Source organism: Maylandia zebra, linkage group LG19, assembly GCF_041146795.1.
Source record: "Maylandia zebra isolate NMK-2024a linkage group LG19, Mzebra_GT3a, whole genome shotgun sequence".
NCBI classification, from domain to species: Eukaryota; Metazoa; Chordata; class Actinopteri; order Cichliformes; family Cichlidae; genus Maylandia; species Maylandia zebra.
Genome location: NC_135185.1, coordinates 29,662,105 through 29,947,942, shown reverse-complemented (window position 1 = coordinate 29,947,942; position 285,838 = coordinate 29,662,105). Strand labels below are relative to the sequence as shown.

General features: G+C 41.9%; 13 protein-coding genes, 1 long non-coding RNA gene and 1 other non-coding gene across 39 annotated transcripts; 4 read left to right on the top strand and 11 right to left on the bottom strand.

The window, feature by feature from the left end:
• Nucleotides 1-3,874: 3,874 nt before the first annotated feature.
• esrrb (estrogen-related receptor beta) lies at nt 3,875-48,978 on the bottom strand. Of its 8 annotated transcripts, none has more exons than XM_004540710.5 (8): nt 48,822-48,978; nt 41,764-41,832; nt 32,263-32,672; nt 26,552-26,677; nt 19,660-19,770; nt 19,013-19,174; nt 10,114-10,383; nt 3,875-7,224 (listed from the first exon to the last, which is right to left on the bottom strand). In XM_004540710.5, the coding sequence occupies exons 3-8, from the start codon at nt 32,657-32,659 to the stop codon at nt 6,980-6,982; spliced, it is 1,311 nt and encodes a 436-aa protein (XP_004540767.1). In that variant the 5' UTR covers nt 32,660-32,672; nt 41,764-41,832; nt 48,822-48,978; the 3' UTR covers nt 3,875-6,979. The 8 variants fall into 8 exon arrangements, with proteins under 8 accessions (XP_004540767.1, XP_004540768.1, XP_004540764.1 ...); XM_004540711.5 differs by having other exon boundaries at nt 48,827-48,978; XM_004540707.3 differs by lacking the exon at nt 48,822-48,978 and adding an exon at nt 45,355-45,840.
• A 31,090-nt stretch (nt 48,979-80,068) lies between these two features.
• On the bottom strand, nt 80,069-105,756 carry LOC101472867 (G patch domain-containing protein 2-like). The gene is made up of 10 exons (XM_004540705.5): nt 105,621-105,756; nt 102,998-103,645; nt 97,683-97,744; nt 96,949-97,107; nt 96,553-96,632; nt 96,393-96,457; nt 96,262-96,301; nt 96,072-96,163; nt 90,853-90,938; nt 80,069-83,507 (listed from the first exon to the last, which is right to left on the bottom strand). The coding sequence occupies exons 2-10, from the start codon at nt 103,639-103,641 to the stop codon at nt 83,362-83,364; spliced, it is 1,374 nt and encodes a 457-aa protein (XP_004540762.1). The 5' UTR covers nt 103,642-103,645; nt 105,621-105,756; the 3' UTR covers nt 80,069-83,361.
• A 2,323-nt stretch (nt 105,757-108,079) lies between these two features.
• On the bottom strand, nt 108,080-121,981 carry LOC143414125 (uncharacterized). Its single transcript, XR_013094674.1, has 3 exons — nt 121,869-121,981; nt 118,821-119,033; nt 108,080-108,289 (listed from the first exon to the last, which is right to left on the bottom strand). It is a non-coding gene; the product is annotated as an uncharacterized LOC143414125 (long non-coding RNA).
• A 6,404-nt stretch (nt 121,982-128,385) lies between these two features.
• Nucleotides 128,386-143,640, bottom strand: ift43 (intraflagellar transport 43 homolog (Chlamydomonas)). 5 transcript variants are annotated; one of them, XM_076877693.1, is made up of 11 exons: nt 143,548-143,640; nt 142,845-142,986; nt 139,513-139,614; nt 136,806-136,876; nt 135,690-135,737; nt 134,483-134,518; nt 133,640-133,686; nt 129,960-130,032; nt 129,106-129,181; nt 128,817-128,977; nt 128,386-128,678 (listed from the first exon to the last, which is right to left on the bottom strand). In XM_076877693.1, exons 2-11 carry the CDS (start codon nt 142,887-142,889, stop codon nt 128,669-128,671), a joined length of 669 nt encoding a protein of 222 aa, XP_076733808.1. In that variant the 5' UTR covers nt 142,890-142,986; nt 143,548-143,640; the 3' UTR covers nt 128,386-128,668. The 5 variants fall into 5 exon arrangements, with proteins under 5 accessions (XP_076733808.1, XP_012777744.1, XP_076733809.1 ...); XM_012922290.4 differs by lacking the exon at nt 143,548-143,640 and having other exon boundaries at nt 128,915-128,977; XM_076877694.1 differs by lacking the exons at nt 142,845-142,986; nt 143,548-143,640 and adding an exon at nt 140,056-140,118.
• A 409-nt stretch (nt 143,641-144,049) lies between these two features.
• tgfb3 (transforming growth factor, beta 3) lies at nt 144,050-156,114 on the top strand. The gene is made up of 7 exons (XM_004540696.5): nt 144,050-144,835; nt 149,160-149,323; nt 150,544-150,673; nt 150,828-150,935; nt 154,109-154,265; nt 154,838-154,991; nt 155,081-156,114. Exons 1-7 carry the CDS (start codon nt 144,490-144,492, stop codon nt 155,237-155,239), a joined length of 1,218 nt encoding a protein of 405 aa, XP_004540753.1. The 5' UTR covers nt 144,050-144,489; the 3' UTR covers nt 155,240-156,114.
• On the bottom strand, nt 149,309-215,442 carry ttll5 (tubulin tyrosine ligase-like family, member 5). Of its 7 annotated transcripts, none has more exons than XM_076877686.1 (32): nt 214,230-214,356; nt 213,497-213,636; nt 208,956-209,062; nt 208,767-208,849; nt 207,878-207,984; nt 207,534-207,664; nt 207,318-207,400; nt 204,782-204,851; nt 204,607-204,691; nt 202,616-202,717; nt 202,411-202,502; nt 202,181-202,288; nt 195,563-195,644; nt 195,160-195,221; nt 190,933-190,988; nt 190,339-190,380; nt 189,380-189,487; nt 189,163-189,254; nt 188,561-188,623; nt 187,872-188,020; nt 187,334-187,580; nt 186,296-186,413; nt 185,732-185,878; nt 185,505-185,596; nt 185,268-185,416; nt 184,427-184,990; nt 184,153-184,340; nt 182,141-182,268; nt 172,768-172,957; nt 169,079-169,281; nt 164,168-164,250; nt 149,309-149,414 (listed from the first exon to the last, which is right to left on the bottom strand). In XM_076877686.1, the coding sequence occupies exons 2-32, from the start codon at nt 213,553-213,555 to the stop codon at nt 149,353-149,355; spliced, it is 3,852 nt and encodes a 1,283-aa protein (XP_076733801.1). In that variant the 5' UTR covers nt 213,556-213,636; nt 214,230-214,356; the 3' UTR covers nt 149,309-149,352. The 7 variants fall into 7 exon arrangements, with proteins under 7 accessions (XP_076733801.1, XP_076733803.1, XP_076733802.1 ...); XM_076877688.1 differs by lacking the exon at nt 149,309-149,414 and adding an exon at nt 156,236-158,158; XM_076877687.1 differs by lacking the exon at nt 149,309-149,414 and adding an exon at nt 161,926-162,594 and having other exon boundaries at nt 172,768-172,951.
• Nucleotides 215,060-218,454, top strand: erg28 (ergosterol biosynthesis 28 homolog). 2 transcript variants are annotated; one of them, XM_004540703.3, is made up of 5 exons: nt 215,060-215,163; nt 215,419-215,573; nt 217,041-217,131; nt 217,214-217,332; nt 217,449-218,454. In XM_004540703.3, exons 2-5 carry the CDS (start codon nt 215,441-215,443, stop codon nt 217,535-217,537), a joined length of 432 nt encoding a protein of 143 aa, XP_004540760.1. In that variant the 5' UTR covers nt 215,060-215,163; nt 215,419-215,440; the 3' UTR covers nt 217,538-218,454. The 2 variants fall into 2 exon arrangements, with proteins under 2 accessions (XP_004540760.1, XP_004540761.1); XM_004540704.3 differs by having other exon boundaries at nt 215,077-215,163; nt 215,436-215,573.
• A 387-nt stretch (nt 218,455-218,841) lies between these two features.
• Nucleotides 218,842-245,587, bottom strand: flvcr2a (FLVCR choline and putative heme transporter 2a). 4 transcript variants are annotated; one of them, XM_076877690.1, is made up of 11 exons: nt 232,882-233,655; nt 229,304-229,445; nt 227,359-227,499; nt 226,524-226,591; nt 226,149-226,252; nt 224,783-224,893; nt 223,627-223,732; nt 223,412-223,523; nt 221,605-221,669; nt 220,666-220,785; nt 218,842-220,356 (listed from the first exon to the last, which is right to left on the bottom strand). In XM_076877690.1, exons 1-10 carry the CDS (start codon nt 233,509-233,511, stop codon nt 220,711-220,713), a joined length of 1,554 nt encoding a protein of 517 aa, XP_076733805.1. In that variant the 5' UTR covers nt 233,512-233,655; the 3' UTR covers nt 218,842-220,356; nt 220,666-220,710. The 4 variants fall into 4 exon arrangements, with proteins under 4 accessions (XP_076733805.1, XP_024654841.1, XP_024654842.2 ...); XM_024799073.2 differs by lacking the exon at nt 232,882-233,655 and adding an exon at nt 244,461-245,587 and having other exon boundaries at nt 218,842-220,785; XM_024799074.2 differs by having other exon boundaries at nt 218,842-220,785.
• Nucleotides 245,588-246,087: 500 nt separating this feature from the next.
• jdp2a (Jun dimerization protein 2a) lies at nt 246,088-250,719 on the bottom strand. The gene is made up of 4 exons (XM_004540688.4): nt 250,425-250,719; nt 248,356-248,573; nt 247,403-247,507; nt 246,088-247,290 (listed from the first exon to the last, which is right to left on the bottom strand). Exons 1-4 carry the CDS (start codon nt 250,510-250,512, stop codon nt 247,105-247,107), a joined length of 597 nt encoding a protein of 198 aa, XP_004540745.1. The 5' UTR covers nt 250,513-250,719; the 3' UTR covers nt 246,088-247,104.
• Nucleotides 250,720-250,927: 208 nt separating this feature from the next.
• Nucleotides 250,928-254,213, bottom strand: fosaa (v-fos FBJ murine osteosarcoma viral oncogene homolog Aa). Its single transcript, XM_004540680.5, has 4 exons — nt 253,736-254,213; nt 252,806-253,033; nt 252,370-252,477; nt 250,928-252,249 (listed from the first exon to the last, which is right to left on the bottom strand). The coding sequence occupies exons 1-4, from the start codon at nt 253,871-253,873 to the stop codon at nt 251,581-251,583; spliced, it is 1,143 nt and encodes a 380-aa protein (XP_004540737.1). The 5' UTR covers nt 253,874-254,213; the 3' UTR covers nt 250,928-251,580.
• A 1,206-nt stretch (nt 254,214-255,419) lies between these two features.
• On the bottom strand, nt 255,420-261,550 carry mlh3 (mutL homolog 3 (E. coli)). 2 transcript variants are annotated; one of them, XM_004540682.5, is made up of 12 exons: nt 258,718-261,550; nt 258,530-258,631; nt 258,346-258,425; nt 258,109-258,213; nt 257,929-258,013; nt 257,771-257,839; nt 257,547-257,655; nt 256,728-256,887; nt 256,615-256,638; nt 256,419-256,497; nt 256,164-256,315; nt 255,420-256,060 (listed from the first exon to the last, which is right to left on the bottom strand). In XM_004540682.5, exons 1-12 carry the CDS (start codon nt 261,209-261,211, stop codon nt 255,989-255,991), a joined length of 3,531 nt encoding a protein of 1,176 aa, XP_004540739.2. In that variant the 5' UTR covers nt 261,212-261,550; the 3' UTR covers nt 255,420-255,988. The 2 variants fall into 2 exon arrangements, with proteins under 2 accessions (XP_004540739.2, XP_004540741.2); XM_004540684.5 differs by lacking the exon at nt 258,530-258,631 and having other exon boundaries at nt 255,421-256,060.
• Nucleotides 261,551-262,534: 984 nt separating this feature from the next.
• acyp1 (acylphosphatase 1, erythrocyte (common) type) lies at nt 262,535-263,436 on the bottom strand. The gene is made up of 3 exons (XM_004540685.5): nt 263,296-263,436; nt 263,052-263,139; nt 262,535-262,923 (listed from the first exon to the last, which is right to left on the bottom strand). Exons 2-3 carry the CDS (start codon nt 263,130-263,132, stop codon nt 262,708-262,710), a joined length of 297 nt encoding a protein of 98 aa, XP_004540742.1. The 5' UTR covers nt 263,133-263,139; nt 263,296-263,436; the 3' UTR covers nt 262,535-262,707.
• A 5-nt stretch (nt 263,437-263,441) lies between these two features.
• On the top strand, nt 263,442-267,686 carry LOC101468526 (uncharacterized). The gene is made up of 3 exons (XR_013094618.1): nt 263,442-263,561; nt 264,889-266,139; nt 267,353-267,686. It is a non-coding gene; the product is annotated as an uncharacterized LOC101468526 (transcript).
• Nucleotides 267,687-267,691: 5 nt separating this feature from the next.
• nek9 (NIMA related kinase 9) lies at nt 267,692-276,138 on the bottom strand. Its single transcript, XM_004540679.5, has 23 exons — nt 275,331-276,138; nt 274,813-274,990; nt 274,661-274,716; nt 274,500-274,570; nt 274,304-274,409; nt 273,725-273,856; nt 273,525-273,635; nt 273,340-273,404; nt 273,211-273,261; nt 272,920-273,112; nt 272,694-272,838; nt 271,703-271,903; nt 271,487-271,533; nt 271,227-271,388; nt 271,002-271,110; nt 270,753-270,914; nt 270,463-270,630; nt 270,318-270,377; nt 270,035-270,225; nt 269,783-269,941; nt 269,583-269,687; nt 269,437-269,490; nt 267,692-269,337 (listed from the first exon to the last, which is right to left on the bottom strand). The coding sequence occupies exons 1-23, from the start codon at nt 275,514-275,516 to the stop codon at nt 269,158-269,160; spliced, it is 2,892 nt and encodes a 963-aa protein (XP_004540736.1). The 5' UTR covers nt 275,517-276,138; the 3' UTR covers nt 267,692-269,157.
• Nucleotides 276,139-281,545: 5,407 nt separating this feature from the next.
• On the top strand, nt 281,546-285,633 carry LOC101466483 (uncharacterized). Of its 3 annotated transcripts, none has more exons than XM_076877424.1 (8): nt 281,546-281,784; nt 281,881-281,995; nt 282,797-282,919; nt 283,380-283,469; nt 283,667-283,933; nt 284,014-284,180; nt 285,146-285,282; nt 285,359-285,633. In XM_076877424.1, exons 1-8 carry the CDS (start codon nt 281,719-281,721, stop codon nt 285,501-285,503), a joined length of 1,110 nt encoding a protein of 369 aa, XP_076733539.1. In that variant the 5' UTR covers nt 281,546-281,718; the 3' UTR covers nt 285,504-285,633. The 3 variants fall into 3 exon arrangements, with proteins under 3 accessions (XP_076733539.1, XP_076733540.1, XP_076733541.1); XM_076877425.1 differs by having other exon boundaries at nt 281,552-281,784; nt 281,881-282,006; nt 285,359-285,632; XM_076877426.1 differs by lacking the exon at nt 281,881-281,995 and having other exon boundaries at nt 281,552-281,784; nt 285,359-285,632.
• Nucleotides 285,634-285,838: the final 205 nt, after the last annotated feature.

Here is a 285,838-nt window from a genome sequence, read left to right as displayed (position 1 = left end):
GGTGGTGGGGGGGGGGGGGGGGGGGGGGGACAGCTGACCTCCCCACTGTCCTAAAATGAAACGGGTCGAGTCTTATTTATTTACAGCATGTTTTGCACTCGTCCCATAACACTGTAAATTACCTGCATGGTCAAGGCTTCTTTCTCAGGCAAGGAGAGACAGGGGAGAGGAAAGGACATAAAACGTGCGATCTGGATGATATTTAATTCAGGAATCACATATGATCTGTCAATTTCCATAAATCACACTTTATGAGTCATATTTTAAATACAAAATCACATTTATGAATACAAATGTGTGAATTACAAGCGGTCATATGTGTTTGTATGATTTACAATACGTCTATAGGCCCCAGACAGAGTGCCTTACCAATATTTATGAGATTTCTATAGAACATCTCATCAGAGGATAAGGGATGGGCGATTTCCTTGCTGGGGGTCTTACGTGGCTGATCACGTATCTATTTCAGACTTCGCATGCGTGCTTATCGTGATGTTGACTGTTTGACTCCCTGTTCATCTCCTCCTGAGATGACACGAAAAGGATGGCCATAATGTGAAATATGATGTGGCACATTTATCCTTTGGAAAGCATGTTGAGTTTTGTTTGCTTGATACAGAAGAGCGTGACACTTACTTGAACGTGATTATATGGCAAAGCAGGCGGCCGGAGACAGCAGACTCAGTGTATGTGTGCAAAGATTTCCATCAGAGGGAAGTCTCTAAGGACCAGACCTGGTCCTTGGCTCAAAAAAGGTAAGGGGCCTCCTCCATTATGGCAAACAAGTGCATTTGTTTTAAGGCCAATGGAGACTTCTAACCTTTGCTTGACACACCGAAAAGGTCAGGCCTATCCGTGGTTTCCTTCCTTCTGGAGTGAAGACGGACCATTTTCTCCCTGCTCTTAGGACCGCTGGAAACCTTTGGTACAATCCCAGGACCCACACTACTAACAAGCATAGTGCAGATAAGCAATCTGCACACAGTTTTAGCCTAAAACATGTAAATAAATAAAATAAAACAATTAATGAACAATCCCAGCTCTGAAACTGTAGAACAATCCCACCTGCACACTCGGATGAAACAAATGTCTTAATATAATTCAGAACACAGGCTGGAAACGCTCTAAAAACACTGTAATTGTTTTAAACGCCTGTGAAGTGAGCACACACAGCACCCAGTGTGAGTTTTTCTCCATTTGATGGACGTATCCATGCTTATCAATGTTCCTTATCTCCCTTCATTACTTCCTAACCAGTGGTTAAATTGGAAAAGCCCATAAGAACGTGTGAATACATGGCAGAGGCAATAAAACAGTAGGAAGAAGAGCCCCCGCCTCCAACACACACGCACACATACACACACAGACTGTACATCCCACAACAGTGTTTTTCTTGGGTGGAGGCAGATACATTGAGCAGATAGTTGGAAATATTTCTACTCCCTCCACAGCTTCATATCAGTGAGCAGCACAGATAAAGATATAGGTGGGTAAATAAATCTCAAAATGAAGGAACAAAACCCTTCACAAGCAGTTATCAGTGTGTGTGTGTGTGTGTGTGTGTGTGTGTGTGTGTGTGTGTGTGTGTGTGTGCAGTTTATTACCTGTTCTCTCATAGCACTTGTGTTCCTGCAATGTTTAAGTGCTGGGAGAACACAAGTGCACTGATTTCCGCTAAACGTGGCATTTTCTCTGCAATACTAGCAGGTCAGTGTGGTCTCATCCTCACTCTTCTTGTGTGGTGTCGCGTCTCCGCAGGGACTTGTTCTCAGTGGATTTTTGTGGGTTTGCTTAATTTCTACAGTGCTTATCAGCTAAAACGGTGAAAGACCCGAACCGCAGTTTGGCCCAGAAACAGGCCGCCGTCGTTTAAGAGACACAAAGCTCGATATAATATTTCCCGTTTTCTTTTTGTTCCAGATTTTTTCGCTCTGACACTTAAGAGTCTGCTATCGGATTAAAAACGGGGATTTTAAACGTTCACCTTTCACTACATCGTTGCGTAATGGCTCTGATGAAAAAAAATGTAACCAGAGTCATTTGACAAACTGGGACAAAGGTCTGCTGATGGCCATTGGGTTTTTAGGACAGCAGCTCAGCCATGCATTAAGTGGCGAGGAGCTCAGGAGTGTAACCTGATAAATGCACTTAAAACAGTGAAGATGGACAATGAGAGGGCGAAATCTCAGATGGTCGGGCCTGTGTGCCTGCTAGGCACTTTGACAGCCTATTGATCAGCCAAAGAGAGTATTGTGTGGGGTCAGAGGTGTGGGGATGCATGGCTCAGATACTGTTAGTGGGACACATACAGCACAGCGTTAGGATCTATTAGGAAACAGATCCACTGTCGAGCAAATCACATTGTTCTTTTCGTTGAAGATCAAACCTGTTGTTGACTTTCACAGTCCTCCCTGCAGAGATGGCTGAAATTTCTCCTCCGATATAATACACAACAACAATATAGCAAACTGTCTGCCTTCTCAAAGTGATGTGACGTAACGTTTTCTGTCTGGCACCATTGATAGCCCAACGCTAGTGAAAATGCCCAGCTCCTGTTATTGAATAGTAATAGGCTTGTCGGCCGGTGCCTCCAATTTCACAAATGGAGCAATAAATACACATAACAGAATCAGTGGAACAATAAGAACGGCCATAAAGAATTGTTGGGCAAAAACAAGGAGCACGGGTGGGGAGGAGAAGGAAGGAGTGGAGGGGGGGTCAAAAAGAAAATTTGACAAAAGAAAGAGATGAAAAGTGTGAGCGTGCGAGAGTGAAACGGAGAGGGGGGCCAGGAAGATGGTGGCCCACTCTTCATTTCTGTGCCACCAGCTCTCCTGGGCATTTACGTGCTCCGTTTTCAACCTAAGTGTAATTTGAGCCCTGGGTTGATACAAAGTGTATGCAGCAGCTCTGTTCAAACCCAATCACTCACCCTGACGTGTAATCCTTTCCCTCACCATCATCAACGTTGCTTTGGGAATAATGAAACACACTTAAGCAATACGCAGCAGTCGTACAGCTGCGAGCGGGGCCGCATCTTGATGAGATGCCTCGTAACTCTAATGAAAGGTGTTTTGACCTGTCAGTGGAGGTAAATGATTGCCTCGCTACTGTATCTGTGCGAAACGTATCGATGGCAATAGCCGGTCCCACTGGATGATTTGCATGAGAAATGAGGAGCGCATTACTTTAAAAAATAAATAAATAAAAAATAAAAATGACAGCAGCTGGCAGCAGCGCTCTACATTGTGTTTGGCCTCCAGATCTCCTTTTTTCTTTCCCTTTCATCCTCAATTCATCTTGTTTCTTGTCTTGTGATGCCATTGTTTCCACATAGAGGATTATCACGATTAATTGGCTAGCAAGACGTTATTTCAAAAAGGGAAATTGGCTCTTATAATTATATAGTGAAGGGAATACTTTAACTCCCTGTAATATCAGCTTCCTGAAATAATGGCGCTCCAGCCCCTCACTCCCCCCCTCCCCTCCTACTCTCCACCGCCGCCTCCATCAGCGTTAACATGTCTGTCTGCCTGTTTCCTGTGACGGATCCATTTTCAACAGTTCCTGGCCCTGCAGAGGCTGCGGTTGATTACTGGATGGTTGGGTGGCCTGCGTGAATCTCTCACTGGCTTGCCTCACTTACTGCCACCAATCTCTGGTCTTCTGGGAGCTCCTGTGTGCTCTTTGTTTTGTCCCATCGCCGAACTCGCTCTCAATGTGTGTGTGTGTGGAAAGGGGGTATTTACACCAAGCAGAGGACAAGGTTAGGTGAAGTTGCTACACTGAATTAAGTAGATACACAACAGCGTCAGTGCTGCGAACACACACACGAAAAACCCCTGTAAAAAACTGTCACCCTTAAACATTACCATCCATGTGAAATTTCCTTCAAAGTTTTACTCGACAGACTTTTTAAGCCAGAACACAAAATAATCACAGAGGTCGGTGAGTATTTAATTCATTGATCCTTTACCTTTTTGAAAATCAAAACATAAAAGTTACACAGATATTGGTGATTTCAACGATCAGAGATATCAATGTACACCATCACCAAATGATATATTTCACATCATAAATACTCACAGCGCAGAAGCAGCAAATCAGTCACCTGCTCCTGTCTGCAGTTTCATCATCGAGGGACCAATTCTGACAAACTGATGTTCATATAAACACACACTTGCTTAGTAACCAAAGCGTGGGGGTCATGCCCACTGACGGCCAAGTCGTATGGTCGATGTGAACGCATGCTTTACCTTTACAAAGAGATCTATGAAGAATGACGGGGAGGAGGAGATGTACAACTACAAATGTTTTGGCAGGAGCACTGCGGGAGAGAAGAAGTCTTTGATAAAAACATGGATGGCTCAGGTGTGTCACAGACGTGAGGATGATAAAGACCAGAAAGTGCTGAATCAGAGAAATATTGACAAAATGATAATGAGGTAGTAGTCAGCAGGGCGCTGCATACTTCTTTTTTTTTAAGTGGTATTTCGGCAACCTACTGTATTGACGCTGATATATTTACACACTTAGACACAGCTTCTAATGTAAGACATGTTGTCTTTTCCTTAACATAGTGTCATATTGCAAGGTGAAGAAAAAAAATCTAATCGAGTTTCTTATGGCTGATCATCTTAGGCCACTACAAATTTCTATTTGTCGAGATTTTCTGCAGATGCTTTCATTAATGCCGCGCTTTCACTGAAACAAGCACAAAAGTCATCAGTGGAGCAAATCAAATACAGTTCTGATATACAGGATACATGTTACTGATTAGACGGATTTAGAATATGTCACTTGATCGCTTACAAATTCTCCAAAACCTAAGTAAAAGCATGCTTTTAGCATGGTTTCAGTCAGAATTGGTCCCTGTTGTATTGCACAACAGTTAAAACAAGTCAAGTTGGTAATGTCACCCTTTACAGCGGAGCTCGTTTACTCGATGGCGGCTAACTCAGGTTTTGGAATTGGGCGGGAAAATTTGGAGAGGGAGTGGGCGGTCAACCTTGGATGCACGGCCAATCAGACTGCTACTTAAAAAAAACCGTCATGGCGGCGGCTGGATCAGTGTTAAACACTGATATCACAAGCGTGGCGGCAACTCTACCCTCCTGCGATGTCAGGGATTCCTTTGATCGCGGTATCATATTGTTGTGACAGCGCCACAATTTATCACATCACATAAAATCCTTCAGCAGTCTAAGCATTCCCCCTTCAACACGTTCCCTCTCACACGAAGACCAGTGGCATGACTCCAGTGGACTGGACTACAGTGTTACTCACACCCAGCACAATGGACCTACAGCTAAACACAGTGGGGGTGGGGGATCTCTCTCCCACCAGAGTCCACACCTTGCACTGACACAATGATGGGCTGCTGCTACCCGTTGTAGCATACTGACCCTCTATTTCTTGCATAGCTATTCACAGGTACATACTTGAGCACCCCGAGCTCTTTCTCACTGACGTCTACCTGCCTCTCGTCCGGCGGGAGGGGTGCTGCTGGCCGTGGTGTCAACGCGAGGTCAAGAAGAAGTGCTCCACGTGTCTATCGTGGTGCGACACTGCGCACACAACAACCTCCTGCTGGCTTAAAAATAAACCCAGTGTGAAACGCCACAACCGCATCTCTGCACCTGCCATTTACCTCTGTTTCGTCGAAGTCCTATAAATGCAGGCGCAGCTATTAAAAGACAGGAGGCGTCTAAAATGGTGAGAGCAGATGCTGGGCACCTTGCTCCCAGTGTGTGGGATGACTCTGCCACAGGCTTAAAGGAGACCAAAATAGAGTGGTTGACATATGGGCCTCTGATTGTTTGAACACGGAATCTCCTGGACCTCTGCCACTCGGCATAAATCCTTTGATACTGCCACACCAAAACCCGCTGATTAACTTTCGCCTAGCCTGAATCAGGTCATCCATTTGCATGTAAAGAGGCAATTTTCAAAGGCTCAAACAATGACCAAATCTGAGGTTCAGTCTGGGGTTCATTGGCTTGCACGAGCAGCAGCAACACAAACCGCTTTGGAGAAGGAGAAACGGTGGTTAACCGAGGTACAGCGGCGTGTTCCACCGCTGAGACGGGGCTACGCAAATATGGTCTTTTAGTAACAGCAGCACTGAAAAGCGCACAAAAGATAGGATCTGAAGCTTGGCTCCCCAATGGCTCGCTTTATTGCTGAGTTACTACAGAATAGGAACAACTGACTATTGTACCTGCCTACGCTAGTTTGGTTAAACATGGGACCAGCGAGTCTTCCAGTCTGAGCATAGATCCACGACGATCACACGGCATAATGCTCTGGAGAGGTATATCCAAGGACATTTAAACTGATAAGAGTTCACATATAAGTAACCACTTTCATTCTTTTTCCCCCCATTAGAAGAAGAACAAGAGAAAATGGCCACCAAGTTCACCAGACTTTGAACTGTACACTCAGTCTTTCAAATAATAAATATTTACAAATATTATATTCCAGACCACAAAAAAGAAAATCAGCTGTTAGACAAGTAGGTGTGTTTATGATGGTTGACACCTCTTCAGAACATTTTTTTTTTAATTTTTTTGGAACTTTAAATTTTCTGAAAAAAAAAAAGTCTTGTTATCAAGATCTGGCAACTACTTGCTGAAGTAGTTGCCAGATGCTGAGCGGCAGAAGGGTCCTTCTTCATATACAGCATGACAACTGACAGTTAATTAACAAAAAAAATTATTACTGTACATAGTATTTCTTATATATTTTAAATTAATCTGCATCATTTTATATTTATACTAATAACCAAGTTTTGCATTTGCTCTTTTTTTCCCTTTTTTTTTTCTTTTTGTGTCCCGGGGTTCCAGGAAGAGGAGGAGTGAGAGAGGTCAGTCTCCATCCTGCCTAGCAGATTCAGCAGGGGTGTCTCCCTCTCTCCTGAGAACCCTCAGCCTTGGTTCAAGTCACTTTCTGTTGCCGCAGCCAATCAGCCACCCTCCGATCAGACCTTGGCTTCCAGCATCTCCAGGAAGAGTTTGTGCATGGGCACCTTGCCCTGCACTTTGATGCTGTAAAAGTGCTGCACAGCCTTTGTGGCTGTCTGCCTCAGCAGGGGCAGGGTCATGAGCAGTTTGCCAGCCCGTCGTGGATCCTCCTGATGCTGGCTGCTCTCATAGTCCTGCAGGGCCTCGTGGAGCGCGTCCTGAAGCTTCTGGACTGCCTCCATGTCCTCTATGTGCATGGAGTCTGACAAAAAAAAGGAGAGAAAGAAAAAAAAAGAGCATGAATATGATGGATTTTTTACATTTGAGACGAAGAGGGAAAAGGGAAATTGTAAGAAATACAGTTTGCTCTTCTAGACGGTGGTAATGTAACAGCAGTCATGGGAAATAGAGTCTTCTAAAACAAAATAAAATCTCATGAGTGATCTTAACTGCTCGGTCAGTTGCAGCAAGGTTAGGAACACATTATCAGTATAACTCACACCCTGACAAGATAAAGAATAGATCATAAAAAAAGAAAACACACACACACAACAACAACATCTGCTTTGTTTTATTTATATATTTATTCTTTGGTGGATTGGGTAGGGTATTGATATGGCCCTTGACCAGTGGGACTGAAAATCAATGTTATCCTCCAGTAACAATAGCATGAATAGCATCCAATCTTTGCTGAGTGAGTACACATTAAACACCTGACTGTTCCAAAGGACAGAGTGTTTTCCAAAAAAAACAAAGGAAAAAAAGGGAGCTCCATTAGAGAATTGGACACCATAAACAAACGTGAGATGAATGCAACACTTCCTTTTGATACTGTCTCCTGCAAAACGGATGCGAAAGCGATGAATGTGGACATTTCTCCACGAGTTTGCGCTGTATTATCGAAAAGTGTCCACTTCACTACATTCTCCTGCAAACAGCTAAAATATGACTCTCTCACTTTCTCTCTCAGCTTCAGATAGTCCAAATCTCTCCCACCTCACCTCCTGGCATTTCTTTTTAGAGCTGTCTGCAGTTTCAGTCTGGCTTCCCTCCGGTGTTCTTCGCTCCTATAACGTTTCGCTACAGTGCCACTGTTTTTCAAGCGATCCTCTTGTACATGGTGTTACCGTACTCCCCTCTCACTTTCGCCTTTTTCTGCTCCCACCTCTCTCAGGGACAGTCTAGGGGTCGCCCTTTCTTTCACTGGTTAACTGGCATCTGGCACTCAGGAGGCAGCATGTCATTGGCTGCCTGACTCGACTCACCTTGGCGGCGCATATTTTACCACACGGGACAATAAAAGGCAAAACAGATTTCAGGCTTCGCCCCAAATTCATTGACTGGAACAACTGTATTCCCAAGACCTTGAGACATTTCTCACCCTGACGGTTTTCAAATCCACAGTGGTAAAATGAAGTAGGTCGTTTTGTAAAGTGAATGTGGGAAAAGGAGGGGGGGTGAAGGAGGGAGGGGATGGAAGAACAAAAGACTCCGATGAGGATGTGGTGTGACATAATTATCTCTTGTTCTTTTCACACAGGCTGCATTTTTACAAATCAAACCAATTTTTTTTTCTTTTCTTTTTCCTTTCTAGTTTCTCAGCAGCAAAGGCATGCGCACACTCTAACAACCGACCTGACTGGCGCTGCGCTTTAAAGGAAGGTTTTGTCGAAAGAGGGAGAAGAAGAGAAAATAAAAACAGGGATGGAGACATCTCGACAAATGGGAAAGAAAATGGGGCACGAGAGAAAGCGAGCAGCTTACAAACACTGGAGGAGGGGGCTGACTAAAATGTAAAAAAGAAAACAACAACTTTGAAGAAACAATTTCCTCGCAATCCATCAGTGAGCCCACGTCGATCCGATTGATAAACTGCTAATTACAAAATCAATTGCTATGAATTTTCACAGCTGTCAGACAGAGGGGCTCCCGGGAGAGTGATCTCCCAGAGACCTTGTTCTAACGTTCTGGACACCCTCCGCCTCCCCCTCCTCCCATCTCTCCTTCCTCCTCTCACCTCACCTCCCTACCAACGCTCTGTTATCTGAAAGCAAAGTCCAAGCATCAGCATTTTCGTTTTTCAGTCCCGGACAAAACAAGGGAAAAACTGGCCCGGTGACCCAGGCGTGGATTGATCAGAGGAGGACTCCTCAAAAAGGCGCCTGTCAATAGCGGCGTGCCGTCTTCGCACTGGAACAAACGAGCCCCATCACGCCCTGATACTCATTCCATTTGACTTAACACATTTTATTGACAGCCCCCTGCGCTCCTAATGAAATGCTAAATTTATCTCCCGTGGCTGCCGTGCCCTGCAGCTACTGTTATGGAGATGGAGAAAGAGGAGGGAGAGGGAGCGCTGGAGAAATACCACAACATTGAAGGTGTTCAATTAAAAAAAAAAAAAAAACTCCCTCCGTCCCTCTTTCTCGTACACTGGCCTTATCTTCTCTCCATCTCTCCATCTCACGCTCCAAACTAAAGGTTACACTGAAAAACTCATGAAAAACTAAGAAATGTCATTTCTGAAACTGTGTTAGACAAAACCCATATTACACTGACTAGTGTGCATTCCTCAGAGGTCCAGTCGGGAAAAAGTAAAATGTCCTGAGTGAGTAATGCCCATGAGGATTTTTTTCAAGAATATTTTTAAACCTTCACTTTTGTTTAAGCCCAGAGATTGTGTCCTTTTTAGGATAGTGTGCGTGTATTCATTTGTTTTAATTCAGGTGAATTAAAAGCTTAAAATTTCATTGCTTCTTATTACTGTATGGTTCATTAGTTGTTGTATGTCAAATTTGCATACTTACACTTTTTAAACAAAATGCAACAAAATATTTTAATTACAGACATGGCTTTTATTTTACAATCGTTTTTAAATAAGTGATTAAACTAAAGAAAGGTGATTTTTTTTAAACAAAAATAGAGGAAATGTTGGATAAAAAAAAAAATTAGTTTTAAAAAATTATATATTTGGTTTCCCCAAAATTTTTAAATCAAATTATTAAAAACTCCAATTTTATTTATATTGTAATTTAACTCTTTTGAGGATTCTCTTTTAGTCTACATTAGTATAAAATAAAATGTATTTCAATAAAAACTCAAGCGCACTCCGTGTCATATATGATGCGTCACTGTGCTGAAGATAACCCACCTGAGTTGGCAAGAGCAATGGCTTTGAGGGTTACAAACTCCTCCTTCTCCACTTTGAGCTTCTTGTATTTGCGGACCAGCTGCAGGATGGACACGTAGAGGTCGAGCAGGCCCGTCAGCCGCGAGTGCTCCTCATCCATGATGTAGTCCTCGGCGTACACCAGCTCGTCTTCGTACGGCAACGAGCGGAACACGATGCTGAGGATGAGGATCTCCATCCAGGCGCTCTGCAGCAGACTCATCTGGTCTCCCAGAGAGAGAGTAGAAAAGCCTGGGCAGGAAGAGAAGGGGAAGTTGAGCGAGAGAACCTGAGCACAATCTGCAAGCTTATATTTCTAGTCAAATGTTAAAGAAAAGGACAAAAAAAGAGCAATTATGTGATGTACGTAATTTTATCTCTTCCACGATTTAGAAAAAATCTTCTTTATTAGAGGGAAAGAAAGCTAAAACCGTAGGATGTCGGAGATGCGATCAGTAAAACAAATACACATGTACATGCACATGTTAGCGAGTGGTCTTTAATTTCAAATGCACAGTGCAAGGTCCTCTTTGAAGCTGGTGACAGAGCACTTGAGTGGGCTTTAGTGTAAGTGAGGACAGTAAATCGGTGCAAAGGTCCGGGATACACAAAGCCATGTGGTTACCCCTTGTATCCTGTCACTCTTGTATTGGTGTGAGGGGGGATTAGCACCAAGACACATCCTCATTGGAGGGGTTGAGGACATGACACGCACTGTGTAACAAGAGGAGGTGATGAGGGAATGCACACACACACACATCCACGGAAGTGCAAGAAAACAGACATGCATGCATATTCAGATAAAGGCATCTACATGTATGCACATGAATGCATAAACGTAAAACGACGCACATCAAGAGACACAAACGAAGCCGGGGTCACATGGTGCAAGTCATGCCCAAAGGCCTGCTTAAACCCAGGGCCAAACTCTTCGACAGCAGTAGAATAAAGCTGAAATCGGCACGAGGACAATACACCTCCGTCTCTTTCTACCCCAACGCCACGACATATGCTCAGAATAGAACATTAAATCAAACAAAGTGTGAGATCCCTGAAAGATGAGCTGTGAGAAATTCAAACAAATTAATAAGAGCAAAAAAAAAGAGAGCCAGAGAGGAATCGTCTCGTCCCTTTTTCCCTTCGTAGCTCCCTTTAGCTGTCAATAAACCGCATGACATCCCCCAACACTCCCCATATTCATTCCCCCCAATCTCCCACCTCCCCTCCTCCTGCACAGCGTTCCTGCAGGCGCCTCATTCTGACAGCATATTAGGCTCTTCGGCTCCACCCCCGATTAATAAGATTGCTTTTACAAGTTTGCTGTTGCCACACTTGCGTAGCCGTTGTGTGATTTAAGGGCGATAGATTACAGTATTGACCAGAGCGCTCACTGCACCCGCATTCCACATTTTCTCTTAAATATAAATGATCTTACTAGGGTGCAGCCACCAACCTGATGTTTATCTCTTTCTGCCAGGACAACATAAACGCATAGACACGCACGCACACACGCACGCATGCAGCTTAAGAAGAATAAGAGACATAATGAGGAAGCGTCAGAGAATGCGAAAAAGAAACGGGACGATGAGAGCGAGCGAGGGAGACGGGCGGAAAAGAAGAGCTGGGGAGAGAAGTACCCGAGTGTTCAATTTCCCTTATCGTGGTGATGACCACTGCAGGGGAAGAGCTGGAGGATACATTAATTAACAGATTGTGATCAGAATGTGAGGGCCTTCACATTTTGAAGGGGAATCAATAGTCAGTAAAATAGAGTGCTAACTGAAAGGTACCAGTGCCCTGCTGGACTGGTCAGAGGTTGTCTCTGAAGAGTCCAAATTAGACCCAACAATTCAAACTGCCAGAAGCACTCACAACACTTTACTATTATCAGTGAAGGCAATAAGCCATATTTTAAAAAGGCCTGTGCCATTACACACATATCCAGACAGCATCTTAAAACTCTTTGTTGTGTTATTTCCTTGTCTGCATACGTGGCCATTATGTCGGACAGAATGTGGACTGGCCGGAGCAAAATTGTCATGCAAGCGTGGACGTGGTCTTGATTGCCGCATCAGGTTGGCATCACAATCACAGGAAAAGGCTTTGTGTAGCCTTTTAATGCCAAGGAGGAGTGAAGCGGAACTAAAGCGCTGTTCCCAATATGACAGCTCGTGTGAAGGCCTTGTTCAGGGCTCGCTGAAGTGGCTTTGGAGTTGTTCTGATACAACAGACACCTCTCAGCCATATGCACACATGCGGCTCCAGCAGCCTACAATTACCTTTGACGCTAAAAGTCCTTGAATTTAATCCAGTGTTGTGAGATGGAGAGGTAGTGTTTTTCCCTTGCTCCATTTTCTCTCTTCAAGGCCTAAATTATCGCTCCAAATGGGATCTCATGTCGTTGCCTCGCCTTTTTCCACTCAATTTAATCGAGTAATGAAGTGACTTCCCGACTCCGCAGGTCACACGCCGCTCCGGCCGCCGCACTCTGAAGGTGGCCCGGTTAAGTGCCGTCGGAGTGGGTGATTTCCTCTAATGAAATATCAATATTTACATCTTCATTTCCAGCCCACTGCCTTGGCGGGGTTTGACCAAACATGACACAATATTGACCAAATCACAGAGGCCTGTCGGTGCGCTTGAAGGGCCTTTTCCACTCCACTGCTGAGTGCACCGGCAGCTTTCTGTCTGAAAGTCTTTGCGGCCGAGGAGATAATAACAATGCAGCTCTTGAGTTTCTCTTTGTTCACTTTGACTTAAGCACCCCGCTCAAATAGGGAGCATTTATATCTCAAAGAAAATGTTCACTTTCAAAATTCTCTGCTGCGACTTTTTTTTTTTTACACTGCTTGTGAATGAAAAACTCAATCGAGACAAAGGAGCACAAATAAATACGAGTGATAAAGAAACAGCACCGCATAATGGCCCACCTAATCGTCAACTGCATCATCATTAATAGCTCAAAGGGCAAAAATCAGACCACTAAAGTCCAACAACAGAAGCCAAAACCATCATCTCCTCCTTTATCTCCCCAAAAGCCCTCGGCTGTGAGCAGGAGGGGGCAGCCCAAACCTACAGACGGCTGCTTTAAACCCTTTGCAGAGATTAATCAGAGCACTGTTTCATCTGCCAGAGCACAGGACTGTCCAAAATGAAATGCTGGAGATTTCTGTTGAGCTGGAGTTCATATTCTATTAATTTATTATTGTTTCCCTCTCCCCGAGGGCCATTAGCGTGGGTAATAAAAAGAGATGTAATTACGAGGCACGGTGGCCCCCTCCAGCTGCAGCCCCCTCGTAACTCAACCTCAATCAGACAACAGAGCAGACAGAGCGAGGGAGAGAAAAAGAAAAAAGATGGCAGGCGGGAGAGAGGGCGGGAGAGAGCTAGAGAAATGGGGGATAAAAGAGAGGAGAAGATATGGGCCAGGGAGGAGGGAGATAAGGAAGAGAGAGAGCAAAGGGGGACCAGAGCATAAGGGAAAGGCAAAAAAGGAGATAGAAAGAGGAAAGAGAGTAATTCTGGCTGGACAGGGGCTGATCTATCATGGCCAGATATCAGAAGGACAAGCAGGCCCTGAAGACTTCTGCCCAGCGGCAATCTCACCTCAGCCAAGTCAAGTGCTCTCCGGGCTCCAGTTAGAGTAAAACTGCCCCTAACAGGACCCCAGAGGTTGAGCACATCTTTCTTTTTTCTAACCTCAAACTGGGCTGAATGATCACACTGCCATAAGCTTATTCTATATCAAAGCTTTTTGTTGTTGTTTTGTTTTATTTCAGATAACAGTTTAAAAGGGGGAAAGGACTGGGGAAAATGTGCGTGCACCTCTGTTTTGCATGGATTCTTGTCACTTCCAAGTGTGACACACAAGACATACAAGCAATATAGGAAGAAATGTCCATTTTGAGCAATTTTACAGATGGCGCAAACTCGTCTTCATGGACCTTTGTGCATATAACTCGCATGCCGACTATGACCCTTTTTTGCATTTATATGACGGCGTCAGGAGGATCCAATCAATAGCAGCTTGGTAATAAATTGCTGTGCTTGACGTAAATAATTTGACCTGAAATCCAGCCACATGTACAACACAGACAGCTCAGTTTGCTGCGAGCTTTCTCTGGACATTGATTTGATGACACAAAATGCTGCTTTTTTTAAAAAAAATTATTGAGTAAAGTCTAGTCAATACAAGCTGACTAGGTGAAAAAGAGGTTGATGACTGAAAATTAATTGCGTTTTCAGGAAGCGCCTATCAGCCTTCTTTTGACGTGATAACCAGCCCATTATCCCATTGTAAGTAGCTGGAGAATGGGGTGATTTGACCAGCAGCCTGTGAATGTTATGAGGTTGAAAAACGTTAAATACAGTAATCCCCTTGTTTTAATCTGCACCCTATAACCTCCTGACCCGGGCAGCAAAGTCTTTAGCTCTCCCCAGGGTCCCACTGGCCACTACTGACTTTACATATCTCTTAGCCCCAAAGACCAGGACGAATCAGGCTTTAATCATTGCTATAATTACACATAATTTATCTCCACTGCCATCAAGTAACACTGCTTAATGAGGTATGTCTCTCTGCTGATCATCACTTAAAGGCACATCGGCAAAAAAGATTTCACACAAAAAGATTATGCACACATGTTAAAGTTTAAGAAAGTATTTAAATTTGATCTATTTTTGTCATTAAAAATATGTATATAACAGCGCCGGATGTACCTAGCTATACATCTGTCACAATAACTAAACAAGCTTGGCTTCCTGGTCCTGCACACTGTTGGCTTCCTGTCCCCCATCTCAATCTCCCTGCATGAGATTGGGGGGTTCTGCCTTCCTTCCACTCTCTGACTGGGTTCAGGCCTCAGCATCCACCTGATTGCTCAATCTGTCTTTATCTCCTGTGTTGAAGCCTACGTCAGAGGGTAAATTGAATATACTAAGAGCTGTCTGTTGGTGTCTATATTTAATAAAGTGCACTGATGAGGTGCTGATTTATTGCCAGGCAGTATTCACACTCTATTACAAGGAGATTACGCAGCTCGAGTGGGATCAGGCTGGCAACACAGTAAGTAGATTTTACAATTTAATGGCAAAGAGAAAACAGGAGCCCGGGAGGAGGGGGGGGGGGGGGGGGGGGGGTGAAGGAGGCCAGGCGACTATAGTGGAGGGTTGAGCTGACAAAAACAAGACAACGTACAAGAGGCACAATCTTTTTTCGACATCGGTGCCTCGGTGCTAACAAATAACGCGCCAGGCAGTTGTGTGTCAGACGCAGAAGCTGATGAACTGAAATCCAATAAAGCACAGACGATGAATATTCCCAAAACACCAGCGATGAAAAGAACAATGCAAACTAGTCTGATTCATTAGGTTCCTCTGGCCTGAATCTAATACGAGAAAATCCTTTGCGTGTATATTTTATAATAATTCATTATAATTAAAGCTGTGTGACAAATGAACTTCTTAACGTTACAAATGTAAACAGACCTGAGAAATAAACAATCCTCACTCAGTGTCAGCCAACATCACTTTATTGTTCAGATGATACCCATTTATGCATCCAATTGGCACCGTCACACTGCGCACACTATTTAAGTTCCTTTAGTCTACCTATACAATTGTCATGCATCTGCAATCCGCTTTGCAACCCACATCCACCTTAAATCCTTTGACTATATTGGTCCTGACTGAAACGTGTTTTCTTTGTATGGTGCAAAGTAGGACAGTGTCAGTGTTTGCTTGGCCCTTTAGCCCTGAGAGAACTCCCAGCTGAAAACACTCGGAGCTGGGAAGCTGGGAGGTGAGCTGGCAAGCACCAACCAACGAGCACCTTTTGTATAAACAACAGGCACGGCACTCTTTACATATGAACACATGACATTCCCACTGCGGGTGTGAAGGCATGTGGGGAAAGCACAGGGTTATGGGGGGTTACACTTGAAACTCACTGCTGCTGAGGAAGGCAGCAGTGTCAAGTTGGTAAGCAGGTTCTAGTGTACTGAAGTGGTCAGGGCACTTAGTTGCTCACTAAACGTCTTGGACAGAGGAAAATGCAGCTCTAAATTGATGGAAGGGACCAGAAGGGGTGGCCAGAGGATTGCTATGTGTGTCGAAGGTTGTTAGCACCTTAGGAGCAACAAACCATCTGTCAGCGTTGCCCTAACACTATTCCTAATGACCCCGTGCCCCTAAGGCAACAGCCGTGTTACTTTGTGCTGCCATTTGGAGCAGTGACACAAGTGTCTAAAAGCTCAGCGGTGATTATCAGTTAATTAAAGATGCTCTTCAGATGAGGGCAAGGCTGCAGTTTTGCAATGGCAAACCTGTTAAAAAGGACTGATATGTGACACCACGCTGATCTGAACAACTGAACGTGTTCTTATTTCGCCTAAAATTGCAGAATTCTGTAACACCTGAAAAGAACTTCACGTATGTAAGCCGACCTTTCACGGCCAAAATAACAAAGTCGACATCGGAGCCTGTAAGGCAGATATCGGCTCCACTAATGACACAGCTTTGTTATCCTCCAATTGTCCTCCCATTAAAACCCAATAGGGCTACTCTTCTCAACATTACGCCACTTTTGAAACTCGTTCCAAATGTTAGCTGAAAATAGGAGAAATTAAAAATCAATCGGGAGAAGGTAACTGCTAATTTTCATGACATTTAAATTGTTACACTCAGACTTCAGTTGCTGGCCCATCTGTCAGTGGCCTAATCAATGTGGTCTACTTCATAATGAACAGTTAATCTCTTTAATTCCATTGCCCAAGGCCACAAAAATCTATCAGGATACAATCAGCAGGTTTTTTCCCCTCCTTCTCTTCCCTGTCGTAGCTGGAGAAGAGAAATATAGTAGGAGTGGAGCGTGGTAGGCTGCCCTGAGGTACCGCTGGTGCATGCAGTGTTAGCGCATGGAGTCTCGCTCAACCAGTGAACCGTCTCTGATCAGGTTCAGCCATGTACAACTCAATTATGCAGCCATTTCATGGCCAGAGGACACCCACTGCCCTAATGCAGACACGGACCGAGCACTTAGTTGAAGTGGAACTCCTTTTTTGCCCTCTTAAATTGTTATTTAACAAGAATGAGTGTGGTTTTACGAACAAAAGCATTAAAACGTGGCCACAAACGAAACCAGTGTCGAGTCTTCTTCAGAAGCAGATGAGAAAAATCTGCTTCCGTCTTGTCAACGTGCAGCCAGTGCAGATTATTTAGGGCAGATCAGTTAGTGCAGCTATAGTTCCACGCGCCGGCTCACAGTGGAGCACACAGTCGGGCTTAGTGCTTCAGGTTTTGGGTTAAATGATCATTATCGCCACATTTGGAATGACGAGTCGTCAGCTGCAATCTATGGGGCAAATCCCATTAACGTTATGAATCTATCCACTGTACAATACGTGTTAGTATAATCTGATTAGCAACGTTTCAACACCACGACACACAAAACCCGAGTAAGCATGTACACATATTAAAATGATGAAGCATTTCAGGGATGCGAGATAAAACCTTTAATACTTGTATATTAGTGTTTTTTAAATAATTGGCTAAAAGGACCATCTATGAAGAAGAAACATTTCTGACTCTGAACAATACAAACTAATGCTCTCTTTATTCTCTCTAAATGCAATTTTTGCACTAGTGACGATTCTTCCTGTCTGTACTCTACAGTCAGCCTGGGAATGCTGTCAATTTTGTGCATGTCTGCGCCACTGGTGTAATTTTTGGGTCACAATGATGAGAGTGTGTTATCGGGTCAGCTGTGATCCAGTCCTGAGTAAGCTCCTTGGTTAAACTCTCAGTCTGCTGACCATGCATGGCCTGTGGGGAGTGATCCAAATGGTTTAGTCGCGTAAGGGACTGGGGCTGAGGCCAGGGGCTGGGACCGTATCCATCTCTAATCTCCTTACTATCAGATCTGTACCTGATTAATACCCCTTCTTCTGAGAAGTACTCTAATACCTATCGGTACACAATGCACCACCCCGAGGTCACTAAGAGTCCACTTTGTATCAGTGAAAATAAATAAACTTTTCATGTGTGTGCCATGCTTAGAGTGTGCATATGTGTCAGTGTTGTAATGATGTCGTGCATTTCCTGCATGCTGACAGATGCATGCCTGTCCAAGTTATGCTGATGAGAAGAAGAGGTTATGGCGTTGGCACCGAGGGACACATTGATTTAGTTTGTTACCGCTTTGTCTCTACAGCACTGCAGTGCTACAGAGTTATGGGGGTCGAGCGAAAGATCAAGCGGGAATCTGCTTTAGTTGCCAAAAAAGAACAGCTAAACAACATGTACTCTGTCAAAATCAGAGGAAAAACTCTCGAAGGAAGCAAAATCTCTGCTGATGTGAGGTGGCCTATCCTCAATTCAACAGCCTCTTATAACCTAACACCTCCTCTATCAGAATGTCTATGGGGCAAGGAAGAAACATGATTATGCCCATCAATAATTCAATATGTGTGTGTGCTTGCACTTGTGTGCATTCATGTGTGCATATGTGTGCCTGTGTGTGATATGATGTCTTGTTTGACTGGGCAGGTCCCCAACTTTGCTCTTAATCTCCCCGGTGATTACAACATACAATGGCACCGGGTCTGTGTCCCCCCTTCTCCATTGAATGGAGGGATTTAAAATGCACTCTATTGATTTGTTTCTCGCACAGCGATGTCCATTTTGCACACCCCTCAATCCTCCACGCACCCGGAGGCTGTATGAGCTGCTGTCATTAATTATCTACGTGTGAGTGCATGTTTATTTTCACAGAGCAAGTTTAAAACTGGGGGCAAAGAGAGATGAAAGAGGAAAAATAAAACAGTATTGAAAAGGAGCATGCCTTGAAATAAGACAATAAGAGAATATTTTATATGTATTGTACCTGGGATGTGTTTAGCCCAGCCGATTATGACCACCAGCTCGCGGTCAGCCAGGTCACAGAGCGTGGTCAGAGCCTTGATGTCACTCTCCGGCATGGTGGGGTCAGGCATGGCATAGATCTTCTCTGGCTCTGCCACCAACAGGTGAGACACTATCTTTGTGACTGGATTGAAGAGGAAGGAGGGTGGGGGTGTCAAAAAAAAGGAGAGGTCAAAGGTTATTTCACCGTAATGCTTAGAGAGGCACACAGATGTGCAACACTGATATGCATGACAACATGACGAAACAGTAGCATGGTGGTCCCACCTTCCCTTTTTTTTGCCTGTGTGTGTGAAGGAAACGCCACATTGTGCAAAGGAAATTTACAGTGTGCAAAAAACATGTGAGACAGGAGTGTCCTCGAGATCTCTCACTCTTTAATATCAGTCATCTGTTCAGAGACTTATCGTAACTCGGCTCCGAGCAGAACAATACGTGGCCTATATTTACGACAAACGAACTCTCAACTGTCCAAACATGCAACATGATGGAGGAACGCGAGTCTGTCCTAGAATTTTATCTCAGTTTTACTTGCTCGCTCGCCTGGTAGAGGAGAGGCAGCGGAAGAAAGAGACAATGGGCTATTGACGGGGGGTGGGGGGTACTCACGAGGCTTTTTGGTGGGAGGAGGGAGCGTCAGGCCCAGGTACGGATTGTTTTCTGTGTCCAACCTCCTCTTGTACTTCTGTCTGCCCCCTCGCACACGGTCCAGACGAACCCCTAAGAAAGAAAAGATAAGACCGCCGTGTAAATTGTGATGAAGTTGTAAAGACAAAAATATAGGATTATGGTTCAAAATTACACCCTCACATATTCTATATTATAATATATTAAAGTAAATGTGAGCTACAGTGCTGGCCTTTAGCTTGTATGTAAGGAATATAAAAGGACTACGTAGAGGTATAAAAATGTGTCCGTGTGTATGAGCATACTTTCAGTGTGTGTGTGTGTGTGTGTGTCTGTGTGTGTGTGTGGGGATGTGTCAGAGTCGCGGCAGGCTTCCCATATGTGGTCCATGCCTGGCTGGTCTACTGTGACACAGCTGAGCCCAGAGCAGGTCTAAACATATGAATATTTAACGCAGGGTCAATGATCTCACAGACTGGCCCTCTAATTATTTAGCTTTTGGGGTGAGGCAGACTGAATACTAATTAGCTGCCAGCCACTTGCCTCTTTGCTTGTGTGTGTGTGTGTGTGTGTGTGTGTGTGCTCAGGTGTGTCCTTTTTCAATATCCACAAACAGAAACTTAACCAGCCAACAAGCAAAGACATAGTCACACATACAGTGTACAAAGCATCCACTGTCATACTGCAGATAGATAACTAGGTATTGCTTTCCAATAAAAGACCCTTATTTCACCCCTCTTTCACAGGAGTAGCACCGAGGCCTTATCATCCGCAGCCACACCTAGGGGGCCAGGTTCCACACTGATACTGTAAATGTCAAGCTGGCCTCATCATAACATAAGTTATTTATTATCTAATTATTTGATAAGAATGTTTCTATTAAGATGTCTTTTCTATTCTATTAATTTTCAACATTGTAAACATATTTCATCTGCGCCGTTCTATTCATTTGATGCCACTCGGCAGGTATTTGGCCATTTAATGAAATTGTATGCAAACATTTATATCCTGCATGCCCTTATTTGGAATTGTGTCACTGCCACCGGACAGTCTAAACATACCGGCTATCTTAATCCAGCTGAGAAGGAGAATCTGTTCAATTTACCTTGTATGCATAATGTAACACCACCACCCCCTTACACAGACGTGCAAACAAATTTAATACTAAAGGTTGGATGAGGAAAAAGGCTCAATGAAATTCTTGCGGTGGAGGAGGAGTTAATTTGTCAGCCTCCCGTGTCCTTTGAGTGAACAACACCCGCAGCTGGAGCACTTCCTTGATGATTTCATCACTTTATAACAGGGAGGACGGTGTCAAACCTGGGCATTGTGTGGCCACTGCAAATGAGCCTAATACAATTTGCCCATCAGCAAGTGCTCTTGGAGAGGATGAGTTTGGATGTGTCCCATGCGTGGCGATTGGAGGTCGCCCGGTGAACGGATGGGGAAAGGGAAAATCAGATGATGTAAGATAGAAGTGGTGGCCTTCATTTAACAAAGAGGAATTCAGCAGCAGATTTATGCAAAATAGCTGATTTTTATATACAACAGACACAAAGCCCTACTCGCTCTCTGTGTGAATGGGGAGTCCAGTAAGTTGTATTAACATGTAACTATGAAACAAAGATTTTTTTCTACTTATATAAATTATTTGATTCCCTAGAAACACAAATCTGATTAGGACTGTCTTTCAATTTCCTGACACTGACAACCTACTAACCTAATTACCCCCAACTCCCAGCAGAGCCTATCCTTCCCAGTGAGTACCAGGGAATCATCTGACATCAACTACCTGTATTTCATGCACAAGCGTGGATACTTGGTGACAATTTATTTTTTATGTGCATTGTCTCAAGCAATCAATTCTGGCAGTGTTGTGGGCTACTGCTTAAAAACTTTCTGCATTAGCTAAAATACCGTTATTCTTGGATGCATGTCCTGTCAAATGTGCTATCACCACTTTCTACAGTTTCTTCCGGCTCTCCAGATGAGCTTGGCTGCTGCCAGGTGGCAACGCTTCTGCTCTCCGTGTTCCTCTCTGCCGGTTGAGTCGTGTGGCTGTGTCAGCCAGCATAAAGCCAACTACGGAGGTAGATGGGTGCCTCTTTTAATTAGAACAGTCCTGGCCATAATTAACAGATGCTGACTGGAATTAAAGCTCCGCACTAACCTGTCTCATTTTACTGTCCAACAGGGCCAGACACAGGCAGAGAGGAAGAGAGAGTGATTAAGAGCAGCCAGACAGATTCATTCACTCATGCTGTCAGGTACTATAGCCAGGACTTTTATAGGGGCCTTTGTGAGGTTCATATGCCCCTTTGGTGACGCTTTAAGCGCTCCGACTCTGGCCAGTCTGTTGTGCTCCCTCCAGAGTAAACAGTAGGTGCGTTATAAATGTGCAAAGCGAGTTGAGTGCCACCTCATCCACAGTCATCTTGCTGTTTTATGGCCCACTACACAGTGCAGCAAGGGTAGCAGCGGGTGAGCTCGGGTATCATCTCTTCAAAGGAGGGTGCTCAGGGAGGGGGCTTTTGGCCAAGGCGGCTGGCATTTGTGCACGGATTAGCACAGGCCTCGAGGTGGGGGCTGGGGCCAGCTGACCTACAGCTCTTCTTTCTCTCCAAAAACAATAATAATCCCCTTCCGAGCACACTCCTACAAAAGGGCCTGTCTTCACTCACTTTATGCGGTAGGGGTCCTTATTTTGAGTCCCTCACCTGTTCTGGGTGTCTCTCCCTGGGGAAAGTGTCAGGATGTCTGGGATGGTTGGCAATGCCAAGGGGGGCTTAGGCGGTCCCTATTTTAGCTGGGAAAATCAGAAGGCCACATGGCAAGGCATGGTGAACCTTGCCTTTCAAGGAAGCCGCCCGCTAAACTGCCGTCAGCACTATTTCAAAGGGCCCTCGTTGCCAGCTTTGCATGCTTCTAAGTGCAGCATTTTTAATCACGAGTGATGATGAGCAGGGGTAGCGGAAAAATTGTCACGCATTGCCCCCCGTCCTCATCTGCTGACCCCAGAGGCTGCCATAGTGACACCCTTGTCACATACTCCATTTACAGGTTAGCTACAGTATCCCTCGTGAGCTGACATCCTTGCTCGTACTGCTAATTGAAAAGACTAAACGGCACTTAAACCTCACTTCAGAGTCTAAATTAAACTGTTGAAAAAACATTTCAAGTGATGTTTGCCACAGTGGAGGCCTCCTGTTACTTACTTATTTCAATTATAGATCTTAGAAGCAGACTGGATTCATCTTACTGGTGCACACAACTTTGAAGAAATGATGTTTAGTACTTTACTTCACTAAACATTTTTTTTTCCATTTGTATGTTGTGCGTTTTACTATAACTGACTGTTAGAGCTTGTTCTCTGCATGAAAATGTATTGCATATCAGTACTAGGGCTGCCACGATTTGTCGACTAGTCACGATTACGTCGACTATCAAAATCGTCGACGACTGATTTAATAGTCGACGTGTCGTTTGAAGCTTTGTACGATCACAAAAGACGCAGGAATAAGTAGCAGGATTTAAGAGTGTAATAACGGACTGAAACAGAAGATGGCAGCACAGCATGTACAAGGATGTCAGCTACCGTTAAACCCCGAAGAAGAAGAAGCAGCTGTGTCCCAGAATTCATAGCGCGGCCCAGCTTAGTTTCCAACAATGGCGGCAGCTAGTTAGTTTTAATGTTACTCTTATTATTCTTTCTGGGTCACAAAATAAACGTTTAACATATTTTCAGGCGAGAATGTAGCTGTGTAAACCTCAAATATCTGCTCAGTTTATCAGGACACCACATATTTTCAAAAGCGCTCCGACGTTTTCGGAGACGTCTGTTACCCACTAGCTCGATAGCGAGCCGGGGGCTAGGTCACTAGCGCCGTGAGAGCACCGGACTCCCGGCAAATTGTTTTCAAACCCACCGCCATCTTTCGCGACTCAGGTTAAATATATATGAGTCACTTAGATAAATTAAAAATGTTGTTGTTTGGCTTTTTTTTTTTTTTTTTTGTATTTTATTTGTTCCTGAGTAAATCGGTTTGGCTGAGATTAAAGTTATAGTTTTTACACAGCTGAATAAACGTCAAGCAGACAGCTGATTATCATAAGTGTGAGATGCTCCAGAATATACTCCGGTGTCCTGTTATATTTTAGATAGCAAGGAGTTTATTAAACTTTACCGAAACAATCTGCAAATTTCATTAAAATTGAATAAACTATCATCTTGTCTTTATTTTTAGTTAGCACCTTAAAAGCTTAAAGCTGTAAGCTAATGATAGTTATATAAGAGCAGATGCTGCTGGTGCAATAAGCTGTAGTTTTACGTCCAATGGATGATGATCTGATTAGTCGACTAATCGCATAAATAATCGGTGACTAGTCGACTATCAAAATAATCGTTTGTGGCAGCCCTAATCAGTACAGACACACTCCTTTGTTCAGCAAATCTTCACAGCTGTCGCACTGCTTCCTTGCAAAACCAGACGATTCCTTTAACACACAGTATTCCAAAATTAGGACAATGGAACAAAAAGCTATTGTCTTTGGTCAATGCTGTGGATGTGCAGATAAAAATATATATTAACTTTACAGAAATGGTCGATTTTCTTGAGCTCTGAGCAGCCAGTAAGACTAGAAAAAGCACTATGTAAAATATACCTGCCCATTCTTGCATGTGGAGGCATGTACAGTAGTGTGAGTGTGCGAGAGAAAGGAAGTCGTGGTGGACAGCAACTGCCACTGAATGATGTCAGTCTAATCTCTCAATACTATCTTGTCTTCTCTCTTGCTCTAAGCTCTGATCTGTTTCCATTGATCAGAGGAAAAACCTGTTGCATCTGACATTTGATTAGTCTATTGATCACTTCCTCCTTTACACAGTCAAGGGAAAGTACAGCTACTCAACACAAGGTTCAGGCAGGCCTCCTGTAATCGGACTGCTGATCTTCCAAGACCATTTTCCTTATGCCTCCTATCCGGTTTCCAATATTGAAGTGCCAAATGTGGCTTTAGTGGCTTTGCTTTCACAGGTGTACCCACACAGAACAGAGACGTGAAATCTTAAGTTGTTTTATTTTTTTGTTTAAATCTAGTGAAGGATTTAAACTTATGTTTCTTTGGGGGGTCAGCAATGCACTTTGTTGGGGCTATAAAGTTATAATTAGGCAATTTTCCATTGAGACACAATGTGACCTTTCTGCAGTAATGAAAGTAAGTTGCAACCAGAGCCACATGAGCGGTTGCCACCATTTCCTGAGCCGACGGCTTCATTGAGCTTACAGTCGGCACAGACCACGTGTCTCTCTTTCCATTTAGTCTTGGTGACACAGCCCCAAGACAAGAGCTCAAGCAAACGCTCGTTTTCTTGATCACAGCCAGCATGTTTCATAATTTCGACTGTGACAAAAATCAGTTATATGAGAGGGATCTGTGAACACCAGCACATGACTTTAATCACGCACAGTGACAATAGCTGCCGTGCGGTGATGACAGCCACTATGTAAAGGAGAAGAATTATTCTTATTCTGATAATGTGCTGAGTACACAGAGGAGTGCATTAGAACCTCAGGCTTAGCCGTACTCTGCATATTCGGGTTTTACGCTCATTTTTAGCCTGACCTGACACCAGTCATTCATTTATAGCAACGGCTACATATTTTTGTAGTCTCTTATTCTCCAAGGTGATATATTGGCATAAATTTTTCATCAGATAGTAATGCGATTACTCTGTCATTCTGGCATTGAGGCTTTATCTGGCTGTGCACAGTCCAGCAGATTCTGTTACTGGGTTGGGATCCATACGGGCTACGACTCCGGCTTCAGGTCGCGACTGGGTATGTATGCATCTATAAATCCCCCACTCTCCAATAGAAGAGAATAATGGGATGAATAAAAGCAGAGTATATAAATTTCACGGAGTTTGGCAGAGAATTTAAAAGTGGACGTTTTAACTGGATTTAATTTATCTTCGATTTCGGAGCTCTTATCTGGCAAAGCATTTATACCACCGCCCAACCGTGAGGGATGAAAAAACCTACCCTTCCTGCTTTTATCTGCACTTAAGAGAGAAGCAAAATAAAAATGAGTGAAAACAAAAACAACACTGCTTCCCTCCAGATATTGTCATTTCTATGTTATTTGTCTATCTTTTATTTTATTTTATATTTCAAGCAAACAGCAAATGATAAACTGACAGAAACAGAAAGAGTAAGGGAGGTGAAAACTCACCCACTAGTGCAGTGGGATGAGGGAGAGTGGACAGGTGCCTCCGCTAGAAGAGCAGCCAAGGTTTGTGTCTCGGGGGAGTCAGTCAGTGGGGAAAGGGAGGGGGAGAGAAAACCAGCCAGACAAATCCATCGGAAGCATGTTTAATTGTCACTGAATTCCCTGTTGGCGTGACTTTAAAAAACCATCCGCAGGAAGAGAGCTGAGATGTTCGGAAAACATTTAGTGGATCAATATGTCAGGGAGAGCTGAGACTGTTGCGGGTGTGTGCTCAGGGACCTGGCCTGAGCCTTTCCAAGTGGAATACTGTTACATTTCTATTACTCAAAGGCAGGGATCAAGCTATTCAGCATATTTCTGTCCCCAACTCAACTGCACATTATTTACTGCTGTGTGGATAGGAGGGGGAGGACAAGGGGCTGGGAACTGTTGTGCCGGCCAGCTCGTTTTATGCATTTCTCACTGTGGAAATGCATAAAACGAGCTGCTGCAGGAAAAAATAACATGGGCCTTCTTGGTGGGTCATAAGACATCAGGCACGCGATGATGATGTATTAGACTATTGTTGATCTGATCAATTGTTTTTGTATAAAGTGTGTGCTTCTATGCTACATGAGTGTGTAAGAATAATAAAAAATGTTCTTACTCTTCTTACCTTCTTTGAGCATCCCCACTTTGAGGCATTTCATGAAGCGACAAGCCTGACATGATTTGCGTCTCCGTTTTGTGATCTCACATTCATTTGTGGCAGGACAGCTGTATTCTATGTTACCTGTGAAGAAGAAGAAGAAGAAGGAGAAGCACAGCTTAGCACCAATGCCATATTCAAATAACGAGTAGAGTATAAAGTACAAGCATTTTGGACCTGATGCTTAGCTGGGTGCTCCCAGTAAATGCAGAAAACACCATCATTGTGTTTAGATGGTCTATTATATAATAACCACTCTGGTATGGGCACCTGTTAATCATATAGATTCTTACAGAACCAATTTCTATGTGCCCTCCAGTGTGTGGAGTACCTTCTAGTACTGAGGTCCAGAGTCTGAGGAGAGGTGGTGGGGGCAAGGAGTAAAGGGCAAGAGGTTAGGGGTGGAGTGAAATCTAAAACAGTCCTTTAGGACCGTTCAGCAGATGCCACTCTACTGCAACACTAAATTGGTCTCATTAATTCTGTGCATGTCCCCTCCAGGCCCCGGGCGCAGGCCATGTCCCTCTGCGCTCAGAGGGGCCTGCCACTGCTTCAATAGCAGGCTAGAGAGCCAGACACACTGCCCCTGACCACTTTACATAATACTCCTGCAGACCCAAACCTGTTGTTACCACTGTTGCCATTGTTGACTATTTACATAGTGTACAGGCAAGAGGCCTTATGCATTATTCAGCTGCAGCGTCTGATTCCAGGACGGAGCAATGAAAAAGAGTTTCATTGCTACACAATAAAAGCGCCGGTTCCGCACTACTCTAGCATTAGCAATAGGAAGGGCAGGGTATGTGAGGCAGTTCCTCCGCTGCTGCCTGATTCCCTACATTTTACTGCATTCAGGGGTTTTCAATAAAGGGTTTCAGTGTAATGGTTGCTTCGGCCTAGGAATTTGAATTATCCTCATCTTGAGTGGGCTTTTAGCTTGAAGGATTTTGACATTGATATTTTCTAAACTTTTCTTTTAACCTATTGTTTGTCTTTTCCAGTGTAGTGCTGAAATAGATTGACATCTAATGTCAGAATCGAACCTAATCGTTATAATTCCCACAACATAAACATCCTTATCCATTAAAGTGCATCTAAGCAAACAGGACGTAGCAAACGTGCTCTCCACCCACCAACCTCTTCCAAAGGGGGAAGCATTTCCTTGTGTGTGCGCACACCGTCCAGACACATTCACACACACATTAGGATTGCACCCCGACGTCCTGAAGCTGCACCCCAGCTCTGACCCTGAGTTCACATTTCTGTACAGAAAGCTGTGTAATATTCCACTGGCATTCCTATGCTAGCCCTCTAACATCCTTTGACAGCTTATGCAATTATGTTAACATTATTGGACAGATCAAGTAGAGGGTCCCAAGATGTTATAAATAATTAGAAATTCCTCTTTATATCTGGGTTAGAAATCATTATGCTAATTCTCCTCTTCTCTTTGGGGTTGGGGTAAATAAATGTGTGAGGCAAGTGGCTGATGAGCTCTGATTGTCTTTCCTCTGTCTGTTTTCTCTGTTGTCATAGCAGAACCAGACCATAATAATCCTATCCCTTTCTCATAATCTGGCAGGAGGCAATCAGTGCCGCCCTGCACAGAAGTTAATCTTCTGAGGCTTTTTTCTGTTTGTGTTTCCATTACACACTAACTAATCTTTAATTTTGATGTAAAGCACTAAATCTAAAAAAAAATATATCTTTCATTTGCATTTCACTAAATTATACAATTAGGAACTTGTGGACCGCACACCACGATATGTTGCAGGGCTTATACAGCACAGCTGACCCTGTGTGGTGATGCTTATGGGTTGTTGTTTTTTTCTTCCTCCTCTCCGTTTCGTTTCTCAGGGGATCCCAAGGACACGTGCACAAACCGCACAAACCACACCTGGCACTAACTAAGTTAGCCCTTTGATATCGCACACTCCAGAAACAAAAGCAAACATGCGAGCCCACACTTCTGCGCTACCGTATTCACCCCCCCAGCCGACTCCCCCCCACCCCCACGTTCGTCTGATGTTCTGTCAGAGGGGGCTTCTCATAGCTCAAGGCAGAGTGAGAGGTGGATTAACTCATTTTTCATCCCTACATTTGATTTATATTTAGAACAGGGATTGTTTCAGTGTCAGCACACACGCAACCTTACCAAAGTATCACTTTCTAGCATGACTGCTGCTTCTGACCTGTTATTTTAAGTCAATATAAGTGCAGAAGAAAATGCTAACGGACATAATAAATGAACGTGAATGTAGACAAAAATGTAGCTTTGCAATCATGTTTAAAGCACAAGACTACAGCACGTTACGAGTCCCAAATCTATGGCAGATCTTTTTTATTACACGTAACTCATTATATTAACTGATTGCGTTAAAAGGTTTGCTCCCATCAGCAGTTTTGTAAACACAGACGTGAAAAGCATAAAGCTTCAGTTTCACTTGTATGTGGTCATACTCTTAACCTACATTATATCCAAAATAATGGCTAATTAGGTACTGACCCTTAAATAGTCAAAGTGAAATGAAGTCAACTAAAGTTAAAAGATTTAAATATTTAATTTACTTGCATAGACGCCATAACTGAATTATTATCGTCTTTGCTTGAGTTGTCTTCTTAAAAAAATTAATAAAGTATTTTACTGGACTGTAATTCAGCGGACTTAACTGTATTGAGTTATACTGAAATTAACTAAACTGAACTAATATCAGGGCTCAGAGGGTATAAAAGAGAACAGATGGCTGAACGGCTCTAACAGTCTCTTTCGTCTTTTATCTAATAACAAATTGCACTATACTGAACAGGAGTTAAACACAGACGGTGACAACAGATTTAATGGTGTGCTTGTAATAAATGTCATACAACAGATCTGCCGTTCAGAAACGCTGCACAGATACACTGGCTGCTAGAGCGACTGTATGGCAACTTTCATTTTCTAAAACGAAGCGCACTGGCGGGAACCCCTTTAACCCGAGGGCCATGCTCGGGGGTTTATCTGTCTTTAGAGAGGTTATGGTATGGTTACCAATAACATTACAGAGTGAAGGGAGAAGAAAAAGATTTGCCTCCTTCTTCTCTTGATAAGTATCTGTCTCAATCTATTTTATGGCTTTTCAGGACCCATGCCAGGGCACAGAGGGGGAAAGTCAGGTCTTGTAAGTAAATTACAGTAAAATGGCAGGTATTTCTCATCAAAATCTAAACTGACTTTTACAGGCTTACTGTCAAGGTCTGTTACTTCATATAAAAGAGGGCCACTGAGTTCAGTCGGTTTTCAAGCAATTTTGCACTTGGGTTCAAAATGGGAAGAAAACACGGTTCAATAAGACATTTATGCTTTTGATTGGTGGGGCGCGCGAGGTGCAGGGCTGGAGGTATGATTAGGGCGCATTGAGAACAGGGGTATTTCTGGGATGGATGGAGATCTAGGTTGACTTTAATTTGGGTCTGGCCTTGACTAAAGCAACTATCTCCACATATGAGTTCAAGGGGCTTTTAAACTGGATGAATAGGTGGCAGAAGATGGATGTGCCATCCGTGTTTGTTGAAAACGGTAGGGACGTGGCCTTAAAAAAGCACAGGCCATAAGAGAACTGAAGCAGTCTGAAAGGACAGGCGCACACATTTGTGCACACACTCACTGAAAATAATATTTTATTTATATAATAATAATTTAAGCCTGCGTTTTAATAGCATTGTCAAGAATAAGTTGCTAAATCACAGTTACACAAGGTGAGCACAAGGTGATAAAGAAATTGTCGTGTACACGGTTAACATTAACTTCACATGTTTGCCCTAAGTGTTATAGAACAATGTGAGAAAGGGCTGGGAAAGACAGCTCCTTTGTTTTCTTCTCATTAGAGAGGGCCGTCTCACACTCCACCCTTGACTGCCTCGTTATTCCTTTAATTAATCAGTTCTCATCAACGGCACCCTCTCATTCTTTTCAAGGGCTCTACATCCTGCTCTTTACCGCTTCCATTTTCCTCTAGCAATCCTGCATGTGTTTCTTTCATCATTTCGGAAGGATTTTACCGCCCCCCCCCTCCCAAAAAAAAAAGAGCCCTGCATCCTCTGCCTGGGTCCCCTGTCTGATTATTATGCCATTAAGCCTCTCCTCCGCTCCTCTGAAAGAGCAGCAGGCTCCCTCTCCAATCTAAAGAAGTCCTGGGTTTTTTTCCCCTCCTTTCCCTGAAATTACCCGGTGACGCGTGCCTGAGTTTCTAATTGGCATGCCCGTCCCTGGAGACGGCCCCCTCCCTTCTTCCTAATGAAAAGCCTCGGCCTTAATTACACTTTCCAAACGCTGATTGTTATTGACAAAACTCCTGTGGCTCGGACAAACGACGGCAGATTAGCTCCATTACAGGCAGCCCTCCAAGAAGAGAAAGAGAGGGATTTCAAATTGACAATGCAAAGCGAGGGGGGAAAAAAGAGGAGCATTCAATTTTTTCTTTCCATGTACCTTGCTCTTAATTGTTTGGGCCGTTGCTCCACTTAAGACGTCTCATTCTTTCCCGATGCCTCTTTTCTGTCCCATTGTGTCGCCGTCAGTGTACTTTTAGTGAAGGGACAAAAGCCCAGTTATGTTACTTGAGAGAAAATGTTCATCTTTTGTCAATAGACAGGATTGCTGATGGCAGCATGGGTAAACAGGAGGATTTGGCCTAATGCTTTTGTTTGCCTGCAAAAGGTACATAGACTGTCTAAAGCTGATAGGGCAGTAAGGTCCAAAATCAACACCTAGCATCAAGACAGGCAGCCTGCTCTCCATTTAATGCCCGCAATTATTTGCTGATGAAAAAATTCCCTGAAAGCAGCGGACAAAATGATTGTTTTGTTTCACCTTAACCAAACCCTTAGGTTCATTTGATCTGTTTTATCTAGTTTGTTTTTCACTGAATTTATTCCACGACTAAGCCAGCACAGCTTAGTTCTGGGCAGCTGTGCCTGTTGTGCAAATTTTTTTTTTCTGCTCAACAATATCTTCGTCGCCCTGATTAATCTGGAGCGGAGCGCACAGTTTCACAGTGGGGGGCCTTTCATTGCCTCTCCAATGAGAAGCTGTGATACATCATGCCTTGCAGATAGAACAGTCTCACACTAGTCCCGTCCCCCCCACACACACAAGTCAGAACAAGAATAATAAAGCATGCACTCTGCACCCCCCCAAGGCATCTGGACAAACAGCCCCCACCCTCCACCAAATCTGCCCTCTGAGTGATGATATTGCCTCCATCAAACTCCACCCACCATGACAGATGATGTCATAATCTCAACAGTTGCCTCCTCTGTGTTCAAGTCTCCCTCTTTTTCTTTTATTTCAGTTTTATTGTAAAGATTCTTTTCAAAACGCATAATTATTTGTTAATCATTAAAGAGAATTTTATTTTTCTGTTTTGTTTTGTTGAGTTGTGAATAAATTAAAAACAGAGCCTGATATGTTTCTGGAGGCTACTGGTCCCCTGTGGTATGAGGCATCTTCCACACTCCAGTGATTTTTTTTTTTTTACATAGGAAAGTGTTTGGACTGAGTATGTTTCAGTGCTGTTGTGAGGCCAAAGGTGTCTTGTATGGAGGGTGTTTTGGTGTTCTGTGATGCAGCGACATGGGATGAAATATCTTGTATTGAGTGTTTGTCGGGCGGGGTGAAAGAAGAAAAATACCTTGTATTGTCCTTTTAAAAAAGGCTTTGCAGGCCTCACAAGAGGCTACCCCATAGTGATACCCCGAGGCTATATCTCCACAGACCAGGCACAGCCTCTTGGGGAGGGAGTTCAACATGTATTCGCACTTTATGGACGAGTCCTCCATGATGGTGCTGGAGCAGTCGTCATAGCGCTTGCGGCAGGTGCCAGCCCCAAGCCCGCTGGGGGTGAACATAGGAGGAGAGTCCAGGCCGTTCGAGTGGCTGTTCATGGTGCTGACATAGCCGCCGCTGGCGTCCGAGTTGCCGCTGGGGCTGTGGTGGCTGACCGTGTCGATGACCGAGGAAGGACTGGATGGCTCCGTCTTGATGTAGGACCCACAGCTGGAGGGTAGATGCCGGTCATCAGCGGCCATTCTATTCAGCAGCCTGGAAGGGGGTGGGGGGTAGGGTTGATAGGAAAGAGGGTGTGGAGGGTGGAGAAGATGAAGATGATTAGCAGAGGTCTTCGGAGAGCAGTAATGAATCTCATCAACCAGCCAAGTGACAGAAGTGCAGGAGACAGCAAATTATTAGATTATATGGCAATTCAGAACAACTGTAACAGAAATGCTTCTTTCCTTTAACGAGAAATTTGGAGTGAATGGAGTGTGAAAAGATGAGCGCTAACATACTGCTTATTTACAACTACAGAGCAGAACAACTCACTTTCACAGCTTTTACAGTGGAAAAACATGTGTTTGATTTTCTTTTCACAAAGGAGAGGAAACTGAAAAGAGGACAGATGATAAGTTTCGTGTGGTTGCAGCCTTACGTTTAAAATTGAAATTTAAATATGTAGTCATCTCTGTTTTTTTTAATCTTTCCAACTTGTCTGTCTACACCACTGTGCCCTAACAATCCCTTTACACCAGTCAACCAGGGGGAAGGGAAGTGCTTCATTAGCCACACATTACAGCAGCTGCGAAAGCGCTTCAGAGCAAAAATACACACCAAACACGGCGGCACAAGTCCGTACGCCACACAAACCCAGTGAAAAAAAGGTAGTTGAAAGAGAATAAGAGGAGGAGAGAAAGGGCACTCTGAAGACTTAACACACCCACACACACAGAGCGTGCACACACATCAAAGATGGGGGCATCTCCGTAGTCTAGAGAGCACAGTGGACCTTGGCTTGTCTCCTTGAGTCAGCAGTCAACCAAAAGGAAACATGATGGGAAGATATTGACTTTTTCACTGTCTGCCTAATAACTGTATTTTGGAGTACATGCAATCTGATGCTGTAACGTGTGCAGACTAAAGTGCAGTCTTTTGACTGCGGCCACAAAATCCTCTCTGAAGCCTCTCCTGCCCATATAAATCTACTTCAGTTCAGCTCTATAACCTTTAACTTGAAATTGCACTAAGAGAACAACGAAGAGGGGAAAAAAACTTATCCTGGACACACTCAACTCGTTTTTCCATCTGCAAATAGAGTGTATTGAAGAGGTGAAGTGGTGGAGGAGATGAATAACTCAATCTGCTGGGGATGCCGTGTAGACACAGTAACCTCTTAGGGTCAAGGCGAGGTCACACACTAACATACGCACACACCCCTATGCATGAGGGTACCACTGAAGGGGTGAAAGGTTACCTGCACTTGCCTACATTAACAAAATTGAGCCTTGCGTGGCTTATGCAAATTCAGTTTCAAGGGTTTCTCATGAGTGGCAGCTAGAAAGCCCAAGTTGTGCTTTAGCACATTAGTTTCATTAGCATATTGCCAACTAACGGTAATGTTTACATATTTGACATGTCAGGTTTACCATCAACACGGGGAGAAGATGCTGTTTCCCACTTGGGCTCCTATCTTTTGGACTGGACTGCTCTCAGAGCACTTCAGAGGAAACAGGAAGCGAGAAGCGTATGCTGTGGTGTCCGCCGTTGGTTGGCCACACTGCTTCTCGCTCTCTGAGGCTGATTTAATTGTGAAGATGGGTGACGGAGGGGTTCAAGCCCAGGGGTCAGTGGGTCAACCTTATTTTCTCACCCTGGATTCCAGGGCCCGTGGAGATGGGGGTCAGCGTGTCAAATTAAATCTCATTCCCGGGTTTCCCCTCCCTGCTGTCATGTATATTCATTGGAGCTCCAGGTGCCTAGCACTTCTGGAAATTCACAAAAAGGTTAACTGCTAAAATAAATAATAAAAATAAAAAAAACGTCCCCTGTTAAAACCGTTGACCTTGTGGAATAAGCTCTTTGCCCGAGCTCTCCTGGAATCCTTCTTGTGATATAAAACCTCTCAAAATATAAAACTGACACACAGCCGCCATCCTGTTTCGCAAAAAGCAATCCAATACATGCTTCATTTCCTCTTTCTTTCACTTACTCTCAATTTAACCAATTCATGCAATAACTGTATAACGGGTGGTTGTTAAGAATTACCGTTTTTTTTTTTTAATTACCTACCTCTACTCTTAAATGGTTTGCAGAAAAAAAAGTGAATCATGTTCATGCCTTTCTAAAATAGATCTCGCCGCTCTTAATAACGAATGCAGATTACATACCCATAAATTAATGCACGCTCTGTGTTCATCTGCTTTATGTTCTCCGTTTCAGGATGGATATGTGCACCTGCGCGACAGGGCACCTGCACTTGGCTTATTAAAGGCTATATATTAAAACATAGGAGCACAAGATGGCTCCATTTAGCTTTTATTTCAGAAATTCAGAGTAAGCTTAACCCAAGTTCAAAGGCCACCTCGAGGGTGACACTTAGCATAATTGCATAAGTGTCTTAACTGTTTCCCCTCCAGCTCAATGTGGTCATTTATAATGAATGTGCTGGCTAGAATCCCCTTAACTCACACCGCTATGACACATTATATCACTGCTATGCTTATGTTTTTAACAAGCCTGCATATATTGATTAATGATACTGAGGGAATACTAACCATGAGAACCTGGCGTATTAATCAAACAGTCGAAAATATTTCTATAAATATTGGTAATCTCTAGTGGGACAGGGCCAATTTAAATCTATAAATACAACTGTACGGGAAAATGAATTATGAACATTAAATTGTTTGACAGCAGCAATAGTCCCGATAAATAATTCAATATGTGGGGCAGGTGCTAATTAGCTTGTGTGCCACAGACAGAGCAGACAGGAAAGGGTGTGTTGAACTGAGACTTGATGCTGTAAAATCTATAGTTCTTTCTTCCTTCCTCAAGGTAAGAGCTTTTTTCTCTCTCTCTTTTTTTTTCAAAATCTGCTGCCTGGCTGCCTAAAGGAGCAGCACTCATCTAAGACACAGTATCTCCCCCTCTCCCATTTTCTCCCTCTGTTCCTCCTCCTTTTGTTCCCTTTGTACCGATCAAAATTCATGCTGAGTAGTAGGTTATGGGCCCGCAAACGCACACTGCGCAGTTTGGTTTTAATCTGATTCCACCTGGCCCTCCTAACGGCATTTCAGATCCCTAATATCATTCCACCAGTGCTGCTGTGACTGGGATTAGCCGGCCTAATGATGTGGCAGCTCGTATCACACTCACCGTTCCGCGATTTCCGAGAGGAGAGCCACGGAGCGCTCTTTCCTAACATCTCCACTCTTTCCCTTTGCCTGCGAGCGAAATTCTGAACATTGGATGACACTGTTATGAGAACGGAGAACATTCAGGATCTAATTGAGCCAATTTGTAAGTATGCCTGCTGAGAGCTAGCAGCTCTCTTCAGGAGGATAGTGACATCTTCCATTTTTCTCTGTGTGACTGCCACACTCTCCCTGTTTCATGTATAAATCCCAAGCACAGAGTACAACCCTGCGCTAGAGACTCAACTCAAGCAGCGAGTACATTCCTCATGTCCTTTTCACTCTCAAGGCCGCCAGATGCCAAAAAACACAATTTTTATAACATTTGCTCACCTCATCTTAGAGTGTCACACTCCTGCTACCTGATCAGACTGCACAAGCGAAGGGGAAGAACGGGTAGGCGGTGGGGGTTGACATCTCAAGGCAGGGCGATGGTGATATCAGATGCCCCAGTAGGGGCAGATCTGTCTCGTGGGCCTCAGGCGATGTGGCCTGATAAGCCACTGGCCCCAGAGTCAGCGGTGGTAGGACGAACTCAATTAGCTCCTGACAGACCCCCTTGCAGCCCAGCGCAGCCTCCTCAGCACAGCCAAGAACCCGCTGGCAGCTGCCACGCTGACCTCTTCTCCAGGGGCCACTGCCACCTTTTACCGCTCCAACACACACACAGAGCCAGGGACTCATTTTTTTGTAAAAGCGAAAATCATGGTCAAAATCTACACGGCCCCACAAAAGTCACAGAAATACGCACAGAGGCTTGAAAGCCACCAAGGGTGCTCGCCGCACATTCACACGGGGGAAAATGTAAATGAAAAAGGACCGAGGCTCAAGGAGGGGTTGGTTTGGCCCCTGGGAGAAAGGAAGGGAATGGAGATTCCAAAACACACTTAGCTGAAATATGGAGTGTGCCTCTCTCTGTCTAACTGGCTCCAGGTTAATGACCACCAGGGGAATAAGGGCCAAAAGACTCTTGGGGCAATGAGCATAAGTGTGTGTGTCTGTTAGATTGGTTTATGCGCTCATATGCGAGTGTGTATTTGCACTGCAGACAGAATATGAAAGATGGAAATTTGGGGGTTGGCGGTGTGTCGTGTGGCTGACGGCGGTGGTTTGGTTGGAGGCAAGACCGGCACTCCACAGGGACCCATTCTAATCTATGAGGAAGAGGCCCCTGATTTTGGAGTTTCTCATTCATTAGTCCTGCTCTAGCAGGGAGACAGGGAGAGGACTGAGAGGAGGGGGTGGACCTGAGGAGAGGGGAGGGGCATCTTTATTAACGGATGTGCCAGACACTCAGAAGACGCTGACAGAGATTTATGATTTGCAGATCTATGGAGGCAAACAAAAGGAAAGCGGAGGGAAAAAAAAACAGGAAAAGAGAGAGTGAGTGAGGGGCTACATTAGAAGAAACAGAGAAGAGAGTGTTTACTGTTGTGATGGGGAGTGAGGGTCCCAGATCGATAGTCAGGAGGCTACAGGGGCCAGGGCAGGGTTACCACTTCTCAGGGACTGCGCTGCTGCTGCTCCGTGGTGCTCTAGCAAAGGATTATATTTAGCTGCTTCACAGCGATGTTACTGTAGTCTTTATAAAGCCATGAGCTCACTCCACTACGACAACATGAGCCCCACGCTCCAGCAGCACCACAAGATAGAGTCGACCAAGAAGCAGATCACATCTATCGATCGCCCCTCCCGCTCCTTCCTGTTCTAGAGACGCTGCTGGCAGAAGAGAGAGGGCCTCTCGTGACACAGGCGCTGCTGTTTGTCTGACGTAAACTGTCTGGGCCGCTCTGGGCAGATCTTGTTCTTATAAGGGGCTGAGTTCAGGATGTTGAGGGAAGCAACCGGCTAATGACAGAGCTTCTGTCAGTGGAAGTGTGGGTGGGGGGGTCGGGGGGGAAGTAACCGCCGTCTAAACTTCTTACGACAGAAAGCAAGGAGTTAACAATCTTCTATGCAGAACCAGTGGGAACGGCTCTCTGCAGAGTTGGACAGCTCATCACGCTGTATGTAAAAAAGGAAGTTCAGGGATAATTCCGGCCTGCCGTGCCGTTACCAAAGATTGCTTTTCATTACATCCATTATGTGGCACAGTCATGGTATAATTTAGCAACATGAATTTACAATGGCTCTTGATAACTACAAAAAGTAATTATGGTGCATGGCAAAAAAAAAAAAATAAAAATTAGCCTTGGGGCCTAGAAAACTTGGGGTTAGGTGATGACATCGGACACAACCCTGTGTTGTGTGATATGTTACCGATACACAGGCAACAATATCACAGTACGTTCTCCTGCGATACTGTGACATGGAGGTTTCTCCCCTTTACTACAGACGGTTTAACTAAACCGTTTCTTTGTCATGTGATGGTTTTAAAAATGTGAACATTTATTAAAACTGCTTAATTAAATTTGGCTGTAAAACTCAAATAAGAGCACGGTGCAAATAAATGCACTAACAACGAGTCGTTTTTTCTAAAATTGTAAAGATAATGTATTATTCTCAGGAATGCATTATAGTGATATATCATGCAAATCCTCATGAACAGTGTGATTCAATACAATCTGAACTTTAACACTTTTTCTTAAAAAAACTGCACGTTCAGCCGACTGCTAAAGTTTTGCTTAACTGCAACAAATCCAGTAAAAAGCCAACAGATATCAACCACAGCACGCTCCATGAGGAGGGAGGTGGGATTATAAAATTTGAATAATGAAGAAAAGAAAAAAGTTTGCGCATAACTAAAAGTCATGCATTGCAGTTCAGAGAGCATTCAGAGATATTTGTGGAGCAAACCAAGAGAGAAAACAGGGCTAATTTTCACAGAAAGTTGCAAGCTGTGCTGGATGATTTTTTTTATTGTTTGTGTGTCTAAGTGTGTGTGTGCCTGTGTGTGTCACAAACAGAAAGAAATATTTTTATAAAGGGTTAAGGCTATTTAACACAGTGCAATGTAAATCACAGGTTTAGACACAGTCACTGTGCGTAGAGGGGGACGGAGGCATAGAGCCATGCATGAAATTACTTCATTAATCTTCTTCTGATAGGCCGTCCTTGTTTAGGAGGAAACTCTACCTGCCTAAAACAAAGAGCCAATCCTGCCTCCACCACAAATTATCCCCTTTATCAGAAGAGGACACAAATATAAACAGACACACACACACACGCGCGTACATACACAAATGCTAGAGCAAAATTAACAGGTCAAAAATCGGAGGTTTATCAGGTGTTTCAGACGTGACGGCGTTTGCAGAGGCTCACGGTCAGTGAGCAATCACAGCGCGGCGCGCGATACGACATCTGTGAGTTAAAGATGTAACTTGATTCCTCGCGTTTAAAGCGTTGTTCGAGGCACACAATTCAGACGACTCCAAAACGAATTGCTGTTACTCAGAAACACCATTGTTATGACTGTCACACGCCACAGCAGTCGACACAGTCACAGCAATAGCCTCTAGCTTTTTACAGGCTCATCTCTACCAGCTGCCACACATTCTCCATAAATAGTGCTGGTAATAAAAAGGCGGGTGGGCCTAACTGATTTATATGGTTGTGTCCACCACCACACCATTCAGGAATAATTAAACTTTGGGGATATTTCCTGAATTAATGCATCTCCTTCAGGGGTGGGGAGGTGGGGGGGTTGACATCTAAACGTGCGACGCGGTTTTTACCAACGTCTCGCGTCACAGGATGTAGTGGGAGAGGGGGCCTCTCAACATTTCGACAAGCAGCCACTCAGTGTGTGAACGTTTGATTGTACTTAAGGATGCAAGGGCGGTCTCTTAAGGTGACGTTTTAATGTGCACATGTTTTGTGACCAACAGGCAAATACTCATATAAGCACACGGTCGTATAAACTGAAGGCAGATGCAGAGGAATACACACACACACTTTTACACTAACAAATCTGTCAGTTATCAGATTTAATTATTATATGACAAGAAAAGTTGTAAAAAAATGTTAACCTCTAATAAAAACTGCCCTTGATGACAGTAAGGGTGAACAGCCTGATTTTCAGATTGAGTTATAATTTAATTTTCCCTTTGCTTCCATATTTGTGTCACTGAAAAGTTTGGAGAGCAGACAAGAATTTGGTTATTTGGAAACCGAGCACAAAAATTAGAAGCTTGTTCTGATTTATACAGTATACTGTATTTATCATTTATAATGACTCCACATTTAAAAAACTGAAGTCTAAACAACACCAAAGACTAAATGTGTAAAATGTTCTTACATTTAAGACTTTCACTAACTCTTATTTGACAAAGACATTCAAATATTTTTGCGCTGCTTTTTAATTTATTTATTTTTTACATGAATTAAAATCTCAAACAAAAGTTGCTTTTATTTTTCTAATAGCAGGGTCCAAATATGTAAGCACAGAGACACTGACCGGCGTTTTGCACACTGTTCTGTTACTGGGTGATTATTGGTTACATCTAATTGCCCAGGGCAAATCTGGGATAAGCAATAGTAGTGCTCTCTCTCTCTCTCTCTCTTGTAGACACACCCGTAAGACAGCCTCTGTACACGCAGCATGTTTTCAGTTTAACAATTTCAGCAGTTCATGAAGCTGAGCCCTACAGCTTTCTTTAAGGCTGTGCTCTGCGTGTTTCAGCACATGAACCTGAAACATTCGAACAGCTCTCCAAAAAGCGATGACAAAAAAAACGTTATTCCTCTAAAAGCTGTAATGGGTGGAAGGCTCACGCAGACCATGCATAGAAGACCTGGTGAAGCTGTCAGTAGGAATCAGAGCTGCTTCAGTGATGGACGCTTCCAATATTGATTTCATAAATAAACAAAGCTAAGCATCGATCTTAATGTTATTTTGCATTTCAATTACTGCTCCGAAACATAACCTTCAAACAACTGACCGCTCAATACTAATAGCCTTCAATGATAAACACCCATATCGTTACCCACCTTACGTCATGTCATTTTTTAACTAAGTGTGAATTACTGAACCTGGAGTCGCACAATGTGACTGCAATCAAATAGAAAGCAAAATGTTTGCACAAAAAATGTTAAACTTTGTAATCACGGCTGATTTTGCTTTTAATCTTCACCGTGTGGTGTTTTCTTGTAATGCAACACTCAACAGCTCATGCTAACGGCTCTTTTCTTGACCGTGGTGTATTTCCCAATTTCCGCTTTCTATTGTAGGTGTGTGTATGTGACTGTATGTATGTGTGTGTGTGAGGATGCATGCATGCATGGATGTGTGTAAATGAAGAGGAGCCCTTCAGTGTTGGAGCAACAGGAAGAAGTGCTGACGCACTGTGTCAGTGATAGCACTCTGCTGCCACAAGGGCATGAGAGCCCACATAGGCTAGCATTATCCTTCTAGACTAATGGGCCTGGTTATTTTTAAACAGATTCTCACACTGCGGTGGAGGTGTCCAAGGTTACCATGGATGAGAAATCAGGAGGGACGCATGCAGTGACATTTGGTGATATCTGTGCAGGTGGATGTTATAAAATAGCCAAAGAGGTATTATAAGTAATCATGAAGAGATCTAAAGGCCAAACATCAAATAGGCTCTCAAGAGAGAGCATGTTATTATGAAAGCATGATCTTCCAAAACTGACCAATACTAAAAAGAAACATTCAGAATCTGGTCTTTAGTAAGTTTTAGAGTAAAGAAATACAGAAAAAAGAACCAGCCTGGATCCTGAAACCTTCTCTTGTCCTTTTATTTTATCAGTTAATGACCTGGGAAATAAAGCAACACAAGAAGGTGCTTGATTTGGCAGCTCCTTAAAAGCCAGCCTCAGCACTAACAACTATGAACCCAAATACCTCTGAAGCTAGAGAATTGAGACTATCTAGACATTGCCAACACACTCTGCATCACCATTTGGCCTGGAGAGAGACAACATGCTCCCCCCGCTCAGCTTGAGCTGAGTGACATATTTACAGTGAAAGTAATGATACTAGATACCAGAAATGAGAGGGCTCCAGCGTGGCCAGTGGACTCAGGAATCTCTCTAATGAATTGGACAACAAAGCCCTGTTGGTACAAGGAAGAAGTATTTAGAATTTGGCAAAAATCTGAGCTTAAGCACATTAGGTTTCTCTTTAAAAGGCACACATCCCAAAAAACCTCCTAACATTTGCTCTGGGAGAAGAGGAAAGTAAGAGCAGGACAGGTGGGTTGCCTGGGCTCCATGCTGCAGCTACAGAGGCCACCGGCTCCTGGCTCATAGCGGGGTGGCAATTCTCGGCCAGGAGCTTCTTCTGGTAATGTATTCTGAAACCAAATTACCGTAAGCTGATCCCATCTGGATAGCGTCTGTGCACGGCTGCTTTGGTTACCCACCACTGCCTCTAGCCTGTGATAGCATCTCCATGAAGACAGCAAAAATCTGATTAACCCTATAACAATGAAACACTTGGTCAAAGAGCAAGGAGCTTTTAACTTAAGATACACTAATGCAATTCCCTCGCCTTGTTTTCTGAAACCTAATAAGAATCAAGTGGACGGACTGCTAGAGATGGGTGTTTGCAGGCTTTAATGCAGCAAGCTGGGAATGAAGTCAAATAAATTGAAATCTAATTCATCACTGTGTGTTAACTTCTTTCTGCTTCTCTGAAAATACATTAAAAAGCTCTTATTTCATGAAGGGAAATTGGATAGCCTAGTTAGTTTATTGCAGTGCCTCTGCCAGGGCTTAAGGGAAGCCTGGGTGTTGATGGAACATTTAGAAGCAGAGAGAAGTCACATCTCAATTCGCTGCCACTCAAATGTTGTGTTTTCTAACAAGCACTGAAAAACTTACACTTGCAATCCTCAACCAGAGCTGGTTTCTAAAGAGAGTGCAACAGCCAGTGCAACACAAGTGAGTGCAGAGAATCTAATTCCACTACACGATAAAAAACACTTGGATTTAAACAACTGAAGCAAAACTGTAAAACGGGGCGAATGTAATGGGAACATAAAACATTATTAGAACAAGTTGCAATAACGTCGACGTTTCTTTTCAATTGATTTCCAACATTAAAGAAACAAGAGAAGCATCTCTCTGTTTAAAAGATAAAAACTCTCCTTCCAGCTAATTCCCAGGCAGTATTGATGCCTTCGGTTCAGTATAGGTACTACAGTGATACGGCACTACACTGTTGTGCTAATAACATAGAGCACATACGTTCTACTAATCCTCTCACTTAAGCATCGCGGCCGCATCCAGCGCTCAGTAAGAGGCTGCAAATACCAGTGCATAATTAGCAGAGAGCTACTGCTGAGCCAAAATTACCAGCAGCACACAAGCATGTGCTGAAAAGAGCCCACAAATTAACTGTTTTGGGGGATTGATATACGTTCACATTACTGCTGAGCATTCCTTCATTAAGATATTTTAGGTTTACTGATTGCCATTTCAAAAGAAATGTAAACAGTTACTAATATGTTAAACACCTGTTCACAACTGAGCTTTGAAAGAGTAGATTTTCTGCTCACCGTCAAGTACAAATATAATTATTTATATTCAGCATAATCACTAAATTATATTTAATGTTTCCTATTATTTTAGACAGATTTTAAATCAGCACAACATAACTACATCTCTGATAATAAACAAACATAAATATACTTCACTCTTTAAGTATTACTAAAAAATATCCCAGCACAGCTACATAAACTTCGTCTTTCACACCTGAAAAATGGAAAAACAAATACTAGATTATGTGTAATTTCTTTAAGAAATACAATGAAAAAAATCTGAATTCTGACACCTGAAAGATCAAACTGATTTAAACTAAAAGACTTACTAAGCAATTACTTTTCGACATAATTGAAACTGTCCTAAAATTTAAATGTTTAATGTTTCAACTTGTGCAATTCATATAGTTCAATTTCTGCTGAAAACTGGATTTTACAGGAAACCATTAATGAGTCCATTAAAAAATGAAAACTTAAATATGTGATTACATACTGGTGTAAATATGTAAAGCTCTTCTAAAAGAAATAAAAATTGCAGTGGTTTTCTTTTCCTAATTAGGAAATACAGACAAAAGAATACAAAAAAGACATTATGACCATCGTACCTGACATGCAATAGAAATGTTCACTTTTTTAGGGTTTGTTTAATTTAATTTTAAGATGTATCAAAGAATGAAACTACACAAAATACATCTTAAGGGAAAAAAACAGAGATGATTCCATTTATTCCTTATTATTCATAAGTATCCTAGAAGAACTTTGAATTTGCAGTGATTAAAGCTCAAACTAAAAAAGTCAAAAAAGTAAGAAACACTAAGAGAATTGAGCTCTAACTGTTTTCTGTTAATGATTTTCACATTTTTTAAAATCTAATTAATTAAAAAAAAACTAAATATCTTATTTATGGTAAAACTGAATAATATGAGAACAACACTAACAAGAAAAAATTATTTACCAAAAATATTAAATTATTATAAAACACTGTCTAATTTGGGAAAAGCTCCTGAAATTTCTTTAAACTTCTACATAATAACCCTTATAATTATTATCATTTACAAAATATATGATTTATAACCTGCTTAAATTCATAACAAAAAACTTTAGAACAGCCAAATGTCTTAGAGGCTGGTTTTCATACTATATCTGTTATTGGTTGTTGTTAGATATATTTGTACCATAATGATAAAACTGCTTCTAAAAAAGAATAATAATAATTACAAAGAAAACTGGTGATACAAAAAATACCTTAACTAAAGGTAATTTGTTTTGTTTTAAATGTAAGATACTGGTTGATTTAAAAAGTTTGGTGAAGGCACTGTAAGCCCAGACTGTCCCAGCAGCCAGGAGCTGTCGAGACAGCAGCTTGCCCGGCACGCCGCTGACTGGGACAGACCTGCCGCCTGACTGAGGTTACAGGGTCCTTTCATTCGTCTTGCCTGGCTACAAATATATATTACAGCGTGTAATTTATCCTCTCCAGTTCTACGGATTCACGTTAATCTCTCCTCTTTATAATATCATTCTCAGTCTGCCTGGGTGGCCGGATCTAGGGACAAAGCCATCAGCAAACAAGCTCCTAACCAAACTGGACAGGCACCCCCCAAATTCTATAGAGTAAAAAAAAAGGAAAGAAAAAAGGAAAACACACACACGCACACACACACACACACACACACTGCTTCAAAGGGCCAAGTTAAATCAATCAGCCATGCTCTGAAAGATATTTATAAAACATACATCATGATGTGCCACACACCCATACACGCATTTACACAGTTGCACCTGCTCTGCTGCTCAATCCTGTCAAGTCCAACGATATTTAAAATCCCTCAAAACAACGAACGGGAAAAAAAGTGCAGGTAAGGAGTTTGAGTTGGCGTTAAGAGGCTATACAAAAAGAACAGCCAGGAATTAGAAAGTTAAAAGTTCAGCGCCTCGACTAGTAGAAAAGTAAAAGAAGAGTAGGTAAAGAGCAGATTATATTTTTTTAAATAGAAGAAAAATGAAAGGAAAATACAGGAAAAAGCAAAGGGATCAACGGCAGAGGTTAAAAAAGAAATAAAAGGGGGAAAACAGAGAAACAAGTGCACCTACTGGTTATGATAGCTGAGAGGGTCTGGAAGACAAAGTTCTGAAATGTCCATCAGTCCAGTTTTAGCATTCCAGGAATGAGAGGAAGAGGAAAGAGAAAACAATTGAGACCCGCTTCTTTCCCAAATGATAGCAAAGCACCCTCAGAGACAACGCTGCCGAAAACCCCCTCCAGCACCGCTTCCCCCCAGCCTGCACAGGTATGCTGGACTCTGATGGATTGAGTGGGCGTGTGTGTGCCTGAGCATGTGTGTTGTGTATGCGCGTGTGTTTATGTATATATGAGTGGGAGAGAGAGAAAGAGTGTGTCTGAGTGTATGTGTGAGAGGCAGAGAGGGAAAGAGAGAGAGTGAAGGGGGGAGGGACAGATCGACAGGAGAGGTAAAAAGGGGGTGGGGTGGGGGGGTGAGAGAAAGCTAGAGAGAGAGTGAGAGAGACAGAGAAGCGCAGGCAGCAGCGGGATGAGCGCTAAGATGGAGAGAGCATGAGAGTGCGAGCAAGAGGAATGACTCTTTCCATGGTCGGGATAGGGCTCTTTAAGACTCAAGGGCTTGATGAATATGGAACAGCTGCTGTTGGCTGGCTCTGAGGGGCAGGACTTAAAGCGACAGAGGGGGCCGGCGGTGCACTGGGGGAGGAGGGATCCAAACGCTCGCTCACACTCTCCGCTATGCACAACACGCATGGCTCACACGGACATAGACAAAACAAGCTATCGCATGAACAACAGCGACCTAGCGGTCAACACACAAAGTTTCCATCTCATGATATGACAGAGATGGGTGCTAGAAAGTTAAATAAATAAGATGATAAAGAGAAGTAAGGGGTTTTAAGTATCAGGGGAAGCTCCTAGTGTTCATAAAGCAAAAATAAATCAGAGTTTCAATACTTGCTGTTCTGAATTGAGTGGTTTTTTTAACAATATAAAGCAAGGTCTCTTTAAATGTGACATTTTACCTGCTGTATCTCTTTAGTTTTCTGTGTTATATCCAACCGTGCTGGGGTTAATTTGAAGTGGTGTCATAAAGCAACCACACATGAACACTGAACTTAACCAAGCAACACACACACCTCAGAGATATGACTGCACGGCAGTACTAAGCCTGCTGTCACACACTTCAAGTTTTTTTAAGATCAAAATGATACCTGCACTGTTACACAACACATGATAAAGTCAGATCTGACGCCAGCCGAGAGCAACACTATAGAAGTTCCAGCGGGCAGTCGAGTGCATCCGCAGCACTTCGCTTTCAAAAAGCAATAGCTTTCAAACCGCGCTGAGGACAGTAAATGTATTTATTGAGCGGTGTCATTAGCTCCATTCGCGGGTGTTACATGTGAGGGACCATTGTGAACCTTTCACCACCTGTGAGAGATGATCTCAAGCCATAACTCATATTCTCGAAGCCCATCATCTTCTAAAGCAGCAGAAAATCCAGCTCTGTCTCTTCTAACCCCAGCTTTATAAGCGCCTGTGCTTCGCTGTTGATCAAGCTCAGTAAGAATGCAGAGAATGCAGATAGCATTTCACAGTCAGTGAGGGTCTCCATGTTACTGTATCCCCACATTATAAGAACAGAGCTTACCATGGTATCTTGGCACTTGGTCGAATTGAACTGAGAAGAAACAGCAGCTTGCCCATTTCACAAAAAAAAAAAAACCTCACAAGGCGGCTGATAAGAGCCTTCAGACTCTTCAATAAAAAAGTAAAGTTTGAGTGAGTGAGGAAGCGAGGAGGAGTGATCTAGCGACAGATTCATGCAAAAAAGGGTGTGTTGTGTCGTTTTGCAGCTCTCCAGTTTCCTCTTCCGAACAGGAACAGCACAACACCCCCCCCCCCCCCCCTCCCCCCCGGAGAGGAATCCGGTTCCATTCATCGGCTCACGTTTCTATAATCAATGCAAAAACATCACGCAATCCCTATTGATCATCACAGGCCTATTGATGTGCAGCAATGGTGCCTCTAAGGTGGCATCACATCACACAGCATCTGCTCCCTTTTTTGTGACAAAACAAAATGACTAAATAAATGAAAATCCAATCAAGGTCGATGCCAAATCAAACACCTGTCAGTTTAATTTACTTAATTCAGGAATAAAATCAAAATTACAGTTCTTGGGCTTCAATACGAGCTGAATATTGAATAATAAGGAAGACAAGGCATGGGTATAGATTCAGCCAATTTCAGGTTGTTGGTTGTTGTTCAAGTTGTCTGGTAAATGATGTAAAATATTTTTAAATAGTGCAACAGCTACAAAAAAATTATTGTTTTGTGTTAAATGCGCTGAACAGGGCATACGTTACAGTAGCAGTGATGTTAGGAGATCATATTATTACCAAACAGTCTCATGACAGACTGGTTTCTAACTTTTTAACAGTGATAACTGCCGTCATTTGACGAATCACATTTCTGCATATTTCCTATAGGCCTCCCGGGACTTGACATCATACATACTTTTGTCATGCAGTGTGAGCCATGAAAGCCATGCTGCTGTTATCGCTGCTTCTTATCAGCTCTGTTATGAAAAAAAAAAAAATCACAGCTTGTGGCAGCTGTTTGACAGAAAGGGATCTGATTCAAATAAATAATAGACCTGTTGTAGGCAAACACTCAATCACACTTGAACGGGGCTGAAGTTGAGAGACTAAAATTTTTCTTTTCCCTTTTTCGGGTTCTTTTTTGTTTTTTAAATTGAGATTCCTGTTTGCATTCTTCAAGCCTGCTCACCTCACACCTGCCTGTTTGTTGGTTCACATGTACTACATGTATGCAAGTAAAACAGTAATTAAGGTGTGTTGAAAGTCACTTCAGGTGAGAAAGGCAAAGAACCTCTACACAACCATTAAAGACTTGGTACTATTTGCATTGAAAGTCTCGACACTGACAAAATTACACCTGTTTGTGTCATAAAACGCCACACACAAACACACATACACTAATAGCACTGAAAGCAAATTACAAAGTTCTGACAACACTGAGGCAACCTGAAGAATCAGTGTGCTTCAACAAGTATGGCATTAACTCTCTAAATGTCAAGTTAATTTTATTATTAAAAAATAAATGATATTAAAGTCTGTTTATGTAAACAAGTGTGGGATAATGAGCAGAAAAGCTTTAGAACAACTTAATGTCCTTAAAAAGACTGCTGTAAAGTCGTATTTTTTCCTTCCTCGGAAACTAAACCTGATAATAGGCCTCACTAGTTTTTACCCTATGGCAGGCATACAGAATTAATCACATAAATATCGTAATTGATATGATTTATATGACCAGTGAAAAAGGTGGTGTTGCACGTGCACTGCGCATGCTTTAATAGTAAGAGCTAAACTGCCCGCACGCTGACGTTATTCAAGCTAAAAGATAAGTAAACTAGTATAAAAATTTTAAACCTATTAAATCAAACTGTTAAAATCACGTGTGTTGGATGTGTAATTGGAAGATAAATACGGTTGATGAACGTGCCGTGTACCTTACTCGGACAAGTCATGTCACATCCCCGGGCTGAGCACCGCGCACTGTAGAGGTGGTGTCTCCAGGTTGTAGTGGTGTTGGTGGTGGTAGTGTGGCTCTGTGTGTCTGAGCGCCGCGTTTAACTGTCACACAACGGCAGCCGCACTATCCACTCCTCCTCCGGCGCGCGCCCTGTGGCTAAACCAAACACCTCCACCGGCAGGCAGCAGGACCCGGCGAGCGGGGTCAAATGTGAATCAAACGCGGGGGGGAGGGAGTAGAGAGGGGGGGGCTCTGCTGTGCTACGAAGAAAAACAAAACTTACAGCTGATTCACCCACTTTTTCTTTTAGGTCTTGTATAAAAAAAATAACACATTTTATTCATACTGTTTTTTTTATATATTTTTTATTTTAAGACTGTGAATTCCTATACCCCCCCCCCCCCCCCCAAAAAAAAAGGTAAGACACCTCAGTGCTCAGTTTCGGAAACAGATGCTTCCTATGTACCTCTGTATGCTTGTACAGCTGTTTCGAGCTAACTAGGTTTTTAGAGGCTCTAATTTAAGTTAATTTTGCCTATCTGGTCAACCTTAGCCCTCCTTCGGAATTCGGTGGGTAGCCTAGCAGAAAAAACTCCAGGTGAAAAGGCTGCACGCCGTGGCAGTCGGTTGGTTTCCACTGGTAATGAATAAATAACGGGACAAAAGCAGCGTCGCGTCTGTCGCACATATCACAGCTGCTGTATCAGGTAACCCAGGCGTCCACAAATTACACAAACTTGATTTGGCTTTTCAGCAGAATTACACACTTATTAGTGTGAACGCACTTATTGTAATTTGTTATGGAGCTTTGTGCAGGTGAATCAGCTGCACACCACAGCACTGAATGAACCCACGTGGACATATTTGGCCTTATTTTGACATTCACTGTAAGCCTTCTTCAAAAATTCGTTTTCCCTGGCGTTACACCTGACTTTTCACCCCTTCTATCCTGACACGTGTGCTGCATGTAATACAGAGATTTCCATTTCCCTTCTATATTTTCTGTCAATTGTTTTCCTCCTCTCATTTTGCATTCTCCATCGCTGACTGACTGCCTCAGCAGCAGACGAGAGGAGAAAGCTATCTGACAGCAGCAACCAACTCTATCATCTCCACTAGAGGGAGGGCTATCTCACAACAAGGCCACCAAGGAGCTGCATCTGAGGTACCCTTATTTATTTATTTATTTCTCCCAGGTTGATAGTGTAATTCATAAACTGAATGAATGACAGTCAGGACAGTGCCAGCAACTGGGAGCACAATGGAGACTCGAGTGCATTTGCCTCTGAGTACAAAAACCTATCCATTACAAACGTGTAATTATTGTCCCTAATAGATTAATTCATGCTGAAAGATAGAAATGGGTTCCAGGCTATTGATGTAATCATTTCACTGAGGAAATTAAGTGACATTAAAAGAATGATATTGTCACCGTGAAAGTATCATTGATTCTTTTCGAATGCAATTAACTGTATTTGAAAATGAGACCTGCACATTGAGCTGTGCAAGGAGCACTGAGGATCACTTCATTTGTGAGAGATATAAAGACCAAATTATCCCATCAAAGAGAAAATCTATAAATGTAATGGCACTGCGCTTCAGCACTAAGGAATGACAACAGCGGTCCTGTTCAGTTCCCAGTGTGTTAACTAGCGGTGAACGGCTCACAGATAGATTATCCACACTGTGCAGTAAAGGGAAATATCAGGCAACGGGTCACATGCAACTTAATATTATTATTTTTGTCCGACTAACATAAACAGTCGCTGGCTAACAGTTGGAGCTTCATCTTGTATCACAGGACGGTGGTTTTGTTAGATGAAACAACCATGAAAAATATAGTGAAAATTGCTATTTTAAATATCATGCGGGGAAAATAATTGGAGGATTAATCAGGAATGAAAAGCTGCAGCCAGAGTTCAAATGGACCCTGAAACCAGCGCTGGTGGTCTGTGCAGTGCTTTCTCTTGTATCCTCGCTCGCCTGTTTCTTTGATGGCTAAATGACCAGAGCACTGGAGTTGATCCACGGCACGGCTCGAGCTCAAACACTTTTTATATTTGAAAGAATGAAAGCTCACACGCATCTTTCCTCATTCCCGTTTTTGATGCCACAGGTTTGGAGTCAATGTCACCACTTATGACCTCATTCCCAGAAAAGTTTGAACTGTGAATAAAATGCAGAACAGAATAATATACAGACCTTACAGTTGATTGTAAGGTCTGTATACTACACTTGTAGTTTTTTAAAATAAAATATGGTTTTTTTTATCAGCAATCCATTTTAAAATAAATAAAAAATTGAGAGAGGGGCACGTCTGGCCCTGTGTTCCCCTGTTGTAACACCTATTTTGAATGTACACTGTAAGCACTGACATGTACCAAATGCTTTCAATGGCTGACACGTCTCCACTGAATGCCACTGAATGCAGAAGAGAACCGTGCTGCTGTAATACATAACATGGAGATTATGGTTAGACATTATTTTGCTGAAATCAGCAAGAAAAAGATGCCGTCGGGATGGCAGCTGATAGCTCAGATTTAATGGTGCCCTCTCATATGTGCAACTTAGTCATGCAGTGTACACTTTGTTTGTTTTTTTTGGCTTTCATCAGACCACAAAGCTCTCCGCTACACCTCAGGCCCATCTGAAATGAGCCTGGTAGCATTTTAACTTGCATTTGTGTATGCAGTGATGGATTGGTTTTTGGAAGTGTTCCATTCAGTGATTTCCACTAAAGAGAGCACAGCCGCTGTGTATTCGTTTTGATTTCTTCTTCGGATTTCTTTAGATTCTGCGAATCTTTTATGATATTATGTGCAGAAGATAATGTAATCCTCAGAAATGTTAATCTTAAATTGTTGAACTATTTGACCACACAGTATTTCACAGTATTGTCCTATCTTTACTTCTGAAAGACTCAGAATTGCAAATCCGGGGGTTTTGTTTTTATTTATGTTTTACACAGTTGATCAGCTTTTCTTTTTCTTTTTTCCTTTTTTTTGAGGGGGGGGGGGGGGGGGCAGTTATGCATACAGTTGGCTTTCAGTGTATGATTTTTGTGACACCAGTTTTGCGTGTGTTGTTTTCGTTGTGGAGGGAGTTTTGATGAATTCCAACAAAAACCTTGTTTGTGCAGCGGTTGCTGGTCCACACAGCTCGCTAACTCAATTACACTGTTGGTAATCCAGTGAGAAGACAGAGAGGCAGACAGCAGAGAGAGAGAAAAACATGAACCGTATCAGACACAAGCACTGATATGATGTCCAAGCATCAGAGGAATCACGCATCAATCTCCAGTCCCGGTCAAAAATGCTGCATAATTCAAGTCCAAACATTTTTCTTTGCGAGATTCAAACCAAATCAGGGGGGTCCTGAGCCGCTCTCCCTCCACCTGCTGTCAGCCACCCTCCATCCTACCCTTCCCTAAATTTCATTTAGAAGACATCTTTCTCCCTTTCCCCCCTCGCTCTCATGCTCTACACATTGCTGCCTCTCCTCTCTCTTTGAATTCAGTGTGCTGTAGCCCTTAGACTTACTTGCTTAACAAATATGGACAGGGGACCTAAGTGGTTTTAGAAATCTTCGAATGGACTTTGGAGTGCCTGTGCTGTGTTGGGTGGCAACAGTTTCTCTCTCTCTCTGCCTCATCCATATGTGTGTGAGTGTGTGCAATTGTTTATCTGTCTGTGTGTTTATGTTTTTTCTGCGTGTGTGTGTGTGTGTGTGTGTGTATGCATGTATATAGCTTCCCCAAGCTCTCACTGACTCCCAGGCTGGGAGATGGTAGCGCTGGGTGGAGCGGCAGTCTGGAAATGAGATAAGGATGTCTGATTCATAGGATCTGACAGGAAATCTATATTCTGCAATGTTTATAATCCAGCCATTACTACACAGCCGAATGAAAGAACAATAATCCAATCATTTACTCCATATTTACCTGAGGCAGATTCTCGGCTTTAAAGGCAAAGTGCATCACGCGGTGGCGGAGGCTGTAAAACGACTGATATGGGTGATGTTGCGAGGAGAGCGTTTCTAGCTCGCAGAGAAGGACACCGAGGTAGGCGAGGATGGACCGTCCCCCGGGGAGATGTATGTCTACAGGAGACACGATGGCTCACCTGTGTGCACTCTGCAGGGTTAAAGGTCACCCATTACTCATCATTAAGACTCCATTGATTTATGAGTAAGTTACAGAAACGGGAGTAAGTACAGTTTATGAAACATGAGGTGAAGGGTTATAGAAATTTCCATAAATAAGACTGTGGAAAAACACAAGCGCTCGCTGGAAAACATCCTTCCACTATTCCAAAAGTTTGAAAGGGGAAGTATAATTTGGCTCCCTGACGGTGATCCTGTGGCAGGAAGGAGCCGGTATGGGTGAGAGAGGAATTTTCTGGTGGGGGTTTACTTATCATAGAGTCTTTCATGGACAGTATGAGCTGCTCTTCATTGTGTACGAGGGGGGAGGTTTATCTTATTTGGAAAAGTGAAGGGGGCCTGCCCTTATCTGTCAATAAACAGTAATTAGATTTTGTGGCCGATAGCGTCGATTGGTTTCTAATCTAGCTGTCGCCCTAGACGTGTGTAATTAAAATCCTGATTGATAAAGGGGCAGAAGCCCGCCCACGCCACCACTTTACCAGGCCCTACCCCCGACCCCTTCAAAACACAAACAAGAGAGATTTGAAAAAAAGGCCTGCGGAGAAAACTGCACTTCATATTGATCAGCTCTATCTGCCTTCCTATCAATGCCCTTTTCACACAATGGAGGAGCTAGTACAAAGGTTTCCCCCACGTAAAACTTAACAGCTAAGCTTCCTTCAGCAGATGTTATCGTCATACAATAATAAAAACAAAAACAACCGTCGAATTTGCTTAAAATTTGGCCACTTGTGATCATGCGTTTGTGCACAGATGCACACAAAAAAATGAGAAATTAATCAGGGAAATCAGGGAAAAGCTTCCTGTGACTGTAATGCAATCAAGGAAAAACACCCCTTAGGCAGTAGAGACATGAAAAGGGAGCAGTGCATTTTATCTATTTAGCAAATGGGACTGTGAACAGAATAAGAACCAGACAAACAGACAGGCGTGCACACAGGTGAATGTCAAATGTACGTCGTGCATTAGACAAATAAGGTAGTACCTTTAAGCCAGAGGACTCCCACAGAGCGGCTGGGGTAAAAGATGTTCAAAAACACTGCCTCCAGATTTCACTGTCATCGGGGTCCACGCAGACGAACGAGCTAGGAAGAAAGGCTACGTGCTGTTGAAATTCTAGAAAAAAGGGGGACAGCGAGGGAAGTGAAACAGTGAGAGAGAGACAGCAGGACAAGACAGAGAAAACGCATCAGCCAAAGAGGCATCCGGCCATAAAAGCTGGCATGTTTACCTGCACCAGCTAGTAAATATCTCATCCTGACCCAAACCTTAGAATGGTACCATGACAGCACGAGAGGAAGCTAATCTGTCTCACAGAGTCAGATTTTAACCTGCTTGTCTGCAGGATTTTTTTAAGCTCTATAAACTGCGAGAGACCGCACATTGCAGGCCTGTGACCTTCCCTGTCTTGACACTGGTCATCTGCTGATACGTGTGAGGGCTGACCCACAGCAGTGAATGATAGCTGCATACTCTGCTTCACCCCCCTCTGTGATTCAGGGACACACTGGCAAATCCACATGCATCCAAACATACATACTACAGTGGAAAGACTAAACCACTTCCTCTCACTCAACAACACACCAGTGCTTCTTCCATATTAAGTACACGTAAATTAGGAGTATGCGAGTCGGTGTGTTTTGAGGCGGTGGGCACTGGTCCGGTGCTTAATTTGATTCTTAATGGAAGGTAAAATTTCCAAAGGAAAACTTTCATTGGGCACAAAATGACCTTCCTCAGTTTTCACTTTCTTACGCTGGGAGAGAGATTGAGATTGATAAATGCTGGCAGTGCAGTGCTAGCCCATGCATGGTGTAGCTCATTTAACTGATTTGTGCAATTTCCTCACTAAACAGTGATTAATAATTGGCTACCTTAACAAAAGAAAAATAGACCACAGAATAAATATTGCTGAGCACGTTTTGATGAAATTCTTAACAGCATTTCAGAAAAATCGCTCGTCTTATAAACACGCCCTTGAAATCGGCACTGAATAGACTCATACTCTAACAGTGAGTGCATCAGACAAGAAAAAAAAAACTTTGGCCATGACTCGTTAGACATTTGTAAGATGCAGTATAATTATCTCATATACATTTCTGCAGTTTAACATGTGACATCATCATCTGCAGAGGCTGATCTGATTTGTGTGTTATTCACTCCATCACATTACAACCTAATAAGGGGTATGGTTCAGTTTAAAGGCATTCGTTTGCCCTGGTCCAGGTGTCCCCTGAACGGTGAGATATAGGCTATGCACCTACCAAGCAAATGTTTTGTTGCTTGGTATCAGTCAGAGGTGTCACGTGTATAAATCACGCCACAATAGAAAAGCATTACAAAGTTAGCATAATGTAACAGGGTCCTTAGCCCACCACAGTTTCTATATCAAGGGCACATTTGTTACATTTATTTGGGGCTTAAAATAAACATATTTTTTTATGAATGAGTTTTTATTTAAACTGAACGTAAGCCTAAAGTGAGGCTGCTTTAATGGATTATGAGCTGTTATTTTCCTGCTATTGAATTCAAGCATAAACATAGGTATAGATTTATAAAACGCACATGGATCCGTGGTGATATCTTTATCACAGTGCCTTTAGTAATTTAACTAAACTCTTACCCTTGACAAAGTTAGAAGTAAAGCTCCTGGATATAGAAAACCTTGTGGTCTCATGTGGATAATATGTGATTGGAGATCAGATTCTCCTTTTGATTCTTCTTAAGATTGTCCTCTCTCCTGATAATAAGTCCAACTCTCCCTGTGGTGCCACAACAGTAGAGTGACCTTGTTACCAGGGTGCAGTGTGTCACAGTAGGGGAGCCCCAGAGGGAGAGGACGAGGTGAACAGATCATCTCCCTGCACGCTTGGTACCGGTGCCCTACCCTTAGTGCTCTCACCACAGGCCCAGCACCAGAGAGGCCAGTGTGGAGAAAGGAGCAGCTCCAAGCTCTAGAGAACATGACTCCAATTAAGCTGTAGAAGCCTCGCTCATGCTCCACTGCCTCTGCAGCCCAATTGTCCTAGGTGTGGAGACATAGTCAACCCAAGGAAATGAACTCTGTCAGCACAGTTGAGATAGGCACATTATGCTTTTCAAATAAATTTCATTGAATAAGCACTCGTGAGATTCATCTACTAAGTGTAGAATGAAACAGAGTATAAATGCATGATTGTTGCACAGCTCATAAATGCTCCGAGCATGTTTTCTTTTTCTGAGCAGCCCGGAGGAAAAAAAATGCTGCGAGTTAAGCACACAGTAATAGATGAGAGCGATTGAGAGGCCTCGTTTTCCCCTATGATTAAAAATGTATGTTGCCACATGCAGCCTTTGGTGTGGAACTCTCCTGGAAAAGGAGCTGGTTAATATTCAGGCCCATGTCTGGCTAATGTCTTAAAGTGATAAATAGGAGGGGGTTGCTGCCGTTTGATTGTTCTTCACAGGCAGTCTGGGAGCAGCAGCACAGGGGGATTTAAGGTGGAGGAATCCTCTCAAAGCTCCTCATTCATTCACTCTCAGACGCCCCATCATTAATTGGGCCTGTCGACATGACTCCTCTGTACCGAGGGCCACTGGCAGCTACTATGGTGGATGAGCTTTTTAAGACAGTTCAAAAGAGTCCTTGCCTCATGAAAGGCATTCAAATTACATGAAATTGCATTCATGTCAAGCCTTGCAGGCATATTCATACAGTACACTGGCATAATGTCTTGTTTCATGCACTTCATATCAGTGTGACTATATAATCGTTCTCTTGGGAAAAAATTGCAGAATGAAGACTGTGGTTTACTAACTATAATGTATACATTTTCAAATGACGACATGCATATGTATAGTAAAAGCAGCAATGTAGTATCAATGGAAGGACAAGTCACTTGCCTGTAATGTAAATATGGCAATTGTTTCAATTTATATTAGTTGCGTATTGAGCATAAAAGCAACTGATATTACTGAAGGAAAAAACATTTCCATTATAAATACGTTCAAAAATACAATGTCCTTCATTAAAACATAAACATGGACAGGGTGTGATTCGCATTATCAGTGCAAAGAAAGATTTCTGTTGTGTCTTGATCCATATATGTATTTATCCCAAGATAAGTAACTCTGTCACAATTTTGAGCTTAAATACATATTAGACGAAATAATAATGGGTAGCTGGACTGGTATGTAACAGCTATCCCTTTGGCACAGTTTCCACTTTCACTGCTATGTCCCTGCTCTGTGTAAGTATAGCTATGCAGGACAAGGTGAGTCCAGCCTTCAAAACTTTATGATTTCTACTGATATGGAGTTGGAAGGTGATAGCAGAAGGTGGCCAGATTTGGTTCACAATGTCAACCATGTGATACTTCAGTATTTATAACCATTAGAGGCGGTATATGTGTCATAAAGTAACCGTGGGTTCTTTTTCTGGGTGGCCATTGGCCTACTTCGCTTCCATCCTTGACATCCTTGATAAACCCTACTTCATGGGGACAGGTTAGATTGGCTGGCTTTAAGGAAAGCTGAGCTACTTCAAATTGGATTTGACATATATTTGGGGTTTAAAGGTAGTTTACGCGTGCACAATTAAGCCCTAGATGTAACACTTAAAGTGTGAAATGTAACTCAGTGGTTTGGTCACTGGTTTTGTGGCTCTCAAAGTAAACCTGTTAAAAGTTGAGCACATACTGGGCTAGGATTGAACGCCCCATACTGTATTTGCCTCCAAAGAGACCTCACACAGAGCTCTAAACTGAGGCCACTGGTGATTCCCGCTGCTTCTTTGTAGCCTACGTGCTAATGGTCCACGTCTTCCGTTGTCATTTTTAGGCGTTTCTTTACACTGGAGCTATTTGCAATCTCACTCTTTCTCACTCACTGGCTTTTTTTTTTTTTTTTTTTACATATTTCACTATCTTTTCCTGTTGTGCATATTTGGTATCTTCCCACTCCTTTCTCCCCTCCTCCTCTTCCCTGTCGTGGAAGTGGTTTCTGTTATGGCAGTGGGAAGGCTACCCGCAGCGGGAGAGATCCTAATTAACAGGCTATCCATTTGTGTGGAGCAGAGGGCTCCTGCTTTCTGAGCACTTGTTTTATGGTGGCGCTAGGGAGCCGTGTCCAGGGATTTGGAGGGGGATAATTGCCTTTGCCGCAGGCTGCAGTAATCTGGTCGGCTAATTCATTATTTTAATAAGTTAGCTTCTCCTCGGGGGTGTGCTAGCTGCGCTGCGCCTCAAACCTTGGTGGTGCACCTCGTTATTGTGGCGCTCTTTTACACCGCCGCCCGCACGGGGTTAATAACTGTTATTAGCCTCTCTCCTCAGCCTGCAATTTCTCGTTTAACTGGGGCGATTCAAACGAAACCTTTGCAAGCGTCTAATAATCAACCTCGCTGGAACCAGGGGTAATCCCTATGAAGGGGTCCATATAGTGGAGAGGGGTAATGGATGCAATCGCCTGAGTGCCTTTGCCTCCGCTCCTTTCATTATGGGTCCTGATGTTGTTTTTGTTGTTGATGCTGCTGTTGTTTTTACTCAGTTCCCCCAAAATCATTTGAGGGAAGAAATATTTGCCTTGAGCAAGGGAAATGGATCAGATTTATACATACAAATAAGATGATCATTAGGTTTGCGTAACTAATGGCTTCATTTAGCCCATAATCTTCCATCTCCCTAATAGGCTGTGCAGTCAGTAGGATGTATCTGCGTGGAGGCAGGCAGGTTTAATGGCTGCAGAGAATTCAGACATTTTGTGCATCGGCTGATTAAAAACCAGTCATTTCAACAGGAAGGAAATAAAGAGAGGGTTTCATAAAAGTATTTGAAAAATCCAATATTGTAGATGGTGACGGCTAGATTTTTGAAGGAGCCTGCTGTTAAAATCCCGTTATGAACGCAGAGCAAAGTGGTTAAGGGGTTTCGAATGTACCTATTATATACATTATTTCACTTTGTGATGAAAAGAGATATCCTAATTCACTTTTGAAAGAAAATACAATGTAGACAAGGCAATCCTATTATGTGTCCCTAGACATCCCTGCTTTGCATCTTCCAATGACAAATTCTATCACTGCAGCTGAAGAAGGCAAAACACAACCAGCAAACTGTCCTTATCAAAGGAGCGCGAAAGCTTTTGCTTGGATAAGGACACTTACACTTGAGACTTAAATGTCATTGCGATTAGCAGTCTTATGCGTATTTATTTTGACAGGCATACCAGAACACAACACAAACGCGTGCCTTCTCAGCTAATTGTATCTTTGTAACAATCCATCATGTAGTTGTTATCTTCTGTGCACTGCAGGACAGCGCAGGCCTCAGTCCGCATGCTCGGTGTGGCTTATCCTCTAGATTGGCTTGTTTAGCTGTCATCATGCTGTGACCTGCCAGCTACTGTGAAATGAGCTCCTGGATATTAAAGAGTCTATCTCTTCATCTATACTTAACCACAGGAGACTGACACATTCAATGACCCCGGGCCTTGTAAAGGAGAAGGACAATAACATCTTGGATGGAAAATGTTGAAATATTCCGCGGTCAGTCATATGACTGCAAGAAAAGCCTTTTCCACTAATATGCTTTCCCATCAAGCGAACAACAAGCTATTAAATCACCTGAAGAATTGCACAATGTTTATCCAAGAGTGTGACAGTCTCTAAATGGCTCATGTGATCATTTAGCACTTTTATCTCCATCTAAAAGTTAAACCTGTTCTTAGACCTGGCCCCTTCTGCACACGGGAGTGGCGGTTGTGGTCCATAAAGTATGCACATGATAGTAAATGGCCTGGTTCACTATTAACTATTATCCACTTAATGTCCTTCCTAGCTTGCCACGTGTGGAGCTTTGGCTGAGCACTGGCCTCTGGGGCTGCCTGCGGCTCGTTCAGGGCCATGGCTTTTCAAAGCCCGCACTACCATCTGCTAGTCCAGTGTCCCTGCTCTCCTTCTCGGGCTGACGTGGCTACAGCTGGGACAGCAAAGCCCTGTGACTGCCCCACACCCAGGTGTTACCACAGCTTCATGCATATGGATACAGAGTTTGTTGTAGATCTCTGTTAGCATATGTAGGGGGCTAACACACAAACAGTAAATCTATTTCTATATGGATACGGTTGCTACATGATTAGAGTTTGCTCTTAGGGGGGAGTTTGTGTATTGATGTTTTTTCCTCTCGTACATTTTTCTCATGTGACTCTGTACTGTGTGAGGCAGTATTGATCCATGATATTAGCTGATGTTTATTGAAGAACTGCTGGAGTGGCATAGCTCAGCCCAGCAGTGCTGCCCACCTTAAAGCCGCTCAGCTTAGCATGACTGGCTCCTAATGAGTGGTCCCTCCTCTCATCACCCAATCCCGAGTCCCTCCGTCCCGCATTCATCAATTCTCATTAGGGAAAATCATCATGTGGAATACCAACTTTTGGCCAATATTCATCACTGTCAGCCCTCATCCATAGCGGCGCAATGACAGAGGAGTGCCTAAGTAGCACTGACTTGGCTGTTTTATTCCCTAATCTCAGCCTCTGCGCTTGTGGAGCCCAAGTGACTCTGCAGTGCTCACTGCCTGACAGCAATTACTTTATGCAAAAAGAGTGGAGAAGTTCAGTGAATGGCGTGAGCAAGAATAAGCCTCTTCTGAACTCTGCTGGCCTGATGCAGCATTCCAATAGGATCCATCTCGCTTCCCTTGGACACTAGAGGATTGCGAGAAGGGACGGAGGACAGCATTACTGCACTCTGTGGCAGGGACCTTGTTGTAGTATTGCCATCTAGATGTTGCACATACAATTCTGCCATATTTGGTTCCATGATTACATTAATTCTTGTGCATTACCCTCATACTGAATTGTTAGCCCTTGAAAAGTAAGTAATAAGTAATAAGCATTGCTTGCAAATGGTTCCATGTAAAGGAAAGGCTGAATATTTTATCCTGTTTTGGTTCCCTGCCTAGGCTCAGATGAGATTTATACCACTCGGATAGGTGTGTGTAAGAAATGACACTATCGCCAGCAGCCAGATAGCTTAGCCTAACACAAAAACTGAGTACAGATAGCTAGCTTGGCTCTGTCCAAAAGTATTGAAGTTTATTTAACCACACCCCTCAAGCTCATTAATTAGAAACGATGTAAAAGGTTGCAACAAACTAATTCAATCTTTATTTCTAAAAAAAACCCACCCCTGCCTATTCCTTTAAATCGCACCTGAATTATTTCACCACCCACTGGGTCCATCTAGTCTTTAGGAGCTTATCTACGTCACAGACAGATTGCCTTCGCCAGCAGAGTGTTCTCCCTCCTGTAAAAATAGCTTGTGTATGTCATTCTCATAACAGCAGCAGGATCAATACATTCATTCCCATTTTAGCGGCTCTGCCCCTTTGCTCACCCATGCCTGCGAATAGGACAGCTTGCAAAAATCCAGCCGCCATGTCAGCTAATCACATCCCTATTGCTTCAGTCATTCGTGCCCCATCGTTGGCCAACCCCGACTGCCTGCCTGCCCAGCACAGCTAGAGACTCTACCCAGAGGTCAGTGGGCTGGCCAGCTTGTCTCAGTCCAAACTTCCCTCCTGCCAGGTGGATCAGAGGGAGGCTAGCAGTTTGCCTCTCTGCCGAGAAAATGAGATCACACCATCGCAACAGGGGAGCTGCCTTTGGAAGACCTTCATAGCAGGCTACAAGATTTGCATCAGCCAAGGGAATATTATAATAAATCAATCACTGTGATAAATTCTTTAAATGCCTGGCACTCAGGTATCAGCTGGCACACAATCATTGTCATTTAACAGTAGGCACAGAGATAAATAAGTCTTCTCTGTTTTATAAATGTAAGCTAGCTGTATTTGCAACTGAAAACTTATAACATACAATATAATGAAATGAAATTATATGAGCTTGGCAGATGTGTGGAATTATTAAAATCACCAAAATTAAAAATTACTGTGTTCAGGTTGCAGTCTCATCTGGAGGCGTGGGTTCGAATCCCACTTCTGACAGTGCTTATATATGTATAAACAGTGTTTGGGGTTCATTCTCAAACATTATTTCTTATGACCAATGCATCAATAGCTACAAGGGCACTCAGAGTCCATCCTGCCTGTCCAACACCCTTACATGGATTGTTAGGGGGGGAAAAGTGACACACAGATGCAGATTGTACTGAGGAACCTTGGAGGGTAGCATATGATGGCCAGAGGCAGTGTCTCTGTGGTTGAGACATCAGTCACTTCCCTCAGGGCTGCCGGTGAAAACATAAATAAACAGCGTTCCTACCGTGCAGGTGGACATTCAAGAATTTTTTTTTTTGTATAAAATGTTTGCAATAGTAATCAGCCTATACAGTGGGTGAGGAGAATTACCCTTACAACTGACAGGAAAGTTAAAATGATGCAAGTAATGAGAGAACAACAAACAAGAGTCCTCGTAGCATTGGTCTGATGCCATAGAAGCATTTAAACACAAGATTTAATATAATTTTAACAAAAAATGAACACATTTCATGTTCTTTGGTCATTTCTGCTTTTAATTTGTTTCCTCTTTACTTCCTGTTTGTCTCAGTCTTCCCATGATTGTCCTGATTGGCTTCACCTGTGTCTTGTTATCAGCCCTCTGTGTATAAATAGTCCTGTCGTCCCCTTTGTGTTTTTCACGTTGTGCTTCCTTTGTCTGTTATCTAGCTGCAGCCGGCTAATCTTTTGTTGTTTCAGTCTGCCTCCTACCTGCTGCATTGGGATCTTAGCCCCAAGACTCTGGATTTGTTGACAGTGACTAATGCAAAAGGACAGCAGTTTCATTAGAATATGTTACTTTGAAAAGCAAATGACGCTGGAAATTAAAGGAACAGTTCACCATACTAGGAAGTTCGTTGCCTTTGTTCCACAGTCATCACACAACTGATGATACTTATGCAGTGCATTTCTGCACGTACTAGTTCACTTTTTCTTTCCACACAGACTAAACAGAATTGATCCACAGAGTTTGGACTGCAAGCAGGCTAAATCAGATAGCTTTGGTAACAAAATTCTTGTCTCTTGCTCATAGATTAGACATGTTCATATACATATTGAGAAGCTGGCGTTTCCATCGGGAGATGCTCTGTTCAGTGAATCAGCCCACAAAGAAGACCTGGTTGGACCCCTTTTACCGCCAGAATTGCCTCATGTGTAGATATTTGTGTTAACAAGCAGTTGAACAGGGGTATCTAATGAAGTGCTCAGTGTGCACAGTATGTAGAATATATATGTAAAGATTATACATAGTTTTTTTATAATCTCATGCTATTCAGAGAAACTAGTGCACATGTGTAGGGGTACCTGCTGTATATACAGACACATATACACACCTGACTCAAGTCCTCCATCTGTCAGCGATATATAGAGCACCTGAACTTTTTCAGGGCGTGATAGATGGATGGCAGAGTATTCCTAAGGGACTGGTGATTAAACAGGAAGTATGGAGAGTCACTGAGCAGATCAGGAGCTGGCTGACCCTTCCTTCTCAGCCACTGACTGATCTGCTGCTACAGAGACAAGAAGAGAGGAGGGGAAAGCATGAAAGGGAGCCATAGATTATCAATAAAGTCAATACGGCATTGTGTTACATCTGCCCTCTGACCTAAGCAGGGTTCCTAGCTCTGATATCCTTATCGTGATATCGGCATTCAAGGATCTAACCGGAGCTTTTGTGCATTCGTCGTGGCATGCGTTTTGTGTTATAAATTGAAATATACACACAGATTAGTTTTTATAACGCATTTCGCGCCTCGTCTCATTTGGATGAAATTCTCGTATTAGCGTGCAGATTGTTCACAAAATGATCTTGCATTCACTTTATCAAAGCATTATCTCGTCATACCTAATTCAAATTCTAATCACAGTCACTGAAAGCCTTGTTTCAACATATACCATATCACCACTGCTTCTATACAGTAATGCTGCAGAGCTGAAATCTTTCTTCTTAGACCTGCTACTTTAATTCATTGGTAGCATTCCATGTTTAATTTTTAGTCTTGACTGCCCACAGGGACTTTAACCCTTTCTGCTATCTCATTTTAATCGGATGCTTTTTTGTTAAATGTTTAACTTAAATTGGGAGCCTCATAAATATTCCAAATCACTCGTCCTGTGTTTGATGAGGAAATGAGCCCCGTACCCGCCGTGATTCCCCAGGCAGGCAGGGAGGGAGGTGAAAACCACCCCCACCCTCCACCCTCCTACAACTTAACTCTCGGAACTAGACCTGTGCGGTGCTCTGACAGCCTACATTAGCAAGCAGCAAATTGTTTTAACAATGTGAGGGCCGCCTTTGTGTCGAGATAATGATGATATCTCTTTTCTGTGGCGCTACATGCTACTGAGGTAATCATAAAGGTCTCTACTGGCATCGCTGCCTGAGAGCACCTTTTATGGTCTAAAGGGACAACAGCTTGTGCTGCATACGAATCTCACCGCTTTATTACAGACTTCACATGGAGTGCGACGATCCCAGGTGTGGTTTTCATATCAGTTGAAGTGGATTACACAAAGAAATTACAATAATATTTATATTATTTTCAAAGACCAACGCTGGTGACAGAGCTCAGACAGTATAGTTAACATTGTAACTCCCCAGCAAAGGTCAAGTAGCTCTGACCTTTGAGTTAGTCAGATAGGCCAGCGTCTGTTTCAGAGTTACTCTTTTTCTGTCTGTCTTTCCTTCCCATGGCTCTGTGGTCATTAATCTTCCACACAGGTGCTAAGGACTCCTGACCCTCTGCTCCACTTCCTCTATTAGCACCATGACAGCTCCACTGTAAGGTTCATATACCCAACCATATTTCCATCCCTCTTCTCCCACACTGCTTCAACTGGTCTGGGAACTAAAACCCACTGTGTGCCCTTCCCTCCTCGAAAGTTCAATTACACTTGTTTAAGTGGAGCTTTATCATATTCAGAAGAGTGTTTTTAGACATCGCAGGCTCACACTGCAGTCTCAGGTTTTAGAATCTAGCAGTCGGATTGATACGAGGAACTGAACGTGGCACATGGAGAAAAAACAGAAAACAATGCAAACATACTGTGTCTGTCTAAATGTAAGTTATAAAGTTCTGTGTACTCAGACCTCACACAAAGTTTATTGATTCAACAACAGGCATTCAGAACTCATAGTAAGTGCCTACATCCTTACTAAAAACAACCTGTAAGTCTACAGGATCAAATAGTGGAGAAAATACTGGTGGAGGCCAAACATATGTAGGAGTTACCAGTGCAATAGTGTAAAACCTTGTTACACGTTTATGTGTTGACAGTACACATTTGTAAGAATCATAGTTTCCAAGTTATGAAGCCTTTTGTTCATTTTTACCTAATAAACCGTTAAGTTGACCTTGAAGACCTTGGTGGATGTCAAGCAAATTTTAATGGATTGTTGACATGACTCCATTCTACACTCCTACAAAGTTTTATCAGAATTCATTCAAAAAAATTTGAGCTATCATGTTTGCCAGTAGACACACTCACATGCACACAAACACTATTAGTATTTGAATTTGCTCTGCACTGGTGAGCACAGAGATTGACTGTTAATGTTTAAGCTCAGATCTTCAATGTAGCATTGTTGTGATTTTTCTTTCAGTTATATTTGAGGGTTTTCTGTAAGGTTTTAGCTAACAATAGGTCATCGAGACTGAGATATTTGAAACAATTCACCACTCCCAGCCACTGTTCATTGATTTAAACTGTGTTCCTGTTGCTGTCCAGTCTGTGAGGTGCAAGGATTGCAACTGTGACATGAGGCATGAGATGCGTCCCACCACATGTTTATATGTGTGACCGAGAGGTGAATGGGGTTACAAATCTTAACAAGCAGATCATTGCGAAACTCGAAAAGTTGATCAAGTACAATTTTGTTAAAGGTTTTCTCATTAATATTTAATTGTGCATCGGGTTGTATAAACGGCCAATTGCCAAATAAATCGACTAAATTGACACATCTACATTTGTATTCTTGACATTTTCTTTCCACTAGCCTTGAAAATGAGTCCTTGAAATAAAGTTTTTGCCTTCAGTGTCTTACCTTAAATTCCTAAAACATAAATTAAAAAACTAGGCGTTTGATGGTCACATTTACCTAGTGTCTGTAAATCCATCTTCTTAACAATTTATCCAGCTTGTGTCAATGAAGTGGGCGGAGCCTATCTCAGCTGAGTAGCAACAGGTGTGGTGCACTCTGGACATGTTGCAAGTCCATCGGGGAAATAACACAGAGAGATAAACACTCACATCAACACCTATGGCTAATTTAGAACCTCTAATTAACCTAACCTGTAAACGCCACACAGACAGGCCCCAGCCAACCAGGAGATTCAAACCCAGAACCTTCACCACCACTGATAACCATTTTGACGCCACCCTTCACTGATTCCCATTTTAAGCCAATTTTAAGTGGGTAACTTTTATTAAAACAAATAATTTTGGCATCATGGTTTTGACAATGTGTTTGCATACTTTTTGAAGTAAAGCAATAGTGTAAAATGCAACACTGTAAAATGCAGAGTAATTGCACTTTCCATCACTGAGTGCATCCCTCCCAATCAAACAGCTTTGTCAGCGTCAAGGGCAATCAAATACAAACCCAAGTAACATTTTACTTATAGCTCTGATGCACAGCATGCTGCACTACAGTGGTGCAATGAGAATGTAATAAGACAGTAACAATATTTGTTAATTTGAGAATAATAAGTTAACTTTTTTAAGTTCTTTTTTCCCCCAGAAGTGTTTAGATACCTCCTGCCCTGCACAGAGGCATCTACAGCATATACATATATATAAAACAGCTGGACTGGCACACATTCTCACATCACACGCAGACATCACCCTGCATCAACACATGCAGGAAGTCGTTTAACATATGCAGCATCTCTGTGCATCCTCTCTCAAGCTGCCATACGCCCAGGCCCAAGGCTAAGGAAAACACAAATGTCAGTCAGGATGGGGAAAGGTTACAAGAAAGGCAAGAGCTCAGTGCTGTTAATTTGCTCCCTGGGGTTCAAGGAGTGGGTCGGGTAACTCAGGAGATATATCCAAAATACCAACTCCTCCGGCAGTCTGCAGTCATCTATCATAAAGAACTTTGACCAAGAGCTTCATGACACAGTGAGGCAGCGGAGGAAAATCAAATTACTTAAAACTTTTTTTTGTGATTGAAAAAATGATATAGTTTTGATTTCAGTGGATTTATTTGATTGATTGATTGATTTTTCTTTTTGCAAGAGTCTCACACACACACAAACACACACTAATGCTTGAGACATTTTGGTGTAAATATATAAGAATCTTTTTTTAAAAATTGTATATCCTCAATGCTCCTCACTCCAGCCCATCCTCATGTTTACCATAGTTTACTATTCTTAACTTATTTCACTGCATCCTTTCATTATTCTTCAGTCTAATGCCATAAACTGCTTAAATATCCAGGCAACATGCCACAAAGTCATATGAATACTTCTCAAGCCAATGGCGAGTGCCCTTTTGGGGTTGGATATGGTACGAACATGGCGCGCAAGGTGTGTGGATATTCCTGGTGGTCCCATCCAGACGGTGTGTCTGACTTTCAACACGCCTCTCCTCCCCATCTCACCGAGGTCACCCCGGTGGTATCGCAAGCGCAGCAGTCACATTGTGCTTCGGTGCAGACAGATTGCTTATAATAACCATTAGAGACCTTTCATTTTTCCCTGTCAGCAATTTGCAGGATAATTTTGGCACCCTTTAAGGATTCAGCTCCCCTAATAAGAGGATAAAAATAAACAAGCTAGTTGTTGAAGTACTATATTGGGATGGCGTAATCCCATTTACAAGTCTGTACGCACTCTGGCCAATAAAATCAAACTCCAGCAACATGGTTATATGTGGCAATTTTCACCATTTCTAAAACAAGAAATGACTGAGAGCCAGGCTTTTAGACTGCCAGGATTTACTAAATGGATGAAACGTCACTTTTCAAATTTCATTACTAAAGACCTACAGCGAAAAAATGCCTAGTCAATTCATGTACCATAAGAAAAATTAGGTACGTTTATTTTTGGTGCGGTTATTGGCCACTTTTTGCAGCAGATTACATTATGAGTCTATTTTAATTTACTATATAGCTGTTTAAAAACAAGTTTCAAATTCTGCAGAAGTGCAGCATATTGATTCCTGCAGTGAGCTGGAGGAGGGCGGGAGCTTTACTGTCAGCTGTATCCATCCATTGCGCCTTAGCTGATTTTGACCCAGCCTGACAACCATATCATATTTCTGTAGTGTCTGCTGGTACAATTCATCTGTTCTGTTCTTCTGATATTCATTTAAAGGTTTTTGCTGCAAAAAAAAGTAGACACTCAAAGACATTACACAGAGCGGAGAGATTAGGTAAATTAATCAAGTCATGAAAGTTTGAGAAGAGAATGGTACAGAAGAGGTGATGTATGAAAACAGAATGCAGAGTATTGCGGGGTGAGATAGGAAAGAGTCGAGTGAATTAATCAACAGAGGCTGAAGGACAGAGGTTGAAGGAGTAAACTAATGTCAGTTCTGCCTTGAGTGAGATGGACATTTAAAAAACATAGCCAGAGATCAATACACGCAAGGCTATCTCTGCTGATAAGATCTATCCATTACAGTCTTCTAAGTTGAACACGTTTAATTCTGCTTGCTTTGTGATTAGAATAACTCATCGCACAGCCAAGCATATCCTTAAAAATGCTGCAGAAAGGGAAAAAGCTGCCTTCTTTACCAGTGTGAATTACACAGTGTTACCAACACAATGTATGACCCACTGTAAGTGTTAATATATGCGAAGAGAGTACGTACAACGGTGACTGAAAAGCGGGTTCATCCCGGGGCACGGAGACTGGCGAAAGCGTGGCATTAATTCCAGACCTCTTTTTATCCTGTTTTTCTATACTCACTTTATGTATCTAATATTTCTAATTTACCACCGTCCAGGAAAAGTGACACAAGAAGCCATAAATTCCCTTCTAATTCCAAATAATTCCGATTACATGGACGAGTAGTTTTCAATCAGAAAGATAATCTGGATGATAGATGGCGGGATAATTGGCTGTCTCTGCCACGTAAATATTGTGTCGTTCTATTAATCTTGCCGAATGAAGTGTCAAGCTGTCACTCATTCGTCAAACTGAATTAGGAAATATAACGAATAAATAAATGCACGCGGGTGGCAGTGGAAATGTGCGCTTCTGTGTGCGTGTGAATGAGGGAACGAGGGATGAGATGAGAGCAGGCAGCTGCAGAGGTCCCGAGTCACAGGAGGAGGTATGGATGGAAGAGCGTGGTGGGAGATGAGTGTGGTGATATTCATGTGCTTTTAGCGTGTGTACTTTTAAAAAGTCAGTGAAAGGCAGAGAGCGAGAGGAGGCGGTAAAACACAGAAATATTATATGTGTGCTGAGAGAGTCGAGGAAGGACAGTACTCTTCTAGTCCTGCCTCCCTTCAGCAAGTATAAAAATCATCTGGAGGATTACACATCTTAAAGCCTTGCTGTGTAACAATACTCTGTGCTTAATCTTGCCAAAGGCATTTTTATCAGGACGTATACCCTCAGAATTACATTGTCTTTTCCGTCCGAGAGTCTGTATCTGTCACTTGTCAAAAAACAGATCCAGTAGCTGAATGTTTTTGGTGAAAAGCTGTAGAGGATAGCTGCAAATAAACTGGTGAGGATACGACAGATATTTATTTGATATTTAAAAGCTAATGTATGAGAGAGCAAGTCAACTGGGAGTTTGGTGTACAGTGTATAATTAATGTGTAAAAGAGCATATTTTCCCCATCATCCGAGAGGTGATAAATATCTTATCTACTCTTTAACCTGTAGGACAGGAAGATAAAAAAAAATCAAGCAGTGACATCCTCTTAATTAAATTTATAAAGATCATAATTAATGACCTGCAGGCTGCAGGAGACCCCATTTCAGACTGGAGTCAGAAAGGACCTCAGCTGTAAGAATAAAAATGAAGTTTTCATTGAATTCGGAATTAAATCTCAAATATCAGTAATTTCACAGAAAAGGTCAGCTCTAATGGAGTTCCTCCCTGCTTTTTAATATCGCACATCTCTCGTCTACCTGGCGTGACGTGGGCCGGCTAATTGTGGCCAGTTAATTAATGAAACCATCAGGTGTTTGCAAAGGCAAACAAAGAGCCGAGCTCCCCTAAATCATCGGTGCCCTTCGACACGGTTATTATCTGGCGGCGGGTGAACCCCAGCCTTGACGCATGACAGATTAGATCTTCTCGGAGGATGGGCCGTCCATTTATCTGCCTGATAAACTCAGAGCCTCTCTCCATTTTCAATCATCAGAAAGGAAATGAGATTAACAATCTAATGATGCCGGCGCTCCACACACTCGCTCACACATGCACGCACACACAGGTAAAACAGCGCTCATAAGAGAATGTCCATTGATTGTAGTTTGATGACGAGTACTGGACGAGGCTTTTTCGTTAATTTGTGATCAAATTATTTAGGATAAATCACAAAGCAGAGAGGGTTTTTTTTTTTTAAATTATTATTAAATTAAATTATTAAATGATTTATTTTATTGGATGCAGGAATCCCATTCTGTCCGCTCTGCTGTGTCCCTGTTAAATCACACAGTGCGGCGTGGGTCTGTTTCACGGAGGTCCTGGCCAGTCATTTCACAGCTTCCATTCCTCAGACCTAAATTTACAGCGCAGGTCTTGTGTATCCCACTATACTCCCCCTTGTGGGTCAGCCCCTCCCCTGCCGTCCCTGACATGCATAGCAGGCAACCTGGCCCTCGTAAAGCTGACATCTTCACTAAACTATGCTAACAAGGCCGTGGTGATTTGTATATGCACAGCTTGGTGGTATGTGGAATTGGGGGCTGGGGTGGCTCGGAAGATCGTAGGGGAGGGAGAATCTACTCATGTGGCAGGGGCAGCGAACTGCAGGACCCTCGCAGTAAAGGTTCTAGCTTCCACAGCCGACATATATGCATAAACAAAAACACATATCTGAGGGTTCACGTGGTGTAAGGTGACAGAAAAGGCAACCCTGGAGTCCAGTGAGCATTTCAGCGCCCTCATTCCTCCCTGCACTGGGATTTATAGACTTCAGGCTGAATGGCTGGTGCAGGTGCAGAGCAGAGACAACTGCTCTGCTCTGCTGATGCAATATATTACTGAGCAACAAACATCAGCCGGGGTGTCAACACAAACAACTCGTATTATTTAGGGCTGTGTCTTTTAAAGGCGATGAGCTCGAATGGCTAGAGTGGTGCAGAGAGGTTGGGGGGATATGAATGTTGTTCACATTAATTTATGGGAACCGAGCAGTTGATGAACTGAATGGATTTGTTTCATCCTCCTCATATTGAGTAAGATTAACATTGTTACACTATATCCATAAACATACTGTAAAAAAGGGAAGTTTATAGCTCTGGAAAGTGAATTGCATACAGGTGCCTGCATTAGGTGTTTTTTCATGCTTTGTGTCTATTAATACCTGTAGTTGTGGGCTGGGGGACAGCGACCTGTCCACTGGTCGCCTGCTGGTGATTGAAGGCTCTCTGTGGTCTTTTACAGCCTGACAGGTGAGGCTTATTTGAGGGCAGCAGCAGTCCAGTCGTGACCCGTCCACTGCTAATTTGAGAGACCCACAGTTAAAATTCTATTACACTTCATTAAAGCACACTGCTTTTTTATCTGTGTAGGAATGACATTCAGGAAGTGCTTGGGTAATAAGATCACTCTGATCCTCATCTTTGAAGTGGATGCTTAATTTGTGGCAAATCTCTGTGGAGCAAAGAGTTTGAGGGAATTGATGAATACAACAAGAATTTTCCTGATATATTTGCATCAGAGTCAGTGAATTGCATTTTGGTTCATTTTCAAAATTTTAATTAATATTGAGAAAATCAAAAAACTGCTACTTCTCTGTACGCATCTCCATGATAGTTGTAGATTGGCCGATAAATGCTCTGTCAGACACTGGCCCTGAACACTGTCTTCTAAGACACTTTGTCACGAACCACATCACATCCAGACGGCCAAAACATGTGGCAGCAGCTCAATGCATTCAGGCGTGGAGACATGGTCAAGACGACCCGCTGAAGCTCAAACTGAGTATCAGAATGGGGAAAAGAGGTGGTTTGAGCAACGCTGCACATAGCGTGGCAGACTGGCTTGTCTGAATATTTAATCTACTAATATCGTCCCACCAGACCATCTCTACAAAGAATGGGTGAAAATGTTTTGTTGAACCCACAGACTACTTTAAGCTGATAGGAACGCAACAGCAGCTCAAACCACTGGTTATAACCGAGATAAGCAGAAGAGCATCTCTGAATACACAACAATGATAAAACATTGCAGAAATTGCTAATCTACTGGAACTATCCCACGTGACCATCTTTAGGGTTTACAGAGAATGACCTGAAAACAAGAAATTATCTAGTTCTTTGACTTAAAATGCTTTGTTGATAACAAATCGGAGGAGAATGGCCAGACTGCTTTAAGCTAATAGGAAGGCAACAGTAACTCAAATAACCACTTGTTAGGACCAAGGCATGCAGAAGAGCATCTCTGGATGACACTCCGCCTCAACTACTAGAAGAGCATAATGCTACTTACTACAGGGAGTGCAGAATTATTAGGCAAATGAGTATTTTGTCCACATCATCCTCTTCTTGCATGTTGTCTTACTCCAAGCTGTATAGGCTTGAAAGCCTACTACCAATTAAGCATATTAGGTGATGTGCATCTCTGTAATGAGAAGGGGTGTGGTCTAATGACAAAATAACTGCCCATGAACTGAGAAAAGTCAAGCGTGCAGCTTGTCTGCATCCTTCAAGAAAAACATGATTTCCATGCAGGACAATGCTCCATCACACGCGTCCAAGTACTCCACAGCGTGGCTGCAAGAAAGGGTCTAAAAGAAGGAAAACTAATGACATGGCCTCCTTGTTCACCTGATCTGAACCCCATTGAGAACCTGTGGTCCATCATCAAATGTGAGATTTACAAGGAGGGAAAACAGTACACCTCTCTGAACAGTGTCTGGGAGGCTGTGGTTGCTGCTGCACGCAATGTTGATGGTGAACAGATCAAAACACTGACAGAATCCATGGATGGCAGGCTTTTGAGTGTCCTTGCAAAGAAAGGTGGCTATATTGGTCGCTGATTTGTTTTTGTTTTGTTTTTGAATGTCAGAAATGTATATTTGTGAATGTGGAGATGTTATATTGGTTTCACTGGTAAAAATAAATCATTGAAATGGGTATATATTTGTTTTTTGTTAAGTTGCCTAATAATTATGCACAGTAATAGTCACCTGCACACACAGATATCCCCCTAAAATAGCTAAAACTACAAACAAACTAAAAACTACTTCCACAAACATTCAGCTTTGATATTAATGAGCTTTTTGGGTTCATTGAGAACATGGTTGTTGTTCAATAATAACATTATTCCTCAAAAACACAACTTGCCTAATAATTCTGCACTCCCTGTATTGTTGATGCTACTTATTATATTGTTAGTGCTATTGGTGGTTTTTAAACCATAAAAATAGTGACAATATTATTAAAAATCAACTGCAGATTTTGGTGAAGAAGCTACATTAAAATATAAGTGGAGTGCGCTTGACTGTCAGTTAAAAGGAAAACCATACATGACTTAAAATAATCTGTGTAACCGTGTTCTTCACAGCGCAGCCTCTCTCTCTCCCCAGGGTCAGCATGTGGTGAGTCAGTAGAAGAGAGCCAGCGAGCGCCTGATCTCCTCCGAGCGAGGCTTGTCAGCGTGGTCCTGAGTGGGCTGTGTGGAGCTTCTGTCAGAGAGTGTCACATTTCCACGGCCCACACTGTGGCTCCTCTGTCCTACTCATGGCTGCAGCTCAATGGGTCCTTTGATGGGCCAACCTGAGGCCTTTCATCGTGCATCTCGCACGGGGGGGGTTGTGCCTCACAACACCTGGCAGGTATGCAAAACCACGTGCCCGAGACAAAACAAAAGCCACTCTGTCAAACGTTTATTGGAAATTAATTTCCTCTCCCTGATTCTTTTTTTTGTGCCTGTAAATTGAAGAACGGAAAAGAACACGATGATGTGGGGCAGCGCTCAGACATGAGGCAGTCACAAGACTGTGTAAGTACTTCATCAAGTTGATTATAAGAAACTGTGAATGTTATATTAAAGTATGATGCAACCTTCAGATCCCAATCCTGAAAAAATATACTAGTTTTTTTTCTTGTTTGTTTGATAAATGTTTTAAAAGGTTGAGTAAATTGCATTGTGCACAGGAGAACATGCAAACTTGATCTCCTGACTGGGGTGGCTCAAAAACATTCCCATCTGAGCCAAATAATACTAAAAGTGCAGTGTAAATTGGGCTGTCGCATCTGTCTTGGGTCTTATCGTACTTGGCCCTCTCCAGTTCCCATACACCTGCCCCACGCTTCCCTTTGGCTGCACCCTTCTTCTCTTTTTGCCCCTGCCCCATATACAGCAGGTCTGTCCCTGGGATCATCCTCTTCCTCCCCTTATCTGCAGTTCAAAGTCTGTTGACTGAATTATCTCCGGACGGTAAGAGAGAAAGGAAACAACTGTCGTCAGCTCTCAGTCAGCCGGGGAGAAACTCGTCCCTGACAGCCGGTTGGTTAACCGGTCTTTACTGCCTAATCCTGTGGTGGAGGCATGGGAGCAGGGAGAGACAGCACAGCGTGAGGACACATCAGCGTCTGCGCACAGACAAATGGCCTCAGTGTTTGCTTTCAGGGAGAGCGGTGTCACGAGATAGTGGATCTTCGTAGCGAGAGCGGAAGCTGAAGTCTCAGGTTTGAGTGGCCGCAGAGAGCACGCGACTGAGGTGTTGAGAGGAAAGGTGTGGTGGCCGGGCCCTGCGGGAAGACAGAGGGGAAGAAAGAACAAGTGCTGCACAGCGGGATGAGTGGAGGCTATTGAACTCAGAACACCTGTGTTCACTGATCAAAGGGATTATTGGTGTCTTGGGGCTTTGTTGCACCAGCCATATTGTTTCCATAATCACAGTTGCGCTCAGAGTGTCGAAGTTGAGCAAAGCAAATCAGTTTTTAAATCGACATCACCGGTCAGCATGAACGTTTTTCTACCATGTGATCTGGGCCTAAATACGGTACGGCCTGATAGATAAAGGTGGTTTAAAGGCGCCCAAGTCCTCCACATTCACATAGATGTCCCCTCTGGCCTCGTCGTCTGTCTTGGCTCTCTGGCACACAAGGTCATCCCCTAGCCAGTCACGACACTCCAATTAAGGCAACTGATGGACGCAGCTAATTGCTAGGATTTATAACCTCCTTTTATTATGCTTTATGAGGAAGGCAAGTGGAGAGCATTACCATTTATTGGCCCCAGGCTCTGTGCTGGATCACTGTCATCCGCTAGTGTCCAGCCTGACAACAGAACATCGAACAAGCGTGGGAAGCTGGAGCTGAGATGTGTAGGTGTCTATTCAGCACTTTCAGTTTGGGCTTTTAATGTGATGTTTTGGTAGAAACAAAAAGTACGTGAAAAGGCAGAAAGATTAAAATGTAGTTTGAAAAGGGGAGTTAAAGACTGGGTGAAACAGAGAGAGGCTCCATGGAGCAGGCAGGAGGAGAAGGCAGGCAAGGCTCCCATAATGAGTGTGTGGTTATTGATTGTATTGTAAGGGTGGCTGACCAGGGTCCCGTGTGCTATGGGGCCCAGTCCATCTGTGGACAATGCAGTCAGTTACACCTCACTGCTTCGTCTAATAAAGAACAGGCAGATTGATGTCACCAGTATGGTTGAACTCTACCTAACACTCACCAGCACCACACACACACACATGCGAAGCAGTACTGCAGCATGGTCATGAAATAGGAAAATAATTTTTATTTAATTTTCTGGCACAGAAATTATATAAACTGTGATTTGAGTTGATACATATCCACATACATAACAGAGAGCTGCAACTAATGATTGTGGTCATTATGAGTTAATATGTCAGCTATCTGACAATTTCCTTATTCATTGTTTAGTCCAGGAGTGTCAAACATAAGGTCAGGGGCCAGAATTGGCCTGGCAAAGACTCCAGTCTGGTCCAGTGGACAGCTGATTGAGGTTATGAATGGATTTAGACTTGTAGCTGTAGCTTTGTAAGTTTTATAGATTTTTTTCTAATTGCAATTATTAATTTGCAGAAAGTTTATATTTCATAATTACAGGACATTTTGGGCAAGGGGGTGCTATAAGTTTAACACATTTATCCTGTAGTTTCACTGGCCTGGCACACTTAAGAACAAAGTGGGCTGTGTGGGGCCCATAATGTAAAATGAGTTTGACATCCCTGGCTTAGTCTTTAAAATCTCATAAAACATTGAAATGGTCTGACCGTGGTTGAAAATGACATCCAAAAATAATTTAAAGTTTTCAAACAGGTTACTTCACTTCCGCTTTTATGAAACAGGAGCTATGGAAAATCATACGATCAGTGTTTTTCATGTGAATTTCAACAAATATTCCCAGTAATTATTATACAGTATTTTTCTTAGTAAAAAGCAAAAAAAGAAGTATGCTCACCCAGTGTGGAAAAACTTAGCACACAGAATTCACTGCTTCCAGCATTTCCGTGCTGCTGGCATTCCCAGCTAATGGACTGGCAGCATATCAGGTCAGGACCCTTCTATAAATGCTAGAACAATTGCAGCCCTAATGAAGTCTGTGTTCTGCTGGTTAAAGTTGCCTCTTTTAGAGGAAGTCAGCGCTTCCACCTGAACATCTGGCTGCGCTCGAGCCCGCGTAGCCTCGGTGGCAGAAGCACGAGCGATTACCCCTGCGCAGCCAGCCAAAACACAAAAATCAATAAACAATCTCAACGTTTCTGAGGGCCTTTCGTCTGACTTAATAAATGTCTCAATCCACTCTTATGACTTCATTTTGCTTTAACGTCTTCTTCATGTGCATCTTTTGCTGATCAATTAGAGAATGGAGTGCCCCTTCTGTCTTGACACCTGCCACCTGCCCTCCATTCAATGCTCCACACACACACACACACACACACACACACACACACACACACACACACACACACACACACACGTGTCACATGGCCACAAGGCACAAGGTGAACTGCTATTTTAATCCTTGAAATAAGATACCTTTTGAAAGCACTCTGTTAAATGGCTCATTAGAGGATAGGTCACGCACTTCTTCCAGGTTTTTCTATATACAGTATCATGTGTTCAGTAATTTTATCTTAACCTAAGAGTTTTTTCATCTATACATGCAGACTTTAGAAGCTCCAGCACATTTACTTCCCTTAAAGCATTGTGTTGCTTGAATCCGGCCCTTAATGAGACATATATGTAGTCCTAAGCGTGCGGGAGAGGCACCATTTCCAGGCTGTCAGGGACGATGATGACCGCAGCATCTTTCTCTCAGGATGCCTGTGCTGTCACAGGCCCTAATCCCGGAGCTGCAGGGATGACAGATGACTGGTGCCAGAGCCCCCTGGTCTGTGACTAGAAACTCCTGGAGAATTTGACGCACACCCCCTTCTCTTGTCTCCCATTGATTCTGCCACTTCCCATTATTGTCAATCAGGGCAGCATCATCTCCATCGGGGGAGAGGTGCAAGTAGGCGATTGCCAGGGCAGTGGGGTGCGAAGAGGAGCGTGCAGCACGCCTGCAAGCTACTACGCCAGTGCAAGAGGGGTGGGGGATGCTTCTCAAGGGGCCGCCCGGGCAGTATGCCACGACTAAAACGGAGACCTTTTGCTCTACAGCACACAGTGCACACAATCGAGAAGCACAGAAGGGTGAAACCTCTGGAGCAGTTTAGCGTCGAGAAAAGGAGCAGCTGAGGCTCTGGCTGAAACGTTTCACAGGGCTGTCAGTGGGGAAAGCAATGCTTCTCTCTCAGATGTGACTGCCTTGTTAGAAAAATGACATAAAAACAATGACAGGAGTAATGGAAGAGAGGTGAAGCATTGTTTCCAGAGGGGTTCAAACGGGTTTTGGAAGGTAGCTGCTTTGTCAGTAAGCTTCCGGTGTGCCACCCCCACCCCCTCGTGGCTCCTGACCCTTAATAGGCCTCTATTGCCACGATGTGGAGGTGTTCTGGTCAGGTAAGGCAACCACGCCACCGCTATAACCCCTGAAGATTGATGGGAGTGGCGCCCTCCCTCCCTGCACTGTAAAAGATTATCCGCTCACCCGCTGGAAACAAAGCTGTGATGGAAATTCGTCTCGCATCATCAGCAACAAAATATCTACACGGCCAAGCGGGAGTCTCTCATTTTTCATGGGCTATATATTAAATAAAAAAGAGCATTAAAGAAAAAGGGAGGGAGGCGGTCTGAGTGATAGCACTAGTTAGTATTTTTTTTTTTCGGTGGGCCACTTGAATCAAGGAGATTATAAGGTTTTTATTGGCTGTCAGGAAACACAACTTTCTGCGTACTTCACCCGCTGAAGCTCATAACGCTCTGATTAGAATGCCAGCCGAAATGAAAAGGGATGGTGCCGGTGTAAAAAACGTCCGGGGAGCAGCAGGACAAGCGCAGATGCCTTGGAATCTGCTCTCCCTCAAATACACGAGGGAATACAAGAGGACCAACACATGCACCAATAAAGCAGCGAGCGAACAGGCAGCACACGAGCTTCAGACAGAATTTATACTCCCAGTCTCACGGTCAGATCTGGTGTCAGAGACTGAGCCGTGCCCATTCTGAAGCGGATACATGAGACACATCAGGCAGAGTGTTATCTCTCGCTAAGTGAATATTGCATTCAGCTGATATGTGATATTTGAATTTCCCATTAGAGGAAGGGGGATAAGTGTCGAAGTGAAAAAGCTCAGTGATGTTTGCTCATTTCACTGAATGCAGTGAATGAAACCTTGCTTCACAGTTGCAGTGTGTCACAGTGATAAGGATGAAGTGATGGAGGTGGTCGGCGGGGGGGACTAGCAGGAAAACTGACTGCTGTTACTCAAAGGGTCACCTACACAGAAGCCTTCGGTTGGAAGACTAACAATCATTTACTTAAAAACTCAACCAGCTCAACCTGATCACTGTAATCTTCTCTAGTGGTTCAGAAGTGTTTTTAAAAGGCGTAACCGATACTTCACGAGTAAGGCGGCAGATTGAAATCATTCATTATATCAACTTGAGAGACTCCAGGTGTGTCAGTTCGCTCAAACTGAGCTTTCAATTTCCTGTAGTCGGAAGAAAGTAAGAGAGGGTAACATCAAACTCCAAAACATGACAGAGCTGGCTCCTTCTGACGGGAGGGAAGCCATTGATTTTTCCTCCATTTCACCATCAATCTGCTGGAGAAGAGGTGGGTATGGGTGTTCAGACACTTGATGATGTGATTTGTAACTATGGACCACCAGTGAGCAGAGAGAGAATTGCTTCGACTCTCAACACGTGGCAAAGTGACTACCCCGGTCTTCAGCATTCAGCTGGAAGATTAACAGTGGGGGATCTACCGATAATCTCCAGCGGCTGAGGGAGTATTTTCTCTGTCAGCCACACTGAAGCTACACTAACATTTGTATTCAACAAAGCCATTGACAAATCTTGGAGGGACTGTCAATCTGCAATGACAAGTATTCCAGAGCAGCCATTGAATGTTACTTTCATAACCAACTAAGCAGTTCATTATTTGACTGTATCACTTTATAGTGTATAAACTGTGAGGTCCTAAATCTCACAGCAAAAATATGTCAAATTTTGAATCATACAGCAAAAGGAAAGGCTTCTTATCTCTTCAGAGGCTAGCGCTAGCCACGCTAGTCACATGATTCTGCACGCTGTTTATTTTAAAACCTCATATCAAACTATTTAGCTTCAATTCTATTTTACTTATACAGCACCAAATCACAACAACAACAGTCGCCTTATATTGTAAGGTGGACCCTACAATAATACACACAGAGGCCTTTTGCTGGTTGTTTCCATCTTGCAGATTTTCTACATCAGTCGGTAAATATTTGCATATCAAGCAACCTTCATCTCAAATCTCAGGCCACAATTTTCACAAAAAAATCCCACAAAAAATGTTGATCACCAAGACGTATTTATTGCACACAAATTCAGTATTCAAAATGGATTTGATACTGACATGGAAGAATAAATATATCACATATATCACTTATGGCATAAAGGCAAGATGTCCTTAAAAATCCCACTATCACTTGAAAAATACACAAATTACATTAGTGGAATTACACCTTCCTAAAACATCCATCATCCTGATTAGTCTATGATGTTGTTACGCAAAGTTTCCTCCATTGCAGAGTGTTCCCAGCTGTTCCCAGAATGTACTTTAACACAAACACAGAGCTGCACTTCAGATTTGATTGAACTTTACTATTGTAATGTCTCTCTAAGATCTAGCGACATGGTGCAGGCTTTCTAAGGGTGGAGTAATCCTCTTCAGATCATTTGCAAAGCAATTAGGCATGCCCCCACTGCTATTAAACATAAAGATAACAGCCTATGAGATAAGATGCTATTTTCACTACGTATCAAATGTGGATAGCTGCCTTGGGCCCCTGATATCAGCTAGATATATTTAAATCCCTGTAAATGAAATTAAAAATGTGATAGTAAAAAAAAATAAAAAAATTAGAGAGACATATCTAGTGTACTATCTATCGAGAAATTGCATTTATGAATTAAATGTTCTTGCACCTAAATCCTTAATTAATGGAGCTATAATTATCACATCATAAGTACTACACATTTTATGCAGAGCAAATTTAAACGCATGGCTTCATGGATAATATCAACTCTGACATTCTACTAAACAAGGTAAATATCTTAATACTTTTTAGCTGCCAAGGGAACATACTGTAATGGTCAAATACGTCGATCGTTGCCACTGTGATCATCGCAGGACCACGCAAGGCCAGATTACGTCGCTAAAAGGGCGACCGGATCCAAAAGGATCGCTTTTGAAATCCAGAGTGAGCTGAACTACGTTGATTCGCAACATGCATTTGTCAGCAGGAACCAGAGGGCCTCTTTTGCATGTCTTTCTATCATCGGTGCACACAGCAAGAAGTAATGCTACCGACAAGCAAGGTGCGGAGGGGGGGGGAGAGAAAAAAAAGCAAATTCCCTGTTGACCTGTGACCCTCGACTCAAAGGGGCTGCCATGCATGCATACAGAGGAGGTTCAAACAGAGTTTATGACTGCATTATCTCTCCTCTTCCTCATCACCTCTCCACCCATCAGTGGACACTAGAAGCCACCACGCCGAAGCAGACAGACCAGGCATCACTCATTCATTCGCCTCCTAGGTGCCTTTGTCAGGTGATTGCTGGCAGAAAAAGGAAAACAGATCAATACATCTCCCATGGGTCTGACAGGTAATCTTTACCTGGGATGAAATATGAGTGGTACTAGCCTGCTGGATTCCTTAACTGTAACAGGACAATTGACTGGCTGCACGGATGCCATTCCACCATTTCCTAGCCATTGGAAATTCATTTCGTGGCATAAGGTCTGGCTGAGATGTCATTATAGTGACTGTTAATTGCCGTGGTGGCATGTAAGGTGTTCCTCCCTCCTACTAATGGAACTGTATCGGACCTGATGCATCTTCCTCCCCTGTCAGAGCCCTGGCACCAAAACACATACTGTTGGATAAAACAACAGCGCAAAGCTCTCCTTAAAACACTGCACGGTCAATACCTGTCAACAAGCTGAGGGGAAGAACACATCACGTTATTGTTTTTTTGGTCTAATTATTCTTATTCCTATTAATCAGACGTATACCGTAAGCACTCCCACCTGGCCTGGTTACAACTGGCAGACTGAAGCTGCAGAAGGAAAAGCAGCAGCAGTAGACGAGGAAAGGGGTGGGCTGGTCTCTGCACTTTGACTGATTTCTGTGGCAGGATGTCTTGTGTGAGGCATCCATTTAGACTAGTGTGCACACACAGCATTTATAAATGTCATCCCCCTCCAACATGATCACATAAAGCCTTCTCAGATGGATTATTGCAGACATATAACTCATGTTAATTGGCAAATCTCATTCTATTAAATGCGATTCTTCCCTTAAATAAGGCTTTAAAGTGCCGGAAAAAGACGCGTTATGAAGCTGATGATTATGCACTTCACTTTACTAAGAAGATATCTTGTAATCAGTAGAGAAAGTGCATACCTGGTAACTTCTTTAGATTCATTAAACTTTCCTTTAAAAAAACATTCAAAATAATATTTCAATTCAGGTGAGAATTTCCGTGTAAAATGCATTTTTAACACTATTAAATGGAGTCAGGCTGTATCTTTATGGTTTGTCATGTATCTCACAACATGCACAGTATTTTCTTTTTCTGAAAAATAAACTGGTTGTTTACCATCTTGGCTAGTATGAATATTTTTGATCTCTCTGTATGCTGCGATTGATCTTTTAATGCATCTGATGCTGCGGGAGGTGGGGGAATCCATATCCTAAGGGGAGGTGAAAATACAGCGCGCACGGATGTCCACTCCCGTCTCCTAGAGCTTCTCCACTTCTCTCCGTTCGCCTCTGCGCTCCTTCTAAACAGCTCCAAAAGCAGCCCATCCAGCACAGCTGAAAAACAGGCTGTTCAAACAGATCTGCAGCTGGCCTTGAACTTTAAATACATTTGGGCAAAATTTGAATATAGAAGGTAACCTGGAGAGAACAGAGGCGGCCCTCCGAGGACCGCTACTACACTCCCTCTGTGTTGTGCTAATGAGCACCTTTGTACCAACTGTAGCTTTTCAAATCCATGCTAATAGGAGGCCTGTACTTTGTGCGGCTCGCTACCGGTGGTCGCCTCTGTGAACCCTGTAGCAGCATGTGGTAGCTAAACATTGTGATGCTCGTCTGTCTCGGACAGCCACACTAGAATAGAGCAGACTGCCCCCCTCCCTTAGCCCACCCATCCTCACCTGACCATCCTTCCCAGGGTTCCTGCTGACAAATGCCGTGCAACTAGAGTGGACATAATTGTTGGATTGTGCGGTAGCAGGTGGCCTGGAAACTCTGTTTGGAAACAGGAGGAGCTGCCGAGTCTAGAGTGAAACGAGGAGCCTCTTGAAGCTGCCTTCTTCCTTGAAGAGATGGCAGAGGGCTTAACAAGGCTTGATTGCATTAACATTTGTCATGCTTAATATACTACCTGGAAGGACTGGATCTAGCAGTAACATGCTGATTTGAAGACTAATGATTTGCTTTGTATTTTTTTACTTCTTTGTTATAAAGTTTGTGCAGCAATAGGAGTTCAAGCCTTTTTCATTCCTTGGCACAATAGCTTCTTTTTGTCACTTTCCTCCAGACTTCAGATGGTACTTCTCGAGTCCCATTCAGTCCTACTGGAGCAAAGATAAACTCTCAGGCTGAGCACAAGTGGAGGATTGTGAAGCAGGTACGCTTGGTCCCACAGCTTCGAGGGCTGAGGTGTTACCGGGCCCTTGTGCCTCTTCTCTCTGGTGATCCAGGTAAAAAGGGTTGTAAGCTGCAGAGGAGGAGAGAGAAAAAAAAAGAAAAGCACATATCATATTCTGGACATGTAACCAAACACTGAGAGCAAACAAAAAGATAAATAAATCACATTGCCCTTCACTGTTTCAAGCCTCTCAAAAATGATTAAATTTAGTACATGACTCACAGATCGCTCCCTGGTTTAGGTAGATGGAAATAAAACTTTGAAGCAATCCTCTTCTAATAGGTTAAATATTAATTTTGGGTCACGTGAGGCAAACCCGCTTCACCCCCATATGACTGTAGACGTTATTAAAAAACGAAACCTATCTGTGCTTCTCTTATGGTGGTTTGATTGTGTTTCTGAACTCTTAATTCATCACACTTCACATCTCGCTGATGACCTTCCTTTTTAAAGGATCCCATTTTCTCTTGATCTCGTGCACCTTAAAAGCTTTTTTCTCGCCGCGAGTGAAGAGAAATATCAGAAAGAGAGCCGGGACCAATTTTCGTGGAAAACAGAGGAACTCTAAAACAATTGCACTCGCTAACATGCCTTCCTGCTTTTCCTACTTCACTTTGATAAATAAATCTCTCCTGATCTCCGCCCACCCTCCCCACCAAAAAAAAAAAAGTTAGCGGCGGTCACACAAGACATTTGCCAGGCAGTCCCATAACATAGGACAAGGGAACTAGAAGTGACATTGTGGCTCGGGGCTGTCTCAAAGGATTAGGCATTACAGCATTCACTGGTATGTGCTTTTGCTCGTTCTCCTTATATCTGCTTGTGGCTCTTTCCAGATGACTTCTTCTCCAAACTGATCCAGCAGCCAAGATAATTGATTAATATTTCTTGAGGGAATGATGACTAACTGTTGCTGAGGTTCAACACAAACATTCGGGTTAAACATAGTCAGAGGACTTGATCAAAATTCAGGGGATTTCTTACTGGACAATTAGGAAAAAACAGCAGGAAACACTTAAGTCTGACTATGTTAAAATGCATAAGACACACCAGATACTAACTCAAAGTCAAGGTCATGTTTAGGTTAAGGTAAATGATTAATATTTCCTGAGGGAATGATGACTGATTGCTGCTGAGGAGTATGCACATTTGTATTTCCAATCAAATCAGCAAACATTTAAATAAATAAATATTTTTAAAACTACCATTTCATACGTTAATACTACTATTTTAAAACGCTTTAAAGTTGGAACATTCCTGCTGGTGGAATAATCAGTCTTCATGTTTCTCATATTCAGCCAATTACATTGAATGCAGTGGTGGAGGAAGTGCTCCGATCTTTAATATATGTGTGTTTTTATGTGGAAATCCTGAAATGTAAGTCCTGAATTCAAAGTTTTACTTCAGATTAAATGAGCTAGTCCATTAGATGGCATAAAAACTACAATATTTTTCTTCATATCAACTGATAAATTATCTTGCTTCCTTTTATAAATCACTGCTTTGGTAGGTTATAGATATAGTTTTAGATATAGAACAAAAATAAATACTGGGTAAAATTTAAAAACAAAATAGAATAAAGTGTTTTGCCAATTATTTAGTCTTTAACTGAAAATGCTACAAAAACAACATAATAAATGCTTACGCTGAAAAACTTTAGGTTCGTCTTCAGTTCAAACTCACAGTATGATTGTGTATAAATATTGATATGACAGCGTCACACAGCTGCTGCAGATTTGTCGACTGCACATCCATGATGCAAATCTCCCACTCCATCACATCCCAGAGGTGCACTCGATTGAGATCTGGTGACTGTTGAGGCCATTTGAGGACATGTTCAAGAAACCAGTTTGAGTTGATTTGAGGTTTTGTGACATTGTGCGTTACCCTGCAGGAAGCAAACATCAGACAATGGGTACACTGGGGTCAAGAAGGGATAGGCATGGTGAGCAGCAATACTCAGGTGGCCTGTGGCATTTAAACAATGCTCAACTGTTAATACAGGGCAGGATTGCGCCATGCTTTCATGTTGTTGTTTACACTAAATTCTGACCCTATCAGCTGAATGCTGCAGCAGAAATGGAGACTCATCAGATCAGGAAATGTTTTTCCAATCTCCTATTGTCCACTTTTGGTGAGCCTGTGCAAACTATTGCCTCAGTTTCCTGTTTTTAGCTGACAGGAGTAGCGCCCAGTGTAGCTTCAAGGTCCAGCGTTGTGCATTCAGAGATGCTTTTCTGCTACCTTGGTTGAACCAAGTGATTATTTGAGTTACTGGCACCTTCCTATTAGCTCAAAACAGTCTGCCATCGAGGAGGCATTTTCCCCCACTGACCTGGATATTTTCTCGTTTTTAACAATTCTCTGTGAACCATAGAGATGGATATGTGGGAACAAATATTTCTGAAATAGTCAAACCAGCCTGACTCATGTCAAAAACCATACCACATTCAAAATCACTGAAATCACCTTTTTTCCCTATTCTGATGCTCGGTTTAAAGTTAACCAGGTCATCTCGATCACATTTTAATACCTAAACGCATTGAGTTGCAGCCATGTGATTGGCTGATTTGCATTTAAAATCATATTAACAACTATACCTATTAAAGTACTCAGTGAGAATACACAGGTTTAACACTATCTAAATCAACATGTTTACTAAGCCCTGCTTATTTCTACCAAAAAAATGCCAAATCCCATTTTGAATGTATTAACTCAACAGTAAAGAGCGCATGGTAAACTTTGCAACCCAGAGCTGTCACCACTGACAACATTTAGTGCATTTAGTGCACGATGGAGCTCCAAAACATGCTGACAACATGTCGTCTTTGTAGCAACTATACTTTTCATATAATAATATAAAAATAGCATCCAAAGTGTACCATGTGAAGAGATACAGGTTTAGCATCTTAGTGTATTAATGTGATTACAAGGTAATCTAAAAATGATGAATAAAAGATTACCACCTGCACTCAACTGGTTTTACATCAAGGTCAATAAAGACATTACAATGCAAAGGTTTTCAGTCAATGGGAGAATTACAGTACATACATTTATTGTGGACGATAATGGGAAGTTGAATGGAACCATCTTACCATCTTAATAAGCTCTCATGTGATGCTCTCTAAAAACAATCATTGCAGGCCTTCCTGGAGCACTCCCCTTCCCCCCTTTATTAATCAGCTAATTACACATTGACAGTAATGGGCCTGCTGATTCCCACACTTAAATGAACAGGGCTGAATAGCTCTTTAATGATTAGCCTTTGTGTTTCTCTCTCTCTTCCGTGTACTAACACACACACACACACACACACTCTGCTCTTTTTGCAAAAGAAAATAAAAAATAAAAGGGACGTTCAAATCAGACCTCCTGGTGAGAAGGGTTGCACACAAACAAGAAGCACCTGACAGTCTAGCCGGGTAAATCTACCTCCAGAAGAATGAAAGAATACAAAAAAAGAAAAACAATCAGAGAGGTTACAGCCGCAGCAGGTTTGTGGTTATAGCACATCAACTCATGTGGGTTTCAGTGTTAAGCTGGGCCTCCAGCAACAGTTGAAAAAAAGAAAAAAGCACGCCATGAAAGTTTGGTAGAGCCGTGCAGGCAGGTGCAGGTGGAGACGGAGGGGGGGTTGAAGGACAAGAGCAGGGTGTGGAGTGGAGCCGGAGAGGGCGAAATAGTGCGGTGGGCTGCATTTCTGTCAGCAGAAGTGATGGCTGAGTGGTAGCGTTATTTGTCTTGTGCTGCCATACGGCCCTCGCACCAGCCTGGGCATTAATGAGAGGGGGCCGGACCGGGCAGGAACACGGCGGGCCTCCAATGCAGGTGATCTGTCACGCAGCCGTCTCGCTCAGGCAAGGAGACACATGAAGACAGAGGGGGAGAGGAGAGGCAGCAAAGCTGACCGTGGGGCAGGCCTCCACATGGACACCCACATGTGGTACTTACCAACATATAAAGATAACAAGCGGTCTGACAAGGTTAAGCGCAAACTGACTTCAACCGCACTTATTTAGACAAAATCTTCCTGACGTCTAACACACTACAGAAATTAAGGCTTTTTTTTAAACTAGCATCGACTTTATAGAGATAAAGATGAAGGGCATTGTGCGAGACAGCAGGGGAGGAGTAAAATTGCAATAATTAATTAGTCTGTGTGTCAGGCCAGCCAAGGATATTAAATTCCATCAAGATCTTTACACTTCTTGATTCATCTCTTGACTCACAAATAATCCCCCAATTGTGTAGCGTGTACATGCTCTTCATACTAATTCACCATCAATGAGCGCCATGTGCTAAAATGCACAATTCGCTAATAAAAGCCAATGCAATTATTAATACATTTATAATTGCAAACTTTGATTTTGCATTTTTGTAATCACTTTTTTAAAAATACTTTTCAAATCCTATAGAGCAGAAAGAAGGTTTTCTTTATTCCAAATCTAGTAGGGGCTCGGTTGGATTTCTGGGTGGATGGAGGTGGTGAGAAAAGTAGAAAATGGTCAATTTAAGGCTGAGAAATCGAGTGGTCATCTAATCCAAACAGATACCTGGCTTGATAAGTTGTTGTCTTTTTTTTTTCCACAACAGGCTTCAAGCACTGCCGTGAAGGTGCTAAAAGGTTAAAGAAAGAAGACAAAGCAACAGCTGGGTACCACCTCAGTGATTCCCTATAGAGTCCTGGAGGATACCTTCAGTCGCAGACTATTTTCACTCCTGATTACAGAGTTTCAAATCAGCCACTAACACATACAGCAATCCACTTCCTCTGGCTAACTCGAAGACTCAGCTGTCGTGTTCACTAAACGCAACACGGCGAGCCGTGCTGCGCTTTTTACTGAATGCAGTAAACAATCTTTCCATGCAAACAAGATGTTTACCAGACAGCGCTTCTGCTCGATAAATCACCGAATCTATACGCGCTCGTGTCACAACGGCAGCAAACCAAAAATTTTTACACAGAGCGTGTGAAAGCTTGTCAGGGTGAATGTGCATCTCCTGGTGGGAGGTGAGATTACTGAGGAGAGACATGGTGCAGCAGGCTGCCAAAGTAAAGATTTATACAGAGCAGTTGCAGCTGCAGAAACTGACATTGGACGACATGGGATGCATGATAAATCATGGTGGACAGGGGGCACTAGACTCAAGAAGCAGGAAAACACTCTGAACAGGGCTGAGGGGGATGTGCATATCAGGGACTCTACTTCTGTCTTTTACATATAAGATGATAAATATATTTATTTAAGATGATAAATATATTTATTTTTTTTTAAAAAGCTTTATGATCATTTTTACACAAAGATTACATTACAATAACATATGAAGAATGACTACAGTAGACCGTGGGCCTGTTAACCTTTGACAAACAAGGTATGCCCCTCGTTCCGCATGCTGAGTATCAGAGGGCCTTAGGGGCCAGGGGTCCGTCCTTTTTTTTTTTACTTTTATGTGAAGCAGTTTAGCACTTGGGAGGTGAAGGACGGAGTCGCTGGCCCCTCCATCACTCGTTGCAATAAATGGATGCAATCTGTATCCATGTAAAGCAGTGGCTGTTTTTAAATTCCACCTCTTTTATCCAAATGAATGATGGACCCTGGTACAGTGCACTGTGGAGCAATATTAATATACATCAGAGGCCTGCACCCCTCACTAAATCAGAGAACCACCAGCATTTGTTATTTAAATGACAAACAGCAGCTGCAGGAGTGGAGCACACAGAGGGGACGCGAGAAGAAAAGGTGGACAAACCAATTCAGATTTCAATCCAGCAAAGACAAAAGGCCCCGAGCCATCAGTCTAATGAAAAAAGGCAGCTCCACTGGTCTAAGCACACACGCAACGCTGGCTGCTCGGAGCGTAAGGCAACTGTGACCATGGAAAACACAGCTCATGAGTACATAAGTAAATGCAGTCAAATATAAAAGGGGGTATAGATGTAGAGATGAGGAGAAAATTATTAGCCCCCCGCCACATTGAAATGAAAAGTTTGTCAAATGCTTTTCCTACAAGTGAGGGATTTTGGGGCAATTCTAAACATACTTTCCTTTAGAAACCATAAATAACACACAATAACAGAATTACTTCAGAAATAAAAGAACCAGGCTCAGTATTATTATCCCCCTGAAAATCTGACTCCTATGCAATGATGCACTTTTTAATGCTCTCACCTTGTAAAGTCACGTTAAAGCTGAAGCATTCAGAGGTTCTCTGCAAGCTCTACAAACTAACATGACTTTAAATTTTAAAGGACTGTTTTTAATGCATGGCTGAAAAGCTGCAGCAGACACTAACTGCCTGAAGTGTAGAAACCATAGACAGCACCAAATGCTGTTTCCTCCAATGAGATGTTCTGCTTTGCTTCTTGTTTGTGGGTCTCTCTGCATTCACGTCTGTTTTTAAATCTCTGAGTTCTCACCTCTTACATGGAATCTTGTCACCGCACTTTCCTTGTAGTACCAAAAGTAATTTTGGCTGGTGCAACATGTTAGTAAATCTGACCCTTGGAATAAACCTCAGATCTTTTATCTACTTAAGATGTCATAAAAAAACAGAAGGGAACATGCCTCGTTTGGCCATGAAACAACTTGGTAATTGTACAAATAGTCTGAAAGCCTCTGAAAATGAGGGACTATGCATGAAAATAGATACCCATGGCATCAATTTCAAAATCCAGCATCATCTTGTTCTCAAGTGATCATATTCAGAAGATTTTTAGAAAATGTTACTGTGACCTTGAAGATTCAAAATCATCCAGAGTATTTAGTAAATGCACTTGTGGTATCAACTTGAAAATTCCAGAAATCTTGACCTCCAACCTTAAACTTGAGGCCAAGGTCACTGAGATTCAAACTGAGGTCTGACATTTTTAGGAGCTACGTCTATTGTATTTGGAGCTCCTATGTCACCTCATTCTCGAGGTATCGCATTTACAAACTTAGGTGTCCACACCCCCGACTCGCCCGCCCAGCAGCATGATGGCTATACCCCATCAGCCTTTTACAGCTGAGGGGTAAAAATGGCTCTAATTCCTATTAAAACGGACTTCAACCATATATGTTACATACTGACTGTATAAAAGAAAATCTACCATGGTTTTATACAGAGGCAAAACTTACAAACTAAAGGTGTTATAGAAAGGAAAATAGTTAAAAAATCACCTATCACCATTTTGAATGCTACATTTAACTCCTGAATCATTCACTAAATTTAAACAAATCTTTTTGGAACTGGAGGAAAAGTGAGGGCATCAATTAAGTAATTAGAGTTCATTATTGAGGTGCAGTGACATCGAAGTAGCTTTACTCGCAGCATGGCTAAAAAACAAACAAAACGCAAAGGTATAAAGTTTTTGCAATTCAAACATGATACTTTTACCTCATGTCACGTGCTAAACTGGGGTGGCGAGTGTTACCTGATGAAGTGATGGACACAGCTTCGGTTTCCCTCCGCTTCCTCACGTCTCCTGTGAACAGCAGTCCTGGAGTGAAACTAGTCTGTCTGAGTGAGACACAGAGAGGGAAAAAAACAACACATTACTCACAATATTATGATGCAGCTCCGACCTAGAATAAACACATAAACATGAAGAAATTTAATAGTTTCGCAAAAGTCGATAAATGCAACCGCTGCACATTTGCAAACGCTGCAGCTTCGCGTTTCACCTCAATACAACTTTGCCGTGTGTTAATTTTTCTTCATTAATGTATATTTTCACAAGAATAATGTGAGATGCTGGGGTGCGAGCGCCCGAGTCATCGCAGAGTTCACATAAACAAATTACACCTGCTCTGTGCCTCCTGTGTGTCATATGTCAGGGGCCCTGAAATAGGAAAAGCTCCCCCATGAGCTTAATAGCCCTGACTTCTGAGATGTAAAGTTAAGGTCAAGGTCTGTTCCATCACAAGGGGGTTGGCAGCAGCTGATGTGATCAGGGCAGTGCGAGTGTTTGTGTAGAGCAGAGAGAGGATGAGTGAACCCTGATAAGAGACACTGACAGACTTAAATATTTGAGCTAATTTAGCACCATAAAGAATGATAAGCATCCTTTATGAAAATATGGATAAAAATGTAAAAATGAATTCATGGCAGCTCAACAACAAGGATGCATAAAAGATCTCTCTCTTTTTTTTAGCTGGTACAAACCAAGACTGTGGCTACCTAAAGCTCAACCCTAACAGGCACATGCTACAATGAGGCCCCGTCAGACCAGCCTTTTAACTGCGGCGTGTTCCATGACCTCAGCACCCATAAATCACATGACGGGTGTGCAGGCACTGGGCGTTGAGAGCTGTGCGGAGCATGCTTTGAGCGAAGTCTCTATGTTGTATAATCAATAGATATAAAAATAAATGGCCTGACCGTTATTCTCTCCCTGCTACCCCTCTCTAATAAAATCCCAGTAATGCATATTTCATTTACTTTTATACTTATTGATTACCTGTACTCCAGTTAGTAAATCACGCGCCTATCGATCCCTCAATCGTACCTCTGTCGGACAGCACATAACCAGCCATTTGCGCCCCTGATAAAGAGCTCAGGCATTGAACTCCTCACAGTAAATCTTTGCAAACTAACTTTTTAATTCTAAAATCGATCCACATTTAAACGTCGCATTATTTCACAAGGCACGCCCGCGGTATTAAAAGTAATACCCTGATGCATTTGGTCTTAATGTGTGGTGGTCCATCCCTCCATCTCTTTTCTCCTCGCGCTGAGGCCGAGACATGTTGGCCCCCTCCTCAAGCGCCCGCCCGCCCACCCCGGCGTTACAGAGAGCTAAGATGCAGAGTCACTTCTAGTCCGCCAGGGGCCCAGTGAGCCACTCAGCACAATGCTAATCAAACATGAGAATACCATCAGCTGCCTCATTAACCAAGGAAAAACACTACCATTCATCTCAGAGCAGAAACCAAAGGCTTTGTATAAGCCTTTTACATGGCTCACTGCAAAACTGAGAGAAATGCTTAAAAAAAGCACAACAGTGTTATTATTTAACATCTGTTTCTTCATCAGCTTTAACAGCTTGACAGATGACGGCCTACATTTACTGAAACTGTAATGAGAAAGCAAAGATTGACTCAGAGGTAATGAGCAAAGAGAAAACAAGTACAAAGTAACAGAGATGGTCGGCAACTACTAAATTCTACCACAAGGACACTGAGGGGGAAAAAGTGTCCAAAATAGATTTTTTTCAGGTCACATGAGACACTTTTAAATGCAGTGCAGTCTCTAAGAGAGCGGGGTAAAACAGCACTGACACAGGGTCAATTGTAATTTTGGCGCCCACATCCAAAAGCAAATATATCAATTAAAAATAATAAATCAAAAGAGGAGTGAAAGGCTGCTGTTACAAAATGGCCATCTATTTTCATTAGGTTACATGGCGCTTCAGGTGTGAGCAGGATCTCAAGATTAATAGAGGCATTCAAATGAATCAGAAAGGATTAGGGTCTCCAGGGAACATAATCAATAGCTCCAAATCAATAATCAATAGGCCACTCACACCAATATACTAACTGCTGACACTGTGATCTCACAATTAAAAAGAAAACTGGGATAGGGATGGCATAAGACTATGATTTATCTCACAGCACAAGTGTCATTTAGGAATAAATAAGTCAATAGATAAAAGCTGCTGCCGCCTGGCTCAGGTGGGAGATGGTTGTGCATTTTAACGCGGCTCAGAGCATTACAGCCAAAATCCCACAAAGCATTGCGCCCATTCACGCGCAGATGCGAGGATAAATGGCATGCAACCTTACGCAGCCTTTATCACTTAATATCAAATGTGTGATTGCTGCTGTCGGCTTGCGTACAACAAAAATCACAATATCATCCCAACAATACAGCACAAGATTAAATGCTCAAACTCTGGCCACGGAGAATTCACTTTCTCTCAAGGGTGTCTAAACAAAGAAAAGTCACGCGTGCGGTATGGGGGCTGAGCGCTGGAAACTTATAACACAGGTGAGAGTTACAAAACAAATTATGCGAATCACAAACTGACGGTTTGTCTAAAGTTTGTCGAGAACGGCCACGAGCAACGGCTCTCGTTGTCATGCCGAACAACATTTCTAACTGTTTGTATGCAAGAGCATTGTGGAGAAAGTCTAAAGTACCCAAATGGGTGCAATGTGTGCAAAGCTGGGTCATCGGGACAAAGCTGCCATCTCGCTGGAGAGCGGAATTGAGCAGCTTGGGGAGATGGATTCAGCTCGTGCCGTCCAATGGGACACATCAGAAGCCCCTCTCGTCAATCCCCCTCTCCCTCATTCATTTGGGAGTATGATTTATACTTTTTGAAGTGAAGGGTCTTGAATCCCACTATAAAGGAATTAAGAGGTCTCCCCTGAGTCTGTCATTCAAATGAGAGCATGGCAGGGATATGAGGGCTTTTTAATAGAGAGAAATTAGTATTCACAATGCCTTAAACTAGAATCTGAAGGAACCTTTCAGGTGGAGAAGAAAGGGCCAGTTTAGAAAGAAAGCCTTAAGAAGTCGGGGGCTTTTCATAGCAGCCGTGTTTCTGCCCCTCATCAAGGAGCCACGGAGCGCTCTGTGAAATAACCCAAGAGAGCGGGAGGAAAGGAGTGCGTGTGAAACAAAATTAAGAATGCGCCATAAATAGGCAGAGTGAAAACAATACAATGAGGAGTCCCACAGTCTCGAAGCCAAGAGGGCTGCTCGGCTTCTCAGTAGTCCCCCATGCAGATCCAACAGTTTCTGGGATGACTGGGAGCGATGTGATGCTTTGACAAACATCTCCTGGATAAACCTTTTTAAATGTTTCCGTGCAGTCCCAGAAATGCCAGCATATTAATCTGCATTACAACTATGTCAACACGTAGCATTTCTCCATTTGCAAACGCTGACCTTGAAAACGATTTAAAGTGACGCAGAGCACCACCTGCATGTTATTGTAAGTTTAGCTCAGACTTTAGGCCAAAACAGGCAATGTTTTGTTTGGGATTAAACTTTAACATTATTTTCTCACCTTAATAGTTCATTACTTTTCCCTAATTTTATGAAAATCTTTTTTTTTTTTTTGGGTTGGGGGGCAGATTCCACATTTCTGAAGTTTACTGCATAGAACTGCACACCCCATCTGTTTGGGGTTTACACAGTACAACTCCTCCAAATACATTTCTCATACTTACGTCGGGTTTTTTATTTATATAAATCATCATCATCAAAATAGTATTAGTTACCAGAATTTCATTTCATTTGCCAAAAAGTTATCTGTTGCAAAGCGTAAAAGGAAAAAAGGCCCAGCTATATAGTAAGCAGGATTTCTCCAGGATTTCTGCTTTTTCACTCATTTTCAGTCCAGTCCTTGTACCCAACCATTTCCAAAGGAATGTTTTTTGCTAGTTAGGCCAAATAATACTGTCCTATGAATCATTCAAGCATAAAAATGCACCTATTTGAAAAGATGAACCAGTTTTTTGTCTACGCATAACAGACAACTTAGCAAAGAAACCATTTTAAATTGCTTCTTTAGGCACTTTGTTACAAGCAGCCTGTTGTAAAAACACAATTTTTCCTATTTCTGTAGCCAATTCTATGGAAATTGCCAAAGATAACACGGTTTGAAAGATATAAATTGTATTTTTGCACAAGATTCTTTCAGCCAAAACAAAACAGCATGATGTGCAGTGGGTCCTCCTTTTTTTGAGCCACCACACAGTGCCATCTGGAAAAGCATTTGATTGGCAACAGCTTAATTTTTCAGCTTGACAATGATTCCAAACACACTTAAATCCAGTTAAAGAATACCTGGATAGAAAAACTATCAGTCATGGATTGGCCTCCCCAGAGCCCAGACCTCAACATTATTGAGGTAGTGTGAGAACAAAAGGCAGCCAACATCCAAAGAAGAGCTTTGAATTTCCTTCAGGAAGCCTGGAGAACTACTCCTGAAGACTACTTAAAGTAGTCTTCAGAAAGCTGCCTAATAGAGTTCAGGCTGTGTTGAACACACACACATCAAAAATTGACTTTGAAGCTTGTTCGAATTGTACAGACTGTTTTTACCTTATATACTGTATTTTCATAATGTTTCAATAAATCTCTACACGCATTTCCCATTTTCTAGAAAAATATAACAGAATGAGGAATGGCTCAAATGCATTACGTAGTAATATATTTGAAGAATATATGTAAACACAGTAGTTACAGTATGTGTACCTCTGAGTCCTACACGTCACTGCCAATAGTTTACATGAAGCATCGAATGACGATTAAATTTCCTTCTAGAGTAGTTACAATGTGAATATTGCAGCTTTGAAGCATGAAATGAATTCAGTGAATTGTCAGGCACAAGAGGGAAAACAGTTGTTTCCTGACACACACACACACACACACACGCACGCACGCACGCACACACACACACACACACACACACACACACACACACACACACACACACACACACACACACACACACGCACACGGTCATTTTAATAAGGAAGGAGAAGGTTAACACACAGAGTCTCATCTGAACAGAAATCACTCCAATTAACGCTCTGTAACTGATTCACTTAAGTGAGCTGGTCATTGACTCCCCCATCAATATATTGAGCTCTGATTAAAAGGACTGAATGGTGCAGGCGTGTGAACAGCATCAACTACCGGTTTCTGAAGACCGAGGAGGAACATCTGAGATGGGGGCTCTCTGGCACCATGTCAATAGGACACACTGGTAATGGGCACAAAGGGTTCATCTGTAAAAATGAAAGAATCAATAATATTTAGAATATGCATTTTATTTAAAAAAAAACAAACATAATAAAGCTAAAAAAAATGTGTTATTCTTGCACACCTGGCTTCGGTCTCGTTTTCCAACAGAAGGCAACCAAAAGCTAGAGGAGATAAAGAAAAAACGATCATGGAAACAAATACAGTTGATGTCTAAGAGTTATGTTTCTAAGATAGTTTTAAAAACTTTCGTACTCTCTTTGGTAAGGATCCTGGGAAAAGTGTCTCAGTCGCTCTACAAACACTGGCATGCTGCTGGCCTATGAAAAACGAATCAAAGATGTACAATAAGAAACAAAACACGAAAACTGTGCAACGGTAATTATTGAAGAGGGAAATTCAAGCTTTCTTTAACCTTGCTGGGAGGCCGCCTCCTATCCCTCCTGACGCAGCATGCAGCAGAGCCAGCCAGTCGTTTAAGACGTGAATGATACCCTGCAATGGCACAAAAAAAACAACACTTTATGGTTTAGCAAAAACATGAATAAAGGAAAAACTGAATTGGTTACACTAACAATATAATCAAAAATTCTGATTTTATAGCATTCTTCTTTTTTTAAACAAGCAAAAGAATTTATAGGACAACTCAAGTGTCTCCTGTAAGCCAAGGTAGTGATTTGCGGACCAACGCTACATACTGACGTGGTACCAGTCAAATATTCAACAGCGCTTTATTGCAGTGATAAAGATGCAGACTCGAGCGTTTCAAAATCTAATACTATATCTAGAAGACAGAATTGCTCTTTGCAACCTCGGTCAGAGAGTCGTGCAGGTTGCAGAAAGGCGGCTGAGGAATGGTTGTCCTCAAGGGGAAGCTGGCTGTCAGAGTCCCAGCTGGGCAGCAGGCCAGCCACACCCGTCCCAACTCCACAATCCCCCTCGAAGAACCAGTCACTCTGTTCGTCATCACCTGCACAGAGGGGAAGGGAAGATCTTCCATCAGTTAGCAAATCACTCTGACAATAATGAAGATTGTCAAGCAATTTGTTGAAAACATTAAGTAAATATTAGACATAAGCTACAATAACTCTCATTTAACGCTGTGTTGATGTCTGAGAGAAGCTAAGTCACTGCACATTTTTAGCATCCTACAAGCTGCGGGGTGAACTACTCCTTTAACTACGCATTACCAGACAGCACCGGGCTTTTCCCCAGACGGCGAGCTCTTCTCAGACCTGTCACTCAGCAAAGCGTACACAGGAACCATGCCTCTCACAGTCAAGGTGTAGTGACAACTGTTAAATCAGAGGCCGCCTGGCCCCACCACGGCTAATGAGATTAGCAAAGGCTTCGGCGCTCATTAACACGACATGACAACGTCTTATTAGAGTCGCCTGGGTGCCCAGCAACCGGCCCATTGTATCTAAACCGCCTTCTCTAGCCCCAGCATTCCCTCATAGCCGAGCAGGGTATTGTCCAAATATGACAGCTCGTCATCGTTCTAGTTTGAATCCATGTTAATAATACATATTTGTCTCTTAATACCTTGTCCTCCTTCATCATTGGTGAACAGACCAGGGTCGCTGCTGCATGTGCTGCTGGTTTCCCTGCAAAGAGAAAAAACATCACATGTGAATGATTCCCATTGAAACTCCTTCTTTAACGTCAATATCAATAAAAATCTGAGGATCGGGAACTGCACTTTGATTTGTCACCTCGTAGATTCTTTAGGTCAGGCAATGCTATAGCATCTGAAAAGTGAACAATGAAAATCCAAAAATGGAATATCTCCTGTAATGTCAGTATCTAACATGCAACATTCAATAATAGAAATAATGAAGAAGTCTGGATCTAGAGGTCGACATAAATGGAAATGACACAAAGAGACAGAGCGTGCTGTGATCTCCCTTGTTGTGATAGCAAACACAAAGGCATCAGGAGAGACTCTGATCGAAGCCACTGAGTGACATGAACAATCTAATTGAATATCCTCCGCTGTCAGCTCCAATCTAATCTGGCCTGCGTTGTGGAGGATGACAGGAGAGCGAAACGCATTCCCCTGTCCGCCCCTCCCTCTGGGTGTGCCCCACACGCGGATCGACCCACAGACGTGCCGCCTCGACAACTGGCCGACATCTGCTGCGTGGGCTGCCTCTGCACAGACCGCTCCGTTGCCGGTCCTCCCCACGTCCTCGGGGCAACCCCCGTTACGCTCCCTCCACACCCTCTGTGCCCCCTGCCCCTCACCCAAATAACTGTGGCTTTTCTTTCTTTTTCACATTTCATCCTCCTCAAACTGGGACCTCCAGACAGTTCAAGGTCAGAGGATAAGGAAGGAGCAGTAAGAGATGAAGAAAGAGGCCATTTTTTCTGCCGTTGTTTTTAAATACATGTAGCACATGGGTTTATTGATTAACTACACGCTGCATGTACTGTTCTGAATACCAGTAAGCCTGGGTGACTGGTTTCTAACACACACACACCAGTTTCCAACAGCCACAGTACTAATTGTTTTAATTAGCTTCTGTTTGACCACTTTTTTTAAAGGAAATATATATTTTGGCATATATTTGATATATCATCATCAGCTTGAGCGCCACACACTGGTTTATCCATTTAATTAGTCAAATTGGTATTCATGCAACTTTTTGAAAGAAAAGGCGCTTAATTCTCTTGACCAGCTTGCATTTTGCTTCCTGTTTATCAACGCTGACCTTGCTTGTAGGAGAGAGCTGGAGGGTCGGATATGCGCTGATATGGTGCTTTGCCATATTGCAGAAGCCTGTCAGTGATGACAGGATCAGGAAAATGCCCATCCAGCCTGCCTGCCTCCCTAGCCAGATGGTCCTGCAGCTTCTTCCCTAACATCCACAGGAAGCAGATGTGAGAGGGAACAGGCCTCTCCAGAGAATCTGGAAGATGTCTGCCCTAACCCAGCAGTCCTAAACCGTCCCTCCCCTTCAACCTTCTCTCCTCACCGATTCCCCCGGCCTCTCCTCAGCTGTACCCCACCTCTGGACATATCAGCTGGCATCTGGAGCACACAACATCAGAGGAGGACACTGCCTAAAGCTCTACAACAGCCAACACCTGCATTCCCCCCCACCCCCCTTTTATGCTCTGGTCTATTACCTTTCACAGGAATTTCTCAGGATGTTCTTTCCCATTTTCAAATAAGAAATCTGTTTTGCTTCATATTGTGGGATTTTGTGCAAAGTTTGAAAAAGAATCACAAGTATAAACAATTAATTAGAGACTCCCATTAAGTATTTATCCGTATTAAAGGTGTAATGTGATGTCGCTTGAAGCAGCATAGGGCCGATGTGAGACCGTTTCCATTAAGTACTCTAATTAATGTTATAAATAATTGAGGTCCCCATTTTTCTTGGGACCAAAAGAAACACCTCTTCTTTCTTCTTTGACCTTTGTTGAGAAAAGTTGACAAACGTTTTGAGCAAACTTGGTTTTGTCTCGCTGCATGCAGCAAGAAAATCCTTCCATGAAACTGCAGCTTATCTGATCAAATGTAACAATACTTTTCTGTAATAAATACCATAATTAGAATAAATATGCCCAGAAAAAACAAAGACAAGGGCAAAACGAAATTAAAAAACTGCATTCCAGCACTTAGAAATGGACTTAGCTTCCCTCACAGCTGTATTGTCTTATTACAATCCAAAGAGTTGAAGCAAAACACAGTATCCAGATGAGCACTAATCATTAGGCTATAATCCTCAGCTCCTGGGAGAGGCAGACCAGTTTGCACAGAGATTACAGGCAAGCCGCCATTTATTGAGCCTGGGCTCATTCTGCAGAGGAATAAAGAAGAGGCAGAGTCGGAGGGGGGCAAAGTGCTGATAACAATGGATCTGTGGGCTCTTCAAACAAGCCGCCCCAACCCAAATCCATGCCCTCTTCCATGGGTGTCTGATTATAAGGTTATCCCACCCTCCCTGAGCTGCAGTAATTGGATTAGTCTCAGAGATTTATGAAAATTAACTTCTGCAGATGCCGTGCTGCCCCCCCCCCCCAAAAAAAGCCCTCCTCACTGAGTTTTTAAAATGTAAATGATATCAGTAAGAGAGAAGTGCCCACAGTAGATTTTGTTTGCTTTTGATGCCAGGGATGAAATCAACAACACCAGAAGCAGCACACAGCTGGAGACCAAGGCCGAGCCCGGGACAGCAACTACCCACAGGTGAGGCCTGCTTGCTGGGACAGCCTGGGTGCCAGGTGGCCTCACTGCCAGCAGGCTGAGCCACGTCTAATCAAGGATGTGGAGCCCAACTGGAGCTACCAACATCTGCTCTCCTTGCACTTGGGTGGCTGAAGGCAAAGCCCTGCTCGGTGTGCACACAAGCCGAGTGACCTTGAGATGAGGGAGATCTTAGAAGACCAGAGGCTCCAAATGAAAAAGGTTAAAGGAATGAATCAAAACTGAAAGAAGAAAAAAGTCCAAGTGACTCAAAAGACATTACAAGAATGTCATGAGTGTCTGACATCAAATGGACCGTACACTCTCAGAGCATAAATATAGCCGCTGTACCACTGTCAACCCCTCATCACCGCTGCCATTTGTTCATATCCTTTTGCCTCTGCCAGGACTTAACCATTAGATTGTTCAGCCCTCAGTACAGTGTGGCAGTCTACTGAGCAGCAATCAACAGTGGTGGCGTTGTGCAAGTGAGAAATGATTGACAGCGTGCCATGGTGCTCCCATTTATTTCTTCTCCGGAGCTGTTTTCTGTCAGAACGGCTATTGATTTTTCCATAAAGTAAGAAAACAAGTACCGTTTAGGGGCTAGGGAGGTCAGCACAAATTAAACCTGAAGATGTAAAGCCTTCTCTCCGTCCCATTATGGGTTCCCTCAAATGTCTTCTTCACACATGTTTTATGTGATCAACAGACAATGAGATCAGCAAAGGAAATATGTTATGAAAGTCCACTGGATGGCATTAGAAATGGTAAACAGGATGTACGACGCTTCAAAAAACCGACTCTGTTCCTGTGTATCTGACCAGCACTGAGAAGCATTTGTGTATTATAACTGTAACTGTATTGTAGCATTATATCCCTGACAACCCAATGACTATAATGTACAGAAATGGGATAGGGTGTGTGTATATCAGCTACTGCCTCCTGAGTCAAGGTCCGTGTCTGAATCTGCTTCCTGAATACTCTCTACTCTCTGCTATTGTATTCAAATGTTAAAATTCAGAAGTCCGAGCACGACATGGTGTACTCAAAAAACACTTCTATTATGACAAATAAATGCCACCGACATGCACCACTGCCTAGATACTGAAGACGTGCATCTATTAGAGTAAAAATCAGTCATTAAACAAACTAGGCTTTCATAGCCTTGTACCATTTTGTTTAGGGGTACTAAGAGACTATCTCATTTTAGCTATAATCACAAGCAGTTTTTCAGGTGTCACCTTGTTTAGTTTGTGCAACTATGATCTTCAAAGTAAAAAAAAAAAGCAACCTTGGGGCCTGAAAAGTGAAGCCACTTTGTAAGGACCTAAAACTGCAGTCCCCCTAGTGGCCACTAGAGGCTCAGTCCAAAAGCAAATCAATCCTTGCAGACTCGCATGTTAAAACCCAGTAAAAACAAACATGTTACACACTGGGCTTTTATAGCAGGGCATCTGCATGGGGATGCTTTCAGTTCTTAATGACCTACTCAGTTACATCTTATAAAGGCTTAGAGTTTGGATCATAAGTGGCACGACCTCTCTGAAAACGAACATGTTATATATGATATATGGATGTATAGTACCTACTACTGCAAGATAAATAACCATAATGTAATATGGAATTAAGTTGAAGCATATATAAAAATCTAATGCAAAGAAATTTACAGATGCATAGGTGCATTTATAGATACAAAAACGACCTCTGTACATGTTAACGCCTCTTAAATGTACAAAACAAGGAGAAATAATCTAATTGTTTTATTTACTTCTCAACACACAGTACTATTAAATGTGTATATTTAACAGAGAGCGGTGAATGAAACTTAAATTGAGGTCATTGGTAGTTTTTGGGCTTAAGCTAAAGCAACATATGGTAATGTTTTCTTTACTGTAGTAATATAATGTCCCTCTCTGCTGCCAGTTACAGCCACATTTAGTTTTGCTAAATAAAATGCGCACAAGACGGTGCACTCTGGGACTGTGGGACAGGCACAGCTTTAATTACCCAGCCCAAGACAGGAATTCATTTCAAAACAAATCAATACCACGCCAAGTCACTCATTTATTTGTGACAATATTTCTTGAAAGAAAATAATGAGCTGGCAGATGCCCGGAGGCATAACTATCAAAGATCCCTCCCTGATGATCATTTCAGCTATACGAGATGAGGATGAAGAGACTCTATCATTCATTTTTAATGTCAACTCAATACTTTAAAGCGGAGTGGCATGATTGTGATACATTTTTTTCGGTTTAGTTGAGGACATGCTGAATATTGACAACTGGCTAGATGGAGACAGGCATTATAGATCATCCTAAATGTCGCCTTGTTTAATTGCTTCTGTCTGATAGTAGTTATGCCCATGACTTTTATGTTATGGGTTTAACTGCCTTGGTAACTTTCAGTTTAAAGGGTAAAAGGGGCTTTTAGAGTTTTGAGCTTCTTTTTCAGCATGATTTAAATTGAGACTCTTTAAACAAGGGCAGGGTTAACATTTTGCTCGCTGCACAACTGTAAATTAAATGTTGGGTTCGAAAAGCTGAAAATGTTATTTTTCACAATTAATGAGTCCAAAGTGCTTAATACGACTCTTAATGTTGGGTTGAGGAGGCCAAAAGTTGGGTTTACCTCAAAGAAAGAAGAAAATGTAAAAAATTACCCATCAGACATGTTCTCGTCTGCAGCATCTCTGTGCTCTTTCTTTCTCTCCCAGCACTCCTTTCCCATCAGTCTGGCTCTTTCAGTCTTTCTGTCTGCTCCCATCCAACCACCAGACCGCTTCTTTGATCCTGACAGATGCCGCACCTTAGAAGGCCTATTCCTCTGTTTCCTGTCCAAGCCAGAACCTTTTAAAGTGGACTGCAGTCTGACGGTTACATTTGAGGTCATGCGTTTAACTTTCCTCCGCCTCCTGAGTGGACGTCCGGGGTTATTCTCAGTGAAGGAGTCGGACTCTGGCCAGGAGGACTGCCTCGCCCTGACTGAGCCTCTCATGAGGGACGGCCATCGGGTGGATGCGGTCATATCGTCAGAGTCACTGCAATTGGCCACAGAAGTAGTGATGTTCTCCCTGTATTCTTTAGCCTCGTCCAAGCTGGACTCGGATGCCTCGATCCAGCATCGCCTGTGCTCTATCGGGTAGAGGGTGGACTCGCGAAAACGCTTACGGCCTCTGCGACGGCGGATCTGACGGCGTTGCTGCAGAGGACTCAGTACCATTTCCTCCCACAGCTCTCCTAGCTTATTCTGTTCTGAGGTCTGCTCCAGTGCAGATACCAGGTCCTGCACCAGCTCATCCATCATGGTGCTGGAAAAGAATGGAAATGTTAGTGACCAGTTAAACTCTTTGGATGACTTGTCATGTTAAATTGCAGGTTTAAAGCGCAGGCTAGAGGTTTATATGAAACAACAGAAACGTCCGATGTACTTTTCTAATTGATTATCAGCATCTTCACTCGCTGGCCAGCAGGCACACATGCCAAACCTCTTGTTAATGCAAATATCTAATCAGCCAATCACACAGTACATTTAGGCATGTAGATGTATTCCTGTTGAAGTTTTAACTGAGCATCAGAAAGGGTAAGAAATGTGACTTCAGTGACTTTAAATGCAGTCACATCGACTGGTCCCAGTATTTCAGAAAGTGCTGATCTACTGGGATTTTCTCACAACCATCTCTAAGGAATGGGTTATGATGCCAGAGGAGAATGGGTAGACTGACTTTGAGCTGATAAAAAAGCAACAGAAACTTTAAATAACTACTCATTACAACCAAGATGTGTAGAAGAGCATCTCTGAATGAATCTGCAGAAACCACACTGGATGACACTGCTGTTAGCTAAGAACAGGATACTAAGACTACAGTTCATACAAGGTCACCAAAACTGAAAAGTAGAAAACTGGAAAAATGTTGTCTGGTCTCATGATTGCCCATTTTTCCTGCAACATTTGAAATCAAATCAAACACTTAGACCACTGCTGGTGGTGTAAAGGTGTGGAGGATTTTCTTGGCACACTTTGGGCCCCTCAGTAGCTTTTATTGTTTAAACACCACAGCACACCTGGGTGAACCTGTGCCATGAAAAATGAAGGCAGTTTTGAAAACAAAAGGGTGTCCAATCCAGGACTACCAAGATGTTCCTAATAAAGTGCCCGTGAGTGTAAATATTCAAGGTGTAAAGAAAACAACAAGTCAAACCATTCATTGGGAAAGTCTAATGGAAATAGTGTATTTGCAGGTTGTTACTTTGCTGGACTTGCCACTAAACGACACGCCATTGTTCCCTTTTTATTTCATATATTTCTACTCTTATAATTATGTAATCATTAGTGCAGCAGTGGGCATTCTGCTAGGACAGCTGGGGTCCACCTGTCCCTGCAAATCAATACAAAATTGCTTTCTTTCTTTATGGGCGGGTTCTCTTATGGTTTGAGGAAGACATAAATGATGTGCCAAACCCTGCAGTCACGAGAGCACCATTAAATTGCCAAATATGGAAGTATCTATTGAAAGAATGGTTTGTGGCTTCATTTGGAGAATGAGTTGCAAAGTGAAACCGCTCCGGAGGGACTTAATAATGCAGTTATATGTGTTTCTAGTAATTTGTTACCTGTTTGTGTATCAGCAGCATTATGAACTATACCTCCCCAACCATCTCAGGCATGATGACTGAGGTCCATTTCAGTAGACCCAAGTAGCAGTCATAACCACATTTTTAAAGACATGGGACAAAAAACACAAACAAAGACAGAAACCCACCACCTCCTCGCAACAATCACAAAGTAAATCCACAATAGCTTTAGCGCTATAAAACATCACTAGGTTGATTTCCCCCCCTTTAAGTCTAGCAGCATAAATTCGTGGTGGGCTCATCATCACCGGAATTGCTCCGTGTTTGATTGCAGCGGTGTAGAAAGCGCTGCATTTACGAGCATTTGCAGGTCATCATCGGCTTAAAAGAAAAGAAAAACGATTGACATCACGTTTTATTAGCAGTAAAGAAAAGCGACTGTGTAGCTGTGCAACATCAGTGCAGCACAACAACAGCTCAGGCTGGCTGTAGTATCCGCACGCTCGGCTCAGCCTGTGTTACATAACAACAGCTCACACGTGAGCTCAGCGCAAGGACAGCCACACATCTCTGTGTCCACTGCTGACAACAAAACAAGCGGTTTACACGCGCTGAACACAACGGCCGCCTCACGGACACGGTGTGCGCGGATCTATTCGGATGCTATTTAACGCCAGGGAGAAGACACCCCTCTGCGTTTCGAGCACTCACCAGTCGCAGCTTGTCTTGTTTTGTTTTCAGCACAGCTGGGACACCAGACGCACTTCCGCCCTGCAGTCCAGCCAATCGGGTGGCTCCGCCTCGCTGTGACTCCGCCAAACAAAAAAACAACAAAAAAAAACAGTGCGCCACTGCACAGTGCTGCCGAAATACAGCCTGCAAGGCAGATAACACCAGCGTCTGGTCACTATGGCATCACTTCAGGAAACCGACGGAGTGCTGGTGTGGAAGATAATGTGCAATAATAAAATAATAATAAAATGTGCAAGTTTTCTTCCATCAGCGTTTACAAAAAGTTGTGGGGGTAGGAAAGGAGGTCTGTAGGGGAACTGCATGCTGACGGTCACAAGGGGCAATTAGAACGAGCTTATGCTTATTTAGTTAGTGAAGTACCTGAGAAAGTCCCATTCAGTTTAGATCATGTGTGTTTTTCAGAGACTAAATGTAAAACTGCATCTTGTATGTTTTGTATATCTTTAAAGAAATAGCTCCATGTTAACGTCAGACCACCTCTCAGTGTTAGTAGGTTGACTCTACTACCTTTGCTTCCACTGTGTAGAATTCAGAGGTTTTAGAAACTATGGATTGTTATCTTTGCTAAACACTGCTAATGCACTGTTTTTCTATGTTGGTCAAAAATGAAACTTAAAATTGTGCACCCGTGAGTTGGAGATATAGTGCGAATGTCTTAAGATACCCTTATTTCTTTGTAATTTTCCTTGCAAGTAGCCAGACTTTCTTGCCATTTTTGAAGTGGTCTTAAAGATTTGTTCTTCAAGCTTTCAGAAGTTCTGTCAAAGTTCTTCTTTGGACATTGGCTGATTTTTCACTCGTTTTCAATCCAGTCCTTGTACCTGATAGTCTGATAGTATTTAATATGCACGAAGAAACAGAAAAACCCCAGCAGAGACCTGAAACAGGACCTGAAAGATGCATCTGGCCCTCAGGATGAAAGTGTCTGATTGGCAACAGCTTCATTTTGCAGCATGACAGTGATCCCAAACACACTTCCAATGCAGTAAAACCATAAGTAGATAGAAAAACACACAATTACAACACCATCAGTCATGGATTGGCCTCCACAGAGACTGGACCTTAACATTATTGGAAGCAGTGTGGGGTCAAGAACAAAACAAAAGACAGTCAACATCCAAAGAAGAGCTTTGAATGTCTTCAAGAAGCCTGGAGAACTATTCCTGAAGACTACTTAAGCAATTACAGGAAGCTGCCTAAGAGAGTTCAGACTATACTGAATAATAAAGGTGGTCATACCACACAGTGACTTTCAAGCTTAATAGAATTGTTCAAACTGTGTTTTTGCCTTATATACTGTATTTCCATTTATGCTTACACATTTTTCAATTAATCTCTTCACCCATTTCCCCAAATAAAGACACAAGGGATGGCTCATGACTTTTGCACAGCACTGTGTAATATTAGCATTAACCAAAGTCAACTTCATAAGTGTGTTACCTAAATCTGAAGTCAGCAATGCAAATACTCCAACAGTGAGGGCTGACTTTGACTGAATGAGGAGAAATATTGGATGCTATAGTAAACCGGGGGAAAAACATTTTTCGTCCTATTTTTTCATCTCGAAAGGTAAAAAATCCTACTAAAAAATGCCTGAAGGAGACTTTTTAAAGCATCCATCCATTTTCTTAACTGCTTGCCCAGCTTAGGTTTGCACTGGTGAGTGGGTAAGTGGGGGTGCTCAAGGCAGAAAGGCCCCAGCTGACGAAGCGGTTCAAACCAGGAATCTCCTTGCTGTTAGGTGACACTGCACCACTGTTCTGCTCTTTTCTCAAGCATATCTAACACTATGTGAAGGCTTGAGGTATTATTAGCAACAGGTTTGCACTGTGTTGTGAGTATGCAATTTACTCACTCTCTTTTTAAGGCACCGTTGTGTTGGATTGCACTGTTAGACCTCACAGTGCATTGCAGAGCAGTGTGTCATATAGCTGTTCAGTGGGAAATTATCTGTCACACAGTTTGAGTAAAAGCAAAATCAAAGAGCTTTCTATTTGCTGCATGGCTGTTGTTGAATTGCACAAGCTTCTATAGCTGCTCCCAGCTGTGTTCATCCATAAAATGACTGCATACATAGAAACATGCACATGCTGTGTATGTATCAATGTTACATTTTGTCCAATTTCTTCAAACCAAAATCCCAAACCATGTTAAATTTGTAATTACTGTAGTTCCAGATGTCAGATTACAGTAATTCTGTTGCAGCCACACTTTTTAAAACAATAGTAGACTAATAAGTGTTTTATGATTGAAGCTCACTGTAATGATGTTTTCTCAATGCTAGTGTTGTTGCTGAATGAAACAAAAAAAAGTAATTTACCATTTCTTTCATCTATCAGATGAAGGCAGCCCAAATAATAAAAAAGAAAAGTCAGTGAAAATGAGTACAAAAGCCATTTAATCGCTCTCATCTTCCTCTTAATAACTGCAAATTTCCCCTTGGGCCCATGGGAGAGGGCCTCTCTGTGCCGCTGCCACCTTATCTGTCGCCTCCATATTTCAGCATGCTGAGCGGCTCCCTCAGTACCCAGCCCCCGGCCTCCTCTCATTGGGCCTGTGGGGAAGCTGGGCTCCTGGGCCCGCCATTGTTCTGGCCTGGGAGGAAAGTCCGGAGAGAGCCCTGAAAGCTGGAGTGTGGGAATATTAAAAAAGAAAGAAAGGGGGAAAAAAACTTTAGCCACTGCTTCATTAAGTGGCAGCCTTTCACAAGCAAACATATCAGAAACTGCCCCCTTTCAGAGGCAGTAATTAGCAATTTGGAAACCGTACCCCCTCAGGATATACTGTTTCAATTTAGTCAGCAGCTTTGGATTCTTAGGCACTTAATATTCATTGTTTCTGCCTTCTTCCCAATTTCTCAACGTACATTGTCTAGTCTTTCACTGGTGATAAAGTGTTTTATCTGTCGTGTAATTCTTCTTTTGAATGAGCTCTCTGCAAGAGAAGTTAATATTTAGAAATAATTTTCTAAGGGATTTGCAGAGAATGTGAGGGATGCGATAGCAAAGTGCTCTTCACAAAGTGCCAAAGTGAATATCATATGGAGTTTGGAAGCTTCATTCAGTAAGTGTTGCAATAAATAATTGGACGAGGAAAGTTCCTGCAATTTCCTCTGATGAAGTTACATCTTTATGCGTCAAGGTACGTGTTTGTGAAAACAAAAAAAATAAAGAAGCTCGCTACATCGGAAGCTCAACATGGACTCTGCGAGGAACAATGTGACACTAAAAGTACAGAATTATGAGCTGTTATTATTAATAAACTGCTCTGTGTTTGTATCAACCCTCTGCAAAGATTTAATAGCTAATGTTTTTGCAAACTGCTTATTAAGCCAAACCGCACATCACACCTCAGGGGTAGCAGACTGACACTTATCTTTGTCTCCGTGGAGCCTTTGTTTCAAAATGTTACCACTTCCATTCATTTTCAATCAGCATTGTCTAATAGAAATAATTGATTTTTTTTTTTTTGCTTCTTCTTGGCAAATGAAAAACGCTTGTGATTAAACACTTTGTCTCCAAATCTAAATTCCAAGATCGCCATCAACACTTGAGAAAAATAGGCAACTCATTAAAGCAAAAAAAAAAAAAGAAGAAGAAGAAGAAAGAAGTAGCTAAGATGTGAAAAGAGGAGACAGGGAATGAAATAATGAATGGAGTCCGAGCGAGCTATCTTTCCCAGGCAGAGCGTCACTAGGGATGCAAACTCTCAGCCACCAGAAATGAGCTACCTATCTGTGAAAAGAGTGACTGCTCCATCCTATTTGATTTGGCTCTCCTATCATCTCTTAAGAAGATGTCAGCCTTGCTTCTTCTATTGCTCTGAGCCTTTATCAACCCGGAGACGATTTCCCGGGGAGAAAAAAAAGAAAGAAAAAAAGAAAGAGGGGAAGAGTAAGTAGGGGGAGAGACACATTTCAGTGCCTTTCAGGGAGCAACACTAAAGAATAAGTGTTATGCGATAAAAAGGGGGTTGTTAAATAGATCTGTCTATTTGTATGGTAATAATGATCGCTTAAAGACTCGAGTCTGCGTGACTTGTAGAACAAGGAAACAAATCTGTATTCAGGTATTGTGTTAACATGACTCTCCCAACGACCTTGTGAAACTTTCATACAGTAAAAAATGAGTTGGATTTGAGTTTTTTCCCCTTCTGTTTGTATCATTCTTTTCTCTGTCCTTTTAGAGAAGGGGAAGGGTTACAGAGCTGAGCGCCAGCTCTTTACATTTTAAATCCTCTTTGTCAGAGCCGTTTTAGACCGATCTGGGAACGATTTGAAGAGTTCTCTGACAGATCTGTCTCTCTTTAAAAAACTAATCTTACGAGGGTGTCTGTTAATATGTTTCGATTATTGTTATGTGGCATCTTTTTCATCGCTCAAAAATATTTAACTGCAAGTAAAAGAAGACTTAAGTTACAGATGAGGACAGATGTATTGCTTCCACTATGATTTTTTTTTTTGTCAAAAGCAATGAAGCAAAGGATTTTCAACATTTCTATATATACTAATTTTTATTTTTTAAAAAGAATAAATTAATTTAATCTAAACAAAATAACAGAATTATTCCAGAAAAAAAAATACCATGGTCAAAATTATTAGCCCCCTGAAAAACTGATCTTTTAACTGCTTTAACTTTGTAATCCTCTAATCTTGGAAAATTAAGTTGAAACTCAGGTTCAGTGTTGGTCAAGTTACTTGAAAAAAGTAATCAGTAACTAATTACTGATTACTTCCCCCAAAAAGTAATCCCGTTACTTTACTGATTACTTATTTTCAAAAGTAATTAATTACTTAGTTACTTAGTTACTTTTTAAAAACACGATTTACAACCTGAAGAGGTGATAAAGCGATAGATCTTTCAGCCCAATTCTACTTTTTCTACATAATCCATCATACAAAATGTAATCAAATGGAAAAGTCTCTTTTTAAAACTTGTTTTATTAGTTTTAATCTTTTAACTTTATGCATGAAGCAAAAATTTAATTATATGCAACATTCTCTGAGTTGAATAAATGAGTTTAACATTTAAACCTATTTTCTGCACATTCCAGCACATAAAATAAAATAATTTTTTGTGTTTACACTCACTCTTTCAAATAGATGCAAATAAAACACAGCAGAACATAAATAAAGTCAAAGACTCAGCGGTCCTGTTGCTCTATTTTCACCTGTAAAGCAGGACTGCAGTAGGCGGAGGTTTACCCTGGTGCAGGTGTGCAGCGGTCAGTGGAAGGATACGGCAGTGTCTCTGTGAGTTTCCCATTACGTCGTAGCTACTCAGTGCTTGCTCGGAAGTTTAGGGGTTTTTTTCGCTGTAAAAAGAAGTTTTCTTCCCACGCACGATGGACGCTAATGTTTTTGTCACTTTTTATGGAATCAAACTCAAAGTAAGGTCAGTACTTCCACGCTTTAAACGCTGCACGCTCATACTCTCTCCCGCACTCGATATGTGATCCATTGTTGATCTGCACACAGCTGTTGTCACTAACGGCGCACTCGCTTACGTCACTGTCGTGAGACATTCTCGCAAAAAATCACGGTTTTAGTAACGCAGTAACGCAGCGTTCCTACGGGAAAGTAACGGTAATCTAATTACCGATTTTGCAATAGTAATCCCTTACTTTACTCGTTACTCGAAAAAAGTAATCAGATTACAGTAACTGCCCATCTCTGCTCAGGTTACATTCGAATTTACGCACATTATAAAGACTTCAGCAATGGTTTGAGCTATCACTCAAGAAAGCATAGTGCCAAAAACAAAAATGAGTTTAGACTTGAGAAAAAAAATTACTGACGTTCACAAAGCAGGAGATGTTTATACAAAGTTATGACAGCATTTTCAAGGGTCAAGAGCTGAAGCCAGAAGCATTACTAAGAAATTCAAAGAGAGCCACATAGTAAAGAAAAAACCTGGCAAAGGTAAGAAGTCTGGAAAAAATACTATGAGATGTGTCTACAGACCCCAGAAAAACTGTCAAGACACGAGTGAACGACTTTTGAAAGTCGGGAATTGCAGAATTCTTCTGCAGAAGCGACACTTTTAAGCCACACTAAAATATGCTGAGGACAACCTGCAGAAACATTATGGATACTGGAAGCTCGATTTGGAGAAATAAGGGAGAGGCCTACAGCACGAAGGTTAAGCATCCCCACTGTGAAACACAGGGGAGGGAGTATTATACTGTGGGGATGCTTCGGAGTGTTTCTGGAGGGGAATCTCATCAGGGTGGAAGGAATCATGAATAAATGTGAAGATTTAGTCTGATCTTCCAACATGATGACAACCTAAAAACATATGTCGCTCCAGCTGAAGAACTACTTCCAGAAGTCCTAAGTGAATGTGACTTACCAACCTGCTAACTCTTCATTCTGTCTTTAAGTGCTTTCTGTCATACACACCATAGTGGATGCACTGGGGGCAATTAGGTGTTCAGGCTCCATTTTCACTTTATAAAAGATTCTTGTGGGTGTGGCCACTTTAACTTTCAGGTGGAAGTTAAGGCAGGTGGCTGTAGCCAATAGCTGTCTCCTTGGCTTCACATCCATTAAGTGGAGTCACTGAACTGGACCCATCACCCATTTTTACGACACCGCTGCCTTTTGAGTATTTTTAATGCAATTATCAAGCCAATAATGTTGCAGTTAGATGCGCCAACAGTTTGTGGTACAGTTTTGGTAAGTGAACATCTAGTAACTTGTTTGTTTCACTGATTTATTTAGCACTAATTGGCAGGTATCCATGTCCATGTAATACACTCTAAATGCAGCTTGCTAACAACTCTTTCTAGCATTCGCTTGTAAATTAACAGCCACTCCAAATATGCTACATTCTGGCTCCATAAACAATAAATGGGTGACAGCACCGTTGTAGACCATCTGTAAGTGAATGTAATTTAATTATTAGAGCATAAACATTGTATACACTGTAAAACATTGCACATTTAAATTTTGCCTACCTTCTAGACTGGTTATAAACTCCCCAACATAAGCCTAGTTTAACCACATTGAAAGCACAGTGCAGAGGGCTGAATGTAAACGGTCTCTCATTAAGATTCAATGGCTCCAGTTTTCAATCCTCAAATGACATATGCCGTTAACAACACTATCTAAAAAGCTGGCCCACAAACCTCAGGAGCACAGTTTTGTTGACAAGCAAATCAAACACTCACAGTGTTTGTTGTGCTGCGTATCTGGAGACCCGTTTGTACATTGTCTGAACTGCATCAGTGCCACAGGTAGCCATGTCAGTCTGCTTTACATGTTTGACATTTCAATTTAGCAGGTGAAGCTGAGCCAATAAGTTGATCTTTTTTCACCTCCCGGGAAGGGATGAGGGAAATATTGAGCTCTTCTGATTTGTCTATTACAGACGCATTAGTAGAAATAATTAAAACTGGCAGTTCTGAAGATAAATCTAAACTTTCCTGAAGACTTTAACATTTCACTGATGCCATTTCTGTAAAAACAAAACAAAAAGACAATTCCGCTGATAGCCTTTTTACATGCTTAAGTATGCTTATATATATTATATAAGTGTGTCTGGTCAATTTCATATCAGTAAAACAAAAAAGCTAACACTACTATAAGCTAAATAAGGAGGTAACTGACTTATATTGTGAAAATAAAAAGTGCAATTTCTTTACTCATTTGCTTCTAATAAACCTCTTCATTTTTAATAAAAATTACAAACAAGACAATAAAATGTAACTGGGATGCACGTGCACTATTTAAGGGTTATAGAAAGAAGCCTTGAATTTCACACCAATTTACAAAATCACAACTGTGGGCCTTTTTGTGCTCATCCCTCACAAATGTATTGCTCTCCACGATGCCTGCCGCTGAACAGAGGAGTAAGAGAAGGAGGATTACTCAGATTACATGAAGCTCTCCAGGTCCAGTGCGGAAAGCACTAGCAGTCGATTGATTAGCCCATGCAGTTCGGCTGATTAATCAGGGCCTGTTAAGTGGAAACGAGCACCATTTATGGCTGATTATCTTCCCAGAAGGCAAAACCTTAAGGTGCAAACCACAGTGGAACTTTTTAACCTCCATTTAAGCCTTTAAGAATTTCTCTTTATTTCAGTAATCATAATCCTTGTTACATGCCTGGTTTCATTTAATTTCACATTTTTTGTGTGTGAATATAATACAGCTAGTCAAACTTTTTCCCCCCAGCTCCACAGGATACACAAGAGAAGCAACTTTTTTTCTTCCCTTCGTCACTTTAGTCCAAGAAAACTGAAGCTGTTCTGTATTTAATGTAATGTCACTGAGATGCAAAAGACTGAACAAGACTGCAGCTTAAAAACAACTAAAATGTTTACATATTTAAAGTCCAATTTATTTAGGTGAATGTAGCAAATAAGTAATATGTTTGCACAATATTTTTATTGTATTTCCTCTTTTCTGTTGCATTAAAAGGTAACTGTATTACTGATTTTGCAGCGGCCTTCTACATTGTGTGAAAACACCAAAGTTTCATCGTGTGCTCCAGCACAAACTGAAACACTTTAACTACTGCAGGCTGTGCTTCAGTAACAGTGAATGAACGACTTTATGTAAAGTGTCTATGACCTTTTACATTCAAGTGAGCTTGATATTATAGTAATGCTGACACTTCCAAATTGGAAAGTGAACACCTATCACCCAGAGGACAGTTGCAATCACCCTTTTCATCTTCTACAGTTCATTCTCAATGGAGCTAGACCACAGCATGTGACGCAGAACTTCCTACTCCCTCGCTATTGTAAGGTTTTCTAATGCAAACTGCATTAACGTGGGTGTTTCAGTCAAACATATCTGTGCTGCACCACAAGGAACATTTTCCCAGAGGTTTCTCTTCATAAACGCTGCAAAAGGACAAATGTGGCGGTGGCAGCATGCTCGTCTCAGAAGCCGAACCTTTAACGCTCGCGCCACACATCATGCTTCTGTCCAGGCTTGCAGCCCAGAGTGGCCTTCCCCAGCCTGGTCACCCGTTTCCATTTATCTGCTGGGATAACTATAAAAATCTGTCAGGAGGCAGGGTGGGTTTTTTCGCTCGGCTCAGCTCAGCCCGGCTGGCAGATTGAGAGCCCCCTGTAATGCACAAGTCTGTTTTTATTATTCTTGCTGAGGGAACACTATTTCATCAAGTGCATGATTCCACAGAAGAGAGGAGATAGCCCCGGCCCGGCTATATTTCTTCCAATCAAACATTCCAAGGGGAAAAATGAGTGGGTGCCATCAAATCCCAGAATAATGCTGCCAGATTTTATGTAAAAAGAAGGACTGATGGACAAATACAGGAAGGCAAGACAAGTTTAATGACGTGTGTTCAGGAGCTGAGATTGGAAAACTGACAGAGAAAAGCAGCCTCTTTGCTGGAATATAAATTGTTGTGTGCTGTAAAAAGGCTTTTATCTGGAGTGAATATGGGACGTAATACACAGGTCAGGGTTAAGTCATTTTCTCCGGCAAGTTAAGCGAATAATGAAGGCGAGCCCGCGCGGAGAGGAGCACTGCTACTGCCAGTTTGTCTTCATTTATTATGCCAAATCTCATGATTTTGGCGTTGGCGCGGTGAGTGCTCTGGCGCGCACCGGTGGACGACATATCGCTTAATTTACACAAGGTAATGAAAGCTGGGAATGGGAGGACAAAACAATTTACCTGCTGACACGGGAAGAAGTGATTTGCGAACATGGGGAGGGGGTGGGGGTGAGCGAAAGAGCAGGCAGAGGGCCAGGGCCAAGGGGTGGTAGGGGAGCGCAGATAGGGGACGATGGAAAAGCTGGAGGGGCGGGCGTGAAGAGTAAAAGGAGCGGAGTGTGTGGCGGGGGGGCAGGAAACCGTCAGGCAAGTCGGGCGTCGGCGCCTGCTCGTCAGCTGATGATGATGATGCTGGCTTCGACGGGCGACGGTAAACTCTCCCACTTGGTCTCTCCCTCCCCCAGCATAACCGCCACAAAAATAGACGCAATCAGGGAGCGAAATTGACCTCAAATCTGGAGGGTCTGTGCTGACAAGGCCCTTGTTTTACTCCTCCTTTCTCCCCAATTGTAATCACTTATCAGAGAGCCACTTGTGAGGCAGGGACAGGGGGCTTCAGCGTCACTCTGGAGCTGCAACAGGTATCGTCACTCAAAGACCAAATTTCTGATGTCTGTCACTGAATTTGCAGACTAGACTTTGGCTAATTTATGTTTTCTTTTTATAAAGCATGTAAACGCAAAGCTCCTTAATTTAAAAACAAGAAAATTAAGAGAGGCTTACCTGCTCTGTAAAAACATAACCAATCAGCAATATTTACTCTCTATATAAATACTGCATATTATCCTTGGTGAAGTTACCACGGTTACGGTTCCTACACAATTACAGCCAACAGCGGCCTTAAAAGCGGACAACTGGCCACACATCTGATGGCCTTTCACACAAACACAAGAGACTGGACTAGACTCCCTGACAATATGGCTGGAGCAGCACTGTAATTTTCCAATCACTAGCCCTTCAGGCCAGGCCACTCCTTAGGGCAGTAAGATCAGATGAGCTTGAGCATTTTCTTTTGTAAGAGGCCAAACTCTATTTGTCTGCTCACAGGAACAAAAACAATCAGGGGAGCAGAGAGAGAGAGAGACCGGCTTTTTAGTCTCTCTGGAGATGGGCCAAAGACAGAGCAAGAGGAGGAAGAGGAGGGGGGACAGAGGCACATAGGGGGGAGGGACAGTGGGGTGACAGAGATAACTGAGTCCCCCCCCCCCCAACCCTGCCCGCTGTGGGTGGTTGGCTCTGGTGATGATGAACAGGGACGCGGCTCAGCACCAGGTCCCTGCTGTCAAGGCTCTCCGCAGGACGAGACAGAGAGAGGAAGTGTCACTCTCGGCGGGCCTGCTGGGCCAACCTGGACTCTGCTGAGTCCTGCTGCTCGAGTCTTCACAACAAATCAAACACCATAACACCCACCCCCTCCCCACACACACACACACACACACACCCACACACAAATCAGCTTCCGCCTCTGTCTGTAAAAATGTGTTAGAAACCACAGTCAGACTGTTCAGCGTCTATCTGAACATCCTCCTCTTATCCCCAATATGCATGCTGATATTTAGCAATCTTGAGCTTGAAGGAGAAGCCAGTCTTTGGGGCTGTGGTTGTAAGGGGGCCCCACTCTGTCCTCCACCCTCCCCCCTGGTGGCAGGCTCTCTCTCCACAGGCTTATTTCCCCTCACAATGAGAGGTGACAGTGAACAGTGGAACTCGTCAGTGTGAATAACACACAGTCACGGTTGGTGACACCCTCTGGTGGAGCACAACACACACACACACAGCCGCACAGTGACGCACACACCGAGGCTCAAGGGCCCGGTGGCAGGCGCGCTGTCAACCTCAGTGCGCTGCCTTCCATTACAGCTTAACTGGGGACAAATTGAGCAATCTGATGGGTTAAATTTGACACATCTGACCTGTGTTTGTTGTACAGTACAGTCACTTTCAATAGTTTCCAGGGGTGAGAACAGCGAGTCACATGACTTATAGAAGATCCTAATGAACGTAATCAGCACATAGCATGCAACTGACGGCACAAATATGCCGTACCGTCGGGTCATTGTTGGTCGCGTGTCCGTCACTGATGCGCTGTACACTTAAGCCTTGCAGTGTCCTTCAGTGGCACCTTATAATAAGAGCAGCCCATAACACAACCAGTGGTCAGGCTTAATTTACCCACTTTCTCTGTCCACTGCCCCATCAGCATATAGTATCACATAACTGCTAATGGGCTAATGGGGGAAGAAGGGAGGGGGCGAGAATGAGGGGAAGACAGTGATAGGGAAATGGAGCTCAGGTTCATCCAAACATTTAATAACTTATCCAATCTGGAGTGTTCACCTCTTAGGTAGGCTAATTACATCATTTAACAAGCCCGGGCGAGTGGGCCAGCGTGGACGTTCCGTCTTACAATGTCATCACATAATTATGACTTATGCCGACGAGGCCTAGCAAGCTGGATGAAGTCAGCTTGCCATAAATTTTAATGATCACTTAGACAATACGAATGTTTGCAGGGCTTCCGCAGATTAGCAGGGAAATATGGACGCCATCAGAAGGTGCAAAAGTTGAAGTGTAGGAAATGTAGGAGGGGGAAAAAAAGAGGAGACGTACACAAAGTAAAAAGTAAAAAGTGTGTGTGTGAGAGAGAGAGAGAGAGAGACACCTTTGGGAACAGCGAGTTTAGACTGGGCTGACACAGTTGCTTGATTGTGTGAGATCAGGTTCTGTGGTCACTGGGGCTGCTAGGAGGCCGACGTCAGGCCTGTCAGAGGGCTAAACACCCGAGTATAGTCTGTTTCAATGGAAAAACAGCAGCTGACACTCAACGCTCGCGGGCCAACTGCTGACCTCATTCTAAGAATAAAACGTGGACGGAGAGGAAGAAAGCCTGACACATCTAATACGGAAAGTTGATGCTTTATTTCTCCATGCAGCAGAAGTTTCTAATAACTTCCAGAAGCTGAGGGGGGAAAAATAAAAAAGGCCATAATGTTGGAAAAATAGATGGCCCATAATGAAAAGGGCTGAGTTTCTTTTTTTTTTAAATAGCTGTAAAATGGCTAATTAGCCCTCTATGATTGATCTTTGTGGGCACACGCATTGGGAGGTTTGAGTCTCCTGGGCTTTAATAGCTTTCTGGTAAAATAATTTTACATTTCTGGTGTAATTAAGGAAAGTTCTGTGACCTCAGTGACCTCTGAGTTTGGTAAGCAGGAGTATTTTTAGAAGACAGCTTTGGTTCCATTAATATTATATCAATAAAAATGGTCTCTGTATTAAAAAAAAAAAAAAAGACAAAAAAGTAGCTTAGCATGAAAATTATGAGTGTAAACGTACACCGGTGAGTACGGAGTATTGATTTCAAGATGCATGTGACCTAACAATATTCTGCTCTTATGAAAAAAGGAGAAAGAAGAGCAGGTCAAAGAGAAGCTGATCTCCTTGGCACTTAATATTAATGTCTGTTTTGTGGCTATCCTGTTTCTGGAGGACCCAGCTTCTGCAGTGGAGCGATTGAATGACAGAGATTACCTATGTGGAAATCCCCATGAGACAGCTGATTCATAATGCAGGACACCACAAAAAACAAACAAAAAAAACAAACAAACATGTTTTTGTTTACCCACAGGTACAGGTTTGATCAAGGTTTCAGTTTCTTGTTTTTCCCTCCTTCAGAAACCTGGTTCACTAGACTGAAATGGATTGTGGAGAAAGTCATGGGTCAGGAGGTCTCAACCTAGAGTCGATTGTGGCGTCTGGCACCCATAAGGCACCTGTTCCTTCTCGACCGAGGCGGGGGGTCAGCCGCATCATATTCATCCCATTCAGTCTGCGTTGTCCTAGAGGGGATATAACATGAAGACATAATCTCACACCACCATTTCATTCCTTCAGCAGCATTATATTAGATTGAAACTTCCCTGCACACTTTCCTGGGGCTGTCAAATGAGCTGTCAGTCATGTGTCAGACCCAGCCCCTGCTCATCTGCTCTAATACATCACACAGCCTTTTATATGTATCAGTATGAGCGGGACTCTCTACACAAACGCCAGCAGCTCCTCTGAGACGTACAGTGATTGATAACATTTCCCCAGCTCTTCGCACTTCTGCCCATTTGTATAGTTGGTTGGAGTAGGGCCCTTGGTGTCCACTGACATGTACAGTGCCCATCATCGCCCCACGGAGAACATGACATCAGCCTTGGAAACACATCAGCTCGCTCTGATACATGCCAGGAATGAGCGGCTTTCCATTCATAAAGTGCAGCGTGACAGCCACTGACAAATGACCTGTAACAGATTCTGATATTTGTATTTTCAGGACAATAAAAGCAGGATTAAATCAACCATTTAACCCCCCCATTATCATAGCTGATAAATGTTTATCACTATATTAGCACGTAACTAAAGTTTATTGCCTCAGATACTGTCAGCTGCTGACTCTAGCTTGAGATTGCCGAGGGGAATCCTGAGCCTGTTTTTTGTATACACTCATATTGGCATCCTGGCCGAGCTAATGGCCACTTGGCACATAGACAGCTATCCATCCCAACCCCGGCTTCACTAATCCAATTGAGGCAACCTGCCTGGCATGAGCGAGACTCATCTGTCTTTACTGTTCATTAATGGGGGCTCCTCCTCGAGCTCAGAGCCCATTCACATTCCTTCGGATCTGCTCGAAACCAAACCCTCTCGCTAAAACAAAAGATATGTGCTGGAGATTCAGCAGGGAGGAGATGGGGGGACAGATCCATAATCACTTATGAGATCCATAATCGCTGCTGTGTGGGGTAAAGTAGCAGGAAACATTAAACCTCCCGAAGGGATGAGTGTCACTTTTTTTCCCCCAGGCATTATAAACCCCCCCCCCCCCCCCCCCCCCCCAAAAAAAACCCCACTTTTCTCTACAGGTGTGCAATCAGCTGAATGTTATGACAGCCATGCCACATTTCTATTGTTTTCTAAAGCCGGTCTCACTTAGTCCTGTCCCGAATAAAAAGCCTTCTTGAGACTTTTTTTTCCTGTGCTTGAGCTTCGTGTCTAGCGGTGGACTGATGATAATGTTTCTAATCTTGTTACATTGCACACAGAATTGTCTTCCATGTTAATGATAGGCCAGCGTCCCGTCTCCTGTTCCGCTGCGATGCTTACTTTCAATTTGTGTACTGTCATCTCCCTGCCACGCAGTTGAAATTGATGCACTCTCTTCCTTTTAATTAAATCAAAAACAGTTGGGGGGCCCATGCAGGTGGGAGGACCTGCTCCCATATGCAAGCCATCACAGCGACCGAACTCCAGGACAAATTAGGGTTGCTCCTCTTTACCTGTTTTCACGTGACCAGCAAAAGTATTTCTTACATTATAATCCAACTTAATGAGCTATAATTCTGCATTTTATCAGGAAAACAATTCCATTCTGGATTCCGCTGCAGTCTAACTTTCCTATACTGATTCCAGTGAAAATGGATGTGTTTCTTTTCTTAGAAAATAAATAAATAACAATCCCAGGAATCTTTCTCAGGTAGGTTTTGCCCTAAGGCACAACTCAAGCCAAAGCTTAAGAAATGAGAGCGTAAAATTCCCACACATTAGAAGACAGATAATTGGATTTCCTGTGTCCTGTACGGTGGGCGGTGTGGTTCCTGCAGCTGTGACATTATCAAGGTAACATAACCTGAAGGCTGTGGTGCAGCAGCACCAGGCCCCGCAAGGCCTGTCCTCCAGTTCCACATCACTGCCTGCTTGGCTATTCATCCTGTGGACCCTGCAAATGAAATTACGGGAGGAAGAGCAAAGGACATTCTTTGGGAATTAATCCCATTTATGCCTAAACCCACTTCAGATTTTTATAGTGAGGCCTTCTTTAGATGTAAGATGCATTTACAATTAGACAAGGCCTTAGGAGGATTGAAAAATACTGTGTGCGTTTGTTTGTTTAGGCAGGTAATTTGTAGATACAGACTGAATACAAGGTGGCTCAGAGAATCATAAATTACACATTAAAACTGGGTGTGTAAGAAAAAAAAGAGTTACACATTTTACATATTATAGACTCCGCATCAGGCATCTATGAGTCACTCAGTAAGTGTGTAAGTGCTGCATTAATATAATTATATTTTGGATCATAATAAACAGCAACCAGAGGTATAAATGGAAATTTAAAGATGAATTATAAATGTAAATACTTCTACACAGCAAACGAAGATTTGGCATGCATGTATATAACCTATTATAAAAAATGTAAGATTTCACAAAATAAAAACACACATTATAATCCCCATTTACCACCAACCCAAGTTGTTTTCTGTGTTTACAAAAAAGAAAACTTTGAGATATTTTATCATTTAATACTCTAACTGGATAAGTTTACTGGTAGCTAGTAGTCCGTTTAATAATATAAACGGGGAGGGGGAATAATTCAGAGAAACCTAAATCTGAACTTACAAACCCAATCCTCGTTAACATTAAACTAAAGGTGGGGAAGAAGAAGACACAGGCATAGTGAGGGGAATGTGTGGCGTGTTCTGGAGGTTTAATGACTTAAAAATAATAATAATGGCCTCGGTTTACGTTGAAGGTTTCTGCGCGCCAATCAAGAAAATGTTTCACTGTCAGCTGTGCGACAGGCCGCTTTTTAATTACTTACTTAAATAAAAGCTTGGTTTCCTTCTTACCTCACAGACACAAGCACAAACCGCATTCTTTTCTGGTATATTCTGCTTTCCATCTCTTTCTTAACAACACAACCAGAAGAAGCGCCTGACATCAATTAGTCCTGTCTGTGTGCTCTCGCGACGCACTGCAGATAAACACTGCCCCCTAGTGACAACATGTGAGCACAGCCGCTCAAAACTGAGATTAATGTCAGAGTTTTGGGGGTAGAAACAGGACAACGATCTGCTCGGCAAAGCCTTCCTTTCAATGAAATTATCGGCGAAAAACACTGTATGTAATTAATTCAATAAAATCAAATGACTGACCTACACACTTAAATACACTGGCCTTTTACATGCATTTAATATATCTAGAAATACAAAGCCGGACACACATGTGCACTCAGAGACACACAAACACTGTATGAGCATTAGTACAAGGGCTGGGCTGATTACATCTCCTTCACTGTCCTCATCAGGACCAGTGCAGATGACAGTCAGAGACGAGAGGCCTCAAACACACACAGCCACACACACATACTGTCAATACAATCTGCCTTATTCACGTCGCACACTCATATACTGTACTCCTAAAGACAAACACAAACAAACATGCAGAAACACACACACACACACAGTGACAGGCTCCTCAGGCTGCCTCAGAGCACCGGCAGGTCCCTGCCATTATCCCGTCCTCTACCCTAAACACGCAGTTTTAATTTCAAAGCTCTGATTAGCTGATGATTGCATGACAGCCGCCGACCAGGTTCCCTTTTCGCCCAGCTCCCAGACTGCAACTCAATCATGCCCAATTAGTGGGTCCCCAAACACTCTCTCTTATTAGAGGACTCATAATCGACTCATTGTGTCCTGATTTGGCAAATAAATCACTCTGGAGGCTGCTGACTACCCCACCACCACTCCTCCCCTTTTTCTCTCTCCCCCACTTCTCCCACTCTGTCTTTCACTGCCCACTCCCCTTCTTTTCCTTGTCCAAGGGTTCAGTGACAATGTTTTCAGGCACGCTTTTCATTGGAGCTAACAGTTTGAACAACGCCGGACTCCTTTTTTTTCCCTTTTTTTTTTTATTCCCCCGGAAGAATGAAGAATAATTTAGCAGCTAAGGCAAGGCAGGCAGCATGCGGGTGTCCTTGTCCTACAAGGTTAAGAATCCATTCCATCTGAGCAAGAAAGGAGTGAATTAAAATAAATGATGGCCAGATATTTACTGCGAGTTTGCAGATGAAGCCAAGATCCTCTGTTGGACCAGCAGGGCCTGGGTTGCCAGTGGCTCAGTGTAGCTCGTGCGACCTCTCTACACTCTCCCTGCTTAACTGGGGAATAACGCTCAATGTCACATTATTCCTAGCCTGCAACTGATATAATTATATATAGGAATATAAATAAATATGCCTATGAAAGTGTATGCTTGGGACATTGGGGCAATTTAGACAGAGGGGCATATATATGAAACTACTGGGTTGTGAAAAATAATTATAATCTAATTGAATGTGGGGAAAACGGAGCTTTGGAGACATGGACAAGGAGATTCTAGGGAGACCGGATAGGAAGTATAGAGATACTAATGTCCTTCAGCCTGGAGAACCAACCATCACAGGATTCCTTGGCTGAATTCTTTGCTCCATGCAGTTCCACGCAATAGAAATCCAACAGGGGAGCTTTACAGACTCAGCGGGTGGACCTGTTGGAGCCCAGAGGCTTGCAGAGCACTGGGAGGCCTGTGATGCTGCGTGTAAGCAGGAAACTGCATGACTGTGATGTAGTGGACTTATAGTCAGCATCTGAGAGAAGCTTTAGCAATGTCCCACTGTGACACGAACCCCCTTGTTCTGCTGCTCTCCTTTAACGAAATCAAACCAAGTCTTTTCACCTACATAGTCTCACCCGCCTCCATTCCACCAAGGGATATTTATTCTATGTGTGTGTGTGTGTTGAGTGGTCATTAGTCTCTGTTTACAGGAGAGAAATCCTGGCCAGCTGGCATGTGACGCGTGATGTGCCGCATTGTGGTCTACCACTGTGAGACCCCCGTGGCAGAGTCGTGGAGGCTCGGCAACCCCCTTCCCCAGGCGGGCCGCGGAGACCGCAGCGAGCCCTCGGCAGATGGAGCCTCCAGCGTTTCTCGTCTCTCATCCACAAGCAGCGAAGAGGTGGAGCAAACGCTGGAGGTGGGACTGGGCCTGGCCCCCATCCCAGATGCCAGGAGAAGGCCGAGACTCTGACGAAGCCCTGCTGGGAGGGTGCTGGGCTGGAACAGGTGCAGCCTCAGCCCCCTCTATCCCCCCTCTGTCAGCACCTCAGTGGTGGAGCCCACACTCGTTTCCTGTCCTCACTCCTTCTCATTCACACACTCGAAAGGTGTTGTAGGACTACATCCAGCCCCTCCCTCCACCCTGCAACAAATCCAGACACCGAAAAAAAAAAATCATAACCAGACAGTTCAGCAATAAGACGACTTAAAATCTTGTCACCTTCTGTCTTCTCTTTCAGAGGAACTAAATTACAAAGTACCAAGTTCACAGGATAGCTGACCCTCAGGGGGCAGACTGCAGAGTCGTGTTGACTCAGGAGTTTTTCCTCTCCTGGCTATGATCAACTCTTCAGCTGACCTCGCCGTTGCCAGGGGGCCAACGCAACCGCTTTCCCATCAGCCACTGCTTTATCCCCAGCAGCTACAAGACAAAGAGGTTCTGCTTTGTACCTTCTGTAGCCGGCATCCTGCATGATAGGAAGAGTTTATGACTGGGGAGGCTGGGAAAGGGAGGGCGGATGGGGAGGCCCAACAGCCCACCTTGACCTGTCCCTGCTCAAAGAACCTCGGTGAACTTACTCCCATCGCCCCTAGCCCCCCTTCCCCACATCCACAATGACCTGGCCACTCCAACCATCCCTGAGTTATTATCATAATTCCCCGGAAAGGCACTGTAAGGCATCTGTGTTTTACAGAATGTTTTGTGTTTTATTGCCTTTAAGTCACTCGTAGGCCAGCAGAGAGGGCCCACAATGATAAGAAAACCAGTCATGTGAAAAATGAAGGACCTTGCCTACAGGTCTGAGAGGTGAGGAAGGGAAATAATAAAATACATGACAAATGTGGAGCCTGACTGTATTTCATGTTCAAACCCTTGTCCTGTCCTGCCTTTTCCAACCCGCAGCGGTTCCAAAACATATGAGGGGTAATAAGAAGGAAATAATAATAATAATAATAATAATAATAATAAATGAATTCAGCCGATCTCTTTGTAACGAAGAGAACAGAAGCTCAGTTTCGTTGTTTTTTCTTGGTTTAAAAAAAAAAAGAAAAAGAAAAAAGAAAAGAGACCATCCTAGCCTTCTCACTCCCCCTCCCAGGTCTTTTGACAACACCATGGCAGCAAGATACCCAGGGGCATTCCAAGCTGCCACCATCCCAGCCATTTCATGTCCGAGCCCACCTGGGGTAAACAAAAGAAAAGAAAAGAAAAGAAATTGGTACTTCGAACGATAGAACATTAAGTAAAGAGTAAAAAAAAAAAAGTTCAGCCGTCAAACTTTAGGTCTTAAAAAATACCACTCTCATTGTCTCTTCTGTGAAGTAATTCCCCCTCCCCTCCTTTCCCCCCAAACACACACACACGACCCCCCCCCCCCCCCCCCCCCCCCCCCGCGGGCTTTTAAAGGTGCAGTATAACTAATGAAAAATAAAACATCTGTTTAATCTGGCCATTTCAAAGGCAAATCCCCCTTTTGATCAAAAAATGATATTGATCTGACTGCCTTAGTGGTGTGTTGAGGATCTCTCCTTTAAACTTGAAATATCATGGAGTCTTTGTTGCGAATCAATACCGAGGTTGCTTTTTGAGGTTTGATTCAAAGGGCACGAGCTCCATTTGAATATGCTTGCATTTGCATGTATTATTTCTGGCTTCAGAATTCAAATTGACCTTGCATATATTTTTTTTTCTTTGTTATAAATTAATGAGTAAAACATGGCTTAAAAGCGGGGCATATCTTTCTGTTCTTGCTTTTTTTCCCTTTTAAACTGATAATCGTCCTCTTGTGGCTGGTTCGCGGCACCTGACTGATGCAGAGCTGGGCAGGTCACTGATAGGGAACCTGTTACAGGCACGCGGCCCCTGGTGGAATGAACCGGACCTAATATTGCTCTGAGCTTTAGCGTGTCTGTCCTCACCCCTCACTCTGTGTCTGAGGGGCCCCGGCATCGGGCTGAAGCTATCTCTACATCTCCCCATTTTCTTTAATTACACCTCAGCATATTGGATTTGAACCATATGGAAGGGAGATATTGAGAACAGATAAGATGTATAAACTCCTGTCAGCACCTTAGCATATTAGGTAGAGCTGGAAGGATATTATCTCTAGTCTATCCTTCCAATTAGTGCCCAATATCAAAATACATCAAGACAAGCCAGTCAACAGGGGCGGAGGGAAAAAACATTACATAAACGGACCTTTCTACTTTTTCTTCTTCTTTTAAAATACTGTTAAGCTTTTATTACTTCCTCTCATGTGTTTTCTTTGCCACAAAATGAAAAGTCGGTTCCAATGAGGGACCCAATAAAGACAAAGATAAATAGCCTACTTAAACCCAAAATAATTCACTGTGCTCAGCTGGGCCATGCTTGCCTTAAGGTTTCACAAACATTGCTGCTTTATAAATAAAGTTTAAAGTGAGAAAACTTCTTTTTTTACCCCATAAATTCTGGAAACCCTTTCCTCCAAAGTGTTTCCCATCAAATCAAAAATCATTACTGAGGCATTTCCAGTGAAATATCGGATTACGGAAGCACACGTCGGAGCAGTGTGGATGTTTTTTTGCAGCGGTAATGGCTCCATTATTTTAATAGAAAAATGTCAAGGGAAAAATAAATTGCACCCTAAACCCATGTGAGGCCTGTATCATCTGATCTGATATACACATAATCAACATGGCCTCAGACTCGGCTCACCTCCCGGCGACACCGTTTTCATCCAAAAGCCACCACAAAGCTCTTAAAGAACACAATTGTCTTCCTCGCTGGAAATGATGCGTGCATTGCGCTTGTTTTGATGTGATTGAATCCACTGCACCCAGACAGTGAGAGGTCATCCTTAGCCTCGCTGCAGCATCAGGATATATACAGTATACACAGAGAGAGACATGGGGAGAATAAAGTAAGAGAGCAGCAGGATGAGGCAGTAGAGAGAGGTCACTTTGAGAAGCTGGATGCAAGCACATGCCAAACAGCAACTCTCTCTCTCCCTCTAATCCCCTCTCTGATCTACCGACGCCTGGGCCAATCATTTGAGGACGACCGCAACCCGTGATCACTGGGCCCTAATCTGAGTCCTCAGCCCGTCCGCGGTCCACCTCAGACAGCACCGGCTGGCTGCCAGCAGAGGAGTGGCAGGCTTAGCCTTCTCCAGAGAGACAGCTAGAGGTTGTCTCTACATGGATGGGCACTTCGCAGCTCGGCAGGGGCGGGAGGAAGGGGCAACGTAGCAGCTGCTCAGGGCATATGGGCAGAATTCATTAAGTCTGGCTAAATAAGCCAATTGTGGAGGCGGTAAAAAAGTGTGCATTTGTATATCTGATAGACAAAAAAGAGAGAGAGAGAAAGCACTCACAGAATTTGAGGGCCCCACTTAAAAATTCTGCCACACACAAATATTCTGAGCACAAATATCCCGCGTGATAGCCTCGTCCTGAGGTATTACTCCTGATGAAGTTGATTCAAGGCCCACCAAACGAAAAAGAATCTGGATCTATTTGTGATGGGCAGTGATTGAGCTGTTGGATGCGTAGATTGTGTGCCCTTGAGGACTTTTCTGTGCATCTCCAAATGTCACGAGACCGCTCTCTGCCTCAGAAATAAACCTAATCACAATCTGTAAATGTTACAGCCGTTTCCCTAATAGACCCGGCCTGACTTTGGAGGTCTGCATTTATATTCGCACACATGAACCAAAGGCAAAACTGAATGCTGATACACATGATCGCCACATGTTGAAGCCACACGTTACGCCAACTGTGATCCCATTAGAACACAATGCCATTTTAAATTCAGACATGGAGACATCTCCTTTCCATTGTCCTGGCCTTCTGGCTTTAAAGAAAACACACCTCACACTAGCAGCTGCCTTGTTCCTATCTCACATCTATTCCTCTTTATCCAGTAAAAAAGTATAATGTATGCTAATCCCCCAGGTGTCAATAGGAACTCTGTTCAATACATTTGAGATAATAGTGAAGAAGGGGTTGCTCCTATCGAAGAGCTGGAAGATAAAGTCAATGGCACAGTCAATAACAATAAGGTTGTAGGCTTTAATGAGGAATGTTAATTTGAACACAATCAAGTGGATTTCAGCTTAGCTGATTATCAACCTTGGACTTGTATGAAGGTGTTGATAATGCTGTTAGTAGAGTGGGGGAATTTTTATCTGTACCTGCTATTTTCACTTTGCCTTTTGGCTGTTTGAGTTAAAACTAACAAACTAAAAAAGTGAGCGAGTGAACTTAAAAAAGCAAAAGACAGGGTAAGGTAACACTGTACTGCTCCATGCACAGACAACTTTATTTATTTATAAAATTTACCAAATGCTGTACACACACTTTATACAAAATAACAGTAATTGAAGTTTGTAAGTTGATAGCCCTTCTCTGTAGTGGGATGTTCACTCCTACTAGAGCAACTTCATGTCTCAGTTCAAGCGTCCTCCTCGAGTTGCAGGCTACACAGCCAGCTCCTCACTCTCTCCTTGATCCCATTCCATCAGCAGCTCCGAGGACACCTCTGTAAACAGATGATCCCATTCCCAGCTCACATCATCCTGCAGAGCAAAAGAGAGACAGAAGAAAAGAAGAATTAGAGAGGCAGAGCGAGACATACCAAGAAAGTGAGTACGGGGAATAGAGAGTGGTGGGGGGGAGCAGAGGGTGTTAATGTACACATCATAAATCTTGATTACCTGAGAGACAGACAGCAACCTCCCCTGGTGCTCAAGAAACAGCTGGACAGGCCTTTCGTTGGGAGCTCGCAAGCTATATTTACTAAAAATTCACTCACCTCCCTCACCTCCTGCTCGGGTGCTAAAACCTTGGTGAGTAGCTTCAAGTCGATCTCTCCATCCTGAGGAAACAGTGCAGTAAAATTCACTTAGCTTGCACAAACAGAGGTGATGAGAGTTGCCACCTTGAAGAGAAGGCGCAGGAGAACATTGAAGGTATTTTTAAAAAAATAAGGTGTCTTTGACTCACTAAGGTTTGGAATGCAGAATAATTCTTCAGATCATTGTCCAGATCTCTGTAGGTCATTACTCGGTTCACCTGAACACTAACAGAGTGACAGGAAGTCAGGCTTCTGATGCACTTATACTGTAAACAAACTTGTATTTCGGTGAAAACAGCATGTCACAGAGAAAATCCTGCTTTCAGAATACATGCAAAGCAAGACTGCAAAGTGGCTTAGATGAGCTTGAAGTTTTCACACACTTAAGCTCTAAGATTTCAAGCAAAGGCCAGAGAGAGCAGGAGATGGTTGCCAAGTGTTAAACACTTTAAATTGAAACCCAGCTGCTTATCTGTGGGTTGGAATTAAGTGGGGGGGCTCTCAAAGTGGCCGGGGCCTAGCAGTGCATGCCAGTCCTACTTACTGCACATTACACGCTACATTGCCCTCGCAATGAGTTCAATGTGGATATTATCTCGCACAGAGAGCAAGCCCCAGCCTAATAACCTCCACCGCTGTCATAGCCTTGCAACATATTCGACACATGTCGACGTGTCTCTCACTGCCCTGTAAATCAAAGGGCCCGGTTAGTAAGGACCCTGGCAAGAGAGTTGCATAAATCACACCCAACTGTTATTTCTCCATTTCAGCCTGATATAGCAAAGGCACTCTGCAACAGCATCAATGGAGGACAGTTAACATGAAAGACACTAGAATAGTCTACTGAGCCACTGCTCTGTGCATGGACAGAGGTTTAAGACCATAGAGTTGGGGCTCTGTAAGTCACACTCTGTGTGTGTGTGTGTGTGTGTGTGTGTGTGTGTGTGTGTGTCCAAAGTGATTAAGTGGTTTGAAAGTGTTTACAGTTTAAGGAATTAACTACCATGGTGGAGCTGCAATTTGCATGGTGAGATCTTCTTCTTGCACTTCATCCAGATCAGGAATCGTTGGGATGTCTAAATACACACAATAAAAAAAGCAGAGTCCATCTGATACATTTGTAGAAGTGGCACATTTAAGAACATCAAATAATCATCAAACGACCATTTAGTATTCTTACCAATACAAACACATTGTTTAAATTACTGTAAATTCCCTGTGGACGGCTGCTAGAAGGTTACGTGCCTGTAAGCGGCACTTCCTCCCCTCCCTCTTGTGTGCTACATCCACATAAGAGCTGCCCTGTCACAATAGCCATGCGGCCATGAATATTCAGAAGGCAAGGCAGCAGCTCATCCTGCTGTGAGAGGGGTGCTGGTCAGGGGCTCCCCAGAAAGCACCCCCTGCTACCTTAGCATTTGGGCCCTGTCAGTGCCGCCCACCCCCAGGACCTGCGGTGGCCGGTAGGCCGACCTCCATGTCCACTCTGCCACTCCGACTGGAGCGGTATCCAGCCATGTGCACGAGTATTTGCTTGCGGGCCCATCTGTGTGGGGTCGGAAGTCACAGTGCGGCCTGGCAGGGGCTGCGGTGCCAGGAGCCGCCAGCCCGCTGCTCAAACAGTGGGAACCCGCTTTAATTGGCAAAACGCAACAGGACAGAGGATGGCTTCACTCCCAAGAAGGAGAGGGCAAACTTTCACAGCATTTTTCAGATGGACATATCAAGGCAGGGAAATAAGAGAGGGATGGAGAGTAGTCTGGATAGCTGGACATAAGCAGTAAAGAGACAGAAAAGTCTCTCCAACGATTTTATAGTGAGTAAGTTGCCGCTTGTTGACAGAAAAGGTGCCTGTACAGATAACAAACAATATATATTTCAAAAAAAATAAAAAGTACAGTAGAGGCTTTACAGGTGTCCCAGCTTTGGGTGTGATGTGTCTTTCCTGAAAAGTATTTTTCTGGTGTGGCAGCAAAGTGCACATCCTTATTAGCTCTAGAGCAGAGTGTGGACAGTGACAGAGAAAGAAAGTGGGGGAGTGGAAGCGAGGGAAAAGAGACCTGACAGATAGCGAGAGAAAAAGAGAGAGCTGGACTGCATGAAGAGGGTTGTCAGTAATCTCTAACCACAGTACTGCACCCTGAGGGGAAAGTCAATAGAGGAGCTAAATAGAGGTGAGGAGATGGAAGTCTGCATCTGATGTGAGGAAATATCTTGGCATCTATGTCACCATTCCTTCAAAATAGCCCCTAAAAAAAAAGAATTCAAGCAAACATAAATTTAGATGTAAGAAGGAGAAAAATATTTTGATTCTGAACATTCTGAGATGGATAAATCCTAAAAAAAAAAAAGAGTAGACCGGTCAAAACCTTACCCCCCAAGTTTTGCTGAAGCCCAAAAGCCTCACACTCTGCCGATAACTTATTTCTTTCTCTTTTTTTAATTAAACCAAATTAAAAATGCCATGCTCGTTTAGCCGCTGACAAGATTCATCTGTGTTTCTGATATCCAAATAAATGCGGGCGCAGGTATTTCATATTCATGAGGCCCCGGTGACACTTTGTCCTCTCATTTACAAAGCACAGCGTTCAGCAGAATCCGTCCCCCCTGGACCCCCAATCAAATTTAATGGTCTTAGTGCAATGACATCAAAAAGCTTTGCCATCCAGCTCTGCAAACAGCTTCCTGTGTTATCTATCTGTCCACACACACACTCTCTTTCTTTCCATTTCAGCGAGTAACGCACTAATAACACACTCCGTGAGAGTTCGACGTGAAGCACGGAAGCATATGCTGTCTATGTGCAAACTCTATTATTAAGAGAAAAAAAAGCAACAACATTTTTTAAAACGAGCTTCAAATCCAACCTATTACTAGAGGTCAAGTGGCCCATAAAAGCAGCTGCAAACAAGCCAATGTTTTCTTCCAACGCAAAGGGCAACTCCATCAGGACGAGCATATTTCCCTCAGCATGGCACGCATTATCCATGCTGGCTTCCTTCACTCAGCTGGACATGTATCAAGGTGGCTTTTGTCTGGCAGCGAGAGGCCACGCGTATTCTTATTACACGGCCGCGTCCGGCTTCCTCGCTGAAGCATGTAAATATCAAAAGGGGATAATTTGCTGTGAATGTAGACATACTCCCGGCAGCACATGCCAGTCAGCGACTCTGGCAAACGGGCCGTGTCCTCGCCTTACTTCGGACCCCTATAATCTACGCAGGGGTCCAGTCGAATGATTACCCAGCCAGAGAATCCATTTGAAAGGCTTACGGGACAGCAACAGTCAACACGTCACAGTTTAAGTGGGAGACGGTGAGACATGAAATAGATGAGTGTCTTTGCGACACTGGTGCTATTTTATGTGACCAGCAGGAGGCTGTGGGGGCAGCTGATAGGGAGAAGGGAGCAGGGGACTGGGGCTAGCCTGGCCTTCTCTCCCTCTGTCTCTCTCTGTGCTTGTAGCCAGTGGACATAAGGGATAAGGGTAGGGGACATAATCAAGATCGGAGGGGCTATCTCACTAACCCTCAGCACTGTAATTTCCAATACCCCTGCCTCCAGCTCTGTATTAAGAGGTCTCCCTTCACAGAGTAATAATCTTTCCAGCGGCATTAACTGCAAGAGAACCAAACCTCTGGACCCTTCAATCAACTGTCCATTTTAGCCAGTGTGCCGACAATATCGAGTACAATCGTGTGTGTACAAACAATATAGAAGTACATTAATTACATGTATATAAAAAACAGTTTCTGAAATTGAAATTCAATAGTTATTATTGCCCTGTAACATCATTTGTATTTTGGAATAGATTTCTACTTTTTAAATTAAGCAAATAAAACACATCAGAAAAATACAACTGAGTGGAATTACCAAGAGTTATTAATAAATAATACAGTTTAAAATCTCTGCATGTCATTGTGACAACATTGGTACTCTTTAAACTCAGCAGATTCATGAACAAAGAATTAAACATGAATTCTCGTCATCTTCTCAAAAGTCACTCTACAGCGTACTAGGTATTTTTTTCATCTTCTTCTTATTAATCATAGTAGTATTCTTATTTTATTTCCTAATAAAATGACAATATGGCTGTTTTAACAGAAAAGGTTTTCAATTTGTTCATGTGCACGTCTCTCAGCATGCATGCCAACTAATATTAACTTAGCCTATTTAACCCTGTTCCATTACTGCTTTGCACTGCAAAATGTTGCATTTATCTTCAGCAGCACCTTGCTGAAAATTCCTCCCTCAGTCCAAACATTGTTTGTGGTGCACACGAGCCCTCAGGTCACTTAGTCAATGCAGCAGTGTTACCACTGGATCTGTATTCAACAGCACCAGTCTGACACTTTGTGTCCATGTGTGTGCATTTTGTGATTAACTGTGTTGTTCTGGCTGATGGCTGGACAACCTCAACTCTCCATCAAATGAGCATATTCCCTCATCACGTTAATCAAAAGGACCGCGCTCATACTTTCAGTGGTCAAAGTCAGCGTTCTAACACACAAATCCATGCTATATTCAGGGAGAAATATGGTTTGAGCACCAGTGAAAAGCAATGATCTGACCGCCTGCTTATCTGCTCTACTTTCTGAGGATGAATGTGCCGGTGAGGCACTGGAGGGCTCCACTTTGCCCGTAAGGAGGCACAGAGAGTGAGGATTGCAAGGGTGCTCTTACCTCCTTCATCATCTGATCCCTGGGGAGTTTGTGGTCGCAGACGGCGGCTGTAGAAACAGGAAGTATGAGAGCATGAATTATTTAATGCTTTCAAACCCTATCTTAACAGTCATCATAGGGAGTGAGTGAGTGAGTTGGCTCCTAGACTTTTCTTTGATGATGGGCCTGTTTTTGTTCTTTCTTATGATAGGTAGGGTGCTTGTTCAGTTTCCTACAGTCTGAGTCAGACTTTAGAATAACAGCCTCTGACAAAGCTGCTATGAGACACACAGTTGTGCTGTCTGGGTTAACACAGCCTGACTGTCCTAGACAAGATCACCTCTAAGAATTAAAAAAAAAAAAACCCAGCTGGAGGCACAGTCTGAATAAGTATTGTTAAGACAAGACAATTGTGACAGAAGCAGAACCTAAGGGATTTTTCGGCAGAGTAACATCATCACTTTCACACAAAGCCTCTGTCTCACTATAGCCATCCAGGCACCAAGCTCCAGCTGCAATGATGAGTCAAACATACAGGACTATGTCCTCTACCTGCCTCTTCTCATGTGGATGCCTATTCTGGTCACACAATTGTGTGAGGGTGGGTGGAAGGGACTAGAATAACAGGGAAACAGCAGTAAAAGTGACGGCAACTCAGTCATGCTGGATTTTAATCATATTAAGTGATTGTTCTTGGAAAGGCGAGGATTAGTTACGACCAAGGACAACTGGGGAAGTAGAGTGCCATTTCCACTTTACTGCGAAAAGAACAAAAATTTAAACTGGCCTATTTTTATACAAAAAGTGCTGACAGTTATGAAAGTCATCTGACAGCTGAAAGAATAAAATATTGTTCCTACTTACTCTTCGAGGTCCTCAGCTGCAGGTCTTCTCGAAGATCTGTACGTCACCAGAGAAAAATAATTTTCACACAAATTTAATAACACACACATATTAAATTGTATTTCTTTCAAACTAACAGTAGGCATATCTTTTTCATCCGTGTTAGTGGAGTAGACAGTAGTTGTCTTCTGTTTTCTCAGCCTATAATACCAGTTTAACAGCCTCAGCAACTATTTACAGACTTCTCTCCATTTATTTTCCCTCAGTATGAAAAGATGCACGCTGGCATACCAAAAATGCAGCATTATTAATATGCAAAGCATATAATCACACAAATGCAGGAATAAAACAAAACATTGTAAGTTATGTGTATTTTTTAAAGCATACCCAAAATTTTTTTTCCAATATCATTTTTAATCTTCCTTCATAGAGCTAAATACATTTGTTGGTTCTCCTGGTTGAGTAGTGACCCCTAGTGGTTTTAAAGGTGATTCAATCAGCCTTTTACTTCTTTTTTCTTTTAATTCTTTAGCATGTCCAAAACTCAAGAGCACAAGCAGCTATTATGTGCAGATCGATACAAAGCTCATACTTAAATCCATAAATAAATCCTTTTGTATTTCTATCAAGAACAAGTATTAAGAGGTTCTTATAAAAATAAATCTGTCCCAACATTGGGACAATAACGACAATGGCAACAAATAAGAACATTTATTCATAGCTTGTTTTTCAAAGGTGATATCTTATCATCTTTTTTCACCATGAGGATTTCATTTCCTGTTGATCTGCCTGAGGTTAATTTATTTTTTTGGCAGGAGGGGGTGTTGGTATTAAAGGATGTTTTTCCTGGTTGAAGTTATGGGTCTAAGTTCATAGGATGATGTGGTATGATTTTTTTTAATCACAGATCACAAAACCTGCGAATCCAAAGTGAAGCTTTAACAACGTAATGAAATTGACTGGACTATAAGTTCAGGTAGTTCAGTCAAACTTTCAAGCACAAGAAAATAAATCCATATCAAGTCCTATATCTTATATTATATTGTTATGAGTAGCGTTAATAATATTTTTTTCCAGTAAGAAAAATTATCTTAAACACTTCATCTTGCCAGTTCTCTGCTCATTTACTGCTTTGTCCATCTTTTGCACGCTATCTGCGGCCAAACCAGCCGATCTGAAGCCAGCAGAGTCCAATCAGGAGAGCGAGAGAGGAGCTGAGGGAGCCTACCTGCCTGCCCTTGGATGGTGTCCTGTCTGCGGGGCGGGGGTGGCGACACTTAAGACACATTACAGGCCCCTTGATTAAGACTCATGTAAGGCAAAGCGATAGACATGGTAAAACTGTCTGGAAAAAGTTGTTAGGGATAAAATATATTGTGACAACCTGGTTTCAAAGGTTCATCAATAAACTGACAGATCATTTAGTGTCAATTAGAAGTGATAGATCGACAAATCCTGGGATTTCTGCGCTGGGATTAGTGGGAGGAGGGCGGTGGTGATTGAGCATGAGGGGTGACATTGAAGGGAAAAGTCCTTGCTGGTTCCAGGGGGGACCATTACTTACTTTGTTTCAGAGAGGATCAATGCACGTGCAAACCCCTTTTACACCTCCTGTATTTCAATCACTTTGAGACCGGGAATCAAGCGGGGGTTACGCAAAAGCGGAGAAGCGACACGCTGACCTTCTGCGAGAAAGGAAAGATCTATTGAGTTTGCCGTTCTCCCTGCTTGCACTAACGGTGCAGCAAACTACGCAAATAAATACAATTGACTCAGCCTGTTCACTTCAATGCATCTCCTGTGCTCCCACTTCCACTGACCGAGCAAAAGAAGCACAATGGCAGTTGGAAGAACAAACTGTTCTACAGTGTATTAAAACATCTCATATTGAGTCAGTGAAGGAGAATATTGCGATTTAGATGTGTTAGTCTGAGACGAAGCCTTTTGGCAAACACCTTCCATCTGTTCAACATATTTCATGAATTCTCCATGTTGTGATCCTTGTGTAAAGAGCAGACTGCAGTGGTAAGGGGTGATTAAGTGGCTTGAACCCCCATGATGAAGTGGCTAGCTGACTAACAGTGCCCTCCTGTGGCTGATGCATTAACCATGTCAATTACCGCCTTGCTCACAGATGAAGACGAATGGAGAGTTGCCTGCTCAGACAGGCTCCCTCTAACCTTGTTGATTCACAGCCCGAGTGCCAAATATGCACTGATAAATAAGCTCATTCAACAGCATGAGAGTTCATTAATAACACATAAAACAAGACCACGGCTTGGAGTCCCAGCTTAGTTTCATTATAGTCGCAAGAGATGGAGGGGGCGAACGTGAAAATACGTACTTGGCAGAACCAGATCCAGAGCTGTCCTCTGCCCAGCCGCCCTGTCGCCGGGCTGGTTTAGGAGGAGGGCCCTGGAAGGAGGAAGAACTTCAATAACAGCTTCACTGAATATCTACTCACCCACACTCACGATAAGTAAATACATATGAAAGCATTCAAACTCCTATGAGGCTTTAGTCTCGGAAAATATAGCACAGAAGCGGCATGTTTTCATTAGATGTTGGGGTAAACTTGATCAGAATCAGTGGCCTCATGTTAAACACACATTTCATAAATAGGTATTCCAAAATTGAAGCATTCATCCACAAATTGTTAAGAAAAAAAAAGAAAAAAGAAACTGTCTTGTTAAGGTATGCTGATCGAACCACCTGTGGAGTAAACAACATTCCTGATCTGCTGAGCAAAGGATCGTCTACTGCAGCGGTCCCCAACCTTTTTTGCGCCACGGACCGGTTTATGTCCAACAATATTTTCATGGACCGGCCATTAAGGTGTCGCGGATAAATACAACAAAATAAATCCAGAACCGGTACCAAAAAAGAAGATTTATACATAACACACGGAAAAAGACCCAGGGAAACTGAGTTAACAATAAAAACAATAAAAAAAAACAAACAAAAAACGCTAAAAGGCGAAACCATGAATTTCACACCCAAGGCCCGGTACCAAACGACTCACGGACCGATACCGGTTCATGGCCCAGGGTTGGGGACCGCTTGTCTACTGCATGTGCGCTAAATAGTTTAGTTTATTATAGTTTTCAGCAGTAACCATTTGAAGCATTAGAACGTATAGAGCAGAGTGTGGGAATTAAGTCTGACCCTAAAACTGAGCCAGAGGGGAAAAAAATGACCTCCCACTCTGTCTACTTCTTTGATTCTGAAAATAGTAAACGGAGTAAGAATCTTGATCCTGAGACCGGGACCCTGAGGCCAGCGTTTGAATGAATAAATTCCTCAGCACGCACAAGGGTGGGCACTAGACAAATGAATTAGGGAAAAAGAGGGACAACATTTCTCATTACTAAATTGGGTCTGCAGAGGACAAAGTGTTCGTGAAGAATTTCTTTCATTTATGATGAAAGAGGAAATAATCTTTCATGGCTGGTTCCTTTACTGAAGCCATTTATAAATCTGAATGTCACCATTAAGCAGGGCAGAGGGAGGGGGAGCCCACTCTGCTCCACTGTATATTACCATTAATCGAGAGAGCTGAGGCTGAACGAGCTCCCTCAACTTTGTGCAATTAGTAACTGTCTCTTTAATAGGAACAAAAAAGGGATTACAATTATGGAGGCTTTTTTAGAGCAGCATTTAAACATTTTTTTCACATGATGTGAAATCTCTTTGATGTTTCATATGTGGCATTTCAACAATGGAGAATTTTCATAAGGGATGAGATAATAAGGTCAAGTGCATCCTGTGTGCAATAAATGTATCCTGTGGCAGTTATTTCACTCAACAAAAATGGGGAGGACCAAAATAGTCCTGAGAAACAAAACAAAAACTGCGAGCATCCAATTCCTCATGACCAAATATGAAGCTCACAGCTGTAGTAAAATAGTTATGGCTATTACGCCAATTAGCTTAGGCCTTAAGGTTTCTAATTTGGGATTCTATGACGGTCTCTAGGGCGAGGAACTTGTAGTGACCGAACTCTATGAGCCCATAAAAGCAATGAGTCTTTGTTTAAAAGGATGTCGGGAATGCGACCAATCAGTTGGGTATTTCGGGCAGAAGAGAACGGGTTTGATAAACGAAGACTGCAAAAACGCCACCCAGTCGCACGACACTCTGGAAAAATGTACTGCATGTGCACAGCAGGTCAGAGAGGGCGCGAGAATACCGGTTCATACATTAGGAAAGTTGGCCTAATTTGGGAAGATTAGCCTAAAGCAAGGGCATTGCTGGAATATTTGCTCTGGGAATGCTGGCTGGTTTACAGTTTGCCAATCCAGGAGATGTGACTGATCCTATAAATGCCAACGACAGTGAAGTGATTTGTTGTATTTCAACTGTCACTTATGATCTGATTTCTTATGATTACATGCAACATGATTCAAGGGCAACAAGAAGCAAACTTTACAATGAAAACTGTGCCATGACTTGAAGTGATTTGTGTAAAAAAGGCACTTGTAGAAAGAGAGGATTTATCAGTTGCTGGTGATACTAAATAAGCCAACTGAAGACAACTACAATGTTTTGTGACTCACAAGGTTAAAAGGATTTAGAGTTTATATGAAGTAACACTTCAAACCCTTAATGCAACACATAAGAGCCAACATATACAGGCCAACAAATAAAGAGCAGCTATTCTGAGTGTTTCGGAGCACTTTAAAACCTGCTAAAGTAGAAAAACAGCAACTCAAACATCTCATCACCTGCATTATGCACTCCAATCAAACTTTATACCATGTGTGTCAAGCTGGCTCTTCGAGGTGAGCTGTAATTTGAGTCCTATCAAATCTAATCAGATGAACTGAAGTAAAACACTTCATGATAAAAGAAATGTAAGATAACCGGAAATGGTATAAAGTTGATAAGCTGAGCATTAGGACTAGAAGCCATGCAAAGTCATCGCTTAATTTATGCTACCTACCTCATCATCATCCTGTAATTCATGTATGAGACAAGACCAAAATGCATATTTATGACCTTGTAAATGAATGTTATAACACGCAGAGGTTTATTATCACATGATTGCATACCTCTCCTGCTGAAGCAGAGGTGGAGGACTTCCTTATGTGACGAGTCTCTTCAAACGATGACTGGTGTGCCGCAGGGCGAGCTCTTCGTCCAGACTTGGCAACCTGGGAAATGTGTGTAATTTCAACATGTAAAACCACTGTATGTGACAGACATTAGCACAGTTATTTGGGGTTTATAAAATAATTTGTGGTTTTAATTTGCTTTAACTGTCACATTAAATGTTTTCTGAAAATGGGATGGGAATCAAGAACGGGTTCCAGTTAAAAGGAGGTTCCAAACGGTCTAATTCTCTGGAAACTTCTGCATCCAACCTTATCAATTCCTGGCATGTTTTCTTTTTTCCAACAGCTGCACATTGCTAAACAATGACGTCAAATTCATGGAAGTGGAGCTTTTGCACACCTGAGTCATTTGTTTTCCACTCATGCACACATGTACAGATTTTAAAGATTTGAAATGATGTCAAAAATCTGAAATAGCTGTTTGCTTTTTTTTCTCCACAATAACTTCAGAATATTTTACGAAGCCATGAAAACTTTTACCTCCATACTATGAAAACGTCCGGTGGGTCAGTGGTGTAGTGTTTTCAACATTCCCCTAACATCCTGGGAAAACCCATATGGAAAAGAAATAGTAAAAACTTACATGATTTACTCATGAAAGTGGCCACTTTCTCATTACTTTCATATATTGTTTTAGTAAGTATCCAAAACATACAAGTTTCATTATATAATTCTTCAAGGGATCTTATATCTGTTTTCACTCTTGTATGCTTTTCATACAAGTTTCACACAAGACGGATACAAACTTTATAAGATCTATATATATCTTTTCCATATGGGAAAACACAACCCAGCCTCAGACAGTCATAAGATAAGGATAAATTGGAGGGTTGTGTCAGAAAGGACCGTTTTTGTAAACTCTGTGCCATATCCCATATGTGGATCCATTTGCTGTAGTACCTACTGGGAATAACCGAGCAGCTAGAAGTACTACACCACTGTGAACATTTTACAGGTCCTAGGAGCAAGAAAGCAGCAGAAGGTCAAAATTTGGTGCTTTTTGATTTGGTTTATTCAGCCCTCATCACTTCTTAAGTACAAGAGATGCACAAGAAATTGTCTGGAATAAAAGAAAATAAAGGTACAGTGAGTAATTTTTTGAGGTTACAGAAAAAAGACAATGTAGTACTATAAATATACACTGAATAGTGTTTATCTGTGTCTTCCAACAAATTGATGTGTTTTCATAAACTAAAATAATTAGGTTTTTGGAAGTTCCCACATTGCCCCGCCATCTTGAATAAAGTGGCCGAGATGGACATCGTACTTCTGCCTAATTGTTTTTTATGTATGTTGCAGAAGACTGGCCAAAATGAAAACACCATATAAGACACTTTTAATTTAAAGATCAAAAATAGATGTTTCAAATTATATGTGGCCATTTAACACTTTCACATGTAGATTTTTCATATCTTTCTCATTATGTCCTTCCCTGCCATCAGTGCAGTCTCTTCTCCCTTATTTCCCCTTCTTCCTCCTCACCTCAATCCTGATCCTCTAACACATGAAAACATGCTAATTTATTCCTAATATTGTCGCAATTACTTACTATCAGAAGATTAGACATGGGACCCTCCCATCTCCAGACAAGTGACAGTAGAAAACTGTTTTCTATTGTCATTGCTCCAGACAGCTGACAACAAGCCGGCTAAACAACAACAACAGCTGGATATAAGCTAACATTATGCCAGCTAATGTTAGGCTCAAGTGTCCTTAAACAAATCACACCTTCCTTCTTGACAGCAGATTATGTACCAATTTGCAATCTACTAATATCTCATGGTGAGATTTTAAAACACTGTACCTTTAAGCAGTTTTAAAAACAGCGCCCACTCCAAATATTACAATCTGAAACCAAAATGTTATTTTGGTTCAGCATGACATTTTCTACAACTTTGAGGATCAATATCTTTCCACAGATCATTGTTCAAATAGCAAAACTGTATCAAAGTAATGTCTATGATGTAAAGTAACAGAAACAAAGATATATTTTTACCTACATTCTGATACCAGGCTCATCTTCTAGCCATGATTCTTTCGGTTTCAACATAATCACTTCTTACCACTCCCATTTAATCTGTTCAAGGAATTAAAACCATGACAATACTGAGTGAAAGACAACTATGAATGGGTGTGGTTTGCATAGCCGCAAAACAAAAACAAGATTTTGGTTTTAGATTGTGAAACTTGGAGTGGGTACAAGTGATGTGGCTGCAGTTTTTAAAACTGTTTTTCAGCCATGAAAATCGTAAGTGCCTAGCTTCAGTATATGTAACAGAGTATGATGGCACAAACTGCCAGAAAAAAATTAGGAAATAAAAAAGCGTCAAATCTCAACCCACCCCTTTTTTACTTCAAGGACCTGTAACTTGGAAAACATTTATAGCATATAGGCAGAATTTTGTATGGCTTCAATATATAAGCTAAATATAATATAAACTAAAGTTATTAAAACAAAACATCTGATTCTGAGGGGTTCAGGTGGGAGGCACCCATTTTCCATGGAGTGACCCGTGAAGCTTACATGTTGGAGGAATAAAAAAAGTAGATTCACAAAGAATATCACCTATATGATTAATTAAAAAAAATTGGATTTACTATCAATAAAAACGTATCAATATTTACATTAGTCCAAAGACACATAGTATAATTCAAATGAAACATTGTCTTTTTGTCAACTAAAAGTGGTTGGTCTTATTTCAGATTTGAAGTCATGTTTTCTGTGTAGTTTATAGAAATGTGAACGTGTGTGAACCACAAGCACCAACAAAAAGAGATGAGTGTATCCCCGAAACATTATCAGGACAGCAGGCATTCTTGCCTTTTATGGAGAAAACCGGTAGCAGTGGGAACACAGTATGCATGCTCCCTGTACGTTTTCTGAGGGAGTAATGCCAGACACAGAACCAGGTCAGAGTTTACACGGAGCTACCAAAACACTGAGCTATGCTTGTGGGGGAAATTTCAGCTAGCATCATCTGTGGCTAACCCCGAAGTTAAAGTTAGCTGAATACGCAGACAAACCTTCCCGCTGCCAGTGCTCAAAAACAGTGAATGATGATGATTCTGAGCAGGTAACTGACAGGTTAAACTGGCATATCATTTACTGACTGGCTATTACTGATGCTCGCATTAGCGAAACAGAAAGCTAATTAGCTAACTAGCATCGCTGCACCGTCATACAGTGCCCACAACTCAGCTCAGAATGAATGCTACTTTCCTCCCATTACCTTGCTATGTGCATTTTAATGATATAAGACCCTACTTACATTTCTTGCCGTTCCACCATCTTCTTGTTGGAAATTATCGTCCATTTTTTTCCTCCTACCAGCTAGTTCACCTTCTTCCTGGATACCACCAGGCGTCACACAGCAACGCTCTCCATGGTAACGCAAATCAGGAGGAAAGTGCCTTTGGACCGCCCCAAATATCGTTAGTAAGTAAACAAACAAACAAATAGATGCGTGTATTGATATTGATAGGGAATCTGCTATAATGCCCCTACTGCTCGTTTGTATGTGAGAACGTATATAAAGTAATGATAACAATGTTTCCTTGTACTACTGGAGCTCCCCAGACATTACTGTTGAATAAATAAGACGCCTACTCCGAATATATGCCCCATTTTTCTCTCTGATTTAATGGTGAGTCAACAGATAATTATGGTGTGTCCAAAAAATAAAAAATAATTTAAAAAAAATCCTTGGATAATTACGTCCGGAAATACAAACAAACAAGCAAATATATATATATTTAAAACTCATAATATGAATTCATTTTTAAGAGTAAAAATTACATCACTAAAGAAAAACAGGAGGTATTGTTGTCGCTTTTTATTTTTATATTTATTTTGTTTGTTTCTTTGTTTTGTTGTTGTTTTTTTCTAAATGGATAAAGTGATACTCTTGTCCTCAGTGCAAAATATCTCATTTGAGGACGCAGGCAAAAAATAAAGATGAAATCAAATTGTACCTTCAATTCCCCGCGTGGTCCGCGAGATGTCGCTGTCTCCTTTCATTATGATACTGGGGAGGCGCTGAACGGTAGCAGCTTGCAGAGGACCGCAGCTCCCTTGCGCACCCTCAGAAGTTCTGCATGTTAACTCTGAACTTTACTTCATTGGCACTTTATTTTGCCCACGATTAAAAATATTAAGCACGTAAACCTCCTCAGGTTTAGATTTTTGAACTGCTGTGAGCGCGCGTGGGGCACACAACAGAACGTGACTTAATTTCAGCCACATCCATAAAATGCTGCTATTCACTTGACAAATGAATGCAACCCTTCTCTCTTGCGAAATCTCATTGCCCAATATTACGCTGCGTATGATTCAAACACTGTTTGGCAGCATGAAATTCAAAGTCTTATTTATCTTACTACGGAGTGGGACTGAGCACATTGTCCGCACTCGGTCTATAGCTCGCGGCCCCTCCCTCAGAAACGTCACCGATGGTGGGTATAAAGTATGAGTGAGCGTGGAAAGCGTCTTTAGTGTGTTTGAGGTTGGACTGCAAGAAGACAACAAAGACGCACTGACTCCATATATATATTTGCACAAGTGGATGGAAAGACCCCAAATGCAATGGAGCAACTAAACGGCGGTGGAGAGATCGGGTCCCTGTAAACTACAAAGAAAGGAGAGGGGAAGAGGTGCCTGAATGAGACAAGGGGGAATGAAGAGTGTAATTAAGAGTTTTGTTGAAGAGTCGAGACCTTTTTGCACAATTGCGCGGATTCGCTCCCATGGAAATGCGCATTTGGCAAAGATGACATAGCACTCGAGAAAATGGGATTCCTCCAGGAACAGTACTCACTCGCGACTTCAATGAAAAGATAAAAAGGGATATTTTTTTCTTCTCCTTCTTCTAATATTACTTGACAAGGCTTCGGCTGTGAGCGAACGCAGATTAAAATATGAATCTGGGCAAAGCACTTGTGTTTTTCCTCCTCTCAAACTGTGTGACAGTGACTTTCTTGCTATCCACTTGCACCACAGTGGACATCAAACACATAAAGAAAAAGAGAGTGGAGGCCGTCCGGGGACAGATTCTCAGTAAACTCCGAATGACCAGTCCGCCTCAAACAACAGGTCCAAGTCAAGTACCGTTTCAGGTTCTGGCACTTTATAACAGCACCAAGGAGCTCATTGAGGAGCTGGGGAGAGACCGGCAGCAGAGTTGCGGACAGGATAACACGGAGACAGAGTACTACGCCAAAGAGATTTACAAGTTCAACATGATCAATGGGCCACAAGAAAACAGTGAGTGTACTGTTTTGGGGTTATGAATGTTCCAATTTTTCCTTTATAAGCCAATAAAGTAGAAACTCCTCCTGTTCTAGGTGTAGATGCATAATTGTGGTTTATTTTGAACTTTAAAGAAGAGTTGATGACCACACGCAATCCCAAATCATTCCAGTTACTTGCGCAAACGCTTTTTATCTTTGTCACGATGTCCAACCTAATTATTACGCGAGGTTACAAGGGGGGGGGGGGGGGGGGGGGGGGGTGAAAGACAAATATTTTTTTCCGGTTGGTGTGAAAGTCCATTCTTCTCTGTGCGGCTTTTTACGCGCAGACGCTCCGTGGCGTCGCGCAGAGGAAAGGGCAAAGTAAACAGTCTAATTGGAATGAGCACAATTCTTCATGCATACCTCACACCAAATCCATGGGAACCCCAGCCTTAGTCTGACACATTCCTAAGCGAGGAAAATTCTCAGGCTGTTAAATCTGCTATTTATTGCCAACTCCAATACCTCATTTCCATTTTTCTGGCCGTGAGATCCCCAATATTTTTTCTTCCACTGTCACTCACTTCTATTTCCCCCCCACTATTTCCTTCAAGTAGCTCCGCGTTATGATCTAATTCCCTCGTTCATCCATATTGGTATTTCCTGTATAAACTATGGCCCATTGATTGTTCCAGAAATCAGAAGCAGAAGCCCGCTGAGCTGCAGATTCTCCAGAGAAAGCCTAAGTGGAGCAATTGGATTGGTGCCCACTCACGGTCAGAGGCCGGTTAGCGCACGGTGTAGTGATTCTGAAATCAACAGGTGTTTGTGCAATGCTGTGACGCTGAGCAGAACCTCTGCCGGTTCCAGCAGAAGCCCTGAATCAAATCCATTTCACAGGTCCCACAAAGTGCTTCTGACATTCAAAATACACAGCTCCGGGTTTATCCACTGGTCAGAGGTAGTCAGAGCTCCCAAAACAAACAGAGGTCTAAGGAGTGGGATCAGTGATGGCCAGGTGCCCAGGACACATCACTGGTCTCACACCGTGGGCCATAATGTAGGTGATAATACAAGACATGAACACACTGGCAGCACTTTCTTCCCAAACAGCTTACTAGAGTCACAGATTGTTTAAATTAACAGAAGGTGCCACATGCATTAATTAGCAGTCTTCTCTTCCTTTCCATTATGTAATTTTAAGGAGAGCTGGGCATGTTGCAGTATGCAGAAACATAATGTCTGTCACCTTGGTATTTCTGCTGTGTAGTTCATTTTCATTCCTGCTGAATCTAATGAGTTTTGCATTCGCTGCTTTTTGGAAGGTGGGAGTGCTTAGTTAGGAAGTTAAACAGAAACCTTTCACACACTCTTTAATGCGACGCTTGCACCCAGACTGCTTTGCTAGACACGACTGCGAATGCAATGCGATGCAATTCAAAGCTTTGGCCATTTATGAGCAGATGAAACAAAACTGAGTGAGAACAGGAATTTGGAGCTTCCTTTCCTTTTCTTTTTCCTGGTGCATCACAAAGCCGGTGGGGATAGTGCTGCTGAGGAAATTAGATAAAGACATATTTGAACTGAGGGGCGACCTGCAACACAATAACAGTTTAAGAGTCTGCTGACTGGCCTTGACTAGCTCATTGGAGCCTGCAGCCTCAGTGAAATTTCAAGCCAATCACTGCCTCAGTGTTGGGTCAGTAGAGAAAAAATGAGGACCAACTCTGAGGACAGCAGAGTGTCTGATATATGGGATAGTAGAAAGATGATGTCACCTGTACAAACAGAGACAGAGGTCTTTGGTCTGCTTCCAAAGAAACAGCATGGCTCCATCAAACTCCCACGCCTTTACCATTTTTGCTTCCTCATCTTCAATCCAGTAGGAGGAGAGTGGGGGGGGGGTGTCGTCACTCATTGCATTGTTTCCTCCACACTGCCATAGCTGATATCTGCAGTCCGATGTAGGAATGGACTTATTTCTGATGAAAAGCAACGTTTGAATTTGGTACATTAAACCCTCGGCTAACTGGGGAGGGGAAATCAAACTTTTCCATTAGAGCATGATGCAAATTCACATCCCAGATGCAGCAATTTCAGGAAAATAATAAGAGAACTCCAGCTAATGCAATTTCTGTTCTGCTTTATGAGATCTAGACACCACAGCAGCTGGCTAGCACCTGCTGACTTGTGCTTTCTGTTTCCTTTGTTTACATCCACAAAGCTGTGGAGAGACTGACATCACAAGTATCCTTTGGGCAAAAGAGCAAAGAGAGGTGATTCCTTTGAGCTTCGTTCCGGGAGATTCCGTGTCATGGACAGAATCCCAGACACCGGAGGCTGAACGCGTGTCAGGAGCTGAGGTGTGGTCGATAGCGTCTGGGCGAGGCAGCAGCAACTATTCAAATGTCTGTCTTCGGGCATTTTGGACAACTTTACTCCCTAATCCATCCTTTGAAACCCATATGTTCAAATTAATTGGGTGATAATGCGAGAATGGAGTCAGGCGGGCATCATTTTGTTATCCAGGTTTTTTTAAAAGTGTGACTATAAATATACTTTTGCAGATGTGTTAATGACAGCCTCTCCCAATAAAACTCAAAATAAGCATGCTCTGACCTTAGAGCAGTGTGCTATTTTACAGCGTTTTTAGAAATAACATGAGAAGTTGTTTTAATTACTTATACAGTGTTTAAAATATAGAGTGTTGCTTTGTTTGGCATGGAAAACTATACACCTTGATTTTTTTTACTAGTAGAAATTAAACTCTGGAGAAGCTTATTGACATAACCTGTGCCGTGTCAAACAGTTAATACATTAAGCTTGTGTCAGCATCCTGATACTCAGCCTTAAACTCTATCATCTAAAAATGGACGGGGGAGTCGGGAGTGGTGGTCAAATCAATTTGTGACTGTATCTCACTTTAATTATACAAGCAATCCCCTTCCACTCACCAACATGGAACAAATTACCTTTCAGACCCTTGGCAAAAATAAGCCATAATGTGAAATCCACCTAAAACCATTGCAATGGGAAAAATGAGGTCATCCAAAAAGGAAACCAAAGACTTGATTAGAATTTCAAATCTCCCCTCGAAGTGGGGCTTTCCACCTTCTGTGGGGGAGACGGAGCAGTGAGTGAGTGAGGGGAGGAAAAGGGCTACTGAGGTTTCCTCCTTATAGATTGTGTGGAAACGCTGGACAGATATCTGGCTGGGGACAAATGCTGAAAGGTCAAACTATAAATAGGGAAAGCTGAAATAAAATCAAAAAGAAAAAAAAACTTTGTGGAAATATCAGATAATGACTGGGAGGACACTGAAATAGGATTATGGGTCAAATGAAGTACAGATACTCGGAGATGTGCAAGTTCCTTTTGCATGACACAGAAAACGGCCTCACTTCTGAGTTTCCATTTGTCCCAAATCTGCTCGAGGTGCAAATCAGCTAAAGGTGCAGTGCCCCTTTCAACCATCAGCAAATCCGAGGCTTTGGTAATAAAGCTTAAGCTTGAAGTAATAAATTAGCCATGGCTTGGCTGTAAGTGACTGTTTCCACTTGGCTCATAAAAAGTTTGCTATGCGCTTGTTTTGCTCAACAGTGCATATGCTGGGCCTGTTAAAATAATAAACTGCTCTATGGTATTATGGTATAAAAAGGAGAAAGGCTTCAATGCAGCAGGAAGTTTTTTCAGATGGGATCGCGGTGTGGCCATTCATTGGGCCGATTGTGCTAAAGGTCAGTGTTCAGTCATAAACACACACATGCACCATGTTACAGTGTCCAGTGAGTTATTGCTTCTCCCTGGTGTGGTGGAGTCTCTCTCTCTCCTCGGTGCCTGCTCAGGTGCTGTTCTCCTCCAGCACGTGAGCCCGCATGTTCCCAGCTAAACCTCTGAGTTCCAGGGAATACTTGGCTTCTGGCTGAGCCCTCGGAGCACCTGTTGGGTTCAAGTGCTGGTGGGAGGAGGAGCACGCTGCTGTCCCACTGTAGCCTGCTCCACTAACACATGGGACATTTGGTTTTCATTTCATGACTTCAACTTGTTGCTAACTCGGACCGCACAAAGCATAAGCAGATGGTTTGCGGTAATGGCTCCCTTGATAGACTAGAAATTGTTTTTTTTTCTTTTAAAAAAATAGAACTTTTGCTTTTATCTTTAAACTATTCAAATTTGTAGAAAGGGAATCCTCGGCAAAAGGTTTATCAATTATCGGCTCAATAAACATGTCCACCCCTGTGAGGATGTCACTGGGAAAATATGCTTTTCACAGTGAAGTAGGAGCTTAAGGGAATACAGAAAAAAACCAAAAACAAATCAGATCTTTTATGTCATTCTTTCCATTTTACCTGCAGATGACCTCCCCAACTGCCCCAGGGGCATCACCCCCAAGATATTCCGCTTCAATGTGTCGATCATGGAGAAGAACGCCACCAACTTATTCCGGGCTGAGTTTCGAGCCCTGCGGATCCCCAACCCCAGCGCCAGGAGAAACGAGCAGAGGATTGAGCTCTACCAGGTGTGTGAACTGGCCGTTCATTTCCACTATTAGCAGAGTCCAGAGGTGGGGTGGGGTGAAGAGGGGGAGAGCTGAATTTCTCTCAGAAGGCCTGTGTGGGTCAGTGAGAAAGATGAAAACATTTATATTAGGGTGTCCGGCTCCCTCAACCTCTCTTTTCAAGTGCTGATCATTATTCCGTGTGGTTAAAATCAAATGGATTCTACATCAGGACAGATTTAAGAGCTTGTGCAGCCGTCTTTAAGAAACCCTAGATTACCATTCGGCAGTTTCTTCTTTCACAGCTGTCAATCAAAGCAGCTGTCCATCCATGTAGGATTAAGCACGGAGTATATATATATAAATCTCTGTGATCTTAAGCATTTTAGAAGCGTGTTAATGCATACATCTGGTATAGGCTCGTGTGGGGTGGCAGGAATAGATTTTTTTCTTTTTCTGTTTCCTCATTAATCTCCCATGAGAGACTAGAAGTAATGATCAGGTTCCAACATTTCCTGCCAGGGAGACAAGCGTCTCCGGACTGCATACCGCCTCTGAGGCAAGGCTCTGGCCAGTGCTGAACACAGACTGTCAGGGCTTCAGATTGTTTCCAGGAGCCTAGGAGGAGATAGAGGCAGGGTCGCCCACTGGGGGGAGTAAATGGAGCCACTCACTCGCCCCCACATTTTTTAGACTGGAACTGACTGGCAGAGGGCTGACGCTGGCAGCCCTGCCGCCCCTCGTTCCCACAGGAAGACAGATTAGATGCTGACATTGTTCAGAAACCTGGTTATCCATAGCACCGCTCATACCCACCACCCAAACACATTTCTCCCTACAGATAAACACCTTTGTTCAAATACATGCTGGTGCAGATACAAACTATATTTTCCGCTGTCAGTCTTTGCCCAGTGGGAGCGTCGACATTCTAACAGAGCGGCAGCTTTAAATGCCCTCAGAGATACTTTCTGACACTGTGTGTGAAGGATAAGTCAAAGTTTAAACGGCTGACTCGAAGGACGGCCAGGTTCCCACTGGCAAGAGGGTAAGACACAGGCATTAACTTGCAAAATGGGGATATCAACACACGGAGTCACTTTTTCCATGAAGAGTAGACATTTGGCCCAAAGGCATCCTGGAGAGTCTGGCTCAGACAGACAGTCTCGATTCTGTGCGCGCATGTGTGTGTAAAAATAAAAAGAGTTTATGCAGCTGGGTCACATTTTCATCTTTCCTCGCAGATCCTCCAGAAAGATGACCCCAAAGCCAAACAGCGCTACATTGGGGGCAAGAACGTCCTGACCAAGGGAACGCCTGAGTGGGTCTCCTTTGATGTTACGGAGACGGTGAGAGAGTGGCTGATGAATCGACGTGAGTGGGACACCACATTTTCCTCGCATCACACCTTATTACATGTCCTGCCAAATAATAACCGGCTCGTGTGAAACAAAGGAGAACGGCCTCAGGGCTGAAAATGTCTGCTCCTTACTTCTCTCTGCTCTTGTTCCTCTACCCCCACCCTCAGGGACCAATCTCGGCCTGGAGATCAGTGTGCATTGCCCCTGCCACACCTTCAGGCCTAATGGCGATATAATTGAGAATGCCCATGAGGTACTAGAGGTCAAGTTCAAAGGTGAGATTGCATTTGATACCCAACTTGTGATGGATTTCACAGAGTTATGAACGTTGTGCTTTTAACAAGGCTTTAAACTGTGATCAGGTAAATAAATCAAGAAGAGTGTTTTCAGGTAAAATTAGGAAAACAAGTGAAGAACTAAATGAGGAGAACGAGGCTTCTCTCTTCTCTCCACAATGAATATGAAGCAGTGTAACTTAACGTCGCAAGCACTATGACTGGAAGCAAGAAAAATACACAATCGTTCTCCTCGGCTGTCTAACTGAAAACCTTCCACTGCAACACTTTCACTGTTGTTGCTTTCATTCACTGTGAAATCAGAAATCTAACAAATAGCTCCAGGAATTCAGTCTCAGACTCGGCCTCTTTCTATAGGTTTCCGAGACTCGTGTGTTGTCCCAACTCCCTGGCCCAGACTGTGGTCTCTGAGTCTGTGTTTGGTCAGGATTTTTCTCTGCTTTTGATCTTTCAGTCTCTTGAGATGTTGTATTAATGATTACGAGCCAGATAGCGCTTCAGTTTGTTTGGCTTTTGTTTGATTTGTCAAGCGTTGAAGATAGGCATCTATTTTTCTGTTGAAAAATTCCATTTATTCTCATTAGTGCTGCAGAGGCACAGGTGGTTTTTCGGATGATTTACATTAGGGGGTCTCAGGACTAGCTGATTCAGTGGTGGTGCTCTTTTATGTCTTTTTGCTCATTAGTTATCAGCGGATCTTGACACACGCTTGTCTCTACAGGGAGTGCAGAATTATTAGGCAAGTAGTATTTTTGAGGAATAATGTTATTATTGAACAACAACCATGTTCTCAATGAACCCAAAAAACTCATTAATATCAAAGCTGAATGTTTTTGGAAGTAGTTTTTAGTTTGTTTTTAGTTTTAGCTATTTTAGGGGGATATCTGTGTGTGCAGGTGACTATTACTGTGCATAATTATTAGGCAACTTAACAAAAAACAAATATATACCCATTTCAATGATTTATTTTTACCAGTGAAACCAATATAACATCTCCACATTCACAAATATACATTTCTGACATTCAAAAACAAAACAAAAACAAATCAGCGACCAATATAGCCACCTTTCTTTGCAAGGACACTCAAAAGCCTGCCATCCATGGATTCTGTCAGTGTTTTGATCTGTTCACCATCAACATTGCGTGCAGCAGCAACCACAGCCTCCCAGACACTGTTCAGAGAGGTGTACTGTTTTCCCTCCTTGTAAATCTCACATTTGATGATGGACCACAGGTTCTCAATGGGGTTCAGATCAGGTGAACAAGGAGGCCATGTCATTAGTTTTTCTTCTTTTATACCCTTTCTTGCAGCCACGCTGTGGAGTACTTGGACGCGTGTGATGGAGCATTGTCCTGCATGAAAATCCTGTTTTTCTTGAAGGATGCAGACTTCTTCCTGTACCACTGCTTGAAGAAGGTGTCTTCCAGAAACTGGCAGTAGGACTGGGAGTTGAGCTTGACTCCATCCTCAACCCGAAAAGGCCCCACAAGCTCATCTTTGATGATACCAGCCCAAACCAGTACTCCACCTCCACCTTGCTGGCGTCTGAGTCGGACTGGAGCTCTCTGCCCTTTACCAATCCAGCCACGGGCCCATCCATCTGGCCCATCAAGACTCACTCTCATTTCATCAGTCCATAAAACCTTAGAAAAACCAGTCTTGAGATATTTCTTGGCCCAGTCTTGACGTTTCAGCTTGTGCGTCTTGTTCAGTGGTGGTCGTCTTTCAGCCTTTCTTACCTTGGCCATGTCTCTGAGTATTGCACACCTTGTGCTTTTGGGCACTCCAGTGATGTTGCAGCTCTGAAATATGGCCAAACTGGTGGCAAGTGGCATCTTGGCAGCTGCACGCTTGACTTTTCTCAGTTCATGGGCAGTTATTTTGCGTCTTGGTTTTTCCACACGCTTCTTGCGACCCTGTTGACTATTTTGAATGAAACGCTTGATTGTTCGATGATCACGCTTCAGAAGCTTTGCAATTTTGAGACTGCTGCATCCCTCTGCAAGATATCTCACTATTTTTGACTTTTCTGAGCCTGTCAAGTCCTTCTTTTGACCCATTTTGCCAAAGGAAAGGACGTTGCCTAATAATTATGCACACCTGATATAGGGTGTTGATGTCATTAGACCACACCCCTTCTCATTACAGAGATGCACATCACCTAATATGCTTAATTGGTAGTAGGCTTTCGAGCCTATACAGCTTGGAGTAAGACAACATGCATGAAGAGGATGATGTGGACAAAATACTCATTTGCCTGATAATTCTGCACTCCCTGTATTAATGTTGAATAACAGCTATAAATCTTTTGCTCTGTTTGCTGATGCTGTGTCGAGTTGGCAGAGAGATACTTGTACAAAAGGAGGTAGACTGGAAATTTCTGGATTTTTGGCCTACATTTCAAAAAGAAATCTTTTGTTTTAGTGCATTTACTGCCTCAATTAAAGTTGCCTGAAGCACTGATGAGGAGTCCTCGTGTGCTCTACAAAAATGTTTCTCATGGTGAATTAGGATGCATTTGTCATAAAATATCACTCACAATACTTTTATTATTATGCAACCGGTCTATAAAAGTACTTTCCAGTCCAGTCATCAACATGTTCCTCTAGCAGCAAAACTCACTGAGGTCTTTTTGTTAAGATAATGGGTTTCCTTTCTAAGAGGAAGAGAGAGAGGCACAGAGCATGGGAATACAATCGATCTGGTATCTCACTTAGCGCTGGGGCCCCCAGGCCCTCGGTCCTGGGAACGCTCTTGACTGGCTTGGCCACAAGGAATGTGCTGCCACGGCGCTCAGACGTTTGGCCCCAAATTAAAGAGGGCCGTACATATCCACCAGCAGCATCTCTCCTGAGATATCCACTGCTTTAGCTATCAGGGATAGAGTGGATGAGCAGACACTGGCCCAGGGGGAGAATGGAGGGGAAGAAAGGAAGTTAGAGGGACCAGTGTGAAATCCAGGAAGGGAAGAAAAGTGAGACAGAAGTGAATGAAGTTGGGCCTGGAGAGTATTCATATGTAAGAGTTACAACTGATTATGCTGACTGAAACTAAATCTTACTTTCACTAACATCAGCTGTTGAAGAGTCTTTAAAAAAATGTGTAGTTTTTTTCCCCTTGATATCTTTAAAAAAAACCCTCCTCCTGCAGGGATGGAAGCAGAGTATGACGAGCAGAGCCGTGTGAAAAGCCAAAAGGAGCAGCTGTACCCCCACCTCATCCTCATGATGCTCCCTCCCCACAGGCTGGATGCCCAGGCTTCCTCCCGAAGGCGCAAGCGGGCACTTGACACCAATTACTGCTTCAAGTAAGCCTCATTCGCTCCCCCTGGAAAATGTAATGCACTACTTAGACTATTGCTCATCATCTTAAAATAAATTCTCCCAAAACCGTTTCTCTCTGGCTGCACCTGCGCTGACAATTTAAGACATTTGCCTACTGGGCTAATATTCCAGGGACACTTGAATAAAGCACCCGCATCCAATTAAAATATCAGCTGTCACGTTTCAAAAAACATGACAGGGAAGACGTGTAAATAAGCGCAGAACACACAAAGAATACATGCAATAAACTTGTTAATCACCCAGATGAGCATGGCGGAGGTACTAGATTATACAAGTCAGGATCTGTCTCGGTACTAGCAAACACTACCGCCTCTTACACACCGTCTCCTCAACTCTGGATTTCCTATGACAGGCAGTACCAAAGACACCTGGGCTGACTCCAAGAGGGAAAAAAAAGGGCACACCTAAGACTGGAATTTCTGAACTTGAGTCTCATCTCTGACTGAGGCCACGGGGCGGAAAATGTATACTTAAATTTGCGTGTTATCCTCCAAATCAAGAGGGTAATCATTGTCTCCCCCTTTCATTTCTGCAGCAATTACGAGGAGAACTGCTGCGTGCGACAACTATATATTAATTTCCGTGAGGATCTGGGATGGAGGTGGATACACCAGCCCGAAGGGTACTATGCCAACTTCTGCTCTGGTCCCTGTCCTTACCTACGCAGTGCAGACACCACCCACAGCTCGGTGAGAAAAAGTGCCACTTCTCGAATCCGTTTTGGTGTTTGGAAATGTGCTTGCCAACCCTCATCTCTTTTGTCATCTTCCTTTCACAGCTGCTGAGCCTGTACAACACCTTGAACCCCGAAGCGTCCGCCTCTCCCTGCTGTGTTCCTCAGGACTTGGAGCCCCTAACCATCCTCTACTACGTGGGTCGCTCCCCGAAAGTCGAGCAGCTTTCAAACATGGTCGTCAAGTCCTGCAAGTGCAGCTAAACTTCAAGGTCTTCGAGGGAGGGAAGGGGGGGGGGGGGGGGGGGGGGGGTGCCCTGTGAGAAGCAAGGCATGGGACTTGATCACTCCCAGCACTGCCCGAAGCGGGTATGAGGAATTAAAGCGGGCAATGTACAGTTTGGCCTCCATGAGTACCTCTTTCCCATGCTTTAGCTTTGCCCAAGCTCTTAAAAAACAAACGAAAAAAGAGATGGAGTCCACTACAGCTATACTTAGAAGACCTGTCATACACCACTTCACCAACAGCGCTCTCAAACCCATCAGACCTCTTGGTAGTTAATTACTTTTTGACATCAGTGTTTCTCATATTTTTTTGTTTTTCCAGCATTTTGTACCTCATGTCCACGACTATTGGTAATCAAAGGCCATTTTCAGTGAAAGAGAAACAGAACAATAAATGACTGATCCATTCTCAAGGATGCATTAAAAAGAGAGAGAGGGAGAGACAGAGAAGGACTCAGAATGCAGACTAAACTCAGCATACGCCAAAAGAGAGCAAACACATCACACGGGACACATTCAAAAAGTCCGAGCTGGAAACTGACGCTGTGCGCGCCGCGGCTCCCTACACTGTTTGTTTAGGATTAAATGCTGTCGATTAAAAATGATCTAAATGAAAAGACAACATGCTGGAAACCGATCGTTATTTCAAAGTAGTATTTCCATGGTTATGTTTACCTCTATAATGCAACAGGACTGGTGATTCCAGGGATTGTTTTGTTTTTAAATGAAGCCTTTTCTGTTGTATGAGATGATGTAATGTCACTAAGTGAACTTTAATAGATCACAAACTGTAAATGTTTTTCTTATTACTCTTGGAAACACTTTTTTTTTTTAATTAAAAATGTTGGACAGTTCGTTTTTTTCTCCTTTACTGTTGTGGTATTTATGTTTTAGTTTACACATGTTTTAGGGTGTTTTTATTTCAAAAGGTCAGGGGCTGAATTTCAAGTGTTCGAACAAAATGAACAAAAGTGGTTAGAGTCACAGTCATCGTGTTTTTTAATGCTTTCCAAGTATTCATTTCAATTTTGTTTGCTACAAACAGCCTCACTGGTCCCAAAAATACTACATTTCCATGCATATTGTAAACAGTCAAAGAGATTATAACATGGTACAGCCCATATGGAAAATAAACAAAGAAAAAACACCTGTAGTAAATGTTTATGTTTTCTAAGCATGTCTCAAAAACTCACATCCCATACAGTGATTTACTCATCCTAGTGGCCTCTTTGTATTTTTCTTAATATGGGAATTGAATAGGAGAGACATTAGCTATAAAGGGAAAATCCAAGAGGGGACACCTGTATGAGCAAATTACTGTTAAATGTATTAATAAAACATAAATATTTACTATTAGAGGAAAGGAGTTGTTTTTCGTCTCAGTTTTCTTTTCTTTACATTGTAAACAACGCTGTCACCACATTACATTACACACACTGATTTGGATCTTGCTTTTGGGAGTTCTGGCTTTAATAGGTCGGACTTCACAACATGACGTCAAAGAGCACATGTTACAAAAACATTCACCGTCAAGTTACATGTTAAAACAGTTGACCTGTTGTACTGCATTGAAAACTACAATCTGTGCACACTCACCCAGGTGATAGTCATCAGCTGATGTGAGAAAATCATGCACAAAATTCAAGTATTTCAGCCAAAGTTATTATAAACACATGGTAAAACTGCTGACCACTACCTCACATCTTCTTTTTTTTAAATAAACACACCCCTGAGTGAACTCACTATATGGTCCCAAGCCACAGAATATCTGTGAGGATACTGGTCTCCTGGTGCAGCATCGACCTTCATTATAGATCTTTTCCTTTTTATTTTAGGCTTTGAGCTACAGAAATGGGCCAAAAAGGTTACGCTGGACAATGTACAGTAAATAAATACTGATGTAATGACAATAATTTATTTATTTTTTAATCAAAAATAATGAATTTGGTCCATCCAGAAAAACAATATCAGCATCTCAACAGTTTACAGGAATAATCACAAGCCGACTGCATTCTTTACATGAAACCTGAACATCCCTGTTGGGTCATCTTTGTAGATACAAACAAGGGAACAACATTAATACAATCACATTTTATTATCAGGCCCACAAGAAAAAGGGTGCTATGCTTAACATGTCCTCAGGGCGAAAAGGCAGAGGAGTCAGATTTGGCAACTGTGTGGCTTCCAGCGAGGAGTGGGAGTCAGGAGTGTCTAACGCTGGAAAGCCACACATGAAAAGAACTTCTCTGCACACTTATCATTCATGACTGTAAAATGAGAAGTTGCTCATGCGGGCTGAACAATGCTTGTCAAAAACTTAACAGAGGTCTCTCATTACCAAAACCCGCATATCACCTGTGTTTAAAAAAAGAAAAGAAAAAGAGAAAAGAAGAAAAATGTGCACGCATGGTTGTGGTGGACATGCTACTGCCTGAGCACAGAATAAAACAACGAATCCTGTAGTTAAAATACCAACAGGGCTTGAAGAACCATCTGCTGAAGGCTATCTGTCAGTGAAATCTTCCTGTGGCATCAACAGCATGGAGAGAATGAGGGCGGGCACTGTGGGATACGGACTGATTGTAGCCAAGGGCGATGAGGGGAGGGGGTGGAGCTGCGCAACAAAATCCCGACCTGCGTCAAAGCCGGGCATTTTTGGCCTGGCACACTATCCTCTTGCATGTCTGTGGCTGTATCATTGAGAAATTAATAGGACCCTGTTCGATGTGTGGCATACTTTTATCTGTTGTCCCGTCCCAGAATAAACCTCTGTGAGATGCAGTTACATGCAGAGACACCTGTCAGGCCTGCAGAGTGGCAGGACGTGCCTCTGGTCGCCTTCGTGTCATCTGTGAGTGGGCTCCTGATCCTGGAACAGCTTGCGGTATGCAGAAAGACCTTTATTTTTTTTTTTAAAAGAACAAAAAAAAGAAGAAGAAATAACAAGAGTGAGAAAGGCAGTCAAAGGTCTACCCCTCATGTGTACAGAAACAGAAGCCCAAAAGAGTTTTTCTTCAGAAGAGTTTGCTAAACCGTTGTGGAGTCCACCTCTTCAATTATTCATGGTCAAGGTGGATACCAGCTGATCTCGTCAGTCAGCTCAGTTGTTCGTGTTCAACCCCTTCACCCCCTGATCCTATCGGCTGGCGTGCAGCCAGGTATCCGGTAGAAAAAGACATTCCAAGTACAGTTGGAGCTGCTGTGTTTGTGCTCCCAAACAGTATTCCCTTTCATTCCCTCTCTGCACAGTTTGTTTTGGTGCTTTTTTACACTGCGAGGACTGACTGACTGAGCTGGAAAACGAAAAACATCTCCCTCGCTTCCAACCCGATGACAGGGCTGCTGGAAGTGGCTTCCTCTAGCTCAGCAAAAGAAAGATAAAGGGACAATATTCTCTGCTTTATAGCCCACTCTGAATGAAACTGAAACGAGAAGGAGAAATCAAGGGATCGTCAAGCAAGCTAAACTTAAAAGGTTGAAACGGTAACTAACAACAACTTCAGTCAAACGCTGCACAGTGGTGTGAAAAAGTGTTTTCCCCCTTCCTGATTTTCTAGTGTTTTGCATATTTGTCCCACTTGCATGTTTCAAATCATCAAACTAATTTAATATTAGACAAAGATAACCTGAGTAAATAGGAAATGCAGTTTTTAAATGATGATTGATTATGATCATTGATTATAGGAGAAAGGTTATACAAGCCTACTTTTTCACACAGGACCAGGTAATTGCCCCTCTTGTTAAATCATGAATTACCTGTGATTAATCACATTTTTTGGAAAGCCGTGCTCAGCTTCACTAAAAACAAAAACAATTACTGGAAGACCTGATGAATCAAGAAATCACTCAAATAGAAGCTGTCTGACAAAGTGAACCTGGCAGTACATCATGTCACAATCTGAAGAAAGACCTGAGAAACAAAGTCAGTCTGGAAAGGGTCTCAAAGAATGGCCTTGGGACCAGTGTTGGACAAGTTACTTGAAAATAGTTATTAATTACTAATTACTGATTACTTCTCCAAGAAGGCAATCCAGTTACTTTACATTAAAGTTACTGATTACTTATTTTCAAAAGTAATTCAAAAGCAATAGACCTTAAAGCCCAATTCTATTTTTCTGCATATTTCATGATATAAAATTGAATCAAATGAAAAAGTCTCCTTTAAATATTTTTTTTTAGTTTTAATCTGTTAACTTTATGCACATTGCAACCCCTAACCCCTTTCCCTGTGAATTTCACACTCTCGTGGCAGCGTGCTAGGTACTTGCTCAGATTTGAAGTTTAATTTTTCGCTGCGGAAAGAAGTTTTCTTCCCATGTAGATTGTACTGTGGACGCTAATGTTTTTATCACTTTTCACGCAATCAAACTTAAAGTAATGTCAGTACTTCCAAGCTTTAAACACTGCACGGTCGTGCTCTCTCCCGGACTCCATATTATCCATTGTTGATCTACACACATCTGTTGCTGCCATGGACGTCACACACTTGTACGTCATTGTCATGAGACACTCTCACAAACTAAATCACAGTTTAGTAACGCAGTACAGCAGCATGCTTACGGGAAAGTAACAGTAATCTAATTACATTACTTGAAAAAAGTAATCGGATTACAGTAACGCGTTACTGCCCAGCTCTGTTTGAGACTCAAGTGAACCACTGTGAGAGCCGTTGTAGAAGTAGGAGAAAACTTGGAACAATGGTGAAGCCAAAATTACTCCAAGAGCATTTCAACGACTCATCCAGGAGGTTACGGAAGAACCCAAAACAACATTAAAGAACCACAGGCTTCACATCTCTCAGTTAAGGTCAGAGTTCATGATTCAACAGTAAGAAAGATTGACAACACGAAAGCTTGTCTCACATTTGCCAAAAACATCCTGATGATCCCCAAGATTTGGGGAAGAATATTCTGCGGACTGATGAGACAAAAGGTGAACTTTTTTGAAGGTTTCAGTCAAGTTACATCTGGAACAAAACTAACAGAGCATTTCAGAAAAGGAACATCATACCAACAGTAAACTATGGCAGTGGTAGTGTAATATCCTGGGGCTTTTTTTGCTGCCTCAGGACCTGGAAGACTTACTCTGCTACATGGAACTGTGAATTCTGCAATCTACAAAAACATCCTGAAGGAGAATATCCGGCCATCTGTTCATGACCTCAAGTTGAAGTGCACTTGAGTTTTGCAGCAGGACAAAGACCCAAAACACACCAGCAAGTCCACTTCTGAATGCCTTAAGAAAAACACAAAAAAAGACTTTTCGAGTTGTCTAGTCAAAATCTTGACCTGAATCTGATTGAGATGCTGTGGCATGACCTTAAAAAGGTGGTTCATGCTTGAAAACCCTCCAGTGTGGCTGAATTACAACAATTCTGCAACGATGAGTGGGCCAAATTCCTCCACAGCGATGTAAAAGACTCAATGCCACTTATCCCAAATGCTTGAGTGCAGTTGTTGATACTAAGGGTGGCCCAACCACTTATTGGGTTTAGGGGGCAATCACTTTTTCACGCAGGCCCATGCAGGTTTGGATTTTTTCCCCACTTAATAATAAACACCTTCATCAAAAAACTGGATTTTGTGTTTATTTGTGTTATCTTTGTGTAATATTTAAATTTATTTGACAATCTGAACCATTTAAGTGTGACAAACATACAAAAAATAGGAAATCAGGACAGGGGCAAACATTTTTTTCACACCACTGTATTACATACCCTACACTAAATCTTAATCTACCAATAAAATGCCTACTCACATACATAGTTCAGTAGAGTGAGTCAATTACAAATCCATCTGGTAAATTAAATCCAGTAACTTACATAATATATCTGAAAACAGGGATGGCAGCCAAAAACTACCTTCCTATCCTAACAATACACCACACAGTCTTATTTTGATAGAGAGAGGCCTAAGCCATCTGTCCTGACATGATCAGACTTCCATTAAATTGACCCAAGTTCAGCATTCATTTCCTTCTCAAACTCAAGCAATAAATCTCCTCACAGTCACCGACTGTGGAGCACTGAGAGCTTCAAGGAAACTTCAAGGGAAGCACTCTGAAACACATGTGGCCGATACGATCTCGTCTTGTTAGCTCCGGTTGGTCTTCATCAAAATCCCGCCCTCGTGTCATGTCAAAAATCAACACAGAAGAAGTGGGGAAAAGGGCGAGGCGGGGGTTAGTGAGCAGAAAAGGTTTGCAGAGAATAAAGGGAGGGTTTCAGGAGCAAAGAGAGGAAGATATTATGAGAGAGCACAAGAGAGAGATAAAGGGAGAGTGTGATTAATGACGGCTGACAGCTGATCAGAGAGAATGCTCTCCATTTGGACTCGCTCTAACTGCCTGTCAGAGTCGATCAGGGGAGCTCAGTCATCTCATAACAGAGGTACCGGTGTACCTCTGTTATGAGATGACAGGCAGAAAGACCTGATGCACTCTGAAGCTCCACAAAGGCTGTGTCCCTTTCAATAACCCCTCCCTCTGCCAAAACACCACACAGAGTCTCCGTTTTACCCTCAGCCTCATTTAAAAACGCATGGTTAAACCTGCACCACTAAGTGGTTTAACTCTCCACACACACACACACACACACACGTATGTATGTATGTATGTATATATATATATATATTAGTGATATGTTTTAATTCATGAGTGAAGCACCCTTTGCACCCTGAACAGTGGAAAAAAATGCATTCATTAAATGCAGAAGTTGCTCCCAAAGGATCCAGTTACAGTAATTGATGAGTTTGTAAGATGTTTGTTAACCTTAGCCAGGTTTCATAGTTTGGGAAGAGGAGGAAAATGGAGAACTAAAAAAATATTTTGTGTGTGTGTGTGTGTTTTAGTGTGGATAGGAGTTGTAGGGATGACAGGTCGATGCACAGCTACTGCGTTTTTCCAACAAGCTGATCTCGCTTGACTGCGACACTGACATGATGTGAAGAATGGTGTGATTTTCTAATGCTAATGTATAGTAGTGCTGTGGAAAAAGCCCGTGATCAGGCAAACAGATGTGTGCATAAGCACAAACTGCTTAATATCACTGCAATAAGCTCAACACTTCTCTCAGGATGGAAAGAGCTGTGGAAATAAGGCAAGATGACAGAAGCACACACGTGAGTGCACGAACCCACAAAGTCTGAGTTGCATTTGTCATTCTCTTGAGAGGTGTTATTTATTCGGTACAGCATTTGGCAAATGGACAGTAATTACAACTGCATGGCAATGGCCAACAGATGGAAATGCCCCAAATGTTCCCATCCGTTGATCTCAAAAAAAGATGTCTTCACTGCTGTGCCTTTTAATCCCAGAGTGGTGTCGTTCCTCTGGATCTGAACACATGCAGAACACACAGTACTGTGTAAAAGCTTTGAGCCACCCCTCATTTTCAGACATAAAATAGTATTTTTTTTTGCTATTAACCAAAACGTGGCATATGTGAGCGCTGCATGTACAGCATCTTTAAAAAAGTTGAGGAGACTGAACAAGAGGAGGCCAAAAGAAGAAGTGGCAGGCTTAAAAAAACTATCCACAGTAGATGAACAGTTTGTGAAAGTCAAGTCCTTAAGAAATAAGAAAAAAGTCAGAGCAAAGACCTGACACAAGACCTGAGAGCTGCATCTGGCAACAAATCGGATGAAGTGACGAATCCAAATTTCAATTTCTTTTGTACAAAGGACAGAGGTACAACAGTGAGTATTCACAGCCATCTGTAAAACATGGCGGAGGCTCTGTCATGGTCATGGTGTCAGCACTAATACAAAAATGCAAACACATGAAAGTACCATGAGATTTTGATTCACTAGTAATACCACAGGGAAAATATCTGTTTGGCAACAGCTTCATTTTTCAGCATGGCAATGATCCTAAACACACTGCCAAAGCAGTAAAAGCATACCTGGATAGAAAAACACATAATGAAACACTATCATGGATTGACCTCCCCAAAGCCTGGACCTCGACATTATAAACACTGTGGGGTCATCTTAACAGAGAACAGAACCAGCCAACATACAAATAGAGTATGTATGTTTGCACAGGTTTCAAAAAACGACATTTTCCTGGAAAAATAGAAAGAAATGAAGGGTGATGCAAGACTTTTGCACAGGACTGTACAACTACAGAGGACCTTTTATGCTTTACCTTATCTTCTGTTATACACTGTCACACAGAAAAAGTTTCAAATAATGACATTATAGTATTTACTAAACACGTAAGAGAAAAGTATTCTGGTTATGTTTTATGTCTTGACTTGTCCTGTGAATAAATTTGATTTGATTTTGATTCAATTTAAAGGGACAGCGGCCTTTAAGGCGGAGGAGCTAAATCAGCTTGTTTCAGATGGAGCATGAACTCAGGGCCTGCACCAAGACCCAGTATAAGATAAATAAGAACTATTTTGAACAGTTACTGGTGCAAAACTTCTCTAGTAAAGCACAAGAAGCAAAAAACATGGAGCTGGCAAACGGCATGCTAGGTCTTCTTCAAACAGAAAATGACTGCAATGGAAATTTTGCTTTTGCTCTTCCAGCTCTGGCTGCTTTAACTCTTTTTGGCACAAACCCTTAATGGGGCACAAATCACTGTAAGATCTAATTAATAGAGCCTCACTCCTCTAACAGGGTTGTAATTAATTAATCACTTAACAATGCCTTTATGTATGTATGTATCTATTTATTTACTTTCTTACAGTGTGTCGAAAACATTTACGGATCCTGCACACGACTGAACGAGCAGGAGGTGGGTAAAAATATCATGTGGTGTTAGTCAGACCTCCATGGGGAATGTCCACTATGCCTAGCTGTAATCACTAACACTGGCATAGAGTGGGCATAACTTCACTCCTGCCTGAGGACTACAGCAGAGCACTAAGCATAATATGTGGAACTGCAACATTAAACCCACCTGTTTTACTGCAGATGGCCTCGTAGACCACCTGCTTGCTGCTGGCAACGGTTCCACTGGCTGAACTCTCTGAGGACATCTGCCTGTTAATCAGACACAGGACAAAAATCCGTGAAGACCAAAAATTATCATTCCCAGAGGAGTTATGCAAAGATGAACTGCACTGCAAAGGCCAAATTCGTCTCTGCAGCGCTCATCCAAGCTGTGGTACACATCACATGTCTCATGCCAATGTTCTGCTTTTAGCAAAATATCAAACTAAATATATAAAGAAAACTGGTTTTCAGCGTGTGTGATTGTTTCCAGCTGCAATACTGTAGCATGTTTGGTTTTCACCCTGTGTGTGTCCTGGAGACACCCTCTGTATCTACGACTATTACAGAGAAAGGTTTTTTATACATTTTGCCATTGCAAAAGAGTTTTCTTTCCCCCCCCCCCCCAACTTTTATTCAAAATATTATCATTTTGCAACTGTTCAAGACAGAGTCACAAAGCTATAAAGGTGTGTTAAGCCAGAGCTCAAAAATGTGTGCTGCAAAAGCTGTGAGTACTGAATGAAAGAGCGCTGGAAGCAGGAGTACCAAAGGATCGCTGACAATTCCTTCCCTAAAGCTAAAAGACCTTTTCCCATCGTAGTTCATCTAGAGTTCATCCAAATCAATCTACTTCATGGATCACGCACAGCCCAATCTCATTAACATAGCAGCGTTATTTATTATTTAAACAATTTTTAAAGATCTAGAAATGCCCTTAATGTTGCACAGATTTTCACTGCTGTGTAGTAAACCGTGGATTTCATTGATATTAAAGCCTTCCAGTGGGGCGAATGGGACCCTTTAATGGGCCGGTTATAGCCCACGGGCTGTATGTTTGCCACCACAAATCCAGGTATAATGTGGACTGCAGTGCTATCCACAGGGACAAAATCTGTCCTCTTAAAGAGACGCACATATACATGTACACACATGCCAAAGTACTCCAAACAGCCTTTGTGGTAATTCAAATTGTGCCAAGAAGATAAATGCCAACACTGAAATATTTCGGAGCAGAACCTGGTGGAGTGTGGTATTTTTCTATAGTAGTTTAATAACTGATACCGATATTTGGAGATTCGACATATGAGCTGATATTTTTCTTTCTTTTAAACACATGAAACAAAAAACAGATGCCCTTAAATGTTTTAAGTGTAATTATTTGTGTACTCATTTATGATCTGCCAGGCTCTGCTCAGATCAGCTGGTTGTGTTGTGGCATTCCAAGCAGTGCGTTTCCAACAAGGAAGCTGCAGATTGCAAGCTATGCAATGCCAACATTTATAATATAGTTGAAGGGTGTTTCTCCTGTCTCCTCTTTACTTTTTTAACCATCATTTATTGGTTATTAGAAAAGCAGATACCAATAGATTGCAAATCGTTAATATCGCTTGATACTATACTATAAATGAAATAAAATGTCATAATAACTACAGTATCACTTGGGTAATTAGTATCTATTGGTCAGAGAGGCTACATGTTCTGATCCTCGCAGCTCATGTCATCCTAACCAAGACACTTTTCTGCTTTTTAAGACTCATTTGTGTATAAAATGCCTGACAAGCCACCTTCTGTCATAAGAAAAGTGAAGTCAGCATCTAACAGTTGCTCTTTGTGTGCAGTCACTGGAGGTTGGTGAGGCTAAGTGTTTACTGAGTGCCTCACAGGAGCTATTGTGACACGAAGGGGAGAAATTCCTTCTCCTTGTCCTTGGTGATGTGATTGTCACACTGGCAAGAACACTGTAGTGATTAGGGACTATGTCGACTATGAGCAAAGATTACAGAGAGAAAAGGAACACGGAGGCAGAGCCCAGAATTCTTACAATGCGTCATACATACAGTCTGACGACCGTAAACAAGGAATTGCACTGCCCTTTTCACATAATCCGGCTGCAAACATAACATTTTCAAACAGAAAATCATTATAAGAGCTACTGAAGCATAAAGCAGGAGCAGACGTGTCTGCAACCTTATACATTAAATCTGCTAACCATTTTTTAGAGGGAACAATAAATAAAGCTTAGCTGGCATTAACCTCTCGCCCCAGGACAGCAGCTTGCCAAAAGAGCATTAATAAGGTAATGAGGGTACACACTGCCTCCTTGTAAGGGGCTGCACAGTTGTTCTTTCATACCATTACACAACCACAAATAGAACTGGCCCACTTTAAGCGAGGCATAACTCAACAGGAAGAAACCCCTTTCATATTCAGGGGGGCGAAAAAAAAAAAAACTTGACCTCTGGGTTCTTCACATCACTTTCTTTGTCAACAGTCTCACTCTGTCACTTCAAGAGTCAGACAGCAGCCAGAAACACTGCTGGTGAGAACCGACTCTGAACTTGCAGTGTGCGCACATGACACATGACCCAGTGCCGAAAATTTCGCGCTATTCTCACAGAGCTGAAGTTCTTATGTAAACACAGCAGATGTGCGGCTTTACTTTTCGGTGCGCTCAGGTAGTTAGCGTGACTTAATGTTACTCAAACTGACCAAAGGGGATAAAGTTTAACCATAAACACACGTTTGGCAGCTTCTGTGTGTATACAGTATCCCGTGAAAATAACTACTGTTGTGGCTGATTAATAGGGAGTGAAAGCAGCAGCTAGGCTGACATTAATGGTGCTGCTGTAATTGTCACCCTATTAGTAATGCCACACGACAGCCTGGGTTTCCGTAGTTACAGCTGCGACTAACCAAACCTTGCAAACAAAATACCAAACAGGCTCATTTATTTGTGTTACAAATTGCTCCTTTCAAAGCCTTCACTGAAGTCATACCACTTTGAGCTCTTGCAGCCCCTCGAGTTGGCAGCTGTGGTATGTTGATAGAGCAGACAGAGCCCTGCCCTGTTGAGTGTGATACCAACAAGCTGCACATTTGCTTCAAGTGTGTTAGCTGAGCTTAAAATCAAAGGCACTGTCATTCATGAGAGTGCACCAGTCTCCGTTCAGCTTTACTTAAAAGTGACTTTACACAGTCACCTTGCCCGCTCGGTGGATAACATTTCCAACTTTGGGACCAAAAAAACAACCCCAATAAACTTTTACTTGAAGGAAACTATTTGGTTGGATCAAATTGGATCACAAATGTTCAAAAATGCAAATCTCATTCTGATCAATAGATTTAACTAAAAGCTGTCGATGATCATCAGCGGTGGGGAAACCAGCCAAAGCCAGTGCTGGTGTATTTATATCGAACAACAGTTTTACAGTTGGCTGGAGGAAGGTGTTCAAGGTGGATAACCTTGAACTGCTTGAACACATCCAGCACAGTGATACTATTATAAGCTGGAGGGGCTTAAGCCTATACTGGGATGTGTTTCAGATGTGCCTCAATAACAGGGGTATTAAGTTGCCCCTAAAATGTGGGCTGGAAATAAAGGGAAGCAACTTATTATCCCACCGTTTTCTGCAAACAATCATCTCCGTTCTCCTGGACAGAGTTAACCTTTTTTTTTCTCTTCTGTCATTCTTTCTTTTCTCCTCTCTTTATTCTTTCTCTTCATTGTTTCCATCAGCGCATTTTTGGTCCTGAAGCTTCCGTTTTTCCCACACTCTCCACTGTCACACTAGTCGACCGCAAAAATGCAGGACAGAGAAGAGTGTGAGGGGGCTCAGGAATTCCACATGCAGAGGGTAAACACAACCACTGCCAGGAAGACACACATGCACACACACGAGCAAACACAGCACCTACATGGCCTCGCTAACCTATTCTATACAACCCCTACACCACGGCACTGCCCTCTTAACTATTTTCTTGCCAGGTACAGTTTGTCCAGTCCAGTCAGATGACTGGATGTAACACGTCAGCAGAGCCAGGGCTCTGCTCGGTTGCGGCATCAGCAGGCCTGCAAACTTGCAATGAATGAATTAAGTCAAACAGAGAAATGCACTGTTGGGACTCTGGGGTAATTCACACACTGTAAGGGCTTACCCGGAATACTACAAAAACAGCCCGTGTTCCAGTCCAGCGGTATCCTTTCCTCTTAAACATTAAATAAGTGTGAAGAGCAGTTCACCGCTGCAACAACCTACTTTAAACAAACAGTCAGCGCCGATCACAAAGGTTTGCTGTTGTTGGGTAATTTTGCCAGATGTTGCAGTAATAAAGTCATAAAATAAGTGAGGAAAATAGCTGGCAGTTCAGCCCGGCTTCACTGCTTTCCTTTTATTTTTCCTTATGCAGTCTTCAGCTTATCTCCAAACCAAACAGGATTTAAACGGCGCTCCGAGTCCAGGCCCTTTCACTGAACCACGTTTTGTTTACGGTTCAGGCAGAAATCAGGCCTGTGATGAGGTTGTTTACTGAACGGGTAGATACACCCTGCGGCCAAAAGACTGGGAGCACTCCACTACACGCATATTCGAACTCTCATTAGCATTAGCCATGTCCTGTTGAGCTCACCAATCCCATGAACTCTGTCTCATTCCACAAGCGGGGGGGTGGTGGAGGACCTGCCACCACACTGCACTATGTCTGCGATAAATTAAATGAGCAGTTTTCACATATGAACTATGGGAAGTGTAATAGGGTGAAGGAGGCTGGGACGTTGTCCGATCTTGCCCTTTTTCACGTGTAGCAAAAAAATGGAGATAGTCCGCTTCACTCTTCTTCATTGCTGTTAAATACTGCACTTAGTTTCTGTGAAGAAGCTTTCTGAGCAGAGCGGACAGTAGGCAGGACCACTGACACCCACTCGCTCGATCATTTAATGACCAGTCCAGCTGTGACGTACCTTCACATTCAGACATTTACCTCTGTCGGGTGATGTCAGTAGAGGTTCAGATGACCTTGGCTTCATTTAACTTAACAATGCTCTATAACTGTCATATGGTTAATAAACAGAGTGATCCAGAGCCAACATTTGTCTTACTTGACGAGACGCTTTGCAGTCGTTCTCCTGACTTGTCCCTCTCGGGCACCGCTGGGTGGCTTTGGAGCAAGAGCTGGGCTAACACAGGTCTGGACATGGCTTAGGCCATGGCTTTGATTGGGCAGAGTGTGAAAGCTGGAAGGAGGGCAGCTGGATGATTTTGTGAGAGCCTGGCTATGTGGTGTCTGGTCTGGAAATTGAGCCTGTGAAACCAAAAAGAAAACAAAAGTCGGTTACTTATGGGCAATATCAAACTACTACAATAATCAAGCTACTTTGAAACTTAACCAACAAAGCAAAGAGGTTTGAGACCTTTAATTTAAACTTTGGGCAGAGTACAGTACAATAAGAGCAACTACAAAGGATGACTACTCACTGGTAAATCTAGTGATATTATAGTTTGCTTTAAGGAATTCAAAGGATTTTCAATAACTAGCTGAGAGAGGTTAACATGGAGCATACAGTTGTGGCTTCAATGGTTTAAAATGATACTGGACCAGTGATGGTGGCTGTGGAGTGATTACTAACCCTAAAAACGAGCAAGCTTTTGTAAAACTCAGCTTTTGAGAGAACATAAACATGTTACAAAGATCTTAACTGAAATATAAATCCAGTTTCAAAGTTTCAAATTTGATGTGTAATTTGAAACATACTTGGTCAAGACATTAACTGTGTACAACCGCAGGCTGTATACAAAGCTGCAAAAGAAACAAAACATATACAGTATGTTCCCTCATGTACTGAGCCACCTCTCATTTGAAACTGAGAAATGGGTGCAGTGATTTATTGAAACATGTGTAAACTTACATGTTATACACATATATAATATAATGTATAATGTAAAAACAGACTTGGTTCAATTCTAACAAGCTTGAACATCAATATTTGGTAAGACTGCCTTCATTCTTTAACATGTTTAAATGTAGTCCTTGTAGTCAGTTTTGACAAAATCTCCAACACCAATGGGTGTAATGGAGCCACAAAACCAAGACAGAGCCTCTGCTGTGTTTTACAGACGGCTATAGACAATCACTGTAGTACATCTCTCCTGACCTCAAATCCTCATTCCATCATTCATCAGACGTGTTGCCGCTGATGTTCAGTCCACCTCTTGTGTAATTTAAAATATCTCAGCCTTTTCTCCCTGTTTATTTTAACCTTAATAAACGTTTCATTTTAATTGTTTGGCATCATGTAGCGGTAGATCACTGTTGGGCCATTTGCTTCATCACAAAATTCAAAAGGCCAAGTAAAAGAAAAACAACTCTCCCTCGGTTGGTTAAATGTGCCACAGACTGACATGCGGATTGTTCCTCACATGTGTGTAGTGAACTGTTTAGGACAAAATAAAAATCAAACTCCCTCCCAAAAAAGGCCTAAGGAAGTTGGAGCAAATTTGGAATGGGTGAGTCATGGAAAAAAATGTGGCCTTTGGTCATTAAGGTGAAATATCAAAGTGCCTGACATAAATTAGTGCAGATATTAATGAAATGCCATCCGGTATCAAAACAAGCTCGACATTTTTTCGCAGCTGGCTCCAGTGAAAAGCAAATTCTTCACATTATTCATTTGTTTATACAAGATCTCTTCAAAGGCTTGTGAAGAGGGAAAATGCTGTTGTCTTTCTGACATAATATTTTAGAGCCACATTTCATTCTGTCCTTGCAATGCCGGGGAATGCTCGCATACATTCCTTCCACATCTCACGTCCACGCTATTTTCTCTGCAGCTTTATACGGCTATCTAACGAGCTAATGGTTTTCCAGTTTCACAGTGTGGCCGTTCAAAGGGCCGACAGGGAATATCTGATGTAATTTCTGTGTTGATAAATGAGAAGCTAAGTTTCCTGGTTGCAAGGCCTATGGCCACAATTCAGCTTGAGCGGGGCCAGGAAGGGCACCTTTCTTTGGCTGCCAGGTGGCCCCGGGCCAATCCTGTGGAGGAGCCGTGCAGTCTGCACCCAGTAACTGGAACGTGGACTGGAGTGCCGGAACAGACCCCTGTCTCTTTCTCTCACACTGAAGAACGTGTATGCACACGAGCACCCACATTCGACTAAGAACATCCTTTTGTGTATTTATATTATCAAAAAGTATTGGTAACTTTCTCCCAAGGCCAGGAAATCCAAGAATTTGAGATAAAATACATTTGTATCAAAAAGATCAAAACCCCTATCTAATGGCACTAAAGAATGAAATCAAGTCACTGACAAATTCCTTGGCAGATTAAGGTCTATACCATGCAAAACGATTTTGCCTAAGAGCTAAGCAGTGGCACACATTGCCATGACAGCTGGGGAGAAGGGAATGAATGGGGTGGGATAGCCAAGATTTTAGGGAGGGTTGCCTGACTTGATGGTGAGACAACCATATCTAGAGTCAGCCCTCCTATTACCTCAGTTTAAGAGGGTGAACAACAAAAAAGCTCTGTCTTCTGACTCTTTGTACTGCTCTGTACACATAAAGTCCTTAAAGGCACAAGGGATTTGAAATTGTAAGACATATTCATGCCACTATATGGCTGAATTATGGTGGAGCATGTCACAGATAAGACAAACGTGGTTAAATGTGTTTAAAGTACGAGAAGAGATGAACGGAACAGAGAAGGAATCATAAAGTGCCTTACGTAAGGCTGCCGACCAAGCCAAAAGAAATATCACCTCAATTGCATTAATTAAGTTCCAACCAAGATGAGAAACAATGACGTGAGGCCAACTCCAGTACTCGGAAAAAATTGGGCGCATCCAGTCATTCCAGCCTTTAAGCTGTCCCATGGCACTGTCCTGTCTCCATTTCTCTCAATCCATAGATTCAGTCCACCAAATCCTCTGGAAAATGGAAACATACATCCTCCTTCTTGGTGAGATCTCCTTTCAAAGTCACTGCGCTAAAAGCGAGAGCCACTCTTTTTTAGTCTAAACATTAAAAAAAAAACAAACAAAGAAAAACAAAAAACTCCTACGCTAAGGCCTTTCTAACTTTCTAATCTCCCTGTAAAAACAGCCAAATCACATCTGTCACGGCTTGTTAGCCATAACTAAAAGGTTTTTTGCCGCTACATTTCTACTGCTAAGAAAATCATATTCCGAATTTATTTGTCTTAAAATAGGAAAACTAATGGAGCTATTTGAAAAGTCAAGATTTGCTGGTACCCTCAAGAGTAGAATTTCTTGTCTACTCACCTTCCCATATGCCTAGTAGAGTCATTCACTCAAATGATGTGATATTGGAGAGAGTTGTTCCATTTTGGTCTTTAGAATTAAGCTACTGTCTCCACCAAACACTGTTTTATTAGACAGTTTGGAAGGCGAACCTCTAAATAGCTCTCCAGAGGCTAACATGGAATCTCTTCTCTTAACGTGGGTGCATTTTGCACTATTTTGCAAAGTGCAGAGCTTAGGTAAGGACATAAATTATACAGACACAAATATTGAGGTTTTTATGGGTTAAAAGTTCTTAAGGTTAAGTTCTACATGGTGCCATTACTGAAAACCAACAAAGAAAAGAATCTGAAAAATAATCTTATTGTGTTAACAGACAAGTGTCTGTGCTATTTTTATTTAAAAAAAAGAAAGAAGAAAAAATAGAAATGCAAATACTACCAATGGAAAAATGAGCAGTGCACTTGTTTAGCATCCAAGATGCTAAATGAAAACAAACATTCTTTACTAAGAAAATGATACATCTTACCTGATGTCCGCAGCGGGTCTGGTCCAGAAATTGATGATGAGCCTTAAGTCTCTGTTGCTGCAACTGCTGAATAGCAAACTGAAGCTGGTAGCTCCCTTGGGTGGGCTGGTAGTGCTGCTTGGGTGTCACCCCTCTCACCAGGCTGTAGTCATTGTGCATCTGCCAGTCCTCTTCCTTTAGCGGCCTGTGGCTTAGAGAGAAGTGACACAGATACACAGGGTGAAAAAGTAATATACTTCAAACCAACAAAAAAACAAAGTCACTCTTTCTTCTGAATTGCATATCAGTGACATTTGCACCCCAAAAAGTGTTCTTTAAAGACATTTTCTGGCAAGAATACAAACAATCAGTTTTAGCTTCGCTCTCTTTAGATCAACTTTCGACTGGCTGGCTACCCCTTGTAAACAGCAGATGGGTGGGGCTGTCGTGCTCACGGCTAGAGCTTTCTGTCTATGACATCCAGTCTCTTTGACAGCGTGCAGATCCAAGACAGGAAACACTCTTTGATACCAAGGATTTAGAGTAGCCTGAATCCTGACATTTTGACTCACAGGGGTTACCTATGCATACACTGACATCATTATTTGAAACTTTGACCATGTCCAGGCCTCAGTTTCACAGGCCTAGAGACCTGTTGGTGACCCCCTAGTAACCGCTGATTGCTAGAGTAAAATATTATTCCCTAACTGGTCACCAGGTGAGATCAGATGCAGTCTAGAAGATCTAGAAGGTTTCTACGGTTGCCTGTAGTTTGCAAGGAAGATGACAACTTGTCTGCAAACACTCACCATTTACTCTCTTTACTAACCATTAACCGTCAAAACTGAAATGTGAAAAGGTGCAATGCCAACAACAAACAGAGAACACTCACCTTCAAAATAAAAGTAATGCCTTCCCAACCAATTATTCATTTGAAGGCAGTCGATCGGTGTTTCTGTTTTATGTCACAATGTTTACATTTTTACAGCTGCTTGGCAAGCAGTTTGAGGGGCCACCATGGCTACCAGCTAGCAACCAAACCAATTACAAGGTATTTTATTAGTGCAGCACTGTATATAACTTTGCAACCAATTTCACCCTAGCAATTGCATGCCATTTGAAGAACACAAATTCAAGCCTTGGTGTGATTCAAGCCATCCACTGTTGTTTAATATATATGACAGAAAATAAGGAAATGCTTGCTTGAAACACAGATGTTACTACTCTACTATAACTCATGCTTTGTTACACAACAACAAAGGATGAGTCCACAAATAGCTTAATATATTTACTCACTGCTACCTCGTCAGTTATTTTACCATGCATTCCAGGCAGATGTGACAATAGCTATAAACTCCATGTTGAGATGCAAGACCACCAGTAAAAAGTGAAACAACAAGACATCTCACAACATCCTAACCAGTGGCCGCTGTGCCCACAGAGCCTCAAATCAAAGTGTGCAAATCAGAGTGAAAGCAGAGGGCAAGCCTGTGGCAAACACAGGCTGAACTAAAAACTTTTCCTCCTCGCTTCACGTTCCATCCACATCACAAAACCACAACCTGGAAAGCAAACCTTTTGACGAGCTCCACAAGTTTGTAACTGGATTATCTGTCATTAGGCCTAAGCCTGTTTCAGTTTTTTTTTTTTTCAACCATTTTTGACCACTGTTAAAGCAATGAAGTGACCAGCCTCAGCCTTCAGACATGCTTAAATCGAGTCTGTGGAGTCTGGTGTGCTGTTGTATATATACACCACCTCAGCCAAAAATAATGCCATAAAAGAGCACTATTGGGAGCTGCGAGGAAAAATATAAAAGGGGAAAAAAGAGAAAGAGATACGCGTACAGCTAAAGAAATGGGATCCCTGGAGGTCTTAATGACAAAAAAGCTCTTGGAAATTCCTCCCACATGCAATAACATTTGTCTATTGGTCTACAGTTAAAGAAAACACTGCACACTTAGATTCACAATAGCTACAATATTTTTAGGACCAAACTATGATAAGTGCTAAAATTAGAATTCAATTAATCTTGAACAACAATGCATAGTGTGGGATAATAATCTTGTGTTGCTAAAATGTAAAAGAAAAAAATAAATTCCTTCCCTGTGTGGCCAAGACACAAGGGATCTTAAACTCATGTGAACATGTTATCCGCCCATGCATTTCTCAGTTCACATAATAGCACATATATTGCAAAAACAACTGCTGTGACCAAAGGCCAATACATTTTTTTTTTTTTGCTCCTGGAAACAAAGGCTCGTCTGTGAACTTTGCAAGGCCAGAGATTCTACATCACCAGGAGACAAAACAAGAACTTGTTCTTTGTTTACAGCAGCGATTTCCTTTGACTTGGCTGCAGTTTGCAGACTGGACCGCGGGGACCTTCAGTGCTACCATTTTATTACCATATGGTCTAAAATGGACTGTCTCAGGTCAAAAGCACAGGCTTTCCTTGAGTACAATGTCGCTATAAAACCTCACAAGGGAGGGGGGTGACGGGGGGAAACTTGTCAACACAACACCACACAAAAAAACTACTACAGATGACCATGAATTTTAAAAACAGGAGGAAGCACTTTTGTCCAAAACAGCAACCAATAAAATCTGATTTTTATTTTTTCTTAAATGAGTGAGCGGAATAGTTTTACATCTGAGTTTCTCATCACAGCACATGTGCGGAGCTTCAGCTATCTGGGACTTCCCTCACTGCCGGACCTCTGCTCGTGGGTGTCAGCTTACTCCCCACTGTGCTCGCCATCCTTTAATATGCTGATATAACTTACTGTAGAACAACACAGCCGTGCGAGTTGAGCACATGTGCGGCATCAATCTAACTCAGTGTGAATGTGGGAAAATGTACCGTCTGAGATGACATCATGCCAGATTATCTCAAAGCCCTGCCTGGTCAGTGTAAACATTAGCAGCCTCAAGAGTGTAGGGGTATTTCCAACCATTAATCAGTGTTTGTTTATCGTGTTTTATTGCAAAAACATGACACCAAGTAGGTCTGTTCTTAAAATACAATTTGATGAGTTCAGCAGTGCCGGGGATGATGAGGCTTACATTAGGGCAGTGGTGAGCAATGTGGGGTACTGAAAACTACAAGTGCTTTCTTCCAAGTAGGATGATAGGTTACTTTTTAAACACTTCTGTTTTAAACTCACACAACTTCACTTGAAAATCCAAAAAAGGAAAGCTATAAAACAGTTCTGGATAAGTAAAATCAATGGATTAAAAAAACAAACAAATGAAAAAACAAAACAAAACAGGGATTATAACCATTTACACTAAAGGCTGAGTCAAATTCAATCAATTTTATGTATATAGTGGGGCTGGGCCATATTATACCGTTCACGGTAATACCGGTATAATGTTAGGCAACGATAGGAAAATGAAATATCGCGATAGAATGGGAGTAAAACGCGCATGCGCAGTGCCTTTGTTTTCATACGCACATGGCCGATTGTTGAGTGAAACAGATGAACCAGAATTGGTTTGTAAAAATGGTGCAACTTCAGTGATGTGGAACTGGTTTGGTGTTTGTCCGTCAGATACACAACAAAGCACATTTTTTTGCAGAACATGCAAGCGGCCGTTGTTATTGTCATATTTGTCGGACTAAGATGCTCTTAAATCTGGGAGTAATCTGGGTCCTAAACTCCGTATTCTTCAGGTCAAACAACACTGCAGCATCACTAAGAGTTAAAAACTGTCTAAATTCTTTCATCTTTAATAAAACGATCAGCATTGCTGCTTTACCAGGTGTAACTATAAAGTTTAACTTCCAGGCATCCATGAAAACAAAAGTTATTACATTTAACGGAGTTAGAAGTTAGCAGGAAGCTAGCGGAAGTTAGCTCGCTAGTTTCGCTAGTTACCTAAGCATGATATTGCATGTTCTGACTGAGAGATTTCTGAAAACATTCAAACGTACAGCTCTGCTATCACTTGCAACATAAATGAAGACAGGAAACTAAACAGCAGTGACGTTTGTAGGGTTACTGAAGTTGGGCTAGCTGGTATATAATGATGTGCTACGTGATCGCTAGCGACACAGCTATGTTAGCATAACATAAACAGTGAAGCTGGAGGACGAACACTAACACTTTTCCACTTATAAAAGTTAACGTGAAGGTTCTTCATGGTTAGAGACAAATGCAATCGCATGGCAGGATGCTGTAAACGGACCAAACTTCAGTCAGGAGAACAACTGAGATAATCCATCCACAATACGAGGTTAGTCATTAATATACTGCAACAACATGGGAACAGAGCAGCTGCCAGAGAATTCAACATTAATGAATCAATGGTACAGAAGTGGAGGAAGCAAGAAGAATGAGTTTAATAAAGTTTGATTTATCTGACTGCTTTGTTTCGCTTAATGTGCCTTATAATCCCGTGCACCTTATGGTCCGAAAAATACGTACTGCACACTGCAGTTTAATGTTGCAAAGCACCTCTTTTTAACTTCAGTGGATATTATACATGGTTATGCTCAGGATATGTCAGCCCATTTCTACTGGAAATGCCTTTTGGTTAAACTTTCAGCAAGGAATTTGCATTTGCACTGTTACATTTTTATAAAGCTTTAATGTACATAAAAACCAGCTTCTTGTTTAAGTGAAAATAAATGGAAGGTTGTCTTTTTGCGCTAGTAATGTTGTGGAGTTGTATTTTGTCTCGCATCAATTATATCGTCGGTTATATCGTTATCGCAAATTTTCAAATATATATTGTGATAAATATTTTTGGCCATATCGCCCTGCTCTAGTATATAGCGCCAAATCATAACAACGGTTACCTCAAAGTGCTTTATATTATAAGGTCAAGCCCCATGATACTCCAGCCCCCAGCAGCTTATGCCTATTGTTGTGTAACTAAGGGAGGTTAAGGGTCACCTGAATTACTGAAAACAATATAACAGAAATTGATGTAAAAAAAAAAATGAAATCCATCTCGTCTTGTATCAGTGGTTTAAGCTGCTGGTGGTGATGGTGTAATACGGTGGAGGATAGGTTCTGAACCCCTTTGGAGCAATTGAGAATTTTCTAAAACTCCACAGCCCACCTGGGTGTTGTTGCTGACCGTTTCCATCCCTTTATGACCACATTGGACCCATCCTCTAATGGTCCTTTCCACCAGGATAACACGGCATGTCACAAAACTTAAATAATCTCAAAATGAGTTCCTGAACATGACAGTGTTCACTGGTCTTAAAAGTGCTCCACAGTCACCAGATCTCAGTCCAATAGAGCATCTTTGGGATATGGTGAAATGGAAGATTCACATCATGGATGTGCAGCCAACTGCTATCATACACCCAAATCTCTGAGGAATGTTTCCAGCAGCTTGTAAAATCTGTGCCATGAAGAAATCTGAAGACAAAAGGCAAACTGTAACTAAAGTGGTTGATGGCAGCATACATATGATGGCCAAGATACCACAACATATTACCTGATGGAAATAGTATGCTCCTGTTTCATAATAACCAAAAATACTATCATGATGAATTTCCCTGCATATTTTGTAATGAATACATTTATTATTTTTATTTTATAAATAAAAAAACATATGATTTTGTCTTAACAGTAATCCAAAAACTTAAGACCTTCAGATTACTATGATTGATAACAAAGAGAAGCAGCCAATTGATTCTCTTTGTAAAGTCGAGTTCAGAGAGTTGTTTTCTAACGACAAAGGAATTTCTGCTGTAATCAATAATAAAATTACATGCTTTTTACAATGCATCGATGGATATTAACATTTCCTGCACACACAACAAAGATTTTTCCCTGCATGTCTAATGTAAAACAAACTAACACATACATCTAGAAATTACTACTAGTTTATTTGTTTTTAGTGACTCAGTAGCATAGTTTACAGATTCCCTTGGCAAGCAAAATGTCACTGGTTGAATTCCAGCCTGAGACACAAATCCCCTCTGGAGTTATGTCAGGAAGGGCCAAATCAAACATGTGGAACCACCTGCTACAGCAAGTCCTTGTGACAAGGGAAGGGACACACACAAACATTCAAACACATATATGTTATTTAGAAATTATATTAAAACTCAGTGCTCTGTATTGCATGTCCTGTTTACATTGTTGACAGTAGTTCTAAGAATATGAAGTATTTACCAGCTTTAAAGGTTAAATTTTGAGCAGTAACTTCATACTTGTTAGTGATCCTAAGACGAATAGTAAGGGCTTTCCACACAAACCTGCAATGGATTTAAAAATAGCTGGTGCAACCCAACCCTAATTCACGGTCACACATTTGTCAGTTCCATAAAGCAGATTATATACAGTACATATAACCATATTGCACACTGTGGGAATGAAAACTGCTTTAAAGGTGCATGTTTCTGCTGAATGACTAAATCTGTTCCCTGGAATTTCACTTGTTCTTACCTTAAGGGTTTGCCTTCCCATTGCCACATCTGGTTTCAATCAACGTGAATAAAAACATCTCTCCTTTTAAATTCAAAGGAAGAGAGACATCAGACCAATTTTGTGGGAATCTGTCCCCCATCAAAGAATTTTTACATTTTCACCAGCGTTTTTCTGATTACTCGAGCTGTTGGTTTAGAAAATGGACCGCCTTAAAACCCTTTGGAATCATTCGCCTCTAGAAAATTCAACCAAGTAAAACACCAATCTAACAAAGTATTGAACAGGACTAAAAATACCTTGTGTAAGCAGGGTTGTGGCATTTCTCAAAACACAAAGCTGGTATGAACGTAGAGGGGAAGAAAACAGAGAGGAACGTTTGCGGCTCTGGTAATAAGACAGCAATAACTATTCACATAACAAACACAAATGGTGAGAACCAACCATGACCAGCTGCTGACTTAATAATAATACATGACCACATGGAGGTCCAGTGCAAACTCAGACCACAAGCGGTATTAGCAAACTTAAGTAACAGAAAATACTTTTAAACAAAGTAAAAGGTGTCAAGTATTTCAAAGTAATCCAACACCTCAATTTATAGGTACACTGAATGTAAATTATCATAAATGTACCAGGAGGTCCGACACCGGAAGAGATCACCAACTTACCCCATAAGTATATGAAGATGGGCCGTATGGGTTCAAAGCCCCCTGACTGTCAGCACACTGAATTTAGGCAGGAGCTCTAAGAGTGCTGATGCAGCATACCTGGCAGATCCTGGCAGCAGCACTTCAAAGAGCCATGCTACACTTTGAAACCCATCATACTTCACCCCTGTGGTTGCTTTAAGAGCCAGTGCGCTTAACAGTTTCAGTATGTTTGGCACAAGCCATGAGCCCGAACGTAGGGGGAGGGGGCTCAGGAAATTCTGTGTTTTAAGAAACAGAGTCGGGATGAAATCAAGACATTTTATCCTAATATCTTATTAAAGACATTTCATGTAGATAATTCCTAACCAAGGGCTCGGTGTTCCGGGGCCCTCAAGAGCTTTTTGTATTGCAAGTAAACGCTAATTTATTTTCTCTCTTTAGATTTGTGAAAGTGTAATTCTGAAATGTGAATAGCTGAAAGGCAAACCTGAACAAACATTTTTAAATCTTAGAATCTCTTTTGCAAGAGCATCGTGGGCCAGTTTATTTTCTGATGAATGAAGTGTTTAAACATGATATGGAAAAGCAAATGCAATGTCTGAAATCACACTGTAACTCTGATTCGTCAGAGGACTGCATCGCTCAAAGCGTGATTTCTGTTGTGAATCTATCTGTAAAAATGATATAAGCTATTAATAGTCTCTCTTTAGTTTGTGGGAATAAAAACATTTTTAAAAGGGAAAAGGCCAGACATTCCAGGAATTCCCTGACAGCTCCATACATAAGGAAGGGCAGGACTGGAAAAACAGAGTCCAAAATCAGGGCCAAGCAGTCTGAGACACTGCCACTCACACATAAGCAAATAAAAGAAGAAGATGACACACTTAAGGTTTCCCCTCTTTGCCTATAGGTTTATAATCCTGGTCTGGTGCCATAAGCCATGATGATGCGATCATTTTCCTTCTCCTTCCTTCCTCCTATTCTCAGCGCAGTGAGCCGGGGTGAAGAAGGAGGAATTTCAGTGGGTACTGAGGCGAGAGCCTTGAGTAGACAGACTTTGTGGGTGTTGACATTGTACCACTGCCTCCAGCACCGCTCCAACAGAACGCTTTCAGCTGCCAGCATGCTCCACATAACGCCGACACTCAGCAGCCAATTCTACAACTACTTATGTCCACGGAGCACAGCTAAAAAGGGGAACAAAAGACCCAATTCCCTGCCTGCAGATAAACTAGCCTGCCCAAAGGGGTGTTGGAAATTCTCATTCCCTTTCCAGAGACAAACTTCTTTAATCTAATAAATTGTCAGAAGCCTTTAAAAAGTCTTTAGAATGTAATGAGCCTCACCAAACAGGCTTTATACTTACTGTATATACTACACTAAAGCACAGTACTTATAGTAATTATAGCATAAAAGTGATTATGCAGACAATCCCCAAGACAGTAGTTTAGCCAAAGGGAGTCACACTGAACAGCTTTTCTGAAGCTTTTACAAACATTAATCTTGAGAATAGCAAAGAATATTCATGAAAGTTAAACATTAATTTGAATGCTTCAGGCATTCTTAGATTCTGTGTGTCCTGACTCCAACATCTGTGCACATCTCAAACTTAAGTCTGTCAAAGGAAGGACACGCTGTTTACCTTGGCAGTGAACCCCACTGAGACTGTAATGCACTAATCTGTGTCTGCTGCCTCAGGGGAGAGCAAATAAATAGTACACATGAGCACAATGGTGAAACTTGACCAGAAGCAGCACTGAAGCTTTTGCAAAGTAGCAGAGACACCATATGTGCTAAATGCAAAAGCGAGCTAACAGAGAGGCATCTGTGAACCAATTCTGAAGAGTAAATGTAAATAAAGTGTGCTTTCCAGTGCATCTATATCCAACAAATGCAATTTTCAGATGTGGCTAAACCAATTTTTCTTTTAAAGAACAGAGTCGTATTAAAATGAAATTCCAGTCGCTGTGCACCAAAGGTTTGGCCTTCAGCTTTGGGAGCCCATCAGCCTTTCGTTCTTCCTCCTGTTCCTTCACCTCCTCTTCTGCTTCACTGTCAGGGTTTTGGTTAATGTTACTTTACTTACATGTTTGACGCTGTCTCAAGTGTTTTATGCCCAAAGTTGAAACCATACAGCTGTCCATCTACTGGTCGTCTTAAATTAGCTTGAGGCCTTTGCTGTACTGGGACTTTATTTATGCTTACATTCTGTGCATATACAGACTTTACAATGCAGTAGAAAGCATCTTGGATATCTGGATTTTAAGAGTTCTTTGTTGAGAACTCATGTTGGATCCAAACCATTATTCCAAGGGGAGATTATTGTAAGTTATACTTCCTTGGACTCACCCAGTGCTGTTCGGTAGATCTGTTTCAGGGTGAACAGCTCTCACTGGTCCTTGGATTGTAGCAGCTTTAGGGTTCAGTGTGAAGCTCTCTCTGCTCAGCATCTTGTTCGCCAGGTTCAGGTTGGTCAACTGTGGGCAGAGAGGAAGGCTTAAAAACTTGAAGGGAGGATTCATCTTGATTGCATTTTACAAGCATAATGTACTTGTAACCGCACTTTCTGTATAAGTACAAACAAACATCTCGCTAATAGTGATCCCATGTCTAAATACAGAGAAGTGATGAATAAGATTAGGTGGAACATTGTGTTTCTTCATACGCCAATCACCTCCATCTTTCGTATCTGGGGGCTGTGTGAAATGTACACACAGCACATGGCGCAGCCAGTCTCCGCTCAGCACTAAATCTAAGCGGTCCCCTCCCCCTCCTGCATCCTCAACAGAATCAGCTATCATGACTTTCCAGGCCAACAGTGTTTGCAACCACATCAGCACTTGTGTGGCAAAAGCGCCCCAGTACTGCTCTGTGCTAGCCTGGGAATGATGCTCGATGAAATCTGGTGGGAGAATTAAACATAACGCTGCGGTGCTTTATTTACTTTATTTCCTTCTGTGCACTAAAGGACCAATGGGAAAAAAACTGAAGCTGCTGGGCCTTGCATGGCATTAATAAAGAGAGTGTTGGCGTTTTGTTACATAGCTACAGCTCTGGTTTATTGGGGTTTATTAAGGTAGACTGGTCATATGTTTTTATAAAGTGTTTAATATAATCTGCAGAAATTAAAACAACCTTTGGAGAACATGTAATATAACATGTCAAGAGACCAAAATGGGAGTATAGATCTGTCAAAAGAAATCTTTTCACTCAAGGCACAAGCTGTGTATGCACATATATGCCCATCAATATATCACAGCCCAGGAGTATATTCACTTCATTGATGTTCAGCATGTCTGGCTTTACTCAATTTCAGTTTCTGTTTTGTATATGTGCCCTAGCATGAGAGTGAGTAATTACGGAGTCAACTGTGCAACAGGGTGTTGTTCATGTTTACAAAGTTCTCCATTTAGTCCAGCAAGTGATTTAATGACTTCAAATCTCAGTCCTGGAAAAAAAAGCAAAAAGCAAATGTACTCTAAGCCTTTAAGTGCAAAACACTGAACTACTTTACTCTGAAAAATAAGCTGCTGCCATGTTGAGGATTAACTACCGACAGGAAATACAGCAAACACCTTTCAGATAGACAGAATAATATACAGTCATAAGGAAGCCATAAAACTGCCGCCTGTGTGGTCTGGTGCCATCGCAAAAATCTCTGACTGAAAATAAATAAATAAATAATCCAGCGATGCAGAAGAGGAGGTGAAGGAACAGGAGGAAGAATGAAAGGTTGATGGGCTCCCAAAGCTGAAGGGCAAACCTTTGGGAAATATGCGACAAGGTGGTGATAGAGACAACCAAGTTGCCACTCCCCTGCTTGGTGCCAATTTGCCACATTCCTTGATTTATAAGCATCAATTACCACAAAAAAAGAAGAAAAAAAAGGTGGCTGCTTGTTAAGTATCAACAGAAATCACTCCCCCATGGTGCTTCTGATAATGAGACCTCACACAGAGCTGAGGGGCTGACGCTGCTCACCACTGTTTGGGCCGGCCAGCTTCAAACTCCAGTTCCTAGACCCACCCCCATACCAACCCCAGCCCGCAGACTGCAGGCGAGCTGAAGGCTGAAGAAGGAAGGTGCAGACCCTCGGGCTCCAACAGGTCTGCTGAATGAATAAGCAGTTAGATGCCGCCGATCAGCGTGGGGCCTGAGCCAGGTTTACACATCAACAAAGAGAAATATCAAAGACCTCACAGTGAGAGGACTACTGCAGAGAGGCCAGATTCTTCTTCCTTACATGAACCATTACACAGATCAGTTTACAGTTGCTTAATAACTCAACATAGTTTCTTACTCAAAGTAGTTGTAGCTGTTGAGTCACAGAGCTGCAGAAGCTGAGAGCATAATAAACTTACATGTTGTGTCAGCAGGTTGATGTGACTGGAGCTGGCATAGTGGTGAGCAACCTGCTTGTCTGCCAGTTTCTGCAGGGCTGAGATGAAGGCCTGCTGGTTGGACTGGGCCTGGGCGGTCAGAGTGCTCAACTCCCTGAAAGCTCCCACTGAGTTTGACTTGAGCTTACTGGAAGTGCTCCTCCTGATCACTGAGAAAGAAAAACAAAAAGGAAAAGGTGAGAACATCTTTGTGAATTTGATTTGAAACACCAGCACGCCGTGCAGGAAAGATTACCTTGGCCTGCAGATGTGGGTCTAGAGAGCTTCTGGCTATAGATGTGTGTGGCACTTGGAACGGACGAGGCCGCTGCAGAGCCAGCCATGGATGAGGTAAAGGACTGAATTCTTCTGAGCACCTGTGTCGATGGCCCTGTAGTCGCCGCATTTGAGCCCGTGGGCGCAGCCGTCCACAGGACCCTTGGAGGTTGTGTGACCACATGGGCAGAGGTGTATGCGGGAGGGTCAGAAATACTCTCAGAATGGCAGAGGTGAGACTTTGCCAAGGACTGTGCATAAGATGGTGGCTGAGGAGGTGGAGGCGGCGGTGGACAGTGAAGAGGCAGGGATGCAGGAGAGCAGTGCTGCACATGATTGTGCACGCAGTCCAAGGTCACAGGAAAACTGGAGCGGTGTTGAGACGACTGGACTTCTGGCTGGGTTTTAACCATTCTTACTTCAGCCCGTATGTCTTCAGGCAGCAAACAAAAAGAAGGCTGACCATCAGTGGCCTTATTGTCTGAGTCGGAGCTGACTTTCCCTGTTAGGAGCGACAACTCTGAATCCGCTTCCACGGCCAAAGCTGTTCAAAGGAGGAAATAAGCCAGAGCTCCTTTATCATCAGTTACTCATTCCTCAGCTCTGACACACATTTGTTTTCCCGCAGTAAGTTCTAATCATTTGAAGCTGACCTTTTCTTCACCCCAGATGACTCAATCTTTTTTCCTTTCACTGTTCTAGATTCACAAATCTAAACAGTTCCTGTTTACTATGCTTGAATGATAAAAAATTAAAACATGAACCAGATGTACAGTAGAAAAAACAAAAAGCATACATGGGAAAAGAAACAAGAAACTCACATTTAGAATTATCACAGTTTCCTGAATCTCTTGAGGCATTTGCTTCACGAACATCTTTCTTAATGCCTCTGACTTTTGTTCCTAGGAAGACGGTGGCCGATTTATTTTTCTGCGTGTAGAATGTCAGTACTTCCTCCAGGTCGTTTTCACTGTTAGTTCAAGAAGAAAAAAAAAAGACATGAAATAAATGTGTGTAACAGAAAACTTGGCTCAAAAAAGTTGAGCCAAATCACTAACCTGGCTGCACTGATGTACTCTTGAAACACTTTAGGATTAACACAACGCTCCTCTTTACTAATCTCCTGTTTTTTCACCATATGTTCAGTTTCCTGGGAACATAGAGAAAAGAACAGAACTGCAGATGTACTTTGACTGTTGGAAATAAACAGCTCAATGTCCTTTGTGTTTCAAGCACCTCTCTGAATTGTAATTCTGCAATGACTCTACAGTCTGGGAAGGGGTACCTTGTTATAACAGTGGATAAACTCCCCTAACTGATGGGACAGGATGCGTCTGCGGTCTTGGAGTGGTAACTGCCGACTGGGCAAGACTACCTTTATGTTTTGTTGAAGGTTACTGGCTGCTTTTCTCAGAAAGCAAATCACGAGCTCCTGTAAAGACAAAGAAAAAAAACTTTTATCATCAGTTTCCCGAATCACTGATTCATTGAGCCGTCTCTGTCGTCTTAACTCTGGGTCTGACTCACTTTAAAACACTTTTGAATTTAAAGATCAGAGATAGGCACGATTTTACACTGATTTTCCTCAGGTTTTTTAAGGTTGCTGCTGATGATGATGATGTATGCCATTACAATGCAAACTTTCCAAACAGACTCTCTTTTACAGAGTCCACGTTTTCCTTCTATGTGGCTACAAATGCCACGTGCAGATTTCCACGGTGCAGATGAGTAACAGAGGAATAATAAGGGAAACTGACATGCACACATACATACAGAGAAAACAAAGTTACAGAGTGTTCGATTGCTTTCATTTTTTACAAGGAGTTAAAAAAAAATGCTATAGCTGTACCATTTGATCGTTGCCATTGTCGGGCCAAGCTGAGATGGTGTTGTCTCTGCTTTCTGCTAACAGTCTTTGCTGGACTCGCTGCAGGTAAGAGGAGAAAGCAATACGAGCCTGCACTTTGCTGAAGAGGAGAGGTAAAAGCAGAAAAGAGAGAGGAAAAAGCATCAAAGGCAAAGCAAATATAAAGCAATGAAAAATAGAAATATGCAACAATAGCTGATAACAGAATGCTGTTGGAACACAGTGCATCTTGTCTGTATCTTGTCCTGTATCAGTATCAAAATGACAAACTGTCTTCGTGGCCCAGGTGAACCTGGAGAGAGTACTGCCAGAACATTGTAGCTGTCAAACACAAACAAAGACATGCTATACTATAATTTCCCAGCTTCGTGCACAGTCCTGGCAAGCACTAAGGAATTTCTACAAACTCAGACTTGTTATCGTAATTCTTCCTGAAATTATAATTTCAGGCACACGTTTGAAATGACAGGAGACTGCAGCCTTTGTTGAGTCTAAGTACAGTGGTGAAAGCATATTGTATCTGCGTGTCTTTATTTAAAGAAAAGTGAGTGTCTTGATCCTCAGCAAATTTTGAACCCTTTACATCTGCTTTTATACCATTTTCAAACAATGACTGTTTACTTGTAGCTCAGGAAAAGGAAAGCTACTGCCTGTGCTAATAAACCAACGTTTATTTACTAGACGGTCACAAACTACTTAAATTGCGGGACCTTCTGCAGACCCATCATGAACCTTAACACTTTTTCATGCCCCCTTTTACTGAAGTGCCATGTGCTTCAATCTAAGTTAAAACTGTGTTTTCATCAAAGCAGAAAAAGTTAAAAAGTAAACTATTATGTCTGGACTCAATGGCGTACAAGAATAACACTGACTTTCGTTGAGGCCCAGCCAGTCAGAGGTAGTGAGAGGAATTAAAACATCAACACGTGTAAATGTTCGTCCTCGTTTCTACCTGCAACTTCACAGTACTCCTTACTCAATGAGGACGAATGGGAGCAGCAGCCCAGAATGCAAACTGACCTGAGTTCCCAGCCCTGTTGAAGGATGTTGAGCAGGTTGACTGTAGGGCTGGCATTGTGCACGGCTGCCTCTGAGCTGGACTGAGCCTTACTGTGGCATCGCTCCAGTGGTGTGGCCACTTGTTTTCTTTGCTCTGCTACCAAAGCCTTGTGTGAAACTGGCTCAAGAGCTTGTTTCACCTCCTCCTGAGCACACTCCTCTCCCTCCTGACTGCTGTTCTCAGTCAGGGAGGCCTTGGATTCCTTCCCTGAGGTATGCAACACAGCAAGAAAAGACAAATGTCAGTTGCATCACTGGCATTTGGGATAAAATACACACATGCACTCAAAATAGGCTTTTTATTGTTGCTGCAATGAAATGAACTCATACAGAGTCATATTTGGCCAACCTTACCGTGACACAGGGGAGTTATTTATTGGAACCAAAAGTGCATTAGCGTGAGATGTTGTTCTACTTAGCTACACTCTTCCTAGTTTTGGAAAAAAAAAAGTTATTTCAAACTGAAGGAAAAAAAAAAGAAAGAACACATTGAGTTTACCCGATTTTTTCTTCCTTGCAGCAGAGCCATGAGTCAGGTGGCGCTGTCTCCTCTTTCGTGCCTCCAGAGACAGCAGCTTCCTCTCATACTGGACAACGTGACAGCCATGGACCACGTCCACCTGCAGCTGCACATTCCCATTCACATTCCTGCGAGGCAGAGCAAGACGTGTCAACGCAATGATAATAACAACAAGAATAATGATTTATATGGATATTATCAACAAGTATAAAGCAGAGAAACAGCTGTAAATTTCAACTTTAAGTTAGGTACTGCAGCAGCAACCATCTCCCTGAACTCACTACCTAATGAATATGGAAAATCTTAGCTTAGTCGGGGGACAAATCTCCAGTCAATACAGTCAAACCTGTGGTTAAATTTTGAAAGCCTGCGCAGATTCAAATAACCTAAATGAACGTTGTACTACAATAACAAAAATGCGGTTCAATAAAACGGCACAATTCATCTGTGACTATCTTTCCCTTCCTGCCCCCGAATCGATGCCACAATGCCACAATGCCACATAGACACAGGCGCGCGCTGGAAAAGCTGACTGTGTGTCATCTATTCAGCTGTTCGTCTCACCTATCCAGTCAAAAGACCAAACAAATGCCACGTTACAATCCCACCATTTCCACAAACTGATGGAGAGATTTATTTCCCATCCCGACCACAATGGAAATGCTTACCTTCCATGGAAAAGTCTGTTTGCCAACACGAAGTTCATTGATGTCTTGGACTCAAGATATCCTCTGAGAGAAGAAGATAATAAGCAAATTACAATAATCATAAAGGCAGGGGCCCCAGTGAGCTCCGGCGTCTTTATTTGTGGCAAATGTGTTAAAAATGAGACTTCTGTGATCCTGTGGAAGGAACGGGTATTAACTGCACCAATAGCTCCCCAGACCGCTCAATAAAACGCTTTTAAAAATGCCACAAAATACCCTGCTGCTAACGGAGGTTTAATCATGCAACTAATCCTCATATAGGAATATAAATTTTAAGCACAATGATGGATTTCCTCTCTTAATAGGAGTTTAATAGCATTTTAATATAAAGTCACTGTGGGATCATTTTTTTTGGAACATAGACTCCAACAAGTTTCCAGTGACTCTGGAGCTATATCGTAGTTTGGTGGTTAAATTAGCAAATGCAAACAGGAGTCGCTTAGTCTGGCTTTAAGCTAAATGTCCTGCTTATCTGAGCACAGTATCAGTAATGAGTAACATTACAGACAAACTTCCCTTGCGGCCTACAAGGGATCTGTCTGTTCTTTCCTGGCTCAGATTACCCATAGAGCTCCCATGTATCCGCGGTGGGGAAGATCCTAATGAAACCTCCTCGTCTTTCATACTCTTCCTTTATGCTCCGCAGCACTCTGATCTATATTAGTGAAGGAAAGTAAAATACCATCTATTAAAAAAAAGAAGCAATGTTTATACAGAAAAAATACAGTTACACAGCCTATACTAAAAGTACTTTACACAACATCTTTATTAAGACCTTACCTCCTCAACAGTTAGGTTCAGAGTGCTGTCTCCTTGGCCATGCTTAGCTCCTCGCTTGTCCTTAAGATCCTCGGTTTCTGAGATGTTGGTTGACGTCGGCCTCTGTCGCTACAAGAAGCGGAGACGATGCAAACAGTTTTTGATAAAAACGGTGTAATATGTTTCCTCTTTTCAATCCAGTTTTGTTAAAGCAAATCAGGTGCTTCATAATCAGGATGAACAAAAGGCCGTAAGGGTAATCCACAAAAATCTATTTGTATGTTAAGTTGAAAATGTAGAAGCTACATCACAGATAACCAAAACCCCGTTCTCCTCTTTTGTCTTCGCCACAGAAATAGAGTGCTTTTGTTAAGCAGTGGCATTTCTGGTTGTCTCCCTGCTGCATGCACTACTAGGCTGTGACTGACAACTTTGGCATGCAGTTTTGGAACTCGGGCCAGATAGAGGGGCACAACCCTGCATGATCACATATAAAATTTGTCATCTGAATAGCAGGGGGATTATATTTAATTACCCTGACACGGATAGTGGGGATACAAAGGCAGCCAAAAAGTGACAAGGCTTAATCCCTCAGAAAAGGTCTCAACTGTTGCCCCTGATCAGAGTGAAGGGATAGGACAGGTTCTCTATGGGCCCCTGAAGTTCTTCAACAGCTAGTGTTTGGCTTGATTTAGGTGTGCCTGAAGCATCGGGAAGAAAGTTTTTCGACTCATTACGCAAAGTAGCGCATTGCGGCTTGTTAAGTGCTTTTGCTAACGAAGCTTTGACTATAAACGCAGCATTAAGGATTTATATAAGCCATCTGTCTGTCCCTGTGAAAAATTGCTTTAGCCACATAATCAAATAAGCAAAAAGCAGCAAGCGATTTCTTACCGGTAATGAAACAGGCATCAGGGAATTGCAAAGGGACAAAGCAAAGGAAGATTAATACGTCTGAGTCAACAAAAAAAAAAGCTTACCACTCTGCTGTGTGTAGTGGCTGGATGTGCAGAAAAAAGTTTCTAAGAGGAAATGGGTGAACACACTGCATCAGCATTGAGCCTGTATCAAGGCACATACAGACAACATCCAAACCACATCAACATACAACAATGAAACATTGTTACTTTATGTCTAAACAGGCCTTTTACACAATATAAGGTGGAGCAGAAATCTGTCTGATTTAGTAATATCCCTCCAGCAGGTCCTTTGCCAGATCTTAGTGCAGTAGTCGAGTGGAGGTAGCCAAGTGTATTAGCTGTTGTGGCATCATTAGGCAACAAGGCCTAGAGAGAGCATTAGTCACTTGATTAGAAATGATAAAACAATAAGCCACTGAGAGTGTAGCACTTACAAACTGAGGTCACTCAAACACTGTAATTGCATTAGCAGTTGTTTTGCATTACAGTGAGTTTTCCATTAGGGTAAGAGAAGAGCTCAGTGGCAGTGGCAGGAATGTAGTGTAACTACAGAGACATGAAGACAAGAATGGGAATGTTTCACAAGGAAGGGTGAATGAGTGCAATGCTTGGCTTGACGGTTGTGTTCGCGTGTGTGCTGGTGTCCACCACTACCTGTGTTCTTTGGTCAGAGCGAGGCTGTCTCGACAGGGGGTCCTGACACACAAAGCCTGCAGGGATACAGAAGAGCCATAAAGGGGCATGTTTATGACATCAGGTCTTAAATATGTTACATTCCCATGACCTTCATGTATTGCATCAACTTCTTAATGTTTGTGCAAGAAACCAATGTGGAGCATAGAGCGACAGAAAGGCAATAAATTAAACAATATCATGCTATATCAAATACATGAATTTTTTAAAAATACATTTAGGTCAGAAAGAAGTGTTTCAAAATAGGGACCCACTGCAGCATAATGCAACCCAGGCCCTGATGCTGAATGGGTTTGTTTCTTAAGCTACAGTCACACTATAGAAAACAGTAGTTGGAGATCACTGTACAACTAAAATTACTGCGACTATATGCAAGGAACTTGCAATATTGTTGCCTTTGAAATGCCTGCTTTGAAGATGGGGAGTTGGTCTGTGACTACTCGCAGACAGTTGAAAACTTTGGTGCATCAAGATGAGTTAGAAGAGTTAGTCCCTTATGACTTTACAACTGAACAGGGTTAGGTTGACAATTGCATGCAATGTGTTTGGGATAAATTGGTAATTAAATGTGAGGAATTAGGAAAAATCAGCTATTTAACAGCAAATTGGCAAAGATGCTCAGCTGCCTTGCTTTTACATAGGAATATAACTACTTTAAAAAAAGTTGGCAACAAGTTGAGCCAAGTCTCCTGCAGATGAATTCTGCTCATCAGTGCAGACTGATTCATAGTGATCGCAAGAACTGGCATTCAGTCTGTTTTTGTTTATAAATTAAACATTATTATTTTCAAACCTTTGCGACTCTGTGCGAGACTGATTCTAACCCTGCCTGGTACAAGGTTACTGGGGCCACACCCTTGAGGCCCCAGTAACCTTGGGGCCACACCCTTGAGGAAGCATGGAAGTGCTTGGTGGCTAAACTTTAGTCCATTCGGCCCATTCGGACAAAGCCCAAAGAGGCAACATGTGCCCACCTTCTTTTGGGTTCACCACCTGCAGAAGGCACTACAGGGTTCAGGTGCAATGTATGGTGGGTGGGTGACTTTCAAGGGTGGAGGCCTCGGCAGTCTGATCTCTAGCTGGTGAAATAAGCTCTTTGGACATGGAACGCCACCTCTCTGATGGGGAAAGAGCCTGAGCTAATGTGTGAAGTTGAAAGATACCCACTAGATATAATTGGGCTCACCTGAACACACACATTGGGTCTAGAACCCATCTATGGGACTCTGCTTCAATCTGGAGTTTCCCTCGAGGAGAGGCAGCAGGTAGGGGCACTAGTATCCCCCCAGGTCCCTGCCTATATGCTGGGGTTTTCCCTGGTGGACAAAACAGTTACTTTCCACCATGTGTTTAGGTTAAGGATAGGAAACTGAATGTCATTTACACTTCTTGCAGATAATGGGTGTGGTGCTCAAGGGTGGGGACTCCATTTTCCTCCTGGGAGAATGTGGCTGTATTGGCTTCATCAGGTGGTGGCCTCTAGATTGCACTGGAGTAGGTTGGAGCTGAGTGTGAAGCGGCAGAAATGTGAATTGGCACCCCAAGTCTGAATCCACGGTTCTCAGCAGGAAAAGGGTGGTGTGCCAACTCCAGGTCAAGAACAAGATGCTGCCCCAAATGGAGGAGTTTAATACCTTTGGATCTTGTTCACGAGTGATGGGAAAGAGACGTGACAGTAAAGGGACCAAAAGAAAAAGACCGTGGATACAACAGTGTAAATGAGCTTCTGGCTAAAGATGAATGGGCTCTACCTTAGTGAATTCAGTCATTTACTGTAGGAGGGATTCAGAGTAGAGCCATTACTCCTCCACATCGAAAGGAGGTTCGGACATCTGTTCGGACAGGCACCCCTTGGGCGCCTCCTGTGCAAGGTCTTCTGGGCATGTACTACCATGAGGAGCCCCAGTCTTAGCAAGACGTTCCCACCCTGTCTAAAAGATTTAAATCTAGAATCTTTTGTTTATTGATTCCCACATTCCTTCATAGCTAACTAGTTGTCACAGTGACCTTTTAAATAAATAGGTTTATGTTCTATCTTGCTCTCACACTTTGGGTGAATTAAATCTATTGACAGCTTAGAGCTCTGGGCTATTTATTCTACCTCATCCAAGCCGTCAGGTAAGTTTCAGGCCCCCACCATGCTCTTGCCTAAACACGGCAATTATTACAAACACTGGTGACAGAGAACTGACAGCTACACGCAAGCAGAAAATTAATGCAAATGGAATGCTGTCATTATTTACAGGTCTGGGAGGCAGCCCAAGTGTTATCAGCCAACAGCGACTTAGTTTGTTTGGTACATAATAGATGTGCTATGTTTTACATGCCACCGCTTATTTTCCCCAGACGCGCAGTAACGTCTCCGTCCAAAGATAACTGGCAATTTATGATTCTACCCTTTCATTTAATGAGCCAGTGGAGAGGGTTTCAAGCCACAGTATGGCCTAGGGTTAAGACGCACATGCACATGTGTGCACACATTCACTCACATGGGCGTAATCACCACTCCTTTAATATCATTAGGCTGTGACCACAGATAGACTTAATGGTTCGGTGCCATTTTAGATGGACGCCTGCTAATCAGTATGCTCTGTGTAAAATATAACTGGTAACAAGGATAAAGAAGAGTATTAAGTAAAGTTAAATAATCAAGATCTTTTTCCCCACGTATACGGATTTATTTTGTATCTACAAAGAAAAGGATAAAGTCTAAAACTATGTGGGCTCCTATAGTTTCATATCTGAAGTCTTCATCTACATGAGAATTTATAATTAAGAAGGGAGGAAACATAACAAAGACACAGTATCTCTCTTTCCCTGCAGCAAACATTAAAAAACAATGTTGATCTCTGCCTTGGGCCAGGCTTAATGACCACAAAAAGTAGGCTTACGTTAACGTTTTTTGTCTGCAAGTCATTTAATGTCAATTAATGAAAGCTACGATTTGTTCTTTCAACAGTGGAGCGCCCATTAGGAAGCCATACAGCTATTTTTGGCACTTTGCAAAACTCAACTCGTGGAATGCAGGAAAACATTAAGCATTAAACAATAGTCGACTGTCTCCACTTAAAACCTGCTGGTTAAAAGAAGCAACTAGCAGTTATGGCTTTTAGTGACACTAGCACAGAAAAAAAGCATACTTGCAGCACTTTTCATTTCATGTTAGCCTCGCCAAAATAATGTCTTTTCCCCAAATATATACTTGTGCAATAAATGCTCACTGAATGGTCTCTTAATTGTGCCTAAGTATTTTTCCATCCAGAGCTTAAGCATGAGTAATGCAAAATTTAACCTTAAAGAACATCTAAATCTTCAGTTCAATTTGTTTATAGGCTCTGACTCCTTGTTACTCAACAGTTAATCTAGCTTCATTCTGCGTTGCGATTTGTATATTGATGGCTTACTGTAGGTGTGGAACGTCAGCGTTATAGTATTTTTAAGATTCATACTGATACGATATTTGGTGATTTAAAAATTCAATACATTGAAAGATATGTTTTTTTCTTTTAGAGACATAAAACACCAACAGACTTCGCTAATATTTTATGTGTAGTTATTTATAAGTCCTTATTAGGATAATATGAAAAGGCAATAAAAAAATAATCTTGTTTTGTTGTCACAAGTTGTGAATTATAACAACTATTCTTTTTGACTTTAGTCAGATCGATGCCTACAAAGTTCCAAAAAGGCTCCCGTAATTGCCCTTTTAACATTGTTAACATGTACCAATGCAACTGTTTGCTTTAAACCTGACATCTGTTAATGTTTACTTTTTCCCCATAACTTTTAATGTCGATATTCTCCCAAGATTTGTCCTTTGATTTTTATTTAGTGGCTGATAATATGGAGATACAGACATGTAAATGGACTGGTACTTATATAGCGCTTTTCTATTTAAGCACTCAAAGTGTTTTCTCACTACAAGCCCCATTCACCAATACCTGTACACATTCTTACAAGGGCTTTTATCTATGCCTAAGCCTAAGCACTTGCTTCCTAATAGTCAAACACCAATGTGTGAGGTATCAGGGCCTGAGGCTACTTTATTTCACCAGTATTTCCTATGCAAGTCTACATCAAGCTCAAAGTGCACATTTTAAATGAAGTGATTGTCTATAAAGTCCACCCACTTGTGCAAAACTGTGGAATTAAATATAAGCTGCATTCATTCCTGCCGGATGCACTCACCCACAAGTGAAAACATGTCTGCAATCATGCTGGCCTTTATCTTTAAATCCAAGGGAGCATCACTGTAAATAAGCAGATTTCACAAACAAAAACATTATTGGCATATAATGTCAGACTAAAATGCTCATCAGTTGAGTGCCTTCAACATGGCACTGAAATTAGGAACATTTTACAACCTTGAGATGATTAAAAAACAAACACCTACAGCTTTACATTTTACATGGAGAACTACTGCTCAAGAGCACTTTAAAATAATAAAAGAAAGGCTGGCTCCTTTGAAGCAAACTATAATAAAGAAATGAGGGGTGTCTCAATACTTTTGCAAAGTACTGCGTGTTTTGGAAAAGAGATCCTCCTGAAATAACAAATGACAACAATTTAATACAGTAATTGAGTCACTCACCAGGCTAGGGAGGGAGAAAGGTTCACCTCTAACAACCAGGGTTTGAGGTTGGAGTCAATGAGCACATCAAAACCATACAGTTCTATAGAGGGAAACACAAAATGAATCAAAAGGTTTTACTGCAGACAAAGAAGTCAGCAGAAACAGGATTACTAAAAAAAAAGAAAAGAAAAAATCTCCCAGATCTGCTCAGTTAAAGGATGAAGGATATCAAAGTCAGAAGCACTTCCAGAGTTCTGTCATAACCTCATTATGTGGCATCTGGCAACATGGCCCATGACTTTCTGCTATTGATTACACACATGTTATATACCCAATCATTCAAGAAAGAAACATTTACCAGTGCCTGCTACTGAGGGACTGGCTCAAATGCTTTAACCAAGCATATATATACACATCTCTCATGAAGATTCTTACATAAGATGGTGGCTCAAAAACAAACTGTCCAGCAAATAATTTTGGTTGAGAAGGTTAAAGTCAAATGTACATAGTTTCATTAGATATTACCTAGAAGGACACTGCCCTAATGGTCACCAGAAAGAGTTCCAGCACCATCATAAGTTAGTATCTTTTTAACTTGGAAAATAAATTCAGATACTAAACTGGGACCATGACTTACAGTGGCAAAATCTAGGGAATTAGAAAGCCTTAGACAATATATTATTATAGTATATATTTCACCCCAGTTATAGCTGAGCACTGAGTGACACAATAAAAAAGTGGTCAGGCAGTTCCCCATGTAAAAATTAATCCACTCTACTCCAATTTTCTCTCCTGTTTCACTGACTGATATATGGCTCACAGTGGCAGAGTTGCCCTATGTGCCATATGAAAGCTCTCACACTGTTCTGGGGAGTGTCACCCAATAAGCCAACGAGCCATCGGCCCCAGCAGCAGCGTGCAGGGAAACCGCAGTATTTTACAGGGATAGCGTGAAGCCCAGCCAAAGAGGCAGAGAAAAAAATCCCTCTAATGGCACTTCAAAAGAACAGGCTATGTTGAGAATAGGCCTGGGTGGCTGGAGGTTTCAAAGCTGCTGTAAGCAGCACTGTTTGTTCTAACATCTCAGGTCAATGCCAGTGTTAAGCACACAAAAGCCAGCATGACAGCCACCAGTGGCCCCAGCTTTACACTCAGTATCACATTGATAAAACAGAGCAGATCAAGTTTAAAAGGATGAGTAAATGTAATTATGTGATGTTGTATATAGTTAAAAACTCATGAAGTTAACCATTAAACAAACCATGAGTTGTACGAGATGTGTATAGTATGTACACTGGAGCATGTCTAAATAACTTGCAGATGTTGGAACAAAAAATAAAATCCTGGAGGCAGATGTCAAGTAAAACTGCTTGATATTCATCAGAAATGGTCAAGAAGTTTTGTTCATTTTGGTAAAAAATGCGGGTCTCCATTTATTACTTTCAATTCATTTTAGAATGAAATGCATTTTGTATCTGAGGACAGATGTTACATTTCCTTTCTGTGAGTGATAAATGGGTTATAGGAGCATATGCTTATAAAAAGTTATATGGATTTCGTTATATGGCGAAAACATGACTCATACAAACATGTCTGTTTGGTGTATGTAATTTATAGGCTATCCGCATGCAATGTAAAGCTGTCTGCTCATTCATGTTTGAATGAATAAACTGTTTCTGTTGAAAAGAAATGCAACAGCCATGCAGTTTTTGTAAGAAACAAATCTGCTCTGGACCAACAGAGAAAATATGTTGAACTGAAATTGTGGCATAGGGTTCTTGTTTGCTGTAAATAAAATTATTTTCAACATTAAAGGAACAGTGTTTAAAATCTCTCCACTAGGTGTTAATAGATTTCAGATTGCAGTCAACTGAATACTGAATTCTCTTTTATTATGGTGCGTTGCTGAATAAGTCGGAAGTTCCCATTCAGAGATTTTTTGTGAAACGCCCCCTCAACTCGGACTGAAACTTGAAAAATCAGAACAAATCAACATACCCCAACTTAGTAATCCAAGAAGGTGGTGCTGAATTTAAATGTTTGTAAAATTGTGAATTTTTAATCTGTACTTCCACTGCTAAATAAGCCATACACAGAACTGATCAGGCTCGATACATGAATGTGTTTTTTAAGTGCAAAAAATAAGTATGCTGTATTTCTAGTGATACCTAAATGACTCTTCCTTGCCAAGAACCAAAACAAATCCTGTTTCTCCTAGCTTTTTCTGGAAGATCCTAACTTGGGAGTGTTCCGAGGTATCTGGAACGCGGCATTACCTGTCTTATTTCAATTCATAATCCCAGATATAGTGGCTGTTGTAGGACAAACAACTCTGGCTGTTGTTCATGTGTAGTGAGTATAGGCGGTCAGTCCTCTGTTTACCTCAGCTGTCTACATGCTTTGTGTCCACATCGATCAACACTGGAGAAGGCTGAAAAGGTCTGATAGAACTCGATGAGTCAGTAAAGCTCACTTCTGTCTACTGACAGCGATACTATAAGTTGTTGAGAATATCCTGAATAGCTAGTGACTGATCTCTCGCCACATAAATAAAATTTGATTAGACGGAACATCGATGTCCATCTCAGCCACTTTATTCGAGATGATGGGCAACATGTTGAAATCCACACACTGGCACCTGCTCCTATATATTTTTAGTGGATTAATTCTTTACATTCATGAGAATGTATCAGTTTGCTAGAAGATTTAGTTGCACATTAATCTATGTATATTAATGAGTCCAACATTCTTTTTTCTATTAAATAACAAAGAATGACTTACTGTACCTTTGAATGAGTTTGTTAAATGTAATTTTTTCAGGACACACCTTGAGAACATTTCTTTACATCAGGGAAGCACAATATCACTGGGTCACTGTATATCACATGCACTGAGAGCTGAACTTATGGTAGTGTCATAGGGTCCAAATTGGTGAAAGTGCAAACACTATTTTCGTGATGGAAATGAGCAAAGTCTGCCTTACGCCCACAAGCCAAAAGCTGCAACATAAGCTGCCACTGCCATCTTTACCTTCTTTAACTTCTGCGGATGGACGGGACCCCCACTGCTAAGCAGTGCTCACTTAGCAAAGCATTTTATTTTCCACTTGCTAGCTTTATACCATTCAATCCATTTTATAGGAAGATGGGGAGAGAGTGTGTGTATCATAAAGCTTATAGACAAGAGCGCTGGAATAAAATGGCTTAGCTTACGCTCTCACTTCAGTGGCACCACAACAACAGGGAGAAAAAACAACAACAACAAAAGAAAAAAAACAGGAGGTGTTACACCACCTCACCGTCCCCCCCGACATGCAGGCTCCATGTGTCACAAATTTTCCCCCAATTAGTAGCAGACGCCATTCCTTCCCTGTGAGCCTGTCGAAGCGCTCACTGTTAGGCACGTTTGTTCTGCGGCTCGACCGCTGCCAGGGGAACACTTTTAAATGTGCCCACAGAGAGCCCACAACAAGCATCACAGACAAGCAGACGAGAGGCAGCGAACATCCACATCACACCCATTAAAGAGGGAGGGAGAGAATAAATATGACAGAGAAAAGGGATGATGAAGAGTTTTTTGAGGGTTTTTTTTGGTGTGCTTTCTTTTTTGTTATTGGATGGGCGCTGCTGGAAAATTCACCACAACAGACAAATGCCCAAAAACAATGATCTCCCCCACCCTGCCCATGCAGCTTGTTGGTCCACAATAACAACATCAACATAAAGTATTTCCTTCATGTGTGTTCTTTTCACAGCAAGGACAATTAAATTCAGAAATAAATTAATGGCGCTGAACTGTTTCACTGCTGTCGCAAGGAGCTTAACAGGCACGCCTCAGAGCCACAATCGAGAAAACACTCCCAGGACAACAAATTAAGTCGCTGTTAACACTCTATAGCGTTATTGTGATAGTGGGACCCAAAACCATTAATCATTCTCGAAAACACTCAGTTACACAGCAGCTGCACTGTCATCATAGGAACACAAACACTGTGCCGCAGTGAAGTGTGGGAGTATCTGACAAATGTAAGACAGGCAGAGTGGTTCGCAGACGGGAGATCCAACCACACTCAGCACTTAATGAGGGACGTTCAGTGAAACATAGGACCAGTAAGTGGAATGTTTTGTGTGTAATAAAATAGGCCTTTGGCTTGGCTAATCAGATCTTAGTCAAAACATCTCATAATCAGCATCTCTCAGCAAAAAACCCTGTCCATTAATCACACAGCAGCGGTAAAGAGCTGCATGGGTGGCATTTTCTCTCCACGGACACACACTCACACACACACACACACTTACACCCACTCCTTACAATGTAAAACGAAAAAACTGCTGTTTTTATTTCTTCCCACATGAGACATTACGGAGCTATAAAAAGATTTTGTTACAGTATGTGCATTTAGACACACCGTGCAATTCAAGCAAAGGGAAGAAATCCAATTGGAAAACAATAAACATTGTATTAAAGCCATTAATGGACATTAAAATGGCAGGGAACAATTTGCAGTAAATTAAGATTATAATGTGCTTTATGGTCTCGCATGGCTCCCTTCCAGACAAGCAACAGACTGTATTAAAACTCTAAACAATGGCTGCTTTTATCAGCACGTTCATTGAGCTAACACACATGCATTTGTTGCCACGCATTCTGACGCTTTACCTGTTTACTATTACAGGCATGCCAGGAAGAAGGCTGAGGATAGTGGTGGCTGTGAAGTGGGAAAATATAGTAAGGATAAGTGAAAGAGGAGAAGCAAAGGAGCTGACAGTGGCTGAGTGAACATGACTCCCAGGTGGTTAGGGTGGGTTTTTATTTCAGGGACAAGAAAAAGAAGCCCACAAAGATATTGGACTGGACTGCCTGAAGCTTAGACAGCTTTAAGCTTGTATGTTTGGAAAACACATGGTTTATACTGGTTTCTACATGTTCCTGTGTTCATAATGTATGCACATACACACAGAGAGCAACATGACCACACTGGGAGAGACAGATCAACAGAGAAAGGATGAGGGTGGTCTACTGTCTATATTTGGAAATATAATCCTGTAAATAGACTATGAATGCTGTAATTAACTTGCTTGAGGCCATCTAAGACAACAAAACTGCACTAAATTCAACAGTAAACTGATACGGATGAAGTACGATAATGGCCATGCTCACAACAGATTCCAGAGTATTATGGGTCCTAATCAAAAGGTGCAGTACCTAATTGTTATTGTTCAGTCCAGCTACTGTATACATGAAGCAGACTTGGGTTTCTGCAATATTAATGTAAACACCTCTTACCACTTGTTCACCTTTAGTTCAGTTTCAAAGCAGGCTATGAACAAAACAATATAAAACAGGAACACATTCTTACTCGTCTACAGGTTGGTGCAAGATCAGATTCAGTTGCTAGTGTGCTGTTTGCATGCATCTGTGGAGCATTTTTGTGAATGCATTTAAAAAAAAAAAAAACAATACACAAAAACAGAATACAAGCACTGACAAAAATAATGAATGAGAACAGGAGCAAACCTGTTTATCCATTCTTGTTTTTCACCCCCTCTCTCCAAAAATATGTCATCGCGTTGTATACAGTGTCTCTCAGGTATGTATGAAAGCCAGGTTGAGGCTTGGTAAGTAAATACCTGCATGGTCACCTTTACACCCTGGGTTAATGTGTGTTTTCTCAACCTTGCAGTGATGCTCAGGGTGCAGATAGCATCTTTATGCAGGCGAATGTCTGATGGTTATATTTTGCTGATACGCATCCAGTACAGCCCAAACAACCGCCCATTGTAGGACTATTACGTCTAAGAGGCCTGTCACAACTGTGGAGTCCTTTATTTTTCTAACGACTGAGAGGTGAGGAGAATGTGAGCATGAAAGGGCGAATTATAAACATAACGCGGCAGAAGAAGCAGCAAGAGAAAAGGGGGGGAGAGAGTGAAAAAGAGGCAGTGGTGCTGAGAGAAGCTAGGCCAGCGTACTCGCTTTCAAACCCAAAATCTCAGAAAGGCTGCCAGACACGAAGAAAGAGCGCAGACAATTAGTGCCAACACTAACATGGGTAATGGCTCCAAAATGGAGTTCACACGAGCCCACTGCAAGGCAAGACTAGCCAAGAAAACAGTCAGTCTAAATCAGGCTGAATGGCAACAGAGGAGAGGAAGCAAATTCCTGCTTCAGTCAACAGGCCGTCCACGACCCGGCAGCCAGTCAGAGGGCAGCAAACATGCAGGAAGGTTCCACACTGAGGAATGAATGTCTACAACTTCAGCACGGTTCAGTGGACAAATAGTATGGAGGAGCTGCTGGACAATGAATCTGAAGCTGAAGAGAAATGTGAGGGGTGTGGTAATATGTATGACTAAGTATGTGTGAGTGCTTCTGCACCGTGAGCAAAAAGAGAGATTTTCTTTCCCCCCGGAGTTCAAATTTCATTCAAAAGAAATTCTTGAGGAGCCACATTTGTGCTGATGGCCTTCACATTCAGACTAGTCTTTCAGAATTTTAGCAAATTCTTTTGGAAACGCAGCTGGATCCCATAATTCACAGTGGCTGTAGCAGGTGTAAGCATATTTTGGGGGACTAGATTGTTTTAACTGTGGCTGGGGAAAAAAGACAGTTTTAAGAAGAATAGGAAATGATTACCAAAGCAGTTTGTCTTGTGAGGAACAAATGTCTTGCAGGCGGTGGCTATCTGTAGCTCAGCGCTCAGTACAGCTTTGACGATGAGGTCCTCAACTTGCTTCATCAGCGCTGCGACAGAAACATCAAAGGAAAATAAGATATTTTAAAAAAGAAAACAGATTGAAAAGTTACTTCTGTCGTCATTGCATGGATATTAAAAATGAAAAGAACAAGGTGAAGGTCTAACTCACATGTGGTGTCCTTCCCCTCCTGCTTCAAATACCTCAGCACTGCACTCATACTCCATTTGTTCCCATAATCCTCAACTTCGGGGTCATCGCAACTGAAAAGAAAGAAATGAGCTTCAAACACTCCAGCCGTAATAAATGGATGAGTCAGAGGGGGAGCCTTCCCGTAACAGCACCGCGTTGTATTTTGATCACTGAAGGGACTTACCTGACATAATCGCTGCTCTTTTTGTTCACGCTGTAGTTGGTGAGGTGCATGAATGTGTTCTTGATGTTCTTTGAAGTCCTGTCATACTTAACTGTGGCAAATCTGTGAAGGAGCAGGGTTTATTTACACAAGAGGAAAAAGGGGGGGGAAAAATCCTTCTACGTAATCCAACTATTCCCCTACATATCCATGTGCCGTAACATCCACATTTGTAAGACACTTGACTATAAATAATAAGGAAAGAGATTAGTTTCTGGCAGTGTTTGAGAGGAGTGGATGCCACATGTGCAATAATGAGAATTCCTTTGGCACACACCATGTACCTGAATACCAACACATGTGAAGGAATGTCAGGAGATAAAAGTGGGATTCAAGATTCGGCCATGATTTACTGAAAACAGTTGATAATGAAGCCAGCAAATAAGAGGGAAGTGGCACTGTGTTTCCAGCATGAGCACGCACCTCTATCAGAGCGAGGTGAGGAGCCAGTCATTCTATAAATCATCAACCCTCTCCTGACCCAACCGTGTCTGACAATAGCCTTTCTTTGTTAAAGAAATTATTATTGCTCTGAACACCCAGGCCTAATAACTCGAGCGCAATTACATAAAGTCGTGATAGATATGAGCTTTGAACAATGTCACAATCAGCAAACATTTGATTAGCACATCCTACAAGTGAAACAATAGAGCGCTTTGTTTTAAAGTGGCCAAAGCCACACGCTCCACACAGGCAGTCTGCAAAGTTTAGGATGCCCTCTTGTGGGTGCTAAAGGAAGATGAATGTAGTGTTTCACAAAGTCCCGCTGGATCCATAATAATAAACAAGGTTTTCCTTAACAACACGCAACGTGGCACAAAAACCTAATATAACGTGACACATATAAACAGGAAGTTTCATGTTGGTTAACCACTTATCTAAATTAGGGGAGCCTATTCAAACTGTCAGAAGCCAAGAGGACAGCTCGCTAGTCCTTCACAGGGCTGACAGAGTGAGAGGCAAGGACAATCTCACATCACTGAATTTTAAATTGATAACTGGTGGTTTTAGAAGAGAGAAAGAACTTATATTTAGTAAAAGAATGTGTTGAGTGGACATGAAGATGATGGTGACTTATTGTTCTATCTATGCCATCCAGCCAGAACTGACCAACTAGAAAGTCAAATACAACCCTATGGATGACTCTGAGAAGTGTGTGAACTGCAGTTGAAGTGTGTCAATCAAATGCATCGTGATGTGGCGACGCCAGCAACAGCAAACAACACAGAGTGGAAATGTAGGTGTTGAATCATAAAGACGTAACATACTGCTATTTTTCAGTTGCAAAAAAATAAAAGTGAAGACTTTGATCATCATCTCATCAAGTTAAGGTGACTTCTACATAAGAAGCATTGTGAGTGCCTCCTAAGTGAGGTGTCTTGGGGTATACCGGTAGGAGAACCTGGGGCAGACCCAGGACACACTTAAAAGAATTTGTCTCTCAGCTAAATCAGGAACACTTTGGTAACACAGCCCAGAAGAGCTGAGGAAGTGGCTGGAGAAAGGGAAGTCTATATATATTTGTTTAATATATTTGTTTAAATTAAGATAAGATAAGATAAGATAGAACTTTATTAATCCCTCGGGTGGGTTCCTCTGGGAAATTCGACTTCCAAAAAAAAGCACAGCAACGACCGAAGTTACAGTTACAGAATTGTTATATATATATATATACACACACACACACACACACACACACACACACACACATATATAAATACAGAGACAAATATAAATAAAATATACAAAGGGGATAAATAGAATAAATAGGAATAAAAAATAAAAAATAAAAAATAAAATTACCGTCTCTATCAGCTAAAAGCAGATAAACAGCAAGATGTATGGCTGTATGGATGGATGGATACCAAAAAGACAACATAAAATCTTATGTAAAAGCACCAGGAGATAGCTTCTATTGTATTAGTCACCATTTCAAAGGTAAAAACACTCACCTAGCCAAGCCTTCCTCATACACATAGATGAGGAGAGGATCGTAAGACGTTACCAACACGTACAAACGAACGTCAAACTTGAACCCTGTAAAAACAACAATTAGATTAAGTCATAAAATTGTTCAGTGCAAATCTGTCAAAAGAAAATAGCAAAAATATAACTGTAACAACTCACCATCAATGAGTAGCGGGTTATTAATATAGCGAGACACCAAAATGTTTTCAGTCATGGAAATCTGATTTGGCTGTAGATGAGAAGCAGGACACACAAAAGAAGATATGATGAACACAGAAGAAAATGCGGGCAGTATTTTATCACAAGTTTAAAGCTACAACACCACGAATGATTCATATAGAACTGCATTAAATACTCAAGTTCATTGGGCTGACGAGACGCTGCAGTGAACCATAAACATCAAAGGATAATAAGATGAAGAAAAGTTTCAGTGACGCTGGTCATAGCGGGTCAAGCTTCAATAACAGCCTATAAAAACACAATCTGGTGGTGGGAGATGGGTCATTTATGAGGTTGAAATGTGTTGCAGGTGGTGAAGTTGAGAAGAGATGGGGTAAAGGGCGGGGGGGGGTAGGAGTTGGAGTAACCTCAGCGCTGGCTACAGTTCAGAGAAAAAGCAAAGCAAAAAAGATGAACGTATTTCTTTCTTTTCTCCAAATATCGCTCTGACATTCTTTCCACTGTTTCATAAAAATGCCTGAGAAGAAGAAGAATCGTGCACATGTTTTCCAAGGGTGAGAACCTTGTTGAGCTCCTCCAAGAGCCCGGGGCCTTGAAAGTGTGTGATTTACTCCGCGAAGCTTATTAATGTCTGAAACGCTGGTTGATACTTACTTCGAAGACAGCTGTATCAGTGCAACCCCCACACTTAGATAACATCTGGCCAAGTGACTGTTTGAGTTCACATGGTACTTTTTTATGTCAGTGTGCTTATAGTTAACTCCACTAAGGTTTTACCCTTAATGCGAATTCATGCTTGCACATGGTTTATTCTCACACACACACACAACAGAAGAGCTGACTGACAGTCAGTATTATTGTTTTGAGCTTTGCTTGGCATTAAGATTAGCTGTTTTCTTCTCCCCGTTTCTCAGTCCGTGTTAACCTATTCTTAAACTCTGCTGGCTTTAGCTTTGTAGTTACTATTAAACACTAGTCCCAGTGCTGGAGTCCCCATTAACAAAGAAAGATTCAGTTAATTGTGTTCAGTGTTGTTTTATCTTTCATACTTTACAAATATGCCAACACTATTTTTATTTTTTTGAAAAGGCTATTTTGGGGAGAAGAACTGTGCATTTCAGATTAGGTCAGAAATCAGGATTTCTGAGTCCCTGGTCCGAAATTTAATCTCGAATGCCCCCTTCAACTCATATTTCCTATTCGGAAAGTCAGAGAAGCCCCACCAACCTCCAGTTAACAGTCTGCAATGGTGGCAATGAATGTAAAGTGTACTACTGTAAACAGTAGTACAACTTGAACTGTAAAATCTCCATAGCCAATGTTGTATGTTTGTGACTTGTTAAAAAAAGCTATACACAAAGCACTGACCAGGCTCTACCCAAGAATGTGCCCCAATGCTGGTTTGAAGTATGTAAATGGACTGATTCTTATATAGTGCTTTTCTGTTCTCCTGGAGCACTCAAAGCACTTTTTTCACCCATTCACACACAGACTCTTTTCAGTGCTTTCTAACTAACATTCATACTCTAATAGATACAAACCGGGGAAGCCAGGGATCGAACAACCAACCTTCTGATCAGCAGACAATCAGCAGATGACCTACTCTACCTCCTGAGCTACAGCCACCCCACATAAAAAACAAGTATTATGTTGTATTGCTTGTGATACCTGGATGGCTTTATCTCGCTAAGAATCAAAACAAATCCTGTTTTTGTTCTCGCTTTTCCAACTTTAGCACTGGAATGCACTAACTCTGGAGTGACATCACTTCCGAGTTCCAACATCCGACACTAGTCCGACATAAAAGCGATGTGGAATAACTTTCCCCATCTTTGCAAACACACGCCAGTGCAGTCACACCAAGCTCAAACACAGGTGGGAAAGAAGTAATAGTTGACATCCTCCAAACTTGGGGATCAGCAGTACCAAGTATACCAAGACTAAACTACACAGGGAATTAAGGAAGAAAGAAAAATACCTATAACCGTGACTCAAAATTACTTTACTTAAAGGTTAAGGTTTACTCTTAACCTTTCAAAAACACTAGGTTGGCAGCATACTTGCAACACAAAGTCCACTAATTTGCTTTCTTTTTTCCTCGATGACCACTCAGGTTTGTAGCCACAAAGCACCAGGAACAAACAACGAGGTGGAATTTGTAGAAGTATTTTTCTGTCAAATTATATTTATTATATCACTGAAGTCCTCTGAAGGTTTTGACAACTGAAGTTTAGAATTAAAAAATGTAATTAGACTCAGAGCCATTTAAAACAGTGTAATAGCCACAGTACACATTATATGTTAAGGAAAAGACTAAAACACTACAGACAGAAGGCCAGGGAGCCAATTATCTGCTATGAACAAGCACTTGGCAGCCATGACAGCAGACTCAGGGGAGGGTGGCCATCTGGTGTGACCGGTTGGGGAGAGGGGAAAATGAAAGGAGAGAAAAGTGTGAAGTGTTCACATTTTAAGGATCAAAAGGCACAGAAGTCTAAGAATAAAATAAACTCACATTGCTAACCAAGTAGATACCTCGTCCTCTTGAAGATGCTACTGGTTTAATTATCCACGGGCCCTTGTCCTTGGCAAAGCAATCTGAGGAAAAGAAAGAAAAGAAGAAGAGGAAAGCAGGAAACACAGAGAACTGCAGTCATTCAAAATGACTGTTAACATGTCATAAATATAGCCCTGCTAAGACGAACAGGATTATGTGTGGGTGGTATCTTACTGCAGAATTCCTGGTACTCGGCGGGAAGCACAAAGGTCTGAGGAACAATGTGGAAGTTTTTGAAGCCATGAGTCTGTTGCATTCGCTGGATGTTTTTATAGAGACGGTCTTTGCGTGTCAGTTCGTGCGATCTGGACGTGTGGAAGAACAAATATAGGAACACATAACGGCTACAGAACACCCTGGGCCTGACGGTATGATTCACTTCATGCTTCATAAAGACATCGGTCCCAAATAAATCGCACGTTGCAAGCGAAAGCCAACAAACACATTGCCTCATACGGCGATATTTATAACAGAGGAAACAGTGGAAACACACTCTATATTTGAAACCTCTATTATACCTGGGAAAGTGGTTGACCTTCTGGAAGTCTTGAAGGCTGCGTAGTACGTAAGGCTTGAGGTGAGACCCTGTCCACATGAGGTTGAAGTCATTGCTGTTTGGGTGAACCTGAAAAATAGCAAGACTGAACTGAGCAGACAAGCCAGATGAAATGATTTTGATTTAGCGCACAAAAAGTAAAATACACCAGCAAAGGGATCATTAAAAGGGTAAGCTCTCAAGAGTTTCCAGCCACCAACAGAAGCATCGTATTCTGACGTCCATCACGTTTGATTGCTCGGCTGAATCTAAGAAACAGACTCCAGCATCACCACCATTACCCCATCACTAACCCCACGAACTACTGTACGACTTACGCTTTTGACACGATCTCAAAAGGGAAGGCCAGTTCACAGATTTCCATCACTGTCATGTTATTTTATCTCTTTATTTGTGTATTTTTCCAACAATTTGTTAGGAGGCGGGATTCACATGGCCATTCTGTCCGCGTCCCGTGGAGAGCCAGATGTTCGCAATAAAGGCTTATTAAAGTTTGGCTCTGTCCGGGCTGCGGTAGACACTCGTCTGCCTTTTGATGATGGGTTAGCAGCAGTCGAGAAGCATTGAAATGAAATAAAAAGGGAATTAATTGTAGCTGCTTGGAGAGAGCAATAACGGGGATTGTGTGCCCTCGTGAAACCAGATTAATGCTTTTTGAGGTCATTTTGTTTTTTTCCATGGGTGCATTCCCGGGCTTTGTCACCAGCAGTCAAATGAAGATTAACAGACCTACAGTAAAGCGTATCCTACAATTGCATGTGCCGCAAAAAAAAAAAGAAAGAAAAAAAGAAAAACAATGTATTTTTATAAGATTATCTGTTAAAGTTGTACGATTTAAGTGAGAACATTACCTCATGGAATCCGTGATTGGTGAGTATTTCTCGTACCAGGCGGCTCTCTGTGCGCACAATCTTGAAGGCCATATTATATCGTTCTGTGCAAAAAGCACAACAAGATATTCTTAGCATTGAACTTTCATAGGCTCCAAAATGACATTTTTATTCCCCCCAAAATGTCATTTTTATTACTCTGCACTGTACCTCCAACAGAAGATATGCTTCCATCTTTTGAAACAACAGCTTCAGGGAAAAACAGGAGAATCGGGATGGTCTTGCTAAGGCTGCCCCATGAGATGCAGGGATGGTCTCTAGTGGGTGACAAATTATACAGACACTTAATAAAAATAACAGGAGCAAAGTTTCAGAGATGCACTTTGGGGTGAATTTCAGTGCCCAAAATCTTCCAGGATGACATGAACTGACCTATATGGGCATCTTACCTAAGGCTGCGGGAATGCCTCGTGACGTGGTGTTTATTTCAGTCAAGCAGATAGAGGCAGAACCACACAGAGCTTTGTGAGGTGCTGGGCAATAACAAACCCATGTACAGTACTCCAAATACCCTTGTAAAAGTCGAGAATGTCTAACAGTACCAGACACAGCCTGCTTATCAGGGGGTCAAAATAAGATAAGGTGACATGATGATGGAGTAGAAGTCAATCAGGTATGACCAGCCTTGACAAGTGGGAGAGGTGGGGCATGCAAGCAACTGCTGCCCTTAGCTCAAGTATCCAGGTATGTGAGACAATATCGCAGATTATCGCACTGACACGGCTGGGTTGCTCACTGTTAAGAGGAGTCTTTTGATAGTATTTAAGCTTGTTGTTTATCATGAGCATAAGCCATCACCGAGACTACCCAGACACCTGCATACACACAAGATGTTAAGATCTTATACAGAAGAATGTGTTAACATCACCACCATCATCTCTGAATATGATCGTGCAATATTAGTACTTTTAAAGCATTGTTGATATTTGTAACAGTAAAATTCAAAGAGGAACTGACATTTCTTTCTATTACATTTTGGTTCCAGTCCCACGTCTACTGCATTATTGTACTTTATCTAAACTTGTTATAGGTTGTCTTTAATGTTTTGGCACATGGGCTAAATGAAGTATATCTTATCTTATTTTAAATAGAACGGCTTATTGGACAGACATCTATCAGCATGTGCAGGGTGCATTTTGTAAAACATTTATTCTCATGATTATGATTCTTCTGTTTTTATTAAATTCAACAAAACGTTGAAATAAAGGCCTGTGCTGTAGACTTGTGTTTCTGCCATGGTAGGTTTCCAATGGATGGTTTCGCCTTTATGTGTGCTGTGCATCTTTTGTGACAGCCTGTAATGTTATACCATGTAGCCATCCCATGTGGCATGAAGGTCCGCATACACTGTAATTAAGGCAAAGAGTGCAACCTTACTTACCAGAAGTGAAACTGTGCATACTCCTGTTATTTTGTCCATTTTAAATTGAACTTAAGAAAAACTGGTACACAATTTCTTTGCATTTTGCTCACTATAATACAAGCAAGCATTAAAAGGCACCAAACTCAAGGCGTGAACCAGTGTTGTTTCCAAAGATAAGATAACTCTTTATTGTCATTGCACAGTCATACATAGTACAGTAGTACAATGAAATTGGAAAAACTGTCCTACGTCGGCACTACATATAACACAACACGACACGATATGACACATCACAACGTAACAAACAACACAACACAGTATATTAACTTAGTATAAAAAAGAAGAATAAGTGTATGTGTATTGCACACTGTTATTATTGCACATTAATTATTATTGCACCTTGTTATAAATGTAAATATTATTGTTATCGTTTTAAACATTGTTACCTCCCCCTAAAAAGTCCAGGGAGGTATCCAGTCAGGTCAGCTATTTACATTGATCAGGGCTATTGCCCTGTTGTAAAAGCTGTCCTTGAGTCTATTTGTTTGGGACCTCAGCAGCCTGAACCTCCTGCCAGACGGCAGCAGCTTAAACACCCGGTGTCCTGGGTGTGTGCAGTCCCGTAGGATGCTGCGTGCCCTCTTGAGACAGCGAGTGCTGTACAGGTCCTTCAGGGAGGGAAGAGGATGTCCAATGATTTTTTGGGCCATGTTGATGACCCTCTGGAGTGCCTTTCTGTGTGCTGTGGTGCAGCTGGAGAACCACACACCGATGCAATATGTCAGCACACTTTCAATGGAGCAGCGGTAGAAGACGGTCAGCAGCTCCTTCTTCAGGTCCATTTTTCTGAGGATTCTCAGAAAGTGGAGACGCTGTTGGGCCTTCTTTAAGACCGCAGAGGTGTTAGAGCTCCATTGGAGGTCTGTGTCTATGTGCACACCCAGAAACTTGAAACTGGAGACCCTTTCCACGCACTCCCCGTTGATGCTGACAGGCTGCAGCTCGGACTTCCTCCTTCTGAAGTCAACTACCAGTTCTTTTGTTTTGGTGGTATTGAGGTCCAGGTTGTTGTCTGCACACCAATCTGACAGCCTCTGAACTTCAGCTCTGTATGCAGTCTCATCTCCCCCTGAGATGAGCCCCACCACAGTGGTATCATCTGCAAACTTGATGACTGTGTTGTCTGGGTGGGAACTAACACAGTCATGTGTGTACAGAGTGTACAGTAGGGGACTCAGTACACAGCCTTGTGGAGAGCCGGTGTTGAGGCTGAGGGCTGAGGAAAGATGAGGCCCCACTCTAACTCTCTGTACACGGTCTGAGAGGAAGTCTCTGATCCAGCGGCAGGTGGTGGAAGGAAGTCCAATTTCCAGCAGTTTATCTATTATAATAGCTCTATTATAAAGAGCTATTAGCTGAACTGTTTGTGTAGCGAGATGCGCAGTGTGTCCTTAAAAGGGAAACTGGACAAGTTAAAGAAGAAAAAGATGTGGCAGGTCTAAAAAAACTATCTACAGCAGATGAAATGTTCATTAAGGAATAGGACAAGTACAAATCTGACACACGACCTGAGAGATGCATCTGGCTCTTCAGTTGATCTGCTACTCTAAACCAAGCCCTCATTAGCAATGGTTTAAGTGGAAGGGTGGCTGTCAAAAAGCCAGTCTTAAGGAAGAGAAACAGGGAGAAAGGACAGAAAAATGCCAAAATTCAAAAGAACTGCACAGCAACAGGCCTTACGGAGTGGTGAATCCAGAATTTGTCTTTAGCCATCTGTAAAACACACTGAAGGCTCTGTCAGGGTTTGGGGCTACATTTCAGCCAGTGATGTTGTGGATTATTTATATAATTATAAACAAAGAAAAGTGGTTTCACATTTTCTTCTACAATGCAACACTATCTGAAAAGCATCTCATTGCAAACAGTTTCATTTTTAAGCATGACAATGATTCCGCATACAATGCCAAGGCAGTACAAGTATACCTGGATTAAAAAACCCACAGTGGAACACTATCAGTCTCACCAGAGCCTGGACCTCAACATTATTGAAGCAGTGTGGGATCATCTTGACAGAGAACAGAACAGAAGGCATCCAAAGAAGAGCTTTGAAAGTCCTTCAAGATGCCCGGAACTTGCCCAAGAGAGTTCAGGCTGTGCTGAAGAATAAAGGCGGTCAAACAAAATATGACTTTCAAGCTCTTTAGAATTGTAAAAACTTTGTTTTTGCTTTATATACTATATTACCTTGTGTGTTTGCTGTTTCAGTAAACCGCGGCACCTATTTCTCATTTTCGCACCAAAACAGTACTGTCCTTTTATCACAGTCATGGTGACTTTCCTTTTGTGTTTTTGAGGAAGGTCAACACTTCTTTCATGGTGTCAAGACTTTTTGTGTGCAAGTAAAAAATTGCAGACAGCAGTTGTTTAAAAAAAACTACTGCAATATTACTCTTGCAATGGAACTGAGATGTGTTTATGGGGTAGATATTTTTGAACAACCATGTTGTAGCATCTCAATGTATAATTACTGCCATGTCAATAAATGCAGCGTTGGTAGCCTGAAGGTTAAATGCTAACTCTAAGCAATCCAAACTAATTTAGGAGATGGAGCCTAAAAGCAGATACAGAGGAACCCAGAAAGGTTTGACTAAGCACGGCTTAAGAGGGAATTATTAGACCGAGACAAGAAAGCAAAGACCAGCTGGTGCATCCACAGCAGAGGGATATATACTCATTTGTCTAAATGACAGTCATCAATTATACAGAATGAAAGACACCTGAAGGTGTCATTTTGTTTGCATGTATCTTGACATAAATGATTAAACAGAGCTCAGGACATCTTCTGTAATCCCTCACCGATTACATTTCACCTTAAATTGATTTGGTAACTTGCAATGAGAGAGAAAATGAACAATGCTTTTAGTTCACCATAATGTCATATTACAAGATGTATTATTTGGAAATCTTATGCAGTATGCCAAGAGGATCAGTAGGCTAAGAAGTTAACTGACTTGCCAAGTCCCACAGGGATTGCAGGGACTGTGAGCAATATCCTACTCTTCTCCAGTGTGTCTGCAAACAAGCAACAGTAGCTCCTCTTGAAGGACAAAATACTCAAAACAAAGGCACCAATAGCATTGATTGAGAGAGTTGTTGCTTTTTTTCTTTAAATGAGAAAAGACAGATTTGAGGCAGCTTGTTTTATTTGTGATATAAAGCAGATAATCCCAGGTGCTTCTATAACCTCTGACCTTGACTCTGTTTAGATCACAGGCTGTCCTTTATTCTGCAGCAGACATATTAATATGAACTGCTAACTTGTACTTACTCTTGCTCGTCTTCTGAGGAGGATTCAGAGTCCTCTTTATCACGGATCACGGCTGGCATTTTCACTGCAAAGGGGGGTACGATCTGCCCGGAGAAATCTTCGTGGGACCAAGTACCGGTATCTAGTGTTTACCCTGGCATCTGCAACATCCAAGGGCAAACACAACAGTCACTTCTAAGATGATCTCATAAAAACGCCGATGTATTAATAACACTCTGCTCCACGACAGCTTAACACGAAGACTGCAACACTAACAGCGTCCTACAGTGATTTACAGTTAGCATGCTCTCACCTGAGAACCGCTGCTGCTTTCTAAGTCTGCCTGCTGTGGCAGTGAAATCATCTTAACACGTTATAGACAGTCTATGGTTAAGACAAAACCAAACTGCTAAATAAAGCGTTACTTTTATGCCTGCACGCGTTGTCAACTACGCAAAGTCTGCTTAATTTGACACCACTGAGGTTTTTATAATGAAGTACAAATACATACAGCAACAGAAAGAAGGTACTTTCGCCTGCTCGCTTATTTCCCAAGGGATCGCCACAGCAAATAGATCCGCGTATTTTGACTATTACGCGCGGATGCCCTTCCTTTGGGCTGGGACCAGCACTTGAGAGTACATTAGCTTATAACACTCTGAGGGTGGGTTTGTTTCCTCCCGGAAACGAACCGGGAACCTTTCACATGCAAGGCAAATGAGTTAACCACTATACCCGGACCACAAAAACTTGCCTTGAATTTCTGTGGAGGCTGCTAACAGTAAGCTAGTTGGTATCGCCAAGTCCAGCAATCGCCGTTAATCTTCCTGTAACTACAACAAGTGGATAGCAACAGAGAAAGGCGCATGCGCGCGACAATATTGATCCACGTGACGAAACTTTGAACTGCCCGTACATTTAAAATAAATAGGCAAAAACATTTCAATAGAAATATTACAAAGAGCGATTTCCTTCATATGTTCTTTATATTTTGATATTGTTGTGTTGCTTCAGTTGCTGCACAGTGAGCTGGTGTGCAGCAGTATTTCCAAAATACTGGGACCCCTCAAATCTACATCTATTTTTATATAAAAGAAATGCATGGCTTTCAAAGAGTATTGAATTAAGATTGTGAGAGAATGTATATATACTTCCAGTGGATAAATGCTTGTTAAAATCGTATTTTAGACCGTGTTTAGTCGTAGATTAGTTGAGTCAAAATTCGAACGTCTTTTGCATTATTTCATAGGTCTTTCTATAGATGCAGTTTTTCATGTTCACAATTACCTAATAATATAATTAATTGGGATTTAGATTCGGAATAAGTGCTCGGAAACGTTACAAAGGTGGCTGCCAAGTGGCAAGCCTTGCTCGTAGAGGCACGTCACCTGCATAATTCTCTTGCTCTACAGCTACTCTTTGTTTGGACGCAGTCTAGCACTGTCCACACGCGACAGGATTGCTATATGTAGATTGGTTAGAGGGGGAAATAGGCGGAACCCTAACGCCTGAAATCACCAATCACAATCATGGTACGATTAACAGGAGCCATTTTAAGCGCTCTTATTGGTTAACCCCACGAGCCAAGATTGAAAGACTCGCCACTCGGTTGGCTTCAGTCCCACTTTTTCTAGCGCCAGTATACTCCTGTTTTGTCGGGAATATGATAGTTTGACAGGCGCAGTCAGGTAAATACATGACGTACTCGTGATGTTTTAAAGTATAATAGGCTAGCTAATTGTATAAACCTGCTTAATCCAGGGTTAGCTTGTTATGTCATATGAGTTACTGATGTATTGCCAGCTAATGTCTTATGTTAGACATGAAATAGAAATACATCTATTCTTCCGTCCAATGCTAATGTTATATAACCGGGGTTTGTACTGACCTGTAGTTCGGAGTGGTGTGTCCTGCAGTGAACCGGCAGTTTTCCTCTCTGATAGGTGCTTCTTCCACACAGAAGAGATGAGTCGCTTTCTGAACGTCCTGCGGAGCTGGCTGGTGATGGTGTCCGTCATCGCGATGGGAAACACCGTGCAGAGTTTCAGAGATCACAGTTTTCTGTCCGAAAAGCTCTACACAGGCATGCCAGAGTTTGGTGAGAAAACTGGATTTTGTTTTCTGACAGAAGTGGAATGTGCAACCTGACAACCTTAAAAGTAACGTGATTATTAGTTTGTGACTCTAGTATTAGTATAAATTAGGCAAACACCACACGCTTCGAATACCAAGCAACACTTTATGTTAAAATGCACGTGATGATCATCAACTAATTACCTATTAGCCTGCATATCACTGGCGTGCAGAGTCTATATAGAGCACGTATAAATGTTTTATTAATCATAATCAGAATATACAAGGCCATTTCTCCCTAATAGGAGCCAAACCAATAGTAGTAGTTATTAGCAAGACTTCACTTTAGATTGGAAAATATATACTTAGTTTGAAAGCATTCATTTATAATAATTATTAGCCCTTGTAGCCTTTGTAGTATTATGTTGCCTTTTATAAGCTGCTGTTAGCTGCTGTTATTCCCATTGATCTGGACTGCAACAATAATTCTAATCCTGTGAAATCACAATATTGAATTTCTTTTCTTACTTTGTATTAAAAACTTGAATAAACCATAGTAATTTAGGGCATTAAAATCTTGTTTTTTTATAATCTTCACCATAGTAAGTAGTATTGCAGAAAACTTCTGTACTGCGGCACATTTCCAGAAAAATGCACTTACAGGTGGCATAACAAACCAGACACCGCTCTACGTTCACTGGACGCTTTATTAGGTATACCTGTTCAACTGCTATCTCACCACCTAAACATGTGGCAACAACTCAGTACAATATGTGGACCCTTGAAGCAGCAAAAGACTGCAGCAGATGCTACCACTGCCAGCTAAGAACAGGAAACTGAGGTAACAAGGGATCAGCTAAAATGGACAACTGAAGACCAGAAAAATGTTTGGTGGTCTCATTTTCTACTTTGACATTCAAATGATAGGGTCAGAATTTGTTGTAAAACAACATCAAAGTATAAATCCATCCAAAATCCAAATTTTCAGGCTTGTGGCGATGGTGTAATGATGTGGGGTATTTTGGGGGGGACACTCTGAGCCCCTTAGCACTAACTGAGTGCTAAATTCCACGACCTGACTGAGTATTGTTGTGGCCATGATTACATAAGTGTACCCATCTACTGGATATGTTCAGATCATCTCAAACTGGTCTCAAACATGTCAGTGAGTTCACTGAGCTCAAATGGCCTCTGTAGTCACCAGAAGTCAATCCAATAAAACACGTTTGGGATGCTGTGAAAGAATTACGGCAGTTCTGAAAACATAACAAGGTCCAACCTGGTACAAGCATGGTGTAACTAATAAAGTGTCTGGTTAGTGTATAGAATCATAGAATTAGATAATAAATCAATGTCCTCAGCTAAACCTGCTCAAAAGGTTAAAAAAAAAGAAAGAAAGAAATGCTCCAAGAAACCCTCCTGCATTGTTCTCAACTAATAATGGATGCTCTCTATCATAATATATTGTATCTGTATTTATTTAATTTCTCAGTAAATGGTCTCCAAGCTCGAACCTTTGGTATTTGGACGCTGCTGTCATCGATCATTCGCTGTGCCTGTGCCATTGATATCCAGAATAGAACGTAAGCCATCGTGTTGTTTCCTGCACCATAAAAACTCATTTCTGGTGGAAGTCTATTCACTGTGTAACCCTGGCTCTTGCAGGCTGTATCACATCACCTTATGGACGTTTGTCCTGGCATTGGGCCACTTCCTATCTGAGGCTTTTATCTATAAAACTGCACCGCTGACTATCGGAGTCATGGCCCCTCTCATTGTGGCTAGTGAGTAATGAATAATAGTGATAATAACCTCTGTTGGACTCCCCATCAGGACGTCTTAAGTTAAATCACAACACACTGGAATACACAGTTAAAAGTACATCACTGTGTTTTTGCAGGTTTTTCCATCATAGGAATGCTCATTGGATTCCAGTGTTTTCCAGAAACACAGGAGGAAGTTGGAGCGCGACAGAAAAAGCATAACTGAGTCCCAGCAATCTGGAGTTTCCTGTTGTTGAACTGAATCCACCTCCACCAGCCTTCTGTGAACTGGTCCTCGTGTGCTGCTTCTTGCCTTGAAGAACAGGATATACTGATGTAAATTCACTTTCTACTGTGACATTATTTACATTTACACAGATCAGCCATGACATTAAAACCCCTCACAGGTCAAATAAATAACATTATCTTGTGAAACTGCAATATTCTGCTGGGAAATGTCGGGACCTGGGATTCCTGGTCCACGACTGCAGTTGATGATGTGCTCAAACACAGGAAGACGCTAGTAGTCTCTAATCCAAATGAGCCTTTGTAGGATGTGCCCCAGCAAGGCTGATCTTTGGGGACAACTGCTGCTGTCATGCTCCCAATCAGCACATCCTCAAAGACCCTGCCTTCATGAGGAATCAGAGCTGTTTTAGCAGCACAAGAGGAACACAGCAGATTAGGCAGGTGGTTTTAATGTTGTGATCGATTGGTGTATATCTTACAATACAGTGGTCAATGTGTGCTGCTTTAGAATTTGTAATAATTTCATATTTAAAAGAGCAATATCTGGAGTTTTATGTTGTCTTAACAGCACAGATAGCGTATTCTTTCTCAGTCTCGGTTTTGCTATGGTGCCGCTGACTGACCGTAGAAACAGAACCACAGTACACATTTTCTCGTCACCATGATTGTTTTATTGCACCAGAGCATAGAAAGTACAGTTTTCTAGTCTTTCAATCAAAGCAAGCCCAGATGTATCAAAGATGTCGGAAGGCTACGCAGAAGAAAACCACGCACCTCATTAGAAAAATCATACAGCAGAGGTTGGTTTGATGTTTGTTGTGTGCTGTGAAAGATTTGTACATCCTGGAAATTTATGCACAAATAACTTTGTATAAAACTTAATTTTTAAAAATATCTTGATTTTTTATGCTTTTTATTGCTGTAATAATTGTGGCAATAGTATTTTGTAGTCTTGTAGTCCTTTGTTTGAAGTGTCCTTCAAGGTGTAATTGTGTTTTTGCACGGTTTGTGCTAAAGACTGAAATCCCAGTTTTGTTCTGTTCTCATATTTGGGTTAAAGAAAGCATAAATCTCCTGATTTAAACATGGCCACATTGTGGTGAAATACAAAAATACACAGACACATTTAGCTAGGGCTTATTTATCTATAAATATATAGATTTGTTCTTAATTTAGTTTCTGTTTTTGGTACAGTGTTCAAAATCCCATAGTTTGTATTGCAGTTTCATTTTTTCCTTATTGACTGGATCAACTACACATCATGCCAAAATAGCAAAAATTCACAGCACTTTAAAGTGCCTAAGACTAAGATTAACTAGAACCTCTCACAGACACATAAAAGTCCTAATTAAATATCAACATTTCGAGACAACTTCCTAAAAATACCTGAAGTAAAAATTTGTACAACTACTGGTTACACAGCATAAAATACACACAGGCAACAAAACGAAGGAAAACACTAAACCACTTGAGCCTTTGACCCTGGGCTCTAACAGGTGGAGGGCATTTGATTGGCACTGTTTAGGTCCACTCAGGATCGGTGCACAACTGTGCAAAGTGGTGCTCAGATCAGGCCACATCTGTTGGACACTTGGGACACTTAATGACTATAAAAAATAAGATGTGTTAAGCCTTTAAAGTCATCAGAATTTAACCACATTGACCATAAAGAGGAGATTTTGGCCATCTTATGTTTGCTTGCCACTACAATTATTCACACAAAATTAGGTAATATTTTCCACAAGAACTGAGCTGCATTACTCAGACTCTGGCATGTATTGGCCCAACACCCAAGACATATTTCTGATGGATTTCCCTTCGATTTGTCGCCTGTTTGTATAATTCTACAGTACCAAAAGTAAAAAGTACACATAAAAAGTGTGCAAAATGACAAGGGCAGTAGATCTGATTAGTCGCAATCTCCCATTGTGTTGTTCTTATTTTCCGCTGTGCTGACATCCTTTACGTTCCGGACATTCTCGCCTCTTGTGTCTTTTTAAAGAAGTCAATCACAGTAAAATGGGGCCAATATTGACCGCCCCCCCCCAAAGCGAACTCAGATACATTGCATCAGCAGTATTCACAAGTAATACTGTCATCCTGAACGGCAGACGACAGATACGAAAGCCTCAATTAGGCGAAAGGTGACTTGGCTGCCTGACAGGTAAACACGTCGTAGTCCTTAATCTGCATTGAATACACATGTTCTAAACACAGAACACTAACATGAGACACCTTCATCAATGTAAAGAGAGAGTTCAATTACACACAATGTTGGTCATATATTAGAAAACTTTCAATATTGCCAGTCAAATGCATAAAACACTACATTAACACCGGTCAGAAGAAAACTAGGAAAGGCATTCAGTTAGATTGAAGGTTGGAGTCACTAAAGTGGCAGATACATTACACCTAACAAGACATGTAAAATGCCATCATCCCATGATGTAAAAACCTTGAAAGTGCATTCCCCCATGGTGGTTTGGGGTGTAATACCAATGTGGATTTCTGCATCACAGAGTCCAAACAGAACTCCGTAAAGCAACACTGTTCTCTGTGATTCAGCCTCCATGTTCTTACAGTTCACAGCTTTCAGCTCCTCAGTCGTTTGTGCATGATTGTGTGTCTCGATATGTCAGTTTTTGTTGTTGTTTTTTAATGTGTCTTATTTGTTTTTAATCTGTACACGGTGATATTCTGAGATCTTGGACAGAGAAATATCTGTCTTCCTCACAACCTCACCTCTTTCAAGATTTCAGGTGGAGAGATTCCTCTTTCCAGATCAGCAGTAATTGTCTGCAAAGGACAGACGTGATGCAGTAAAATGAGTGAAGTGGCAGCAGAGTTCAACATCAATATTATATCAGCAACAAACATCTCTTCACATTCAGTACACCTCATCACGTGTCTTTTCACAATGAACTTCAGATGAGTTGCAATCACCGGATAAACGTTTAATTCCACAATGACACCGAGTCTGTTTGTGCGATTTAAAGGGCTGATTGTGCAGTCGAGTACAATACGCTGCAGTTTAACCGGTAACACCTTCAAGTAAATGCAAACATGATTGTGTGCACAATCGTTAAAACCCTTTTTTCACCCTACCTTGGCAGGTGTGTGTTTTGGTGTTTGTGAGCTTGTGGGTTAATGTCAAGACTGCCGTTGCCAGGGGCTGCCGCACGACGTGGCCCCGTAGTCCTGCACCGATGACAGGGAGCCTGCAGGCTGGAATGATAGCTTTGGGGTCACACCTCTGAGGGGCCCTAAGGGGTCCCCCTCATCTTCCACCTTCTCATTCATAACACACCACCAGTGCATCCAGAGACACCTGCACACCCAGCTATACCACAGCCTTTGATCAGGAAACTGCATGTATCGTTAGTTCTGCTTTGTTTATTATTTAGATACATCTCTTGTTCTTTTTTCTTTTCTTTTCTTTGTTAAATCTACTGCACTACTATCACTTTGACTTCCACTGGTGTGCAGGATTACTGGTGTTTAAGCTGCGTTTGTAGTGTTAAAACTGGAATATCAGAAGGACAAAAAGGCCAAAGAAAGAAAGCAAGAGGTCCCGAGCCTGACGTAAAGCAAGGCGACAGGTGAGCATGAACATCTCCGAAGTTACAAAAGTCACCACATATTTAGTTTTAATACTTGGTTTTAATATAAGTTTTTTTAGCTGAAAATATTTATTTGACAGCTCTCAACTGCACCCGTTGTAAGCATTAAACCAAAGCAACGCTTTTCAAAGCAAAGAATAAGCAAACGTGTTTTTAATGAGAGCGAGCCAGAGAGCTGTTAGACGAAGCATAGCTGAGAGAAAACGACATTTTTAGCAGCTTGCGGAGAAAGCTGCAACCAGGGCAGCGGGACGACCGCCTGCATTCGCTTTGCATCCAAGCCTGCCGCAGCAGACTGCAATGTAAGTGACTGCAGAGAAGCCACCAGCAGAAAACCACTCAGAGCGCATTCAATCCAGAGCCAGGGTGGGCTCTAACACACATCCCACCTCTAACTTCATGTAACACACACAGTCGTACTTACACTCACTGTCTGCACCTCAACCTGTTGGTTGGCCTTCTGCCGTCGGAGGTCGGATTTGATAAATCCTGCAATAATAATAATAATATTATGAAACACATTAAATTACTGATGATTAATTTTGTGCAAAATAAAGTTACATTTAAATAGAACAGCATACTGGTGTGGAAGTTTTAAAATTGCTACTCCCATGTTATCTTCTTGTATTTTATATAACATGTTTTCTTCAAAACTAATTTTCTGGGTCAGCATGCAGAATATCCTTTGGTGCTCAGAGATTATTGAATCAAAGATATCCCCCTTCCTGTGACAACTCAGAGAGGATGGAGGAAGGATATCGAAGGATATGCACAGTTAGACAGTAAGACCTTTTTTTTTTTTTTTTTTTTTTTTTTAAATTCATTTTCAGGCACAACAAATACCTATATTGAACATAAAATACACAAAACAAAAAACAAAACTTGCCTGAAAAAGGAGTGGGACGAAGAAAACTTATTAAATCCCACCCCTATACTCACTCATCAACAAAAAAAAACAATAAACTTCCCGCAGCTACGCCCATCATTGCATACAGACCCATCAACAGCCCCGGGCAGATACAAGCATCTAAGCGGCAGCTCGCAACCAACAATTAGAGCCTTCATAACTGAATACAGAATATATAAATTATAAATTGCATTACCACAGGTAACAGGCAGTAATAACTACAAGTAACAGACACACATACATATACATACATATATATCTACACACACAAGTACATATATGTACATACATACGCACACTTTATTTTTTATTTTTTATTTTGGAATCCATACCAGCAATGGTAAGAGGACAGACATTACAGAGCACACTAAAACCCATCATTGAGTATACTGTGACCAGACCAACTGTTTGTAGAGAAATGTAAATCTATGAATATTTTTGCATTGTTTCAATTGTAAACTCAGACTGTTCCAGATTTTCACACCACATACAGACACACAAAAGCCTTTACGGGTTGTTCGAGTTCTGGGTAATTTGAATTCTCCAAAGCCTCTCACATTATAAACCTTTTCTCGAATTTCAAATCTAGTTTGTAAATTTGCCGGTAAAAGTTTAGTAAAAGCTTTATACAAAATTATGGATGTATTGTAATTAACCAGATCCTGGAATTTAAGTAACTTTGCCTGCGTTTGTAGGCAAAGTTACTTAACAAGCATGGTTGTGGTAAAAAGAAGGTACTCCTGCCATTAAGGTTTTACATGTCAGAACATAACAAAAAGGTCTTAAGGAAAAAAGACCTACTATTCAAATAAGTTCAGTGCATTTAGAGGAATTTCCAACAAGACAAAACCTCCCGCTGCAGACGCCTCTAAACATGTGGTTTCTGCTCTTAGCTCTGTATGATGTCAGTGACAGTGTATATCCTTACCTTTGTCACTTTAGGCATGCAGAGCACATAAACAGAAAAAAGCTGACTTAAAAGGAAGGGTCAGATTGTTTCAGACTCGGAGTAGGCCGCACCAAGGCTTACAATGAGGCATACGAGTTATTTTTAGCTGTGAATCATGCAAAGCTACTCTAGTAGAGAGCAACGATAAAAATGTAGCGCTAAAAAATAGGTATTTTTGGTCCTCTTTAACTACAACTTTAATATAGTGTGAAAAGTCATTTAGCCACTAGGAGGCAGCATACGCCTATGAAAGAGACGAGTCTTTGCAAGTCCAAGTATTACACAAAATGGTTTCACATAAGTTGGTCTGAGTATCACACACAGACATGGGAAAGAAAACAGCCGATATCTACAGAGATGAGGTTAACATCTCACCTGTCACCACTGTTCCTATTAGCAGAAAGATGCACAAGAATATGTTGCCAGCTAAAGTTCCCCAGTAATCCATGATCTTTCCCTGAGCTATGGTGAAAATGATTCCAAAGATCTGAAATGAGAGTGAGAAGCTCTTTAAAGGCCCAAACAACATGACATGTTATGATATGTTATTTGTTTGTTCTCTGCAGTCATACGTGCTGAACGTTACCGACCTGAGCTGAACAGTTAAGCAGTCCGGACGAGGTCCCCTCCGATTCTGGGTAGGTGAGCTCTACTGCATACTCGAAACCCAGAGGCAGGTATCCTGTCATAAAGAAACTGGAGAAAGACAGAAAATATAGGTGAACTAAAATATAAAACCAAGTGTCTGATCTGTTCAGCGTAGAATTTTGTGACTCAACTATTTTTAACTGTCCAAAAACCAGCAGAAAAAATGCTCCACAAATGTAAAAGTAGGACAAGTATATTGAGGTTTAATACATCCTCTCTGGGTGAAAAGCAGACAAAGGAATTGCTATGGAAACCAGATATGGGCATAATCAGCTTACCATAAATAGCAATTATTGACAAAGCCTGTGGACTGTGGAACACTAAGTTTTGCTCAAAAAGCAGCATTCCTGCTACAAAGAAACTGAACAACACAGAGCTTCATCAGTTTCGAGCGGGACTCTAAACGTGACCAATATGATTCAACATTACCCCGAGGTTAAAACTAGTGTCAATGCTATGCCAACCCGCATGGGCCAATAAAGCTTCTGTTTAGCTAAGCAGTTTTCTAAACACTTCCAATAAATGGATTTCCAGCTCCACGGAAACCCTTTAGCTTCAGAAACAGCTGGCAGCCCCTCAGCATTTCTCACTTTGCTGACGCTTGCCGAAATGTTTTCTTTAAATAAATAAAAGTATGAGAAACATCTTTTTTTTCCTCCATCACATTTGCATGACAGAATATAAGAGATCATTCACAGCTCTGTTACCTGTTGGCTGCTAGAGCCTACTGTGATGTTTATGGCCATGGTGGCCATAAACACCATCGGGGCGATCGTGGCTCAAGAGTTGGGAGTTCGCCTTGTAATCGGAAGGTTGCCGGTTCGAGCCCCGGCTCGGACGGTCTCGGTCGTTGTGTCCTTGGGCAAGACACTTCACCCGTTGCCTACTGGTGGTGGTCAGAGGGCCCGGTGGTGCCAGTGTCCGGCAGCCTCGCCTCTGTCAGTGCGCCCCAGGGTGGCTGTGGCTACAGTGTAGCTGCCATCACCAGTGTGTGAATGTGTGGATGACTGGATGTGTAAAGCGCTTTGGGGTCCTTAGGGACTAGTAAAGCGCTATATAAATACAGGCCATTTACCATATTCTTTAATGGTTACCTACCCTAAAACTCCAGCTGTAACGAACACCACCCACAGGTGACCCAAGTTGAGGGTGAAGGTGTAGGCCAGCATCCCAGTTAGAGAAAGGATATACACGGCCAAGGTGGTCTGTCTGTGGAGACAGGAGCATAACAATAAAGTTTAAGACATTAAGCCATGTATCATAGCACATGTTATGACGGGCACAATAAGGACTAACGCAAGCGATAATGTTCAACCCCCCCCCCCCCAAAAAAAAATGAATGCCATTATTTTGTGTCACCAACGACTTGTCACAACAACGCCAATCTGCAAAAACAAATTCACTCTGTTGAAGCTGCTTCTTGTACAACCACGCGTAAAACAAGCAGCAAAACATTTTTGTTAATATTGCACAGTCCTCCGGCTCACTCTGGATCCACATTCTAAATCTGGGCTTAACTGCTCTGACAGATAACCATCCTAATGGCATGTGAGGAATCTGTGGACTGAGGATCTTCCTCTAATCATAAACATTTTTATGCCACATTAATGAAGGCAGTTTATCAACACTAAATCACTAACTTGCAGAATAAAGCAAGGGGTCATTTTGTAGAAAGAAGTAATGTATGATTACTGTTTTTCCATCATATGCAGTGGCAAAAGGCTTGAGAAGCTACTTTGAAGTACCAGTAAAGTACAGCCTGCCAGTTCAGATAAGCAGAGAGCAACACCACGCAGAAAACTCGGCTATGTTGTATCCTAATACGTGCCTCTTTTAATCAAATGGTCTAATTCACTTGGACATCTCTCTGTGAATGGATGAGTGACTTAAAGGACATTCATGCAAGGAGTCGATGTTTTAAAGTACAGCTAACATTGCAGAGAAGAAGTGAGAATGCTGATCCTGAGGACTGAAAATTACATTGCCTTTCAGAAGAGCATCTTTTTACATGTGCACATGAAGCTCCATCAGAATCTGACTGTAGAAAACAATGACATTAGTTTATTTGAATGCCATGGTTTACCACTCCCTTCAGCTAACGGCAGGAATCTTAAACTACATGGGCTCACCACCATTGGACAATAGAAGACTGTAAAAGTGTCGCCTGGTCAGATGACTCTCAATCTCTGCTGTGACATTCGGATGGTAGGGTCAAAAGTTAAAATAAATAACATGAAATCATGTATTCATCTTGCCTTGTATCAATGGTTTAAGCTGTTGATGGTGCAATGGTGTGAAGTTCATTTTATACTCAGCCTTTTATGATCACAGTGTAGCCATGTTCTGATGGACATGGTGTATATTTAGGATTTGACTCAAATGTAGGTTCTTGTTAGAAAACACAGCTCTGTGTTTGATCTTAGTCCACATCACTGAAAAACGGGGTTTAAAAGAAATACACTACTTGTAGGTTTTGGTCTTGTCCAGCCATATGCCACATATGAGAGAGCCCGCCATGCCAGCAATGACAATGGTCAGACCGATTCTCCCAGCATTCACCTCTTCACCCTGAAAGAGAAAATGTTGGCATTTGCACCTGTGAAGTCACAATATGCAGTCATTTCCTAGAAGCACTGAGCCGTAACAATCATACTCCTGTTATCTGTGTCAGGACCATATCTTTGGATGCTTTATAGCTCAGTGTTAAATGCGGTCAGACAGTGTCTACCTGCTGGGCCTATTCAATCTGAGCATAAGCCACAAGGAAGACTAGAGAAGGTAAGACAGAAAATATAAAGTTGACAAACATGAAAAAAAAAAGGCTATAATAGGGACTTACAGGATAGTGCTCAATGATCATCCGGTTCAACAGTGTGGAAATAGCATAGAAGCAGCCAACATTCAAGCCTGTAGACCACAAACAGAAAACAGTTTATTCTGAGACAATCTGCACAGAAAGGTGGTCTCATGTGGGGACCAGATGGGTCCTGGTGCTTCTACCTAAAAACTCTTGAGAGCTTCACACAATATAAGAGACATTATAATCAGATTATTTGGGCATTTTTAGGGTGTATACTCCCCCTACTCAAAAACTTTCTCCTTTTTTGAAAGCTTTAAACTGAAAGATGAACATTTCTGTTTCCCAGCAGCTTATCATGTTAGCATTCCAACTGACTACATGTGAATCAATAAATGTGTGTGTGTGGGTATTAGTAAAACAACTGCCTTGTGAAACTCAGCACAGGATTCTTCTTATAATAACTGAAGGTAGACAATTGGCAAAAACTAAAGATGGAGGAGAGGAAATGGATTTTAAAAGGATTAGAAAGAAAGCAAGAAGTCTATAGTCTGAGAAACAGCTGCTAACACACTCAAACAGCCCTTTAACATGAACAACTTTGGTCTGTCTTTCCTATGTTGTCACTAATTAGTGACCTTTGAGCCAAAAAATGCTATCACCAAAAACAATCAGATCAGTGCTACACAAACTCTATTCGTTTTAATGACTCGCTCATATATGTGCTCAGAGGCCGATAAGGACTGTGAACGAGAGTTACATAGACCATAATGCACAGTATCCTTAACTCTTGCCAGGGTAAAAGTTTAGTCCTAGAAATGGTGGGGCTGACTGCTACAGTTTGCATGTTTAGTACGGGTAAGAGGGAGGAACCCACCATAGCTGACCACCAGGAGCATGAAGGGCTTGTTGCGCAGCAGACTCAAGATGGAGGCTGTGTAGGAGTACTCATCAGGCTGCATGTTCCTGGCCTGTGCCTGGGCCTGGCTGGGTGGGATCTCAGGTTTCTCCTGAAACACTGAAAAGCAACACAAACAAACGCAGCATTTCTGGAGGTTACTTTAGTTTTTAAGATATAAGATTTAGTAGGACAGCACCGGAAAAACACCGGACTGGGGCAAAGAGCAAAGTTCAGTGTGATGCTGAGGTAAGAGCAAAAGTGGACTCCAAACATGAGTAAACATGCTTATAAAGATAAGATATCAGTCTCCGAAGCAGGTTTTAACACACGTACAGCAGCCCTGAACATCTTTAGACATTGTCCAACAGAGTTACATGTGAGAATTTGGAATAATCTTTAACCTGCCAGCTCTCCAGTACAAGGTCCATGTGATGCTCGACTGAGCCTTTCTAAGAAAATGCAGGTAAGTGTCTAACACAGCGGGTGACATCTGACCTGCCCCCTGGACATCAAGTCAGCCACCAAATTTAACCAAATATAGGTGGCTATTGTTATTACTTTTCTCCTCCTATCATAAGTCGTAGATTAACAGGTTTTATTGAATAACAGGTTGACATTTTCAGTATTTCTTCTATTTATTGATTCCGTAACACTTTCTGTATTGTTATTGCATTTAATCTTTCACTATTGAGTTTAGTGAGTTACCAAATATGATGCATGTTCCTGACAGCATAAATATACATTATGTGTAGTTAGAATTGGCAGTGTGTGCTTCACATGTGATTATATATATTTTTAAATAAGTAAAACCTGCTTGATTGGGACAAGCAGATATATCTGCGCAGTATGTAAAGTGAAACACAGATGTTCTCCGCACGTGACACGACAATCAGCAAAAGCTGGAATCACAAACCTTTGACCTCAAAGGTCACAGTCACAGGTGATTGTGTCCCAAGGATTTGCTTTGAGTTATTTAGTCAGCATATCCAAGTAATCAAGGGACTGGTTCTCCACCACTGTTTCTCTGACTTTCTCTGACTTTTAGTCCTTGGTGGAGGTGAAGAGAGAATTTAACAGAGCTGGGGGCTGAGGTGGGGGGGTGATTTTATAAAACTCTGCTATGACTCCCTGAGCCCCTGCTTGTATTTCACGTCGTGTCAAAACTCATCTCATCAAAATGTGGACAATTACACCAATTACCGCAGCTGCTCATCTGGTGGAGTTGAAGGGATGTTGAGTTTTTCGCTAGAAAGCACACCTCGGGCAGGCTCAGTTTCCCAGCGGAGCTGGCTGAGGAGCAGACATCTCTGTGTAAAGCTCTGCCATACACAAGTCTGGATGTTCATATCGAGAACTTTGCAGCAAAGATGATTTCAAAGACTCTTTTGTGTTCTCATTTAAAACAGCAGTGTAATTCTTCTAGTGGACAAAGGAGTCAAGGTGAGGTAACACTGGAAACTACAAATTGTCAAGATGATGCTTTGCTTCATATATTTTCACACCAATAGCTGTGGGCGCTGAGTCACACTTAAGGTGACTTGCAGTGGGCGATTGCTGCATGAGTGAGTAAAGAGCTCTGACAAGGACTCTAACCCATTAGCTCTTTTACACAAACGTGAGGCTCAATCAAGACTTGGATCCATGCGTCTCCAAGGCCAGAAAGGGCGGTACAAGATCACATCAATGCTGGCTGGAAGCTGCAAACAGTGGCGTCAGTGTCTACAGGAGACCAATGCATAAAATTCACTGATGATTCTGTGCTCACAGATTTTCTGTTCTTTTCCTGATTTTCTTCCCCTGAAAATTCTCCAGGTTCTTCAACACGATTTTAGGTTTCAAACAGAAATGGTCAAAATGGTTCTACAAAGGCTCCAGCCATAACTGACATGTATAAACACTCATCTTCCCTTTAAACACTTACCGATGACCACAAGGACCAAGATGGCGGTGGCCATGCCTGCGCTAATGTAGAACATGATACTGATATGATGTGCCAGCTCATCCATGTCATCCACGTTAGGCACGAGGATGGGTGGAACCAGGAACCCAATGGCAATACCCAACTGTAAGCGAGAGACACATAATTAACTATGGACTGATGTGATGCCTGCGCACAGACACATATGTCCAAATTTTTAAAAAGCTATAACGCAAAACACGTCACTGAAGACATAAAGAAGGGTAAAGTTTGCACTTTGATATGATGCCCTGTAAAAAGCAAGAAACACCCCAAAAACATAAACAAAAAATGAAATAAGTAATTGATGCAGAAAATGTCAATGCCTGTTTGGCATCTGACTGACTGCTGCAATCAGTGTGAGTGATGGTACACCTCTTATTATAAAACATAAAATATATGCATATTTGCCATTTGTGGCAAAATAAACCCGTCTGTAGTTTTTTGTTTAACAGAGACAGGTAACACCGTAAGTCACCATTCTTTTGTAAACTGCCTGACATGAAGATTACATGTCACTAAATTTAACTTTTAAAACCCCAGCCAACCTCAGTGAAAAGCAACACTTCTAGTGGATCTTGGGTAAATGGGAAGGGAGTGGGGGTAAACGTTCCAAATTTGAATACCACAGCAGCAGTGCCAACATCCTCGGCTTCCTACTGTCACAAGAACATTCCAGAAGGGACACCGGTGGTGGTCCCTCCACTCTAGGGGAAAGGTGAGAGAAGGAAAGGTGACGCGACACATTCCCGATTGTGAGTAACAAACCTGTGAAGTGTTTGACGAGTGGAAACACAGAAATATGTACGATCCCTTCAGTCGTCTGAGAATGTTACACCCACTGTTACACTTGTTGCCTTCTACAGCCTTCAGACAGATTAGAACCTTCGCTATAATGTTTACCTTGTTGCCAGTGTACTAGAAAAAGCTCTAGAAAACATTCACAGCAGACAGTCACACATTTGAACCAAACTAAAGACTTTTTATAACCTCGTCAAAACTATGCAAAACAGGCTCATTGTTCATTGGCTCCAAATTACAGTGACCTCGCTTGAAGTTTGATGTCTGTTTGATCTTCAAAGCGTCACAGGCTTTTCTGGAACCCTTACCTAATTTTTTGCTAATGTGAACTGTTTCTAAATGTCCAAGGTATTACATAAAACGACTTCAGCCTGAAAACTTGGAAGCATCCAGTGTTAGGGACCGCAGCCAAAGCAATTAAGCCATGGTGAGCAAGTAAACATCGACAGCAGCGCGTCCTTTTCATCTTCATCGGCAGGGAGCGGGTTTAAAGCACAAAACAAGAACATTCATGACAAGCGCCGGTGTTTGGTCTAATGATGGAGGGAGAGGACATGGTTCAGCTTTGGAGGTTAAAGGGCACCACAGCGTGCTCAGAGCGGTCAATAAGATGAGAAAAGTGTTAGAGACTGTGGAGAGATCACAAAGCACTGATATGTAGCCAAGTACACCACATTTGCTCTGTTTATTTTCTCTTTACTTTAGATATGACTTAAAATTGCATAAAACTATCACTCTCCATGTTTTGTGGGTAAATTTAAGGTAAATTAGATTTCAGTTGATGCGTGTTGACATTTCCTGTGACCTTTTTTGGAATTTTCAGATGATTTTGTCTGTCTAATGCCGTTCTCGGGATTTTTAAAAGGAAAGCAAAAGCAGTGAAACACACCCGCCCCAGCAGACCTGACTACCTTGCCATGCACACAGCATTCTTAGTGCAATCTCACTGTATAGTTAATTTACCCAAGGTGAGGAAACTTGCACAGAAGCAGGCAGCTCAAGCGGTGGAAGTCACCCGCCATCCCCAGCAATTTTCCCCTGGCTAGAAAGAACAAACCAAACACACATACAGACACAGAGGAAGTCACTTTGACCACTTAGACAATACCGGTATCCCTGTTTTTACTGGAAAGATCTATACTCTGTTCACTTCTCTCCCTCTACCCTCCTCACAGTTTGGAAGTCTCTGTCAGACAATGGTTCCCTATCATATATTTTCTTCTGGTTTCTATCGGCAGATTTAAAAATGAAGAATTTATGACTTCATATTTTGATACTGGTAATCCAAGTAATGTTTAAACAGTAAAAATGCTCAGTGTAATGTAGGGCTGCCACGATTAGTCGACTAGTCACGATTATGTCGACTATTAAAATCGTCGACGACTAATTTAATAGTCGACGCATCGTTTGAAGCTTTGTAAGATCACAAAGGACGCAGGAATGAGTAGTAGGATTTAAGAGTGTAATAACGGACTGAAACAGAAGATGGCAGCACTGCATGTACAAGGATGCCAGCTGCCATTAAACCCCGAAGAAGAAGAAGCTGTGTCCCAGAATTCATAGCGCAGCTGTCAACAATAGCGGCAGCTAGTTAGTTTTAACTTTACTCTTATTATTCTTTCTGGGTCACAAAATAAACCTTTAACATATTTTCAGGCGAGAATGTAGCTGTGTAAACCTCAAATATCTGCTCAGTTTATCAAGACACCACGTATTTTCAAAAGCGCTCCGACGTTTTCGGAGACGTCTGTTACCCACTAGCTCGTTAGCTAGGCGGGGGCAAGGCTAACTAGAGCCATGAGAACACCGGACTCCCGGCAAATCGTTTTCAAACCCACCGCCGTCTTTCGCTAGTCAGGTTAAACATATATATAAGTCACTTAGATAACTTAAAAATGTTATTGTTTGGCTTTCTTTAGTATTTTATTTGTTCCTGAGTAAATCGGTTTGGCTGAGATTAAAGTTATAGTTTTTGCACAGCTAAAACTGTCAAGCAGACAGCTGATTATCAGAAGCTGGAGAATATACTCCGGTGTCCTGTTATATTTTAGAAAGCAAGGAGTTTATTCAACTTCACCGAAACAATCTGCAAATTTCATTAAAAATTAATAAACTACCATCTTGTCTTTATTTTTAGTTAGCACAAACACTTCAAGCTGTAAGCTAATGATAGTTATATAAGACCAGATGCTGCTGGTGCAATAAGCTGTACGCTGTACCTCCAATGGATGATGATCTGATTAGTCGACTAATCGCAAAAATAATCAGTGACTAGTCGACTATCAAAATAATCGTTTGTGGCAGCCCTAGTGTAATGTAAACCATGCCCTTCTACTTCCCATATACTGCTTGCCTGGTATGTGAAGTACTTTAATAGAACTAAAATGGTTCAGCATCCAGCATGCTAACATGTACTGCATGCTGGGTTCATCGTTTCTTTAAGAACCTTTACTCTGAAGGGATTACTAGCCATTAGTTTTCACCAGTGGCAAAGAAGGTGACTGGCTTTGTTAAACCTGCGGACTCTGGAAGAAGGTTGGAAAGAAGAATCCACAGGAGGAGAGACACTCAATCACAAATCAAGATAGCTTGACCTAACAGAAACATGCTATTTTTTTAATATACTGCACAAAGAGTTAAAGATGACAGAGCTCTCATTCACTCTCGCCCACTTTAAAGAAGAAAAGTGAATAACACCATACACACATTTTTTTTAACCCAGCAGGTAAACAAAGACACACCTGGTTTCCCAGAACCCCAATGGAACAGGCGGTGGACACTTCCTGCTGCCCGAACCACAGAGATGCAAGTCTGGAAGGGATGCCCAGGATATAAACCGTGGCCACCGAGCACACGAACTGTCCAAAGAAGGTCAAAGCAAACATGCTGGGGTCCGCCGAGCCCGTCTTGATCCAGGCCCCGATGCAGTTGTAGGCGGACCCCACCACCACAACATCTCTGATGCCTCGATTGTCGAGGAGCCACATGACGGGTAGGATGAGAGGGATGTAGGTGAGAAAGTAGATCATGGAGAGCCAGTCAATGGCCAGGGTGCCGATGCTGTAGAAGCGCATGAAGATGTTGCTGATGATGCCGTACTGCAGCCACATGAAGGCGTTGCTCATGGAGTAGGCGCTGAAGATGAAGAGCATCACCCACCGCCGTTTGTACAGCCTGGTCTCCATGAGCGGAAAGAGCTGCGCGGTGTCGATGGCTGATGGCTCCAAGGTGTCATCACCATCTCCCAGAGGCAGGCAGTGCGCGTATTCTCGCAAGCTGTTTCTTTCTTTCCCCGTTGGGGTGCAATCATTGACCCTGGCCTTGTCGAGGCTGTCCGCCCACTCATGAGAAAGTTCATCCTGAGAATTCATGTTGCTCCCAGTGAAACTCTTCCCTCTTCCTTCAGGCTTGTGTGGCTCTCAACAGCTGAAGGGAAGAGCAAACAATTCTTCTTGTGTGTGCACTCTCTTAACACCATGGCAGCTTACCTGACTAGGCCCTCCCACCCAGCAGGAACTTCCTAAATGGTGATCATAACCAAGCTCGCCCGCTGATCCTAAACTGGAGATTACTTCCTATTACTGCTGGCTGATTTACCAGAGGTGAATCTGGGGTGCAGTTTAAATATAATGAGCAGTATATGAGTAGGCTCTGATTTCAGTCAACAATTACATACCCAGCTGCAAATGTCGGGGTTCGGCCTTCTTCTCTAGTGGTTTTAACACCAAGGATGCGTTTTACTTTTCATTTAAAACTCCTACTTCCATGTGAGATCGCATAAAAGCATAGCATGTAAATGTAAGGACGAACTACAAGAGCAACTTGGTTTTATTGCTAAGTATAGGCACATGACACTCACACATACATAAATGCGTCAGACAAGTTAAAGTTCATTGAGAGGAATACTGAATGTGCACAGCTGCCATGCTGTGACACAGAGGGGAAGTGTCCCTGAGCACTGAAACATGAAGTGACGGTAACACACTGCTTGTTGACCAGTTATTAAGGTTGAGTGTTTCTGGTTCCTAAATTGGATTTACCAATGTGCAATCACTTTGTATTATGTCATCTGTCTCTGGCATTACAATACTGGCAGACCTGAGGATGGTCAGTTTACACAGTGCAGTCAGGAGGGATTAGCACAGTGGCACATTTATGTTGTGTTAAGTCACATGCCAGTGCACTGCTGGTATGAGATTCAGCTTTAATTTGAAGATGTTTATATCCACATTTCTTTGAGCATGGGCTACTATTATTTTTCCTGTTTCTTTATTACACAGAAAATTTGAAAAAATAAAAAAGTCGTTTCAATTAAAGAGCTTGTACATACTGGTGGATTAACCATTACAGAAAGATAGCAGAACAAGCAAGCTTCCAAACTGTAACCTGTATAGAGATAAAATTAAACGCTTACATTTAGATTTGATATTCTGGTTTTATTTTGGTGAAGTGTATCTTAAATGTGTAGTTAGCCGAGATGGTAAGTCAAATTTTCAGGTATCTGTACTTTAGTCGAATATGTATTTTTGTGACAACTTTTTACTTTTATTCCCTACATTTTTAGACAAGTATCTGTACTTTCTGCACCTTACATTTACAAAAATGGCTCGTTACTTTTGGTAACGAGCCATTTTTGGCTAAATGGATAAATGGAGGAAACAGTTACACACAATAGAAATTACTGTGAACCATGATCATTTTTGCCCACACTTGAGACACTCAGACTCTTAGAGAACCCCACCTACTGAATGCCACTTTAATGTAAAGCCAAGTGTCTCATACTTCATAGATGAGTTTTTCATGAGTTTTTTTCTGACTGTACTCACGTGGATGCACGACAAGGTGACACTAATGACCTTCCAGTGTGTGCAATGAGTCCTTGAATCTATATAAGCGCTATATAAAAACTACTGCTCTTTGTCTTTGTCAACAATAGAGCACAAAAACAACTGATCAAAGCCAGCGATCATATTGTTTCTAAGTTCTTCGATCCTTGTCATAAGGTGGTGTTACTGACAAATTTTTTAACCCTGCATTCAGACACAAGGACAGTAGTTCAGTCAGCCGTGATTAATTCTGATCATATTAGTCTTATTTTCAACATAAGGCATAATATACTGTTTGCTAAGCAAATCAAACACTAATACTTGCATTAATCAAAGTAATCAAATATTAAAATGTACTATATTATTAAAAAGTGTTGCTGAACGGAATGTAATTCGTAACAACAAAGTAATAACAATACAGTAGTGAAATCCAGTCCTCATACTGATGGATGCTCTGTGTTAATGAGTAATATAGTCCAACATCCAGCTCTAAGCCTGGCTTTTCTTACAGTGCGTCTTTAAACACGCTGGAAATTTCCAAGCTCTATCTACACCACCTCTCTGTGAAATCCACGGAAGGATCGAAGGGAAGTAAAGAACAGTCAAAAACTCATTCAGGATATTGAAACTACAACCACAAACGCGCGCCACCGTGGCTGCCGACAAGCGTCTTTTGGGAAAACACTGTCATGTGAAATTGTAAACTGACAATGTCTGAATGAAAGACGAAACAGTAGTTGCGGAAATACCAGGTTTGCTTTGTTGGCAGTGCTATCGTCTTATTTTCATACAATCAGAGCAATAAAACGGTAAAACACTACTGATAAGCCGATTGTAAAATAATTTCAGGAATATCCTGCTCCATAACGGAAAGATTTTTTTTTTTGGCATTTATGGATCACGATTAGGGTTGCCAACTCCCTGAAAAATAAATAAGGGACACCTCGTGGCCAGGGCCGGGCAACCCAGTTGTCTTCACCCTTCCCAGTGTGGTAGCTCTTTTGTGTGTGAAATTATTTTTTAACCATTTGACTTGAATTTGATTTAAGCAGATATTCTTTGTGATATGACCATATGGGAAACAAATGATCATTTAGCCATTTATTTTTAGCTCAAAATGACAACATTAACACAGTAAAACAGGTCTTTCTTAAACAGAAGCCTGTCGTGCTTAACTTTTGAGAATATAAGTAAATCTTTCTTTAAAAGAACTCTGTCCTGCTTAACTTAAATAGAAAACAATAGAACAAAAATATTCTTGTAATTGTGCACATATAGTGCATTTAGTACAATTGGCTTCAGCTGAGGTATTATTTCAGCTTTTCTAATGCTAATCAGCTGCTCCTGTTTGTAAACCCACTTGTTCCCATGATTACGCATCTTAACTCATCATCATTATTCATCTATGTATTACTTTTATGTATTAGTCATCTATTTGTTGTAATCATCTATCCTTGCAGTTGTTTATTACACAAAATAAATGATATTATCACACTTCTGGCCACATAGCGCTGATATTCACTGCACATGCCCATATTGTCAGGGCTCTGTGTGCGGGCAGGCAGAGATGAGGATCCAAATGCAGGACTCGAACACAGAATTGAAACTCAAAAAACCTCAGCTTTATTGCTGGCAGAAAAAACAAACATGGAGTGAGGATGGAACACTGAGACCAAGGACACACAGGCATAATTCTGAGGGTACGACGCGACACTGAGCATGGGAAAACACAGGGCTTATATACACAGGGTAGAAACGGGGGGGAATCGGCAACAGGAGGGAGACACAGCTGGGAGAGATCAGGGCTAACGAGACGGGGGAGCTAAGCTGCACACACTAACATAAGACAAAGACTTTCACAATAAAACAGGAAACATGAATTACAAAACAAGCATGCAGACTTTACACTGAGAGACAGACAGAATGACACATGGAATCTGAACTAAACTAAACGTGAGATATAACTGAGAACAAATCCTTAAGCACGGATAAACAGAAACAAGAAATAATAATCATCATCATCACTACCAGAAGAAAACAATCCATGAAGCAGAAATAAACCAAAACATAATAAACTCAAAATACTGGGTCCAACGGACCCAGAACCGTGACACATATTAACCTTAACCAGAGGGTTTAAAAAAAACAAACCAGTGTTTACATACCATATCTGCTTCAGCCGTGGCCTGGTGGACAAGAAATTGGTTAAGGGTTCCCCGAGCTTTCACGCCCCTCATGTTCTTCATGTGCCACCACTAGAAGCATGCCTATGGAAAAAGTGCGCCAGCACACAGTGCAGTGCGCTTTAAAGGTGTTATCGTGCATTTTCCCAGCCAGGTGTTTTCCTTTTCCCATTCCTCCCTGTACTTTTGCAGCCTATTTTTCTTTCTCTGAAGGGAACAAACATTGCTGCTCTAATGCTGGGCTTATACTGTGTGATTTTTGGCCCATTTTGAGACGATTTTTGAGTCGTGCGACCGATTTGGTGATCGGCCCGATTTTGGCCTTCATCGTGCATCGTTTAGTATACGTGGGGTAACGAGAAGCACACTGCTCACGCGCAAACACGTAAACGTCGGTGAAAAAGACTGCGCAGCACGGCAGTGCAGCGTGTGATCTGGACACAAGCGATGGAGGCACAACTTGTAGAACTTTGGAAAGCTCATCCGAGCCTTTTCGATGTGGCATCACAAAATTATCACGACCACAACAACCGTGAAAATAGTTGGATTTACACTGCTGCTCAATCACAGCTGCCTGATCATGTTTTTCATTAGCAATTTAGCAAAGTTGATGGTGGTGGTGTGTCTGTGTGAGTGAAAGACAGAGAGGGGGAGCGACAGATTTTCTGTTATAACCTTCATTTTAAGGAGGCACAGTGTGAGCACTCAGGTCGCATCAGAGCATCGGGTGAGACCCTGCATCGTGACCTACCAACTTCTAACCCCTGCGAGTCAATCGTGCAGTTTGAAAATCGCACAGTGTAGGGCTGCACGATTAATCGTTAGAAAATCGCGATCTCAATTCATGCTTATGTGCGATCTCATTTCCAAATGACAACGATTTAAAAAAAAAAAAAAAGACGACGATTTTACCGCATTTTGATCCGGGACGTACTCTGCTGTGCCGTGTGATGCTAAAATTAGCAGGGAAAAAACAACGGAGAGCACTTCAGGGATGACGAGAAAGTGACAGGAGAAAATCCGTCCCGGTCAACCACCCAAACATCAATAACGGGAACCTTATACAGCGCTACAGTGTGTGAATGGGTGGATGACTGGTTGAGTAAAGTGCTATACAAATACAGGTCATTTACCATTCCCTATACACATCGAACTCTCGCAGGCACAAAGACATTACGGAGGCTATCACTTATCACCTGACCAAAGATATGGCTCCCATCAACACTGTGCAAAACGAGGGATTTAGGAAAATGATCAACACCCTAGACAAACGCTACACAGTGCCGTCCCGCAACTATTTTTCTATTGTTGCACTACCTGCTCTATACACGCAGCGTCGAGCAACGGTGGAGACGGAATTTCAAGCAGTACAACATTTTGCGGCAACAACAAAACGTGAGACATTTGTTGTTTTTATGTTTATTTATTGTTTTTATGTTCAGTCTTAACTGTTACAAAGTTGATGTGCAGTTAATAAGTGCAATAAATATTTATACTGGAAAAGAAAATCGTGAGAGAATCGTGATCTCAATTCTAAGCCAAAAAATCGTGATTCTCATTTTATGCAAAATCGTGCAGCCCTAGCACAGTGTCTGCCCAGCTTTAGGTTTACTGTCATCCGAGACTTGCACCGCAGTGTCGGCGTTTGTTTCCCTGTTGGCCATGCTTCTTGTTGTGGTCATCTGTTGTCTTCCGGTATTTTCTCCGTAAGCGACCTTTCCTCGACCAATGAGATGAGCGGTAATCTGAATTGTCATACTCGAATTGTCATAAGTGTGCTGTCAGCTCATTGGTCACAAAGCAGGAGAGGGGCTGGGAATTATGTTTTCAAACAAAGCGTTAATTCCATTAACATTTATAGACTACTTTTGATTCTCACTGTATTACGGGACAAAGTGCGTCCCTTATTAGCTCAATACGGGACGATTCCGTATTTTAAGGGACGGTTGGCAACCCTAATCACAATAAGACTTTATTGTACTTCCTGGAACAATATGATGCGTTATGAGCTGTGTAAAAATAGATATACGAAAACATTTAGTTAATTTAATGTAAGTTTTGCACATTAGAGTGTAAACAAATCACTCAAAAAACAAAACTGGGAGATTATGATACCTGGGAAAGACTGCGTGGAAGTAAATACACTGACCCAGCAAAAGATGGCGACAGTGGTCACGTCATTTCCCATTTGGATGCCTCGTTCAAAACCAGCCCGGTCTCCCAGCAAACAAACATGAAATAGTTGGCGTTTGTGTTCGTGGGTAGGGAGCTTCAAGTGTTTTTCGTGACAAGCAGCACAACTTTGTGACTTACGTATTTCAACAGGAAGTATACATTTGTCCAGGCAAGCGGGGCAACCAAGAAAACAGCAAAGGGTTGGATTTCAGCGCAAGCGGTGATATTTTTCTAAACCTGACACATTTTTTTAATTGGCTAAATCTAACAAAATCGTTTTTACGTTAGGTAAATGTTTTATTACAACTTTCCTGATGTAGCTTTGATGTCTACAACACTGGGAGTCATCTCATTTCAACAATATCTGTTTTTTTATTGTAATCCCTTTACTGACTTTTACTTGCATATGCTTTCCATACAGAAATTACTACAAAAAACAAAACAGAAAAACCAACACTGAAACGAATGCAAACGAATATTAATCATTAAAAAAACAAACCTAAACTGAAATGAGGAAGTCCACTCTGGAAACTAACAGAAACTAAACTGAAACAAAAGTCTAAGTGAAATAAAAATAAATGGTAAATGGCCTGTATTTATATAGCGCTTTACTAGTCCCTAAGGACCCCAAAGCGCTTTACATACCCATTCACACACTGGTGATGGCAGCTACATTGTAGCCACAGCCACCCTGGGGCGCACTGACAGAGGCGAGGCTGCCAGACACTGGCGCCACCGGGCCCTCTGACCACCACCAGTAGGCAACGGGTGAAGTGTCTTGCCCAAGGACACAACGACCAAGACTGTCCAAGCCGGGGCTCGAACCGGCAACCTTCCGATTACAAGGCGAACGCCCAACTCTTGAGCCACGATCGCTAACTAATGTCCCGCTCCAGTTCACATACAGAGCTATTAGATCAACTGAAGACACCATTGTCTGAGGTTCAGAGGCTGTCGGATTGGTGTGCAGACAACAACCTGGACCTCAATACCACCAAGACAAAAGAGCTGGTAGTCGACTTCAGAAGGAGGAAGTCTGAGCTGCAGCCTGTCAGCATCAACAGGGAGCGTGTGGAAAGGGTCTCCAGTTTTAAGTTCCTGGGTGTGCACATAGACAGACCTCCAATGGAGCTCAAACACCTCGGCGGTTTTAAAGAAGGCCCAACAGTGTCTCCACTTTCTGAGAACCGTCAGAAAAATGGACCTGAAGAAGGAGCTGCTAATCGTCTTCTACCGTTGCTCCACTGAAAGTCTGTTGACATACTGCATCTGTGTATGGTTCTTCAGCTGCACCATGGCACACAAAAAGGCACTTCAGAGGGTCATTAATATGGCCCAAAAATCACTGGACATCCTCACCCTTATCTGAAGGACCTGCACAGCATTTGCTGTCTCAAGAGGGCACGCAGCATCCGCAGGGTGTTTAAGCTGCTGCCGTCGGGCAGGAGATTCAGGCTGCTGAGGTCGCGGACAAACAGACTCAAGGACAGCTTTTACAACAGGGCAATAGCCCTAATCAGTGCTAACAGTTGACCTGATTGGCTACCTCCCTGGACTTTTTGGGGGGCCCATAACATAATAATAATAATAACAATGTGAAATAAAAACATAGACTCATTCTTTTTATTCATACAGTCATTCTTTTTATTTATTAAGTTAAGTTACTGTGTTGTCTTGTTTTTGTTGTGTTGTGTTGTGCGTAATGCCGAGTGGGACAGTTTCCAATTTTGTTGTACTATTGTACTAGACTGAGGAATGACAATAAAGAGTTATCTCTTATCTCGTTACCTCTAATTGGAAACCTGACTTTACAGTTGCCCCACCTGTCAAATCTCACGCTCGGGGGGATTTTTTAAAAATATATTTCTATCCTCCCAGCAATTCATCCTTGTCCTCTGAGGCGAGCATAATCTCTACGTTAAGTACAATTTATGCAATCTATATGAATCCTACTGTCAAGAGCACAAGCAAGGCTTTCTAATGACGCAACATTTAAGGGAGGACTCCTAACAGACAACATGTACTTTTCCAAATGTTGCATTTGAACAAACCACAAAATTACTGGAATAATATCTTTTGGACAGACAAGCCAAAATTGGAGCTATTTGACTGTGATGCGCAGTGTAAACCAAACATAGCACAACAGCACAAACACCTTATAGCAACTGTCAAGTTCAGTGGTGGCAGGTTGTTGATTCGGGCTTGTTTTGCTGGCACAGGACTTTGCACTTGCAGTCAATGAGTCAACTATGAACCACTCTCTATGCTAAAGTATGCAAACATGAGACCATTTGTCTGACTGAAAGCTTGGCCAAAATTGATTTATGAAACAAGACAATCATCCCAAAATAAGCACAGCAGCAAATTCACAACAAAATAGCAGAAAAATTTAAGAATCGAGGTGTTGCAATGACCCGGTTAAAGTCCAGACCTCAGTCTGATCGTGGGACCTTGCAGAAATGAATGCCCTCAAACCCCAATGAACTGAAGCAATGCTGTAAAAAAGAGTGGAAATTCCTTCAGAGTGATACGAGACTGATAAAATTCCATAGCAACTGATTACATCAACCTATCACTGCTAAAGGTGGTTCTATAAACTATTTAATCATCGAGTGTACTCCGATTTTGACAAGGCTGCATCGAGTGCAGTGAAAAGTTTACTATTTAAGTTTAGAATTCTTTTTTTATATTATACTCTTCAGAAGGCGACTTGAGGCGACTTCTGTTGTGATTTGGTGCTATATAAATAAAACTGAATTGAATAGAATTGATAATTTTTCTTCACAAATCCCTCAAACTACACTGTAAAAAGGTACTTAAACATTGGTGGGTCTGTGTTACTGTCACATATGAAAACACTATCCTGTATATCAGTAAGTAAACTAGTTCTCTGTAGCTTGCAAGGATTCTGGGTACAGGACTTGTATTAAGTGACTTGTAAGGATGTGAAGTGATCATCAGCTTGTGCAAAGTAAACAAGAATAAAATTCAGTGGAGATGTAGCCACAGAGCGGGCAGATCATCTTAAAAGAACCGGTTAAACATCCTGCGTGCACAGTGTCATTTCACATGTTTGCAAACACATGTAGGGGAGACTGGCTGTTTGCTTTAGCATCTGTAACTCAATTAATTTTTGCACTAGTTTTCAGACTTTTACATAAAATGCCGACATTTGTTTTCTGCTCCCTTTGGGGTCTATTTTCAGAAAACACAAAATATCCTTTCACTGCTACGCAGACGACTGCCAAATGTATTTGCCTTTAGCACCAAATGGCCCAGGCTCCATCCAATTTTTTTGAACTACCTTGAAGATGTCAAAGCTTGGATGGCTCTGAACTTTTTGAGTTTCAATGAGAGTAAAACGGAGGTGATTGTATTTAGACCTAATAATATTTCATGCAACCCGCTTGGGAATTGTGGTTGGCTAGGGTATTATATCAAATAGCATGTGACAAATTTGGGAGTCATTATGGACGCAGATTTTAAATTGGACAAACATATTAGTTCTGTGTTGCAAAAAAGCTTTTTCCAGTTGAGGCAAATAGCAAAGCTGAAGCCAGTTTTGTCAAGACGTGACATGGAGAAGGTAATACATGCCTATATTTCAACTCGGCTTGACTACTGTAATGCACTTTATGTTGGAGTCAGCCAAGGATCTGTTGCACGTCTTCAGCTCGTTCAAAATGCTGCTGCCCGCCTCTTGACTGGTACCCACAGGCACCAATCCTGTCTTCTCTTCATTGGCTTCCTGTTCATGACAGAATTGATTTCAAAGCGCTGATTTATAAATGCCTTAATGGTCTTGCTCCCCCATACCTTTCTGAGTTACTTCAGCCTTAGATTCCTTCGCGGACCCTCAGATCAGCTGACCAGCTGCTGTTGGTTGTCCCAAAATCAATCTAGGCTAAAATGTAGAGGAGAACGAGCCTTTTCAATTATGGCCCCCAAACTTTGGAATACGCTGCCTTTAAATATTAGACAGGGATCTTCATTTTGAAAACACACCTTTTTTCAATAGCGTTCAGACTGGTGTGAGTTGATATGTTTATCATGTGTATTATTATGTTTTTATGTGAGTGCAGTGGTTTTATCTTGTGTTTTATCCTTTTGTTTCTGTACAGCACTTTGGGCAAACTTTCTGTTTTTAAATGTGCTACATAAATACACTGAATTTGGTTTTGGGATTTGGATAATAAACAAAGTTTAGTGCTGGTCAAAACAATTACTTTTATACTCTCCCCCCCCCAATAAAAATCTACACGCAGTTGTTTCCTGCCATGTCAATCATCATATGAAATCAGGAATGGAAGTGGGTAGACACCGAAGTGACCATATGAGTCCTATCTCATCTCTGATTGGTGGGATTGGCGGTGCTACAACTCTCTTAATTTTACAAATATACCCAGTCTCCCCCATTTGGTTTGCCAATTAAGGACAACACGCCCAAATAGAAATAACCACTGCAATGGCAATTCATTGATATTGACGGTGCAGTTTAAATATAACTGGTGTAGTGGGTGCATCCATCACTCACACCGTTTTCGAACAATCAAAAACAAATTCCTTCAGTTTTTACAGATCAGATTTAGTCAGGGCCTCTTTGCCTGGTGGACAAAGAAGTATACCAGGTGGCACAGAGGGACCCCCCAAAACCCACAGTTCACTGCCTGCAGAAAGTGAAGAAAACACACCTGATATTTATCACAGCGCAAATTAATGCCCCCCCCCCCCCCCCCCAAAAAAAAAAAACAACAACAACAACAAAAAAACAAAAACAAAAAAACAACAGGAACCAGGCACCAGGAAAAACATAGCCAAAGAAGCAGAATATCATTATTGGCACATTTCTATCATTATTTACAAGCTTTATCAAAACGTCTAGTTTTATACAGCCTAACATTTGCATTTGATTAAATCCATAACTTATTGTTCTATAAAGTTGGAAGGATAAGATTAAGTCAGCTGGGCCCAAATGGAAATATTTAAATTGATTCCACTCTAAGATGTTCATTGAGCCAGTCTACTCCAAGTTACTAATGTCTATAAATGTACCAGATATTAGGCATTATTTTTCATGGGTTTTACGCAACAAACAGAAATTGAGGTCTGTTTAACCGACTCCCTGTGTTAACTCACCTGGTTGCCAAAAACTCCAATGGAGCAGGCGGTGGAAACCTCATTCGCTCCGAACCACACCGACGCCAGGCGGGAGGGCATCCCGAGGATGAAAACCTGGGCAAAGGAACTCATAAACTGTCCAAGCATGGTGACCCAGAATAGGCTCGGTTTGGCACTGGCCACCTTTATCCACGTCCCGGCGCAGTTGAGCGCATTCGCAATCAGCGCTGTGACCCGCAGTCCCCTAATATCCAGGAGCCAGGTGACTGGGAAAATGAAGGGGATGTATGTGAGCATGTAGACCATAGACAGCCAGTCCACCGCGAAGGCTTCCACCTTGTAGAACTTCATAATTATGTTGCTGATGATCGCGTATTGGATCCATTGGTAAGCGTTGATCAGAGAGTAAGAGCTGAAGAGGAACACTATCATCCATCGCCTCCTGTATAGACGCGTAGTGACCCCCAAGTCGCTCTCCCTGTTTATGATCCCGCTGTGTTCAATGGGGTCCGCGGCAGCTGGACCTATTACTCCCATGTGTGGACCATTCTCCGTCGTATCCGGAGCGCACCTGTCCCCCATTATCTGCTCCAGAAATGAACTGAACTGAACTGAAGCACAGCCACCGCGACACTAACCTACTTAAGATGTCCTTTAATAAAGAAAAAAGAAAAGAAAAAAAACGAAAATAGGAGGGAAAAAACCCAAGTATCACTTTCGTTCCACGTGACACTGCCAAAAACCATTCAGCTGTCGGACTTCCTCTGTGCCTCGAACCCCTTTAGACTGATCAGCCTTTAATTGAGATGTCTAACCGGCTCCTGAGTATATACACTTGAGCTTTCTGAGAAATTCCCTTTGAAGAACGTGTTGACACCGACTTTTACTCCACCCAGCTGTTGAGATAAGAAATGACAGTGGCTGTTCCTCGGGAGCTCTGAGAGAAACCCTCAACATGACAGAGCAGAGATAACCTCTGAAGACGACACAGTGCAGTCTGTCTGAGCTGCTCATGTCAGTACTGTTGCATGTTTCGACTTCATCCCCTGTTGCAACACAGCAAATTATCACTATGCCGCAAAAAATACCCACTCGGAGCTCAGCTAACTTACAGTAACGTTGCTGTCAGCCTACTTCTCTCCTGAAGCTTTAGTTCCTTTTGCCTCAGCCACTGCGGTTTTAATCTGCGTGTTAAATCCCCTCTGATAACAACAACGGGCGTCTTTGTGCTTATTTGTTCGTGCATGCTGAGAATTTGGTGTTTTTCTTATTTCAATAATTTAAAAAATGATTTACATGTCTAAACCAAACGATGGTCCACATTTAATCTAAAGTAGTATTTTATTATTATTGCACATTAGTTACTACTGGACCTACAAAGAATCCATCATGACTAAAAAAGGTGGAGAGGTATGGAGCAATATATTATAGTTAATACATTTTAAGTAGTTTAAAGATATTTAAGTGTGCCTCTTGGCATAGGCACACTTAATAAAGCAGGAAGGTTAATGAGCTGTGCTGCAGCTCACCACAAGATGTCAGGGTTTACCAGAAACTTTGCTCCTGAAACTTTTTTTTTTGTGCACAAAATATTATTATAAAACGTCTTCCATTTTGCAAGACTCAAAAAAATATTATTCAATAATTTTAAAAAAAGAAACTAGACATTTATTTCTTAAGGAAATACAAAATGGGATTTTGTGATAGCTTATATGCTTATATAACACCATATACAAAAGAATAAAAACATAAACATAATTGCTAGTAACAATATGGTAACAGAAAATAAAGTACAATGTAAACACTTGTATATATATATATGTATGTGCATACATGACGCCTGCGCCAAAAAACAATGGAATAAAGAAAAAATGTTCAGCTGCTGTGCCAACAAATGAAAAATGCTTGAGGTTATTTATGCGATACAAAGGCTTCTTTGACTGTGGGTTTATACAGAAATAAAAAAATCATCTGTATGTGATGGTTAATGTATTCCAGTAGTTATTTTTTTATACATATATAACTATTTCCCCACAGATTTCAATGATATTTCTACAATTCCCTGCATGTATTTTAACAATTGAAGGACAGTCAAGGTCACATCATGCTGCAAAGATGTCTATTTGTAGCCTGATAACTTACAAACACTGTCTCTTTGGGGTATCGCCTTTTCCCTGCATGGAAACAGTGACTTAGTTTCATCCCACACAGCAACAAATAATCATCTGTGCAGCTGACTGATCGAATGCAGTTCTGTTTTAGGGTTAACTACAAAAAAACAAAACAAAAAGCATTAAAACACAGGTGTAATTACTGGAAATATATCAAAGTAATGCCTCGTGTGTGGCTTGTAATTCTACCAAAAGTTGTGCTGTGTTTTTTTCTTTACTTTCACACTAATTGTGGCTGGACCTGTGAAGACGAAAATGAAGAATAAATGAAAAAGCAAGAAGGAACAATAAAAAACAAAAACAAAACAAAACAAAGACTATGAAAGAAGATTGATTTAACTGCCAAAACAGTGTCTAAGCACAGTGGATCCACATTTTGTGGTGTAGCGCTCAGTGGCTGGTTCTCCTCCACGACCGAGGCCCCAAACGTAAGTGCTGCTAGTTTGTTGCTTCTTCCCAATCGTAAACTGTAGGAACTCGCACTACAACCTTCACTTGGCCTCCAGCTGCTGCAGCAGGGGGCTCACCTCACCCTCCGGAGTTTTGACACTGTCTGTCCTGACAATACACGTGGGGCGGTGGCGGTTGAGCATGAGGATCAGCTGCTGTCGTTCAAGCTTCAGCTCCTCGATCTGGGCTTTAAGGTCGGAATTTAACATCTCTAGCCTTTCCGACTCCTGCCATGGGATTGGAAGGAAGACAAAGTAATAATTGTGGAAAGAGTGAGACACAAGTTGAGTATGTGAGAGTGTGCAATCATGCAAAGGAGGCTCCTTAGATGTGCCTCACCTTTTGTAGATAATCTGTCCTCTCCTTCTTTTTGTTTCGACAGCGAGCTGCAGCCACTTTGTTTTTCTCCCGCCTTCGTTTTCTCCTCTCTTCCTCCTCGTCTCTCTAGAGACAGGCACAAGAGTTTTAAACACACCTTCAGGCACAATTAATCTGCCATACAATAGCAGGCAGTCCATGAACAGAGTAAGGATGGGAATGTGTATGTGTTAATATTAGTATTTAACCTACTGGGTTCTTCTTTGCTATCACTGTAAACAAGTCAAAGTGACATTTCCCCAAACTAAAGACCTTTTGGTTTGTTTTTCCCTCTACATTAGCGTGCAAGTCCTTCTGTTTCAGTCATGGTATGCATAAAAATAGAAAAAAAGCATTTTTTAACCTGGCACAGTCTGGCATGCCTAAGCATCCTTGAACGCCAGGTAATTGATGAACCCGACGTGTTTTTTTTAAGGCAGGAGAAGTCAAATCTCCCCAAGAAAACCTGTGCAAGTGTATGGAGGACGTGATTTCTCACGGACATCTGACACAGCGGGAAAGTTCATATAAAAAGCCATTTCTTCTCATTGTTTTATATATGTAGGGTGTTGTTGTTTTTAACTCTATTTGTAAACACTACTTTGGGACAGCATTAAAAAAACTACCTGTACTTCTGCCACTATTACTAATCTACCTGCTCTATAAACTACATGTCCCTTTGTGTCCACTAGATGGTCCTGTTGAATAAAATATAAACAGCAAACATATTTCTTTAGGATACAGAAGCGAGATTTTAAACACAGTTAGCAGACAATTTCCATGCCTTTTTTTTAACAGCAGATACATTAAAAGCACACCTTGGAGCCACTTTTTAGAAATGAACGTTTAAAAAGAACATGTAAGCTGAGTAAAAACTTAAAACGTGGCCTTAGTTTAAAGGATAACGGTTATCAACTGCTTAGTGTGTCCTATACCTCAGTTTTGATTATTAGAGGCCTCTTCCCCAGACTATCCAGGAAATGCAGAGGTGATAGCATTGTCCCAAACTCCTGGAGGTCGCCAAATTTGAGCTTGTCAGTCAGCGTGGTGGCTGTGATCCCAGCCAGTGGGCCCAGGCTGGGCAGGGAGCCTGCTGTGACAGAGGGATCTGGGATTTGTCCTGGCATCGTGTCAGACTCGGTCGTGACCACAGCTAGGCGGGAGAGGGAGAAAACGGGAGATATACTCAGACAACAAACCAAGTCAGATTAAGGAAAACACATAAAAAACTGAATACATTACAGGAATGCTTTACATTTATGAGTTGATAACAAATATAAGTGCATTATGTACCATCTGTTAGAGGGCTTCAATGAATCATTTGCAAAAGGTGGACTGATGTTGTTTTTATTCAATTTTGCAATATTTTCTAAAAAACAATTTCTAAAACTTCAGGGATCATGGCAAGAAAGTACATCATCTAATGCTACAAGGCCAAAAAGAGAGGTGAACAACACTGCAAAGACTAGACTCAAACAAATTCTACTTTATTCCAAGGGGCGCTAAAGGTAGCAGTTGCCAAGAAATAGTTACAGGGTGACTGTGATTTCCTGAATATGAGACATATCGAGGGGGAGAGCCAAAATTGAGGATAAAGACGTGAAATTATGCAGCCAAAATATAGCATAATGCAGTAACGTTTAAGAAAATAGTTTGCTTTCTTTAGCTGAAAAACAAAGTTAACTGTGTGAACACATTACCACAGTTTTGCACAGGCAAATATGTAGACAAGGACACTTCAGCATATACAAAGACGGTGAGAGCCACCCAACATACAGGAAGTTACTACAGCAGCTCAGCGGATGTCCAAGTCACATGAAATCCCCCCAAAAAACTTCTGATGTACCTTTATCCCACATCACAAAAACAACCAAGGCAAATTCTAATTAAAATATATAACCACAAGAAACAGCAATCTGGCTTTGTGTTCTTTGTGTAGACTAATGTTTATTAAAGAGGGGGGTCAAATCGCAGTGGCTCTCCTCAGAACATGAACTCACAGGCTACATAATAATCTCACATGGGAATAACTTTTAGTTTTGCAACTTCCTCAAAGTTCAGGTTATAAAGACCAAGAGGAAGTAGAGAGGCCATAAAAAAAACAAAACTCTGCTTGCAATTAAAGCATAACAGCCATGATAAAACGGAGAAATAATGTGTGAGCAGTTTAGCTTGAAATGAAAGCAAAAACACTTAAAGCCAAATGTAACTTTTGCTTATCATTTTTTCTATCCTCAAAATAAAACCCCAAACACACATTATGAGCCAGTGACTGCCATCTGAATGTTGATGCAGGGGCCCCGAAGGTGGTTTTAAACTTTCTCTACTAATAGTCACTTTATTAATGGCTAATCCTGAATGTCCCATAGAAACAACTCGCTTGGTCATGGTTTATTATCACCAGACTATTTGTTTACAATGCTGAAACCCCCAGGCTATGCATGAAAGCACATTTAGAGCCGTTTAATAATGTAATCGCTTGACCAGTTATATAGTGGTGTAGCTGAATTGGTCAACTTGAAAGCGGAAGTTTTTTTTTCTACAGTGCGGCATTAAGCCCATCTTACGTAACTTTGTGTTTCCATCAGAGACCTGCAGTGATAAAATGTTACAGCTTTCCGTCCACAGCCGCTCGGATAACCCGCATTTTGAGAATCAGTGCGAGGCACTAATGTAAACGGCGGACTAGACAAAACAAGAACATTTTGTTCTGAATTGTGCACGCCGTGATTCATGAAAAGGGAGCATGCAAACAAAAGAAAATGACCTTTCTGCAGCACGATCACTAAAGATGTCAGGTTTGCTTTGACAGAGAAATTCAGAGAATGCATCGATCGCACCGTATAATCGAAAACATCAGACCTGCCCGCTGCCTCTTCGCAAACTATGCTCGTTATGACCTATGTGTGGCGCGCCAATAAGCTATTCAGCATGTACCAAAAATAAAAAATAAATAAATAAATTAAATATGCAACTCTCGACTTCTGAAGTTTTGTATACCGACCTGACTTTGATCCCAGGTGCAACAAATGTCCTTTCTTCTGGTCAGCCGAGGGTCGAGAGTATATTTTAAAAAGTGGAAATCGTTGCATCAGCCCGATTTTAAACGTGATCCCAATCTGGGAGGATTTGGGAATGCGGAAATTAGGCTATGCCAGTCAAACGTAAGCAGGGATGTTAGAAAAAAAAGTAGCCTACATAGTGGGGGCAGAAGTGGGGAAGTCGCACCGCTCCTCCCATAAAGAAACAGGGAGGCTGCATACTGCTGCTGCCGCTGCAACCACAATAATACGACTCAGATGCAGGCCTGCGCTGGAAAAACAGTACGGCCACTGATCTACAGTGAACTCCCACCTCCACTTCTTCAACAGCAAATATCTAAAGGGTACTACAAATAAAATAAAAATATTTGTATTTGAAATATTTTAAAGGAATTTTACTTTAAGTTTCTTTGGAGGAAAAACCCCCTCATAATTCAAAGTCCACAAAGTGATCAGCACCGAGCACCACTGTGAACGCAGATTTATTGTAGTTATTCAGCAGCATAGTTAAGCAATATATGCCCATTTTACTTGTTTGTTTGTTTTTAAATTTAAACAAATAAGTCAAAGTCTGAAAGGTAAAAAAATAAATCATAAGTTACATCTTGATAAGATATATATATATCTATATATATAATAGTATATAGCACTGAATGTTTTCATGGAAAACTTTCAACATTTTAACAATGAGGTCAAACCACACTTGATGAGGTACGCAGGTACTTAGATGGATATGTAAAGACATTTACATCAATCAGTACACTACTGACACCAAAAAACACAAAACCATACTGTTACATTAAATTCCACGTTACAGCTTAGATCTAGTAACAGATCAGATATGAGCTTTGAAAATTATTTGGAATTTTTCAGCATGCGTTTAAAATCAAAACTTACTTCAGTCCTTCCGGTTAAATTAAAAGCCATGCTTTTAGCTACATCACTCTGTTGACTATGTATCTGAAGAGAGTTTATATGTTTGCTTAGTCATGTACAAGACTTTTCATGAATGTGTTCCTTGAAGCATTACAGCATACGTTGTTCATATCATTTCAACGTCGGGAACCTGCAAACAGAGAGACCAGAAAGAGATCAAACAGATCAGCGCCTCTTTGCATTTTATAAGGCTAGGAGAGTCGGAGAGTTGAGGATGTCGACAGAATCGCCCTTGCTTCCTCCACCTTTGTGGCTGTCTAGTCCCTCTGTGAGAGAGTCCAGCTCAGGGCACGCAAATGTGAACACAGACAGGTAGCTGCTGCAGGTAGGGGTGGAGGTGACCACGGGAGTGCTGAGAGGCTCCAGGTCGCTGGAAACCGACTTATACAGAGTCTCCCAGTCCGAGACCCCGAGAGAGCTACTCAGATCTATGTCTGGCACGGATCGAGCTGTCTCCATGGGAGTCTTCTCCTCCAGCGTGGGTAAAATATTGTCCAGTAGCCCCTCCTTAAGGTCCAGGGAGGGCTCGAGATCACAGATGTTGATTTCAGCACTTGCACACAGCAAAATATTCGAGTTCCCAGAGATGGCTGTGGACGGATCGCTGGGGTCGTCCATGTCTTGGAGTGATGGAGCTTCTTGCGTGCCATCCTCTGGAAGCCTGTCCTCGTCTGGACTGGGCGGTAGGCCTGGAGACCCTGTGGACTCTTGGAAAATGGATTCAAGCTCTTCTGACACCTGGCACACCGGCTTATGTGTAGCAAGAATAAATTCGAGCCGTTCTTTCTCTTTGATTAGGTTGGCTATTTCGGTCTCCAGGGCAGCCTTTTCCTCCTCCAGCTTGTCTGTCTCCTTTAAACAGATCGACACCAAAAAATCATCCATGTGGAAAATCAAACAAACAAACAAAAAGCAAAACACACCGCAGTAGGTGTAAATGACAGCTGAGCAAATTAATCACTGTTTACTTACAGCTTGCAGTGTATCTGTGAGCTCCCTCCTTCTGTTGCGACACTTTGCTGCAGCCATTTTATTCCTCTCCCTTCTTATCCTCTTCTTCTCCTCCTCCTCAGGAGACAGCTGGGATGTAAGGGAAATAATTCAGTCATTACCACGAAGAATCCAGCCATTTCTTCCCCTAATCCACAACACCCGCTCCCAGTTCGCCCTCTGAAGAGTGGCAAAAGCATGTTTCACTGCAATGCGTCTAAAAATAGACTATTGTTGCAGACTTGCTGTGACCTGAATATAAATTGACTGCCTAAGGAAGGCACACAGCCCGCACACGGCACCAGAGGAGCATGCACAATAGCTCGGCTGCACACAAGGAATTCAGATTGGCATATGCAAATTGACACTATTGACTGTTCTGTCCAATAGCAGGTAGACTTCATCGGAGCTAACCTACCTGCTCTGTTTTCCCCTTTCTGGCAGCATTTTTTCCCTTACTCCCGCCCGCTTTGGGTGTTGCCTGGTGAGAGCTTCGCGGTTCATTGGCTTGCTTGCTACCCAGAGACGGGGAGACAGATGTAATAATCGTAGGCTGGACCATCCACTGGAAATCTGGGGTAGAGGAAATTGCTGTAACCGTTGGAACAAATGGAGTGTCTTCAGTGCTCATGTCTTGGCAGACCTCCTGAAAAAGCAGAGATAGTACTGACAATGAGGACTACAGTTACATTTATTCATTTATACCAGAGGTTTCACGTGGCTCTGATTGTGATGCTGAAAATCAATAAAAGCCTCTTAATCATTTGTTTATAGTCTAAAACAGAGGACACCCTGCATGTGGTGTCTCTTCTTGAAATATACCCGACCAGAAATAGCCTTCTCCCAGATCAATATTTGACTTTATCATTGTTTCTGACGTCAACACTGACGCAGAGATGCTGTGGAGTCTCCTGAATGGATTTATTTTTCTCAATGAACCGCTGCATCGACACGCTTGCATTTTGGTCCCAGGACGTCGGAATCATAACAACCGACCTACAGGGCTATTTTGTCACATTTCCACATGCACAGATTTCCGATGTCTCACGTCTTATAGGCATATATGTATATATAAATATGATGCTTTAAAATTAACCGCATCCAGTTAATTTAAATCTTATCAATCAGTTCCCCCTCCCCCCCACCACAGAGATGAAAGCATTTGAGCATCCAGTCTGTGGCTCACTTTAAAAAAAGAAGAGAGAGAGAGAGAGAGAGAGAGAGAGAGAGAGAGAGAGAGAGAGAGAGAGAGAGAGAGAGAGAGAGAAAATGGTGATCTTTAATCTGTTTTAAACGGGGTGCCTCCTGGGTAGCGTGTTAAATAAATGATCAACAAAGCCATTCATACCTTTGCATTGCTCTCTGTGGAGGACGCTGGAGAGCTCGCCTCCTCTGGCGTCTTCTGGCAGAGTGTCCCGACAGGAGACTCTGCCCGGCAGGTGGGGGAGACTGAATCCATGTCAGGCGTCAGGTTGTTTTGATACATCACGAGGAGAAAAAAAAAGAAAAGAAAAAAAAAAGAAAGAAAAGCAAAATCACACACACGCACACACGAGTCCTGATTAATGACAAATATGACTGTGGCCTTCCGCTGGGGAAGAGCAGCTCGGGTCTTTTCTCCAGGTATAGTCTACCTGGTAACTGGACGACTAGAATGCAAGCCCCTCCTTTTATGCTCTGCTAGAATTTTATGAATGAACCAAGACTGTACCATCCGCGGAGGGGGGTCAGACTGACAGCCACATAGGCATATTTTGGAGTAAAAGGCCATCCTGTTGACATTTATCCACCATTATATGCACTCCATGAGCGATATCTGACACTTTATCCCTTTTGGTTTGTTTTTATTTACGCCAGTTAGGCACCGCAAGATGACCAGACCCCCCCTCCCCTCCCTCTCTCCCATTCACAAAAATGGCTATCGGCCTCTTATTAATGCAATATGGGATGAAAAACGCGAGTCTATTTATAAATATGCCTATGTAACCATTTCCTGGGCGATAAAAACTTAACGCCGTGCTGTATCAATTTAGTCAAAGGTTAAATAGAGCCGTGGTGGAAACGGCTCCTCTTCAATAAAACCTCATTTGATTCCAAGGTCAAGTGGACATGTTTTGCTCGACCATTTTAAAATACACACTGCAGCTCGCATTTATATTTAGCTCCATAATTTATCCGAATCCAAAAACCCATCTCATCTCCATTCGCCATTTCACATTGATAAAATGCGGACTATGCTGGGAGGTTTTAGCTGTGTGACAGGCATCTGTTGTCGAGCTCAGGCTTTTTTTCCCACCGATGATAAGAATCAGGGATTGTTCACAGACATAATGAAACGATGCTGAATTGTTTACTTGGGAGGGACATGTGGGGGCGGGCAAGTCACGTGGCATGACCCGGAACTGTGGGGGAAGAAGGGGTCTGCAACACAGCTGCTCAATACTCCAATCACAACAAAGGAGCAGCGCTGCGTCGATGCTGTGCGCCTACTGTACCCGACAGCGCTCTCGCTTCAAGTCTCTCTGCCGCCCAACTCTAGAACATGTCTGCAAGAATGTGCTGCTGCAAGGCGCGGAGGCCTGCAAAGACACCCAAAAGCTGCTATACATTTTAAGACAATTAAACATAGCTCTCCAATTATTATTAATTCACTTTGTACCCCTTTGCTCCAACTGGGAATTATTTAAATGGCACAGCCTACCAGAGTACGGTTACTGATTATGATCATCCCTTTATGACCACAGTGCACCATCTCCTGGTGGCTGATTCAAGCACGTTAATGCACCATGTCACAAAGTTTAAATCATATCAAACTGGTTTCTTGAACATGACACTCGTGTCCCCATACTCAAATGACCTGTGTAATGCTATCATATCACTATGGTCAACAATCTTGAATGTTTCCAGCACCTTGTTGAGTCTGCCAAAAAGAATTAATTATAAGAATTTCTTATAGTAATATCTATTATTTTAAATAAATCATATCTCAATGAGCTATCAGCAATTTTTTTGTGAAGTAACATAATAGGCAAAAAATGTTTGTGGGAACTGAAAACTCCCAGAATAAAGTTGTTAAACTGAACATGATGCGCATGTGGAAGCAAAGATGTGAAGGATTTTCATAGCACTGACATTTATAACATTATGAGCGCCACACGATAAAATCCAAACTACTACAGCTAACAAAACTTACTGTTACTCAAATCATGTTACATACGTTATACTTACAGTCCTTTTTATATGTGGCCAGAGAGGTTTGGATAGCTTCCCCCCCCCTCAACATATAAAGTAATTAATTGAAAACAGCATTTTATATTTAGTTGGATTATCTTTGTCTAATATTAAAATTAGTTTGATGATCTGAAACATTAAGTGTGATAAATATGCAAAAAACTAAGTAGTGTGTAAGAGGGCAAACAGGCTTTCACAGTGCTGTATATATCTTACTATGACTTTCTGTTGCTTTAGATTACAAGAAAAAAGCTTGAGCCATAGAATTTGGGCAAAGAAACAGGAATATCTGAACCATTTAATAAGTTATGAATCTTTTTTTTTTCTTCTTAGAAACAAAACAACACATTTAAAAACAAAATACACACCCTTAAGCATTCCCATATAGCTTCCATGCTTTATACATTCTTCTCAACTTTCGGAGATTGGGTTTCTGGACTTCCTGCAAGGACAACAATACTTAGTCATCATCACAATATTGCACTGGACATTTCCTTGAATCTGACTTTTAGTCCAGAGTTCAAATGTGCAATGTGTTCTGGTACCGTGTGGTCTTTGTCCAAATGAAGGACGTCTACGAGGGGAACAATAGATGGACGGCCATGAGCACACTGGAAGGGCAGCTGGCAGGCAGACAAGGATGCCACCAAGCTGTGGCATTCATCTCTACTTAGGGTGTCGTTGAATTTGATGGCACCTGTTCAATGCAAGCATGTATAAAAATAACAAGCATAAAGATTTCAGGCTCAGAATCACAGAAAAAATATATTCAAGGCCTGAGAGAAGCTGATTGTCTTTACCGTGGCATGCCAGTGAGGCGAGCACTTTCAGAACAGTGAGAGGCAAAGTTCCTCTCACTCTACCTGTTGAGCGGAGTAGCTGGGGAATGAAAAAAGACCAAACCAAACCAAATATATTACTCCAAAGCAAATAGTACATACCATTGTGCATCACAGAACTTTAGTACATAGGAAAACAGAAAAAAAACTAGCTTACCTCAATCTGCTCTTGAAGATACTCCTGTCAGATAAAATTAAGCGGTACATATCAGAGAACAGCTTTGTAAAAGCCTCACTTAGCAAAAACAGTGAAACAGTAAACAGTTTTACCTCAGCAATTGGCTTTATAACTGATGGTCTTCCTCGCCTCAGCTCATTACTCTCTTTTTCCATAAAACACAATGGCACTTTCCCAACAAACACTTTTAGATCTGCTGCCCGTGAAAAATGAACTTCCAGGCCCAAACTCCTTAGATGTGGCTGACAGGACCTGTAGGAAAATACAAGAACAGTCTATGAGTACTAACTAAATAACATCTGAACACAAACTCTATGTACTACTGCTAGTCTACAAAGCTTAAGCATGTGGTGCAAAAAATACAATAAAGTAGTATACTTGACCATTTATTAAATTGTATCTCTAGGCACTTTGTTTTTCAGAATGACAATGACTCCAAACACACTGCCAATACAGTAAAAACATGCCTGGATAGAAAAAAAATATATGCTGGAACACTATCATTCATGGACCGGCCTCCCTAGAGGACTACAACATTACTGAAGCAGTGTGGGACCATCTTGACAGAGAACAGAACAAAAGGCAGCCAACATCCAAAGAACGTCCTTCAATAAGTCTGGAAAATCCTTCCTGAAGACTACTTAAAGAAAGAAAAGCTTGCTTAAAAGACTTCAGGCCATTCTTAAGGATAAAAGTGGTCACCAAATATTATCACAACTTTACAAACTCTGTTTTTGCCTCATATACTCCATTTCCATGAACATTTTCAATAAACAACTGCACCCATTTCCCATTTTCCTAACAAAATATGAAGAAATGAGGGGTGTTGGAAGATATTTACTATATGTATTCTGTCTTTGCAGGCTTTCCCTCTTTGCTTGTTGCCCAATACACCCAATAGATTTCCATACCTAAGCAGCCTTATCTCCTCTTCTGTTAGACTGATCCCAAGAGGTGGCAAAATGGTTGAAGTACACAGGCATCTCTCTCCTGGGACATCTGGGTCATCTGCATATGAATCTGTGACAGCACAAACAGCTATGACTGCAGAATTACAATAAGCACCTATTAACAGCATTATCAGTGTTTCAATAACAAAACTAAACTACTGTTCACTTCTTCTTCTTTTTTTTACCTGCAATTAAATTTTCAAGTCGCACTCTTTCATGTGCAGCATGTTGATCTACCAGCACCAACAGGTTTCCTGTTTTGTAATTGAAAATGTACAAATAAATAAATAAACATGTCTCAAGAAAACAATAAATGACAAAGATTTAATGTTTCTAACTTCACCTTTAGTTTCAGTGTGTTCCACCAGCTCGTCATCCTTAGTACTAATAAGGCACGCAAGAAACTTTTTATCCACCTGATGAATAACCTATAGGAGAATTGCATCACAGCTTTATGACAGCGTTTTACTGAAATTTGTAAAACTGCTAATAAAAAGTGGTAACAGCTGAGAGATTAATTTGCCTTCATGGAGTGAATCATGGACTTAGAGAAGCGGTATGGAAAAAGGACGTTGTGGATCTTTACGGCCAGTCCGTCAGCTTGTCCACTGGAAATATCCACACCGACCTGTGGAGGGATGATGTAGTATCAAAAACAAAACCACCGAAGTGAAATCTGACTTTGTGTTTTGCTATGAGCCAATCAGTTCGAGTCATTACTAAATCGAGTTAATACAAAGTAAAAATGTGTTTTCATTACCATTGGAGGGCGGACAAACACGGGATTATTCCATTTTGAGTACAATGAAAAAAGCGAGTTTGAGCTTTCACCAACATCACCTGTAAAGACGAGATAATAAAAGGCTGCAAATTATCAACTGCATTTTGTACATTATCTGAGGTCATGACCTTACAGCCTACACGCTTATAAATCTGTGAGGTACCTCTACAATCAGGCCCTGATCTAATCACCCTTTCTGGTCTGGATTTAGGCAGGAATGGCAACACTAGATCCACCTGAAATGGGTAACACCTGTATTCCATCCCTACATGGACATGACGGCATGCATTAAAACAGTAAACAAATTATCTGTATTAATGTGCATATGTGCAATTTTGTGTGCTAACTTACCCATTTCAGAAATGACACTAACTGCTATATTGGTGACATCAGACGTGCAGCGCACTTGAGTTTCCTCCATAGCTGGGTCCTCATATTTGCTGAGCCCGGTCACTCTGTTCACATAAACCGTCTTTCCGACAGATGCGTCGTACTGCTGGAGCCAGTCGCTCGATGTGATAGCCTCTTCATTCATAGCAAGTTCAGGGTTTAAAATGCAACCTGAGGCTGGCCTCATATTGAACTCAGGGTCACAGGGAATCTCATTGCTATCTTGGTTACCGTCAATTCCAGTACTGACACAGATAGTATCCTTTGAGATGCTTCTGGAAAAATCCAATGATACCTCTGAATCATCTGTCCCATGTTGTTTCAAATGACGGAGTTTAGCTGCCAAAGATTTTTTACCTTGGTTCTGTGCTGATTCTGGTTTTATCTTAGTGAAAATAGAGAGAGTTGGCGGGCTTTGGAGGCTGTTCTTTGCCTCATCTTTGTCCTGCATCTCATCTTCTTGTTGAACTTCCTGGAAAATTGATGTATTCAAAACAACGCGGTCTGTCTGAGGAGTGTCGTTCTTCAAATGAGCCTTGGGTAACTGTGATTCGAGTTCACCAGATTTAACACACGTTCGTCGAAACTTGTCAAGAGATCCAGACAATTTATGGCATGAAATTATCTTGGAAATCTTTGAGGGGACAACAGAGGAAGAGTCTCTGTATTGTTTCTGAGAAGATCTGCTTGTGTCTAGTGAGATTTTGCGTTTCGCAACAGATGCTTTTTCTTCAGATTTTACTGTTAAACTTTCCTCCTGAAATACTGGCCTATTGTTTTGCAAAAGGTCCCAACTCTGCAGACGCTCTTGAATATATTGATCAGACAATCTGATCTTTCTCTTACTTACTAAAGTCTGTGCATGGCAGCTTGTATCCTGACAGTCAGGTACTATTCTCTCAGTGTAGTTTAAAGCAGGCTGGGCTTGTTGAATGAAGCTGTCATCTCCTTCTTTTAAAAGTAGCTCTCTTGAAATATGCAAAATATTAGAACCTTCCCCAGCTTCACTATATGCGGGCTCCACTTCTTTATTAATTTTATAAGATAAAGGTTCCACTGTAGCCAGATCAGACATCAGCTCATCGCTACATGCATTGTTTAAACATTTTTCACTGTGTACATTTTGCAACTCATTTGTACTTATCTTTTGCTGGCCTGGTTGTTCACTTTTATCCGATCTAGCCTCCAGGCAAACACCATCTTTAGAAACACTGTCACCTGTGTGATTACGATGAACAGATTCAGATGCCAGTCTCGTGCCAACGCTACAGTCCATTGTAGAAATAGTGGTAGCTGTTTGGCCACCTTTGTCACCATTCTCTTCTGGTTCTGTTTTGCCAGTTCCAAACACTCTTGGAGATGCATAGTCCAAGTCGTCTTGAGTAATGACAGCCACCAAGTTATCCCTCCTCAGGAAAGCTTTCACTGCTTCTTCAACACAGAGCAAAATGCCATCCCAGTCTTTGAACTCTATTAGAGTTTTGGCAGGCTCGAGGGAAATGTCATACTCCGAGTAAGAGCATTTAATATTGATGATATACACTCCATACAGATCTTGGCTTCGCTTGTGCTTTGGACTTCTGATGACAGACTGCCCATCCGGACTGTCATTCTTCTGGTTCGAACTGGTCAGTCGGCGCAGGAGAACATTCAGCAGCTTGTGAATACGTGTTTTCAACAGCAGTCTTTCATTCACATACAGGAACTGTAAGCTGTTGTTGTAGTGGCCCTCTCTGCCAATGTAACCCATCACTTCAAACTGTTTGTATGTGTGGCTGATTTCTCCCAGCTTCTCTGCTCGCCCGAGATTATGTATCTGAACAAACCTGTGATAAGTGTTTCTTGCTTTCGGGAGCTGCACCATCATGGCTCCTGTGCAGTCATTCTTCAGGGTGAAGGAAACAGAGGGGTGCATCAGGGAAATAGCTTCCACTCTGTGCCTGATCCTCTCACCCTCCAGGACGGCATCAACCCTCTTCCTTCGGACAGGCATGTTGTGGAAGAAGTTACAAATGATGACAGTTGTGCCCGCTGAGGGTCGAGCAGCCTCTGCTTCAAAGACCTCCAAGCCCTTCCCCTCCTTGAATATTTTAACGTGTGTTTTTACAGATGATCTGGTCCGGGAGGAGATTTCAACAAGTGTGGCTAAAGAAACTAAACTCGCCAAGGCTTCCCCTCTGAAACCATACCACCTGAGGTTGTCCAGGTCCGCCACAGAAGTGCATTTACTTGTGTGGTATCTATTCCCAACACAGGCCATGTCCTCGGCGCTCATCCCAGCACCGTTATCGATCACCTGAATTTTAAATGCCTCCATGTCCATTCGGACTCCCACACAGGTCGCCCCGGCATCGATGCTGTTTAAAATCAGCTCCTCCACACACTGCTGAAGCGAGGGGATAGCGACACCGGAGCGAAGCTTCCCCTGAACCTCTTTGGGTAAACACTTAATCATAATGGGAATTAAATTCAGTTCTCTTTGTATCTGTGGTCTATCACCTGTACCGGCGACCGCAAAGTAAGAAGTTAGTTAACCGTTGCTAAGTAGTTAATGCTAGCTAATTCCAAAGGGGACTTTTTGACATTTTGAAGTAAAACCTCTTTCATATTTCATTAAATATGATAAAATATTTAGCATAATAAAACCATGCCCTCAAATACCTCAGCTGTTGTGTACAGTCAACGTGAAACAAAAACACAGGCCAAAACCGCTTAAAACTGGCTAATATTATAATACTGCCACCTTCTGGTGTGGTTGAATTTACTGCTGCGTTCGCGTCGACTCGGAAACTTCTATGCGTATGACTTAATGACTTCAGCTATATACAATGCTAATATTAATGTCTACAGTTTGTCATAGTCACCCCTTTCGATTGCTTACACTTGCGTCTTTGTAGCTGGGAATTCGGAGCTTTACTGGAAAATTTCGATGACCGCGTTGACTTGAATGTGCCATGTTTACCAGACATCTTCTTTCGTAAGTTAGCCTGCTTTTACTGCATACCGCCACCTCCTGTACGGAGTGTGCTGTTCAATGTGCTTATACACCCAGTCAGTTTTCCTTTCTGCAGTTAAGAAGTCAACAAAACAATTTCAGTCACATCTCCCTCAGTTAGCTTGCCCACTGTATACCTCGATATGGATAAAACTCAAGCAAACTCAAGAGTGGCCAGGCCTGCAACATCATCCTAACATGTCTCGATACATCAAGTTACAGTGGAAAAACACATTTTATTAATAACTTTAAATGCCCCGTTTGTGTACAAGTGTGCCAGTAAGTCTGCACAGACACATCAGATACACCTGTGTTTTTCATACCAACATGAAGTCAAATTATTTGCTGACCTACCCACTTTATTGGCATGTGTGGCGTTTACCTGTTATCTTAAACCAGAAGACCCAACAATATCAGGGTGTTTGTCCTTGGAATAACTGAGCTTGTATCAGTATCTTGATAATTTAGCAAAATAGTTTATGTTACCTTATGCGTAAATAGTCTTTAAGAGCTTTTGATGAACCCTGAAAAGGTGTTATTATTACAGCTTTCTTTTGAAAACAGGCAAGCACACACATGTGCCTGTTTGCATGACCATGAGAACAAATATAATTTTGTTAAAGGCTTCTAAACAATAAAAAAAATTTGAACAATGTAGCCACCTCCGCTAACCACTTTAAATGCAGAGTATAGGTCCTTCACAACCAGGCATGTTAAAGCTGACTGAGTTGAATATTCCTTCACTGCTGTTATTGCAATAAAATCAGACAATGTGAGTCCCAATGAAGGAAGTTCCCATTTATTAATGTTGTTACATATTCCGTGAACATTTAGGAGATCAAACGAATGCAGTACACCTCTTCCTCCCATTCAGTTTAAATGTTAAATTCCAACCAGTAAAAACAAAAAAGACTAAATAAATAAAACATCTGCATAAGTTAATATTAAAGGCACAGTTATTTTACTACGTTGAAAGATGAATGTTCTAGGCTGTCAACTTCTTTCTCATTCTTGAACTCTGCCTTGGTTATTTGTGACTTGGGGCTCCCAGTGGATCTCAGCCATTCTTGCATTTCCTTCACCTTTTTGCGTGGGCCTTGTAGCTGCCCTTGCACTGTTCCTGCTGGTGTGTTTTGGACCCAGCCAACAAGGCCAAGTTTCTTCCCTTCTGCCTGAAAGAAAAAAAAAAAAAAGCAAAAGGGATTATTATTATTATTATTGAGATCGTGGAGGGCAAAAGAGATGTCATAATAGTAAGAAAATGGTAATCATAGGAATACAGGGACAATGTCAAACTCACCTGCGTGTATTTCCGAAAAAATACACCTTGCACTCTGCCAAAAATCTCATAATCCACTGAAATTAGGTCTTCATCGGCCATAACGGATCTTAAAAAAAAAGAAAAAAAAGGCAGTCCTTTAATGCTTAAAGGTGATTTGTAATCACAGGTGACTGAAGCTATGCCAACATAAATAATACATAGCGCACCTAGCTTAGTATTACTGCTACTTTACTGCGCAAAAACTCGCTATCATTTAATTTACCTGAATTTTATCCAGAAGCCGTGAAACACCGACCCAGTTCCGAATTACAGCAAATTCAAAACATACGAGACGCCACTTCTTCTTCCTCTTCTTCTTTGAGTTCCTAATTGCATTATCGCCACCTACTGGGCTGGAACAGAGGATTACAGGAAGTGGTGTTTGTTTACCGGACCAATCAGAAAACAACCGAGAAGCTTTGTATCTAGGCAACAAATGTAAACGCTGGAAGGACAGGATTTTTAAGGAAAATATACATCGGTATGCTGGTAAGTAGATAGCAGATTATATTTATGAGAGTTTTCTGAAACTGGATTCTATTTTTTATCTAATAAATGTTATTGCAGACAAAGACATGAACATATCGGTATTTTTTGAATTATTAGTCGAGCGCACATTTATGGTCTTTGTTGTTAAAAAGTTAACAAAACCTATCTTGTGCCGTTAAAAACACTTTAATAAAAATAAATAAATAAACATGCTTGTCTCTTTCTGAAGCATTTGACCATCTCACCATGCGCCAAATTAAGCCTAAATATCTGTTGATAAACTGAACTGTAACACAGATATTTTTAAAGCAGTGCGTTAATTACCTTTGTACTTGAGTTTTTTTCCCCCTGCATTTATAGCCTGTTTTACAAGCATGGATTAAACCTAGTCCTAGACTAAAAGAAACATTTAATAAAGGTGATGGCAGAAACATTTCTTTAGAGCTGCTGAAATTTTGGGAGAGGCTGGCCGTCATCCCATTCTTCACTCGTTTAAGATTTCATTTGGTGAAAGGTCCAAGCTGCAGGCAGACCAGTTTGGCAGCTCGTGGATGCAGTACTGCTGTACTAGATGCAGTATGTGGTTTAGCATCATCTTTTGGAAATATGCAAGGCCTTCCTTCCAAAAGAACCACATGGAGAAGCATACATTGCTATAAAGCCTGTATGTACCTTTCAGGGTTGAGCATGGAGCCTTTTCAAATGTGCAAGCTGCCAATTGCATAGGCATAAATGTACCCCCATGCCCTCAGAGCTGAAAGCTTTTAAAATTTGGAATTGATAACAAGCGTAATGGTCCCTCTATTTTTTCCCCAGATTTCCCCCAAATTCTCTGCATCTTTTGATGATAATATGTACTGTATATGATATGATATTGAAAGGTTTCAAATGCAGACACAGTTTCTTTCCAGATTGGTGAACCTCTGCCCACCGCTACTTCTGAGAAAGCCTGCCTCTCTAAAATCTTTTTATACCCAGTGGTGTTACTGAGCTTTTGCAGATAAATCTAATGAACTAAAAAATGTTTTTCAAGAATTTCTTTTTTACTTACTTTTCCGACTTTTTGTTGCCTCATCCCAACTTTTTCAGAAATGCGAAAATATTTTTTTATGAAACAGTAAAACTGCTATTTGATAACATTATCTCAGTTCAAACATGTCATATGCTTTCTATGATCTGTTGTGACTAAAATGTGGGTTTATGAGATTTTCAGATAATTACTACATCCTGTTTTTAAATAAGCTTTTATACATCAACTTTTTTGGAATTGGGGCAGTGATATTGTACAAGCCTTACCCTTTCCCTTTTCTGCTTGCTTTTTGCACAGAAATTATACAATAAAAGGACCCCATATAGTGGATTCAGGTATCTTTGAATCTGTGGAACAACAGCTTATGATCTGTAACAACAGATGAAGTCATGAACACACATAGAAGAAGAGACACTCCTCAGGGGCACCACAACTTTGCAGGGGAAAGATGTGGCGTGCCTAATAGGAAAGCAGATGCAGTAAATCATCCATTTCCAAACAAGCCTGTGAGCCATAGAAGACCTAGCAGGCCTCAGGTTTCACTCGATTTGGATGATTTTGAAAACATCACAGTTTCTACTCAACCAGTAGCCCCTTTGTTACCCCAGGAGCATCATTCACATGACATCACAGAGACCACCGTAGCCTCACTGTCAGACAGACTGCCCAGTGAAGAGCTGCAGATGACCAAAGCAATCCATGCAAAACAGCTCATGCTGCAGGAGAAGCTCTTGAAAGTTGAATTAAAAATAAGACGAAAGCTCCAGAGGGCCAGCGCTGACTATGCTGGAGGTAATGAGAAAACGAGTAGGGAGGAGGGACACAACAGAGGACGAGCTCAGGTGCGAGAAGCTCAAACTAATACCAGAATGTCTGAGCTCCAGTTTAGAGAGCTAGCACGAGGCACAGATAAAGTGATGGAGGACAGAAGGTATGATGATTTTAAGCAAGTTAGGCTCAAACAAGATCAGAGGACTGAGGACAGAATGAGGACTACAAAGGAAGAACAGCAGGACGATTCAGAAACTATTCAGCCTAACAGGAAAGGAAATAAAGGCACTTATAAGGTCATATCCAGCAAACAAGAAGTGAGTGGAGAACTGAACAAATCAAGATGGCACAATGTGAAAGAGCATACCAGAGGAAAACGAGGAGATGGGACAGATTGTGGTACTGGTGGAGAAATAGAAAAAATAAAGTACAGTGATGTGCCTCAGGTGAATCTGCAGAAAACTCCTTATACAGGAAACCACAGAGGGGCAGGAGGAAATCAGCTCTGGGATTCGACTCTTCCATCTAGACCTTCACAATGGAGTGGACCACAACAGGGAGAGCTCGTGCTCATGGAGAGCACAGAAGTCAGCCTCCAGCTTTTTCCTTGCAAAGTCTGCAACAGAAAGTTTGCGAGTGAAAGATTAGAGAAGCACGTCCGAATATGTGAGAAGGTGAATTTTTCATGCCGGCAAGTCTTCAACTCGTACGCTAACAGGACCAAAGGATCCCAGATAGAGCAGTTCCTGAAAACACACTAGAAACAACAGTCCAGAGGTAAGACACTAACATGATCACTCACCGAACACTTTGTCAGCTACACTGCTCAGCTGCTCATTAATGCAAATATATGATCAGCCAGTCATGATGGCAGCAGCTCATGGGCAGGAAAACCTGTAGATGTTCAAACTGAGCATCAGATTTGGGAACGTGGGTGGTCTGAGTATTTTAGAAACTGCTGGTCTGCTGGGATATGCAATCTTTAAGGTTTACAGAGAATAGTGATAAAACCTGAGCGGCAGTTGTTGATGCTAAAGCTCAAGGAACAAGCCAGACTGCCTCAAGCTGACAGGAAGGTAACAGTTACTCAAAAATCTGCTTGTTACCACCAAGGTATGCAGAAGAGCCTCTGAAAACGATAAGCCTTGAGGCAGATGGGCTAAAGAAAACCACATCCTGTGCCACTCGTGTCTGCTAAGAACAGGAAACTGAGGCTACAAATTGCACAGTCACCGAAATTTGACAATAATTTATCTAAAAAAAAGAAAACATGCAAAATCAGTCAATTTATATTGTTACATTCACTTGGTAGGGTCAGGATTTTGCATCAACAAAAGGAAAAAAAATCTTGGCACACTTTGGGCCTCTTTGTACCAACTATCATTAAAATGCCACAGCCTGTCTGAATATTGTTGCTAACTGTGTCCATCCCTTTATGACTACAGTGTACCCACATTTTCTGATGGCTATTTGCAGCAGGATAATGCACCATGTTCTGTGTGATGCTATCATGTTAACATGGACCAAATATGCTCCTAGCACCTTGTTAAATCCATGCAATGAAGACTTAAGGCAGTTCTGTTGGCAAAAAAGGGGGGTTCAACATGGTAGTAGTCAGGTATAACTAAGGTATAACGAAGTTTAAGTCGTTTTCTTTTTTCAGCTGCTCCCTTTAGGGGTCACCACAGCAGATTATCTGTCTCCATTTCACCCTATCTCTAGCATCTACAGCATCCTCTATCACACCAACCCTCTGCATGTCCTCCTTCACTCTATACATGAACATCCTCTGTGGTGTTCTTCTTTTCCCTTCTATTCAACATCCTTTTTTCAGTATATCCAATTTTCTTTCTGCACATGTCCAAACCATCTCAGTCTTTCTTCTCTAACTTTGTCTCCAAACTACTAAACCTAAGCTCTCCCCCTCGATATACTCATGACTTGTTATGAGTACTGGATTTTATTTTGAACTGTATTTGTTTTTGTCCAGGTTTTAAATAAAAAGAACAGATCACAAAACTGCCAGGGAAACCTAAGCAGTCTGCCTCAGGCTCGTCTCCAAGCTGGCACATCGCAGCCAAAACGGATCAAGAAATCCTCCCCTGACAGCGAGCCTGAGATCTGTGAGCGTCAGCACATCAAAAGTCACCTTGTTATGATGATGGTGTCACTTATTAGATCGGCCACTTTGGAGAATTTATTCATCTGCTGCCATTTCAATATTTCCCTCATTATTGTCTAATATAATTCATGTTCTTAAAGCAGAAATGTTGACATCAATAAATAGTAACACAATAAAGTGTGGTAACTGCTGACTGTACACTCAGAATGAAAGATAACAGTTTTATTTATGGCTTGTACACAAAGCATAGACAGAGTGACTGGGCGAGATGCAGTTTTTTTTTGTTTGTTTTTTTTACAACCGTTGCATCCCAGCAGTATTTAGTAAACTATTTAAAGAAAAACAAAAGTAAACCGTATTTTTAAAAACTGAACACACAACAACAACAAAAAACAAAACAATTTAAGGCACAGCAGTCATATATGCACAAATTCAAGATTTAATAGCTTAAGGCACTCTGTAATGTATGATGTTTTTCCCCCAACATTAAAAAAAAATACTCTGGAGTTACACAGTTGATATTTGAAGCATGTGAGCGCACACACACACACACACACACACACACACGCGCACACACACACACACACGCGCACACACACACACACACACACACACACACACACACACACACACAGCTCATAACATGAGAATAAATGGATTCAACAGAGCTACAAAAAAAGAAAAATGAAATATAAACTTTTTTGTTTTCACAAATGACAAAATTGCAAACAAAAAATGAGGAAATTTCAAAAAGCATCAGAGACAAAACAGTTACAAAGAAAGAAAAATGTTATAGCTTCATGTTCAACTACAGAATAAATGTTTGAAAGACCACAATTGTTTTTACGCAAACTGTTCAAGTGTTCAGTGTCACAAAGAAAACAGGAAAACTAACTCGTATTTAAAAAAAAGAAAAAGAAAAAAAGAATCAGTAGTTTTTTTGCTTCACACAAGTGCTCTTAATACAACAATAAAACATGCAATTTAAGCTGTATGTATATGTTTGCATGAATTAATTCGAATAAGTTTGCAATCGCTAAAATGTGCGATAAATACCAAAAGAGGTTTAGAGGCTGAGTTCTGTTTAGCGCTTTCACCTTTTAGGAATATCAGAAGAAATGAAAATGTAAAAAGTGGAACAAAACATGATGTACATGTTATGTTTTTACTTTGGAAGAAGCTGCCAGCATACAGACTGACAACCCTTTGCATATACATACACTTTGGATACATTTGCATAAGCTAGCCTTACCTGGTATTTGATAAATACTAACTTCTGAGGCACTAAAGGACTGAAGCGTCACCAAAACGGAACAAAACCACCACCAAACGTGCAGACTTGCCGTCTGCTGCACGTGGCAGTGTAACACTATGACCAGATTGTCTCTCCCAGGCGTTAAGGTCTGATGCTTCTTGTTGAATCCAGCCAACATTTCCTGTCTGGAGGATCAGGCTGGCTTGCACTGAGCGTGTGCGATGCATCTTTACATTATTACACCTATGCAATAAAATGTAATCGTGAAACTTAGCACTGTGCTAACATCTGTCATGTAACCTCTGAGTGGAAATGAGGATGACGTCTCTGCTGCCCGTCCACCTCACGTTGCTCAACTCAGTATGTGCTAGGAGGGTTTGACATTTCACCCATGGCCAGGACATCTGCGCGTTAAGCCTCACACGCTGGCCCCAGCAGATCGGCCTCCGTGATTTGTGAGCCCGCCTCTTCTTCTTCCTCCATCCATGGGCGTACGAGCGGAGGGATGGTTTCCATTACTGTCGCATACTGCTCCCTGCAGCGCAGAACGATTGATGGCCGCCCAGAGCCTCTCATTCTCCAGCCGCTGCTCACTGATCTACAGGCAGCAGAGATGTGTGCTTGGTGTTATTTAAACACAACAATCAAAGTGAGCTCAGAGGTCACTGGATTTGAAACATAAACCAAAAACAATCACCTGTTTCTCAAGCATTTGGATTCTCATCTCTTGACGGGCGACTGTCTCTCGCAGCTGCAAAAAACCACAACAAAAGGGTTTACTGTCATCGAAGCACTGCGGTGAATGCCGCATTTACTCACGCTTCGGATTCTTGAGTATGTTACCTGTGTCAGCTCACTACTTGAATTGCAACACCCATAAGACTCTCCTTTTGCCAAGCCATCAGTCTCCTCCAGTCCGTTCACCTTATCACAGCTCATTCGTTTTGTCTGTAAAGCCAACACAGAGAATTTAAAGTGAATATAGCCACTTTATTAAGAGTGCTTAGTGGAAATCGTATATAAACAGCAGCTGATTGCTTTACCGGTAGGTCCTTCATGCTGCCGACTGCTGCTGCAGCTGCTTTAAGCTCTTTCAGTTCTTCATACGGTAAAGTAACACTCTTAGAGAAGGAAGAGAGCTGGCCTGGAGTGAGAGGCTCCGAGTTGTCTGGTATCGGGATGACCTCTGCATCTTCGAGCTCCTGTTGGAAGAGAACATCACAAAATTAAGATAAAAAAATAAATAAATAAAAATCAAGATTTCCTTATTTATTTGTGCTTCCACAGTAACAAACCTTTCTCAGCCACAGAGGGCAGGAGCTGTCCCCGGTCTGATTCGCCATCAACATCATTGGAGTTTCCAGGAAGCAATCCTCTGTATTAACCTCCATTGTACCCCCAAGACCCCTGTCGCGACACTCCGTCTCGGCACCAAGTTCGATGTCCAGATCCATGGACGTGGATGGAGATTCCTCATGGGCCAGCCCTGACACACACACGCACACACACACACACACACGAATTAACTTTCAAGAAAACAAAATTAATCAGAACACAAATGTCAACAAACGTATTTACCCCTATCGGTCGACAGTCCACTGCTGTTTGAGCGGATGGTTTTTGAGTTGAGTACTTTTTCTACAAATTAGAAAAAACGGGCATTAATTAGCTGTTTTATGAAATAACTTCTGTTGGTGTCTGTGCAGCGATTTTCTAGACAGACCCATTATGATGATGGTGTGCCAACCACGGCAAGAAAGGTCTGGGACGTGGTGGAGGGAACCAAATATTGGCCTCGGCATGGCGGGGCAAACCTCAGAGCCGAATCCTTTATCAGCAGGCATCCCGAGTCTCCCATTTCCTGCGTTTCCCCAGGCAAAGATCTGATTGTCTGCAAGAAAAAAAATTATGTCATACTGTTCTGAGGAGGAAAAAAAACAAACAAACAAATACTTGATATAAATATCATAATAGTTAGCAATACATGAACCACAGTAGTGCACATGCTCTTACCCTCTGTGGCTGCAATGGTGAATCCATCTCCACAAGACACTTTGGTCACTATCTTCCCTCCAAACGGGCCAACAAGGACCTGGACACATTGGTGTTTCTTAAAGTCCTTCACGCCTAACTGCCCATACTTGTTGCAGCCAAAGGTGATCAGACGACCACGTTCTGCAAAGACAAAAATCATATGAACGAAACCTCTTTGACACAGTTATTTTTTAGAAGAGAAATGATAATAACTATTTTTTGTTGTACCATCAATGGCAGCTGTGTGTGTCTTCCCTGGAGCTATGGTCCGGATCTTGAAGTGAGACAGCTGCTTTACCAAGGTCAGTGTGGTGATGTACGGGATCCCCTGGTAACTCTGGATTGCCAAACATGAGAGAAAGAAAAAGAAAGAAAAAGGCATTTATAAGCACAGCTGCACAAAGCGGTGCGCAAGACTGTTATTATTATAGTACTTTAAATACAGCTAACTACCTCTCCGGGGTGGTTTTTGATTCCAGAGAATCCTTGAGTCAGCCCCAGCTTGTTGAAGTCATTGTTTCCACATGCCAAGACTTTGCCCATCTCGGTCAAAAAGAAAGTCCCATCACTGCTACACGACACTGATGAGATAGTTGCACCTTTAGGAATCTCCACCTGAAAACAAACAAACAAACAGCAGATGTAACATTAAATTCATTTGTATTTAACCAGCTCCTGAGAGGCCTCTGCCAAGACACTGAAGTAAGTCTTACTTGCATAGGAGAATTAAAATCATCCTCACACTCCAGGCCAAGACGTCCTGCCATGTGAAAAAAATAAATAAAAAGAGATTAAAGATGAGATGCAATCTTAAAATGCAGTACATTTAAGTGACACTTTTTCCACCTACTGGCTACAATTATGAAAGTCAAAGAAGGAAATCTGGTAGATGCTTACAAACATCAGCTAAAAACAGCAACTCTATGTACCATACTCTCCTACGCCCCACGAGTAGATGTCGCCATTCTGAGTCAGCACCACCACGTGGTTGTCTCCACAGGAAACCTGGCGCACCGGTCGCTCCTCAAAAAACTCCAGAAGAACTGGCTCCAGAATCTCCACGCCCAGCTCGCCCTCGATTCCAATGCAGCCATAATAGTCCGACCCGAACATGTACATCTGGTCTTCATCTGCAAAAGAGGCAGAGGAATTTTCGATGGCTTTACAGACCCTGTTTTCTTTTTTCAGCTTCATTTGTAGTGCTGTGCTGAACCTTTGCAGAGCCTACATTGTGGTGGGTAACACCACACGCTACATTTATACTCTATGTGCTGATGTGTCTGCATTTAACTGTTTAACAACACTAACTTTTACTGAAATGCATTAAAACAAAAGACTTCACAACATACTCCAGGCACTGTCCTTGTGCTAATTGATATACAGACACTGCAGTCTGCATTACTCAAGTGGCAACCCGGGTGGCAGGCTGAAAAACCAGGCCAACATGGAGGTGCAGTTTCTCAAACAGCCAGATATGGACATTACTCTTCGTTTTATTGCACAAAGGGATAAGAGTGTGATGGTAAAGTGGAAACTGCATGCAGGACAGAAACATCTTTGACTCTTTGCAAGCATCTTCACAGACAGCATGCTGAAGGAGTTTCTGTGTCCTCAAAATTAATCATAATTAAATAATGTACTGCATTACTTTTAAATAAAAGTAACAAGTAACGTGTAACACATTATTTATCTTGTGTAATGACCCCAACACTGCCAGCTGCAGGACAGCTTGTTTGCAGACTTCACAAACCAGTGAGTGACATTAAGGTACCTACATCACTGTGACATGTAGTTTTGGTAAACTGCATATCAGGATACAGCTTCAGTTAGGGTGCAGTGTTATATGGCTATGCTACAGCTACTGCAAACATTTACCACAGCACTATAAATCAGGCCTTAGCAGGAATCCTCTTCACTTACCAGTGACACAGGCAGTGAAGTCAGCCCCACATGCCACCTGTCGGATAGCCTTCCCTATCAGCTTCTCCACCTTCTTTGGTTGCCGATACGAGGCCTGGTCTCCGTGCCCTAGCTGGCCCACCATCTTAGCCCCGCCTTGTACATTCTGAGGGTGGAAAAAGTTCCCTGTAGTGCAGCAAAAACCAGATCAAATATGTCTTCCACAGAACGATGGATTAATACTTACAGCCCAGGTATACAGCTCCTTTTCCACTGACACAACCGCAAAGTGGTTCTCTCCTGCACACACATACTGGGCACTGCTGCCTGCTTTGAACGTGTCTAGTTTCTGAGGAGTGAACTTCCCTCCACCCCAGTAATACACATCCCTCGAGCGTTGAGTAACCACCGCGACAGGACTCTCGCTCACTGTGCTCAGCCTATTGCACAAGCACAACAAATCATTTAAATCATGTTGGAAAGATGTCGAGCCTGCTTCTATGATGGTGAACACACAGCTGAGGAATCATGAACTCACTTTGGTTTCTTCATGGCTGAATTTAGCAGGCAAACTCGCTCTTCAAGCTCCCTGTTAAACAGTGAAGCTGTCAATGAGTGGCAGATTTTTATTATAATGAGGCAATATGAGGATTCGAAGCGTTCTTACTGTCGGCAGGAGGAAATTAATGGCTGGCCGAGAATCTGCTCAGCGGTGGGCCTCTTTGCAGGATCCTGAAAGATCACAAGGGTTAGTGATATCAATCAGCTCTTTACTTAACCACAGTGTTATCCCTGGGGTCAGACGTTTGTTTTTAAACTCGAAACAACACTCTGATTGTTCTTCTCACTTACTTGATCGAGACACTCATGCACAAGTTTCACTATTGCAGATGAATAAATATCCGAGTTCAACTCCATAGTCCAGTTGCCCTGGACAATTTTCACACAGAGATTCAGAGGGTTCTGAAAAGAAAGAAAAACATTATGATAAACTCATTCTCGAGTCAAAAATCCAGAATTTACGCTCGCTACCAGAAAGCCTGAAAACCTACCGTAGCATCAAATGTCCTTGTAAGTGTCAGGAGTTCAAAAAGTACACAACCCATGGCCCAAATGTCGGATTTGAAGTTGTACTTTGCTCCCTGGCACAATTCAGGTGACATGTAATATGGAGTTCCCACACACTGGACATACAAAGGAAGGAAATGGTGCATTAAGATCATTAGTGAAACATGTTATCTCAACTTGATTCATAAACTATACCACCCTGGCATGTATCTGCAAAGCAAACTCTCAGTAAACACTTGCATTTAGTGCAGAGTCTCATTAGTAAACAGCAGCAAGGTGGCTAATGAATGCTAAACATATACACCTACTCGCTTCCATTTACAGTATGTGTGCTATTTTTGCTAAGATAATCTAAACTCAGCTATGCCTCAGCTACAAAGCAACAGAACAAGTTTATCTTTGGAATCTATGTTTAAGTAATCTATGTAAAACAGGCACAAATCTAAGAACCACACTCCCGCTACACCAAGTGTAAATAGAGTGAACGGATGATTAACAACTGTTGAGATTTCCTTAATCGTAGCCTCCAGTTTAGAGATGTCGGGGAGGGAGCCACAACTTACACTCTCCGCCATGGAAAATTCGGAGCCTAGCTTCTTTGCGAGGCCGTAGTCGCCCAGCTTAATAAGGTCAGTCTTTGTCAGGAAAATGTTGAGAGTTTTGATATCTCTGCCATTTACAAAAAGAGAGAAAAAAAATATTGTTTCATCTGCGAAAATCATCTGCCGGATACATTCAGTCAGAGCACGAACATCCTACCTGTGTAAGATCCCAGCCTTGTGAATGTGGGCCACTGCTGAAGTAATCTGGTACAGGTACCATATGACCACCTGAAGAAAACATGTTCAAGATTCACATAGAACAGCAAAGAACATAACAATTTTGTTTAAAATAAACAGCCTGTCATAGTCCATTCATACCTTCTCGCTGAACAGTGTCCCCTTTTGCTGGACGATTTTATCATACAGATTTCCGCCTGCAATGACAGGACAATTTATCACCCGGTCACAGATGAGCAACACCCAAACTAACCTCAATCAGATCATCAGAGGTTAGCAGTGCACTGGCTTACCATTGCAATACTCCAACTCAATGAGCAGAGTGTTTTTATCCATGAAATGGTTGAAGTAGGCTATGATGTTTTTGTGCTCCAGGATGGAGAGGATGCTTATTTCATTCATGACATCTCTGCGCTCCTTATCTGAAAGTGAGTTCAGGTCGACCTCCTTCCATACCACCAGAGAGTTATCCTATAGGGAAACAAACCAAATAAATAAGAGCCTCAATTAGAGAGGTCTCAAGATGTTATTAGAATAGCAGCTAATCTTGCAGATACATATTACAAAGGGACTAACAGGCAATGCATGAGAGAGTCATTCATCTTGTTTTCACCCAAGAATTTCTCAGAGCCACAGTGAGAAATACCAAGGATGTGCACAGAGGAGAACAGTGAGGCATTCAATTTTAATAGAAGACACTTGCAGGTCATAATATATTAGCAAGGCATTTCCTCACATAGCATTAGGTATGAAGAAAACCATGCCAATAAATCACGAGAACAAAATCAGGCTATGCTGATACCCTGCTTACCTCTGTCCTTCTGTACAGAGTCGCTTCACCAAACGCCCCCCTCCCCAGGATCCGGATAGGAATGTAATGCAACTTCTCCTCTTCGCCATTAAAATGGGCTAAAGCTGATCGCTCACTGACCACAGACCCGCTGCTCAAATCCGAGCTTATCGAGTCCAGATGTCTCTCATAGCCCTCCAGTGACATTTCTCTTTAGAAACTTGTTAGCCAATGGCAGTGATGGAAATAACCTGAACAGGCCCGACGACAACTCTTTCTGGAAGACTCCTAGAAAGCCGCACACGCGTCTAACATGCTACAGCTGTCGGCTAATGAAAAAAAAAACCCGTCAAATTTCGGGTGAAGTCAGATTTCTCAAAGCTACTTATAGAATATAACGACTGTTATAGACAACGTAGCTAAACGCGTGCAACTACAGTAGTTGCACTAGTGTCAAGCACGACACAACAAAAATGAGAACGTTCAGTCAAATTTTCTGTGAATTTTCAAAATAAACGATCTAACTTCTGTCGTGTCGCTGTGCGTTTTATATTGAAGGTCACGACGCTTATTTCCGGGAACATTACTGGTGTGTTTTGTCAGTTAGCTTGACTTGGCTAATAAGTTAGCAAAACGAGATTACAGCCCGGCCGACAGAGTCAAATACTAAATTGCTGAGTACATGATACTCTGATAAAATAGTTTCGGGAGGTCTTCTTAAGAAATACAGAAGTTACGAGCGTTTAAAATGAGCTGACCTCGCACACACAAACAACAACAACACCGACAACTCGCCCATCCTTTCCTCGCGCTCAGACCCGGAAACTCAAGCGCGGTCTGTCTCTTGGTTGAAACATCAACACTTCTCGGCCTTCTCGAGTCTTGCATATGTATTACTATTTTTATTTATTCATTTTGACCCCTGTGCCTACAGTTGTAGCTACTATACACTAACACACGTACCATAAAATATGCATCAGGACAAGCAAGACATGTATACTAGTTTTGTTTTTGTTTTTTATGAAAAATTAAAAAGATTAATTTTTGTTGTCATAGCACAGATACTGTACGGCGAAATTTCAGAGTGCTACATCTGAAGACATGTTAAGACATGTAAAACACAATGAAACAGACAATATAGAAGCAACAACGTAATAAAACAGCTCAGATGGGGAGGCCATAAACAGCAATAAATTGACAAGATACTAAAGTCACATATATATCAAGTTATTGCACTGGGCAATTAAACTGAGTATTGCCGGTGTTAGAAACCTGCATTAATGTCCTTCCAACCAAGAAAAGAAGTGGTTTCCTGAGGTATTTGCTCTGCTTTTGATGCTTCTGCACCCTTTGCACTCTTTTCTTGTCAGCCACTGTATAGGCAGCCTACCACACAGTTATGACATATGTCAACACACTCTCAACTGTAGTGCAGTAAAAGGTCACCAGGAGTCTCTAATATTGATTAAAGGTGATACCATAAAAGGTGATTGACTGATTTTAATTATTGCATGTGTTGCTGGACTATCAGATTAATAAATTACTCTGACAGACTAATAATTTTATAGCTTTGTCAACTATCACTGTATTTTAAGGCAGCACATGCATTACAACAATCTGTTAAATCATCCTCTGGTTCTGGGAGTCTATGAGGCTTTTCTTTTTGTTTGAGTCAGCTTCAAGTGGGCATTAGTGGAACTGCACTTTTTAGCTCTTCCACGTTGGCTGTTTTTAAGGCCTGCAGGGGGAGCCAAAATAACATCCATGTGAATTGCAGGTCTCAGTATTTCTCAGCAGAACATTGCAGTGTTATGATATGATCAGCGTCTTCTTTCACTGTAGCTGTCCATTCTGTGGTTTTAATGTTATGTGGCTAATCAGTGTATACGTGAGCAGCATACAAGTCACTGCACAGTCCCAGATGCACTGTGCAATACAACAGAGAAAAAAGTGATTCTTCCTTGCCCCATAAGGGGTCACTTAGAGACTGTAATAGCAAAGTATGGGAGTCAGCATGAGTCAGTATGGCAAGAGAAAAGTACATTAAATTAGCCTGTCATTGGGAGGATATGGAAATATGTGACTTTAAGTAATAGCCTTCTTTTAACAGCTCTGACAAGGCTAAGTAGATAATTTTAAGTTGGTTTTAATTTTAATTCTGTTTAACTAGGTTTTTTGGGGGCGAATACTTACATAAACCAAAAAAGACCGCGACACCCTGTAGGACGGATCGGGTTTACAAATATTTAAGCTAAAAGCACAAGGGTGTGAAGAATTTTGGACCAATATCATTATTTACATTAATGATTTGAAAATTAATTAATTTTGTTTGTGTCGTTATATAAGCCCTCTTTTGTACAAGGAAAAGGAACTTCATTAATACCATAGCACCTTTATTTATAATGTCAGTGCGCCCCAGGGTGGCTGTGGCTATAATGTAGCTGCCATCACCAGTGTGTGAATGTGTGTGTGAATGACTGGATGACTGGTTGTGTAAAGCGCTTTGGGGTCCTTAGTGGCTAGTAAAAGCGCTATACAAATACAGGCCATTTACCATAATGCACTTCAACATAAAACCTGGGTTCACAATATGCTGTGCATATACAAATAGCATAAACCATAATACTACTACTACTAATAATAATTATATAACAAAACAAAACAAATACTTATCAGTTTTAAAGTCTCTCAGCTCACCATTTTTAAATTCGTACATCCCGGGTATCTATAATATAAGTTCAGAGCATTCATCACTCATCCGTATGCCTATATGAGGCCACCGGGTGGCTTGTGAAGACGTAAAACAACTCCTTTGGGGAGGGGGGTTAAAGAGGAAGATACTCATGTTATATTGGGTATAATATACCTAGCTCTGTCAGTAATGTGTAAAACACTGTGTGCCAAATAAGTGGCTGAAGGGCGTCAGTTTCACATTCCTTCTTTGCAGGAGGCAAGGGAAGATTCATATGACATTTAAACGAAAGCATATTTTCAATAAAACACCCAAGTGGAAATAATATATGGGAATTGGAATATCTTGAAAGCATGACAGGACTTCAATAATGTTTAAATAATTTAGTGACTGAGTCACTCCTGTCTGTGTGTGAAGTTGTACTTTTATGATCCACAGATCAGATGGGCCACAATACTTTCAGATATACAAACCTGTAAGTGCATAGCAACCAAGACACGTTCGGTGTAGTTTTCAATATTTTGACCGCAAATTCAAAGTGACTTGAGGTTGTGACAACAGTGACTGCTGTTGTGATTTGGCACTATATAAATAAAACTGAACTGAATTGATTTTCTGTTATCAGGGATTCCAGTTTACGTTTAATGGACTGGCACGGACACAGAGCGTTAGTGATGAACAGGAATGCCAGAGAAGAAATGAGAACTGAGAAATTGGAACATTTTTATGTCCATTTTTTGCAGATTGATCATCAGGAGTGCTGAATGCTAATAACCCCTGTTGTTACTGCACTTGTTATTGTTTGACACCAGAAGTTTCATTTCCCTCTTTTTGGGTCAAATGTTAACTATATAAGTTGCTGAACATGCACTTAGAGAATTAAGATTATTTCAACATCTGTCAGAACCACTGCATAAAAAAGAAAGGAGTACATTTCGTACATGCACAGTATTAAGCTTTTTCACAGCTAGTAATAAAAAAATCTTTTCACTTGTGTAACATAAAAAAACATCCATATTGAAATTAGTCTTAATAAATTATGTAAGAGCACAGTATAATTTGCAATATTTGTTTGGTTATTCAATGGCTCAAAAATGTCTTTCCAAGTTTGTCCTGAACATATTCTAATATTTACGATGACTGCACAAATTGGCAGTAGGCATCCACATTCACTGGTTACTTTCTATCACTGGTCACTGGTACACCTGTTCAACTGCTTGTTAAAGCAAATACCTAATTAGCCAATCATACGGCCGCAGCTCAAGAGATTTAGCCAAGCAGACATGCTCAATATGACCTGCTGAAGCATCAAATGATGAAATAGGAAAAAAGAGAAGATTTCAGTGACTTTGGATGTGTTATGGTTGCTGGTGCATGACAGGCTGGTCTGAGTATCTTAGAAACTGCTGATTTACTGTGATTTTTCCACGCAACCATCTCTTGTATTTACAGAGAGTGGTGTAAAATGAGAAAATATCCAGTGAGTGGGGGTCCAGGCACACCCAATAAAGCCACTCTGAATTTTACACATGCGCTTGACATATAAGTTACACTGATTTGTGTATTTTGGTAATGAAAAAGTTCAAAACCACATCACTAATAAGTTATTGCAGTACAAGCTCAAATTAATTATGCAGTTCACAGTAGTTTAGTGGTTTTGCAGCAATTATGGTAACCAGTGGGACTGAGGGGGATGCTGAGAAGACAGGCCCAGGCACGTCAGGCTTCGGGACCAAAAAAGAGCTCATTCCTCAGCTTCTGAAGCTAGCTTGAAAGCATGAGCCTACATGAAAATTGCAACAGAAATGGAAATGTGTTATGGATGTTGTGCAATCAGACTCAGCTGTCGTAGTGTGTGGGGAGTTCACTGGTCAACTTACAAGCCTCCTATTTGTCGCCTGGTGCAGAAGGTTTTGCACTTTTATAGCTGTGGATGCTTTTTTCTATTAGTGGACTATACATAGAGTATATAGTTGTAAACATACATATTGACTTGAACAACCACGAACAACTGATATGAACCAGTTCTGACTCTAGAAATGCCTTGTTCATATCAGAAGTCAAACATGAACGAGGTAGGATAACGCGCCATGTCCCAAAGCTCAAATCATCTCAAACTGGTTTTCTTGAACATAATGAGTTCATTGTACTCAAATGGCCTCCACAGTAACCAGTAGAGCACCCGTGGGATGTGGTGAAATGACAGATTTGCATCACTGATGTGTAGCCAACATATTTGTAGTAGCTGCTATCATGTCAGCACAGGCCAAAATCTCTGAGAAATGTTTCCAGCACCTTGTTCAATCTCTGTCATGAAGACGTCAATCAGTTTTGAAGGCAAAAGTCCAGCAAGGTGTACCTAATAAAGTGTCTAGTAAGTGTAATTGTTTGATTTTTTTGTTCTTATGCACACCATCTTTTAAAAACAGGTTATCATTCTTGATTGAAGTTGTTAGTTGGAGACAATTTGGAAATTATGTTCTTAACAGGTAATTTAAGTTCTTTATGTAAACAGTCATACACGCGTGCAACTACAGTAGTTGCACTAGTGTCAAGCACGACACAACAAAAATGAGAACGTTCAGTCAAATTTTCTGTGAATTTTCAAAATAAACGATCTAACTTCTGTCGTGTCGCTGTGCGTTTTATATTGAAGGTCACGACGCTTATTTCCGGGAACATTACTGGTGTGTTTTGTCAGTTAGCTTGACTTGGCTAATAAGTTAGCAAAACGAGATTACAGCCCGGCCGACAGAGTCAAATACTAAATTGCTGAGTACATGATACTCTGATAAAATAGTTTCGGGAGGTCTTCTTAAGAAATACAGAAGTTACGAGCGTTTAAAATGAGCTGACCTCGCACACACAAACAACAACAACACCGACAACTCGCCCATCCTTTCCTCGCGCTCAGACCCGGAAACTGTCAAGCGCGGTCTGTCTCTTGGTTGAAACATATTTGTAGTAGCTGCTATCATGTCAGCACAGGCCAAAATCTCTGAGAAATGTTTCCAGCACCTTGTTCAATCTCTGTCATGAAGACGTCAATCAGTTTTGAAGGCAAAAGTCCAGCAAGGTGTACCTAATAAAGTGTCTAGTAAGTGTAATTGTTTGATTTTTTTGTTCTTATGCACACCATCTTTTAAAAACAGGTTATCATTCTTGATTGAAGTTGTTAGTTGGAGACAATTTGGAAATTATGTTCTTAACAGGTAATTTAAGTTCTTTATGTAAACAGTCATACACTGTGTGCACAATTATTAGGCAAGTGGGTATTTTGGCCATATCATATCATATTTTTTACGCATATTTTCCAACTTCAAGATGAATAAACTTGAGTGCTTATTGGATTTAAGTGTATCAGGTGATCTGTATTTGCATAATGAGTGAGGGTGTGGCCTAAGTAGATCAACACTCTATATAAAGGTGTGCATAATTATTAGGCAGCTTCTCTCCCTCAGGCAAAATGGGCAAAAAAAAGTGATTTAAATGGACTCTGAAAAGTCAAAAATTGTAAAAAGTCTTTCAGAAGGATGCTGCACTCTTGAAATTGCAAAGATATTGGGGCGTGACCACAGAACCATCAAACGTTTTGTTGCAAATAGCCAACAGGGTTGCAAGAAACGCATTGAGCATAAAAGATGCAAGTTAACTGCCAAAGATTTGAGAACAATCAAACGTGAAGCTACCAGGAACCCATTATCCTCCAGTGCTGCCATGCTCCTGAACTGCAACCTACCCAGAGTGTCCAGAAGGTGTTCAGTTCTTAGAGACATGGCCAAGGTAAGGAAGGCTGAAACCCGACCACCACTGAACAAAACACACAAGTTGAAACGTCAAGACTGGGCCAAGAAATATCTGAACAGACATTTTTCAAAGGTTTTATGGACTCATGAGATGAGAGTGACTCTTGATGGACCAGATGGATGGGCCAGTGGCTGGATCAGTAACAGACACAGAGCTCCACTTCGACTTAAACGCCGGCAAGGTGGAGGTGGGGCAATGGTATGGGCTGGTATTAATAAAGATGAGCTGGTTGGACCTCTTCAGGTTGAAGATGGCCTGAAAATCAACTCCAAAACCTACTGTTAGTTTTTAGAAGCAGTTGCACAGGAAAAAGTCTGCATCTTTTAAGAAGACCATGATTTTTATGCAGGACAATGCTCCATCACATGCATCAAAGTACTCCACTGCATGGCTAGCCAGTAAAGGCCTTAAGGATGAAAAGAAACAGTACACCTCTCTGAAAAGTGTCTGGGAGGCTGTGGTTGCTGCTGCACAAAAAGTTAACTGACAGACTCCATGAATAGAAGGCTTGTGACAGTGATTGAAAAGAAGGATGGCTATATTAGTCACTGATTTTTAAATTTTTTTTTTTTATTTTGACACATTTTACATTTTCAAAATTACACAGTGTACATTTTGAGTTGTTTTATTATTCTCACTGTAACATTTGCAAATAGTTGCCTAATAATTCTGCACATATATATATAAATATTCTCTTAAAGACAAAACCTCACTTTTACATTCTTAAACATTTGGGTTTAGATTAATTAACATTTTGGATTGACCAAGAGCACTGTCCTTGATCCATAATGAAAATTAATCCTCAAAAATACAACTTGGTTAATAATTGTGCACACAGTGTATTTGATGGGGACTTTATATATTTATTTTTTATCTATTAATCCAAAATGTTTAGGGAGAGTTTTCATATTAATTAGTCTATGACAAAATGATAAAGGCTTCATGAGGCATGTGAGTCCATGAGACATGCCTTGTGTCTGTATATAAGGAGGGGAAAGCAGCTCAGTGGGCAGAACCTGCAGCATTGCAATGGAGACTTCACAGAGGACAAGATCAGTTAGGCCAACGTTTCCTCCAGTTTTCTTCAAAAGCTACAACATATCCAGACAAGGTATGGCACTGAATTCCTATTTGATTTTTATTTTGTGCATTTCTACAGTTTTCCCACTCTTTTCCTTCATAAATGCAGATCAGCCTGTGATTTTATGTATTCACATTTTTTTGGTAGTTGTATAATTTTTAACAAATGAAGAATTTGTGGTATTATGCCCAAATAACTGTAGTTTTAAAGTGATATTTATTATAATTATTATTCATTATGCTACCTACACATTAGTAAAGCCGTAGGGAGAATAATAGATGGCCCAAAGGATGGGAATAAAACGTCTAATAGTTTAAATTTGATAGTTTTATAATATATTTTTCCGAGTTACTTCAGTCTAATTTCTAGCTTTTTACCTGTTTGCTGCATTTCTGAATCATCTTCAAGTGTCAACAACCAGATTTAAATGAAAAGTGTTTATCTGAAAATCTTTTTTTTGTTTTCAAAATTTGTATGTTTGACCATGCAGGTGGAGATGGATTTAATCGATGGGTTTTACTGTGCTTGGGACTCTTGAATGCTGTGCTGCTGATAGTCGCTGTTGTTTTTGCGATTAAGTGTGAGTGTAACAGCTCATGTGATGATACGGTTTACTTGTGCTTGGTTGTGTAACAATATTGGTTAGCCAATACAATAATTGTTGAACTCTCAGCAACCACACAAGGGGAAATGCACATTTTCCATATTTCAAAACACTAATCATTTCATAATGATGAACTAATTATATTAATATATCTGTCTCTCTTACCTGTGTAGGTGCCAAAGTCAAAGAGGGCTCCTTGCACATTTCCAACCCAGCTGTAACACAGCTCTTCAATGAGCTCGACTATCTCCGAAGCAACCACAGCGATGTGATCAAAGCCGAAGAGGAGGCCAAGAAGGCGTTAAAGAGCGCGATCAACAACCACAAAGAAGTAAAGGTGAAAATTGAGCAGCTGAAGACCGTCAATGATGGTTATGAGAAACAGATGGGAGCCCTGCAAATAGAGAAGACAAACCTAAAGTCCAACATATCAGTTTTAGGTGAGAAGTTTTGTTTTAATCTGTGAACTCTGAATACATTAAAGTACCTGAAATGACAAGAAATCCTTTGTTTCTCTCAGAGAACTCTTGTGATAAATGCGCTCCTGGATGGATTCTTTTCAACTCGTCCTGCTATTTCTTCTCTTCCACCGAGTCCTCTGCTGTCAAAAGGAACTGGCATGAGAGCAGAGTGGACTGTGTTAGTCGTGGCTCTGACCTTGTTGTGATTGATAACCAACAGGAGCAGGTGGGTTGAAAATAAGAGAGAAGAAGCTTGAAAACAGATAAGTTATCTACATACATCGTCCACAGACATACAATAGTCACTGAATATGTCTGTGAAGGTTCTCAGTCATCCAGGTCATCGTAGTCAAAGGAGCTTGCAAAGAAAAGCGTCTGGACTTCTTTAAGTTGCTTGAAGACGTTTCACCTTCATCCGAGAAGCTTCTTCAGTTCTAAGGTCAAATGGTGGAGAGTCCCAGATATAAACCTAGTGGGAGTGACCCCCCACAGAGGGACAAAAGGACCCCCTGATGATCCTCTAATCGCCTGAGCCAAGGTGGGAAACTGGGTGTGGGTCCCAATCAGCCAGAGTTTCGGGTGTGTTCATTGTGAAACCTGGCCCCACCTTATCATGCGATTTCCTGAGGTCAGATGGCCCAGCATGTGAGTGGGCGTTAAGGCGTCTGGGAAGGATCTCAAAACTGGATTAAAGATGGCAGAGAGTTGGTGTCGTAAACCCCCGCCTCTGTTCAAAGATGGTCGCTCACAGTGGACATAGATGCTTCTTTCACTCCTCTTTCAAACCATCTGTCCTCTCTGTCCAAAATGTGAACATTGGCATCCCCGAAAGAGTGTCCTTTATCCTTAAGATGCAGATGGAGTGCTGAGTCTTGTCCTGTGGAGGTGGCTCTTCTGTGTTGTGCCATGCGCTTGTGAAGTGGCTAACTGAAGAAGCTTCTCGGATGAGAGGTGAAACGTCTTCAAGCAACTTAAAGAAGTCCAGACACTTTTCTTTGCAAGCTCCTTTGACAATAGTCACTGAAAGTGATTAGCAAAGATTTTTAAATGTAGCCTTAAGGCTGTTTAGGAGTTTCTGTGTTGACATAATTTGCATCCCACAGGCAATCGTGGCCAGTTTTGTAAGTAGGCAATTTACAATTTTTATTGACTAAATTTTAAATGTATTTTTCTCTTTTTTTGCTCACATAGGCATTCGTGAGTAACACCATCAAACTTCTAAAAAACAATCCTCATCAGTGGGTGAACGGATTCTGGGTTGGTCTTACTGACATAGCGACAGTGGGGACATGGGTGTGGCTTAATAATGTCACAGAGGTGGAACAAAGGTAAGAAAAGACAGATTATTAATTATAGATTTTTATAGATCATTTCCACTTAATTATCTGTCTCGCCTTTTCTCAGGTACTGGATGGATGGAGAACCAAATGTTGAGGAGGAAAATTGTGTGATTATCATTTACTCCTCCTCTAATCCCTGGAAGACCCGCTATGATGGAAACTGCAATGGGCATAACTTAGACTGGATATGTGAAGTACCATCAAGATAGTCTTGATTCACTCCAGAAACCTGGAATGATTCATATGTTTTATGTTTGGGGCATTTTTAAACTTGTATCATTCAAACTGTATTAAAGTCAATGAAAAGTGTATTACAGTTCAGTAAACAATATTAAAATGTTTTGGAAATTTCTATATCTTACATGGACACATGAGTTTTATAATCCGCTTACATCCAATAGAAAGATTTGCTGTGCTGGAGTTCGTACATCTACCAAGTTAAATCATTATGATCATTAGTACCACATTAGCATCAGTGTACTGGAGTCACAGGAGCCCCAGTTTCATTGTGTTTGGCAGTGTAGAGAGATCAAAATATTGTGTG

What these genes read in the sequence shown, in the direction of transcription:
- nek9 (XM_004540679.5), bottom strand. Translation starts at nt 275,516, where the DNA reads ATGTCACTGGAGGGCTATGAGAGACATCTGGACTCGATAAGCTCGGAT. An exon ending in GCAGCATGAAGGACCTACCG is followed by an intron (nt 269,688 to 269,782) that starts GTAAAGCAATCA and finishes TTGGCTTTACAG; the next exon opens with ACAAAACGAATGAGCTGTGA. An exon ending in CAAGTAGTGAGCTGACACAG is followed by an intron (nt 269,491 to 269,582) that starts GTAACATACTCA and finishes GGTTTTTTGCAG; the next exon opens with CTGCGAGAGACAGTCGCCCG.
- erg28 (XM_004540703.3), top strand. Translation starts at nt 215,441, where the DNA reads ATGAGTCGCTTTCTGAACGTCCTGCGGAGCTGGCTGGTGATGGTGTCC. An exon ending in CACAGGCATGCCAGAGTTTG is followed by an intron (nt 215,574 to 217,040) that starts GTGAGAAAACTG and finishes TTAATTTCTCAG; the next exon opens with TAAATGGTCTCCAAGCTCGA. An exon ending in ATTGATATCCAGAATAGAAC is followed by an intron (nt 217,132 to 217,213) that starts GTAAGCCATCGT and finishes TGGCTCTTGCAG; the next exon opens with GCTGTATCACATCACCTTAT.
- fosaa (XM_004540680.5), bottom strand. Translation starts at nt 253,873, where the DNA reads ATGTATCAAAACAACCTGACGCCTGACATGGATTCAGTCTCCCCCACC. An exon ending in CCACAGAGAGCAATGCAAAG is followed by an intron (nt 253,034 to 253,735) that starts GTATGAATGGCT and finishes CTGCTTTTTCAG; the next exon opens with GAGGTCTGCCAAGACATGAG. An exon ending in TCACAGATACACTGCAAGCT is followed by an intron (nt 252,250 to 252,369) that starts GTAAGTAAACAG and finishes ATCTGTTTAAAG; the next exon opens with GAGACAGACAAGCTGGAGGA.
- flvcr2a (XM_024799074.2), bottom strand. Translation starts at nt 233,511, where the DNA reads ATGAATTCTCAGGATGAACTTTCTCATGAGTGGGCGGACAGCCTCGAC. An exon ending in CTTGGTCCTTGTGGTCATCG is followed by an intron (nt 227,500 to 229,303) that starts GTAAGTGTTTAA and finishes GTTGCTTTTCAG; the next exon opens with TGTTTCAGGAGAAACCTGAG. An exon ending in GCTCCTGGTGGTCAGCTATG is followed by an intron (nt 226,592 to 227,358) that starts GTGGGTTCCTCC and finishes TGTGGTCTACAG; the next exon opens with GCTTGAATGTTGGCTGCTTC.
- LOC101466483 (XM_076877424.1), top strand. Translation starts at nt 281,719, where the DNA reads ATGCTCCTGAACTGCAACCTACCCAGAGTGTCCAGAAGGTGTTCAGTT. An exon ending in TTCTTAGAGACATGGCCAAG is followed by an intron (nt 281,785 to 281,880) that starts GTAAGGAAGGCT and finishes CATTTTTCAAAG; the next exon opens with GTTTTATGGACTCATGAGAT. An exon ending in TGTTGTTTTTGCGATTAAGT is followed by an intron (nt 283,470 to 283,666) that starts GTGAGTGTAACA and finishes TTACCTGTGTAG; the next exon opens with GTGCCAAAGTCAAAGAGGGC.
- ift43 (XM_076877693.1), bottom strand. Translation starts at nt 142,889, where the DNA reads ATGGACGATAATTTCCAACAAGAAGATGGTGGAACGGCAAGAAAT. An exon ending in TCTGGATCTGGTTCTGCCAA is followed by an intron (nt 135,738 to 136,805) that starts GTACGTATTTTC and finishes ATGTGTCTTAAG; the next exon opens with TGTCGCCACCCCCGCCCCGC. An exon ending in CACCATCCAAGGGCAGGCAG is followed by an intron (nt 134,519 to 135,689) that starts GTAGGCTCCCTC and finishes GGTGACGTACAG; the next exon opens with ATCTTCGAGAAGACCTGCAG.
- mlh3 (XM_004540682.5), bottom strand. Translation starts at nt 261,211, where the DNA reads ATGATTAAGTGTTTACCCAAAGAGGTTCAGGGGAAGCTTCGCTCCGGT. An exon ending in CCATGATTCACTCCATGAAG is followed by an intron (nt 258,014 to 258,108) that starts GCAAATTAATCT and finishes ATTCTCCTATAG; the next exon opens with GTTATTCATCAGGTGGATAA. An exon ending in ATCTTCAAGAGCAGATTGAG is followed by an intron (nt 256,498 to 256,614) that starts GTAAGCTAGTTT and finishes TTCATTCCCCAG; the next exon opens with CTACTCCGCTCAACAGGTAG.
- jdp2a (XM_004540688.4), bottom strand. Translation starts at nt 250,512, where the DNA reads ATGCAACGATTTCCACTTTTTAAAATATACTCTCGACCCTCGGCTGAC. An exon ending in GCACCTGGGATCAAAGTCAG is followed by an intron (nt 248,574 to 250,424) that starts GTCGGTATACAA and finishes TCTCCCGCCTAG; the next exon opens with CTGTGGTCACGACCGAGTCT. An exon ending in GGACAGATTATCTACAAAAG is followed by an intron (nt 247,291 to 247,402) that starts GTGAGGCACATC and finishes ATCCCATGGCAG; the next exon opens with GAGTCGGAAAGGCTAGAGAT.
- LOC101472867 (XM_004540705.5), bottom strand. Translation starts at nt 103,641, where the DNA reads ATGATGGATGAGCTGGTGCAGGACCTGGTATCTGCACTGGAGCAGACC. An exon ending in CAATGATGAAGGAGGACAAG is followed by an intron (nt 97,108 to 97,682) that starts GTATTAAGAGAC and finishes CCCTCTGTGCAG; the next exon opens with GTGATGACGAACAGAGTGAC. An exon ending in CAGGATCCTTACCAAAGAGA is followed by an intron (nt 96,302 to 96,392) that starts GTACGAAAGTTT and finishes TATCTCCTCTAG; the next exon opens with CTTTTGGTTGCCTTCTGTTG.
- esrrb (XM_004540707.3), bottom strand. Translation starts at nt 45,404, where the DNA reads ATGGACATTTCAGAACTTTGTCTTCCAGACCCTCTCAGCTATCATAAC. An exon ending in CTGGAGCCCTCTCATTTCTG is followed by an intron (nt 32,673 to 41,763) that starts GTATCTAGTATC and finishes ACCCCCTTCCAG; the next exon opens with GCTGCTGAATAGAATGGCCG. An exon ending in CATTGCTCTTGCCAACTCAG is followed by an intron (nt 7,225 to 10,113) that starts GTGGGTTATCTT and finishes TTTTTTTGTCAG; the next exon opens with ACTCCATGCACATAGAGGAC.
- tgfb3 (XM_004540696.5), top strand. Translation starts at nt 144,490, where the DNA reads ATGAATCTGGGCAAAGCACTTGTGTTTTTCCTCCTCTCAAACTGTGTG. An exon ending in AGAGGATTGAGCTCTACCAG is followed by an intron (nt 149,324 to 150,543) that starts GTGTGTGAACTG and finishes CTTTCCTCGCAG; the next exon opens with ATCCTCCAGAAAGATGACCC. An exon ending in ACTAGAGGTCAAGTTCAAAG is followed by an intron (nt 150,936 to 154,108) that starts GTGAGATTGCAT and finishes CTCCTCCTGCAG; the next exon opens with GGATGGAAGCAGAGTATGAC.
- acyp1 (XM_004540685.5), bottom strand. Translation starts at nt 263,132, where the DNA reads ATGGCCGATGAAGACCTAATTTCAGTGGATTATGAGATTTTTGGCAGA. An exon ending in TTTTTCGGAAATACACGCAG is followed by an intron (nt 262,924 to 263,051) that starts GTGAGTTTGACA and finishes TTTTTCTTTCAG; the next exon opens with GCAGAAGGGAAGAAACTTGG.
- ttll5 (XM_004540699.3), bottom strand. Translation starts at nt 213,555, where the DNA reads ATGCCAGCCGTGATCCGTGATAAAGAGGACTCTGAATCCTCCTCAGAA. An exon ending in TCCTCAGAAGACGAGCAAGA is followed by an intron (nt 209,063 to 213,496) that starts GTAAGTACAAGT and finishes GTCACCCACTAG; the next exon opens with AGACCATCCCTGCATCTCAT. An exon ending in GGCCATCTGCAGTAAAACAG is followed by an intron (nt 162,595 to 164,167) that starts GTGGGTTTAATG and finishes GCATGTGTTCAG; the next exon opens with ATCCAGAGGAACGACACCAC.